This window comes from Cydia strobilella, chromosome 5 (genome assembly GCF_947568885.1).
Source record: "Cydia strobilella chromosome 5, ilCydStro3.1, whole genome shotgun sequence".
Lineage (NCBI taxonomy): Eukaryota > Metazoa > Arthropoda > Insecta > Lepidoptera > Tortricidae > Cydia > Cydia strobilella.
This window is the reverse complement of record NC_086045.1, coordinates 15,048,028-15,285,568: the sequence shown is the minus strand read 5'-3', so window position 1 is coordinate 15,285,568 and position 237,541 is coordinate 15,048,028. Positions and strand designations below refer to the sequence as shown.

Sequence of the window (237,541 nt, the reverse complement as noted above, 5' to 3'; positions counted from 1 at the left end):
TCAACATTCAATATCTTATTAATAGGCCAATCAAATTAGACATATAAAAAGCTTTTTAAGGAATTAATTTCCAGCAAGCTTGAAATCGTTTTAATACCTAAATTTGTCCCTAAATGTGTGTCATCCGAGTTTGCGCAATCGCAGGAGTCGTGCATGAATTTTGCCTTAGAAGATAATTTTTTCCTTGGATTGCCAAACCACTCAATGAAGAAGGAACCCACCATCAATTACAACGGCAATACCTGGTGGTTGGTGGGTCCGCCAAACCTTGCTAGGTTGGTGGATCAGACACTGGTGAAAAGGCGTTTACAGATTATTAGCATGATCAGACCAAAAATAAAGAAATTCAAAAAGGCGGCCATTTTTTACAACTGACTACGAATTCATATTTAAGGCACCTTCGGATCCTCAGGTAGGTATCAATTTTCACCATGATAAGAACAAATTTTGCGTCGAACGTTACGTTTTCGATCTACAAGCAAAAACTTAAAAACCATTAAGCAAATAACGGCAAAAAAATCACGTTTGTAGTATGGGAGCCCCACTTCATTATTATTTTATTCTGTTTTTAGTATTTGTTGTTATAGCGGCAACAGAAATACATCATCTGTGAAAATTTCAACTGTGTAGCTATCACGGTTCATGAGATACAGCCTTATTTTAATTATGTCCTGTTTTTCTGTAACTAATAATAGGCCGACTAATCGGACTTTTTTGCCGACTACAAATATGGCCGAATAGTCGGCTTTCCGACTAGTCGGTACATCCCGACCTAGGACCAACAGAAGTATCAAAACGATTTCCAGTTTGCTGGGAATTAATTCTTCGAATAAATCTAATTTGATTGGCCTATAACAGTAAGGTTTTGTAAATAAAATATTTTGAGGTACTTGTTTTAGTCGCCAAGTGTACTTTTCATAAGACAGTTGTCTAGCATACCACTACGATGTCTAGTCACTACGATTGTTCTATTACAGTGTTCCTTATGCACAATTTCAATCTATCTATTACATGCCATGGCCATGCTCACCTGAGCACACCTGTGTCAAAGAAAATATGACACTGGGGACTGATTTAAATCGTCCTTGCAAATTTGTAAGACAACTTACAGAAGAACATTTAAATATAAATAAAAGCTTGTAATAAATAACATATCAATCATATCATAATCCAAAGTCACTAAAGAGCTAGGTACATTTTGAAATCTGATACCTAGGGATTAGAAAGATGCCTCGAGTTGTATTTCAATGTACTTGGAGACTACATATCCTATCGTCATGGTCATGGTAGTAAGTAATGTATCAACAATCCTGACTGTTTTAACCTTTTCGCCGCCATTGACTTGAGTTAGCCGCGACCACGACCAGTGAAACCTGTGTCGAAACGTCGGTAAATAAAGGTAACAAAATAAATTCGCGATATACCCGTTTCTAAATGTGATTTAATAGCCGCGACCACGACCAGTGAAACCTGTGTCGAAACGTCGTTAAATAAAGGTAACAAAATAAATTCGCGATAGACCCGTTTCTAAATGTGATTTAATAGCCGCGACCACGACCAGTGAAACCTGTGTCGAAACGTCGGTAAATAAAGGTAACAAAATAAATTCGCGATAGACCCGTTTCTAAATGTGATTTAATAGCCGCGACCACGACCAGTGAAACCTGTGTCGAAACGTCGGTAAATAAAGGTAACAAAATAAATTCGCGATAGACCCGTTTCTAAATGTGATTTAATACAATTCGTGCCTCACACGCTACGACTTAATATTATACGGGTTGTTTGTTATGTACGTGTGGCTTAGCGTTGATGACACTTTGTTACATCATTGACGTGGCGGGGTTATTCCCACTAGTTACCACCGAGTTATTACCAGTAATGGTAACTATTGGGAAAAGCATTCCAAGTAGTTACCACTGGTAACAACTTGGTGGTAATAATTGGAATAACCAACGTGGCGGCGAGGTTAATAAGAATTATTTTGTTTTCCTTTTCCTGGGTTGACTTTAAAAACTTTATTATATAAACTTGTATACAAACGTGGCGGCAAAAATCCTAGGTTCAGCTAGTTTGATTCATTAAAGCTGGCGCGGATTTTTGACAGTTTAGTACAAATCTCGCCCAAGCTCTTATGAATTTACAAAAAACTTAAAATTTTAGAAATGGCGAGACAGAGCACTAAATATTAACATGAAATATGGATCTATGATTTCCTAAGGAAAAAGCGGTTCGGTTTTACCTTTATATATGGTTCCTTGGTTGGATTTTGACATTATATACATGTCGGCGGCCGATCGTAAAATCAGGCAGATCATGAAACTTCTAGGCATATCGTAAAACGTGAAAATCATCGTCTCGTTCCCTGAGGATGCGTTTACGTTTACGACTTGTCCTCATGTTTACTAAAAATATCTACAAATTTCAGCTGTAGGGATGAACATGGACTGGTATAAAATATTATACCATAACATAATAATAATGTTTAAATACTGTAGGATGCAACTGGGTACGGCCGCTCGTAGCATTTGGCGTAGCATTTTATTAGTAATATAGCACCTATGTGTGGTGACACTGGTGACGTCGCGCTATTCGTGAACGATTCGTAATGTGGTCTCGACGTAGTCTGCGAAACCGGATGCATTCCACGTGAATGTCGCTTTGAAATGCCAGTATTCTAATACCTAGGTCTGAAAACATTTGCCGAGAAAGCGATATTCGGACCGGTAATAATTCATGACTGCTAACAAATCGGCATTATATTCTCGAGTAAAGTTGCACGCTTCGTTCCAAGCGGCCGCCATACAAGGCGAAAGCATTTCGCGAGCGACATTTGTGGAACGACCCATAATCGGCCTCGCGTATCGCCGCCGAAGCCGGGTGGCGCGACCTACGTGATGGCGCACTCGACGGGCGCCTCGGGCGGCAGACGCTCGGCCAGCAGCGCGGCCACGGCGCGCGCCAGGTAGCTCATGGTGCCGTACGAGCCGCTGGGCGCCGAGTCGTACAGGTGCTGGCACACGCCGGCCGCGCCGCCGCACAGCAGCGCGCCCCCGACCCCGCCCCCGCCCCCACCCGCCTCCGCCTTAGCGCAGCACAGCGTCGCGTCGCCGTTGCATCGCATCTGAAAGTTGACGGTGGTCGTCGGTGACCGTGTCGGTTACGATATTTACCTATAATTAGGATGGTCACAATAGTGACTATGGTTTAAAGTGCATTTCTACAGAGGCCATGAAGATAGGGGTTGCCGGCCGAACGTAGTGAGGCCATTCGGCCACTATTCAGTAACACACATGTGTATAGTGCTTTTCTCTAATTATGTATCAGTTGCATAAACTACTATTACGATGATATTATGTAAACTATGTTTCACATACAAATAATTCCCACGGTGTTACCGATTTTATAGTTACTTTCAGCACAGAATAAATAATAGTACTACCGTTCAGAAATTACACTTCCTATAAAACCGAAGTTTGACAGCGATTCAGGGACGAATTATGTTGTCCCTTTCTAATATGTACGTCACTATCCCTTTCGGCTATTTAGGGTTTAGGCCGGGAAATGAATGCTTAAAAAATCTCACTATTCCTAACAAGTTACGAAGTCAAAAATTGTGTTCCAAGCATTTCCCTCTATACTTTCTTATAGCTTGGCCTAGTTGTCAAAATTCAAGTAATTGTCACAGATAAGACGGTTGTGCACACAAAGGGACTTCAAGTTGTGCCAACCCTAATAATTGCTCGTAGCAATGGTGTGCCGAACGGAGCCGAGAATGCCCGAAAGGAATATATGGTAATTTTATAAATTAAAAAACCGGCCAAATGCGAGTCGTACTCGGGCACGAAGGGTTCCGTACCATTACGCAAAAACGGCAAAAAAATCACGTTTGTTGTAGGGGAGCCCCACTTAAATATTTATTTTATTCTGTCTTTAGTATTTGTTGTTATAGCGGCAACAGAAATACATCAACTGTGAAAATTTCAACTGTCTAACTATCACGGTTCATGAGATACAGCCTGGTGACAACGGACAGACACACAGACGGACGGACAGCGGAGTCTTAGTAATAGGGTCCCGTTTTACCCTTTGGGTACGGAACCCTAAAAAAAGCACCTTGCCGGCAATTTTGCATGAAATTTCATTAAAGACCTCAAAGTCTAACCGCGCTTGAAACGTGACTTCGCAGCCTATTACGAGTATAAGGAACGTAATATCAATTTCATTGCATATTTGAGAAAAAATATTTTACGTTCCAGACTTCAGAGGCCGGTGTCGATTTTAGTCGCAAAAATGTAAAATATTACACATATTCTGTACTTGACCTTTATCAGATTACATTTTTGTTATATGACTTAGAGTTCGAGGAAATGAAAGTTAAACGAATTCAATTTTCTCTAGAAATTACTTCAAAAACAAGTGACAATTTCTCTGAAAATCGACTTAATTTCAACGTAATTTTGATACTTAAACAATCTACAACATTTGCTGAAACTATTCTTATACATCAATTTGTATAATTTACGACCATAATTTTTTGATGAATTTTTAAAAACTGTCCCTTCTCTTCATATATTACCGTTGACGCACGCTCTCGGCCTCATTATTAAAAGGCAAGATGAGAAGACGTGCTAATAGAAACCAATACTTGTTATTTAGATATTACGTAACAAAACGTGTATAATTTCAACGACTAAATCTATCAGTTGTAGCTCCAAAATCGACACCGACCTCTTTACGTTAAATTAAAAAAACCGGCCAAGTGTGAGTCAGACTCGCGCACGAAAGGTTCCGTACCATTACGCAAAAAACGGCAAACAAATCACGTTTGTTGTATGTATGGAAGCCCCACTTCAATATTTATTTTATTCTGTTTTTAGTATCTGTTGTTATAGCGGCAACAGAAATACATCATCTGTGAAAATTGCAACTGTCTAGCTATCCCGGTTCATGAGATACAGCCTGGTGACAGACAGACAGCGCAGTCTTAGTAATAGGGTCCCGTTTTTACCCTTAGGGTACGGAACCCTAAAAAACTATTGATCCTCACCTGATCTTCCAAAAATATCTGATTAGCCTTGTGCACCAGATGCTCCACCGTAATAGTCCCGCCCAGGTGGCTCACCGCCTTGTACTCCACCACGAGAGTCAACACCATGAGCGCCTCCACCACCAGCTGCCGGTACTCGGGCTGAGGTATGGAGTTCAGCACCGTCTCGACGGCGAGCGCGAATTTTAATTCTCCGGACGTCATCTCTTGGGTCAAATTCGGTTGCAGCACTTTGCCTTGGATGATCAGACCTTGGCACTGGGGAGAAAAATATATAGTTGAAAACAAAGTTTAGATATACAAAGCGAATAATTCCTATAAAATATTACTTTAGTCAAAAAACTTTTTTTTAAACCTTCCATGATTTGCTTAATGCTACAAATTGGTGTACGTATGGGGTCCCAACATATTTTTCAAAGGGACCTTAAAAATGCTACCAAATACTTACGATTTTTGCTCATACTCATCTCATAGGATATCATCATACAAACAAAAGGGTTGGGCAAGCGTTTGAGACCTGTAAACTATTGAATCATCATCATCACTACATAGTATAAAACAAAGTCGCTTTCCACTATCTGTCCGTCCGTCTGTCCCTATGTATGCTTAGATCTTTAAAACTACGCATCGGATTTTGATGTGGTTTTTTTTAAATAGATATTAGATAGAGTGATTCAAGAGGAAGGTATATCGAGGAACAAAAGCTTCTTTGAGACCATTCTAGGTCTGGTACTAGAAAAGTCACAAACGGGAGAAAAAATTTCCCATACATACAAAAAAAAAAACACATGTCCTTTTTATACGCCGTTTAAAAAATCCAACGTGGTAGAGGCAGTGGTAGAGGAAAGTCGCCTCCGATGGTATGGCCATAAGCCGCAGACCGATGGACTACGTCGGAAACAGATGCCTCAACCTCACTGTCCAAAGCCCTAGTCACGCGGCCGCCGTAGGCCTAAGAAGCGCTGGCCGGACGTCGTGATGGCGGACATGGAAGACAACAATCACAGCTGAGGATGCCGAACCGACCGGGCAAAGTGGAGAAGATTGAGTAGGAAAGCGGACCCTGGTGCTAGGCCGACAAAACGCTAGATCGAAGAAGATGAAAGTGGTGAAGTACCTACCTGTTCCAGCACGCCCCACACGCGCGGGTAGAAGTCCCTCGGCACACGGTTGAGCGCGCCGTCCAGTCGCCGGCGCCGCAGCCACTGCCCCTGGCGGTCCGGCTCCGCGATCGGCGCGACTGATAAATATAGAGCTGTATTATTTTCATCGAGATAATCAAAGACTGTTTAATGATAGACTATTCCTAAACCATAAACGAACAAGATAATGTTTGTATAAAATGCACAACTCTTGTTTTTTAAGTCGCTTTTTATCGTTAGGTATTAGTGACCATAGTAGTTTGAAAAAAGACGCACAAATAAGTGAATTTTTTTGTATCTGCAAGTTTGACGGGTGAAGTAGATAGCGTCATACTCTACCAAACATTTGTGTACATCTAATAATGGGAGAAAGTCGACCATAATTTGAAAACGAACCAATAACTGTGTTTATTATGGTAAGCAAAATAAAACATAACAAGAGTGGTCATGACCCTCGCTCCGGGTAGTTCCTTTTGCAAAGGTTGTCCATCGCTGTTCAACGTGGCAACGCGGCGAGCGTGATGGGCTCCTTTGCATCTGGAGGGGCGCGGGGCGCATTTTGTGAATAGTTTTTGTATTTGTTAGGTTCTAGTTTAGGTTAAGATCTTTGTTATGGTAAGTGTATATACATACTGTCCTCAATGTTACCCTGGAGCGACTGACCAGACTCCAAGATAATTTGCGATTTCTTGCCGTAGCGGTGCGATTTGTTGCTCACGATCGAGAAGTTTCCGCGACCCACTAAAATAAAAATCATATATTAGGAAAATCTGTTGTTAGCATTTGTTTTGTGTTAATTCTATGAAGTTGCTATTGGAGTTGCAGAAAAAAAGATGAGTTTTCCTGATAATATTGCATGTTCCTGTTCTAGCCTAAAAACAATTATTAGATACAATTTAAACAAACAACAGCACGTAATACATATTACTAATGGTGACATACATAATACTTTTTTGACATCTATAAACTACAAGTGTTCTAGTTTTATATGGTCCATAAAAATATAAGGAATTGTATCTGTGACGGCGGAATTGGTAAGGAATGATATATAAACAGCCGGTAGCAGAAACAACTAAGCGGGTGAGGTGTGAAAAAGATCAGAACAGTATTATATATGTTTCTACACAAATTAAAAAAAAAATAGGGCGTTTTAGACACCTGACCAGGCCCGCTTAATCACTTCTGCTGCTAACTGTTCATAAAAATAATGAAGCTAATAAAATTACAGTAAAGAAGGGCCAATTGCATATTAAACCGCAACAATGGCGTCACAAATACATGTACATAAACAAACATAAAACTCGACATAATTGCATTTTATTACAAAGGGGGTTTACACTCAACATATACAAAAGCAAAATTCCGTAGTGCACAAGAACTCGCCTTTACTCTTGGAGAACTTCTCCTTTATTACACACAGAGAATTTGCTGGAAAGGAAATATATTTTTTATATATACTCATGGACGAATGAGGAACGCAAAAATAAAAGGTTTAACTACTGGATTACAGCACCTCAAGAAATTTCAAAATTAATACTTAAACTTTTTTTTTGCGTTCCTCTCAATTTGTCCATGAGTGTATTTGGAGGTCAGGAATCAGGAATATAAGGCCCCATTCGCACGAGAGCTTAAAAAGCGTTACGTGTGGGACGCACCAATAAGTAAGAGCTAGAAAGCGATATCTCTTTCTCGCTCTTACTTATGGGTGCGTCACACACGCAACGCTTTTTAAGCTCTCGTGCGAATGGGGCCTAAAGTTAAGAGGACCATCGGGGGTAAACACTTGTATGGAATTACATCTTTCCCCACATGACTATAAGTACAATATAGAAATAAGTTATTAGTTGAAGAGAAAGTTAATTTTACATAAAATTATACAACCCTATAAAAATAATTTATATATTCTATAAATAAACATCATTTTCTATACATCTAGTAAGGCAAAGTGGGTACTAAAATGGGGGCAATATAGACATCGACAATAAACAAAAAACAATTCTTTTTATGGTCGCTAAAATATGTAAGATTGTAAAAAATAAACTATGACTCAAAGTATCAGAAGACTGGGCCCATTTCACGAACGATATTAGACTAATGTTATTAGTGTGTTGCTATGGAAACTCATACGATTTGACAGTTCGTGGACTAATAATATTAGTCTAATACCTTCCGAGAAATGGGCCCCTGTATAGTCTATCTGTTCGATTCGGATCTTGAAAGAATGTAAAATAAAAAAACGTGACTCGTTCGTTGTATGTAGGTACCTGACCGGTACTTCATTGGCCGCATAACCTAATCACGTGATTTTATGTTTACATCGTTCTAATTTCCGAATAGAATCACTATAGAAGTATAGACTAAACAAAACTACCGTGAATATACGATATTAAACTAGCACAGTTACGTTAAAACTACGATTATAAGTTGTATGGGTACCAGGGTGTTCCCAGATATGTAATCACAAGACGAATGATTCTTACCACTGTTGATGGCAAATTCCTTTCCGCTGAGAATGTGGTACAGCAAGTTCTTCATTTCGAACGGAGACAAGTTAAGAAGGTGCTCCGATGCCTCCTCGCCGTCGCAAGACAGCGTCCTGGACAGTTCCGTGGCCATTACCTGGACAAGAGACAGTTTTGTTACTGTATCAGTGATTAGTGATTGCAATCTTTCATCTTCAGAACTACGCTTTTACGCAAACCGTTAACTCTTTTCACGATTATGCAAAAGTTACAAAACCATGGTAGTAATAAAACTTTTTGGCAAAAATTTCTGTACTTTTCTTTCCACAGGCAACTAATACTCATCGAGACAATTCTAACGACCCCAAACACAATTAGTTTGCTTTGTTTTATCACAGTTCCCATACCCACCTGTCTCCATCATCAGGTCAGCTCCATGTCATCATAATATTGCATTGTCATCCGATTTACATATTTCAGCTCAATCGGAAATCAGGAAATGGGTCAAAATTAGCTTCCAAGATTTGACCCACACTAACATATGTACAATTGTACATACTAACAGGGCAAGTTAAATAAAAGCTTGTAAAAAGAATTAATTCTAATGTAAAAATCAATTAATTGCTTTGGTTGTTATTATTCGGCATTGCATACTTATGCGAGTAATAGTAAGAGTTTACCTATTTAGTATTTTGCACCAAAAATGTTACTGAACCTGAATAATCAGTCCGACGCGCAGTCTAAGCATCTCCATGAACAGCTGCGGCTCTGTCCTTATGAACATGGCCAAGTACACGAGCAGCTCTTGTGTCAGCATCGCCGTACTCTCGTCGTCGCCATATGCCTGGGGCGAAACAACTTGTCACTGAATATTTACTAAGAGGTCTCGTAGTGGCTGATGTGGATGTGAAAAGGCTCATAAAGTCAACTTACGTCTTTAGTCATGCATGGTAGCATAGAATAAAGAAAGAGGGCAGTAGGCTATCTCCGGCCCAAATGCGATATAATTGCCTACCGTACTTGCCTGTCTCAGGATTGTCACTTTTAGCTAAATTTAAATTCAGTGCCGGGAAGTTGTATTTTTTACTTGTGTTGCATAATTTTAAACTAGCTTCTGCCCGCGACTTCGTCCGCGTGGAGCTCGTTTATATCATATCTGCATACAAACTGCCACCCCCCTTTTCACAGCCGTAAAGGATGATTCCTGGGATAAAAACTATCCTATGTCCTTCCCCAGGTCTCAAACTAAGCGCGAAGAGGTAACAGACAGACAGACAGGCACACTTTCGCATTTATAATATTAGTATGGATTACGATTTATAACTGTAAGTAGGTACTTAGTTACTATACCTACCTACAATACTGAGAAATAAGTTCTCCTGCGATTATCACATTTTTCATTTATTTAGCGGTGCCGAAAAGCCGTGACGCGCGAACCTTGTGCGGTGTAACGGTGTTAGCCCCGGCTGGGCCGGCTGGCGCACTGAGAAACGGGTCGAGATACTCGAGATTTTGTTTAAGTGTGCGTGCGGCGACGCATAGATACTATGGCGCACACATACAAGTCGCGCGCGGTGCGTTTGTATGAAGATAACATACTTATGATGGTAGTCTCTCAATAGGCTAGATGACAATAAAAAAGTTAAATAAATTCATATTTGCTCTGAAGCGACTGCGACATTAACCCTTGAGATTTCATACACCACTAAAAACAACATTTGCGGCTCTATGAGCTTCCTAAAACTGGTGACTTCTACTGCAGTTGGCACCTTCTTCTCAAAAGTTTGCCGATCCCTGGATAGGGCAGTGGTTAACCACGATTACACAGATAAACAAATCCGAGACTCCGGATTAAAATAATAGTAATGTCTGTGGATGCTGAAAAATCGTTTTCAATTTACAATTTACAATTTTTTAGTTTCTAATTTTTTATATTTCTTTTATTATAAAATAAGATTCTTTGTTTATATATTAATAAATTTACAAGTGGTCAAAAGAAACCGACATATCATTGAAAAAATCTACAATAAAATAATAATAGTTTTGAATATGATTCTGATTCTGACGATATTGACGATATATAATTTTTATTTAGTTTCAGTCACAAAAAAAAATTGCCTATTGATTGTATAATGGATAAGAAAGAGGAATGCATTGTTTTTACCCTATTTATAGCAATATCATTTTCCGGAACTTAAGTTGCGCAAAAAATTGTAGTCGTACGGAAGTCTCCACTTTTTGTCTATATTCTACTAAGTTTAGGTAGGTATTTATACTCTGCCTAGTCCGATCACTTCTAACTACACAAAACATTACTAACCTCGTGAGTCTAAATGTACATTATTTGAACCTTTTGACGAAACAAATAGAGTAGCATTTCTTTTGTTTCACTGCGTTGTAAAACAAACGAAATTAGTTCCAATTTACTTATAGAACAAGGTTCAAATTAAAAATTGATAAACTTTATATGGTTACGAGGCTAAAGCGAGGCGTAGACTAGCAAGAACTTGCATGCAATTTACGTTACATTGCCGACTACTACGGTAAACTGCATTCAAAAGTTTGATTAGATATCACAATGTAATGAAAATTGCATGCAAGTTCTTGCTAGTCTAAACCACGCTTTATAACAAAAAGTTTGCTTGTTTGTGGAAACGAATACCTTCTTATGTTCTTGATCATTCTTCTCGTTGCGAAATGCCTGCGTGTAACAAATAGTGGAATATTTTAAATACAAATTGGACTAAAAGCGATCGCCTTTAATCAACTGTAATTTTATATGCATGTTGAAATCAGTTTCAAGAAAGTAGTTTCGATATATGCGGAAGTGATTTCGTAAAATAATTAGGGTCGGTTGCACCAAACCGTCTGTCACCGTTAAAGCGTTCGCTAAATTTTATTGTATGGGAAGTTTCATAGATCTCTGCTGCGTGACGTTGATCAGTCTGTTAACTATGGTTGGTGCAACTGGCCCTTAGTGTCGTGAAATTCACAGTATCGCAGTGACCACGGCCCATCAGCATCGAAGCTACACGTCCGCACAGCGCAGGCACTTTCGTTCGCGACACTAGTTTTTCACGTCGCATTTACACTACGAAATTAGTTGAATGACACTAATTTCACGAAAAAATCGTGCAGGGCACGAAATAGGGTTGGCAACTGTCAAAGGTTTGCAGAGATGGCGCCATCATAGCTTGCCCCTTTTTCTATGAGATTTGGCTTAAAGGGTTGGCATCCAGGGCATTAAAAAAAACAAAAATTTGACATAATTCTAGGGATTGACAGGCGCCATCTGCTAAATATTTCGACCGGCCAACCCCATTGATTTCATGAAATGAATGCATGCAAATACGAAAATATTAAATTACACGTGAAACTGTTGGTAAAACTACTGTCACGAAATCAATTTCACGCCACTAATTTCGTAATAACAAAAAAAATCAAAAAATAGTAGAAATTAAAAAGTGGCAACACTGTAGTGTCGTCCCGTTTTTCTTAGATTGATTTGAAAGGGATGACACTACAGTGTCGCCACTTTTTAATTTATACTCTTTTTTGCCAAACTGTAAATCCCGCTTTATGTGTGGTGAGCTCGATTGTATTATGTTCAGTCTTGTGTTGAGGTAGTTCTGCGTGTTGAACGTTGAACTCACCAAATGTATCAACTGCCTGAGTTCGTTCTCGGGCAGCGGCGCCGTGATGGTGTGCTCGTTGTTGGGCGGCATGCCCACGGTGATCTGCTTCTGGCGCACCAGCAGGTCCGTGACGGCCTTGGCCAGGTCCTCGACGCGCTTGCCCAGCATGCCGGCCGTGTGCCGCACGAGGCCCCACAGCTTCTGCGTGCACGCCTTCTCGTATAGAGCTTTGAGGAGGTCTTTCACTCTTACAGCTTTCCCGTTTTCTGTCATGCCTGGAACCAATCGTTGATTGTATAAGATGTATAAAGCGTAAAAAAAAATCCTGTTCGAATTTGTCAAGTGATAGTGGCAAGAGGCCGTATTGAACCTTTAATGCGCTAACGTACAAAATACAAAACTGATTTTATTCAAATTGAGTAACTTTCTGCTGCACCATTTTTTTTCTTCCCATACACTGAAATGATCCTTGCATGAGACTGTATTTTTTTGCCACCTTTTTATACGGATATGGCTTGCCAAACTATAAGTGGTAGATTTAGGGTCGATGCACCCACGAATTAATAAACTAGTGGATATGAAATGACAGCTTTTTAGTATGAAAACCAGTGCCGCCAAACTCACACATTCATAGTTAAGTACAACACGGTATACATTAATAGCCACTCCATTCAAATAGGGTTTTACTGGTTGTCATTTTTAGAATGAATATCAACTGTTGGTAACATATACCACGGTCTAAAATATAATGTCAAAGTTATGAAACATAATCTGTTCTTTAATGAGGGCTAACGCGTATGAATTCGCCGCTAGGGGCGCTAGTGTAGATGGTGGTCTTTTTCATAGTTCGAAATGTCAAATGTCACTTGTCACTTCAATGACTGACAGATGTTCTATAGTCTTTTGGACCACCATCAACAGAGGCGCCAACTGGTGAGCAAAAAAACGATAGCCCTCATTATTTCACAAAAGCTCGCCTAACACTAAACTAATGCAGCTTCTCAACACTAGATGGCGCTTTAATTAACTTTATAAAAAATATTAAAATCCCTTACTTATCATATTATGCAAGTGAAGGGCTAAAGAAACCGGTATAAGTAAGCTCTCCGATTACACATATTTTGTTACGGAGCTTACGGTCACGTTACACTGGTGGGTCCGAGATATCTACACGCCTACGAGTAGCCAGCTGTTGATAACTGTATAACACACCAGTGACGGCAGTGACATCCGAAAACAAAAGGTCATATGTGACTGTAAGCTTCCCATTATATAATACTATTTGCCATTCGCCGTAGCATTTGAGTAGCGTGTTATATTTGACATTTATTAGGATATCGAATATTCTAGACAAATATAAATAATAATGACAAAAGAGTATGAACTCTAAGTTCTAAGAAATAAAATAGAATTTTATTAACGTATTACGTAAATAATGCCAAACAAACTGTATTTTTGTGTTTATCAGGTTACATTCTAAAATAATATTTTCTGGTTATAGAAAATACCTCCGCGTGATAGATTTTTTATATAGCAATTATTTCTGTAGCTTAATACTGCACAATACGGCATTTTTAATTTAATAAACAATATTTTGTTACATAAACATACGTGTCACATAAATGTCATTCAACGTAAGTAGTTAACAAAACTACTGATCATAGTCTGTGCATAAAGTCGACCACGACAATATGTACAATTGTATTGTATACAATACAATACAATACAATACAATAAAGTGAGTCGACCGCGACAATATGTACAATACACGGGAACGCCCACTTGCCATCTCCATCCTACTCCGTGGTTGCACCAAACCATGTGTCACCGTTAACCTTTTCGACGCCGTGTCAAACACAAAAGCCGTCACTCAGACGCCACGCCACGTCACCGAAGTGTCAAAACTGAAATATAACTTTATGCTTATGCGCGTAGGTCTATGTCAGTGGTCGGTGACGGATACGTCTCTCTTTTGCGTTGGACCTGCTATCCGTCGTTGGTGTCGAAAAGGTTAAACAGTTCCCTAAATATTGTATGGGAAGTTTCATATTTCTTTGCTGAGTGCCGTTGATCAGTCGGTCAACTGTGGTTGGTGCAACTGGCCCTTATAGTGGTGATCTGTAAGTATACGTTCGGCATACTTACCGGTATTGAACTCAAGTCCGTGCGTGTCAACCAAGTACTGCAGGATGTCGCCTTGCTCGTCCAAGCTCTCGGTGTCGCGCAGCATCGTCACCAGCTCGTCGGTTTCCTGCTCCGCGTACGAGACTCCCTGCGACTCCGAAGCGGTGCGGTTGCGGACGATGACAGGGATGTTCTTGTTTATATTAGGTCCTGAAAAAACTATTCTTTCAGGTATTTTTATTTTAACGCCTCGACAAGGTCATTTTGTTTACCGCCGGGGCGCACGCGGCCGAATACTGACAGCGACCCTGCATGGAGTGCCCCATCTAAGGCAAATTTTAGTTGTTTCCTCATGTTGGTTGGTAGAATTGAATTTTAAGTGATGATTTTGAATGATAAATGTTTAATAACGTTTGTTTGAATTTGATTTGTAATGTTTTACATGCAGTTAGTAATGTACTCGCGTTGGTATGGTGTTTTTTTTTGTGTTTCACTCGGAAGCAAAGTTTGTTTAACCCTCGTGCCTTGAAACCCTGGCAACACTCAAGATTCCATTTTTGGAATATATCGCTTGCTCAGATATCAATCCGCCAGAAAAATCTCCTTACATGATCATGTTTTTCTAAGAGACGTTGATATTCGTAGACATGGAAAAAATATATGTAGTTCTTGACTATATTATCTTTAATAACATAGCTTTCAATACACGAATTATGACACTTCGCTCGATACAATTAATTCCCAAAGTAACCTCTAACTCGGACTTTTAATCAAACTTTACTCGGTTGTTTATTATGTGATACTATAAACAAAAAAAGAAGAAAAAACAATCTTAACTTAAATAGTAATTACATAGCTTTCGAATTTCAATATTGTAAGGTATCGTTTATAAAATAAACAAATATCAACAAAATTCGATGAAAATTGACAGTTGGCGCGCATGATCTTTCCCGTTCTTTCTCGCGAAATGTGACAGTGACAGCGGCAAACCGACGGAACGGCCTTAAACAACAACAAGTGAAACAAATAACTGACCTTGTTCTTTGGGTGGAGTGGGCAATTTATCTTTGGAGACTTCCGTAGATGTAATCGTGCCAACGCCTAAACCGGTTGTAGACGTACCCCTAGAATATTATAAAATAATGAAGATTATCCTGATTAAATGTGTGCAGGTACAGTGTAATACGAGTATGTCAAATTCAGTTTAATATCTTAAATATTTAACTAAATATTATTATTTATGTAAATAGAATTTGGATATTAGAGGAATGTGAATAACGGCATTTAATGATGATTTCGCCTTATCTAGATTCAACTACTTAATACTTATATACTCTTCCGTTCCGGTGTGGGACCGAAACATCGGTATACCCGTCCATAGAGCTGTCTCGCTCACACACCGGAGCGGCGTGCAGATCCCCCTCAATGTGATAACTAAGTAAATGTGTGTGCATGTATTGTTACAAGCCATACTTGGTGATAGATTTCCTCCTGGCGTCGTCGGGAGACGGGCTGCGGCCGTAGTCCACCTCGAGCCAAGAGGGTTTCCTCTCGAGCTGCGGACCCACGTACTCGCCTTCCATACCGAGTGTCTCCGCTGAAAACGTATTGCTAATTTTAACATAAAACCACAAAATAAGTGCACACAATACGCACTGTATAACAAAACCGTTTTGTTTTCACTCGCTAGACTAAAAATGAAAATGATTGTTTGGTGTACAGTTTACATTTTCTACGGGTTCCAACCTCGGCTCATACCAATGAGTATTTCTGAACATATGCACAGAATAAGTAATAGTATTATCATACAGAACGGCCACGCACCGCCCCGCCCCGACTCGAATTACCTCGCCCCGCGACAGAAATCTGGCGGACTTCTGGCGTGCTCTCAGTACTATTTTTAAGCAACTTACTCACACTATGACGCATGACGCGTGTACGGACGTGCCGTTCGCACATGGCAACGCGAGTGTATAGCGTGTCCGCCCTGTGACATATGTACGAAATATCATTTGATATTTACCCGTCGCGTTCGGATGAAGGAAATCATCGTGAGAAAACCGGCTTCCATTCCAATAAGGCTTACGCAGCGCCTTACGTTATCGAACAACTTGCGAACGCGAAGCGGCGCGGCGGGCCCACGGCGTTCGCGTTCGCAACGAGATCGCCCACGTAGGACACTTCTATAGGTAGGTATCATAGGATTGATTCACCGCGCTCCGCATAAGCTTCGCTTCGCGTTCGCGTGTTGTTCGCCTATGTAGTGTGGAAACTAACGCAGCGTGCGTTAGTTTCCACGCTGGGTTGGTAGGTCAGATGGCAGTCGCTTTCGAAAAAAAATAGTGCCTACGCGTGGGGTCACTTGCCAAGCGGATCCAGGGCTCCCATGAGCCGTGGTAAAAGCTGGCACAACGCTAGGATGAGATCAAGATGAGTTTGCAAGTTATGTATACCTACGTCATAATTTCATAGAAGTTTGACATTTAAAATAACACTTGCACTGCGTGTGCTATCAAAATCGTTGCAGACTTTTCTTGGTCTAACTCTAGGAAGATGATGAGCCGTATCCTATATTTCGCGGTCGCTATTATTCTCTATAAAGTAAAGGTACGTATCGACAACAGTTATGTCGACGTTTCATTTTGTCAACCCCTCATGTGTGCCAGAAAAAAGTTCCAGGAATAAATATAACTCACAGTCCACATTGATGGAGCGCGTCTTCTTGATGGCGCCGCGCACGGACATGCGCCGCTTGAGCATGCGCGCGTTGGGCCTGCCCGCCGGCCGCGACAGGAAGCTCATCTTGTTGCTGAACGACCTCAGAAGGTGCTCTTCCAAGTAGCTGTGCACTTGGGGGTTGAGTTCTAGAAAAAAAAACCGGCCAAGTGCGAGTCGGACAAGCGTTTCAAGGGTTCCGTACATCACACAATAAAAAAAAGATAATATAACGGAAAGTGTTATGGCGCGGTGGCTAATAACTCTGCAACTATATAATTGTTATTGAGAGGGATTGTTTAAAAATATGCGAGTCACTGACCTAATTATTGAAATGACTTAATGTATCTTTGACATGATCTTTATGTACTCAGTCCATACATTTATTATTGTTGTTATTTTTTTATAATCGAACCTAGATATAAGAAATGTAATGACTTAGGCTAGTCCTGTAAAGTTGCATTTTGTTTTAAATAAATTGAAATTGAATGAGGGCTAACGCGTATGAATTCGCCGCTAGGGGCGCTAGTGTAGATGGTGGTCTTTTCCATAGTTCGAAATGTCAAATGTCACTTGTCACTTCAATGACTGACAGCTGTTCTTTAGTCTTTTGGACCACCATCAACAGAGGCGCCAACTGGTGAGCAAAAAAACGATAGCCCTCATTGAATTGAAAAACTATAATACTTGTAGCTGTATGCATAGTTTTTATATCGATGTTTAGGAAAGAAGCCATAACTTGGAATTGAATATACCGCTGACAGCGCGAAAATAACCCTTATGCGCGGTATTTACCTAGTGATCTAATATATGAGATCACTCGACCTCGTAAACTTGTCTATAGCTAAGTTAAGTTCTTATGTAATCCACGAACATTTAATAGTTGTATGACTGACCAGCAATTATTATGATGGGTACAGAAATTTGTAAGGCTTGACTGTAAAAATTATAATTATGTTCAACAATATAAATAAAAAATAAACAAGTTCGAGTTTGAATCCCGCCATAATCACAATATTTCATTTAGTGTAAAGAACACTATTTTGCTTTGTTCTGTTACTCATCATTACTTTCCCAAATTGTGACTCACACGCCAGCATTGTACTACACACTTCCACGACCTGTATGAAACATACAAGTAGCAGCACGCTTCTACGACCTGTATGAAACATACAAGTAGCAGCACGGTTCCATGACCTGTATGAAACATACAAGTAGCAGCACGCTTCCTCGACCTGTATGAAACATACAAGTAGCAGCACGCTTCCACGACCTGTATGAAACATACATGTAGCAGCACGCTTCCACGACCTGTATGAAACATACAAGTAGCAGCACGCTTTCACGACCTGTATGAAACATACAAGTAGCAGCACGCTTTCACGACCTGCGGCGGTAGCACGGTCGCATTTTTATCGCTTGTCACCATGCCTGTCACGTTCTAACAAGTATGTAAGTGCGAAAGTGATGGGCATAGTGAGGAGGCGATAAAAACGGAACCATGCTGCGCCCGCTGTATGAAACATACAAGTAGCAGCACGCTTTCACGACCTGTATGGAACATGCAATCTATTTGAAACTAAATTTCATGATCTTATCATCTTAGAGACCTTATCTGCAATACTTACCTCAATACTATTTTTATGTGTGTGTATTTTCATTGAATTAACATTCTCCCTCATGTAATAATTAATACCTATAAGTACTCACTATCTGGATAACCGTCTTCTTGACTTCCCAAGAAACTCGTCAAATTGGTTATGGCAGAAGTGCTTAAAAAGTCTCCCAGTTGCCCCAAATTCACGCGGGTGCCATTAATGTATCCGGACTTCAATTTCTTCATGGTTGTAATCATGGCCATAGGGATTTTACCCTGGTCTGAAAAGTAATGTATGAATCTATTAGATGAAAATAGTACATTACTACAGAGACCGTGTAGTAAGAGGCTGCCGGTCGAACAGAATAGACGGCCGAACGTAGTGAGGCCGGATAGTTATGAGGCCGGCAACCCCTTTTCACGCCGAGGTATATGAGGCCGGCAACCCCTTTTCACGCCGAGGTATGTATAGTGCTTTTCTCAAACATGCAATGAAATAATAATACAAACATGATGATGATGATTGTTTCATGTCCTAATGTGATATGTAGGTTATTCAGTGCGTGGAGTATCGAGGAGGAACAAAAATTTGATTACTTTTGCGCTTCGAGGCACGATTTAGGATACACAGCCCTATAAAGATTTTTGTTTGTATTTTTTTTTTTGCTTTTTTTTTTAAATATAAATTAAGGGTTTTATATTAAAGGAAAAAATGGAAAAAGTTACACTTCCGGCAGAGAAAAGAATCGCTCGCAGACGTATCTGCATGTTAAAAAATTGATTTAATTTAAGGGTTACTTAAAGGGCAACGAAAATTTAATTACTTTTGCGCTCCGACGCACGGTTTAGGAGATACAGCCCTATAAATATTTTTTGCATTTTTTTCTTAATATAATTTAACGGTTACTTAAAGGGGAACGAAAAATTGATTATTTTTGCGCTACGACGTACGGTTTAGGAGATACAGCCCTATAAAGTTTTTCTCCGTTTTTTTTTTTCTTTTTTGCGTTTTTTTGTTATATATTAATTAAGGGTTACTTAAACTTAAAGGGGACGAAATTTATATTGACCGGGATATAGACCGTGATTACCTTTTGTATAAGTCAATATAAGTCTAGTGAAAGTAACCGTGAATCATTCAAAACTCTAAGGGGACGAAAATGTATTTATTGCATGTTTGAGAAAATATTATTGTTGAACATATAATAAAAAGCTAGAACTGCTAGAAGCAAGCAAGCAAGTTAAGGGTCAGCTTGAAACTTAATACATAAAGTAAAGACGCTAACCACGAAGAATTGCGTAAGTACATTGATCCACCATTTCCTATCTCTATCGCAAGCGCATAATACTGTACCGCTCGCACAGTGGCATTGACCGTCAACATCATCGGCGAAGAATATAATTATGTGCGTGCGATAGAGATAGGAACAAGCGGAAATTCTTCATGATAAGCGTCCTTCCATTAGCATTATTTGTAAAATCAATATTTGTAAGTTGATTAATTACAGTCTACTTTATGCGACGATATGGGTATAATGGGGTTGGCAACTGTCAAAGGTTTGCATAAATGGCGCCATCATAGCTTGCCCCTTTTTCTATGAGATTTGGCTTAAAGGGCTGGCATCCAGGGCATAAAATTCCATTTAAAAAAAATTGACACAATTCTAGGGATTGACAGGGCAAGCTATGCTGACGCCATCTGCTAAATACTTCGACCGGAAAACCCCATTTATAAGTGTTAAGTTAAATAATTCCCTAGTTTCCTACGAGAGGCGATACTGGTTGGTATATATTCGCCCGGTATGATATCAAGACAAACAGTATTCAAGATTCTATACAAGTGATAATCTTACCCCACCTTACCTTACTTAAATTTTGATTGGATCATCAAATGCATAGAAATATTAAGTAGGATTTTATAAATTAGTAAGGGTCTGTTTCACAATGTCCAAGTAAAGTATTGGATAGCTAATTAACAAATAAATTAACAGCCAGATAAAATTTCCTACAAAAAAAGCACTTTATCCAGCAGATAAAGCTTATTTGGAGATTATGTAACGTCAACGATGACTTTATTCTACAGATAAGTGGCAAGTAGCTTATTCAGGACTTTACTTGGACATTGTGAAACAGGCCCTAAGTGAACTAAAATAAGAAAAAACGCCTACGAGCGTTGAAATTAGGCATGAATAGAATTTAAGGAAAACGTTAGATTACTTGCGCTACATTTGTTATATGTAATTTAGACAGTTTCAGTATAAGGTCATCCATTAACTACGTCAAAAGGGGGAGAGGGGAGTCACAAACTTTGTGACGTCACTTTAACTTTAAACCGATTTTATTTATTCGCTATACAGGAAAACTAGTTATTGCAATGTCAAATCATATTCATTCATGTAATTTTTATTCCAAATAGGCTTTGTGATAGAGTTAGACCGAGGTAAGTCTGCAACGATTTTGATATTTATTTATACGTCATAATTCCATAGTTTGACGTTTAAAATAACGCACTGCGTGTGCTATCAAAATCGTTGCAGACTTATCTCGGTCGGTCTGACTGTAAGTTTTCTAGTATAGTTTTGAAAACAAAAATATTTTTCATTGAAATAATAATACCTCATTCGAATTGATTTCGTTAAAAACAAAATCGCAAAATATGTGACGTCACACCAAAGGGACGGGGGTTTGCCAAATGTGACCAGGTCTGACAAGCAATTTATGGATGACTCCTAACAATTACAAACACAAAATAAAAATATATCTATCATTCGAAAAAAATTACAAATTTTGACATAATCATCAGCTGGAAAATTATCTGACACTGCATAAAAGTTTAGGTATAGCTTATTTGCAGCTGACTGTACGATATATTCCACTCAAATATACCTACGTCCCTATCGGTTCCTATCAGAACTATTAGCTAGCCACACACGCACGGATTTGCCCGTCGGATCTGCCTGAAAGATGTGTCTGGCGGACACATCCGTCAATGTGTGGCGAGAAATAGACACAGATTTGTCCGCCGGATGCCCGTCCGCTGCCCATCTGTGTCTATTTCTCGCCACACATTGACGGATGTGCCCGCCAGACACATCTTTCAGGCAGATCCGACGGGCAAATCCGTGCGTGTATGGCTAGCTATTAAGCCTATAGATTTAAACTAAACTTCATAATTGGCTGGCTATTACGGTTACCAAAGATTAACGGCGAACGGGTCCACTTAATAGATCTAATAGTTATTTATTGTTCGTTATATACCTAGCTTAATAAGTAATAGCATCTGCTAGTTTACCTAACAAATACTGCGTGGCTAGTAGCGTGATGGTCGGGCGGCCGAGCATCTGCTTCCAGCTCATCCCGAGGAAGGCGACGTTCGCGGTGAATGTGCTCGCGAGCAACGCCGGGTCGCGCGACATGTAGTATTCCTCGTAGTCGAAGTTCTAGGGCACACCCGAATCACAGAATAAGTAATAGTACGAGTATTATCATACAAAACGGCCACGCACCGCCCCGCCCCGATTCGAATTACCTCGCCCCGCGACAGCAGATTGACGAGTTTTTGCCGAACGCTCATTACTGTTTTTAAGCAACTTACTCACACAATGATGACGCGTGTGCAGACGTGCCGTTCACACATAGGAACGTAAATGATTTTTGATGTATAGCGTTGACGCCCTGTGCCCGAATGTTAACACTGAACGCCCACGACGCTTACTATTACTATACTATACTATACTATTTAGCATCACGCGACAGCACGAATCAACAGGTATCTAGAATCATTCATCACTCACGGATCTTCAATTAAAAATCTGAGGGCCTACCTCGAAACATTTTTATGGTTCCGTACCCAACGGGGAAAAACGGGACCCTATTACTAAGACTCCTCTGTTCGTCTGTCTGTCTGTCACCAGGCTGTATATCATGAACCGTGATAGCTAGACAGTTGAAATTTTCACAAATAATGTATTTCTGTTGCCGCTATAACAACAAATACAAAAAAGTACGAAAGCCTGGGTGGGCGAGTCCGACTCGCACTTGTCCGGTTTTTTCGTTCGTCCGTCTGTGGACGCTCTATTCTATAACGCTGGAATATTATGCAAGAGTAATAGAAAGGCAGATAACGAAATATCGATTTTCGTGGTAGACCCTCTGACTGAATATTGGGATCTGATTAATGTCTCCGACTTTTGCCATGAATCTCTCGATGACCAAAGTCAATGTTGTCAATAAGCAAAGCGTTCAGGCGGTGATGGCCTTGACAGAATGAACTGACGGGATAATTTTATTCAGTAGGCCGAGCACATGATTGACGCGACAGTATCTCGCCGCGAGATAGACTACCCGTCTTTTACTAACTGTATGAAATAAAGGGGGACGGGTAGCCTATGTCGCGGCGAGACACTCTCACGCCAATCATGTGCTAGCCCGGCTGTGCTATAATCCCGCGCGAGTGTAGTAACTATTCGTGTTTGCCATTGTATAAAGAAAAACAAGAAAGTTTTGCTCATATCATCGGCTTATAAATTGACGTATTGGTATGTCTTTTCCATAAGGTCTACGAACTTTCAACCGGTAGTGGGGATTTCGTTTTTTTTAAACCTCATTGTTGTCACTATCCGATATTGTTTTTACTGTAAACCGAATTATTTCCCCCACAGGACAGGCTATGCCTAGTGTGGGGGTCAGCATAAATGTAACAATTCAAAAATGCAAATCGGTTTTATAACAGATTATTTTGATATCATAACCGATTATTGTAAACTCGAATAACCGGTTACGGTTATTTTAGGTTCTTAAATTCTGTGAATTGATCTTCTAATGACTACAAAACCCTGCCTTTTTGACTGTGACGTTTGTAACTACAATTTTTGTCATTCGTGTACTTTAATAACGAAAATACCTATACCAAATTTACTTCCCTTATTTATAAAATATTTTGATTTGTGTTTTTTAAGTAGTCACACTACTATATATAAATTATAAACTGAAATAGATATCATACACCAAAGAAAAACTGTACTTTATGTGTTTTATTAAAAAACCAAGACTTATACTCACATTCCCTAATACTGTTCCTTTATTTTCGCATTTTTTTAATTACTTGATTTTAAATTTATCATTTTTTGTCGAAAATAACCGTAACCGATTATAACCTATGTGTGTGGTTATTTTTCGGGCATAACCGTAACCGAAACCGTTTATGACGTTTGGACGGTTATTGCATTCCCTAGTAACAATGTTTTTTTTCCGAAATAAAGAATTTGTATAACAGACCATGGGCAACTTTGTATGAGCCTGGTCCAAAAACCAACAGAGATAAGAGTTAGGTCATTAGATAGATATTTCTATGTACTTCATTTCGTTGTATGGGCACCAAGCGGAATTCCATTGCAGAACTGAGATATTAGTATTTTAATAAAAACAAAAATATTAGGGGACATCTTACGCAGATCAACATAGCCCCAAACTAAGCAAAGCTTGTACTATGGGTGCTAGGCGACGATATATATATACTTAAAATCAAAATTTTCTTTAGTCAAAATGTCGTCACCCTTATTACCCAGGCAACAGAGTCCAAGTAAGTAAATTAATTGCTGCGGGGCAGATGTTCGCGCACCGCAGGGCGAGCGCGGCGAATAGTTTGCCTCGCTCGCCCGGCGCGGCGGTGAACTCTATTGTAGGGCTAGGGAATAAGGGTGACGACATTTTGACTGAAATACCAAAATCTCAGTTCTGCAGTGGAATTCCGCTTGGTGCCCATAGAACGAAATTAAGTTCATAACTTCATAGAAATACTTATCTAATGACCTAATTCTCAACTCTGTCGGTTTTTGGACCATTTAGACGCATATTCCTCTCTTAGCTGTGTATGTTTGGTTCGATATCAATAGATATATCAAAAGCTTCTTCTTTTATGTAGTCATACATGTATTAAAATAATGATAACTAAATATGTATAATCAATTCTTCAGAAACAATTAAAAACACTACTTGAAATCCAAACTGATCTTGAATATTTAAATAAGTACCTACCTAAAACAAATTAGTGCCAAAAGTATGTGTGCCTCTTCCAAGTATTTTTAATATACCAATATGTTGAATATACCTTAGGTCGACACATAGATGATTAATGTGTTAGCAAAAATAAATGAAACTCTCTTATTAGCTTAATACAGCAAACTTGGATCCTAATGAAAAACCTTAATAACTAAGAGAATCTATAACTAAATGGAAACTCCATAAAACACATTTAATCTCATACCAGGGTTCACAGCAAGCATATCTAAATTAAAACAAATCAAAACAATACCTAAATATGTTTGATTCAAAGTCAAGACAACAAGTGGACGACCAAGGAGGTTTTGCCAAGATGACTTCAGGAAATTAATTTCTGCTTTGAGGGTGTCAACCATCAGCTCATAATCGGAAGCAATGTAGAAACGCTTCATGTCAGAAAACTAGCAAAATAAATAAAAACCGATTATCTTTCAAAACTATGATAAAAATGTAATATTTCATTATGATTACTCATCTAACTAGACAAAGGTATTACGTAAAAAGAACGAATAAAAATTGGAATCCGAACGAAGAAAAAGGATTAGAAAAATTACCTGTGGTGTAAAGGCGAATATCCTATCATTCAATGAGTACAGCTTGCTTGTACTGAGTATACCAACATCTCGAGATTTCCTTCCAGAGAGTCCAAGCTTTTTGTTTCTACCTGAAAATAAAAGCACAAGTCGCATAACCTGACCCTCCCTTTTTGTTTCCCTGGAGTAATGTGTTGGTAATGTGTATTTAGCACGGATATTGACAACTATGTTAACAAGACTTGATTAACAAGTTTGGGAACAAATCAAATTATTTTATTAAATATTTTGATTTGTGTTTTTTTAAGTAGTCACACTACTATATATAAATTAAAAACTGTAATAGATGTCATATATTAAAGAAAAAGTGACGAAGCCCTCCAGTGGTGAAGGCCGGATTCAAACCGGCGTCTTTAGCTATCGCTGCTAACGCCATGAACCCCTAGGCCAACCCACCACGGCGGTGCCCGTCCGAATTTCTCGACTATATGCCATCTTAGTAAGACTAGGCGTCTTTGACCAGCTCTAAGGGCAAGCGCGCACTGTAGGGCTTCGTCACTTTTTCTTTAATATATGACATCTATTACAGTTTTTAAGACTTGATTAGTTTTTGAGATAAAATTTACGAGTCACTTCATATGATATCAAATTTCTTTACCTACATATGCAAATATTATTTGAAGAGTTCCAATAACTCTTTATGCTAATACATTACGTTAAGATACATAACCACATCCACAATATTTGTATTAATTTACAACTACTTATAGAGAACAGATGAAATCATTTTATGAGAGTTATTCCCACTAGTTACCAACAGGTTGTTTCCAGTGGTAACAACTAAGATTGTTTTTCTCACCAGTTCATATTGTGAAGAAAAAAAACCCAGTAGTTACCACTAACTGTAACTAGTGGGATTTTTTAATGTTTAGTCCGGAAAATTAAACTTAATAAATACCACCACTCTAGTGGGTTATTTTTTTCGTTGACAGCAGATTTAGTAAACTGCTCTAAAACTGAACAAACATTTTTAAAAAGTTTATCATTACAAGTATGAAATAATTTTACAGAAACCTGTAACAATATAGCCACAAACTACTTTACAAATATATAATTTTTTGCGATTTCAGGGTCCTCCCCATAGTAAAAGTTGTTCATAATGACCTACATATTCTCCCCTCAGAGTATGGTCAGACATAACTAAAACACCTGAAGCGTAATAGAGCCTAAAGGTGATGGTGACCGTGAGTTGTCTTATAAGCTCTGTGGTATGAATTCACCTAAATATGTGTAAAGATGGCTTAGCACTCTTGCTGGTTGCACTTCTATAGGTGCCACCTCAGCTATTGTTTGTACGTGCAGATCATACTCTATCAACTTGTCCCGTATCTCATTGTCCTCAGCTAAGATGACGATCTGGACCACTACATCTGGCTTCTTCTCTGAGCACAATCTTCTGTTTAGTGGGTCTAACTCGCCAACTGCTAGGAAACCCTGCAAATCAATACATTTAAAAATGATTTAAATTCAATGTTAAATATTTTTATTCCAGTGAATAAAATAGTGAGAAAAATAAATAAATAAATAAATAGTGAGGTAAAATAGTTTTGTCAGGTCCCCACTGAAAACCAGTGCCACGGATTGCCGCAGTATTATCCTATCCAATCAATGCGTCCAATGTTTTTTATGTCTGTATGTCTTCTTTTCTATATGTAACATGTTGTGGTGTTAAATAAATGTATTTTCTTTCTTTCAAATAACTAACTAGAAAGAAAAATACTTTGTACATTATAAACTTCAGTAGTCAAAAGTTGTATGGTCAAAAGGTTTCCTTTGACTTTTTCTAGAATCAAATTGACCTGTTACTTAGAAAGTTGGGACAAGCTTTTTATCTCTACAACCTGATTCCTTAAAACATATCAACCTATTCAAATTGCTCACTTGGCGTTTTGCTTTATTATTAAAATAAGTATTTTATTAAGGATAGGCTTAAAAAAACTTGTTTCCTTACCTCTTGCAAGAGCTTTCCCAAAATATACAAAGACTGGGCCCAAACAAAAGGACAACGGCCCAGCGGTATACGCTCCTGGCTCCCGGGTTGACATTGTTCCAGATCAGCCTTCTCTGACGGCACAGCATAAAGTTCTGGCACCAACTTTATTCCATCATCCTCTTTCCTTATCATTACATTTTCTAACTTCTGCATATACACTGATATATTATGTTTATCTCCTTGGAAGCAATAATCCAAAACTAAGTAGCAGAGGAATAGAGGCCATTCACATTCTATGTTCTCAAACATTCTCAACTCCCAAGGCTCATAATACAACCTATTAGGGTCTTCTCTTGGTGTCTTGTGGCCATCTCTAAGAAATCTTTTACAGCCATACTTTCCTTGTAGTTTATTGACTATTGTATCTCTAGTTTTGGTTATTAACTGTGGGTCATCAACAGCAAATGCTGGAAAGCTTATAATTGAAAGCAAGCCAGAATCCAACTCTTTACTATTTGATTCTCTGGGCAACATGGACTGTAACACTGCTTGGCATTTCTGGGCTTCATCAGCTAATACATGAATGACACTAGAGGGGCCACCTCGGGCTCCAAACAGGTCTAGCTCATTCATAGCCTCAAGAGCTGCTTTTGCCATGCCTATAGAGCTGGCATTCAATTCTGGCAACCCATGGTTTGTTTTGTCACCTCTCTCCCAGATACCATAATCAGGAGTGCAATAAGCTGACTCAATATAAAACACTAGGTTCTGAATAAAAGCTACCTCGTCCAGTGAAAACACAATTTGCAAACCTGATGCTGTCATTTGGGCAAGGATGAGCAAATAGAGGGAAATGGCATCAACCTGCAGGTGGCCCCACTCATTGTCTTTGACCACGGTGCGGCCAGTGATGGCTGAATACTTAGCATGCAAAGAGTCCAGGGGGTGTTGAGTACTTTTGAATTTCTCAACTTTGTCCTTTTGTTGCATCATGGCCATTAATAGACCTGTGGATCAATTTATAAATAAAATAAATATACTATCAGACTTTAAGGGTGAACAAATTATTAATTACGAAACAACTGCAACAAAGTTACTTACCTCTCATTAATTTAACACAGCTTTGTTCCAACTCAAATGTTTTGGCACGGTCTTCATCTTGATCTGCAATCTTTTTGAAGGCCATAGACAGGCCCCATACTGCCAATATACAGTACAAGTTGTCCCTGATCCATGCATGATCATTGTCTGGGCTCGCAGGGAACAATCCAGTAACTGGTTGTTGGTGATCTAAAATCAACTTATGCACTACCCTTTGGTAATAGTCCAGGCGAACTCCGGAATTACTACGAGTCCTCATCGTGGACCACTAATTCACTTGTATGTGAAATAAAAGAAAACTTTAACGCAGCATTTTTGCAAAATCGTCTATTTTGATTATTATGTCTTATGTCATTTGAAAGTCGCAATTGTCAAATGGTCGTGGGAACCACTAATACACAGCCAAATAATGGCCAACCCAAGAATTTACAGCCCAATAATTGGCGTCCATGATGTACGTGTATTATTAATTGGGTTGAGCATTCTCGGTCCGAGTCCGAGCCACCGAGCTTGCATTAGTTGCATTGGTCCGGGGCATAGACCTAGCATTACATAGATCAGCTATACGCGTGCGCCCGTGAGGGACAAAACATACGCAATGCGACAATATGATTGGTCGAGTAGATTTGTAGCCCACCATAAACCATACTAACATTACGGTGGGGAATAAAAAAAATGTGGGACTGTGACAAGGACAAACAATAACAGCGCTTTCTCTGCTACTCCTACTGAAAGATACATAAGACTATCCCGTTCGGTCATTTCCCCCCACCCCTCATGACCGATCCAGTTACTAGATTCACGGTCCGCCTGGTCCGGGGCAATAACGAAGCCACTCTTTTTACAGGGCAATAATGTACGACCCCATAATACGCGTCCACTAATGAGGGCTATCGTTTTTTTGCTCACCAGTTGGCGCCTCTGTTGATGGTGGTCCAAAAGACTATAGAAAAGCTGTCAGTCATTTAAGTGACAAGTGACATTTGACATTTCGAACTATGGAAAAGACCACCATCTACACTAGCGCCCCTAGCGGCGAATTCATACGCGTTAGCCCTCATTTGAGTCCTTTGATACTTTTCTTTGGGGCTCTCTTTCTCCTATATATTATACTACTCTTTGGTCCTTTGGCTTTCAAATATTGGGCTGCGCATTATTGGTACGGTCGAGAAATGGGCCAGGCCAAGTGTTTGAGTTAATGCTGTAAACGCTCAACTCAATATACTAGCAAAAGTTATTTGTTTAGAAATTAATTTGACATTGACACGTCTGGTTGAGATTTGAGATTCAACTTATATACTCTTTGATTCAACTTGGCATTTGGCATTGGCATCAACGTCACGGACTCGACCGCAACACAGTAAATTTACTTATGGAACATATACTAAAATCAAAACTTTTGAGCCTAGTTTCTTGGATTTTTTGTTTACGAAGATGGTTTTGTGTCGATTAAGTTTTCTTATCCTATTTATAGCCATAGGAATAAATGAGACTGTGTCTAAAATCGAATCTGTCCACAATACCACAACAAGTGCACCTAAAAACTTGTTACAAAAAGAAGACAACAGCACTAGGAAAGAAATGTCTTTGCCCATCGAAGGTGGTGGTAATATTGTAGTTACGCCGCGAAATCCATCGTTATTAAAAGAAAATGATGGTATTTTATTATCTAAGATGCCGTCTGAGGAGTTTGGAGATACTTCTACTAAAACTAGAGGACACGTCGTGGGCAGAACAGGTGCTCCGGTAATTCCGTACGTAAAGGAAATTTCAACTAAATCTCCTGTTGTTATTCAGAAAAGTACTATCGTAACTAAGCTTACAAATACAACAACAGCAGTGCCTCCTCCATCATCAACTAAGGCCCCTCATAAGCCCACAGTTTTAAAATATGAAGAAGAAAGCAGCATAGTTGCAGATAAAACATCTCATCCCGGAATAAGTGATGGGGCATCCAAAATCGAGACTAACAAGGCAGGCAGCCATCCAGGGATGATAATGCCTATTGTAATAGCAATACTTGTAGTACCTTTGCTTGCCGTGCTGGGCTACATGACTATAAAGAGAGGACAAGAAGCCTGGAAGAATAGGCATTATAAAAGGATGGACTTTTTACTTGATGGGATGTATAATGACTAAACTTGAAGAACATTTTGAATAAATTTTGTCTTTTGCTGATATAGCTTGTAAATTCATGGGTTAATTGTTTAACAAAATACTATGATTATGAACATTAAGTTGTTAATTTAGTTAACATAATTTGAATTTATTGTGGTGCTTCATAATGTGCCTTATTGATGTTAACAAATTTAAAATGAAAAGACTAGCAAATATTTTTGGTCTATAGGTGTTAAGTTGCAGACTCAATTATTACAATATTTTGTCTTCCTTTTATGATATTACTAAAATTGTATTGTGATAGTAGGTAAAATAATCAAGTAGCTACATAATTGGTTGTACTAATTATAATATAAAATTTTATATAAATGTTAAATATTGTAGGTACCAGAATTTATGGCCAATGTTAGTTATATAAAAAGTGCTGTCAAATTGCATTAACCTTTTCGACGCCGTGTCAAACACAAAAGCTGTCATCCAGACGCCACGTCACCGAAGTGTCAAAACTTAAATTGAACTTTATGCATATGCATGTGGTCTATGACTGATTAATCTGTCTTTGGCGTTCAACCTACGGTGCGTATATATCGGTCATTGGCGTCCAAAAGGTTAAAATTTTGTAAAAAATCTGTCTTACTTTATTAATAGGAGAAAATTCTCCTATTATATAATAGGAGAAAATTGTTAGGTTGGTTCAAATGACAAATATGTAACAATTAGTGAAATTAAAAATTTGATACCCTTAATGAACTGCTGATCAGAAACCTGCCAGGCTGCCATCCAAATTCATATCATAAAAGCTTTAGACATAAAACTAAGCAATACAGTATAATGTTGGATGTTATTGAGAGTTGAGGATATTAGTAGGTAATAAAGTTATATAGGTATATGATCTTGCAACAAATTCTGTGATGGTTGAGCAAAAATATAAAGTAGGTATGTTAAATATAGTTATTTTATAATATTTTATCAGGCAGACCAACTAGCAGATCATCATTTACTACAGAATAATACTGAGCCTCTGAGTTCTTATCAGAATGTAATGCTAATGTGCACGCATTTGCTTCAAGAAATTTGTGCATTTTTATAATAATTATTGTTTTTTTATTTCTAATATTCTACTAGCTATACTTTATTAGCTTTTGCTTTTTTTTCTATATATGTGTGCTAACGAATAAATTATTAGAGTATTTTTGTATTACTTTGTGAGTGGTAATGTTTCTAAAGGGCTTATTATACTTTGCTTAATTTAGGATTTTAAATGATTTAGAATCCAAAATTAGTAGTGTAATCGCGTTTAGCGAGTAAGGATATTCTAATTAGGAGCAAGGATGGTTTCTGACAAGCTGAATGATTTAGCATCCTAGTTAGGTAGGATAGGTGTAATAATATTTAGTCGCCTAGCACACCTAACCTCGGCGGGCGGACGTGTCTAAATTTAGAACTGTTGTGACTAAATTTAGAACAGTGTAATCAGGAGCGTCCTTTCTATCCTAAGCAGTCTAATTAGGATGACTAAATTTAGCAAAGTGTATTAATTTAAGCCCTAAGGAGTTATTTACTAATCTATTCAAACTTGCTTTTTACATAATTACCTGTATTTTTATATTACATATAAGTATGATCAAGTATGGTGTTAATGGCTCTATTTTGTTGAATACACATTTGATAAAAGTGTTTTTTTATTTTATTTCAGCCTCTAATTGTCTGCCGCCTAAGGGGTGAATTGAGACGAGAAACAGTGCTGAAAACCATAATTAACTTTGTTTTGGAATTTGGAGGCAAAGTTGAACATTTTTCATTCTGTAAACTAAGTAATTCTGTTTTATTGGATTTATTGTGCGTTCATCGAATTTAAACTGTTGTGAGACATATTAACAATTATTGTGCGTTGTTGATTGTGTTATTTAATATGAGTTCTGACGAAAATATGAAATGCACATTCATTGTATTGCATGTTTGAGAAAAATAACTTGCACCCGTCAAAATCAAAGGCTGGAATATGGATGCTTAAGGCAATTTTATAACTTGAAAAACTAGGAAAAATGCTCACAGTTTATCCGAAAGTTTGTGGCATATTTTAAAGAACTGAATTAGAGATGGGTCAAATATGGACTTTGCCCAATACGAATATTCGGTTCAGCTCATACCAGTTGGGCTACAACCACAGGGCAAAGAGCATATAATCACTACGTTCTAGGGCGGACACGCTATACATCAAAAATTAGAACGTAGTGATTATATGCTCTTTGTCAAAAATCACTTGCGTTTCTATGTGTGAACGGCACGTCTGTACACGCGTCATGCGTAATAGTGTGTTGCTTAAAAAAAAATAGTACTGAGCGGCCGTCAATCTGGTGTCGCGGGGCGAGGACGGCGAGGTAATTCGAGCAGTGTTGCCAGATCGTACCTTTTAGTCAAAAAAACTACACATCCTTTTCTTTTGGGTGCGTGTACTTGTGTAAGACAAAGATAGTATCATTCTCTCTGTCTATGTTTGAAATGCGACAGTCCTTTGACAAACTATATACGTATTATTCTGATGCTAAACAATTCTAAACCTTGTCTTGAACAGTGTCTTAGCAAAAGCAAATGTCAACGTCAGTTCAATAAAACAGTAGATTTACTAGATTTTTGTCTGTGGTGTGGTGTGTGGTCGGTGGTCGCAGCCGTCGCAGGCTCAGGATTTTCAGCTTTTAGAGTGAAGTTTTGTTTTTCATTGCTGATTTTAATTTAGTGAAATGATAGACTGGATTTGAAACGTATGTTAGTTTTATGATTACTAATGCAAAAATCAGTGACATATTTTTAAGAGTTTATGTATTAGTTAGTGATAACCTTGATTTTATGCATTCGAATCAGTGCCTTAACTTTGTTCACAGCGATTTCGTTATAATTATCGTAGGAAATACTGATTATCTCATCCCTCATATGCACCGATTCTCTTTCTTAAAAGGATGTAAACGCACAAACGATGAAGTCCAGATTATGTTTATTTTACAAACAAATCTTGCCAGCTTTTATAATTAGAATGCACGAGAGTAATTTAGTTATTATCGGATGTTATGTGTTCTGATTTAAGATCGGCATCACTTACATTTGACATTGAGTGCTTTTTTGTCCTTATTACATTAAAATCTCACTCCTATAATAGTACTCAAAAATGCCAATTTTGGATATGGACAAAATATATCTAGGTTTATGCTGTGAAGAAACATTAAACTTAGAAATTAAAATAATTGTAAGTAGATATACACTTTTTGGAGTTCACGCTGGTTATACTAGCCTACTAAAATCAGTTATCATTTTGTAGATTTCAATATGGGCAGGCCCTACTCTGGTATGATAGGACAATGGATAGCATGAAACACTTGCGATATACACAATGAGTGCCCCAAGCGGGTGTGTCAACTGCAGTGATGGCTCGGAGAAGTCTGACCTGAAGCATGAGGCAGAGTGCTCAGAGGGAGAAGATGCACAAATTAGACTGGCGCCTCATGTGCAGGCATACCTCGCACACAATAGCCCTACAACCAACTGCTGTGGGCTCACCATCCCCATTGCCTTTGAAAGGGCCGCCCCGGGTACATGGTGGAATCCCAGATTTGATTCCAAAATACTTGAAGGCCAATATAGACATAGTTCCTTTAGACAAATAAGATTACGATTCAGGTGAGTTTCAGATATCAGTTAAAATATTTTGGTGTAAAATAAACAAATGCATGAGATGAGAACCCATTTCTAAATGTTATGGCTTCTAATTTTTAAATGTTTCCTCACCAAAAATGTTGTTTTTCTTTTAATTTCAGATTTGCACTTTTATACATTTTGATATTTTCTATATCATGGTTTATCTACTTTGTGGTCCTGGGTTTGAACGGCATGACAGTGAAATGGCCATTTCTGTGTTCTATATTTGCTGGAGTCCTGTTGATAACATCTGTCATGTTGTATGTCACATTTACTAATGTATACAAGGGGTATACATTCAAGATATCCTTGGTTATGGCCCTAGCGCTGTGCACTCTTAGCCTGTCACTTGTGACGCTCACCACACAGGTGCAGACGCATGGGCTGCCTCCCCGCTCGGCCGACATCAGCCAATCAGGACACTTCATCATGTGCATAGAAATCCTTTTAATTATATACACACTTACACCTCTACCACTTTTTGCCTGTGTTATCACTGGGATTTTATATTCAATTGTTTTTGAAGTGTTGAACATTGTGTTGCATCTGACTGAACAGGAATGGCAAGGTCCCGGGCTATTTGTGAGGGTCCTGCTGCAGATGTGTGTGCACATTATCGGAATACATATATATTTAATGACATTTGTCAGAATGCGGGGTACGTTTATGAAAGTAGGCCAGAGTCTGTTGGTGCGAAGGCAGCTAGAAATGGAGAAGCAGTTGAAAGAGAAAATGATACATTCAGTCATGCCTCCAAAGCTTGCGAGCTGCCTGATGGAGGAGCAAGTTTTAGAATCAGAGCCTAATGTGAAGAATCATCATGATCCACTCAATGCGAGGTCTTCTAATCCTGCAGCAGGAGATATTAAGTCACTGTTCCGACCATTTAACATGAGCTGTATGGACAATGTCAGTATTTTATTCGCTGATATTGTCGGTTTTACGAGAATGTCCAGTAACAAAGGTGCTGAAGAGTTAGTAAATATATTGAATGATTTGTTTGAGAAGTTTGATGAGCTGTGTCAGATACACGGCTGCGAGAAGATCTCGACGCTAGGGGACTGTTATTATTGCGTGTCGGGCTGCCCGGAGCCGCGCCCGGACCACGCCACATGCTGCGTAGAGATGGGGATAGGTATGTACAATCACAGACACATGACGCGGTTGTTTACAACAAGGCAGTCGTATCGCTAATATGTTCTAAAATAAAAAATGGCCGCGTAAAACTGCCGATCTGCGAGCTAACTAATCTAGTAAGATACTGCCTTACATATTTTGAATCATGAGTAATCATGACCTACCGACTAATGTTCGATTCGACTTTTTAAATACGTTTGCAGTTGCACACCTTACATATAAAAAAAATTGACAAATTATACGCGAGATTGACGCCCTAAAATATAATTCGTCAAAAAACTCATAATGTATATTAGTAATAGTAGTAAATAATAATAGTAGTAGTAAGTATATAAAATATTCACAGTTGTACATATATGATTTCTTTGTACCACTTAGTCCACTTCATTGGCAGTTGCAGAAAATGGATAGGTGAATGTGTCATTAATTTTGTAGGTATGATAGATGCTATCCAAGAATTCGACAGAGAGCGCGGGGAGGGCATCAACATGAGAGTGGGCGTGCACACAGGCACGGTGCTGTGCGGGATCGTGGGCACCCGCCGGTTTAAGTTCGACGTCTGGAGCAACGACGTCTCCTTCGCCAACAAGATGGAGTCCTCCGGCAAACCCGGACGAGTACATGTCTCTGAAGAGACCACCAGGTTTCTCGGAGGCTCGTATGTTCTCGAAGAAGGCGAGGAAGTATTTGGTAATTATTATCCCTAAGTGCATTTTAATGTCTCCATTGTGATGTCTTAATTATAATCGCGTCAAGATAAAGTTTAACGATGTTAAATAACGGTTATTACACTTAACTGGGCCACAATTCTTCATTGTTTGTAACAGCTTCTCACTTCGCATATTTTGTGTCTAACATAGCTGTCACCCGTTGACCACGAACGCTGTAAAGAGTTCGAAACGTCGGGATGAATTATAAATTCAATATACGCGATATAATCCGTTTTCATAGTTTTATAGCTGTATAAGGTCTAAGTACATAAACTTGATGCATTTTGAGTAGCAAATTTTGACAATACATATTGTGTATGTCCAGGTCATAAAACATACTTCATAGAGGGCCGTCAGCTGAGCTCACCGTATGACCACGAGCAGTGCCTCCCGCCCTCCAACCCCGTCAACTTGCGCTTCATTATATCCCCCGCAGCATCCCCTCAGTCCGTCCTTTCTTTCATGCAACCCCCGCGCTCCCCCCAATCTCCGCAAGGCTTTAATGACGCTCGGAAATCGGACAACTATCTGTCGCCAGCACCCTTCCATTTCCGTGCTAAGGCTAGTTCGCTGCCCAGTATATTGGACTCCGACGAAATGGATGAAAAAAGGGAGAAAGGGTTTCCGGAGAGAACCGACAGCTCATCTAAAAGTCCTACGTCTATAGGTAAGTTGAAATTATGTTTAGTCGATCCTTCCGTTTCCTAACATTTTTCATTTTCCAAAAGTGCAAGCGACGTCGGCATATATCAGATATTAAATCATATATTTGAAATAAGTCAATATACAGTCATAGAATAATATTATCACGGCGCGGTCGTGATACGCTGTTATAGTCGAACAAACTCAGATTATATTTCGGAACACATTCTGTAAATATTGTCATTAGGTATATCGGTTTCGTGTGCTTGCTTGGTGTGTTTTTCCATAACCGGTGTTATAAGTTCGAAAGTAACTGGCTAAACTATTAAGTATATTATTTCGAAAACCCTGGGAATGGAAATGAAACTTGACTGAATCCCACAGGGGCAGCCTCTACAGCTAACACGATATAAATTTAACCCGAGCAAAGCAAAAAGTCATTGTATCAGACCAAGGCTCTGATAAGAATGATGACTCTCCAAAGGTGATTCTATACTCTATACAAACATAGATGAAAAAATGAACTTATTTCATTGATAAGCTTTGTTTACAAGATTTGAGTGATGGGTGTTAAAAATAGAATCACTAATTTACAAAGCCATGTTGCCATTTAGTAAACACTTGCAGCCGCACGCACTATCGTAGCGCGTGTCATAGAGGTGAAGGACTTCAAACGTTTCCAAGCCAAGTCCATGGACGAACATTATTGCGAATAAACTGCTCGAGATCAACTCTATCGTTACACTTAGGTATTATGTCTTCAAATGTAAACCGTAAAGCTAAACCATTAAGGTTGTGTTTATCATGACAGGCGAATCGTTACGTTGTCAATACAATCAAATTGAAATACACGTGCTTATATTCTAACTGAGAGTTCAAATAGTTCAGGTGTCAATAAGATAAGCGGTTATTCGATAATTAATTGTCATAACACGCCGCCGTTATGGATAAAGCCAAACCTTAAGTTGATGCCCAAATTTCAACATATTGACCTAATCGCATGAACCAGAAGTAATTGCTAAGATTTTCGATTACATATGTGATATTTATGAATGTTTGTATGTCTGTTTTCTTTGGGTCATTCAGAAACCCAGAGTGTCGAGTTTGTCTCAGACCCAATTTGTCTCAGTAACGAGTATGGCATGCTGTTATGCATAAAAATATTAAACCAGTGTGTATGCCCGTAAATTCGATAGACCTTATCTATCTATTTATATAGCGAAACCAATTGTAACAAACAGACGCTTATTATATTATTTAGTTCCATAAATTAGGCATTACCGTAACGTATATAATATTATAATATATAATCAGTCGGGTATACCTACAAACATTTTCTTTAACTCTTTTAAGGAAGTTACGGCAAGTACGCGAGTAAGTTGAAGAATTGGAAGGTGTCTAAATTCTTAAGAAAACATTCCGATACCCCATTGCACGCAATAAAAAAGCAAGAATTAAATGATGCCGACAAAACATTTAATTTACTATCGTGCGGCGACGCGCCGTCGAGCAACGGTTACCAGCAAGTGCCTATAGTGATAGAGGTTCAGGACACTAAGGCCAGGCCGACCAGCAGCAAGCTCAACACGCCGGTGAATCCCGACATGGTGTCGTTTGAGAAGGAGATCATCGATATTCGGTCGTACCTGAGCCAGTCAAGGAGTAACATGTCGCCGTTCGCGAGAAGTAGCAGCTATAGATCGCAGTGCGGAAGGCCTACTAATATTGACGTAAGTTGAACTTAACTATATTCGCTTGGGTACTTTTGCTAAGATCAGGTACATATAAACTTGACAAAATGCTATTACGTTGCTATCTTTCTATAGGTACGTTCAAGTGGGAGCCTAGCCAAGATGACAATCGTTTGCAGAAAGCGAAACGAAACGCTATTGTCTCTCTATCACTCTCCCATATTAGTGCGATAGACAGCTAGCGTTTCGTTTCTCTGCGAAAAATTGTCACCTTGGCTAGGCCTCCTGTTGTAATATCGTCGGTTAGCAACGATACTCATAGAAACAGAGAAATATAAGTAAAGGAAGAGTGGTAACTCCATACATCAGGTTTCACGCTTTATTTCGTAGTCGACATCTAGCGTCAAGTAGCGGAACTCGTAGTACTGCTACTCGACAATATAGATGTCGCGGCAAACAAAAAGTCTAATGCTCAACGATTTTCAGCTAATATTATAACCAGAGTAACCGAAACTCTATTTTCAACTCCTTCTGCTTTTAATATTAGTTGTAAATTGTTGAACAATACACTTTTCGTCAGTCGCGACACATTCGACATCTAGTGTCGAGTAGCAGTACTGAGAGTTCCGCTACTCGACGCTAGATGTCGACTACGAAATAAAGCGCGTTTTGGTAAGAAAACTGATGTATGGAGTTATCACTGTTTCTTCACTTATATTTCTCTATGATAGAAGCAACGAGTACCTACATAAACAATTCATATCTGCCATGCGCTTGTATCATTACTTCTCTCTCCTTGTTGGTGGATTGAGGCTGGGAGAAGCGTATTTTACTTGTCAACCCTAGAGCCAAATGAGCCATGTGTCAGAGCAATGAGCTCTCAATCTCGATTCGTCATCGGTTTTGTACGACGTACATTCATTATCTGTTCGAAGTACATTTCGGAGCAGAAGTAGCTATTTCAGCGGGTGAGGTGTTCTAAATCAACACAACTGCTGTTAAGATATTAAGAGAATGTTGCAATTACCACACTTGACATACTGATATTTAAACGTCGCTCAGTAGTGAACTATGAAATTTCCCTTATGCCGGCTGTACACACTCATCGAGAGACTCCGAGGCAGACCGAGACCGAGTGTGTACAATGTACAATAGAGTTGTGCGTGCTCGTTCACTGAAAAGATCGCTCCAAACTAGTACAATCTCACAAATGTACTAGTTCTGTCTTTTAGTACATATAGTACAGTAGTACACCGAGAGAAACTGAGCACAATAATGCAACGGAATGGTTTGCGCGGACGTTTTGTAAAGTAGTATAATAAAATAAAATAAACTCGCTTACTCCCGGGCAGTTGCAATGGAGTGTGCTGTCTCAATCATATTAGCTGAGAGACGTTCGGGCGTCGTCGCACGCGCTCGGCGTTAGTTCGGTCTTATGACTCGGATCGTTTTGCTGTCAATGCCACTTCTCGCTCCCGTTCCGTTTCCCGTGTAGTGTACTAAAATGTACTTAGAGCTGGATCATTAGATTATGGAATAGTTCGGTCTAGTACAACGGACGGAATAGTGTCTTTGACTTTAGTACATGCACTACACAAGCCTAAAGTCGTCGTCAATAGAACTTGCAAACAATGTAAACAAATATGACAGATTTTGTTAGCGTTTGACACATAACCAACATATTTACGAAGGTTATTTTCGTTGAAATATTAATTATTAACACTTAATTTGTATAAATAAAATATTTAAGTATATAGACTATTGATAAGGTCATAGTTGTCCTATTAAAGAGCGAGATTACGAAGTAATGAGAGTAAAACGGTTTGTTTACATTGTTTGCAAGTTATATTGACGACGACTTTAGTGTACATACTGCTCCCTCCTCGTCTCGTTCTTATACTCGTCTCACCCTTCTTCGATTAGGTTGGACTGTGTACAGCCGGCATAACAATAAAATTTAGCGAACGTTTTAACGGTGACAGATAGTTTTGTGCAACCGACGGGCATCTGGCCCGCTTAACAACTTGTGACTGGCCGTGGTTATATCTTATATTGACAAAAAACCAAACCGTCTGTCACCGTTTTACCGTTCGCTAAATTTTATTGTATGGAAAGTTTCATAGTTCTCTGCTGCTTGACGTTAATCAGTCTGTTAATTGTTGTTGGTGCAACTGCCCCTAAGCCTCGCTTGCGCCTAATAGAGCAAAAAAATTTTCACGAAAAATTACAACAATAGGGGGGTAGCATTATGTACATTTCTAGACGCGGGTTATGTTTTAGATCCCCGTGTGCCGCGCGCGCAGCTCGACGCTGGCCACGCAAGGGGAGCTGCGCGCGTGCTTGCGCAACCGGCAGGAGGACTCCGTCAGCCTGTGCCCGTCCGTCAACAGCCGCAAGGACAGCGGCATACGGAGCACCAGCCGCCGGTCTAGTATACAGCAGCAGGTACCCATTTTCACTCGCTCTTACCCGACGGCCACCAAACGCACGCTATGTTTGTTTTAAGAGGGGGCTAACTCAAAATTGTAGTTGTTATATTGATTTGTTACACATTGTAATCAAGGGCAAATACCAAGAAAAAATTAACATAGAAACTAAATTATATTTGCAAAGACAGACTTACCAAAACCTTACTAGGTTAAAGAAGATAATCACGAAAACGTCTAATTTTCATATAATTTCAGTTGTGTATCGTTACCCTGAATACCATGGAAGTATAATTTTAAAGTATAAAATAGCTAGTGATATAGCCGAGCGACGTCACTGGCAAAATTTTAAACTGTATACCTATATTTTCGGAGTAATGAAAGTAAAACATTTTAACCCTTTTTATTTGTGCAACCGAGGGTCGATCTTACATTACGATGTTACATTTAACTCGGATATTTCCGAGCCTACAAAAAATATAGTCCAAATTAAACCAAAAAGAAAAACATGTTGAGAGAAGAGAATGAGTGAATTATAATTTCAGATATTTGCCCTGAACCACACGGCGATACCGGTGTCGCAGCACGACATGATGCAGCACCGCGTGTCCGGCTACTACACGTCCTCGCAGTCCTCGCTCAACGAGCCCTCCGGGGGGGCGCGGGGGGCGCGGGGGGCGCGCCTGCCGCCGCCGCTCAACGACCAGCAGGTGCACTCCTTGCAGAAGCTGCGCAAGCAGTCCGACCTGCAGCTCATCCGCTGCGTGCAGGACAACGCCAGGTCGGGCATCAACTACTTCGTCCAACCGCCCCTCAACAGATTCACTCTCTTCTTCAAGGCGCCAGAGATAGAGGCGCAATATCGCGACAAAGCGCACCGAAGCGACGATTGCGAGGATTTCCCTCCGACTCTGACCACTTCAAGATTTAACACCGCTTTAGATATTCTTGTTTCTGCTATAATCTTCTTAGCCGTTTCCGTTTCGATATTTGTTTTGTATCACGCGTGGAGACAGTGGATCGGGTGGTTCGCGCTCTTCACTGCCATAGAGGCTATAACGATATCCTGCTGCGTCTACCGACACTACTTGAAATGGAAGACGAAAGGGAACCCTCCCGTCACGGTCAACATCCGGCGGTCCGTGAAGATATTTAGGAAATTAACGGATTGGTTCCCGTGGCATTTATCGGGCGGGCTGCTAATCAGCCTGCCGATTCTGGCTATTTTAATAAATTTCTCCTGTAATTACACGACGATGCCCATTCTGAAAGGAGAGCAGTCCTTTTACGTGTATCTGTTGTGCATTAGCATAGTCCACTTTTGTAATTTCACCCAAATGAACTGGCTGGTGAAGAACACTTTGGTGACTGTATATGCTGGCCTCTTCCTGTTCCTCGCCGTGCTCGGATGTCACGAAGTAAATACTCAATATTTAGACGCTGATATTATGCGGCCTTCAGTACTAGCCGCTACTTATAATACCTCATTAAACGCAACCAATGACTATCCTGACGACTGGTTAGAGAACAGTACCGAGACCGGCGAAAGCATGCTGCACAAGATGCATTTAACGGAGCTTTATTTAGACATAGTTTTGCTGCTGATGCTGGTATGGTTTCTCAATAGAGAGTTTGAGATCAGCTATCGCCTCAGTTTCTACAGCAACGTTGTAGCCAACCGGGATAAGCAGAGGGTTCAGAACATGCGAAACCAAGCGGACTGGCTCCTCCACAACATCATCCCGCGCCACGTCGCCGACCAGCTCAAGAACACCGCCAAGTATTCTGAAAACCACAAGGACGTCGGTATTATCTTCGCTAGCATAGTCAATTTCAATGAAATGTACGACGAGTCCTACTTAAAGGGAAAGGAATACCTTAGAGTTCTGAACGAGCTAATCGCGGATTTCGACGAGCTATTAGAGAGACCGGAGTTTAGGCACGTGGAAAAGATCAAAACTATCGGGAGCACGTTTATGGCGGCTAGCGGACTCAATCCAGACTTGAGGCACTCTTCCCGCGGCTCGCACGATCATCTCTACCAGCTGATGGACTTTGCTTTAGAAATGCAGAAAGTTGTAGACAACTTTAATCAAGATTTGCTAGAGTTCGATTTCATTCTTCGGATCGGATATAACTTTGGGGATGTTACGGCTGGGGTTATCGGCACTACCAAATTGTACTATGACATTTGGGGCGACGCGGTGAACATCGCGTCTCGGATGGACTCGACGGGAGTCGTGAAGCGTATCCAAGTGGGCGAGGCGTGCATCCCCGTCTTGTCACCCATCTACGAGTTCGAACAGCGCGGCAGCGTGTACGTGAAAGGCAAAGACGATATGAACGTATATCTCTTAGTCAGAAAAAAATAACTCTAGGTGAAACAAACTATTTATAATGGAAAGTAGAATCTGTGATTTAATTATATATTTGTTACTACGTAGGTAACGTAATGAGGTTACAGTTTAAGAGATGCTTGGGTCATGCACAAATTTAGGTTCTAATAGGGAGTATTACTGCAATGTTCTGCCGCCAGAGTGTAGCATAGTGCACATACTAAATCATAGAGTAACTTTTGTTATCTGCCTCTCTATCGATCGAACATGCAAGTGATAGAGAGGTAGAAACCAAACTTCCGATTTTCGTGTTTCGCGGCAGACCCTGTGATTGTGCTAGTGACGCCCTCTACGCAGAGTTTTGCGTAATATTCCCTATTGGATTGGATTTTTCTGTTCCCGCATGTTCTGAACATTGGTGAAACAATTATCCATAATTTTGGTACAGGCCAAAATTACGTCGGTTTGGTCGTACAACTCTCAATCAGAAAGTGTGCTTAACTTTTGGGAACAGAAGAAAGAACTTTTGTTTTAAAAGCCTGTGTATGGTCCGCTTATTTATTTTGTGCATTACGTGATATAATGGCTTAAAGAAATACTCCAAATGTATAAAGGCTATTAATTTATTGTTATTTGGCTTAAACCCAGCACTCACTACCCTGCTTGCAGTCATACTATAGCGGGAGGCAGCCCTGCTAGAGAGAGATGGTAATATTATTAATTACTATGTTAGTTTCTCACTTTAGCAGGCACGCAGGATCGTGTGTGGGTTTTAGGTGTTAGCGTGTTGAGTGGCAGCGTGTGTGACGCATGTTTGTGTGGAGTGAAATAAATCTCCTTGCCGCATTCTCTAATCTGTGACCAGTGCTCTAGTCCACTATGAAATTACTGTACATCTGACTAAATATTATTTACCCGTCATATGTATTTGACCGTAGTTAATTATTAATGAGGAATATTAACAATTCTTCCAAAGGGTAGCTAAATGATTTGTACCTATTAATAAGATGAAAATCGTGTTAACTGAACTACGAATGCGTAATATAATGGCAACGAATGGTATGGGTTGTGGGTAAAACCTGACTGTTAGCCGTGTCGATGTATCATGTCGTACTTAAATCCGATTTAGATTGTTTATGTAAAATGTACGCCGTTCCGAAGCTAATAACGTTTTCCTCTAGCTTAGAGAGTAATATTGTAAAATTAGTAGCAAATTATCCGTCGATGTGCAATGCCTTAGCTTTGGCTCGCCCTGTTTCAAAAGTAGAAGCATGTTCTATATATTCAATAATACGATTATTCAAGTAACTTAATATTTAGTGATTAATATATTACAATCAACTAGCACAATTTCAATAATGCACAGGGTTGCTGCGTTTATTGCCATAAAAGTGTATTTACGTACATATGATATCCGAAGACGGTTTGTGACTTCGGTAATGAGTTTTTTGTGTAATTGTGTATGTCAAGTACGATGAGATGTACTTATACTTATGTATATTGCCCGAAAAAGATATTCTAAAGCGAAATTTTTACAACCGCGTGTCTTCTCATTACATAACTTGTAAGAGTTATTTAAACTTATGATGAAAGCCTTGACTGTACATTCCACTTGTATTTATGATATTGCCTTAGAATGTCTATTTTCTACTAGGGAAACGAATAATTTGTAGAATGGATTTTTTCAGAGGGGACGGTATTTTTACTGAATGTTGGACCAAAACTGGATTATTAGACGCAATTAGCTCTCTTTAAATGTTATTACCTCTTCGGTAATATTATTATATTTGCTCTTGGTACATTACAAATTCGAAGATGTACTGCTATATTTATAAGTAAAAACCTTCTTGTGATACGTGAAAATTGATATATATGACTAATTGACTATAATATTGAAGGAAAACTTTTTTCTTTATATACATGATTTCCAGTCAAACATCGTAAAATAATAAAAGATATCATTTAATCTTTCGTATTACTTATAACCTCACCTTTCATTACGGAACTAACTTGGTGTCTGGTAGATTGAACTTTCCAAAAAAATATATTCTACGATTTTTATAAAAAAACATACAAAACATAAGTATTGTTTGTGTGTGTGTGTGTGTGTGTGTGTGTGTGTGTGTGTGTGTGTGTGTGTGTGTGTGTGTGTGTGTGTGTGTGTGTGTGTGTGTGTGTGTGTGTGCGTGCGTGCGTGCGTGCGTGCGTGCGTGCGCGTGCGGGTGCGGGTGCGTGTGCGTGTGCGTGTGCGCGCGTGTGTGTGTGTGTGTGTGTGTGTATAAGTGGTTTCATTTCTTCGTATATTTTCAATACTCTAAAAAACCTTACAAAATTGTTGAAAAATGTACACGTTCTAATTAACGCGGACCTAAGCGGAACTCATTGGGCAATGTCAACATTGTCAACATAAAGATCCGCTATGATAAAGTTAATTGTTTTGCTTTATATATTTTGGCGCAGAGTTTGAGACAACACAGCTGCCACCCGCGGTAATTAAAGAGTTAGCCTGTTTGATCAACCACAGTCTTGTTATTAATTGAGAGCCTTAATTTATCTCTGCGAAAGATACTTTCAAGGACTTTGCTCTTATGACTCTACCCACGGACGCTACCTAACATAATTACTTTATGACCTAACGTACTTACGTACGTACGAACGTACTTAAAGGTCTTGTTCTAGTACCTAAAGTTACGTTAGTGTGAATTATTGGATTAAACGTCTTATTACCTAAGATGTTTAAATAGTAGTGTGACTACTTGTAAAAACACAAATTAAAAATATTTTCATAAGAAAATAATTTAATTCGTTCGTATTTCTTTTATGGTATCCATTAGCAGATTAGTTTGATGAATACCATGTTCCATTTAACAATAATAAATACATAAATCAATTTTATAGGACATTACTACACAAATTGACTAAGTCCCACAGTAAGCTCAATAAGGCTGTGTTGACAACGATTTATTTAAAGTCGTGAATAGAACTTGCCAATAATGTAAATAAATATGACAGATACGACTGATTCATCAACGCAGAGCCGAAACTACAAACGATAGAGATAAGAAGCGATTTTGAGAAATTCCACCCCTAAGGGTGTTAAAAAGGGGATGAAAGTTTGTATGGGGTTCAAGTTTTATTTTAAGTTAGGAGTGAAATTTTGTAAAAAGGTACTTTAGTAAAAAGAGAAAACTAATTTCAGCGTTTTTGAAAATTCATCCCCTAAGGTGGTGAAAAAGGGGTTGAAAGTTGGGGGGGGGAGGGGATTTTTTTGAACGCGGGACTTGAATCCTTGTATAAAGGCATATTATTAGAATACAAGAAAAGTAATTTCAGCGTTTTTGAAAATGCCTCCCCCAAAGTGGCGAAAAGGGGTTGAAAATTTGTAAGGAGATCAAACATTTTTGTGAGCGCGGGACTTGAATCTTTGTATTAAGGCATATTATTAGAATACAAGAAAAGTGGTTGAAAGTTTGAATCCATTCCAAATGCTTTAAAACTTCTTAGAAAGGCATAATATAAGATTTAACCTTTTCGACGCCTTGTCAAACACAATAGCTGTCACTGGACGCCACGTCACCGAATTATCAAAACTGAAATTGAACTTTATGCGAATGCACGTAGGTCTATGTTGCTCTGTGGTCTGTGACGGATTAATCGGTCCTTGGCGTTGGACCTGCACTGCCGATATATCGGTCATTGGCGTCCAAAACGTAAAAAAAGTTATTTTAACATTTTTGATAATTCAACCCCTAAGGGGGTAAAAAAGGGGATAGAAGTTGAAACTTGGTAAAAGGGCATTACATAACCACCAAAATACAAATCCACGCGTTCGAAATCGCGGGCAACAGCTAGTATCACTACATAGTATAAAACAGTCACTTTCCGCTGTTTGTATGTCTGTCTGATGCGGTTTTTTTTAATAGATAGTGATTCAGGAGGAAGGTTTATATTATGTATAATTTGTAAAGGTTTTGTGTAAATTAGTTGAACTTACCCGTGCGAAGCCGGGGCGGGTCGCTAGTAATATATAAATACATAGAAAACACCCATGACTCTGGAACAAATATCCGTGCTCATCACACAAATAAATGGCCTTTACTAGGATTTGAACCTGGTAAAGGCCATCGGCTTCATAGGCAGGGTCACTACCCACTAGGCCAGACCGGTCGTCAAAATTCCATTGGCAGTTGGCACCAAACAGAAGTGACCGACGTGCAACACGCATTCTGCTCAATCGAAAACTAATTTGCAAAATTAGAGGCAAAAATAAAATTATTTAATTAATAAAATTTGTGTAAGTAGGTTTGTTATAGGTACGTCATTTATTTCTCTTATCTTCACATTATATAGTTGAAAATGATCTACATTTGATATAGATACCTATCGTTATACTAATTGCTACTAGGTATAGTCCGACAAGAAATTGTAGAAAATTATTGAGGGCGCCACTTCCTACGTAACTGTCACATTTTTGACTTAAAATGCTTAAATATGGCAACAACATAGTATGGAATTTTTTGTTCCATTTTATTTAATTTCTACTATTTTATGTCGCACTATCATTAGGTAACAATCTAAAATCTTATTTGTTTAAACGATCGCAGTTAATGTACAATAGGTAGGCTTAATTAAAATGATATCTGAGTTTTTCACACATATATTCTACATAAAATATATATATATGAAGTGTATTCGGGTAATTCCGAAAGGAAAAAAAAACTAAAAAGTGGCGTACAATTCTGAAAAGGGATTGATTACAACGGAATGTGAGAACGGAAAATGATTTTCGGTAATTTCCGAAATTACCCGAATGCCCACCTTTACACTAAACAGACTATTCTAAACTAGTTAATTCCCAATCCCAACGCGATTTGGCAAAACAGGTTTGGTCTAAGACGCCTAAGATTAAATTTGGTCACGGACCCGTGATAGGTACGTTTAGGTAGGTTCGCGAAACGTCTAGGTACTTTTTGGAACGAAGTTCCTTTTCGCACGGGACGGACTTGGCGGATAGGGGGCTAGGCGAAAATAAGAGTTTTCCGCCAAGGCCCTTTCTTTAAGAGCATAGTGAACGAACGCTTTTCCATACAAATGTAGTCCTAACTCTTAAAATAACTAAAAAAAATCTAAAAAAACAAACGAAGTCATGAGATTATAATATTATATACGTGTATTATGCGTAAAAATATTTTCTATAGGTAATGTTATATGAGGACCACGTTTATATGAAGAAACGGTTACGTGACGTCGTCCCCTTTATTCTTAATGAGACAGCGAGTTGATGGGATTGTCACTCCAGGCGAAATCAGATGCGGAGAACACGTAGACGAGCCAGTAAAAGAGGTTGAGAAGCGCAAACGAAGCCGGGAAGAGTACGCGAGCGGCGCGGTCGATGTGCGACACGCTGTTGATGTGGCCGCGCATTCCTACGGGCAAACAAATGCCGCGTTAGCTTTTGGTGTTTTGAGCACAATCATAGGTATTATAGGTATATAGGTACATATATACTACTGAAGTGGGCCTTGGGTTACAGGCCGCGATAATAAAGTCAGTCAGGTTTTCATTATATGCATTGCTATCCAAAGTTAATCGGGTCATAGCACGGTACGCTTATCACACGCTTAGTATGTGAGTGCGAAAGTGACGGACCTAGTGATAGGGGAACCATGCTGCGCGGGCAGGTTATCAAATATAGTTCGTTTTTAGGGTTCCGTAGCCAAATGACAAAAAACGGAACCCTTATGGATTCGTCATGTCTGTCTGCCTGTCCGTAAATTGAGTCTCATGACGAAGCTTTTGTCTTTATTGTGGGCTGTCATTTGTTTCGAACCAGTAACAAATCTGTTTAAGAGTGCTATATGTAAGCCTTTAACATTTGAGGAGTTCCCTCGATTCCTCATGGATCCCATCATCAGAACTGCGTTTTGACAAAAACGGGACCAATCTGTATGTATATACTTACAATAAAAAAAAAACAAAATCGGTCCAGAAATGACGGAGTTATGGAGTAACAAACATTAAAAAAAAATACAACCGAATTGAGAACCTCCTCCTTTTAAAATCTTGAAGTCGGTTAAAAAGACACGTCAAGATTGTTTACCTTTTTTGTAATGCTTTTTTTTAACTGAGGCGGTTAGTATGATGTTATTATGGTCAGCTACGGACTGGTTGAAGGCTTGGCTGTATGAAGTCAATTTGTATAAAAATTTAGGATTCTAGCTTTAGCCAGCTTAAAATTACAGGAAGCTGAAAATGGCCTGAATGCCTCTGAGAAAAGGATGGTACGGCCGTGCCTCTTTAGTTTTGCTCGACTTGGCGGGGGCACTGCCGTGCCTCCAGATCTAAACTGCTCAGCTACCTTCTACTAAAAAATCACATCGCGATCTCTTACCAACTGCCTGAGATAAGCGGTAGACCTATAGTTACTTGATGGAAGGAAAGGTAAGGCTTTTTAGGGTTCCGTACCCAGAGGGTAAAAACGGGACCCTATTACTAAGACTCCGCTGTCCGTCTGTCCGTATGTCAGTCTGTCACCAGGCTCTATCTCATGAACCGTGATAGCTAGACAGTTGAAATTTTCACAGATGATGTATTTTTGTTGCCGCTATAACAACAAATACTAAAAAGTACGGAACCCTCGGTGGGCGAGTCCGACTCGCACTTAGCCGGTTTTTTATAGATGCTTGGTGGTAGAAGGAAGTCCTCACCAGCTTCGACCTGCCGCTTCCTCCGGTAAAGGTCGTCTCCGGCGAGGCAGTAAAGCAGCTGCCGCCAGCGAGGCACGCGTGACTCCGTCTGTGTGGTGCGTTCCATGGTCAGTCGGACCACGGGCTCAGAGCCGGCTTCCGCGGGACAGTTGCTTTGTTGCGGCAGAGACAAAGTCTGGAAATAGGTAATGTTAATAAGTTTATCTTTGTATCTTATGTTTGGAAAAATTACATATACTGTAGCCTGTAGGTACATGTGTACAACAAAGTCAAAGTCCTACTCCTACTACTAATTTCCAAATGACGCTCGATGCAATAGGAGAGGTTCAGCGTTTATCACTAATTCACTATTAAGCATCGGCTATGCCTGTATCAAGGTTAGCTACTGTTGCGAGCATACATATGTATATTTCGACTCTGCAGGGGATGAAGCATATGCAAATAATTTTGAGATATTATTTTGTCTAAATATTCTTATTGAACCTACCATTTTGGTATATTGGGGAAGTTCGGGAGACTTGCCCGTTTTGTTAAAAAAGTGTCAAAATTAAAATATTTATTAAGGTACCCATTAGGGCATAACACATGTATACCATACTAAAAAATATTCAAATCCCACCTGAGCAAGTCTCGCGGACTCCCCCTACATTGTGAGTGGGAAGCTTAGTATAGGTATTTTAATGAATTCAGATTGCTCACGTAGTTGGCAGCGGATCTGCCGGAACTCCGGCGGCGAGCGGCGAGTTGTCGCGCGGCAAACGCGTCGCCCCCCACCTCCTCGATTAGCTCTTCCCACTCCGCGTCGTCTATCACGATCTCGCCAGAGCCGACCTGATCAAAATAATAGGTGCCTAATTAATTATATTATCATTTTAATAGATATTATTTTCAATTTTATCATTTTAATAGATATCATTCAGAATATAATATCATTTTAAAGATAATAGGTAAAAGGTAATGAGAATCTCGGTGTTACCACTGGTAACAACTTGGTGGTAACTAGTGGGAATGCCCCATAAGTAGCCTTACTGGTATTAGTCCGGTTTCTTTGCGATGTTTCCCTTCACCAAAAAGAGGCTACAGATGCAAGACGAGTAATGCTACTTTAGTACCTTGGTAAAGTAATGGACGCCAGCAAATTCAAGAAGAGTAGCGATGCAGTAGAAGAAGCTCATGAGTAGAAACCAATCCAGGGCCGTCGCGTATCGCACCTTGGGCAGATCCGTGCGAGAGTCCAGACTTATAGTGGACAGGGTCAGCACGGTTGTGATTCCCAAGCCTACGCGATCTGACGTTGCCTAAAATGCATAATAATGTCGAAACTCAACAACGACTCCGCAAAATCAATAACAATTTTCAGTTAGGCAGTTCTGTGTAAACTTATTTACATGTTCAGGTGCTACTTTTAACAAACTAAGTGACCAAATGAAAATTAGTTTAATATAACCTTGTCGTAGATGGGTACGTAGGTACTCACTAGGGTTAGTTAAGCTACGTTTACTTGTAGCCTGTTTAAAAATTTAACAGGTTAACCTTTTCGACGCCGTGTCAAACACAAAAGCAGTCATCCAGACGCCACGTCACCGAAGTGTCAAAACAGAAATTGAACTTTATGCATATGCACTAGATCTATGTTGCTCTGTGGTCTATGACCGATTAATCGGTCTTTGGCGTTGAACCTACGGTGCGTATATATCGGTCATTGGCGTCCAAAAGGTTAAATTATGCACTGAAAATATTCGTCGTAAATAAACTTTAGTGTCTGACCGCAATTTCAGTTTCGGTTTCGGCCAAAAAACTACCGAACCTTTCGGCTGCGCCGAAATATATAGACTATACAGTTGTACCTTCTTTCGGATTGCGTTCGGCTAGTTTTCTATCACAATACCTAAGTGAATCAACCGGCCTAGCCAAGGTTGCAATCGCTATCGCTACGACAACGAAACGCTTTGTGTCTCTCTATCACTCTTCTATATTAGTGCGACAGTGACAGTTGCGTTTCGATCGCTACGTAGCGTAAGCGATTTGCATCTTGGCTACGCGGCCTGATTCGGGCAAGTCTCTACAGAACTACATAATTATGTAGGTACTCTAAATTACCTACATACAGAGTTTCACGTTCAGAACGGATCAAACGAAGGCCACTGATAAGTACATTTTTAACCGATTTCAAAAAAGGAGGTTATCAATTCGACTGTATTTTTAATTTTTTTGTATGTATGTTACCTCAGAACTCCGTCATTTCTGAACCGATTTTGAAAATTATTTTTTGTTTGAATAAACCTATACCTAGTCCCTACTTGATCCCATTTTTGTCAAAACCCAGTTCTGATGATGGGATCCATGAGGAATCCAGAGATCTCAAATCTTATAGGTGTAACCTACATATAACGATTTTAGTATTTTCAACTCCTCAAATCTTGATGGCTTCAGATCCAGACCTTAAGATTTAAAACATAGGTACTACCCAAATGTTTAATGATAATATCGTCGCTATACTTACTCAACCTCATATCTGCAACAATCATTTGATGGAAATGTCGCTTTTCTTTCATTCGGAATACGGGTGTTTTTGTCATCAAATGAGTGTTGCAGATACGAGGTTGAGTAAGTATAGCGGCGATATGACTGTTTGGCCAGACACGAACGAGTCTTGCAGAATGATGCATCACTCGTAAGAAAAACTAAAAATGGAAAAATAAAATTAATGTTTAAAAAAAAGTAAAAACGGACTTAAAAAAGGATAAAATAAAATATCATCCCGTTTTATATGCGCTAGCAGCTGATACCTACGTTTGAAGGCGGTGCCAAGCCAAATAGCTACAATACTGGTTCTTTCTTTCTCATCGAACTACACCAAAGTTGGCATTTAGGTTGACGGCGTGTTGACGCTTCTAAGATGAATACACCTGTTCGTGGTCCACATTCCATTTGTTCGGACGAAACGTTTTGCCTCCTCCTTTTTGGTACGGACGGCTAAGGAATGGAATGCGCTTCCGCCATCTGTATTCCCTTATCAACCTCGGTATCTTTAAAACAAGAGTGAATAGGCTGTTACTGAACCGGTGAGCTCCATCTTAGGTCCTGTCTTCACTTTCCATCAGGTTTCACGACTAGGTGACTACGGCCAATCGCCGATCAGTTTATAATAAAAAAATAAAAATAAAAGATTTGGCTTGGCACCGATTTCAAACGTACCAGTTGCAAGCGCATATAAAACAGGATTTTATTTTATTTTATCCTTTTTGAAGTCGGTTTTACTTTTTTTATAGATTAATGTAAGAGGATATTCGTGAGGAAACCGAACTAATCCCAATAAGGGCTAGTTTACGCTCTGGGTTGGAAGGTCAGGTCAGATGGCAGTCGCTTTCGTAAAAACTAGCGCCTACGCCAATTCTCGGGATTACTTGCCAAGCGGATCCCAGGCTCCCATGAGCCGTGGCAAAAGCCGGGACAACGCTAGGACGATAATTAATGTAATTGCATATTCGACTTACCTAAGAACATTCATATATTTTTTGAAATAGGTATATAATGTAATCAAGTTACAAAAATCAAGTTAGCACGGTTCAGCAAGGACACAGGCCTTAAGGCCTTCTAATCATCCTTCGTTTGACCTGCACTGAACGCAACACCTAGTAATATCTAATAATACTCATACTCATACTCATTTATTTATAATAATATTTCATATTACACGTCATAATTCACGAAATAATATTGTTATTTTATTACATAGGTTACCTCGCGGTGTATCCAGAAGGATACCCAGGAGAGGACTACGATGAGGATGCACGGTACGTATACTTGGATGAGGAAGTACCCAGTGTGTCGCTGCAGGTTGAACGATACTTGAAGCACGGAAAAATCTCCTGCGCAAAAATTACTCTTATTATATAACATTTATACTTGTTTAATCTACCTTAGGCTAGGGCTACTTTGATTCGTGGTTCGTGGGGCAACATTGGCCTTCAATTTTTGTTTTTATACCACGACGGTGGCAAACAAGCATACGGCCCGCCTGATGGTAAGCAGTCACCGTAGTCTATGGACGCCTGCAAAACCAGAGATATTACATGCGCGTTGCCGACCCTTTAAAAACTTACATATATAAACTATAAAGTGGTAACTATAGCTACTATAAATAACGTTACTGGGTGATTCAACTGTACAAGAGCAACAGCCACATTCCCACGAGGGGAACACCGAAATGCTCATTTTAATCTGTCAACCTTATCGAAACCCATGTGAATATTTTGAGCCGTAAAAGCAGATTCGTGTTAATGCCGTGCGGCGCCACCGTTCAATAAAACATCATATTTCTATTTGCCTTTGGCAGAAAAACTGAAACATATTTTTATACGATAGCACTTGAACGTCTATATCGGGCGTGAATGAGACATTCGGTGAGCGAGTACATAAGAAACACACTACACTTATCGTTCTATTCAGATTTTTGTTTTTCATATTTCATGCTCTGAAAGTGGGTCGTTGTTGTTCTAAAAATTGTGCAGCAAGTGATACGTTTCTGCTCTAGTGGAGAAAAGCGGTGTACTCCTCTGCATCCCTATCCCACGAGCAACTGGTTGGAAATAAAATGGAAAATTAGGGTCTTTATTTCCCCGCCTGGAACAATTGGTAATTGTTCCAATTTAACTAATCCCGCATTGAATCATTTTTTATCAAAAATTTAAGAAGATTATTAAAATAAATTATTCTTGATTTATTTTGTTGAATTGTATTTACTCGATTTCATAAGGCGGGAACCAAAAGGAATAAACCAAAATAGTACATTTCGATGCTAGTGCGGAAAGTATGTCATCACATCACGAGTACCGAGATATCTTGCCGCGAGCCGTAGGCGAGTGGCAAGACTCGGGACGAGTGAAGAATGACATTTCCGCACGTGTATCGAACGACGTTTTTTTAATACAGTTGCGAAAAAATAAGAAAAGCTAAAAGCAACAAGTAAGGAATGGAATTCGAAGTTTTTATATTCAGTTCAGTTCAGTTTTTGGTTCTTATGGCATCTGTCCATTGGGACAATTTTGCCAGCATCAAGGTTGTGGGAGCAGAATTACAGTATTCAATCTAAATGTTTTTCGCTAGGGGTTATTTATCTTCACACATGTAAAGTCTCCGATTGCAAGTCCTAAGGAAAAAAATCATGGCCGTATGGTAGGTACTTTATTTAATTACTGATAATTGCAAAATTGCCTTGTTTGGTTTCGATACGAAAAGTTTATCTCGGGTGAAATACACCATTTCCGTCTCGGACAATTGACACGTCTCGGAAAACTACCTCGACAGAAATGGGTGGGTTGGTTAACAATCTACTATTAACTCCCTGTGGTAAGAAAACGGACTAGGAACGGCGAACCAATATCAAAAAGAGGTTGGAGTTGTGGGCCCAGCTAGAATCCATTTCTTAAATACAATTTCACTAAACACCCCTATAATCGACTTGGCAACTTGATGAGTCGTAGGTATAAGGACCACAAATCCTGTAATAAGTAATTAACATTAGATTGTAAACATTGGCAAAATTTATCATAAACAAGAGCCATAGAGCTGCTTAACCCTTAAATGCATAATGATGTATATATGCATCGTATATTTGATGGTCCGTGGCTCAATATGCAGCTATCCAAAATCACATTTATTACTTTTATACAGCATGACACATCTATTTCAATTTATTAAAAAGTTATACAAAAAATCATGCATTTAAGGGTTAAGTTTGACGTTTCATTAAATTTCGGTTTGTTTTTAAATAAATGGCGCCATACTGCGCGGCGCATGACTGGAAAAAAAAAATTAATTTGTTAATTATATTGAAATTAAACTAATTGCAGTATCTTTCATTAAACCCGTCGAAAACATAAAGACGAATGTCCTATTCGTCTTTTTGCATTCGACAGAACATTCAACGTTTAACGCGCAAGTATTGGTTAAATATCAAAAATACTCCAAATTGGGTATCTCTTAAATATCTCTTATTTACTTAGAACAATTGTGTCGTCTCTCCAGATGGCATTGGCCGGTAGAAGTATTTAGCAGATGGCGCCAGCAATCCCGCAGCAGCCCTGTCAATCTCTAGAATTGTGTCAAAATTTCGTTTTTTAATGGAATTTTATGGCCTGGATGCCAGCCCTTTAAGCCAAATCTTATAGAAAAAGGGGCAAGCTATGATGGCGCCATCTATGCAAACCGTTGACAATTGCCAACCCCATTGACTTACAATACAAGGAAAATTCCTATTGCTAAGCAGACAATATTAATAAGAAGAGAGAAAGATGCAAGACGCAACACACACCTCATTATATGTGATGCAGAGCAATTTCTACAAGGTGAGGTAAATTAGGTACAGAATGTGTCATCAATGTGTTTCATATTTAATTACCAACAAGCAAGTTAATCTTGCATGTGTAATAAGAGTAGGAAATAAGCCCACATAACAACAACAATCTCGACCTATTTTGTGTGTAGTAGTGTGCGCATTTAGCTTTGGGTCAAAAGGGACCATGGCCCGGGATATTGAGCAAGCGGCGGAATATGCCGAACGGCCCAGGCATAAAACCTTAAACTACACTACTGAATAGGTACAAACATTACCAGGTAGTTTGTCTGTTTTTTTATTCATATTGATTTCTTTCATTAATATAAATATTATAATGTAAAATGTACCATCAGGTTAACACCTTTCTAAGAAACAGGAAGCACTTAACATTTTCAAAAATTCGATTGTCTCTCGGAAACCAATTCACATTAAGACATTACGTACCTATAGGTACTTGTGTCCCACCTTGTATAAAGCATAGTAAATGTAACATCGTAACATAATATTGTTTCTGAGAGCAAGCGACATCGGTAATTCGGCACTTACGATAAAGTTCTATTAGGTCGGCATTTTCCTGAAATGCAGAAAATCAAGTTAGTCCGTGAGCGGATGAAGCTTGTATGCGATTAGTGAAGATGAAAGCTGTTAGGAGCTCTTACGTGGGCTTAGGGTTACCGGGAACATCCAAATATTCTCCGAAATACGTTTTTCCGATTTTATAACCACGATTTTTATAATCCCGATTTTTATAAGTCCGAAATAACAAAATGACGATTTTTAAAAACACGATGGAATAAAATCACCAATGTGCTATTTCCGAAAACTTAAAATCCGATTATCATTTGACCGAAAGCTTAAAGTTCCGATTATACACTTTTCCGAAACTATTTTATTCCGAATTCTTAAATTCCGAAAAATCATTGTCCGATCGGAAATAAAATAATTCGGTATTGAGAAATTCGTTCTTTTGTAAGGTCGGAAAAATGAAATTCGTAATATTCAAATGAACTCACGTTTTAGTAATTCGGTATTCAGAAATTCGGTTTTTTGTAAGGTCGGAAAAATTAAATCCGTGATATTAAAATGAAGACTAACGTTTTATTTATTTATTTATTTAATCTTTATTGCACAAAAGAAAATACAAATGTACAAAAGGCGGACTTAATGCTACAAGGCATTCTCTACCAGTCAACCTATTAGTAATTATTTCGGGTGCCTGTCGTGCCGCATCATGTTAAATTCGTCATAAAATATTTTTGAAATAAAAATTCGGCATAAATAAATTAGGCAGAACTGCGACTCTGCGAACCCGAACTGTTGCCAGAAGTGGGTTAGGTTAGAACTGCGACCGACAAGAAAACGAACTGTTGCCAGAAGTGGGTTAGGTTAGGTTAGAACTGTGACCCCCAAGAAAACGAACTGTTGCCAGAAAAGTGGGTTAGGTTAGGTTAGAACTGCGACCCCTAAGAAAACGAACTGTTGCCAGAAAAGTGGATTAGGTTAGGTTAGAACTGCGACCCTCAAGAAAACGAAGTTTAACAATATATTCCGAATATCGTTATTCGGAAATTTAAAAATTGGGATATTTAAAATAGAAATCACGTCAATTCGGAAAAGGGCAGTTCAGAATTCGTGATTTTGAAAATCGTAAATGTTAAATTCGTCGTTTGTCACTGTCGGAATTGTTATAATCGGAATTATGTGGTTCGGAATTTAAAATTTCGGAATAATGGCCATTCGGAATTCGTGATTTCAAAAATCGTAATTGTTAAATTCGGTGTTTGTCACCATCGGAATTGTTATAATCGGAATTATGTGGTTCGGAATTTACAAAATTCGGCTTTTTGGGTTTTCGGAAATATAAATCTTCGTGATTTTCATCATTCGTAATTACGAAGGGTCAAGCATTTAAAAATCGGAATGATAAAATTCGACATTCTAAAATTCGGAATAAAAATTTTCGGAATTTTCGGGCTAGTGTCTACCTAGAAAGATTTGTTAATTAATAATTACGAAGTTATTGATTAAATTGAGTGGATCTCATTTATCACTTGTTTTGGATTAATTAAAGTAAATAAAAGGTACTTTATAAAAAAAGTCAGTTAATTCAAAAAATCCTGACAATTTCGTGTTCCGTCCGCATTCCTGGCAAAAGGAGGAACATTCCTGTCACCTGGGTAACCCTTGGGCTCGACGAGGTGCGCCAATATTTATATTCCTAAATAAAATATACTATCGCAAGTCATATTCCCGTGAAATGTTTGATGTAACCAGAAAAAGACCTATGTATAAACAATTAGACTTTTTAAAGATGTCCGAATTTTATGAACATGTAATAAATATATATACCTCAGTTTTTTGTCAATCTTTGATACAGCTTTTATCGCTGACTGTACTTTTCTTTCAACAGGCAACTAATACTCATCGAGACCAGTCGAACAAACCCAAACACAATGAGGTTGCGTTGTTTTATCACCAAAGTTGGCGCTGTTGCGGCGCCATCCTCCGCCAAAAGCCTCAAACGTATCAAGTATCCTGGATAGTAGTAGCTGTATTAGCTATATTTCCGGCGTTTGGGGTTGAAACTCTGGGGTGTGGGGGACTAGCGCGCGTCGCCGCGTATCCCGTTTCCAGCTTGTTTTTTCAAAAAAATTATTTTAGAAATTACAGAAGATATTCTAGGTACTTCTACAAAAATAAACTAGCTGGATATACTTACATATAATTTTGGCAATAACATTAACAAGTGCTTGATCTAAAAGAGTGTTCGTGGATGTAATAAGGTTGTAGTTTATAAAAAGGGTTCCAAGTCAAGGGTATTTCTTTATTAGGTACCTGATAATTAATTAGGGTGCTAATCCATTGCGATTTTGAATATTGCTCCGTGTTAGTCAGATAAACAATAAACAATACGGAGATAAAAACCTTTACCTAACGGAAAATGTGGTTTTGATTCACCCTATATAATGCGGTCGTAACAGAGCCAGACAAATAATCTAAATGAATCATAAGAATGGTCGGAATTGCAAGACGCTTTTTATATTTGTATAGGACACAATTAGGCCGCGTTAACAAGGGGAGTTCATCATGTTTGCCGCAAACAAAGTTACTCGGGAATAAATGCTACTTTTTTGGCTGACAACAATTAACAATATAACTAGGAAATTGTTCTCGAAGCCGACGGACCACAAACGTGATGAATTTGCTATTTATTTGTGCTTACTAACACATTTCGGTTGTTAAATGTTTTGTTTACTATGAAATTAATGAAAGTAATAAATACCTATAATTTAATACTTCCATCCGCTGCATGTTATAAAATTTGCTATTGATTTGTGCTTACTAACACATTTCGGTTGTTAAATGTTTTCTTTACTATGAAATTAATGAAAATTAATAAATACCTATAATTTAATACTTCGATCCGCTGCATGTTATAAAACTAATAAACGCTAGTGTGGCGTAAAGCCAGTGGACTGTAGTTGGTGTTTTAGCATATATTAATCCCATCAAAAACATTACGTGTAAAAAGATGCCCGTCTCGCAACGCAATACTTCTACTACAAAAAAGTTTAGAGATGTAATATGATATACCTATATATCAAGTCGGTTATTTTAGTCAGTGCCAGGGGGTGTTAAAACCGCATCAATATTAGATATCTTTAGTCATTATATGTTTTAATAATTAAAGATATCTAATATTGATGCGGTTTTAACACCCCCGTTTCAATTGTGCCTACGCCGTAACCACATTGGCATTCCGGGCTACCTTTATCCTGAACAGAAACTGGACATCACACATGCCCCAGCCTAAGGCGAATCAGACTACTCTTCATCTTCTACTTTCTTTTCAAAGTTAGATTTGAAAAACCAAGGCTTAGAATAAATTGTTTGCTGAATTTGAAAGAGCTGTAAAAATTTTTATACCACGTCGGTGGCAATCAAGCATACGGCCCGCCTGATGGTAAGCAAATAATAATAATAATTATGCAATTTATTATTAGTAACCCAAAGATCAGGGCTCAACTGCACTTTAGCTGACGCGGAGTTCAGGGCTCATATTTTTTTTATAGAAAGTACTCACCATATGGAATCTTCCCACCAAGTCTTATGGTGCGGAACCCCATAGTTTCCGAGAATAAAAATATTAAAGTTACCATAAAAAATTCCTTTAACACGGCTCTGGCGCATTCAGTTGTCAAAACTATTTTTTTTAAATCACGCGTATGTCCCAGTCGCTTTTTTCCTCAAAGAGTAATATTTCCGAGAACAACCCCTTCTTACCCTGAGCCGACGGAGCCCCGCTACGCGCCACCTACCACCTGGTGGACGACGGTTGAAATAGACCTAAAAGAAGCTCATTTAAATAAGGACGTAGCGCAAGACCGCGCTAGATGGAAATTGAGGACAAGGAAGGCCGACCCCAAGTAAATGGGAACAGGTCTAGCGGGAAGAAGAAGAAGATAGGGGATTTTGAGCAATTTTTGATAGAGTTAGAGGTAATGGACTGGATTGAGCATAAACTATCAGAAAAATTGCCGATTTGGTCACATTTGGTGTTCTATTATATATTTAACTGCTTTTTAAAATTTTCTTTCGCGTTCGTTTTTTATCACGTTTCTGATGACACTGAAGTTGTCAGTTATTATGTTTTTCAAGACCTCTTTTGTGTGACCGGCCAGTAGCCGCGCTACTTCCAATGAGGTAATATAGCATTTACTAAACACCCCCCACCCCCCACCCCCCACCGAAAGCACTATGTGGCTTTCTCACAAAAACATAAAGAAAATAAGAGAAACAAAACTTGCGCATGTTTAGGCGCGAGAAATAAAATCTATGCAATTAATGAGAAAAAAAGAGGGGTTTTAGTGAGTATAGGGCAGAGGACACAGTTTATTAACAGGTCTCAAAAAGGAACGACTAAAGACTTGGTTGGTGTAGACGATAAGTACCTTCTCGCCTGGTGAAGGTGAAGTTTCGGTAAGGGAAGCTGATTAGGTCGAACTGGGACAGCGTCATTCCTGGGACAAAGTTGACGCTTTGCGTGTTCTGCCACTGGTACACCAGTTGCTGGTTGGAGTACGCATCTGTTCAAGCAAAAAAAAGGTACATAAATTGATTGGTATATTTGTAGATGTAATTGTAAGCAACTTATATGATGAACTGTGTGTCTAAGTACCTAGTTCACTCCAGATATTCTTTAAAATAAACACATGAGTAATGATATCGTACTTCGGGTCCTAGGTGATAGGTTTAGACGCTAAACCGGCGAGCGTGTAAAAGGCATTTAAATGCAAAATACAAAATAGGTATTTTGCATTTTGTATTTGCATTTTAAATAGAAGTATTTCAAATAAATCGCATCTCTGCCTATATACCTATTTTTATTTTGACCTATTGTCAAAATTTGTTAAAATCCGTCAAAATCATCATACCTACCCGTTATTTTAAATACTAATAAAGCTTAGGTATGCATTTATCTTTACACTCCGCGTATAGAGATAAGCACACAAAATGTTCAATTTTTACAAGCATATCGTACAAAAGCTCGCATCGGTTAGAGAAACAAGGTTAGGGTACAAGCGCTGCGCTGCATGCTGAGCGCTTTAATGCAACTGAGACGCTTTTGAGTGAGCTTTATTTTGTACACAGCTTTCAAAATGAGTGACCAATAAAGATTTATTGCTTTAAGCCAGAATGGGTATGAAACTGAAAGAAAAGCAAGAATTGTTCACGTGTGAGTTCAATCGACTTTCCAGTAGGCACAAATAAACAAAATGATGCGGTATTCCACTTCACTTGATGAACTCTTGTGACACTTATAGAACAATTCACCATTTAAAATCTTGCCACGAAATTGCACAATGTAGCCCAGTGGCTATGAAAGGTGTACCTACTTATAATTAGTCACCATGTAACGAGTAGCCTATAAAAGGTGTACCTACTTATAGTTAGTCACCATGTAATGAGCAGCCTTTAAAAAAGTCCAATGAATACCTACGGGACGGGTTCTGTTCGGTTATTACGTCATTAATTTTTACTAAGAATTTCTATTAAGTACTTACAACTACCAAGTATAAGTGGACAGGACTGGCGATCCATTGGAAAATTCCGAAGCTCCATGGGGCATTTAGCTTTAATAGTTAACCTGTAAAAAATATTGCTTTTAATTATCGGGGTTTAAGTTCAAGGTACAAAAATCAGCAATATATATATATACCTATACTTATAGCAGCATTAGGGAAAGCTTCATTGTTTTATTTGTTCAATTACTACGCATTTATTTACTCCTTAAACAAAAATTAATTGTGTGGTTTTAGGAAACCACGATGCAAGTAAAACTTTTTTCGGATTGTATTTAGGCATTTAACTGAAATTTAAAGAGTGGAATGAAAATAACAAAAAAATAAGTTTTAAGTAAAGTAAGTTTTTTAATTGCTTTCAATTTGTTATACAAAGATAGTAACTAATATAAGAGCAGGTGTAAGTACCAAGTACGTTGAATCCACCGCTTGCAGCTTCTGACTCTCTATCCATTTTCTTTGCAATAATTAGGTATCAAATTAGGAGAATTTTGGGTAATATCGCCACGCCACGCTCCGTCCGTACAGTTTGATCCAAAAATACTTCAAAATTAACACATGAGTAATGATGTCATGATTTGGGTCCATCTTGTAGCTGAAGAATGTAAGGCATAGCTCTTATCTCTTGTATACCTAAGCAGTAAGCAGGTACCTCCATAGATAGATGCGCTCTAGTTAGTCCGTCCCACCTGCCTTTAGCGGAATCAAATCGCACTATTTTTTGCAGAATGTCATCGGACATGGTTGTCGTGAACAAAATTAAAATTGCCTGGAGCACTACTAAAATTTTAAGCCTCCGGGCCCCTATTTCACCACGCCGACATTTGTCAGTGACATATGTCGAGTGACAATTGTCAAGTGACAGGTGACAAGTGACAATTTCGTAAACTGTTTTTGTATAGAAGTGCTTATTAAACATGAAAGGCATTTTGTTACAATTGTCTATTTTTTATTTAATGACAATGATTTGGTGAAACAAGAGTCATTTTTACAAGTCGACATATTTGTCAATTTGTCGGTAATTATTGACATGAGATTGGAGCTGTGTCAGGCTTGGGTGACAATTGTAGTGTTATCGTTGTTAGCAAACCAATTTTAATCAGTTGAATGTTGCAGTTCATTAAAAATAAACGTTGGCAAAACTTCATAATCATAATCATTTATTTGCACATAAAAACGGCTTCGTACCTTAAATTTGCCTTTAGGGTACAAATAAAAATAGGTTTAATTCGCTTTTAAATTATCCTTAACTAGCAGTAAATTATAATTACGCTATAATTTGTATCATAATCTTTTTGTAATTCAACATGTAGGATTTGGAATTAGTTATCATAATTTAAAAACCGGCCAAGTGCGAGTCGGACTCGCGTTCCAAGGGTTTCGTACATTACACAATTTAAATAATATATTTTTTATGTGAATGTCTTTAAAAAACCCGTAGGAGTAGGATCAAAAACTAAGTAATTAAGTCCGACTCACGCTTGACTGCACGTTTCTAATAGGTTTTCCGGTGATCTATAGGTAAAGATCTATTTTGTGTATTTTTTTCAAAATTTTTGACCCAGAGTTTCGAAGGTGGGGGGAATGGTAATTTTTTGCCTATTTTCTTGAATAACTTCTAAACTGTTTATCTTAAAATTATAAAAAAATATATATTTGAGATTCTCAAAATGAGCTCTTTCATTTTATATATAACACGATATAGTTTGACAAACTTTATTTTTTAATTTTCTCATTTACCCCCCAAAAGTGGCCCCCTGTTTAAAATTAATTTGTTTACGTTACATGTCCATCTTTGGGTCACAAACTTACATATGTGTACCAAATTTCACCTTAATTGGTCCAGTAGTTTCGGAGAAAATAGGCTGTGACAGACGGACAGACAGACAGACAGACAGACGCACGAGTGATCCTATAAGGGTTCCGTTTTTTCCTTTTGAGGTACGGAACCCTAAAAAATGATAATGCGAAGTAGGGGACCGGTAGCGAAGTTAGATATGTTTAGGTAGGTATTGCTTTTTTAATAATTTATTGAACGAAGTTGGGCACCAACAGTGGGTTTTAGTTAGAAAATAAATCTCCGCGAAAGCAATAAATAGTAGGTTATATTATATGAGGAAATATATAAAGTACGAATAGATTTCTACACTCACTTAAAACTTAAAAGTAAGTAACAAAATCATAATGCTTTGACGCCTTGTCAACCAATAATGTAGGTAGAGCTATTGTAGAGCTAGACCATGATAAGTCTGCAACAATTTTGATAACACACGCAGTGCGTTATTTTAAACGAGTAGCTTCTATGAAATTACGACGTATAAATAACACTTGCACGGCGTCATCTTCCTCTAGTTGTCCCGGCATTTTTGCCACGGCTCATGGGAGCCTGGGAAAGAATAATGACAAAAGACTATGAACTCTAACTACTAGAATTACTCGTAAAGTAGAATTTTACTAACGTAGGTACATACTCATTATTCTTTATTATGTATTTTGACTGATTCTATTAGTCAGATCATATTTCGACTGGCAAATCATGTTACTTTTGGCAACCGGGTTTTTTAACCTAATTTGACCCCGCTGAATCCGAATTTGCCGGTTGCTCGATCGAAATCTTGACTGGAAGTGTGATAATTATTCAAAATGGCGGCCATTATTACCGATCCTAATAAGTTCCTTGTATGGAGACCCATATTTTTTGAATGTATTTTTTTATAATAATTATTGCAGAAAATAGCAGTAATAATTATACGTATTTTCTGAAAGTTTGGAGTACCCATTTGCTATGGTTCTAAATATACAGCCCTTTAAAGATTAAGCAAAAGCTTTTTCTAGGTTTTCGTAAATAACTCGTAAACGGTGGCGCGTAGCAAAAAATCTTCTTTTACACAAGTAATCTGCATAAAATTGCCTACAAGAAAGATTCCATACAATTTTTCGATAGGATCAATAATGAGAGAGATATTAACTGTGGAATGAACTGTCGCCTGCGGTATTTCCGGACCGATATGACCTTCAAACCTTCAAGAAAAGAGCGTATTCCCATCTTAAAGGCCGGCAACGCACTTACAACCCCTCTGGTGTTGCGGGTGTCCATGGGCGGCGGTAATCGCTTACCATCAGGTGATCCGTCTGCTCGTTTGCCTCCTATTTCATAAAAAAAAAAACAATTCTAAGGTCCCTTTTTTAGGTTTTCGTAAATAACTCTTAAACGGTGGGGCATAGCAAAAAATATTCTTCTACACAAGTAATCTGCATAAAATTGCCTACAAGAAAGATTCCATACAATTTTTCGATAGGATTAATATTCAGAGATATTAACGCTGGAAAGTTAATTATAATCAATTCTAAGGTCCCTTTTTTTAGGTTTCCATAAATAACTCGTAAACTGTGGCACATAGCAAAAAATATTCTTCTACATAAGTAATCTGCATAAAATTGCCTACAAGAATGATTCCATATTTTTTTTTCGATTAAATCAATATTCAGAGAGAATTTAACGCGGGAAAATTTATTACAATCAATTACCAGGTTCCTTTTTTTAGGTTTTCGTAAATAACTCGTAAACGGCGTCCAATAGCAAAAAATGTTGTGTTAACTTAAATAATCTACACAAAATTTTCTACAAAAAAGATTTATTACACTTTTCACTGGCACACATTTTACCACTTTGGAAGTATCTATCTCGCGCAAACTATTCAGTTTAGAAAAATTCAGTTCTAAGTATGGGGAATACCCAAAAATTTTTGTTTTTTTTTTGTGTGAAAATCTTAATGCGGTTCACAGAATACATCTACTTACCAAGTTTCAACAATATAGTTCTTATAGTTTCAGAGAAAAGTGGCTGTGACATACGGATGGACAGACAGACAGACATGACTAATCTATAAGGGTTCCGTTTTTTGCCATTTGGCTACGGAACCCTAAAAAGTACGGAAACCCCGGTGCGCAAGTCCGACTCGCACTTGGCCGGTTTTTTGTTTTGTTTGTGTTCTTAATGATTTCTCTGTATATTTTTTTTCTTAACTATTCCTTTTTTAGGGTTTCGTAGTCACCTAGAAACCCTCATAGTTACTTTAAAACTTTACATACACAAACCGTCAAATGCGCCAACCACTGAAAAGGGTTGTAAAGTTCATTTTTTAAATTAATAATATCCATCACAATTTACGGCCAATGAATAAACTCGGGAGGGTAATCGGAGCGCGAGATTTTTCACTCTGCCAATTAAATGGCGGATGCCGACAGACGCTATGTTTGCTCGGCGGGTATGAAATTAATGAGCCCTATTTGCACGACCATTACCTACAGGAAAACGCCTCCATGGTCATTAAAACTACTCTAGCATAGATAACTAAGTACCTACTTTCTGTAAAAAAAATCCCGTCACAAAATTATATAATACTACTCTTTGAAGTAGGTATGTTGCTAGGACTAAACTTTACTCTGCCATATATTTATCACAGTAGGGGGAAGCGGGGCAGATAGGCACAAGGGGCAGTTTTGAACACTCATACTAATTCCTTATCTAAAAACTTATGTTCACCTTCTGCAACACTAAAACATGGCTTTGTATGTGTGAGTGTCAGCATGGTTGCATTTTTATCACCTGTCACTATGCCTGTCACTTTCGCACTTACATACTTGTTAGAACGTGACAGACATGGTGAGAGGCGATAAAACAGCAACCGTGCTGAGCTCACTGGTCTGGTCTGGTTGCGAACGTACAAACAAAAAAAAATTGACAGAGAAATGTTAAAACAAACCAAGCAGTTTTTGTTAAAAACTGACACTGATTTCAATAAATGATTTTTTTTGTAGTTTTAGTACACCTGCTTAATAACTGTAGTACGGGTCTCTATTGTTTCCCATAAAGTTTTAAGTCATAATGTATTGTTTGTCCACATTTTCGTTAGTCATAATTCGGTTTTTCTCAGAAACGCGTAACTTTTCAGGATTGCCATAAAACAAACCTAACCTAACCTATCTATAGGAAAAATCCTGAAAAGTTAACGGTTTCAGAATTATGACTAATGATAATCTGACAATCATTACATTATGACTTTCAATAAATATGTCAAACAAAGGGACCCCCTGTAGTACATGTACTAATAGCACCACACTTGATAGACTTTTTATAATGTTTAAAAAGTTTACTACTGGTCAGCTAAGTGAGTCGATCTGTAACGTGTGCTCTGCGGGGCAGTTTAAAGCACTTACGGGGCACTTTGATTCACGTGCCAAAGTACCCCAAAATGATGTATCAAAGTGTCCCATGTAATGTATCAAAGTGCCCGATGTCCTGCAGGTGGGGCAGAATTAAACAAATCCCATTTTTTGTTAAAATCCACATCTCTTTTACTGGCCATAAATTTACAAAAAAATATATATTTATTATTTGTCGTCTACTAAGTACCAAAAAACTTTATTTTGAGTTCATTTTGGGGCCTATTTGTTCTCAACCGTCCGCATATTGCCCTAATGCCCAATTGCTCATATAGCGCCGTACGGTAGAAAAACAATAAGTCACATTCATCAAATACAACTATTGTAGAAAACTTAATGAATAATACATTGATTATTTGTAGATTTGTTGTAACTTCAACTGCTAACACGAAAGTGGGGGAAGGGAGGGAAACAACCACACTTGTTTCCACGTCTACTTTTTTGTACTTGGATAAGCTACGTGACGCCAAGTTTCTTAATTTCTAACGTATGGGACTATACTTTCAATAGTACATAGGCGAGTGGCAAGACTCGGGACGAGTAAAGAATGACATTTTCGCACGTGTATCGAACGACGTCTTTTAATACAGTTGCGAAAAAATAAGAAAAACAACAAGTAAGGAATAAAAACAATATCGAATGTTGCCTTTGGAAACTTAGCTTGCAGTAAGAAAATACGCCTCTTCTTTGACAGACGTTTCGGCAGCTATTCCTACCTCTACCTTCCAATGCTATTCCATTCCATTCAGACAACTTATTAAGAACGGTTTTTCAATCTTCAATATTAAAAAATAAACGTGTTATAATGATGATGAGACAAGTAATAAAATATGAAATATGTATATTTTTCGTATTCTTACATTATCAGTAGGTTTTCATGTTGGTTACGACGTTTAAAGGAAACTAATATTAACACATCAATAAGTAGTAATGAATTGGAACAAGTATAAATTAAAAAAAAATGGAAAAGAAAAAAGCACTAGTTCGCGAATACCAACTGTCCGCACGCTAAACAGCTACGTAAAGTAGCACTTTTTTGAGCAACTGTATTAAAAATTTGTTAGACAATATTTGCAGTTGGTAGTCATGTTTTGTATGGGAAGAACTGCAAGGTTTAGTTTGTACCGCAATCTTACCTGCTGGATTCTTCCTTATTAGCAATAAATTAAGCTATTGAGTAATGGTATTCGTAAAAAAACTGAAAGTAATAATCGTATTCGTATTTGTAATATATAGGTACGTTGCATCACTAATTTGGACATAGGTACCTCATCGAGTACAATATATCACCATGCTGACTGATCCTTAACAGCTTGTTGGGCACAGTTATAGTGTGCACATAGGAATGTTTGCCATTGTAGAAGTAGGTGTCTGGGCGCCAGATCCGCTCGAGCATCTTGATGGATAGTGATAGCGAGCGAATGGGCCCGAGGAAGGAGAGTCGGGTGTCGCGCCAGTATTGCCTGAAGTAGCAGTCCATTGAATAGTCCTGGATTTAAAACCTTAATGTTCATTGAAAAAAGTAAACATAGCAAATTGGCATACACACTAAGATTTAAAAAATATGATCTTGATTTGTTTCTCTTTCAGGCAACTTGTTTGCGTTTATTTACCTCATTTGTTATGTTAATGTACAAGTTTGAAATAATGGTCAAATAACTATGCGGATACAGTCATAGGTGGCTGGCCTGTTGGCCCAAACCAAAAAGCTAATACAGCGCGTGCAGAATGCTTGTGCTCGATACTGCTTCCACATACCACCAAGAACACATGTGATACCTTTCCTAAATAGTAGTGAGTTAATGAACATGGAGTCACGACGAGCACTGCATTTCGCTTGTATGCTTTTCGGCATTGTAAAGACTTTAACGCTGGGGCGTGGGGTATCTAATAGCTAAGTTGCAATTTTCTCAACGGCATGTCAGAGGTGCTAGTCGTCTTGCTTGTCCTCGGCACAATACATCTGCATTTCGTGGCAGTTTTAAGTACTCTGCCACGAAATGCTGTCATCATCTGTTAATTCATTTAAAATTAAGTACAAAAAGCACATCCTGAAATTGCAAAAAATTTAATAAAGTTGTGTGCCGATGCTACATCTCCTATTGTTTTTTTATGTAATAGGAAGCAAACGAGCAGACGAGCCGCCTGATGGGAAGCAGTCTTCGCCGCCCATAGACATAAGCAACATCAGAGGAGCCACTTATGCAAATATGCATTGCCCACGTTGGAGAACCCTAAATACCTGCTTCTTGAAGAACCCCATGTCATAGCGCAAGGGAAACAAAAACGTGTCTTACGTGTTGACTTCGGCTCCGCGCACGCCTCCCAAATATCTGGGTCACCATTGCCCCGTGAAAGATACATACAAATAATTTATGTTTAAAAAAAATATTGAAACATATTTTTTCATTATTTTATTGTTACTTACTAAATGAGAGCTTATTTATTTAGAAATAAAATATTAAAATTCAACAGCAAGGTGCCCACGAGCAACCCGAGAGATTTTAATTTTAATTATTTTAAATCGCTAGGCTCGTGAATCTATTATAGAATCTTTCGCTTGCACGGGACTCAAAAGCACACGAGATGTAAATAACCTTGATTTCGTGTAGTACATAAGACTTTTCATCTCAGCAGTGAGAACATATTTATAAAGGAAAAATACAACCTGAAAAAATGTAATCCTTCTTCATCACTTTTTCGCTCATCTTTTCTTATGATATTCTAACAATTAAGTTTAATTACCGCTATAAAACACAAAAACAAAACAAAATAAATTTCAGTGAATTAATTTGGAAATAACGAATATCAATTGACACTTCAATCGACAACTTTTATCGTTAAAAAAAAAAACTGTAATATAGGGTCCGAATTGTAGACACTTTGTCAACTATAGTAGAGATCGTTAAATTGTCTTTTTTCTCAACATGCACAGGATGTAATGTTGTTTATGAACAACGTTAGGTATATACGCGAATAACGGATAAACGCGCTCACCATATCAAGCTCTGATATCGGGCCCATACTCCTTATCAATATATTGGTTTGCACAACTGTAGGGTACCCTGAAATAAAATTATATATGAATACCTACAATGGGAAGTACCTAAATATCTAAAGACTAAGGTAAAAAAATCGTATTAAGAACATAAAAAATAATAAGTAAAAGTAATATTGTCTTCGGTTACCGCGATACTCATGAAATAAAACCATTAAAACGGATTATATCGCGTATATTAAATTTATAATATATCCCGACGTTTCGAACCCTTTACAGCGTTCGTGGTCAACGGGTGACTGAGGAAAAACTACAAAGTGAAAAAATACCCACATACTAAAAATAATGAACCATCATAGACTATAAACTTAGAGGCTGGTTGTACATGCAAAATCGGTCCATAAGGCTAGTTATACAATACAGTTATTTTCAAGTAAAGATATATATACGCGATAAATAATATATATATTAGGATACCGCGGGTCAACCAGAGGTCCCACATTAAGATCCCCACAGTTGAGCGCAGGCCTGCCATTCTGCCTTTTGTCAGGGGGGTCACGGACAGGATCAGCCACATCTTGAAGCGTGCTTCTATAAAAACATATTTCAAGCCAACGAAAAAAATGTCACAATTCCTGAGGCCTGTAAAATGCAATACCCCTCTACAGATTGCAGGAGTGTACAGGCTGGACTGTGAGTGTGGCCTATCATATGTCGGGCAGACGAAACGGAGCATTTCCACTCGGGTGAAGGAACACATAGCTGCACCGTCGACCTAGGTCTGCAGTCTGTGAGCATGTCATGGATAAAGCCAATCACTCAATCAAGTTTGATAAGTCTTTGGTTCTTGCTAAGGAGAAGTGATACATACCCAGAATGCTGCGCGAGGCCATTGAGATTAAGAAATATCCAAACTTTAATAGGGAAGATGGCTTTTCTCTACCACCAGCTTGGAATCCTATATTTCATCTGATAAAGGAGCAAGCGAGACATAGACTGTGAGACCTTAGTGTTGGATGATGTTGGACATTCTGAGTATAATATGTTTTGAAAAGATATGTCCCGCCGAGTTTGTTGCCGGTCCCATATTGGGATACCCTCCTACAATTTAGGAGGGAATTAAATCTTCTTGGGTCCGAGGTGTAGGGTTGGAGCCGGGGTAGTTTTTATAGCGTATATATATATATCTTTATTGAAAATAATTGTATTGTATAACTAGCTTTATGAACCAATTTTGCATGTACAACCAGCCAAGTTTATAGTCTATGATGGTTCATTATTTTAGTATGTGGGTATTTTTGCACTTTGTAGTTTTTCCGCAGTCACCCGTTGACCACGAACGCTGTAAAGGGTTCGAAACGTCGAGATGTATTATAAATTCAATATACGCGATATAATCCGTTTTCATAGTTTTATTTCATAAGTAAAAGTAACCTAACATTATTTTACAGTAGGTGCTACTTTACTGCGCTAATTAGCAAAATTTTAAGGGCCATTTGTAATATGAAACGTTAATAGGAATTTCGCAACTTGCGTCGATTTAAAACTCTCCATTCGGTCGTGTTTTAATTTATAATAATAATAATAATACCGGGCAGCTTGTGGCGAGCTGTTGGGGAGTGACGACCCCACGGACCCGAGTGCTCCAGAGAGTCGGTCAGGGTCTCCGTCTCCGGCGTGTCTTCGTCGGTCGGAGTGGACCCCAAGGGGACCCGCATGACTCTCAGCTCTGGCTTGCCTTCATTGGCCGTCCAGAGGGGAGTCGTAAGAGCTATATGCTCCAGGGGTGGAAGTGAAAGATGCATAAGACGCGAGTTGGCACAGTGGCTGTTAAAATCAGTCACTGGGTAGAAAGCGGCGCACACCTCTCGACACCCCTGAGCCGCTCACACCGGTGTTGCTCCTGGTCGTCTTCACGACGGCAGTTTCAGGGGCCCATCTAGTAAGCGGCAAGTCACCACCTGCCTCGATAACGTGTGTTAGCATTGTTATGGCAGGTGTCCGGACTTCTTTTCAATAGCCCAGTCTCATTGTCAACCCAAACTTCAATCCATAGACCGGTATACTGTTCACTTTTTCTATAATAGTCCCAATGCCTGCTGCGACCGGTTCATGGGTGTCTATTGTTGCACCTGTGAACGGGTTCCAGCCAGGGACCGGCCCGCTATCCCTTATCGGGGTTTTATAAGGGTATTTCATAAGGCTTAACTCACCATACCCTTTTCCAGACGAAACCCTTTGTTTTGGTTTTAAAAACCCTTATATAAAGCTACCACATTTGAGTAATCGGTAGCCCAAATACCCTTACAAAACCCTTATCATCCGCTCACCAACACCTTGCATATTGCTTATAAGGGTTAGCCTTATAAAGGGCTTCCCTTTTAGCATATAAGCGTGCTAATTTAAGTCGTCTACCTTGTTCATAAAGCACACATTACTTCGAATCCGAGCGATCATCGGCGGCGACGGCGGCGTTCTTTGACTAGGCACGTATTTTCTTTCCTTTTCATACACTACCGTAGATATATACTAATCCTGTCTCTTTCACGCAAAGGGAAACCTTTATAAAAAGCGCTTAAAGATAAGGGTAACCCTTATTAAGAGCTAGCCTTATTTTTGGTTAGCTTTTCGGTAAGGGTTAGTCAAAGGTAAGGGTATGAATATGCTTGCAGTTCAAAAGGGAAAGTCTTTCAATGTGTTAGCCGTGTTTAAGTGTCACCCATTGAAAGGGTTTTATCGCGGAAAGGGTTGTCCGGTCCCTGGTTCCAGCAGGCGTTCTACATGACATTAAAGCTCTCCAAGGGGCCTCTACGTGTTGGATCTATATCCCCACGCAAGCCTATCAAAAGACCGGGATTTATAGGCCCGTGAAATCCGAGGAGATACAAATAATAATAAATAATATAATAAATTCTTTATTTGGCAGGCAAGAAACCCAAAATTTACAATCTAATATAAAAATATAAAAGGTGTACACCACCAGGTTATCACCACTCGTTGCGAAATTTCCTACTTTTCGCACTTGTATCGCAATGTACTATTTCGTCACTTGCTCGTAAACGGTGTTATAGTATGCCAGCATACTGAGATGGAATGAGCTATATTATGGCCACGGTTTTTTTTTTATATCATCTACTCAATTTCTACGCAAGGAGGTATAAACGAGTTTTACTTATAAAATATAGACATTTAAATTAAAAAAAAATGTGTATGTATAAAAAAATTACACAATGTACTATTTCTTAACTCGCACAATATTAAAATATGCCGACACAAACCTTTTCCATGAGTAGGGAGCTGCGAGTTCTCATAATTCTTCAAAAGGTTCTCGAGCACCAGCGTGATGTTTCTGGAAACCGCGTCGTTGATGCTCCTTTTGCTTTTCCACATATAGCGCGTGTCCATTTCACCGAACGTTATGTTCAAATAATTGGAAAGGATTTTGTCACTGGTGTCCCAGTAGTCACGGTCGCTATAACCGGGGGCTTCCGGAGTTTTTTTATCAGCGCTGGACAAAATCTTGGGAGAGTGTTGCGACGCCGCCTCACGGGACTTTGCGGTCAGCGATATTGGAAATGTTCCATTTTTAGTCGTCAAGTAGATCGCTCCTTTTGCGTCAACTTGCGGGCTGCAAGGAGAGAATGTTGACGTTATTATATTTCTTAAAATGTTTCCGTAGAGCGCTGCAATGTCAGCCTCGATGAAATTGCGCTCGGCAGCTAAATAGTTTTTTTTTGTTTTTTAACCGACGCTTCATTGATCTCGTTCCCATTGGACCGTGTAATGAAGATTTTGTTTTTGCAATTATATTGGAAGCTAACCTAAGCTAACCCAAGTGTTTGTTCCTAGAGGCTTAAGATATTTATAAGTACCTATCTACCTACCTCACAATAATAATTGACCTACATATTAAGGCTGTGGCGAACGATGCAACCATTTTTTGACATTAAGATTAGAGATAAAAACAGCCCAAGCCCAAAGATCCCACTTTGTCGATATGGAGTTATTAGTAGTTTTTTAAACTACATAGAATATAGCTATATATCTATTGGTGAAAGAATCGTTTTCCACTTTCTCCGACAATTGTTACCATTTTAGAGTCCAAGATGGCGGACATGTCCTTTTTCATAAAATCGTCATGGATCACGTTTTCTAGGTTGTAGGGGGTGCGGATTTCAAAAGTATGATATTCATTGACTGGGGCGGTACGAAGTTCCTCGGGACAGCTGGTCAATAAATAAAATGCAATCAAATAATTATGCACTACAACTACTTATTCTAAGAATAGTTGAAAGAAACGTCTACATAGGTACAGTTAGATTCCATAAGTAGAGAAAAATATATAAAGACCATTGTATTCTTATTTTTGATCGAAAAGGGCCACGGACCATATATATATGTGAGATAAATAGATGACGAATAAAAAAACTAGACTTTTTCGTTTTGTTTTGTGTCTGCAATACGGCTACTTGGGCACCAAAATTTTTAATGGAAACAATGTTATTATTTTTAATTAAGATTGAATCTCCAAAAATCATAAATTTTGAGATGTGACCATATAGCAGGCAGGGGACGTAATATGGTCCAATTTAGGCACCATCAATTTTACAGTGCATGGTGTTTTAATTCGGCTAATATTCTTAGATAATAAGGAAACTCGCAGACACAGATTATCTTTCGGTCATGGAAACAATCTCGAATAAAACTTTTTAAACAAAAAGAAAAACCGACTTCAAAAAGGATAATGTAATACCTATTTTTACAACCCAATCGTCAGAATGTGTCGCCAGTATACTGAATTGGTACTCAAACACAGAGATATTGACATTTTCGACTCACGGCAGACAGTATTTAGGAAGCAGGTAGTGAGGGTTCTCGGCCATCATCACACTAAGCAATTTGACAGTATTTATGAAATGTATATTTAAGTATTTGTGAAATGTAATTTGTAATTTGGTGTAATTTTTGAGCAGTTTTAGGATATTTTTTTTATAATTTTAGGATAGTTTTTGCTCGTTATAATTTTTTCTTGCTGTGCATGCTTACTTTGGATGGCATTCTTATGTAATACCTACCACTTAAGTACTCTTTGTAACAATGTTGAATGTTGTCTGTTTAGTGTACGTTTAAAAAAAAAATAATAATAACGAACGTTTTGCGCACTAGGGAGTAGGGATGTCACCGGATCGACATGTCAACACTTCGATTTTTCAACTTGAGATATTTGTTTTAGCTTACATTTACTAATGACTGGGTTCCATGTGGATAAGATCTTAAAACCTTCATCTCGATTGAAATTTCTATGATTTCAATGGCTTCACGGATATTTCTACTATAAAACCCACGTATAACCAAAATAATTATTATCGTACTCGAAGAACGGCTATAAGAGAACCGATTGTCAAATCTTTTTTCTCCTTTTTTTTAAATATTATTCCTTGCGTATCCAGCAGCACTTACCACGCTTTGGTGTAATTCCAGTAGTCAGGATTTCGCGTTCAGTTTTGTTAAATGTCCTGGAATAATTGTATCTCTGGGAACAATGAGATGGAGGCCTCGGAGGAAAGGTGGATCTTCCGTCAATTGGACTTGGATTTTGCTTCCACTAGATCCAGCCGAGATATCGGCTTTAAATATTTGAGACGACGTTCTCCTTTTTACTGCCCTCGAAGCGTGATTGCTTTATGGTAAACCCGTTTCCTGTAAGGACGAACCAGGCGCGTCCTGGGCCCTCTGGAGTTGACATTTGTTCATACAGACACCCCGGCAAGAAAATAGAGATACAAGATATTTACGTAAGTTGAGTTTATTTTATTGGCGACGAAATGGACGCTGAACATACGCTCAGTCCCTGACATCGACATTCGTACAGAGCTCTTAGATCTAGGAATACCGAGTGAAGAAAACACGATACCGCACACTCATGGCTGTGTGTAGCTATGATACACTGAGGATCTGAAAGGCCGCTTAATATGATTTCGTACCTAGTCAAAATTGCAACAATCGGCTGCCGTCCTGAACTGTCATACTAATTTTTAAACTTTAGGTATTTGAAGGAGACAAAACAAACAAACCCGATAGTGGACAAACAATTCATTGGTCGTCGGGCTAATTAAAGTTAATCTAAGTATTTATACTTAATAGCTACTTTAACGGGAACAATTTATTAGTCGGGCTAATTAAAGTTAAACTAGTTATACTTAATAGCTATTTAACAGGATTCAAATTTTGGTGACACTTAGTCGACTACGCTAATGGTAAATGTATTTAATGAGAGGTAAAAACTAACAGGTTTGGTGGTTTAAATCGAAGTTTAGATAAAGGTGAAAGGCTTTGCTGCTCAGTAGCGGCAGTCGACGACTCTCTCAACCGGCTGGCCGGAGGTTCTAATAGCTCCGCCACGGACGGTACCAGCTATACAGGTCGACTGGTACGGGATCTGGCCTACCAAAGGCCGCGCCCCCAGTAGACACCTCCTATCGGAGGAAAATTTTCTTGCCGGGGTGTTTGTATGAACAAATGTCAACTCCAGAGGGCCCAGGATGCGCCTGGTTCGTCCTTACAGGAAACGAGTTTACCATAAAGCAATCACGCTTCGAGGGCAGTAAAAAGGAGAACGTCGTCTCAAATATTTAAAGCCGATATCTCGGCTGGATCTAGATCAATATGGCTTGGATTTTGCCACCACTAGTGGAAGCAAAATCCAAGCCATTGCAAATTGACGGAAGATCCACCTTCCCTCCGAGGCCTCCATCTCATTGTTCCCAGAGATACAATTATTCCAGGACATTTAACAAAACTGAACGCGAAATCCTGACTACTGGAATTACACCAAAGCGTGGTAAGTGCTGCTGGATACGCAAGGAATAATATTTAAAAAAAAAGGAGAAAAAAGATTTGACAATCGGTTCTCTTATATCCGTTCTTCGAGTACGATAATAATTATTTTGGTTATACGTGGGTTTTATAGTAGAAATATCCGTGAAGCCATTGAAATCATAGAAATTTCAATCGAGATGAAGGTTTTAAGATATCATCCACATGGAACCCAGTCATTAGTAAATGTAAGCTAAAACAAATATCTCAAGTTGAAAAATCGAAGTGTTGACATGTTGATCCGGTGACAACCCTACTCCCTAGTGCGCAAAACGGTCGTTATTTTTTATTTATTTATTTTTTATTTAAAACGTACACTAAACAGACAACATTCAACATTGTTACAAAGAGTACTTAAGTGGTAGGTATTACATAAGAATGCCATCCAAAGTAAGCATGCAAAGCAAGAAAAAATTATAACGAGCAAAAACTATCTTAAAATTATAAAAAAATATCCTAAAACTACTCAAAAATTACACCAAATTACAAATTACAACATTTCACAAATACTTAAATATACATTTCATAAATACTGTCAAATTGCTTACTATTATTGGGAAGTGTGATGATGGCCGAGGACCCTCACAACCTGCTTCCTAAATACTGTCTGCCGTGAGTCGAAAATGTCAATATCTCTGTGTTTGAGTACCAATTCATTATACTGGCGACACATTCTGACGATTGGGTTGTAAAAAGAGGTATGACAACACCATAATAAACAAGACCAAGTGCAGGTAGTTCGAAAAACTCGCGCGCCTAGAAGATGTTGATGTCAACTTTAGCCAGTCCTCTCCGAGACCACGGCGACAACGCCGTCCTCGAAATACATTTAAAACTCAGTTTACGCGATTAGGTGAATTAAAATTAAAATTACGTCGTTGTGAATAATAATGAGTAAAAATCGTGAAAGTTTAAATCAATAGTAATTTATGTCTAGAGTGGTCAGTATCCACCTGAATCAATTAGAATCCGCTAAAACTGTTTCTTTGACGATATTCATCAAGTCGTATTTCTTTTTAATTGCTTGAATATAAAGCGAACCCCGGTCTAGTTGGAGTAATGGCATTTATTCTGGAGCACCTTTCGAGACCCTTGGCATGGGGCCGGGGCGGTTCTTTGTTTTAGGTTATGTTAAAGAGGGTCTGGGTACACCTCGTGGATATAAATTTATTCATCACTGCCTTTAACTTCGCACTTTCTTCGAAATATCTGTACATTATATTAATCCTAGATTGCGTTACCTTAGCTACCTAATATTATACAATATAGGTACATATTAATTAGGTTTCGTCTTGAAGCAAAATTTCCTTCAATAATTTCTGTAGGTGGCCGATAAGATCGTTGCCTGACATTGAATGAGATCCCTAAACTTCACGCAACATGTTCGAGTTTGGCACGAATATTCGAATAGCCCGGATGAGTTTGTGCATGTGTAAGAGGAGCGTCAGATGCACAATCGTTCCAATTGCCGAGTGACGGGCTATGATTGCGCCTTCTATGAACTAATTGATTGCTACCCTTTATGCCTCCCATATATAACCCTTGCGATTGATTCATCAATAATCCATATCAAATTGTGTGACTATCTCCACACAAAAAAAAAATAATTGAAAAAATAATGATAATTCACACAACAAAATTATGATTGATGAATTTACATATTTGTAGTGTAAGAATAAGAAAACATTTATTGCCACACAAAAAAGAGCACACAACAAATCAACAACCAGCTCTTCTATATCTCTGGTCCACAGTTAAATAGTGACTAACGATTTTTTTTATTATTTCGGGTTCCGTCAAATATTTCGCTTTCCAAAAGGGTTACGTCGCCAAAAAAGTTTGAGAATCGCTGGCCTAATGATAACGTTTTTATATCCCTCCGCAGGCAGTTCAGTCATACTGGATAAGCTAATTTATCGCAAGATTTCTATTTTTTTGCAAACAGATTTACCGTAGATACCTGCTTGAGGCAAAATAACTACCTAAGGAGCGTTAGTAATGCATAGGATTGTAGCAGATTAAATGTCGTTTCGAGCGTACATAAGTAATAAAGTATCAAACACATTATTAGAGTCGTTGATTTTTGTTCCCCAGTGGTTCTTCTGTTATTGTTATCTTATCTTATGTTATCTTGTTAGAGATTCTTGTAGCAAGTAGGTTAGGTAGTTTAGTGTAAATAAAAAAATAGGCTACATTTCAAGTTTGACAGCTAGATTTTTAGTGTTCCGTGCAAAACTTTGTTTTGACAAACGGAACACTTATGGGATCACTTCGGTCTTGCAAATCAGTTAAATGCGTTTTTCTCAGAGACCGTATGACATACATACCTAAAATTTGAAACAGTTATAGCAATTATCACCACTAATATTGTAAATAAGTCAAAACCGCTTATTTCTTATTTTAGGGGGTAATTTAGGAGGTTGAGAGGGGTAACCTGTTTTTTATTTTATTTGTAAGAATCGAGTGGGGTACCATTAGAAAGCTTGCAAAAAATTGAATCGATAGACTGATTTTGACTTCATTTTAGACTGCTAGTAGTTTCGATAAAAAATGCATTTAAAGTTGCAAGTTTTCATACAAAAAGATTCGCCTCTGTCCTGGAAATTTTCGGAAAAACTATAGCTAACAGGCAGCTAACCAGCCAGTAACCAACTAAATAGAGTATGAAGACGGCTGGAAAATTATCAGGTTAACCTTATCTTTATTAGTTTTTTAACTGCAGCCTGATCTTAGGTTACTTCGGTTCAGTTACTAGCTTGGATCAGCTTCTTAGACTGGTAATTTCATATTGGGAAGTCGTTTTAGCGAGAAAGATCTTTACTTAAAACTTAGGCATTGAAATTAATGACTTATGTGTGTGACACAAAGTTTAATTAAACTTGCTTATTTTTGTGGGTTATTTAATTTTTTTGTAATAGTCTACCAAACGCATGAGAGAAAAAAAGATCTACAAAGTACAACCTTGTTATAATGCAATGTAATACATAATGTAATGTAATGTAATGTAATATTTATACTTCAATATAATTTGTGTTGTCAATACTAACATAGTGATAAGTACTATTGTAACTAACCAATCATTTATGGATCATTGATGTCCGAAATAAAGTCTTAATAATAATGCAAAAAAGCTTAAATTTCGAACGGGCTTTCCAACCAATGGACTATCTCAATGTCGTCGCTATACTTACTCAACCTCATATCTGCAACAATCATTTGATGGAAATATCGCTTTTCTTTCATCCGGAATACGGGTGTTTTTGTCATCAAATGACTGTTGCAGATACGAGGTTGAGTAAGTATAGTGGCGATGTGCTCAGTAAGAATTATATTTATTGTTGAAGTAAACTTTGAATTTTTAAATTAAGAATTCCGTTCTTCATTGTCGTTTTGTTTTTTACACAATAAAGCACATAGAGTTAGTAAGACGTATAGAGAAAACAAAGTCATTTAATATTTATTAGAGAGTATCTAATTCGTCGAAACAATATACACAATATCCCTTTGCATTAAGTACGATGACATTTGTGTATAATTGTATACACTATGTATATTTTTGAAAGGATCGGTGAGAGCAGCAACCAGATCCCGTTCTGTTACGAGAAAATAATCTTGGAAGACCTATATGACAATTAAAAATTTTATTCTAGTTTTTGGAAACAGATAAAGTTGACAAAATTGAGCCGATTTTGTGCAAACTTGTTTGAGAGATCGGCTCATTTATCGGCCCGATTCGAGCTTTAAGATACGTCAAATATTACGATTATATTACGATACGTTTTTGTTAGAACAAACGTCACTTTTGACATTGATATATCTAATACATATCGTATCTAGTCGTAATATTTGACGTATCTTAAAGTTCGAATCGGGCAGTATATTTCGTCAACCTTAGAGCCAACGACAAAAATATCAGTTAAAATTTGGTACTCATAAATCCAAGTTCTACTAAAATATTTTTTTCTTTTAAAAACAATAATGGAAAAGATTTTCTTTTTTAAATTCTTTGAAAAACACGATAATATTATATATTTTTCCTCGTCCTAAATTCAAGACTTGCAGAAAATATAAATAACTTACTCATAACATAACTTATACTTTTTTGACAGCTTAAGAAGAGTAATAACATTAATGCGGTTTATATTGTTATAAAACATTATAAAAACTTAATTATAAAAACTCGAACTGAATTCAGTATCAAGTGAACGTAGTTTAGCGAAAAGGATTCATCCATAAAATATTATGACATTTAAATTAATTGATTTTCTGCTTGAAAGAAAGATATACTTTTTTTAACAAATTGTGGATTAGATCCTTTTCCCTAAACTACGTCCAATTATTGATAGAGTCCGAGTGTCACTATGTCATCATTAATGTCAAATTTCTATGAAAATATGACGTTTATCTCATTCTTACACTACTTACTTACACTCTCTCACTTTGTTAGCTTAGACAAACTCTTCATTTTTAGCAGTTCTAAATAATATTAAAGTATATATATATATGGCATGGAACTAGAAACAAAATCAAATCAAAATAATAAGTCTAAATTTAATTCAAATTGAAGCAGTATAGAATACCGAGCTAAAATGGTGAACCATAAAATTGACCTATTCGAGTCTGAGCGCTTGGATGTAACGTTGCACTTGCCGTTTTGACTGCACAACTCCTATAAATTATCTCCTAGTTTTTTGTCAAATACAATGGCTCGCTTTTCGTATATACTTGCGAATGACTACATTGAGGATGATGTCACTGAGTTTCATAGGATACTTTCTCAAAACACAAATTACCGTCCCCGCGACGTACTTTTGAAGCAGGCTATGCATCTAATCGAGCCCGTTCCCGCCGAAGAAGATCACTTACTTTGACTACTTAGTACTTCCTTAGCACTTCCGTATCCAATCTGTTCCTTACAAATGGCTTAATCTTCATTAAGTATCTAAAAAATGGTTTATTGAAATTTTTATTTTCTGTGACTTCTTAACGACACGGTAGTTTCTACGTTTAATTAAACGTGGAATTACGAAACGAAAACGTAGAACTAACATTAGTAAGTAGCATTTGCACATAACAAGCAAAATGGAACACCTTCCAGCGCTTTGTACGTCGTTTTCCTATGAAAGGAAGACGTTTTGCGATAAGCGATAACTCAAAAACGGCTTGACTGATCATGTTGCCTATAGTTTTGGTTTAATGTCTTTATTAAACTCTAGTCACGTTTTTTTTTCATACTTTTCGACCCATACTTCAAACATGGTTAAACATGGCGAAACTACGTCTGGTTTCAAGGTTCCTAGTTGACTACTAAACCCTAACTAAAAACAGGCCAACAACCTCTGTAAAGTATAACGATGCGCACGGAACACTAAATGCCTCGAGCTTTGACTCGGGCTTGGCCAATTTTATTTATTTTGAGTAAATCTAGTTTCAGTAGGTAACTCACTTGAAGTCTAGGAGGATATAACCAAACGGAGTAGCCATTAACAGGCATTCCCCTTTGTCGAAAATAGTCGGCCAATGGTTATACACAATGTATGGACTGACGTTTATTTGACATGGCTATTTTGACGTTACGTATACATTTGACGTTCCCCTCCCCCGCAAAAATTGGCAGACTTTTTTGTACAGCAAATTACAGACGTGGCGGCTCCGTTTGGTTATATCCTCCTAGCTTGAAGTAGATAACTAAATGCCTCGTTATGGAATTATACGTAGATATACAGTACCGGCCAATAATATATCACCATGTTTTTACGGTATAACTTTTTTTTAAATATTTGTGAGTGACTTCCACCTCACTGCTTTAGGTAGTCTAGTAGTATTCTTTTGTATGGGCGATAAGAAAAATTGGTCTCATGTACTGGTTTTTTCATAGAGGTTTTTATTTTAATGTATTGATTGTCAATTTAATTTTTTTACTAGAGGTTTTTTAGTAATATGCTGAGTATCCTATTGTAATTCACAGTATTTAATTGCAATATTCATCATACATTTGCATAAAATGACTAGTAAAATATGCAATCGACAAACTAACCTATATTGTTTACTCTATACAAGCTCGTACAAAAACACTCAAAGGTATTATTGGCCGGTACTATAGGCATAGGGATATTTTCGTATTACAAGTGGCAGGCGATGCCTCCGAGATCTTTTGACGAATATTTTTATCTACATTATGATACTTTCATTTATTCCCTCCCTGGTATATATTTTTATGCCCTATAATAAGACAAGTGACTGCTATTCTACATAACAATCTTATGCCGATTTGTTTCAACGACCTCGAAGTTGCTACTTACCTACCTTAGAAAAACGAAAGTGCAACTTCTACGTAGAACTTAACTGCGAATCATGGGGTGGCTAGTAACGACGAGTTAGGAGCACTTCGTGGGTACGAATCGAGAAAATAGAGAAATACGAGAATAACTCTCATTAGTACGGCTTCAGCTACATACCAGATAAGAGTTTTGGACATATTGCTGTAAACATTGTACGCACACTTTCATCAACATTAAATTTCTATTACTCGATGTTGTTACGCTACCAAGATACCTATCTGGGATGTAAGAATATGACATTACAGTACAATATATTACTTTACTCATGCTCATCAAAGTTAGGAATATTACATATCTTATGTTTTACGTATAGTTTATACTTTATAGTACCTACAACGCTGATAGCAATACGCACATAAATAAACATACGAAATAGCCAATTTAATTGCATAATAAAATTTATTCATAATTTTCAGCGGAGTTTTGTCATGGCCTTTTATTTAAAAGTTGAACGTAAAATGTCTCTTACACCTACCTATGTAAAAATCTATTTGCCCCGGGATTTGAAGCAGAGTCTGACAAAGACGAATCTATCAATAATTGCTATTCCTGTCGAGGCATCGATAGTGCTTTTTCCAAACATGCGAGGATCTCGCTCTTACGCCATCTCGTTCACGCTTACGCTCAGTGAGAGTGAGAGAAGAACACGAACCTCCCGTAGGTTAGTGTGCCTTAAAGCAAAACTCCCATGTTCATTCAAAATAATTGTGCATTATTCAGAAATAATTGTAGCTGTTCGCATTGTTTTTTTTAGTCAATGCATGTTTCTAAAGCTCAGTAGCGCCCTCAATAAACTTCTAAAATATTATGTACCACTTTATGATTAATTATGATTCATATGTTGCAATTACACCGTCATAAGGTCTTCATATCTAAATTACTCCTATATCTATGATCATATTTCTACGATAGTCTATAATTGCGGCAAGGTAAAAAACAATACAGTAATGTATTTTCGTACAACTTTCCGTCTGCTAAAACAGTACAATAATAATGAATTTGATTTTAATGACAAAACCATAATGCAGAACTTCCCGTACTAGGTTTTCTATGCTCAGTTGAACATTTCCGAGCATATTCAAGAAAAAGAAGATAACGAGATGTTCTCTATCAGGTGACCTTCAGTAATTATTGTCCCTTTGTGTCGACGACAAAAGCCGTGATTGTACAGCCTCATCGGCGGCGTGGAGAGCTCTCAGCACGAGCACTCTCCGTCGGTTACAAATTGTGCCAAATTGTCAACTCAGGCCCCGATCACTCTTGATTCAGATATCGCAGCTCAGCCACACTTCATACTATAACACATAAAGGTTTCCCCAGGATTATTGACCTTTAATTATGACTAGGTCTTATCAACGCCTAATGCAAACTGAAATATCACACAATTGATGATGATGCTTTACTAGTCTAGTCTGCCAGCAGTGTCCACGGACGGATTTTAATTTTGCTGTGCTAACATTATCAAGTAGCCAATTAAAATTCTTTAGTACCGACGGACACCCTCTTTTATTAATTATTCTATGCAAGGTTTAATTTATGTGCTTCATTTTATTTTTCAAGTGAATCAACAATAAGTTATCTAGCTAAAATTGGTACATTCGAAATTCAAAAAGTCGATTATTTTGAAATCGTGCAATCAGCAGTTTATGAATTAATATGAACATTTTATTTATTTCAGTTAAGCATAAATGCTTTCATTGTCCGAATGTTCTCCACAAATCGAGAGCTTGATATTCATACTTAAGTCAGGCTGAATAAGTAAAGGGCAGGTTTTTTTTTACAATGATTGTTAAAGCCTGACCAGTAATACATATATGATCATTGTCAAGAGGGCGCTGTTCATTCTCATGTATACGGTGACAGTTCAGTATAGTATGAAAAAAATAGTTCCATTGAAATTCCACAACATGGCGCGTCAGGCTCGGCGCGTTCCTGGTCAGGCTTTATATATAGTTGGTCAAGCAAACTTGTCAGTAAATAAAAACAAAAAAAACTATACGTATCCTTTTCTTTTGGGTGCTAGTACTAGTGTAAGACAATATGTAAAGCCTGACCAGAAATATATGATCATGCGCCATGTTGCAAAATTTCATTGGAACTAATTTCTTACACTGGCAATAATTTTAATGATAGGTTGTCACTGTTGTCAGTGTCATTGTGGCGGTTTACTTGAATAATGCTTAAGTGTTGAATGTTGAATATTAAATAATAAATGACAAAAATGCCCAAAACTATACATAGTTAGGACCGGAACATTGTTAATAATGTAAATAATAAACTGCTGGAAAAGAACAGTTCGGTAAATTAAACTATATCGCTACGAAACATTTTTAAATTATCATCAGAGCTGACAGGTAAACAAATCAAAATGTCATTATAGTCTGGTTATTACGACTTAGTTATTGTAGTGTTATGTTATACAAGCGAGGAAACACAGTAACAAAAATGAGTGAGTTTGAAAAATATTTACTATGGGCTTTGGAGACGATCAATTGACAATGTAGCAGAACCTATGTAAGGTTACGGAATATATACCTACCTAGTAACATGACCATCATCATCATCATGGTGGCATTTTGGTGATTGAATCTTGGATGTAGGGAAGACCCTTGAATGTACTCCGTTCAAGAATACGAATCGCATGCTATTAAAATCAGTTCTGGCGTACCACAGGGCTCAATTCTGGGTCCCTTATTATTCACACTATTTATAAATGATATTGGTACTTGTTTTAAATTTTGTAACATCCTTTTATACGCTGACGATTTAAAAATATATCATACAATCTATGACGAAAACGATTGTAATAAATTTCAACAGGATCTTGATTGCTTCTCAGACTATTGTGCTGCAAATAAACTTGAGTTAAACCTTGATAAATGCAAACTTATAAAATGTACCAAAAAAAGATTAATTATAAATAGCTCGTACATCTTATGTAACGCAAATCTTGCAATAGTTGAATTGAATCTATAAGGGACCTTGGAATCACACTTGACTCAAAACTGCACCTTGACTTACACATAAATAGCATAAAAAGTAAAGCATTCAAGATGTACGGTTTCGTTATGCGGTCTAGTACTGAATTTCGACGACCGAATACTTATTTGCAATTATTTAAGTCCCTAATTCGCTGCCACTTAGTACACGCTGTCACAATTTGGAACCCCTACTATACTAAATACTCACAGGCTCTCGAAACAGTCAAAAAAAATTATTTAATACAAACATAGATTATCTTACCAGCAGTTACTAAAAAAATATGATCTGTTAAATTTAAGTTCCAGGCGAATGTTACTCGAGGCTATGGTACTGTACGGTCTCTGCAACAACCACTATGATTGTGTTGCCCTTAATAATAAGCTCAGTTATAAAGTGCCCACCCGTAGTATACAGCGAGAGGCGCGCCCGCACCGGCTGTTCGTAACCGGCCGCTGCCGCACCCACGCCGGTGAGCGCGCTCCTCTTCGCAGGCTCGTCCATACTTATAACACACATTTTAACCATCTGGATATTTTTGGCTGCAGTACTGGTGTATACAAAAAGCTTGTAATAGATGTACTTAGAGATAGTAACTAAATGTAATATCTATATACATATATAAAACGTAAGTTAGTACCTATTTTTTTATATAACGCAATACTGCATGCACTTCACTGTTAACTGGTTAGCGTTAAGGATTTTTTTCTTATCTTCTTCATGAATTTATAATGTATTAATAATACTTATATTTTCTTTTATCAATGTCTCCCGGAGCCTTAAGCTCCAGTTGTATATAAGCTCCGAATAATCAAAATTTTTGTATTTATTAAGTGGTGAACGGTGTTGGTCAAACATACTGTAAATAATGTTAAAACTACTATATTTAAGTTTCCCTTGTAGTGATTGTTTGTTTACCTAAATAAATTGAAAAAAAAAATACATGATAGACGAAATATTTTTTTCACCTCAGCAGCTCGAACAAGCCTACTTTCGTCACTCCCTGGAGTGAGGAAAGTGCGACTTTCCTCACTCCAGGGAGTGAAACAATGTAGCTTTTTAATTTAGTGAAGGCCATGAACTTCATACTTTTATTACATTTTTTTATGGTACGGTACGGTACGGTACGGTACGGTATGGTACGGTACGGTACGGTACGGTACGGTACGGTATGGTACGGTCCGGTCCGGTCCGGTCCCGTATCGTATCGTATCGTATCGTATCGTACATATTATAATACTTTTTTTTTCTGTTTATTCTTTGTAATTCGAAATACATTTTAACTTTTAATATGTTCTCACTACTGAGGTGAAAAATTATGTGTGCAACACGAGAGCAAAGTTATTTTATATCTCGTGTTTTTGAGTCCCTCGCTACGCTCAAGATTCTACCTTAGAATCACTCGCTTCACTCGTGATTCAATTATAGAATCTTTCGCTTTCTCGGGACTCAAAATAAACACTCGCAAGAAAAACCAACTTTCCTCTCTTGTTGCACAAATAACTATTCAGCTTTACTTAGAGCTGAGCTGATGGCGTGGCTAATAGTAGTCACACCATCTGGTATATTACGGCTAAATTAAATATAATTATGCAAATTTATATAAATTTGTAGGTAAATCGGAGGCATCGATTACGTGGATTACGAGAGAAGGTTGTACCTCCTGAGGTTTTATGCTGCCAAAGAAAAGCAAACCAAAAATAAAAAATAAAATGAAATTAGACGACATTGACCTATGTGTGATACGTAAGAAAATACATTAATTTTATACGGCAAAAAAGAAGTACCGACTATAAAAAAAGTGTGGACACCAAATAAATGGGTTCTGATTTTGATTACGGTGAATAAAAAGTATGTAAGTCAAACGAGTTGCCAATCCACATTGTTCAGACTGTACTGAACTGTTGCCATATAAATGAGAATAATAGCGCCCTCTTGACAATGATCATATATTCCTTGTCAGGCTTTATATGTATGATTCTCTCTGTCTATGTTTGAAATGAGACAGTCCTTTGACAAACTATATACTACAACCGCTTAGAAAGCTCTTCGGATTCGAACAACGGACTAGCCAGTAAGTAGGTACAGGCTCGCATTTCAGTTGTATTACCCTTAATCGAATTTAAACTGTTGTGAGACATACTAACATTAAATAATTACACAGTTTAGACTCACTTGTTTTAGTCACTCGCGCGACATGTTACTCTCGCGGTAAATATAATATTTAATGTCTTATTTTTTACTCTGCATTTACAAGTATCTATTCCATTTTGAGATAGATAGATAGATAGCGTTTATTCGTGGCAAAAAAGAGGAAAACACGTATATAGGTAACACAACATAAATAATATAAGCCACAAAATGGTCCCGACTCAGCATGATGCTAGCCTGGCTGGGCCAGCGCTGATCTTCCGTCGGGGCCATGAACTTGTGCAGTAAGAATACTAACACAATATAAAACAAATAATAAAAGACACGTCAAGATTAATTCAAACAAACAAGATGCAAAAAATTAAAATAAAAACAACAATTCGTTAATTAATAAAAATGACAGTGAGTGGCGGTTGCGGAAGGGACAAAAAAGGCACTAAGTTCTTACTATACTTATGTAAACATAATAATCTATAATGAATCTAAATGTAGCTTGTTTCAAGTTTGAGGCTTTCCTCGTTAAATTGATGTTTAAGTATAAACTTTTTTAAAGTTGTTTTAAAACTGTGAATGCTTTGCAGGATGCATGCATATGGGTAGAGGTAGAGTAGAGAGTCGTCTAAGCTAACTATGAACCGACTAAAGCAGAACAATGTGAGGATTCTTTACCTACTGCGATTATTTACTATTTAGATAAAACCTGCTGAAAATTGTTGACGGGGTATAGATTTTAGACTTAAATTATTTATGAAAAAACACAATTCAAATAAGTATATAGTCCTCATAACGGCTCAAAACTCACGGCGATGTGATCACCCTAATGACACTAAGACAGAAAACTGGATAGTTTAGGATCTCTTTATTATATAAATTAATTACAAAATTTCAAATATTTTAGAGACCCAAACTAATGATTTACAGAATGGTCTATTTCATAGGTGCGCGATTCATGTAGCGACTTTATGTAATCATACAGGAAGACTAGAATGTTGTTCATAGGAAACGCGATGTTGATGAGTTGCACGCTGGGGCGGGCGGGGCTCAGCGCGCGCGGGTCGGTGAGCACGCACAGATGACCCATGCGCACCATGCCGCTGGCTACCGGGGCCTCCACCAGGAACAGCTGCTCCAGCATGTACCCGACTGTCATCACAGCATGTCCAAAAAAGGGCAAGTATAGCATAACCAGTTCCTTAATTTCTTCCATTAGGTTTTTTTACTTGCCTTGTGAGCAGGCTTTTTCTTAAATGTCGTTGCCTGAGACTGTAACTTATACTTTTTGAATTCTGCTACAAGGGATAATATGCTTGCTGCTGCATAGTAGTAGTTTACATTACAAATACTGGGTTTGAACGATCCTACGTACGTAAAACTATGAGCGATGTGCATTACCTGAATGACAAATGAAATGAGTTCTCCCCCGAATATGAGGCAGTTGCTGCACCAAATAAAACAGCTCAATTTGCAGCGTGTACCGATGGTTCCGGTTATATATCCCAGGCACGCCATGCAGGTCCCCATAAACGATAGGCAGATTCTTCTGAAATGTTGTCGTGCGGCTTCCTTGCTTGAAGGTCCACGGCATGAACAAGAACTACCGCACTTTACTTTCGACATAATTATGCGAGGTTTCTGGTTCGGTAATATTACTGTAAAGCTAAAGCTTTATTAATCTTCTTTGATAGGTGAGGCTCCAGATGATATTTTAAATCCATAAATATTATGGTTTAGGACATCTTTTACCCAAAAATCCTCACTTTGGTTTGAGAGTATTTCTTATTTATTTCATTTTGACATGTGCCAAAAGGCAGGTATGACTTTGACTCAGTCGTGACACAATCTCATCGAATAAGTATACCTAAGTAACTTCTAGCAAAAAGGCTGGTTACGATTCATAGAGGTCTTACTACGACACTACCTTTATTTCTGTCAAAATAGTTTTTAAGAAATCTTCATAAACATATAATTACATTCATAATGATAATAATTAATAACAATAGCTGTCGTTAACTAACTTACAGGAGTTACAGGTGCGTGTCGCCTTGGGCGTTCTGGGAAAAACAAGTCGTAAAGAAACACTAAGAGGTTTCCTGTTAGGATCGTCAGGTTGACAAACGTGGCTCGGGGCCGGTCTGCAGAGAACGAATTCGGGTCCGCGAGCATGAACATGTGCCCCATCAAAACCATGCCACTTGGGAATGGCGCATCTAACACACCTAAATATTCCAATGCATACCCCAACGCCAGCAAAACTTGGCCTACATGCGGCAAGTACAGTTGAATCAAGGTTCTGTGGGGCATGGCCCGCATGTGTCCAGTTTGCGAATCAGTTCATATTGGGTTTAGGGTTTAGCCCCTGTTTCTTTATCATTTGGAAAAAAATATTGGTACCTACTCATCAAATCATTGTAGATTCCGTAGCAATATGATATGACTGTTTGCCATAATGGCAATTCATGATGCGTCCAAGAGTAGATAATCCACACCCAGCGCGGACTATGATATTTTACTTTTTCAGTTACATTGTTTATTAATTTTGACCATTTTGACGTAAGTCTAGTGATTAGATCAGACGTCGTTTTGACATATAGGTACATTTTTTTATCACTTTAGTTGCGTGTTAACCGATATAAAGGACCTACTCTTTTTCCGATAGAAGTAGATTCAAAAAATAATAAAATTTAATCAATCAAAGGGTTAGTTAGACTGAAAAAAATATATAAAGAATATACTGCCACGTCTTTCATTGTATTGTATCCATAACCTGCCCATGCGAGATCGGCTAACACTCGCCCGAAAGTAATAAAAACCTTTTTATTATATTATAAAATCGACTTCAAAAAGAACAGGTTATATTGCTCGGGTCAAGAGAAACCGTATGAGGAAAGTCCTGCTACGTAAGTATTTTTGAGTTAATTTTATGAATGCATTAGTTTTATTTTTATTACCTATTATCGTTTATATAGTTTTTCTTCCAGTATTTCTATTTATTTTCCCTTATAATATGGGCGGTAAACTGGATCAGTCGGATTAACAGTCAGTTGATCCGTCATCATTGATCAGCAAACAACAACCGGACCAAACTTGTTCATGCGATGTCTACTGAACTGTAAGTTTTCAGCACATCCGGGCATGGATTCATAAAATACCTATTTCATATTTAATTCAGAATATATTACAAGTATCAGTTTTTAGGGTTCCGTACCCAAAGGGTAAAAACGGGACCCTATTACTAAGACTCCGCTGTCTGTCTGTCTGTCCGTCTGTCACCAGGCTGTATCTCATGAACCGTGATAGCTAGACAGTTAATATTTCTGTTTCCGCTATAACAACAAATACTAAAAACAGAATAAAATAAATATTTAAGTGGGGCTCCCATACAACCAACGTGATTTTTTTGCCGTTGTTTGCCTAATAGCGTTTCGTGCGCGAGTCCACTCGCACTTGGCCGGTTTTTATTTTTGAAATTTCATATTGTAGTACATATTACAACTACAACAAAGTCGAATGTTATACAGTAGCTCAGACACATTGTACGGAATGTAGTTTTAACTGGACACAATGTACGTGATCACTTTGAAGGGGTGCGGTGTTAACTGGACATTATGTAAGTGATCACTTTGAAGGGGTGCGGTGTTAACTGGACATTATGTAAGTGATCACTTTGAAGGGGTGCGGTGTTAACTGGACATTATGTAAGTGATCACTTTGAAGGGGTGCGGTGTTAACTGGACATTATGTAAGTGATCACTTTGAAGGGGTGCGGTGTTAACTGGACATTATGTAAGTGATCACTTTGAAGGGGTGCGGTGTTAACTGGACATTATGTGAGTGATCACTTTTTAACTTTCTCAACGTTTCGAGTGTGTATCCCAAAAACCCTTTCCTTTAAAAAATATTAAAGGAAATTAATACGCATTATTAACCATCCCTCAGAGGTTATTATTCCCTGGAATTGAGATTGATAAAGGTGTCCCTCGCGAAATAAATCTCTTTTAGAAATACAAAATGCTACACGAATAAACATTAGGCGCCTGTAAATAATGACGCGGTGAAATATGGATTTTATGTTAAATCTATCTTCATAACGAGTCGGAGTTTGCATATAGATAGTGGGTTATGAATATTGCAATAGGTATTGCGGGCTTAAGCTAACGGAGGGTGCATTTAGGCGCGCGCTCATGTGTCCCTAAAACCTCCGGCTGGTAAATACGAATTTAGTCGAGCGCGTTCATTTCTACCTCGTTATATCATAACACTAATCGGATTTTTGCATCTGTTCAATACTGGGTGTTTCATTACGCAGTTTCTCACTGTTAGTTGAAATACTTTGATGTAAGAAGTAAAAGGTTAGATTCTGAAGGAGGATTAGAATCAGCGTAGTTAATTGGTTTTGGTATTGCGTATTGCTTTAAGAATCTAAACTAAATTATTGTATTTAGGTAGTTTGAATTTTAAATCAATAACAATTGTTTCAATTGCCTTTGCAACAAAAATGGTATTCAGTAGGTACTTAAATAGATAATTGTTTTTTCCAACGAGGAACCTTCAACCACTAAACACTTATTTAAATCCCGCATAGATGTTAAATAGTTAAGTGTTCAGTGATTGTTGACATTGACTGGCGTCATCGCGGTCGATAGTTGGCAGTCTGTCAAGTTTGCGATCTGCCCTTGCACGGCACTCATTAAGACCCTCGTGATGATGTGACAGTTTCCACGTTTACTTTCTATTTCTGTATTTTTAAATAAAATTTATGTAATTTCACTACTACGGTCTCTCATGAATTTTACTGACTTGCTTTGGACTTCTCAGGACACCTTTCTAGCGTTACACGCGTACCTTTTCAGGCCTACATAACCAGCAGGTATGCGAAATCAGGGAAACTTCCCCAGGTATAATAGTAGCACAATAAATAAATACATACATATTTTGATTTTGGCATTTTTTATTATAAATTGTTCAAGTCTACTGACCTAGGCAAGTCTCCTACCTAGCTCGGACGCATTATAAAAAGCCTACATCAACCATTTAACCTCGTTACCTTTTTATACGTGTTCAAAGTGTTCGTTCGTTTTATGACCAAACTTTACATACCTATCTGGTTTGGATAAATAGGTATGTAAAGTTTGTCACGATCTTGTCACGACGTCGGGCAAGCACTCAAAGGATACTCGTAAATTTCAATACTCTTAAAATGTATAGGGTCGAATCTCTTGAAAGCCCTTTCTATAGACGTCGCCGAGTGCGATAAGCACGTACGAGTACGTTGCGATATTTCGTGTTAACTTAACACCCCTTTGCGTTTGCGATAGCGGGTACCTACTTCGTTCAATTTGGTTGCACGGAAAAACGCATGGTAAAAAAAGTGAGATTTGAGTTTATTTTGAGTCTTATTTTATTATTGACTTGTTGCTGCCGGTTCAACCCAACACCCATACAGTTCATATGGTTTTGTAAATTAATAAGGAAAGGCACTAATTGCCTCGATATTCACATATAAAAAAAATCTTTTTGGGTTTCCTCTCTCCCTCCTCGTTTCAATTTTCCATTGGATTTATTGACCCTACTTCTTAAAAATACATAATGTAGGTATAAATCAGTTCTAGTACAATTCATACACAACGAACCAATATACGAGTAAGATGCACAATAAAAGTAACAAACTGAGGAATAAATGAAGACATTTTAAATCGGCTGTCATTAGCTTTATTATACGTAGTTTATATAATACGTTTATTTTATTTATACGTAGATTTCTCTTCTGCGGCATTCCTGTTAAAACCCTTGTCAAATAAGCGTACCTTTTTCTGGTGCATTTATTTTCGTAATTTGCGTAGATTAAACTGTTCAATCAACAAAGCATTTAATTTTATATTGTACCTACAGTACTAACATAGGTTAGTACATTACCTACATAATAATTTGTAAATTATATAAACGATACGTTATGATGTTTTGCAGGCGGTTAAAATTTTAATTACCTAAATAGAGGTGAAAATAAGAGATACCGACTGACCATCAGAAGTTTCTTATCTAATAAGAAAAAAAGTTCCTAATTGTGTACTGTATCTATATTACACTATGTTTTTAATTACATAAACGTTAGGTGAGCACGCGTGGAAAACCAAATACCCTTTACGAGCATGGGGCCGATTTTGTAATTTCGACCGCTCGATTTCGTGTATTTCGTTCAATAATATCTGCACTACTAGGCATTTAAATTCTACTAATAGAATTGAAAACGAGTAGTCAATACCACTTGCCGTTTCTCACCGATTTTCGAGTGACGAAATCGAGCGATCGATATTCAAAAATCGCCCCACATCTTAGCCAACCATACACCCCATTCACCAAAAGGTTTGGTTATATCCTCTAAGCCAAAAGGAGGTCAATAGTTTTGACGTTACCGTGGAACACACGACACAAACAGGACCTGTTTGTAAGTATCTGATGGTACCTACTTACATATATACACATAAATACATATCTATTTGGATACACCAACTACTAAAATCGTAATCCTTCGTAGTCCGGTGAAACATTACTTAATCTGTCACCTAAATTATCTACAGGCTTACAAAGCGCAGCAACAGCAAAATATTTCAAGTGAGAAATCGATTCGGCTAGCATACTCGTCACATTAAAGAATTTGAGGTACCGAGGTGCACTTCGACGGGTCCTAACTACTATACTATAGTCTAACCCGTTCGTATAAAAATACCGCAAATCGATGTACAGGTTAGCCGTTTGGCACACGCATACTAGAGGTCGAAACAAAATTTTTGACCCGCAGTTCCTAAAAAAAATTCGCCGGGGGGGTGGTAAAACATTATTTTTTTTGTATGGAAAAAAAAAAAATTTTCCACAACAAAACATATTTTTTTTTTAATTTTTCAATTTTACAAAGTGACACAGTTCTACTTCAATACCTATTTCACGAGACTTATGGAACTATACTGCAGATACGGTACATATTTAGTCATAAAATGATACGTAATATCCATATATCCAACGGGAAATACCTCTTTAACCCTTTAACTGCGCCTTTCATCAGTTGGTATAGTTTGTTTAGTTTTTGACACAAAATATCAAGCTTGTATCCTTCAGATACGATATACCCTATCGATTTTTCTTTGTACAATATACCACAAATGATACGTGATATCTTATTTTCTAACCTCAAGAAAGCAATGTTGAAAATAACTTCATTTAGATTTTTTTTTAAATTTCTCAATATTGTAATATTGAAAAATTATACACATGAAAAATATTTAAAAAAAATCTTTAAGTAATTATTTTCAAAATTGCTGTCTTGGGGTTAGATATCAAGATATTACGTACTATTTATGGTACATTGTACAAAAAAAAATCAGTAAGGTACATATATCGTATCTGAAGGATACAATCTTGATATTTTAGAATTTAGACGATCACATGGCCAAATTTTAGGGGTAAATTCTAAGAGGTGTTTAGCATACGATTAGTTTTAATAATAATAGTTGGGGGAAGTGACAGTGGGTTATTGGTTTAAGTACATACAACACGACGAAGAGTGAGGTTCTCGTATTTCAGTCACGCGGTTTTAAAGTGGACAGGGTCCCGAATATTATGTTAAATGGAGAACCACTAAAAAAAACCTCTAAATTTAAGTACTTGGGTCACTGGGTCACGGAGTGCCTCTCGGACGACTTGGACATTGAGAGGGATCGTAGGGCGCTGGCTGTTCGGAGGAATATGTTCTGGTTGGCCCGCAGGTTTGCGCGTTGCAGTAAGGCAAAAATTACCTTATTTAAGGCTTTAATATACTTACGGAAGTAAGTAAGTAATACTTAGCGGGCAGTCAGTGCCTTAAGGGTGCAATATAACAACACGCTCAGGATGCCGTTGGGACTGCCCAGGCATTGCAGCGCATCGGGCATGTTTGCGGAAGCGCGAGTAGACGGCTTCCATGCCATTATTCGGAAGCGGTTCGCCTCCATCATGCGCCGTGTACGCGAGAGTAACAACGGCATTCTGGGCGTGATCGCTAGCAGTTTAGAGGTTTGGACTCCCCTCGAGAAACTGGAATAGCCTTTATGTATTGAGTTGACTCGACGGAATTTTGGCCATTATTAAAATTTATTTTCTAATTGTTTGTAATTGTTAAATTTTTTTATGTGCCTTTTTATTTGTTTTATGACTGAAATTTAAATTTAATTTAATTTTAATATTTTTTTAATGTAGGTACCTATTTATTGTTATTTTAAATGTGCTCGTGATTTTAATGTAATATGGATCTCGTTGTCTACAAAAAAGATGAATTGATTGATTGATAATCAATTGATAATGCATTTATTTATACACTAGCATTTTATTAGTTAGTGTCAGAGGTGATTGTCGGCCGATCAGCCAGTATGCAGGCGCTTGTAACGAAGGTCTGCTTCTTTTCTCTTTTTTTTAATATGGTTGGCCCATGTTAGTCTCCTATCCAAGTGAATACCAAGGTATCTTACACAAGTTTCTAGGGGTAGCTGTTCCCCTCTCAGGTTCACGGCTGGGCAGTTCTCTCTGAAAGCGTGCCGAAGACGTGGCCGTCTGCGGTAAAGTATAAATAAAAGCGCCCAATAAATTTAAAAACTATTCAAATCCATTGCCATCGGTCCAATACGCCACTTCAAACTGTGTTGAGTAAGTATAAGAAAGAGAAAATGACTACCTATCGAGTCGTTTTATCAATCTAGTTCTATGAAGGGCTCCATGGACTAAACACTACCTACTATACCCTACTCAATGGTAGTCTTAGGGAAGTTTAGCCTTTGTCAAACTGTGTCTTTATTACGAGTAGCTAAAGTTCATATTCACAGTAGTGGGTCACGTGGTAAAATTCGTCTTTTTAGGTTGCTGGGTATAATAACACGTGAGGTTGACTTTGATAATGTTATTTTCCAATCTATCAAACATTGTGAGTCAACGGCGGCGGAGTGCAGGACATGAGTGAATGATTGATAAACAACATGAAAAATCTGCTTAACATATTATATTAACTATCCTTGGCTCCTTGTCAACACTTATGAAGATAAATTTCGACTTAGGTTCATAACCGGCCCGATAGTCTGGCGTTTAAGAGCTACCTTCTTCGTGAAAAGTGCCGCTTTCAATGCCAGTAAATCAATAAAATTGTTCTCTATACCAGATCGTAAAGGCTTTATTCTTCTAAAACTAATGAGAATTTCGCATTTTATTTACAAGACTGGCAAAGTAAATTCATGCAAATTTTGAATTGTTTTCTCACGGTAGCGGACTGACGGATGATGGAATTGGCCACATTGACCTCAATTTTGTAGATAAGTTAGTTTTGTAATGTACAATATATTGTAGAATATGTGATAAAATAAATTGTGTGGTTTTAGGAAACCACGATGCAAATGAAACTTTTTTTCGGCTTGTAGGCATTTAACTGAAATTTTTCGAAAAATTATATATCTTAGTAAATATTATGTAGAAAAGGTTTTAATAAAGAGCGGAATGAAAATAACAAAAACATCATAGTAAAGTAACTATTTTTATTGCTTTCAATTTGTTATACAAATATAGTAACTAATAAGAGCAGGTGTAAGTACCAAGTAGGTTGAATCCACAGCTTGCAGCTTCTGACTCTATATCCATTTTCTTTGCAGTAATTAGGAGAATTTTTTTTTTTTTTTTTTTTTATACCACGTCGGTGGCAATCAAGCATACGGCCCGCCTGATGGTAAGCAGTTACCGTAGCCTATGAACGCCTGCAACACCAGAGATATTACACGCGCGTTGCCGACCCTTTAAAAACCTGTACACTCCTTTTTTGAAGAACCCCATACTGTAGCCCCTCGGGAAAACCTCGGCAGGGAGCTCATTCCACAGCCGAAGCGTACGCGGGAGGAAATTCCTCTTAAACCGCACAGTACGCGACCATTTAGGTGCTAGGTGCTTCGGGTAATATCGCCACGCTACGCTCCAGAAATTCTTTAAAATTAACACATGAGTAATGATGTCATGATTCGGGTCCATCTTGTAGCTGAAGAATTTCAGGCATAGCTTTTATCTCTTGTATATATAAGCAGGTGTCTCCATAGATGCGCTCTAGTTCCTCCCACGTGCCTTTAGCGGAATCAAGTCAATCAATCACTATTGTTTGCAGAATGTCATCGGACATGGTTGTCGTGAACAAAATTAAAATTTTATTAACAAAACTTTCGTGAGACCCGTTATTCATATATTTAAAATTAAAATTGCCTTGAGCACTACTAAAATTACCACCAGGTGCTTTAATATTGGGAGGCTAATTTCCCTATTTGAATCATTCTCGTGTTTAATGCTTGCTCCATTTTTATTCGGTTACACTTTAAAATTAATAAAAATAAATAAATAAATATTATAGGGACATTCTTACACAAATTGTCTAAGTCCCACGGTAAGCTCAAGAAGGCTTGTGTTGTGGGTACTCAAACAACGGTATATATAATACTTATACAAATACTTAAATACATATAAAACATCCATGACTCCGGAACAAATAAATCTTCACATAAATAAATGCCCTTACCGGGATTCGAACCCATGGACCATCGGCTTCACAGGCAGGATCACTACCCACTAGGCCAGACGGTCGTCAATTAATAGAGAAAGATAAGCTAATATTTTATCTGTTTACGACAATATGCAACAGTTGCTAGGTTACAACTGCCAGGATGACTACCTATTTGCCATTTACAGTACAATAGAATCTGTAGCGAATGTTATTTCACATTTAGATTATCGAATATATTCTTAAGTTAGTTATTAGTTAGGTCTTGGTTAGGTCCGTACCGAAAATCAGCGGTGCGGCCAGCCGTGGCATTACGCTGAGTTCCTTCCTTCCTTTTTTCGTCCGCTTCTTTTATACACTCTCTTATGTAACCTACCATCATGTGACGTTGTGTGTGTGTGATTCTATTCTAATGTTATCGGATAAGCATGTACGAGTAGATAGGGTAAAATTACTTACAGTTATACTTAAGTTTTCAAAAAACTTCGAAAGACCAAAAACATGTGTCCCCTTCCCCCTCTAACTTTTGAACCGGACGCAAAAATAATGGGAAAAAAATACAAATAATTTCCATTTGTTTGAGCCATTAATGGGTTTTTTCCATAAAACTGGACGATAGTGCTACGAAGGTACGCCCTTTGCTTGTAAATATGGCTTTTTTTATATCGCAAGAAGTTACGAAACCCTCCATTGTGCGTGGCCCGACCCGACACGTACTTGGCCGCTTAGAATCAACAACAGGAAATATTTTCAAAGCATAGGTATAGATGTATTTTTTGTTAATAAAATTGAAATCTTTTCTTGATTATAAAAGAAAATATACGAACATTTATGTTATTACCATTTAAGAAAAACACCCGTACACACGCATTTAAGTAGATGTATGCACAGTATGCTCCACAGCCAAGGCAGCCATGCTGCCAAGTAAATATTGTGCATAAACAGAGCAAGCTGGGTGTTAAACGAACCACGAAAGCTAACTAACCAACGGCACCTGATTGGTCTGCCGCGCGGAGAAGGAGCAGTAGGTTAATATTATATTAATATACGGATGATAGGTTAAATCAATAATATTACCACATAGTTTGAAAGTTTGAGAAATTGTTTGCTCTGCCTACTTGGATAATCTAGACTTCTAATGTTGTCGGATAAGCGTTCGTAAGAGTAAACAGGTTAAAATCAACTTACAAAGTTTTACTAGATATTTAATAAAGGTATCGTATGGCAGTTGGCGCTTCAATAATAGAATAGAATAGAATAGAATAGTTTTTATTCGTAAACACACAGACAATAGACATACATTAAAAGAACATAGTGAAAATAAAGTGTCACCGCATTAGTATCAAGTGATACTAATGCGGTGCTACGCGAAGTAAGCGCCGACCGCCATAAGGTACCTTTACCCATGGAACGTCGCAATGAAAGCCATTAAAATACGAATGTGGGTTTAGGTGGGGTTGCCTCGGTTTGCTCGTTTCATAGTAGATCACATGAGTGTTTTGATGCCTTATTATGTACAGTTACATACACATTGCTTTACCTATGACCGAAAAAACCCTTTTTTAGTAATATAGCGTTTTCGCGCGTTAAAACTAGGTAGTTAAAGCTCTCTATGATGTTTTCGGGGATCTTAATTCGATACCTCGTAAGTATACTGAGGCAAGTGTCCATTTTATAATTTTGCGTTTTTTACATATTTATTATTAAAATATCCTTACAGAAAAGAAATGCTACTAGAATAGCGGGTTAGGTTAGGTTAGAACATTACATCAGTTTTGTTACCAAAACGACTATTATTTTCGTAGTCGACATCTAGCGTCAAGTAGCGGAATGATCAGTACTGCTATTCGACAATAGATGCAGCGGCGAACGGAAATACTAATGTTCAACGATTTTCAGTTAATATTATAACCGGATTAACTGGAACTCTATTTTCAACTTCTTCTGCTTATAATATTAGTTATAAGTTGCTGAGCATTACTTATGGGTGAAAATACGGTAAATAAGGAATTGAATGAAGGCAGGCACAAAGAGGCAGTTTGGTTTATCCATTTTATAAGTTAAACCATTTAACATATTTATTTATTTTTAGTATGTTAGTCCCGCGCGTTACGTACAATTTTAAATTTAAAAACATTTACCCATATTTTTTTTACTTTTATATAGAGTATTTCATAACAAAATCCGAAGGTTACTGAAGAAGTAGCCTTATTAGTAATTGCAGGAATTTTGTGAATTATTTACATTTAGAGGGGAAAGACCACGAACCATATCATATACAGGCATTCATCACCAAGTGTCTAAATATGAAATCCGATGAGGCCACGGAGAATATTTTACGATCGCCATACTAGGAAGCACCACGCAAACACACACACACACACACACACACAGTGTTGATAGTTAATAATAGTGTCATAACTGTAATCAAATTGTAAATAATATATCTAGTTGTCTAAGCATGCTCTATGGAGTAACTAAAGTTACTTATTTGTTTATTTTGTTTAAAATAGTAAAAAGCTTTACAAAAGTATGTTTGTAAACCTCATACAACTCATATATAAAGCCAGGGAAGAGCGGTGCCTCCAAACACAGGCATTTATTTGCTTACCGGGTGGCTTCATCCCCTGCATCATATACATGTATGTTTTTATAAAATAAATAAATAAGTATTACAGGACATTCTTACACAAATTGACTAAGTTCCACGGCAAGCCCAAGGAGGCTTGAGTAATGGGTACTCAGTCGACGATATATATAATATATTAATACTTAAATACATAGAAAAATATCTGTGCACACCACACAAATAAATGCCCTTACCGGGATTCGAACCCAGGATCATCGGCTTCACAGGCAGGGTCACTACCCACTAGGCCAGACCGGTCATCGTTAAAATATTTTTTTTATTCAGTAGATCCTAGGAAGTGATTCGAACCCACAAGTTGATGTCAAACTGATCTCATTTGTTATCATTCACCGATGCAACTCGCTTTAATTTCACAGATTTTTAAATTTTAGACTTTTGTTATCATGTTTCTCGATTTCTGGAAGGCGGCTGTACCTACCTACCGAATTGGAACATAGGTATATTTTTTCCTCAGTAACTCACTACTCACACTAACAAGGATAAGTACCTCGTGGCTTAAAAAAAATGCAAAATTCGATTTTGTTGCGAGCGTAAGACAATAGGACCTTGAACTAAGTTTAGGCTTAGGTAAAAAAATACCGTCGGGTCAAGACAAGTATTTTAAACAAACCAATGCAGTTTTTACGTTTTTCCAACCAAATTATTGTGTTTAGGTACGTCCCTATTAATATTATAAATGCGAAAGTAACTTTGTCTTCCTTTAAGCCTAAACTGCTGAACCGATTTAGATGAAATTTGGCAAGGAGATACTTAGTTTGGAAGGGACATAATATATCATCATCATCGACAAACCTACTACGCAGACGAAGCCGCGGACAGAATGTTGTAAATGATAAAATTAAACCATGTCCATCCGCACAGCTTAAGATTTGTAAAGTAAGACGTGTCAAATTTAATAGTACGGTGGTTTTTGGTCTAGACTAGAAGTCTTCTGGAAATCGATTTTCGCTCATGTCGTCGCAAATGGGGACATACTTGGTATCAGTGAATTCAGTGTGATGTCCTGAACACAAATATATGTGATGACAAGCGCGAAAGTGGTGGGGGTAGTTGCTGTGACGTCAAAAAGTCGGCAGTACAGTTTTTTACTTTATTTTTAAATCATACCATGTGGGGTATCAAATGAAAGGGCTTTGTGAGTAGATCACAAATATATAACATACTGTAATATTTTCACTACTTCGTCTAACAAATTATTAGAAAACGTTCAAAAATTTCACAACCCACAGTTGACTTTGAACTGCTCTAAATTGAAAATGACTGAATGAATCATTCCAAAATACATACCAAGTGACTGTGAATATGCTCTATATACCGTTAAAAAATAATGAACCAGATATAACCAAAAATTAGAAAAGTACATCAAGTTGAAAAAAAGTATAATTTCCTGTTACATTAAACTGCAACTATTATTAAAACAAACAAAAAACCAGACTATTTACATACATTTTTGAAATGGTCTTTTCACTAGCTTTCATTTGGTACCCATATTGCTATAGTAAGAAAAAAAAAACAACCCCCCCCTCCCTTTTTCATTAGCGGGCGCCATTTTCAAAATTTATATTTTCAAAAATTTTAACGTTATATAGAGGATATTCACAGTCACTTGGTATGTATTTTGGAATGATCCATTCAGTCATTATCAATTTAGAGCAGTTCAAAGTCAACTGTGGATTGTGATTTTTTTTAACGTTTTCTAATAATTTGTTAGACAAAGTAGTGAAAATGTTACAGTATGTTATATATATGTGATCTACTCACAAAGCCCTTTCATTTGATACCCCACATGGTATGATTAAATAAAAAAAGAAAAAAACTTTGTACTGCCGACTTTTTGACGTCACAGCAACTACCCCCACCACTTTCGCGCTTGTCCTCTCCTATATTTGTGTTTAGGACATCACACTGAATGCACTTGATACCAAATATGTCCATATTTGCGACGACATGAGCGAAAAGTAACCTAATGCCTGTTTCGCCAACCCTCTATAATTAAAATCGGTTGTTTTGCCGTGAATAAGTCACAGACCGCGCCGTGAATACGTGAGTCACGTTTTAAGACTACAAATATTAACGTTTCCGTCCCTTTACATACTTGAAACTGCAGTCTTCGTCAAAGCAAACTTAACCTTATCTAGAACGGTCTCAGAGGTCTTTCCTAGAAGTACCAGGTATGGTAAAAAGTGTAAAAACCTATTTACAGAACGCGCAAACACCGTGCTAATACGCAAAAGCGTATTTTGTTTAGCGAGCAAAATCTATAATAAATTGCCAGATAGAATTAAATCTACTCCTTTTACTTTTACTAACTTTTTAGAGCATTCTTTCCTGGCCTAATGTTTTGAGGGATCTTTTTCAGAATCATTGTCAATCCAACTATTTAAGAAAAAGCTGACAAATTTACCTATCGACAAATGTTTTTATTCAATCTCGGATTTCTTTACATGCTTAACATTATAGTTAACTAAAAATGTAAATATACATATACAAAAAATTCCTTGACATGTAAATTAATTTAAATTTTTTAAATGTATATTTGAAATGTTTTTATTTTATTTTATTTTTACGATAAATCTTGTTAGTTAAGTTATTTTATTATATAAATTATTTTAAGAACATGTTTTTGTACGCCAAAACGCAAAACACAGTGATACCAAATTTATTATTTTATACACCACTGAAACAGTTTTACCTATGTTTTACAAATAAACACTGACTATTGACTATTGACAATATTATGCATGGATTATTTGTGTAGTGAATGAACATAAGTTTACAAATAATTTAATGAAGTTGCAATCCTCTTGTACCACATCGCAACTGCTATACGAGTACTCGGACAGTAGCTGTGATTTTCGTAAAGTATTAAATTAGCATTCTATTGTATGTTTGTTGCGGAAAATATGGAAGATTAATTTGTTAAAAGTATCCTTGACATTAAGGCCCACTTACACCATCCCACTAACCCGGGGTCAAGCAGTTAAGTCGTAAACCCAGTGTGAAATTGTAATAGTAACCATGGTAACTCCAGGTTTAACTGGTTAACCCCGGGTTAGTGGAATGGTGAAAGTGGCGCTACATCCTTCAACATTACGTTGTTACGATAAGAAATTAGAACTATAAAAAGAGTGAACCGCAATTACACATTGTAAGGTCTCTTGAAGACGTATGCAACTTTGTTCACAGAGCCACACATACCTATATGTGTGGCTATATATATATGTATATATCTACGTACTTATATTTTTCGAGTTTACTTAGTGATTAAACTTACCTTAAAAATAAAAAACCGCCAACCAGCACAGCCACAAACATGACTTAAAAGTTTCTATATAATTTGACAAGTTATTAGGAAAGTGGTTATAGTTGCCGCGTGTTTATATCGCTTAAGGGCGCGTTGGGCATTTGCGGCTCCGAGACGTGCGACGCAGATGTTCGTATAGACTTGCAGCATCCCGCCGAGAGCTGCCGAACCGCGCATGCGTCGACTCCGCAAAAATACCACCGCCAACCGCGACCGTGTGGTTCGCCGAAACCTGTTCATTGAAACAGGTGTTTTCGAAACTTGAAGGTTCTAAAGAACACACAATCATTTGGATATATTTGAATCCTTTTTAATTACTGTATTGTAACGAAGCTAATTAGGTAAAAAGTTTACAATAGTTCTTTGTTTTACAATAGGGCAAAGTTGTTGTTTAACCGCTCGTGCTAATATTGATACCCGAGCAAGCGAGAGATTCCAAAATTGAACCACCAGCGTATCGAGTTCTCAATTTTTAATATAAAGATGGATATAACTCCGTAATAGATGGATACAGTCTTAGGAAAAAACGTGCCTCGAAAATCAAGAAAATTTGATTCTCGATCAGATGGAGCCTTTAGCCTACTCTCGTATAGATGGCGTTGACGGTTTCGTTTGTTATTTAACAATTTTAACGCATATCAGTGAAAAAACATGGGTCAAAATAATATAAAAATAATTAATGCAAATAAAGAAAATCATTTATCCATATATAAATACATTTTTTGATAATTTTATTTTTAGTTTTAATCGTGTGTCGATAGATGGCAGTGAATTTAATGTGGCTACAAAATTTACTATGACAGTACCGCTCTATCCTATTATATCCTCTTTGATTATTTTAAGTTAGGAGCATTTAAATAATTTGTGTGAAATCTGTTTTTCGCTCCTAATTTTCATCATAATCATAAAATCGGATATTCAAACGTAGGGGCATAGCTATGGTTAATATACATCCAATTACGAAATAGTACATTTTCATATTGTCAATATATCCAGAGAGGAAAATGAGGACTACGTTTGTATAGAGAAACGGCCGTCCCCTTTCCTCTTAATGGAAACTGAATTAATTTCAATACTTGATTCTGCGTTACAGGAGACTTGATATAAGTCGTAGTTCATTACCATCAACGCAATACAAATTTATTTTACGAGGATACAGTACTTATTATGTTTGAAATACGGGTAAGATCGCTAACTGCGTAGGTGTAAGCGGGGGAATGGGAACATCTCACTTCCATCGCTCGATATGGTTACGTATTTCACAAATTATATAAATGTTATTGTAACTGTCATTATGGTTAACCGCCTACTTCATCATTTATCTCGGCTATCCGCTTGTTCTTAATAAATGCCACCCAATAAAATGAATGCGCGAAAATTCCTTTGTATTAAAAATATTGCAAGTTCTCTTAGTTTATACATATATTGTATGTCACAATCCCTAAATGAAAATGTGATGTAAGTTATTTTTATTTTCTCGTTTAGCTGGACTTAAACCTCTCTGGTTTGGAAGAATTACGTATTTACAGTACTTCAGAAAATAACCTGAAAATCACGAAATTAATCTCAATTATGCTACATTTTCCCGCGCCGATTATTTTTAAACTTGGTAAAACATAACCCTTTAGTGCCGTAATATTACAGTCAGTTTGATGCGTGTTAAAAGGTGGCCTGGAACGGCAATCTTATTTAACTGATCCAAGTAACTTAATTTAATTATACATTTTTATTGCCTAAATATGTAATTTTATTCGCACTATACGAATAGAAATAAACCGATCTTCCTACGCCAATGATATTATGATCTCTTTGGTATGAACAAGATGCGTTGCGAATAATAACATATCGGTGACAGATTTTTCAAATGTGAATATTTATCACTCCAAAACACAGGCCCCTAGCGTATTAGTTTGAGCTCTTGCACGACATGTAAAACGGCGCAGAGAACAATCGCGGGCAAATGGCGTGATCCCTAAAGACCGGGCTGATTGCTCCGCCTCTGCCTGGACTCCAAGGTAATGGGATTCGAATCCGCTGACTGATCACTCGTGAACACTCTAATTGCTTGCAATATATTTGAGATTGAATAACTTGGCGAACAACTCGGAGTGCTTGGGTAACGGAAGGGATGTTAATTAAATGCCTGAATTAGATTTGTGATAGTCGTGTTTATGAAACCTCAGTACGGACTTGGCTTGTTTTGAATTCGCATGTTTGTCTTTTTAATTCTGTATGAAATACAACAAACAATGCACAGTCCTTATAAATACACAATTATATTAATAGGACTAATAGAATTTTCATCGAAGCAATTAAACGAATGAAATGAATTATCCCATTATTATTTAACAACGGCGATAAAGAATCCGAAGGCACGTATTCCATACGTTACGTCTTACGTACGTTTATCATATATTTTATCTTTTTCTAATAATAGGATCGCGAAGCGTTCATTATTTTTATACTGGATCAGTATTCTTAGCGCCATTTTGTTAACTTACAGGCCAATTCTAGTTTTTAGCTATTAGATCTGTTTCTAATATGATACTGATATGTCACTGCTGTCAGTGTCAAAAATGACGTTTTTGGTTGAAGAAATGCAGGTTTATGCCGTCAAGCTAGTCGATGAGAAATTCACAACAAAGTTATCGGGAATTACGTAGCAATCAAGGTACTGGCAGCGTAGCTCCGCTACGCTCGTAGCGGGAGCTACGTAGCTACGGCGCTCCAAAGTGCGTGGGAATGGGCCCGTAATGTAAAAATAATTTTGTATGTAAATTGCATTTGGAAGCTCTTGGAAAACATTTGTAACCTTACTACTGCTCTTTGTTACGAATATGAGTGCTGTAATAAGACCCGTAGCATCTACACGACCGCGAAATAAATGAAGAAGATAAATTCATGCAAAATAGCACCAAAATATTCATAAATGCTCAATTTGATTACGTGAGCAACCTACATTAGTTTGAAGGCAAATTAGAAATGTCAAGTGTCACGATATAAAAAATAAAACAAGCTAAAAAATAAAAAACATATTATTTATACTACCTTAATGGATGGTATGAATTATGTAAGGTATGGTTCGGTAGGTGTTGTAGTGATGAACGCGGCATCGGTCGGCTTATGAAACAATTTGGAGCGAGATGCGCGTCCGGAGAGCACTCCTATGCTACCACGGGATCTCGACTTAAAAACAAATGTAGCAATTGGAAATTGATGAACAGAATTAATTAAACTAAGGCTACAAAAACATATAATGATCACCAAAAATACTAAATAGTACCCTAAATAAAAAAATCTGTCTTATCAAAAAAAATACTAAACACCAAAAAAATAAGGTCTAAAATTACAAAAGAACCAGCTGTTTTAATCACGACTACACTTCGAATTGTATGCAAACACCAAATGAATTATCACCAAATATAATTGATGATCCCCAAATATAACTATTGATCACCAAATCTTGAAGAGCAAATTAATGCTATATTTTCACCTAAATAAACCACTATGATTACCAACAAACGCAAACATATTACCAAATAAAGTAAAATTATGCCAAAATTACTGGCTCCTCCCGCTCAATCCCCCGTACACCGCACCGCACGCTCCGCGCTCGCCTGACCCAATCCTCAATTCAGTCACGCGCGACCTTTACAGAAAAGAAATGCTACTAGAAAAGTGGGTTAGGTTAGGTTAGAACTGCGATCCTCACATAACCGAACTGCTACTAGAAAAATGGGTTAGTTTAGGTTAGAACTGCGATCCTCACAGAACCGAACTGCTACTAGAAAAATGGGTTAATAATGCAAAGGGATATTGTGTATATTGTTTCAACGAATTAGATACTCTCTAATAAATATTAAATGACTTTGTTATCTCTATACGTCTTACTAACTCTATGTGCTTTATTGTGTAAAAAAACGGAGCACTCGATTCTTACAAATAAAATAAAAAAAACAGGTTACCCCTCTCAACCCCCTAAATTACCCCCTAAAATAAGAAATAAGCGGTTTTGACTTATTTACAATATTAGTGGTGGTAATTGCTATAACTGTTTCAAATTTTAGGTATCTATGTCAAACGGTCTCTGAGAAAAACGCATTTAACTGATTTGCAAGACCTAAGTGATCCCATAAGTGTTCCGTTTGTCAAAACAAAGTTTTGCACGGAACACTAAAATAGTTATTTGTTATACAAGGGTGTAAAGTTGTATTTTACCCGCGAGTGTTTCAACACACGAGAAGTAAAATACATTTGCGCCCGTGTGTAACACAAAACTTTTCACCTCACTATAGCGAGGAAAGTGCAACATCCACAGGCGATAGATCATCTTCATCACTGGAATCACTCATTTCTTTACGATATTATAACAGAAAACTCTGGAAGTTGTGTATTTTTACGCGAGTCGGTGAGAAAAGGTTTTAAGTAAAAAAATTTTTGACAATGTTGACATTTCTGATGTATGAAATGTCAACGATGCGTTTTGAAATTGCATCGACTCAACTTGTGCGTTCAGAATTATATTTAACATCATTATAAAAAAAACAAACGTTTCTTATGGAATTTTAAGGTTTATGACTTAAAAGCATTAAATAAAGCTAAATTTGGTACTTTTTATTAGATTCTCAAACCATTTATTTAATGATAATTAATATCGAACGAACCATTATCATGAGCGTTTTACGTTTTGTTATCTGTCAAGCTACTTAAACACGCTCCATCGAAGGTCAAATTACTTTCCCCACTAGTGGATAAAACGCGTTTTTCCCCGCTTGTATTGAAGGATAAACGACAACTTTCCGAGCTAGTGAGGGGAAAATACATATGCACCATACTAGGGTCTTCATGACGGATCCGAAATGTATGGGAAGATCCGCGGATCCGGATCCAGATAAGGATAATTTCATACATTTCGGATCCGAATTGCAAATCCTACACCATACCTATCTATCTAAAAAACGTTATTAATCAGTATTTTTAGTAGATAAGAATTTTTAATTTTCAACGTATCGCTATCAATACCTATCTCTGTTACCAGAGTGCCGATTTTGTCCCTATACCCGTCTTTTTGCGACACTCGTATCCGATACCGGATGTAGGCATGTTTGTAAGCCTTAGGACCAGTTGCTTCACCCATAATTAGTGGTCTGATCAACATCATCAGCAGTCATTGAACTATGAAATGTCTCATACAATAAAATTTGACGAACATTTTACGGTGACAGGCGGTTTTTGGTGCTGCCGACCCTTAGTATACATATATACCTACCTACCTAAAAGCAATAAAAGCACATCAAACTAATATGTTTTATATCTAGGTATCTATCTATTCCCATTCCTTTAGACATTATTGACATTCCTTCTCTATTTAAGTCCGATTGACTGTGGTGTGGCAATTTATAGTTAAATGAAGTTTGGTAGCATAAATGAAATCCCAGCATTATTTGAGCTCACTAGTTATTTAGATATTTTAATGTCTACAGTACTTCACTGGCAATGCGGAGTTATTAATTTCAAATAGCAAGATTCTAAAATAAGGTACTATCGTAAAATATGATCACTTGAGCATGTTTAGTGAAATTCAATAGCGATTAATCATATTTAACTATTTAATGGAAGTGAACGGTTTGGAACTTTTACTCATCTTGTATATAGATATGTATATACTTTGAGGGCTCTAATTTTCCCACTAGTAGTCCATAGTAAGAGAGCCAACGGACAGCGTATAAAGCACGTTTCTTTTAAATCACTATCATTAGGGCAATGTCGCGGCCCAACAAACCGGGGCACCATTACGAAAGCTTCGGCCCTTGCTCTACTCACTATTTCTCACGTCAGCTGTCTTAAGCACCGCCCATTTCTGTTACGTTCATACGCTGACAAGAAGCAAAAGAGCTATCGTGCGCTGTCGATTGCGATGAGAATCGAAAAGGATTTATATATTGGCAACATTAGGCCAGAAAACATTTATAAAAACAAAATCGCGACAACTATATCTAAGGTAGGTAGTCATTTTACAATGGATTCTATTTTTATAATATAATTTAATTATTTATGTTTTTATATTTTTATGTTTGTTAGAAATAAAATCAAGAATTATATAATGGATTATGTCCGGTTGGATTGAACCTTGTAATAATTGTTTATATTTTTGTTTAAATATTCCGTTTTGCCACCGTATTTTGGCAAGGTATTAATTTACTTTGTCGTTAAACGCTAATAATGTTAACTATATAGGTAGTCTTTCTATCTATGTTATATGAATTTAAAATTTCTTTTAACGGGATACAATTTAAGACAACGGGGACGATTTTGGGCCCTTCAAAAACCATTATACATTCTAAGCATATCAATAATTATTTAACGGAGGTCATAAGGTAGTAAAATAGATAAATGCTATTTGTATACTGGTCGAATTGGACGTACATAAATTTAAAAATTATGCAAAGTATTTTCGAAGGCATTTTCTGACAGAAGTCATGCACATTCAAACGGCATGTTCATACAGCATCCCACGATTCGTGTGGATGCTGAATGCTGCAAGCTGCAAGCGTGTTTATCGCGAAGCAGTGCAATCTGGCGGCGGACGCGCGGCCGGCATCGGAAAATAACTTCCGCAGGCACCGCGGTGCACGTGTGCCACTTTGCCAGCATCGCACCTACAGACGTTCCTCTGACAACCAACTCAACCTTGCTCCCAGTCACGCAAGAATAAATTCTAAACCGACACGCCTAAGGACTCTGTCTCTTCTGATTTACATTGGCGGACCTATGGTGCGCATCACGTTGTGCACTCTTCCGCTGTAATTACAACACCTACTCAACGCTGTGTTGTGTAACGAACGTGGGAACTTTGGAAAGTGAAATTTTCTTTGAGCGTGTCGTTTAGCGCGAGATAAAGATAATAAATGCAATTTGAGAATAGAGGTGGCTGTGGAAATAAGAAATGTGCAATAAATATTTAAACGTAAAAGGGAGCGACCCTACATTTGATCTAGGGCTTAATAGCCTTTAGATTTATAAGGACACATTTACTGTATACCTATTTACTTGCATGGGTTATCTTGTGACCGGGATCTGCAATAAGGTTACATAAATTGGTAACTATATGAATCGTTTTAGGGTTCCGTACCAAAAAGGTAAAAAGGAACTATAGTTCGACTCTGTCCGTCCGTCTGTCTGTAACATCGCTAAATTTTATTCACTATGGAAAATGCCCATTATGAGGAGGGAGCAAAATTTCAGTCTAGTTAGTGCAATCAGTCAACGCAGGGCAGCTTGTGGCGAGCTGTTGGGGAGTAGCGACTGCACGTACCCGAGTGCTCCTGGGGAGTTCTGTCACCCGAGAGATGGGTGGGTGGTACAGGATTCTCTGCCTTTAACTTGCCTTAGCCGGCCGGCCAGAGTGGAGTCGCGAGAGCTGCGTTCTCGAGAGTAGATGATGGAAACGTAAGTGGCGGGTTGGCTATAATATATTATCACCCCTCACACCGGGATTGTCCTTGAGCCATCCTAGATGTCGCTCTTTGTGGGGGGGCCCACCTCGTGGGGGCGAGTCACGGTCTGCCGTTAAAAAAATTGTATACCGTTTTCTTAGGCAGGCATCCGGTTTTATATCTTATATCCCAGTCCCAGTGTTTATTTATTTAGTCCATCGCTTTCATTTAATAGCCTAGTTCATTTTAGATTTCATCAACAGTCAATAGTCCTTGCACCCTGGCGGGTGCTGCCATTGCGTGAGTCCCATGACGGGCAATGACAGCATCCGCTCGGTGTACCCCTTACATTTCATTAAAGTGTCAAAAGGGACTCTACGTGTTGACTTCGGCTCCGTGAACTCCTTCCAAATGTACGAAACACCATTGTTCCGTGATGGGGAAGATATATTTATGTACGTATATATATTTATTCAAAGACCAACTGAGATCATTATTGTTAGTAGGTACAAATAAAACTTAAATATCTTTACATAATTAATACAAAATTAAATAACTAACTTAATATATTAATTAATATATATAACGTATATGTACCTATATATGAATTTAAATAGGTAAGTACGGCATATAAAAATTCCAACTCACGAAGATTCAGATCTCAGATCATGCTGTATTCAACAAGGCATGCACAGAAACTAGAGTGATTGATTGATACCCAAACCTTACAAACTTGTTGAAGAACTTCAAACAAACTGTAGCGAACGAAGGCAAAAATGGAACATCTGCCTTCTAATTGGACATAGAGTTAGCGGGTTACACGGCAACTTTGGTTGGTCGAGGATCAGCGCAAGCGCGAGGCCACTCCGCGCGCCGCCACCGCCGCGGCCGCTCCTTGGAATTGCGAGACGACGCTGTCCGTCGGAACAAACTTATACACGACGCGTTTACAATTACGATAGCGTCTTGTTATAGGGACATAAAAATGTCGATTGTCAGATTGTGTTTTAGAACGGCACATTAAACATACCATAAGATTAGGAGCCGCGCTTTTTATAACAAAATGTATACGTAAAGTTCAGAACATTTTGAAACCTTAATTAGTTTGATTCATTGGATTGAATTATCTGGTTTCGCGCGGTGGTTGTAAAGGGAAGTGCAGCATGTGAGGTGTCGTGATGTACGCCGCGCCAGCCGCGCGATGAGGCCGCGCCGCCAGCGTCTCGCGCCAGCCCTTGCCCTGGCGCGGTTGCTACCGCTAGTCTTCTCGCTCGTGCGAGCACAGTGAGTACATTTCCTTGTATCCTCTTTCGTCAGTAAAAACACAATGGTCAAGTTCAGCCTACGTTGTATTGTATCTTACGCGTAATACGTCAGTAGTTGTTTTTGGCCTCGGCCGAAAAAAAATCGCTTTGGCTAAAGCCTGGCGTAGCGTTACGAGTGTAGTTTAGAAGTAAATTAAACTATGGGGACACGAGGAACTTTTTCACGCACCTACATATTTATTATCTATGTTGTTTCATTATTTATCGTGTAGTTAGTATAAGATAAAGCAGGTATGCCCGAGTTGAATATTCGGCACCGCAAAGACATTCCGCGGCCGCCGACACCGCATGCCGAACCTCAACTATGCAAGCCTTTACACTTTGCAAACTTACACGGGTAAAACACATCTAAAAGTTTAATAATTTTAAAAATATGAAAAATACCACTACACCTACTTATTCTAAGAATACCACTACACCTAATTATTCTAAGAATACCACTACACCTACTTATTCTAAGAATACCACTACACCTACTTATTCTAAGAATAGTTGAAAGAAACGTCTACATAGGTACAGTTAGATTCCATAAGTAGAGAAACTTAACTAAAGAAAAATATATTAAGTACCTATTTTATTCTTATTTTTGACCGAAAAGGGCCACGGACCATATATATATATATGAGATAAATAGACGACGAATAAAAAAAACTAGACCTAATCGTTTTGTGTCTGCAATACGGCCACTTGGGCACCAACATTTTTAAAGGAAACTTAATGTTATTATTTTTAGTTAAGATTGAATCTCCAAAAATCATAAATTTTGAGATGTGGCCCTATAGCAGGCAGGGGACGTAATATGGTCCAATTTAGGCACCATCAATTTTACAGTGCATGGTGTTTTAATTCGGCTATTTAATATTCTCAGATTATAAGGAAACTCGCAGACACAGATTATCTCTCGGTCATGGAAACAATCTCGAAAATAGTAAATGAAATGCTTCCGCAACAGTTTATATTTAAATTGGCAATTTGATCAAATCCCGAGCTGGTAAACCAAGTGAGTAACTGGCTTAGCAGCCGTCACTAGACTTAATTTAATACCAGATTGGGGAATCGCCATGCTAAATGGTAATCTTGCTCGCTGCCCACTAAGAGCTCTTTTGATTAATTCAATAGCTGCCTTCAATTTAATTATGGAAATGCCTGGTATGGAAATTAAAATTTTCTAACATTATGGTATATAGCATAGCTAATAAATAGATATTTACGGCCTATAATAATATTTATATGAACCTATCCATCAGCTGTGCTTCAATGAATTGGGATTTTTATCGTTTACTATAAATACAACGTTTCTTTTGGTACCTATTACATTATTATTTAAAAATTACACATGTGTATAATTAATGCTTTAATAAGGTACACATTTCGTCCTGGAAGCTCGACATAAAGCATATGGTTTAGACAAAATTTACTCAATTCTCCCGAGTAACAAAAACGACTTCGGACAAATACTACAAGAAAATTTACGTTGTGTGAATAAAACGATATTGCACAAAAAAAAACGTACTATACGAACCGCAGTTACACATGATTCGTAAAGCAAACATCTGGGCATAGTCTGGGTGGGTGACGACCGGTATGGCCTAGTGGGTAGTGACCCTGCCTGTGAAGCCGATGGTCCTGGGTTCGAATCCCGGTAAGGGCATTTATTTGTGTGATGAGCACAGATATTTGTTCCTGAGTCATGGATGTTTTCTATGTATTTAAATATTTATATATTATATATATCGTTGTCTGAGTACCCATAACACAAGCCTCCTTGGGCTTACCGTGGGACTTAGTCAATCTGTGTAAGAATGTCCTATAAAATTAATTTATTTATTTATAGTCTATCATTTCTTTTAGTAAAAAAAGGTTTGGATATGTGCATGATGGCCTTTTAGAGAATATGGTATGTTACTTACGACAACTCCGACTTTGGCATTCAATATAACCACGAGTACCATGGAGCGTTTCTATCGACCCGCTCTAGTGATGGTTCAACGCCGGCTTTGGTTTTAAGCCGATTTTTTTAGCTGTTTCCCTCATTTCGCTTGCATCAGAAATTTAAAGGAATCCAAAACGTGGGGTGAAAAATCGGTTTTATGTAAAAATTAAAATTCGCCACATTTATTCCTCAGCTGCTCAATTGAGCAATCATGAAAGGGACAGATAACATATTTTGGCAGCATATTAACCTGTTGTTTCTTTAAATCGTACCAAGGAGTCAGTGAAATAGTCTCAAATTAAGCTCGATAGGCTTGTCCAAAATGTATTTGCTAGACGATATTGAAAGCATCATAAAGTCCCTAAAATAAAATAAAATTGAAACCTTATATCAGATATGGCTAAAAAATACCCTTAGATCAAACCCTTAGAACATAGTAATACACATATCTGCAGTATTTATAATAAACGATACAGTCGTTAGGTACATTACTAGTCTGGTAAAAACGGCGAAATTACCGGGTATTTTTTAATGAAACAATTTTTTTGATCCCCCGATGTAAGTAGTGATAGTTGCAAACTTGTTGTGGTGTATAGATACATTTCTTAACAATTAATTCAAAAAAGGTTTAGGCTTAGGTAAGTAAATAAAACATTATATTATATGGTAACGGTATGGTACGATAAAGGTATGGTAAGAAATGTTCACTATACATACAGTCTGGCAAAAAAGAGTAGAAATTAAAAATGGGCAACACTGTAGTGTCGTCCCGTTTTTCTTAGATTGATTTGAAAGGGACGACTGAGGGGACGACACTACAGTGTTGCCACTTTTTAATTTCTACTCTTTTTTGCCAGACTGTATGTAGGTAGCAATGCGATAAAAAATAGGCTCAGAGCCAGCACAATGTTGCAAATTGAAAAATGTAAAAGTTGCAAACTTGTTGTGGTGTGACATACTATCGTATATGTGTGCAAAAAAACTACTTGCAAATGAAGTGAAAATATGCGAGTAGATACAATAACTTTCATACAAACCCAATAGTAATGAAAACGGGTCACTACACATAAATTATATATGAATGTTATCCGTTTTAGTTGCTCTTGAGTGTATAGATACATGACTGTTATCTCTGACCGAAACCAATGAGCCTAAAGATCAGATATGTTTGATCCTACAAAGTAATCTTACATCTCCAAGTAAATACACGCAAGAACCTTTGAAGCGTTCACAGCTCACAGGTGCCAAGAAAAGGAACACTGAAGCACGACGCTAAACGTCGACATGAAAGTAATAAATAATCCGTGTTGGTGGATATAATTATATTAAATACACCCGTAAATTAAATCGGGAGATGAAAGCGATGCGTGAAATATAATAGATTAGTTCTGAAAGGATCTTGAAACATTAAGAATAAGAATAAGAATAAGAACAAGAACAAGAACAAGAACAAGAACAAGAACAAGAACAAGAACAAGAACAAGAACAAGAACAAGAACAAGAACAAGAACAAGAACAAGAACAAGAACAAGAACAAGAACAAGAACAAGAACAAGAACAAGAACAAGAACAAGAACAAGAACAAGAACAAGAACAAGAACAAGAACAAGAACAAGAACAAGAACAAGAACAAGAACAAGAACAAGAACAAGAACAAGAATAAGAATAAGAATAATTTATTTGCAAGAATATGTATGTACAAAGATGTCCTTATAAATAGTGAGTAACAATATTCAGCCATTTGGCATGCAAATTTTGGTAACATCAGCAGCACAAGACTTAAATGATACATACTAATATATGATTAGCAACTTGAAACACTGCAACGCACACCTATATGCAGATGGTACACAATTATATTTTTCATTTGACCCAAAGAACCTGAATATAGCCCTTAGTAAAATAAACGAAGACTTACTAACTATAGCCAAGTGGTCGCAGAGAAACAATCTTGTTTTAAATCCATCAAAGTCCCAATACGTAATACTGGGAAATAAATGGCAGCGTGCAGCTACAAAGGAACAGCACCCAAAAGTAATAATTAATAACGAGCCTATCACCGAAGCTGACAGTGCAAAAAACCTGGGTCTCATTATGGATGGCGAGCTGCGTTATGTTGAACATATTAATTTGAAAATTCGAAATGCCTTCTACAGACTCAAGGTATTATATAATATCCGTAAATACCTATCAGTTAAGGTGAGAGAGATACTAGTGGAATCGCTGGTACTCTCTCAATTTAACTATGCGGACGTGGTACGGACCAAGACTTTTAGCGGTAACAAAAAAGCTGTTCAACGGGTACAAAACGCATGTGTTCGTTTCTGTTATGAGGTTCCCAGACGAGCACACATTACTCCATTTCTTAACGAGAAAAAAGTGCTAAACATGGAGAACCGAAGGCAGCAACATCTAGCTTACACAGTTAGGAAGGTTTTAGAGTTCCAGAGGCCCTACTATCTGTATGAAAAGCTAAAATGGGTCAAGGACTCACGCACCAGGCCATTGAGAAGCTGCACCAAACTTGTCGTACCCGAGCATGAAACAGCGTTCTTCAGAGGGAGTTTCGAATTTGCTGCTGCTAAAGTCTGGAATGACCTGCCACCACCACTCCGTGAGCCTATACAGCTCTCTCAATACAAACGGTTACTACAGGCACATATATTAACCAAGCAGAGCGAAGGATACCCTCCCTCCTAAAAACGGTGATTCATGCAAACAGATCACACAAACATACACAAACACACACACACACACACACACACACACACACACACACACACACACACACACACACACACACACACACACACACACACACACACACACACGTACACACAGGCACTCACATAACCACGAGCATTCCTAATGTCTAGTTATTATTTTTATTAAAATGTCATGTTGTTTCCTTATGTTATAAGTTTCCATTTTGTAATTTAACTTGTTATTATTATCTTCAATTGTTCCTATTTTAATGACCATAGCGTCAATTGTACTTAATTACGAGCACAGATGTTATCATTGTAATTGATATAGTTAATAATTATGCTACCCTTCGGCCGTCCTAGTCTGGGACCGGTCTGAAAACCAGCGCCGGGCATCTCGGCCCGGCACACGCTGAGACTGGAGACCCTTTGCCCAATTGATTGTACTTACTTATAACTTAATAATTGTTTTTTCTTATTCTTGTTTTATGTAATTATATTTTATTTTCTGTTGTACTTTTATTTCATTTTCTTTTGTACTTGATAATGTGGCAATAAACAATTCTTATTCTTATTCTTATTCTTAAAAATATTTACATGTCCAGATACTCCTTAACAGAGTAGAAACAATGTTCCTGAAGCCATCTCGTTAATTTTGTCTTAAATTCTGAATCGTACAATAATTTCATATTGTCGGGAAGCTTATTATAAATTTCAATAATTATATTGCATGCATTACGCTTATAAATGTCAGCATGACAAGGAGGTTATATAGCAAATTTTTGTACTGTGTTCGTTGATTTCCTTTAAAGATGTCAGAGCGTAACTTAAAATATTTCATATTAGCTTTGACAAACAGACAAACTTTTTTGATATACATGCATGCTAAAGGTAAAATATTATATTTCTTGAAAATTGGTCTGCAACTGTCTGTTATCCACGCATTTGCAATTGCGCGGACGCATTTTTTTTGAAATTTAAAAACTTTGTCGACTTTAACAGAGTTCCCCCAGAGTAGGAGACCATAGTTTAAAGTAGAAGATACATGGCCGTAGTAGGCTGTAATTGCAGCTTCTGTCTAGACTGTTTTAACAAGTTTTCGCAAGGCACATACAAATCTATCCAATTTCGAACATATTGTCACTACATGGTTTTTCCAATGCAGGTGATTGTCAATATTTAAACCTAAAAATTTTATACAGCTAGTCTCTTCTACATGTTTGTCATTATACTTAATATTTAGGATTAGTTTTGTAGGATCGAAATTGCATGAACTTAGTTTTTGTCAAATTAATATTAAGATAATTACTATTGGTCCATGTAAAAATGTCAGCTAAAGCATTATTCATTATTGATTCATAGTCATCATTTGAATCCCCCTTTATTAGCAGCGTAGTATCGTCTGCGAAAAGAATGCATTTTTGTGATGTTGCTTGCGGGAGGTCATTTATATACAACAGGAATAACAACGGTCCTAAATTACTTCCCTGAGGTACAACTGGATTACATTGAATCGGTCTTCTTGTTTACCACGTCGGTGGCAAACAGACGTTTGCAACTAAAGGATGACTCACGTTAGACCGGGCCGTGTCCGGGCCGGAGCGTCCGGCGCTTGGTTTTCTATGAAAAGCATCACGTGATCACCTGTCATGTCATAGAAAAGTAAGCGCCGGAAGCTCCGGCCCGGACACGGCCCGGTCTAACGTGAGTCATTCTTTAAGGGGTGTCAGAGGTCCGTTGCAGCCTCATTATAAAGAGATTTCTCTGAAAATACCTATTCATTATAAATATTATTGTCGCATTCTTTTTCGTATCAGCATTGCGATACAGCGAGGAAATGCCGCCAGCATCCTTGGTACAATGCCTCTAGGGCCTATTTTAGATTTAAGCTAGTTAATAATTTCGTGTACGTAGTAGGTACCACTGTCTATATTTTGTATATAAATAAATATATTGTTTTACTTATTAAGTAGTATTAGGTATATCGAAGTTTTATGTTCTTTCGCGCTAATAAATATTTTTTATTCTTATTCATAAATGGAGCTTACAATCACCAACACTAAACTAAGTTACTTTGTTACCTGTGTTGTATATTGTTAGAATATAAGTTTGGTAAAGTATAATATATAACATTTTCTGAAAGCTTACGCAAAGGGTATGTTAGAAATTGATGCATGAAGCTTATGAGTGCTACGAGTAGGTATAAAGGATGACTCACGTTAGACCAGGCCGTGTCCGTGCCGGAGCTTCCGGCGCTTCATTTTCTATGGAGAGCATCAAGTGATCACCTGTCATGTCATAGAAAAGTAAGCGCCGGAAGCTCCGGCCCGGACACGGCCCGGTCTAACGTGAGTCATCCTTAAGGTAATAGCCTGAGTGCTCGTCTTTGTCCCAGTTCCACTTTATGAATGAATTCCATTCATAAACTAGGTGTGCACTTTTGCAGCTGTGTGTACAATTAGCTGCAGAGATAGTTGACGCCCCTGCAATCTAATATTTCTATGCATAGTCAGTTATCTCGGCAGCTGACCATACATGTGCAATTGAGCTGACATCATGGTGTCAACTATTGGGTATTAGCAAGTCGAGCACTAGGTGGTAGGTATACATATACACCTTATGCGGGATGTACACACTCGTCGGTAGACACCGAGCCAGGCCGAGAACGAATGTGTACATGCTGCTCCCTTCTCGTCTCGCTCTTCCTTGTCTCGTCTCGCGCTTCTCTGATTGGATCGAAGCGGTGCTGAGACTCTCGGCGAGAGGCTCTCGACGAGTGTGTACAGCCGACATTAGGTTAACATTCGACTTTTGGTTTAGAAACGAGCGTGCTGTGGCCGCGGCTGATCGTTTAGAGAACGTGACGCACACGGTGTCACGGATCCTCGACGGCTACGACATTCGTCTGAGACCAAACTTTGGAGGTAAGAACGAAAGTACTAAACGTAAAAAACTGTACCTATTTGTCTAAAACATGACGTTAGGATTATAGTTGACATTGTTCTTTGAAGAGTATCAGGCTAACTTCCTGCTTTGCTTCGGAATTTGTACCCGTCGCGAATATACACGCGACTCAACTATAATCCTAACGTCATGTCTTTGGCAAATAGGTAAGCAGTTTTCTTGCTGGGAATATTAAAATCGAAAAACGAGTAATACCGAGTGAGTCAAGCTGTAAACTTCGTTTTTTTTTCGCTTAAGAAATAATTCCTAAGCTTCTTGTAAGGCATGAGGTTCTTACTCAGGCACTTTATTCAGTAAAACGTTGGAGTAAATAAATGAGTAGGTGACAATCGTGCTAGGCTAGGTGAAATGATTTCATTATTTTTCACCACACCAGCTCGTAAGGCTCTCTTTATCCTTCAAAAACTGATGAGAAAGTAGCATTTTATCCACAAAAGCGGCAAAGTAAGTAGATGCAAATTTTGAGTTGATTCCTTATGTCGGCCTGTAAAATTTACTATTAACTGATGTTTCTTCAGCGTTCATTTCTATTTGATTTGTAACTTTTTACACTTACAAATCAAATCGAAATGGCGTTGGTGTGGCGACAATTTTTTTTCACTGACGAAATTTTCATTTAACCCTCGGTCCTTGGAACCCTCGCAACGCTCAAGATTCCACTTTTCGAATCATTCGTTACGCTCCTGGTTCAATTTTAGGATCTTTCGCTTGCCCGGTTATCAATATTACCCGATAAATATATCATGCATCCCTACTTCTGCGGAGATCTGTCTTATCCTGAAAATACTTAAACGAAGTATAAGTATAAAGGTGTAAGTATTGCAAATTTTTGGAGTACCTATAATAAATAAATTACTAGTACCTACTGTATAATACAAAAAACAAATAAATCCTTAAAGTTAAAATTATAAACTAAATTTAAAAACTACATAAAACTAAAACTATAAATAAAAAACTGTCTCTAGCTCAGCGCCTCGTGGCAGGGTGCCAAGAAGGCTGGCGGCATTGCCACGCTGGACGGCAATGCCAATCCGTTGCGCAAGGTAGGAGCCAGCCCTCCTGTCACCCGTCGCCTCCACGAGGCGCTTCGCCAGCTCCTTAAAGATGCCGTGAGCACCAGGTCCCCACGGCCCAAGGGTTTTTACCCCAAACGGCTCAAACATACAGCCAGAATCAATATCTGCATATTTGCGCCGCTTGAGGTGTTCAGCCGCGTCGGCGGCAGCACCGGCTCTGTTAGACGTTCCTGGAAGATGGGACGGCGCAAGGGTGTCCACGCATGTGGCATCCCAAACTAAAGGCCGTCCAATCTTCCAGGGAACGAGGGTCATGCCGTCCGGTCTTTTCCCGTCATCGCGGGCTAAACCAGGTGGTTCCAGAACCGCCGGCGTTCCAGCCGTGACGAGAGCTGGGCGGAGAATGTCGTTCAGACTGGCGTGTCGTGAAAGACGGCCAACGCTCCTGGAACAGGATAGGCCGTGGATACCAAAACGCGTTACGTTTGTACCACACTGGCATCGATGAGGAGCCACACAAGCCACCCCCAAGCGCAAACACAACGAAATCCTGAAAGTATTGGTAGACAGTAGTGTGCCCAGGTTCTTTGATGGCAGGGCCTGCAACCATGAGCCGGATTCCCATCTAGTTGCAGCAAGGAGACGAGCGCGCTCTGTGGTGCTGGTAGACGTTTCGTACAGATTATCCCGTACCAGCAGACAGAGCGGCTCATCCCATTGGTGCTGCGAATGGCGAGTAGTGGGCAAGTCCGTATTATGGCAGGCAGTTTTCCAGCTGTCGATAGCCTCCGGCAGGAAAGGGACGTCCAAATTAATAAGGGGGTCAGTTTTTAGAATTTTTCGGAGCAGTTTTTCAATGTTATGCGCTGAAGAAAGAAAAGCCGGAAGAGCTACAGCAGAAGTTTGTCGTATCCCAATACCACCGTGCCTAATGGGCAGGGAGGCTTGGGACCACTGAGAGTTGTCAAAAGTAATGTTAAAAATGGACGATACTGTAAATTTTATTTCTTGATCTAGTATTTCCAAAAGGTTGGGATATTTCCAAAAATGACTACAACGCAGAACATAAGTAAATTTGGGCACAAACAAACAGAATTTAATTATAGTGTAGGCCATATGAGGGCTAATTGTGAGCAAATTTGTACCTACTGTATTGTATCTAACATATAGACATGATATTATTGCGCATTAAAGTAGACATTACATTAAGGATTAAGGAAGAGAACCTTGCTAAGTAAATGAGATTCTGCCTCGCTCACGGCGGAAACGCGTTACACGTAATCATATCGGCCTACATCCGTGTTGCACGCCAAATACTACCGTTCAGCAAATAGTAACGAATTCGAAATGCATGCTATACGGAGCGAGGCAATCTCGCCGAAGCCTTAGAGTGCGCGGATGTTATTGCGGGCTCCGGACCATGAGGATTCAATATTGAATTTACTCCGGTAAACACGGTATGATTTGTCAGCGACTTGCTTGAATGCTACGAGTATGCTTCACAGATGGCAAGTTTGCTGCTGACTTTATTTTATTGCTTCGCAGGCGATCCGTTATACGTCGGAATGGATTTAACCATCGCGAGCTTCGACGCGATATCTGAAGTGAATATGGTGAGTCTGTCTTGCATCTGTGTGAAAAATAAGCACTTTAGGTACAATGCTTAGGTGCGCATCATTTGCTTTTGCAGGTTTGTACGACTGCAGATGCAGACGCATTCTACTTAAAAATACAACCTTTGTGTAATATTTATTTGTTACTCGCTATTAAAACTGAATAGCTGTCGGATAATATGCTAATTAAACTTTCACATTAGAGTTAAGGCAAACGTAATAGTGCTCGACGTGCTAACGCCTAATATACAAGGTGTTCATGAGGAAACCGAAAGATTTTAACCACGTTTTTCTGAGGCCAAAAGAAGGAAAAAATGTAATAAGTTTAGGTCAAATTCGCAAAAAAAAAAAATATATATATATATATATTTTTCAGATGTATTTGTACATAAAAAGTAAATATTATTGGTAAACTTGTCACTTAAAATGGACTTTTACTTTTTTTTCGTAAAAAGTAGTTTTTACAAAGTGTTACTTGTCACTTTTTGAGATTTATCAATAAGGTTACTTAGACTACGTTTTGCACTATGTAACAATAAAAACTTGTTTTTTTTTATTGTTAACTCATAATAATTAACTGAAACTGGGCAAATTACAGAAAAGTTTATAGGACATTTTAGTCTTTTTAAATATGATCAGGAATACGCTATTAAAATTATTCGGTATCCTTATGTTACACCGTGTATATATCCTGCTGTAAAAATTACTTAAGTTTTAGCGCTTTTTTGAAGATTTTTGGTTGTTAGTTTTTGGTACAATTTGGTAAGTTTGAAGAGCAGATTCGAGGCGGAATAAATACGAGATTCCAATTTAGGGCAGTAAAAATGTGTATGCAATTACCTGTAGAGTTACGAAAACACCATACGTTTTCGTAACTCAGGAACATTTTTAGGACAAGGTGAAATTGCGATTGTACGGAACTCTATCTATCCACCAAATTTGATCAAAATCTGATTTATTTTTAAGTCAGATTTTGATTTAAAAATCGACATCAAATAAAAAAACCGGTCAAGTGCGAGTTCGTTTAACTCGCGCACCGAGGGTTCCGTACAAAGTTTAAATTTTCTCATGTAACTATAATCAGTATAATCACGAAAGAGTTTTAACCAAACCAGAAGTTATACTACGCTTAAATGTTTACAGCGCCATCTATCGGCAAATTGGCTAACTAATTCGCGCGACATGTATGTTGGTTTTTCATTCAGGGATAATTTTATTCTTTATTACGTGAACCAATTTCAACAATTTTTGTATTTATTTAAAGGTGTTTTTGTGTAATCTCATAGATATTTTTTTTCACATTTTCCCTCATAAGTATTTTTGTCGCTATGAAAAAAAATTGTTTTGTAATGTTCAATTCGAGGTCTTTCAAATAATGTCCCATTCGTCTGGATCGATATGTTTGCCTTCGACTGTACTAGGACAGTGACGAGCATTCGGACGTCTGCCTTTATAATTATAATTATAATATAAATATTATATGAGCATTTTTATGGCAGAGTAAAATATTTCTTGTTGATCATCTTTTTGTTGTTTATCAACAACACCGTTTATTTACAATAGTAGGATATTATGAACTTACTATTGGTTTTAGGCAGTTGTTTTATTGTCACACATCAAACTAAGCCGTAATTATCTGAGAAAACTTATATTAAAGTAATCATCAAAGTTTCGTCTAATAGCAAGGTATAAAATATGGTCCAAATTTTAATGTTGATAATTGATGCGCCTACATATTTACATAAATTATACTTGTTACATTGATTTTCGTGCTTAGATATAATTTAATTGCTTTTTCTATATTAACAGATACTCGACATTATTTCAAAAATATGTTGGACGAGTTAGCATATGTTAGTTTGTTAGTAGTTAGTGTATGGTAGTTAGTTAGTTAGTTAGTTAGCGAGATTGTAGATAGGACTGATACTGAGACTTGCTGAGACTAAATTAAAAACATTTCGGCATAAACATATATTTTCATGCCTTCTTGACCTAGTTCTAATCTACAAAACATTAACCTATTTTAGCGAAGATTGATTGATATAGTCGCTTAGAGCATCAATATAAAATATCAGATAATATACGATAAAACACGGCTAGAGATGTACGCAAGATTTTGGTCCGCAAAGAGGACCTCGGTGGCTTGACTCTCAAGGCTCGTCCATCATAATTCATTAAGCTTTTAATAGCAGCGAAAAGAGAGCAAGGCTGCGGTCACTTGACATAGTTGGAGGATCGCTGATGCCGGGGGCAGAGTGCTGCGTCAGCCAATCGATGGCCGCCACTCGGCTTAGGTCACCGCCCACTCATACGATACTAAATGCTAATTTAAAGAACACTGCATATAATAATGCATGCGAGAAGTATGCTGCTGACGACAAACATGAAGTGCCTGTGCCTCCAATATATTTGTGGTTTCAGTCGCAAGGGTTGACCGCTCTAACTTCTTCTTCCTCGTGCCATCATTTCAACAGCTTTTTTTGAACACCAAAGTTCCAGTAGGTCAATACGGTCAAAACCTTTAGCGGGAAATTAAGTACATTTATATATATTGTTCTTCTCCTGCGCCTATTTCCTATGCCTCTTGGGGTGGGGTCGGCCCTCCTAGTCCGTAAACGCCACTTTGGGCGTTTCTGTGTCATCTCTAGTTTTAAATCCGTCGTCTTCATATCGTTGTAAATGATCCCCATCCAGGTATTAATTTCTATCGACATCTTCGCATCGCAGAGAACCCCCATGCACGCAGCTGTTTTGCGGTTTTCTATATCTTTGTCAATAGATCCTGTAGATGTTACAACAGATCCTAGATACTTAAAGTGGTCCACTTGTTTTAAGCAGGTGTTGTGCAGATATGGTTGCTGCAGCACGTTGGTCGATGTTGATTTTCCCGAGAAGTTACAGTACATGTATTCAGTTTTAGTTCGACTCACTCGTAGCCCTCTGCGCTCTAAAGCTATGCACCATGCAGTTAAGTCAGTTTGGATCTCCTGCCCGCGCAGCATGGTTTCCTCTATCACTAAGTCCGTCACTTTCGCACTCACATACTTGTTAGAACGTGACAGGCATGGTGATAAGCGTACCGTGCTACGACTCCTGTACTGTTTCCGCTATTAGAACGATGTCATCAGCGTATAGAAGAAACCAAGGGGCTGGTTTTTGAAGGTGTTCAGTGACATAGTTCATCACCAGGTTAAACAGTATTGGGCTAAGAGTAGAGCCCTGGTGGGCCCCGACATTCACTTTAAATTCCGTACCAACACCAGCAGGGCAGACAGTTCCAGTCTTGATATTACGGTACATATCCTTTAGAATTCCGATGTAATATTCAGGGACTAGTTGTGCTCGTAACGCTTGCCAAATGAGCTCTTTTGTGACGCGATCGAACGCTTTTTCAAGGTCTATGAAAACTAGATGGATGTCTTTCTTTAGCCCTTTATATTTTTCGAGTAGATATAAAGATATTAAAATAAGGGAGAGTATCATTTCGTTCCATTTGGAGTTGAAACTAGGTCCATGGGGGGTCCCAGCGCGCACAAGTTGTTTGCAGAAATCGCGAAGCGTCTGGTTGACGTAACTGGTGACCGAAGAGCTGGCGGCTTCCTCGCACAACGTATCAGCATTGCGATACAGCGAGGAAATGCCGCTAGCATCCTTGGTACAATGCCTCAAGGGCCTATTTTAGATTTAAGCTAGTTATTAATTTCGTTTACGTAGTACCACTGTATATGTATATCTTGTATGTAAATAAAGTATTAAAAAGAAGTTAAAAAATATATACTTATGTAGGTTTGTAAGAATTAAATAATAGGTAGATATAACATAATTTATGTTGTATGAGTACTCGAACCTTTCTTGTACTTAGTTAGATTATTGTGAATTCATATTTACCTTATACCAAAAATCCATAGTAAAAAAAATATTAAATTAAATAAAATCATCATATATTTCAGATATTTAATAATCTATTACAGTTCAAAAGTTTATCTTAGATACCCAACAACTAAAATAAATCTAAAATAATAAAGAAATTAAATTAGTATCGCCTGAAATCTGAAATTAAGTATTTCAACATTTATTAACCAAGACGCCCTACAGCTTAGATTAAAAGACCCACCTGTGGGAGTTACCTATAGTTTTAATTATCAGTCGGTTAAAAAACATGACTTTTAATATTAAACAGGGAATTGGTTAAGGGTTTATGTTTCAGGACTACACAATAACGCTGTACTTGAACCAGTACTGGAAAGATGAGAGATTAGGCTTTGGCCTACAGGACGAGGTGCTCACGTTATCGGGGGACTTCGCCGACAAGATTTGGGTGCCTGACACGTTTTTTGCTAATGACAAGAATAGGTAAGATATAATAATACAAGGTATAGTATAATATAACATAAAAAATCTTTTTCATATCTCATGCTCTGAAAGTGGGTCGTTGTTGTTCTAAAAAGTGCGCAGAAAGTGATACGTTTCTGCTCTAGTGCAGAAAAGTGGTGTACTCCTCTGCATCCCCGTCCCACGAGCAACTGTGTGGAAACAAAATGGAAAAATTGTCTCTTTATTTCCCCGCCTGGAACAATTGGTAATTGTTCTAATTTTACTAATCCCGCATTGAATCTTTTTTTTTAATCAAAAATGATGTAAGTAAATTGTTAAAACAAATTATTCTTGATTTCTTTTCTTGAATTGTATTTACTCGATTTCATAAGGCGGGAACCAAAAGGAATAAATAAAAATTTATTTTTAGGCCAAACAATAAGAAGGTATAGAGCGAAATGCTAGGAACACAATTTTTTAGCTTTGTTTGGACTAGTTAGGTGAACATATCAAAAGTCCAGGTTTTAAGGTTTCATTTTTCGGTTTTTCGTTTATATCTCGGAAACTATGCGTCTGAACGACATGGCCACTTATACAAAATAAAAAGTTATTTAATTTGTTACAAGGTTTATTAAGTCAAGTTTTTCGATATCTTGTATAGTTTTTTAAATATACGCCCTTGAAGGTTTATTTAGGGCTCTCATTTTCATCTTGATTATCTACATTAGTTATATTTATAAAAATAACAAAAAATATTTATGCAAGTGCAGCGTTCTTAGTTGTCAAAAATTTTTGTTCTCCAACATTTTGGTTTGGCACCGCCTTCAAGAACTAAGTAATTCTAATTTCCTGGATGGTTATTAATTTGCTCATTATAAAGGTCCGGTCATCAGAAAGGTCCTTTTTTATAGTTTTTCGTAAATAACTCGTAAACGGTGACCTATAGCAAATAATTGTATTATACTTAAATAATCTGTATAAAATTTCCTACTAAATAGATATACAGGATGTCCCAAAAAATAGCACGTCAAACTGACACTGGAGGTAGGACACTCTAAAATCGCATGGACAGGTCTCCACGGAAGACCAGCGTTAAGATACCTGAAAGGTAACTTGACATCAAGCTGAGGGGAGACCTTTTCAGTGACGTTTATGTTTTACTAGCTGTTGCCCGCGACTTCGTACGCGTACTTCGTACTTCGTACGCGCGTAAAAAGTTGCTCAACAAATTTAATGTTGGTCAGTTTGAGGCGTACAGCCTCCAGTTTAATGTATTGCTCCTGTTACAGGAAACACCCGGTATATATAGATATTAATAAAAGTGTTGTATTAGATTTAAGCAATACTGTAAGTCCTGAATAAATTTATTTTCTTTCTTTCTAAAATGATCATTCAAACCAACTTAACATGATCTCAGTAAAAGTTGCACGGTTTTCGAAGTATTCTAACCGTTTTAGGTTTTTATTAATTTTGTTCTTTTTTATCACTGACCGTAGAGTGACGGTGCCAGTATTCACTTGAAAGCCCTCAAAGTAAATTAGAGCGTTAAGATTCACGAGGTATGCAGGCTGCTTTTTCATTTAATTTCTACTACTAGGGCGTCGGGCGTCCTACCTCCAGTGTCAGTTTGACGTGATATTTTTGGGCCAACGTTTAAGAGTTATTTATGAAATACTATAAGAAGGTACCCTAACCCCCCCCCCCACCCGTTAGCTTCACCCCCACCCTCCAGTACTTTTAGTATCTTGTTTAATACACCATTCCCTACAACTATGCCAAAATTTGCTTATACACAGAATATATGAAAATTAGACACGTTTTCGTAATTTTTTTATCGAGTCAACAATGTCAACATAAACCTTTTAAAGGGTTTGGTTAGAGTCTGCCCTTGCAAATATAGTCTTGTTTCCGTGTGATTTTATGGTATTTTCCCTTGATTAAAATATGTAAAAATACAATATAATAACTAGAATTTTGCGTTAGCCCTCTCTTAAATACATATTAAGTTACATTAATTATTGTAGACTATTTCATAATTAGGAACTTTATTATTTATTACCTTTTAAGATATAAAATTTATATCACCGAAAACGTGTATTGTTCCAGTTTCCTCCACGACGTGACCGAGCGCAACAAGCTGGTGCGGCTGGGCGGGGACGGGAGCATCACCTACGGCATGCGCTTCACAGCCACCCTGGCCTGCATGATGGACCTGCACTACTACCCGCTTGACTCGCAGAACTGCACCGTCGAGATTGAAAGCTGTGTGACTCTTACACTAGTAACACGTGGCCGCTCACCGCTTCGTGCATCCAGCCTGATACATCATTTAACGCAAATTGATGTTAGATAGCCCTTACGCAAAACGCAAGTTTCTGTGTGCGAGGCTTTTCTTTCGCACAAGGACGCTATCGATCGGTCTAGGTCTTGTAGTATGATGAAAATATTGTTTGTTTATAAATGATGCCTGTGAAATAAACCTGGAGGCGTATTCTGATTATAGTAACCACAGACTTGCACTCTCGCCACCAAAAAACCGGCCAAGTGCGAATCGGACTCGCATTCCAAGGGTTCCGTACATTACACAATTTAAACAATGTATTTTTTATGTGAAATGTCTTTAAAAAACCCGTAGGGGTCGGATCGACCTAAGTCGGGTCGGACTAAGTAACTAAGTCCGACTCACGCTTGACTGCACATTTCTAATAGGTTTTCCTGTGATCTATAGGTAAAGATCTATTTTATGTATTTTTTTCAAAATTTTTACCCAGTACCTTCGGAGATAAAGGAGGGAATGGTAATTTTTTGCCTATTTTCTTGAATAACTTCTAAACTGTTTATCTTAAAATTATAAAAAATATATATTTAAGATTCTCATAATGAGCTCTTTCATTTGATATGTAACACGATATAGTTTGAAAAACTTTTTAATTTTCTCATTTACCCCCCAAAAGTGGCCCCCCTGTTTAAAATTCATTTGTTTACGTTACATGTCCGTCTTTGGGTCACAAACTTACATATGTGTACCAAATTTCAACTTAATTGACCCATTAGTTTCGGAGAAAATAGTCTGTGACAGACGGACAGACAGACAGACGCACGAGTGATCCTATAAGGGTTCCATTTTTTTCCTTTTGAGGTACGGAACCCTAAAAACGTGCCGAGATCGAAGATACCGCTGACCCTTTCTTTCTTTTTTTAGGACGACTATAAAGTAACAATTGTACGAATGTGGCCACAGCTAATAAACATAACAAATATAAATGCCATTATTATAGATTTACCCACTCTAATTAATTCACTTTAGAATATATGATAAACAAATACTTTTTAACAAAATAGGTACTCAACTACGAGTATATACCAAGGAAGCTTCATTTTTCCTGAAAGGAACATAAGGAAGGTCTCGGGCCTTTCGTTCGGCACGTTTTCCTCCCTCCTCCTATCCTACCAAGCGAAATGAAACTATAGAGTAAGCAGGTAATAAGTAGAAATTTTATTTATTGACTTTTTGTATGTACTAGCTCCCCTTGTATGAAAACTCCTTGGTCATTTCTTCAACCAGAAACGTCACTTTTGACACGGACCGATCATGTCCATAACAAATCCACATCAAATTCATAAGTAACCTGTTATTAAAATCAGAATACGCCTTCACTGTAAAAAATGTCATATTTTCAATGTGCATTGTCATTGCCAAGCCAGTTCGAAACAGTAAGCAATTGAATTAGTTTTCGTATGTCACATACAGTTGTTTGTCTGTCAAGGCAATAATACTTACATATAGCACGTTTTGTTGGACAAAGTATAGTAGTAAAAAAATTCAAAGAATATAGTGCTAACGATTCAGTACCAGCCGCCTAAAATAAAAATGAAAATAAATCTAGCCCAAACGTTCAAGCTAACGATGACGTGTTAAACTTTTATCATACAGACTTTGACCATTTTCCCGATTGACCAATTAGCCTTGCATGGCTTGATTTGGTGCTACGTTAGCTAGTGCTCCATACATATATACACACTACTCGTATTTTGGCCATTCTACTCGCACTTTTTTTTCGCGCGTCAGTCTCATTTATGAATTTTAGTTTGCACAGCAACAAGCTTTAGTTTTGCCAAATCAATTGATGTCATTTCGTGAGTTAAAAAAAAAAATATAAACACCGTACAGGACGTTAACTACTTATCGAATATCATTAAAACGTTTTGTTAAATTCCTAGAATACCTATTTATACAGAGAAAAGACTTCAAGCATTTTCTGAAATAGTATTTTTGGGGAGTAATGAAGAAAGGTACTAAGCTAAGCAGATGGATTATCATGTCTTAAGGTGATCTTTTAATATTAAGTATCTACTCAATACCTAATACAAATGTACCTACCTACATATTGACAATGTTCCTTTCAAAATTAAAACGGTGGCCCGTTGTACCAAGAGTCGCCCCAGATAGGTACTTGACATATTGGGTCATCTTGCGACAGCGTACGCGTTAACAGCATGCTAACATATCGTTTACCCTACAGATGGGTACACGGTATCGGACGTGGTGATGTATTGGAAGGAGACGCCGGTACGCGGTGTGGAGGACGCCGAGCTGCCTCAGTTTACTATACTGGGCCATGAAACTAATGATAGAATCGTAAGTTATAAAGTATTTTACAATGCATGTGCTCGAAAAGTGTGTTTCCTACGGAGCCATATCATGCGGAAAGTACTACTTTTCCGCACTAGTGCTCTTTGTTTTCAATTTTTTTTACAGTACATATGGTGCTACTCGCACTAGTGCGGAAAAGAGCACTTTTCGTGCATATGTCGAAAGTTTAAAGGGCCATATGTACTGTAAAACGTTGTACGATACACGTGCGAATAGGTAATTCGCAACTCGTGTCGATTTAAAACACTCCTTTTAATAATTAAACTTATTTGCCATGATATGTTTTTTTATTTACTCGCACATTTACTCGCATAGTAAAACATTTTATGATACACGTGCGTAAAGATGATTTCCGCACTTGTTGCATAAATAGCTATTTTAAGCGATCTTCTTTTATTAAAAACGTACACAGTTGGATTGGCCGAAGCCTATACAAAAAAAAAGTTTGCAATTGAAAATTATGTAATCTGATTTAAAAGCTTGAAAAAACCATCAATGGTCCTGTCAGCAATTTATTTAAGTATAATAATTAAATATGTAACCTCACTACTAAGTAGTTAAGTCCAGTTATAAAATCATTATAAAATTGAGGAATAATGGAATATCTACAATTCTACACCATAGACGAAACATGTCGATATTGAAGTGTGTAAATAAAGATTACTTCGCCCACCAGCGATTGCTATATGGATTGTTCACTGAAATTCAATGTTACAGGAGAAGTTAGCAACGGGCGTGTACCAGCGGCTATCGCTGAGTTTCAAACTGCGCAGAAACATCGGCTACTTCGTGTTCCAAACTTACTTGCCGTGCATCCTGATTGTGATGCTCTCGTGGGTCTCGTTCTGGATTAATCACGAGGCTACGTCTGCGAGAGTTGCATTAGGTGAGCGATTTGTTGCAGTTTCTGTACTAAAACTTACGCTATAACACGATGCAGTTGTTGTCTCTTTTGCGATCAGCATTATGACAGTTGTTACAAAGGAGATCATGCTAGCTAATAGTGAGGAGACATTGAAGTCATCACAAATGTTACTAATAAGGCTTTTACACAATAGGGATGTTTCCTGTATTTAAACTAAATTATTTCACACCATGCTCGTAATAATTCACCAGATAACGTAGATAGCAGTTATTTTTAAACACAATTTCTACTTAATTAATCGGACAGAAATATAAAAAGTAGGTGAGTTGACCGTGACGTCACTGTATTAGTTTTCATATAAATTCCATATTAGCAAATCGTTTTGACAGTAGTAGTAGGAAAGTATTACCCTCATGGAAGTAAGTAAAGGGAGGTATATGGCACCAGGCGCTCGATCGTGAGCTATCAAATATAGGTTCCGGAACCTATATTGAGTAAGTCGTACGCAAAGAGTAAAGTAAGTATAATAGGTAAAGAGAGCCCACTTGAAGCATTTTATGGAAACTCATTTAAAAGCACCATCTCTGACTTGCTCCCGAAACTAACGATGTATGTGTGTGTGGGTGTGCGTACAAGGGTGGCAAGAGAGAGGAAATACTGGAAGGAGTTGGAGGAGGCCTTTGCCGACAGGCACACTGAACTAAGAGACTTCATATAAACACTTAAAACTACAAAACAAACATGTTCAGAACAAAGGGTTATATAATAAAATTGTGTGCGTGCACAACTACATATACATACGTACGTGTAATTTCATCTTACATAATATTAGGTCTACTTGGGCGGTTCACAAGTAAATTTTTTGTTTGATTTCTTGTAACTTATAAAAGATTTTTTATTACTAGGTACCAAACAAAAAATGTACTTGTAAACCACCCAAGTAGACCTAACATTATGCATAAATGGTTTCAAAGAGTGGTATTAATTTTACAAAAATATAAAGTAAAGTAAGTATTTTTATTGCTTTCAATTTGGCATACAAAGATAGTACCTAATAAAAGCAGGTGTAAGTGCCAAGTTGGTATCAAGTAGGTTGAATCCCTTCACTAGCTGCTTCTGACTCTACATATATCTATTTTCTTTGCAATAATTGTCACATTAGGAGAATTTGGGGTACTTAATACCTACGCCACGCCACTCTCCGTAGCTCCGTACACAGTTTGCTCCAGATATTGTTTAAAATTATCTCACGAGTAACGATGTCATAATTCGGATCAATCTTGTAACTGAAGAATTTCAGGCATAGGTATTATCTCTTGTTTAAGCAGGTACCTCCATAGATGCGCTCTAATAGTTTCTTCCACGTGTCTTTAGCGGAAACAATTCGCATGATTTTTTGCTGAATGTCATCGGTCTTTTTCATCGCTAGCTGCCTGCGCATCGTGAGCGCCAATTATGGTAAAGCCTGACCAGGAATATATGATCATTGTCAAGAGGGCGCTATTATTCTCATTTATATGGCAACAGTTCATTATAGTCTGAACAATGTTGATTGGCAACTCGTTTGACTTACATCTACTTTTATTCACCGTAATCAAAATCAGAACCCATTTATTTGGTGTCTACGCTTTTTTTAAATAGTCGGTACTTCTTTTTTGCCGTATAAAATTCATGTATTTACTGGGAACATTATTCACTAGGGACGGTAAGCATTATAAAGATATTGAAAGGAGAGTGAGTGCTGGAAATCGCGTGAATGGGGCACTTAACGCTTTTATGAGCAGCCAGAAGGTGTTGCAAAAGGCACGGTTGGCTGTGCATAGAGGGGTGCTGGTGCCTACACTTATGTATGGTAGCGAAAGTTGGATATGGCAGAAGAGGCATCAGAGCCAAGTGAATGCAGTGGAAATGAGAGCGTTGAGAAGTGTGTGTGGTGTGAGATTACAAGATAGAATTAGGAACAGTGTGATAAGGGAAAAGTGTGGACTGAGCGAAGATGTAGTGACAAAAATTGAGAAAGGTATGTTGAGATGGTTTGGACACGTGGAAAGAATGAGTGAAAGAAGGCTAACAAAGAGAGTGTATAAGGGAGAGGTAGAAACGGGAGTTGGAAGGGGCAGACCTCGGCGGACTTTCTCTGATCAGATCGGGGAAATCCTGAAGAAAGGCCAGGTCAAGAGCACCCTAAACCGACGAGCGTGTATGAGGAATGTTATGAAAGTGAAGGAAGCGAAAGAGGTATGTCAGGATCGTAGCAAGTGGAAATCCGTGGTCTCTGCCTACCCCTCCGGGAAATAGGCGTGATTATATGTATGTATGTATGTATGTAAATCGGATGACAATGCAATATTATGATATTTATGATGATGGAGACAGAAGGTGGCCATGGGAACTCTGTGATAAAACAACGCAAATTAATTGTGTTTGGGGTTGTTAGAATTGTCTCGATGAGTATGAGTTGCCCGTGGAAAGAAAAGTACAGTCAGCTGTAAAAACTTGTGCCAAAAATGAATTTTTGACAGAAAAAATTTAAGCTTCTACTTAATATAGTTTTCACCGTCCAGGTATAACGACGGTACTGACGATGACCACAATAAGCACGGGCGTGCGCTCCAGCCTCCCGCGCATCTCCTACGTGAAGGCCATCGACATATACCTGGTCATGTGCTTCGTGTTCGTGTTCGCCGCACTGCTCGAGTACGCGGCCGTCAACTACACCTACTGGGGAGCCAGAGCGAGGAGAAGGGCCAAGTTAAAGAAAGGGGAGATGTCAACGAGCACTAGTGTCGAGAAAGACTTCAAATGTTCTGGTGGTAAGCCATTTGTGTCCCTACAGCATCACGAGTTCGACACATTCTTTATTCAACCCTTATTACATAGATATAGTAAAACATTGAATAACATATTTTTCACCTGAAAAGCTCGAACAAGGGTACTTTACTGCTTAAAAACAGTGAGCAAAATCGCATTTTGCTCACTGAGTGAGACAAAATGACATTCAAGTGACCTTTAATATTCGAACGTCATTTCTACATGCGGGGCCTATACAAGTTCGAAGTACCTACTTGGATTCTATTCCCTCCGTCCCTTTCAAGCAATTAGCAAAAAGAAAAAGTTCAAACGCCATTCAACGGTGTATTAACAGTATTTATAAATAGACCCCTGAAATAAGTCAGAACGCATCGTTCCAAAACACACGCGTATGAATTCGTAATAATTATTTAATGAAAAAAAAGTTTAAAATTTGATAAAAACACTATATTTTACGTATTTTATTGTAAAATTAAAATAATGAACTTAAAAAAATACAAAGATTATCACGATAAATTAATAATTCTACTTTTAACAATCTGCAATCAATGTCAACTATAGTTGACAAATAGCCGCCATCCGCAATTCGGAGCGTATCTTAATTATTATTTCCAAAAAAAAAGTTATCGATGGAGTTGTCAATTAACGTTCGTTATTTGAGTTATTTCCATTCCATATTATATCATTGAAGTTTATTTCGTTTTGGTATTGTATTTTATGGCGGTAATCAAACTTAATTGTTAGAATACCTTATGAAAACAAGAGTGAAAAAGTGATGAAGAAGGATTACATTTTTTCAAATTGTATTTTTCCTTCCAAACATGCTCTTACTGCTGAGGTGAAAAATCATCAAAGTTATTTACATCTCGCTAGCTTTTGAGTCCCTTGCTACGCTCAAGATTCTAAATTAGAATCTTTCGCTTGCACGAGACTCAAAATAAGCACTCAACAGAAATATCAACCTTTGTGCATGCTCTCTTGTTGTACAAATAACAATTTTTCAATGTTTTACTATGTTTTTCTAGGTACTCGTATGTAGTAAGGGTTGAATGAAGAATGTCTATAGACACTAAGCGTTTCTAACCAAGTTACAGAGGTCACGTGAATGTTAACATTTATACTTGTATTTATCTAGACATCTATTTCTAGAGTTAGAAGCTTTAGTTTTTCAAGCATGAAATTATTAAATTGAATTCTAAATAGCAGTAATAGTACATTGTGATATAAGTGTGCTACGTTGGTCATTACTATGAGGCGATATTGTGCAATAAGAAAGCCGATGTGTGTAATTACCAATGCAATGTGCATGTGCGTTTCACACGACGGTTTTCAACACACTTGCGAGGAAAAAAAAGAAACTTTCATATTAATTATTAAAACAGCTAAGTAAAAGTCTAAAATCTGTCATACTGCTGCCGCCCCTTTCGCCTGCCGCTGGCGGACCGGCCGGGCCCCGGCAGGCGGTCAGCGGCTCACCGGCGCCCTCCAGTCCGCGTTCAAAAATCTACTCGACCAATTTAAGAATGATCTGTTTCCATACATAGTATTAGCAATCAGTTACCTTCTTAAGTCAGTCGGATTATAATTCCACGTGTGCTTTTTCATTATATAATATAATGAATAAGCATGCGTGTTTAATATCTAGGATTATGAGCCTAAAAGCGGCTCAATAACTTCCACGTTACGAGCAAGTGTGTTGAAATAATAATTAAAACACGTTACATCCAGGCTCCCGCTCTCCGGAAGAGATCATAGCGCTCCGGGAATGCACGAGCTCCGCGGGACGTGTGTCCCCGCTGCTCGGGCTGCGGTCCAAGCCGCTGCCGGCCGCGGCGGCGGGAGCGCCGCCCTCGCTGCGCCTTCAGCGGGACCACACGCATCTACGTTACCGCACCAGACCGAATTCTAGGAATTCAAAAAGTTCGTGAATGTGATATTGGTCGTTTTGGTTCAAGTTAATGCTATAATTTTTCTATAACTGAACATGACACTTATTTGTACGCATTTCCTTAATCCGACGACCACAAGTTCGACGCCCAATTTTCACATTGTAACCGTCAGATTAATAAAATGCGTACAATAATTTTATTGTAAGATTTAGTAATAGCACAATTATAGCATTAATTTGGACTAAAATGACCAAATCCACAATCTGCTTAACGATTTGTTGAATCGCCCCCATCAACCAACTGCTCAACATAGACGGCTAAAAGTGGTAAAGGTAGATTCCGCGGGGTAGCAAGATATCACTCATCTGACGCGCTCGAGTAACTACAAAAACCCCCTCTTGGGCTTCCCAACCATTAGTTCTAGTTAAATACTACAAAGGCGAGCTTTAAAATGTCCAAATGATCGTGCCCCAATATGATTGGGTTGGTGATGTTGGTAATGTTAATATGATGAGTTTTATTTAACATCGACCGTCAAACTTTACACTGCACTTGATTCTGCTAGCATTATATCGGCACAGAAGTCACGGCCCTCAGAAATACCAAAGATAATATATAGGATAGAGGGGTACTACTGTCATAGTAAATTTTGTAGTTATAGCAAATTTACTGCCATCTATCGATATACGATTAAAACTAAAAGTGACTTAAGAATTATAATATGAATGATGAATGAATGATTTAAGTCTAGTGAAACTAACCGTGAATCATTTAAAACTGTTAAAACTAAAAATATCAAAAATGTATACACGGTGGCTTAAAAATAAGTGCATTGCCGTTGCCAGGGAGGTTTTGGGATTATACTGAGCAACTTTTACTATGGGACCAACCCTAAAATCGCGAAAAAAAATTTGGCTGTTTTATACATTTTGGCTGGTCCATTTTCTATGGGAGGGTTAAATTTTTTTTCGCGATTTCGTGGTTAGCCCCATAGTAAAAGTTGCTCAGTATAATCCCAAAACCTCCCTGACAACGGGAATGCACTTATTTTTTAGCCACCCTGTATATACAGGAACAGGATGATTCAGGAGACGTGAGCAGGAATAACACTGCGCATTTAGTAAATTAAAAGCAACTGTTTTGTAATAGTATAATTTTTTTGTCGTGTTAAAAGAAAGTTTTTAATTTATTTCCCACATGCATGGTCATCTTACAATTAGAATACATCCGTCAAATACTGACACTGTGACATGATTGTAAAGAATTAATTTTGTCCTCATCAAAAGGTAAGAAAATTGGAAAAAGTGTGATTGTTTCACGTAAGTACGATGGTAACCGATCAATTAACCGTTACTGAGTGTGCAGGGTTAGTCCTGCTCACGTCGCATAAATCAACCTGTATATGGATATAGTTATTTGTTATACAAGGGTGCAAAGTTGTATTTTACCCGCGAGTGTGGAATTGAAACACGAGAAGTAAAATACATTTGCACCCGTGTGTAACACAAAACTTTTCACCTCACTATAGCGAGGAAAGTGCAACATCCACAGGCGTTAGATCATCTTCATCACTGAAATCACTCATTTTTTTACGATATTATAACAAAAAACTGGAAATTCTGTATTTTTACGTGAGAAATTTTTAAGTCAAAATTTTGTTGTCAATGTTGACATTTCTGACGTATGAAATGTCAATGATGCGTTTTGAAATTGCATCGACTCAACTTGTGCGTTCAGAATTACATTTAACATCATTATTAAAAAACAAACGTTTCTTATGGAACTTTAAGGTTTATGACATAAAATCATTAAATAAAGCTAAATTTGGTATTTTTTATTAGATTCTCAAACCATTTGTTTAATGATAATTAATATCAAACGTTTTGTTATCTGTCAAGCTACTTAAACATGCTCCATCCAAGGTCAAATTAATTTCCCCACTAGTGGATAACATGCGTTTTTCCCCGCTTGTTTTAAAGGATAAAAGAGAACTTTTCGAGCTAGTGAGAGGAAAAATGATTTTTAGGGTTCCGTACCCAAAGGGTAAAAACGGGACCCTATTACTAAGACTCCGCTGTCCGTCTGTCCGTCCGTCTGTCCGTCTGTCTGTCTGTCTGTCTGTCTGTCTGTCTGTCACCAAGCTGTATCTTATGAACCGTGATAGCTAGACAGATACGTCTGCGAACGATACTCCAAATTTTATATCAAAGGAAAAAATGGAAAAAACGCCACCCCAAAGGCGTGATAAGGGAAGGAATGCAAAGATTTGCAAGGTTCTGTAGGCCGAGCACATGATTGTCGCGACAAAGAGGGACGGGTAGTCTGTCGCGGCGAGATGCTCTCGCGCCAATCATGTGCTAGCCCGGCTGGTAGGCTTCCGTAGCTAAATTAGTTAAGAGCAACGCACGGATTGCGGAGGTTGCCGTTTTAAGTCCTGCCGGAAGCGTGACTTTTTCCATTTTTTTCTTCAATATAAAATTTGTATAATCTTATCAATATATATCTGTTTTATGTTTTAGATGGTTCGACCGGTAAGCCGAAGATGATCCACGCCTTGCGGCGCGGTGCGTCCGTCTTAAAAGCGTCCATGCCCAAGATCCGAGACGTCAACGTCATCGACACATACTCGCGCGTCATCTTTCCCGTCTCTTTCCTAGTGTTTAATGCTGTTTACTGGGTCTTCTACATCTTTGATTGAATTCTCATATTATAAGATAAAAATAACGGAAACCGTCTGAAGTCCGAAAATTCCTAGAGAATAAGGAACACAACTCGTCTGGAATCGAATGCACTATTGGAATAAAAGTAACCTTTATTTAATAGTTATTTGTTATATGTACAAGGGCAAAGTTGTATTTTACCCGCGAGTGTGGAATTGAAACACGAGTAAGCGAAAGGATGCTATAGTTGAACCACGAGCGATGCGAGTGGTTCTAAAATAGAATCCTGAGCGTATCGAGTATTTCAACACACGAGAAGTAAAATACATTTGCACCCGTGTGTAACACAAAACTTTTCATAGCGAGGAAAGTGCAACATGCAAAAAAAAACAGCTCATAAAACCAGTCTTTATTTGTACACATTATGATCATCATCAGGTTAATATAATCATCATCAATATATATTTATTATAATATATTTCTGACGATGCGTTTTAAAATTGCATCGACTCAACTTGTGCGTTCAGAATTATATTCAACATCTTTATAAAAAACAAATGTTTCTTATGGAATTTTAAGGCTTATGACTCAAAATCATTAAACAAAGCTAAATTTGGTATTTTTCATTAAATTCTCGAACCATTTATTTAATGATAATTGATATGGAACGAACCATTATTATGAGCGTTTTTCGTTTTGTTATCTGTTAAACGCTACCTAAACACGCTCCAATGTCAAATTACTTTCCCCACTAGTGGATAAAATGCTTTTTTACCAGCTTGCAGCAGCAAAAGCAGAAAAAAAAAACGGTAAAACGGCTAAAGTATAAAGACGGCTTTCCGAGCTAGTGAGGAAAAAGTATGTTTTCCAGTTTCTTTAGATAGAAAGGTGCCAAATTAGAAAAAGTGAACAGGGGCCGGTTGCATAACAACTTGTATCTAATAATATTAGCGGAACTCACTTTCCAATTCCCTTGTTTTTTTTTTAAATACCACGTCGGTGGCAAACAAGCATACGGCCCGCCTGATGGTAAGCAGTCACCGTAGCCTAAGGACGCCTGCAACACCAGAGATATTACATGCGCGTTGCCGACCCTTTACAAACCTGTACACTCATTTTTTGAAGAACCTCATACTGTAGCCCCTCGGGAAAACCTCGGCAGACTTCCGCTAATATTATTAGTTACAAGTTGTTATGCAATCGGCCCAAGATTGCAGGAAGACCATTTGGCATTTGGCTTGTATAAATAAAGTAAAGGTCGAGTATTTAAACATACTTGAAACTTTATTCTACTCTACTAGTAGGTGCGTACTATTTGAATCTATGTCAAGAATTCGTAGGTATCATGTGGAATTTGTTGGGTATTTGACTTTTAGCTGTATATACTTCCAATAAAAGATATCAGAATATATTTGTTCACCTAATTAAATTGAGTAAGTATTTAGTTACCATTGAACGAGAGAGAAATAATTAAAGATTTCTTGGAAATTATTTTGAGTAAAATATTATGCCGAAACAAGCTCCAATGTTAGCTGTCCCCTGGCAATCAATGGTAGGAGGTTAATACCTATTAATGTTAATATGGTTTCCATTTCATACCAAGAGAATATTTTTGCGACTGTCCGATCAGACTGTTGTGTATTTTTAAGTACGAGTATATTATTGATCTAATACATATAAAAGTACTAAGATCTAATATATAAGAATATTTTAATTGTCCTTTGTACAATATGGAACTCACTTTACCAGTAGATATCACACTAATTTCGCATTTTGCCACGCACACTCTTTAATTTGACACTATAGAGGGATTCACCGAAAATATACCTAACGGATGTTAATAACTAAATATAAAATTTTCGCTGCGCTAGTCGTGTTACCTATTTACATCATTTATTTTTTTAATATTTTCATATTAAGTAGAAGTAACTACTTACAGTCAGCAAGCAGCAGAGGTTGCTAAGTTGACAAGGTGTTTAAAAGGAACTGATCACAAACTTAGTGTTAAGAAAATAAAAGCGTCATCAAGGTCATTTTGAATACCTCAATTCATTTAGAAAATATATCTGATATTGAATACGGTTTGTGTTACCTTCCTGTTTATATAGTTTATGTTTATGTGATGTATTACTTATTGCAAAAAAAACTAAAGTAGGTATACCTACCCATCGACTAAGAATTCTACCTACTCTTAAGTCATAATTCATTAGTAACAGAGATATATATACTGATGATTCTTCCATTCTGCATATTTTAAATGTGGAATATAGGAAGGTACCTATATGTATGCTTGTTGTAAATAACTATAAATTATTTATAGTATGACCTTGTCTTAGTTGACGAATTAGTAAATATATTGATACGAATAGCTAAATAATAAGTACATACCTAAACGTTACCTATAAAATAAAGTTTATTAATAAAGAGTTTTATTTTAAACATCGATCACCCTTAAGTTCAGTGTCATTAAATGGAATACTTCTGAATATTGATCACACATATTAAAGGAAGATATGAGTTACTATTTAAAGCGAGGTATGCCCAGGCCTAATTATGGCATTTTTAATAAGCCACAAGGCCCACAATACAATATGGTTACATGCGTACAATCGTACATAAAGTTCTTTGATTAAAAATTTCACGATTCTTTTACAATTTATATTAACTAAAACAGACCAAACCGGAGATTGTGAATGCTGTAGGCCGACCATGTAACAAACAACCTTATTTAGTATGCAAAATGTTCAGAAAGTTGCAGGGAGGCCGCACGTAGCTAGTTGAAAATAGGGTAGGTATGCCAGATACCGTTCAGTGCCAGAGTTTCCGTCCGTTTGACGGAGTTGCCACAAAGAATTGTGTATTTGAATATTACCTTACCGCACAATTTTGGACATTGCAATCCTTAATGTCTAAAGTCTAAACAATAGATTTATCTACATAAAAATGTTATTTCGCAAGTAGGGAATTAAAAATATAACATATTAGTTGCAGCTTCGCATACGTGCCTTTTAGAGGTCATAAAACCAAGAAAAAAAAGTTTATTAACTTTTCTAGCTATTTTAAGTAATATTTTTAGCACATATGTATACTTAGAAGTATAATCAAACCAAAAATTATCAGTCTTACGAAGTTTTTTAAAGAAATCGTAAAAAATTTAATGGACGAGAACTAACATACCAATTTTATGAAGTATTGAGTTTTCGTCCACGGCCGGACGCTAGCCGAATATTTAGTATGGTGATTTTATATAAATATATCTACTAAATACATTTGTTTTTCCTCTCAATGTGATCTGTATTGCCTTTTTCGTAAGGCATTTAGTTAACCTCCACGCCTTTGTCAACGGTGTGTGAATAAAATAGTATTTTGTACAATTAATTCTGGCTGGACCGGTTTCTATTAAGGATTGTTGAATTTGGTATGAAAATAGCTTGAGTCTCAAAGAAATAGGTTAGGTTTATCACTATCACGAAAAAAATGATTATACGCGGTTGAAGTCGCGGGCAGAAGCTATAAAACGAACTAAAAAACTGGCCAAGTGTGAGTCGGACTCGCGCACGAAGGGTTCCGTACCATTACGGAAAAAACAGCAAAAAAAATCACGTTTGTTGTATGGGAGCCCCATTTAAATATTTATAATTCTGTTTTTAGTATTTGTTGTTATAGCGGCAACAGAAATACATCATCTGTGAAAATTTCAACTGTCTAGCTATCACGGTTCATGAAATACAGCCTGGTGACAGACAGATAGACGGACAGACGGACGGACAGACGGACAGCGGAGTCTTAGTAATAGGGTCCCGTTTTTACCCTTTGGGTACGGAACCCTAAAAACGATTTATATGTAACATTGGCTCATAAAAACAATCCCGATTATGGCAATAATGCTTTAAATTTTTTAGAAACTAACAATTTATAAGACATAAAATTCCTGACATAATTTATTATAAGATTAGACAGTTTCATGTACCTATATATTTATATAGGCCCTACATAGGTGGCGCTAACAATACGTAACTTTTATAAAAACCTAATGTTACGAGTACAATGTTATAAAATTATGCCTGTTTATATGACCCTGCATTATCGTAGGTTCTTTAAATGAATATGTCATTTCTAGCTGGTATATCAATTATCAACTCTTACAAAAATGAATGAAATCCCACCAAAAACATTTCATGTAAAGTCTTGCCAAGACTAGGCGCATAAAGCTTTTACACTAAAAAGTTATCAGATCCCCTAGTAGGTACCAAGACTTTTACTATGTTAACTTTATAAGCTCTAACTGTATAAAGCCAACATCTTGGTCAAACAGTACGGCTTGGCCGTTTCGTTGCAGTCACATTAAACACTCCGTCGGTGGACTTGTTGTACAAAGTAGTAACACAGGTCTTTCAAGTTCTGAAAGTGTCATCACGGGATTGTCCATATGACAGCAACGAAACGGCCAAGCCGTACTGTTTGACCAAGATGTTGGCTTTATACAGAGCTTATAAAGTTAGGACTTACAGAGTAAAAGTCTTGGTACTGACCTACTAGGGGATCTGATAACTTTTTAGTGTAAAAGCTTTATGCGCCTAGTCTTGTGGCAACACTACATGAAATGTTTTTCGTGGGTTTTGATTTGATCGTTGAAATTTTCGGAAGCAATTATTAGATCTGGGACAACGAAATTTCGATTTTCGTTTATCGCGGTAGGTGAATGAAGGCGCACAACTTCATGAAAGAAATCGAAGCCGTACCCGAAACCTTTTCCTACTAAATACCTACTTGTTACTATTCCCTTAATCCAGTTTCACAGACATGCTTGGATGCGCCATCTATTGATGAAGCAACAACAACAAAATGTAACATCTACAGATGTTTTTTTCTAGGCGGAGAATATTGAGTTCATCATCAAAGGTATGTGGTATTGCCATCTATCGTCAACACACTAAATGCGAATGCGACTTGAAATATGTGGGGTATCGAGGTCATGTTGTTTCAAACGCATGCCAAATGGTGGCGCTGTTTAAAACTAGGATCTGAAGTGGTGTTCCTCTAGTTCTAGTGGTACCAAAACGGGATGGCTTTTAGACCAGGATCTCTAGAAGAGTTTCATTATAGAATACAATTGTTAAATACTGCGGTCTGCGGTGCGGTTATTAGACCGCAGTTTGACTTCTGATCCTTATAGTAGGGGAAGGTTGCTATCATTGGACCACTTAATTTCGCTGCCTAATAATTTACACAATTCATGGTTTGATAATTTTGAACCATTGAAATATATTTATTCATTACCTTACAGTTTAATAATCTAGGAGAAAAAATGTGAAAAGGATTTTTCGCACTGTTGCCTTTTTGGACCAGGGTCACCTTGATTGGACCACAGTGTCTCCATTAATGGACTTAGGATTTTTTTGCCGAAGGTCCGAAATAAAAATGTCAATTTCTATAATCCTCCTTGGATTATAGAAATTGACATTTTTATTTCTTTTAATATATTTTTTATTTGCGTGGAAACAATTATAAGTAAATAAATATATAAATGGAAGATAAGTACATGACGTATGGCAACCTTCTTTAGATGCCATTTTTAAAACAAAAAAAAAATTGTCATGATTGGACCGGTCCGATGATAGGACATACATGCGGTCCATTGATAGCAACTAGGTATCAAATAACAAAAAAATAAAAAAAACGAGAATAACTGGCCAGAAACTATTATTATAAATTTAATGATTAATAGATTTCTAACCATCATACGTCAATACACTCAAACAAATGCAAATATAATGACACTTATTTGCGTTTTTCTTTCGCGTAATTATTACATCGCCAACGCTCGAAAGCAATTGTGTTTCGAGTCGAAACACAATTGCTCACGTTACGTCACTCGTCGCCGAGAAGCGCGGCGTGTCTGAGAAAGCGGTGGGGCCGCTTGGATCGCTCAAGGACATTTTATACCTAGATCTGTCTAGCATGCGTAGGTTTTAAAATATTTAGATGGTCCATTCAAAGCGCCAGTCCAATGATAGCAACCATCCCCTAGGTCTCCCAGGCTTCAAGAAACCTGATGTTGCCAGGCAGAAAAGTGGTGCCGTTCGCTCCACCACCCCCATGAAAACCCCCTATAAAATTTTCATAGTTTTCAATGTTCTAAAACATATCCAGTGGAGTGTTGTGGTGGAGTGTTGTGTTGTATGGTTTTATTTTTTTGTTATAATTAATTCATACATATTTATGATTAAACCATAAATTAAACTAAACTGCTATAACATAAACCGTGACATATAGAGTAGTTTAACAGAGCTTTTTTAGACGGTCGAGGTTTAGCGACGTTGTCAAGTAATAAGTTTGTGGAGCTGTTCATGCCAGATGGCCAGGTCGATTAAGCTGCCAATTCTTATGAGAGTAGTTGTTAAATATTGTAAAATATAGTTACACGTAGTAAAGCGCTTCAAAAACATAATATTGGACAATAAGTACTTAGCTCATTGACGATACATTTCCTATGTATAGTTGGTCAAACCAAATTGTCACTAAATAAGAACAAAAAAAAAACTACTCATCCTTTTCTTTTGGGTGCTAGTACTTATGTAAGACAAAGATAGTATGATTGTCTCTGTTTGAAATGAGACAGTCCTTTGACAAACTAAAAATTTATTAATTTGTTTTACAATGCATGTGCTCGAAAAGTGCGTTTCCTACGGAGCCATATCATGCGGAAAGTACTACTTTTCCGCACTAGTGCTTTTTGTTTTAATTTTTTTTTTACAGTACATATGGTGCTACTTTTTCGCACTAGTGCGGAAAAGAGCACTTTTCGTGCATATGTCGAAAGTTTAAAGGGCCATATGTACTGTAAAACGTTGTACGATACACGTGCGAATAGGTAATTTGCAACTCGTGTCGATTTAAAACACTCCTTTTAATAATTAAACTTATTTGCCATGATGTTTTTTTTATTTACTCGCACAACGCATAGTAAAGCATTGTATGATACACGTGCGTAAAGATGATTTCCGCACTTGTTGCATAAATAGCTATTACAATGCATGTGCTCGAAAAGTGCGTTTCCTACGAAGCCATATCATGCGGAAAGTACTACTTTTCCGCACTAGTGCTTTTTGTTTTAATTTTTTTTTTACAGTACATATGGTGCTACTTTCTCGCACTAGTGCGGAAAAGAGCACTTTTCGTGCATATGTCGAAAGTTTAAAGGGCCATATGTACTGTAAAACGTTGTACGATACACGTGCGAATGAGTCTCGAGTCTGGAGTCTCGAGTATCGAGTCTCGAGAATCTAGCATCTATCATCCAGCATCGATCATCTAGCGTCGAGCGTCTAGCTTCTAGCGTTGAGCATAGAGCATAGAGCATAGAGCATCGAGCATCTAACATCGAGCATTTGGCATCGAGCATCCGGCATCGAGCATCCGGCATCGAGCATCCGGAATCGAGCATCCGGCATCGATCATCCGGCATCGAGCATCCGGCATCGAGCATCTGGCATCGAGCATCTGATCTGGCATCTGGCATCTGGCATCGAGCATGGAATATCGAGAATTTAGTATCGAGTATTGAGCTATTGAATTATTTGTCATTGAGTTATTTGAGTCATTGAATTATTTGTCATTGAATTATTTGAGTCATTGAATTATTTGAGCCATTTTATTATTTGAGTCATTGAATTATTTGAGTCATTGAATTATTTGAGGTATTGAATGATTCGAGTTATTGACTTATTTGAGTAATAATAAAATAAAATAATAATATTTGAATATAATTATTTGAGTAGTAGTATTGTAATTTAATAATTATTTGGGTCATTGAATTATTTGAATTATTGAAGTAGTTATTGAATTATTTGAGTTGAATTATTTGATGAAATAAAACTATGAAAACGGATTATATCGCGTATATTGAATTTATAATACAACCCGACGTTTCGAACCCTTTACAGCGTTCGTGGTCAACGGGTGACTGAGGAAAAATTACAAAGTGCAAAAATACCCACATACTAAAAATAATGAACCATCATAGACTATAAACTTTAAGGTTGGTTCTACATGCAAAATCGGTTCATAAGGCTAGCCTAGTTATACTAGCCTAGTTATAGTTAACTAGTTATACACTACAATAATCTAAACAACAACAATAGTCCGTTTTCATAGTTTTATTTCATGAGTAACTATCGCGCTAACCGAAGACAATATTTTGAATTATTTGAGTTATTGAATTATTTGAGTCATTGAATTATTTGAGTTATTGTATTATTTAAGTCATTGAATTATTTGAGTCATTGCATTATTTGAGGTATTGAATGATTCGAGTTATTGAATGATTTGAGTAATAATAAATAAAATAAATATACAGTATTATATAATATTTGAATATAATTATTTAAGTAGTAGTATTGTAATTTAATAATTATTTGAGTCATTGAATTATGGAATTAGTTGAGTTATTCAATTATTTGAGTCATTGAATTATTTGAGTCATTGAATTATTGAGTCGTTGAATCATTTCAGTCATTGAATTATTTCAGTCATTGAATCATTTCAGTCATTGAATTATTTCAGTCATTGAATTATTACAGTCATCGAATCATTTCAGTCATTGAATTGTTTCAGTCATTAAGTTGAGTCATTAATTTGAGACGTTGAATTATTGACTCGTTAAATTATTGAGTCGTTGATTATTTGAGTCGTTGAATTATTTGAGTCATTGAATTATGTGAGTCATTGAATTATTTGAGTCATCGAATTACTTGAGTCATCGAATATAACTATGAATCATTTGTTATTGAATCAATTATTAAATTCTTTGAGTTATTAAATTATTTGAGTTATTGAATTATTCGAGTTATAGAACTATTTCTGTTATTGAATTATTTGAGTTATTGAATTATTTGAGTTATTGAATTATTCGAGTTATAGAATGATTCGAGTTATTGAATTATTCTAGTTATTCAATTATTTGAGGTGTTGAATTATTTGAGGTATTGAATTATTTGAGTTATTGAATTTGAGTTAATGAATTATTTGAGTTATTGAATTATTTGAGTTATTGAATTATTTGATTTACTGAATTATTTATGTTATGGAATTATTTCTGTTATTGAATTATTTGAGTTATTGAATTATTTGAGTTATTGAATTATTCGAGTTATAGAATTATTCGAGTTATAGAATTATCCAAGTTATTGAATTATTCGAGTTATTCAATTATTTGTAAAGACAGAGGTGTGATCATATTTTTCTGTAATATTTATTATAATGTTATTATTGTGTAAAAATTTCATAATTTTCGGTTGGTAAACTTCGGAGATAATGATATTTTTTTTACATTTTCCTGTATGTCAATTTTTTTTACTATGAAAAAAAAATTAAAAATTGTTTTGTAATATTCAGTTTGAGCTCTTTCAGATAATATCCCACTCGACCTAGCAACTAGACTTTGACATTTTGCCCCCTCTTTATATTGGGCATTTTCCATATTTAATAAAAAAAATACACTTTCAATGTGCTTGGGTTAGCGTTCTTCATGACTATTCCAAATTTCAAATTGATAGCTTAAGTAGTTCTCGAGATATTTAGCAATGTGAGTAATGTGACAGACAGACGGACGGACGGACAGTCGCACCATAAGGGTCCCTTTTGTACCTTTTTGGTACGGAACCCTAAAAACACTCACAAGATCACAAACAATGTCAAAACATTTCGGTAGTACCTTCTTCTACACGATAACGATGTTTTCATTTAAACTGTTAGTAGCTTGTTGCAATGATTACGTTAATTAGGTAGGTACGACAACATGAATTTAAATATATTTTTTTATATATACGTAGCTAACTCACAAATACAGTGCAAAAATTGGAACTACTATTTCTATCTAGGGTTATTTCGAGTGTCCAATAGAAAACGAGTGCAGCAGAGCGCTGGAAGATAATTTTATAGCGGAGAAAGGTATTAAGGGGAGAAGTGGTCCATTCATCGATGGAAGCGCAGACTGCGCGGGGTCCGTGGAGAGGGGGTCGAGGCTCCAGTTCAGCTAGAGCTACCCTGGTCGCGGCAGTTGCGCGAGGACGGCACTACCGATGAGGCGTCCGTGCTCTTTGCTTTACACCTATTAACAAAAATATATAAAAGGACTACATACATTGGATTGGATATATTGAGGACTGTTTCTAATGCTTGTGAAATACTCTTTCCTTAAGACTTTTGTGTGGCCAATTACTTGGGTATATGTGGTATTTTAGTGCACCTGTCCTGTCAGATAATGCTGAAACACTAATTGCGTAAAGGTATTTATTAGACTAAATCATGTTATTGTTAAATATTTAGTTTTATGTTGTACATATTTTGACTAGTTTTAGTCAAAGTTAATAGAATGTTTATTTACGGCACATAATTACATATTTGATTATGTCCGGCTATGCTATAAATGCTAATCTTAGCAAAAATAAGTGGTAGCTATTTGCCTACATAGATTTCATTTCCATAGCCATCCGTGGGCGGGCGGGTGTAAAGTTGCCGTAACTTCTGGGCTGAAAGGAGAGGTAATATGCGCGGGCGAACGTGTACGCAAGACGCCGTGCGCACCCCGTATTGATTCCTCGATAAATTCTATATTTACTTCCCTAATTCAGCCATAGCATTCTTAAATTTACCTTATTTAACAAATCCTTAAAAATCTAATTTATATTTTCAATTAAAAATCTTACAGTCTATCTAACTAAACATTTCAATATAAAGTTGACTTATTTGACACCGTGACGTAGAGAAAAATTTGATCGATTTTTCATGATCGATGTTTAGCGTTGGTGTTTTAGAAAGCTTTGATTTTTATTCGGTACGAGATATATAGGTATATACTTACTTCTTATTTAGATATTGGGTTCGTCATTGCCCTTTGACAAATAATACTTAGTATGTAATTACTTTCCGAAGAAACAAACGATTAAAATAACAAATTGGACATTACGTTTTTATATTAATTCTAGAAACTGTAACAAACTACCTATATCCTTGATTAGAATGAATAGACATCTAAATACAGTAAACAGTCGCCTTATACTTAAACCATTACAGAAATTACATTAGAATACGACCTAAACCATTGAATTGCCTACCTTGAAGTTTGTCACAGGTTTTCGGGCTAAGGAAGGCCTTTGTATATATATATATACACATAATTGTAGATAACACTAGCAGACAAACTTTGCAGTAAAATTATTATCAATGCAATTAAGCTTAGCTTTAGCTATACGAACCGACTCGTTGTTATCCCTATCTCTATAGGTACCTCTGCTTTATGCTTATATTTTAAAGATATGATGGCAATGTCATACCAATCATAGGGCATTCTGCTCGCACTTACTTATGGGTGCCTGAATGATGAGGAAGTATTGAGACTGGTCAGATTGGTATGGTATTGGTATCACATTTTTTTAAATCTGAATTATACGCTTCCTGTAGCTCAATTGACAAAATGACTAGTTTCGGCGTAATATAATCAATTGGTTTATGACTGTCCCACTCAACTACAAATTATTGTGTTTATAAGAGAGCGGGAGCGTAAATAACTAATATAATTTAATGACAATATAATTTTAGGCATGCGAGAATGAAAGCCCCATATCGCAACCAATAATTGGAGTACCGCCACGCTACGGGCCGTAATGTATTTATTGGCCGTGAAATTCAGCCGAACAGATTGCTGGTGAATTAATTTTAAACCTTTTTTCATTAAGCTAGTAAAGCTTTTATGCTTTTCAGAATATTAAGTTAATCTTGTCCAAGGAACCTATGGAGTGTCGGTTACTTCATTCTACTATAGTTTCCATGCCCTCCACGGCTTAAATCTAATATGAAGTAATGTAAATCTGCCGCGTAGTTCCCGTACTCGTGTAACTGCGTAGAATGCGCGGAGCCGTGCGTTGTGAATGAAAAAGATATCAACAAGTAGCTCGAGACGCTTTTGGCTCCGGCGCGCGCAATTGCGATGCAGGGTGGCTTCCTGAAAACAGGCCAGCGACGCAATGAAAGCACCCGCCATTTTTATGAGAAGCTGATCGGGATCTCCTGACGTTTGACAGCTTTTGAAAGATTAAAACTTGTATTCACTTGTATTAGTGATTAAGGGCACATTTTTTTAACCAAATCGGTGACTGTGATGACACATAAATGTGTTAGACACACAAATGGCCCAGGCGGATTTCTCGACATAGAAAAAAGACGCTACCACAAGCTTCAGTTTAGCTCCTGACGCGGTGAAAATTTCCTACGTAAAGCACTTGGCACAGGTATTTAGGCAATGTAGGTATATTTGTGACGTTTTCAACCAAAAGTTACCACATTGTCGCTTGTCGATAAGGTTGATTTCGAATTGAAGCTATATGGAAATAGCGCCTTCTTGACAACCGACAATAAGTACCCTTTTGGTTGAAAATGGCACATTTATATTACACATCATTGACAACAGTTTTTTTGAACTAAGACGTTTTATCACCTAGCCTGAATTAGTACGAGTACTTTAAATTTAATTTTAAGGTACACGTGTTTTCTTTATTTCTTGCAAATTTATTTTTACTAAAAAACGGAAATTTATTCAAAAGCTCGTAAGTAAAATATGATGTCAAAACGGGCGACTGCACCGTGGTCGTAAACATCGCCAACTCTATTTAGGCGGTCGTCACACTGCTCCGCATCTCGCAGCGGCGTCCGTTGATGCGTTTTTTAACTTTGTATGTAGAATCTTGATTTTGTATAGAAAAATCGCATGGTCGCACGACGACTCGCGCGCTCGGACGGAGACGCGATGCCTGCCGCACGGTATGTCACACCGAGCTCCGCAGTGCCGTACGGATTTTAGTGCAAAAAGGACGTAGACGCAATGGATATCGACGTCGATAAGTTTATTTTTGAAATTGAAAGTAGTCCAAAGTTACTTCTTCGAAATATTGTTTTTATTTAATTCCAAATCTATTTAGTTTTATAGTATCGGTTTTAATCATAATCTAAATATAAGGAATTCTTGTAAAAGTATAATTAAAGATTGAAGTAGTAGATTATTACTTACTTGAGTGTAAGCCAATTTTCCGCCGTAATAGAACGTCGAAAATTTGTGTCCGCGCCAGTAATCTCCAATTTTGCTTAGCAAATAATCAAATGACGCGGTTGACATACGGGTGCAATTAACATTTTTTTCTTCGTGTTGCCTTAAATCTTGGTAATCTCTAGCAAAATACCCATTTATAGGTCTGGTTTGTAGATAGGGATGTACCCAGTGTCTTCTGCGTTTTATGACTCGATTGTACAAATACAGAACTGAAAGTATCACCGCAGCGTTCCGAATAAGTTCCGTTTCCATTTTATCGACAAATAGGAACTGTCTTCACCTTAAAGTTCGAATGTGAAATAATCGCGAGACGGAAGTAACGCGGGACGCGGGACGTCGCGCATCGCAGCTCCGGACGGAGATGCGGAGAAAACTCGGACGTTGGTGCGTTGTCTCCGCATGCGAGTCCGTTGCTCCGCGTCTCGCAACGAGACGCGGGGGCAGTGTGACAACCACTTTAATACAATACGAATTGAAAAATTCTACAAACAATTATATGTAACATTTTATAACGTAGTGGCTGATCAGCCAGTGAACATCTACGTTATAGTCCGGTGGCCGGCTGCATGAAACCCACCTGATAAAAAAAATAGAAAATACCTACTTTGTGGGGGTAGCTGACTTTTAGTAACTGTTCTTGGTCAGCCGCGGCTTAACTTGGTAAATTTTGTGCAAATGGCAAAAAAGTGGTACAAATATTCATCAAATAAAAAACCTCATCGAAAAATAGAATTAAACTTGTATGGTAGGATAGCATGCCATTGAGAACAGTAAAAAATAAGTAATCGCGGCCAATCCTGTGTTGGCAGGTTCCTGTGTCCGACCAAATTTGTGGTACCACGTGAATGACAGCTACAATTTACCTCATAGAAAAATAGAATGAAAAAAAAAACGGATTACAATAGGTTAATTAAACCTGTTGACCTATGTCTTGGTCGGCCTCACCCTATCCTGGCAGTTTATGTTTGCAGTCCGTCCACATATTTGTTTTTTCATTGTAGCTGTCACGTGGTACCACAAATTCGGTCGGACACAGGAACCTGCCAACACAGAATTTGGGCGACCACTTTTTTTTAGGGTTCCGTACCCAAAGGGTAAAAACGGGACCCTATTACTAAGACTCCGCTGTCCGTCTGTCCGTCTGTCACTAGGCTGTATCTCATGAACCGTGATAGCTAGAGAGTTGAAATTTTCACAGATGATGTATTTCTGTTGCCGCTATAACAACAAATACTAAAAAGTACGGAACCCTCGGTGCGCGAGTCCGACTCGCACTTGGCCGGTTTTTTACTGTCCTCAAAGGCAGCTATCCTACCGTACAAGTTTCATCAGCTATCCCCACAGAGAGTAGGTATTTTTTTTATCAGGTGGGTTTCATGCAGCCGGCCACCGGACTATTAGTTTTAGAGCCACATTGCTATACGTAGTTGTTAAAAAAAAATACAATATGTAAACTATGTTCAAACCCCCTTCGACCCTAAACACATTTTACGTTACTTATACGTATATCGCCCCTTGGCAGGATTATTTGGTTTGATCTTAATATATTGACATCCGTAAGTTATCAAAATATGTATTCTTAAATGAAGATGATTACAGTACACAGTAAGTACTTTCAACTTTACAATCACGTCCGGTTTATAATTTTTCGCATTTTTTTGGAAATTAATGGGGGATGAAATGTAAAAACTGTCGTCATACATGCTGGACTGTTGGTAGCATATTCACTGAAAAGATTTATCAATTTGGCCCACTTTACAAAGGAAATGGTGTCAAATACGCCGAAAAATGGTAGAATTAAATCTTGAAAATACCCAATTATTTAAAGGGGACCAATTAAGGGGACTAAAGGGACGTAAAACGGGGAAAAAATTGAAATGTACAATTTTTTTAGTTGAGTTTAGGTATATACCAATTTTTTTTTGATCACGAATTTATTTTGGCACGACAGGATCCCTGTGTCTTCGTTTCGGATTTACCAACATGTCCCAGTTAAAAAATAAAAATAAAACTGTGCGAATATGACTCACTGATGGCAATGTGTGTCCCAAGCATTATTATACCCGAGGGTCATTAAACGCGCGCTCCGAGCATCGCCATACATTTGTTGTTTTATTAACGAATCGACGTCAACGTCAAGCGTGGACGCTCCTGGCGTGCATTTCGTGGCCGAGGCGATAGGGTTTCACTAGTCATGTTTTTCAGATCAGCGTGAAAGGAGAGATGGTCAGGGTGCGAAGGCGCGCCGGCGCGCGAGTGACCTAGGCGATGCGCCGTCCCCACCACTGATAACATCATGCCAGCGCCACTAGCCGCATACATAACACTCCTTACCGTCGTATGGCTTTGTGGTGAGTATTCGAATGCATAATCAGCATAATTAATTGTAAATTTTAATTATTTTCGACTATCGAACCGGTAAAGAGTAAATTAACTTGGATAATGAACACGCAATCTCTATTTATGTATATATGCTGAAACTACATAACAACCTAATCTAAGTAAACCTCACATTATTTAGGCTGCCCGAAGGGCGGATTATATTATGATTCATTCAGCCCATTTCAAACAATGCTATATACCTGTGTAACCGGAGGGTAAACAGTAGACCGAAGTCTGCAATTTCCTAGTCAAACCTCTCGGCTATAATATGTATCACTAGCTATTTTATTTTATAGTAAGATTATATTGCTGTGCTACGCATGGTAACGATTATAAAAAAATAAAAAATAAATGGATGAAATATGGTAAATTTATTTTAATTTATTTTATATTTTTTTGTATGCAATGTTTGACGATCATGATAAGAAGATAAGTGTAATTTTTATCCTGAAATAAATAAATCTAAATCTATACAATTGAAATTAAATGAATGATTTTGCTCGGAATCTGCCATTCGGGTTCGGATTCTGCATTGCAAATATAATCTGGTTGCCGTGTGTTCATGGCATTCGCCTTCATAAAAATGTGTTACAATTCAAATAAGTCATCTTATGTGCTTACTTAAGAGGATGAGATATATAAAGGTCTATTATTTTGACCGGTCGCCCCATACTAAACGCATTCAACGTGTGAAAAAACCGAATTTTAGTTTTGACGATACCTAAGTTAGGTAATAATGTTTTGATACGGATCGGTGGTAGTTTTGGTAGGAATTCGAGTGTTATGAGTCTAAATTGAAGGAACACGACTCGTTTTTACGAGGCTCAGCACTAAAAACTTCCTTCCGAGTCTTTTATTGAAGTCCCGAGTCGAGTCCTTTATTGTGTATTTTTTAAGCACAATTCAAAAAGCTTTTAAACCTCCGAATAAAGACTCCGTCAACAACTATAGGTTTTAACAGTGAAAAAAATAGGTGTTATTGTATGATTTGTGTATCTAATTAACATTTTGATTTTTTTTGTAAGTAAATTGAGAGATCTAAAAGGACTCAACTCTATACAAAATTCTCGGGTCTCTAAAGTTACTAGACGACGATATATATAAGATATAGTTATGTATATGTATATAAATACTTATATACATAGGAAACACCCATAACTCAGAAACAAATATTTGTGATAAAGACACAAACACATAAATGCCCTTACCAGGATTCCAACCCGGGACCTCCTGCTTCGTAGGCAGGGTCACTGCTGGCTAGGCTAGGAGGTCATGGAGATTGAGGCGGGTCAGGAACTTTGACATGCAGGGTTTTTAGTTGTTTAAAGGTGAGGTGAAGGTGAGGTCCGTTAATATAAAATTTAAAGGTGAAGTTCGGATCAAAACTACACCAGCATTATTGGTGCCTGCATTGCTCCCGCGAATATCAAAAGTCCGGGCATCAGCGTTGGTTTTGATATTTACTAGTAATGCTGGTGCAGTCTGAATCCGAATATAATATATATTATGTTTTACGGAGTTTTACTTAAACTACTTGTTATTGAGTACTATTACATAGAAACACATAAGTATACATTTTGCACGTCGTCTTGTTAATACATTTACAATTGATGTATTTAATTAATCAAAACAGAGATTTTAAGACGTAGGTTTTTTGTTCATATGTACGTAAATAGATATGAATCAGAATATCTATAGGGTTACCTTCGGAATAAATTCCGGATATCATGAATGTTATCTATAATCACCGTTTTTAAACAAGACATATATATTCATGTAGCCATATATAGCCCTAGAGATTCTAATTCTCGCATAGCTGTGGTTAATATATTAATTATATATCAAATAAATATCTCTATCTCTATCAAATTGTGTAAAGATACTTGTCTCGAGAAAAATAGGGACCACGGTTGTATGAATAAACTGTCAAGTGACTTCGTATTTCGCCCCCTCCCTAATTTACGATCGTGTGGGATGTGCCTTAATAACATCACGAAATTTAAGTGATGACGGCGTTGTATCATTAAAGGGTTCAGATGAAAATTTTATTGTATATATGATCATTACAATCAAGTCCAAGCAATCTTATAAGCCTAAATTTCTTAGCAACATTAACAAAGAAAACAAAGCGCGTAAGTATACGAGAAATAGGTAGTTTAGGAAGTTCGTTCTGGTGTTCACTTTACCAAATGACATTTTTGGATTTTAAATGCGCGACAATTGATGAAAATACATGTAAATTGCTACAAAAGCATTCTACAGACGCATGCATGCATGGTAATAGCCGCGTGTTCGCCATTTCGACACACACGTATAGTATATAAGCCTATAAGATTTGGGGAGATTCTCCTCAAGATTCTCAATTCCTCATACTCTTGACAGTTTTGACACACGTGTCTTCAACGACGTGTGTGTATGTGTCGTATACAAATTACGAACATGCCGAACACGCGGCTACCACGGCCGTGCAGTAGGCAAGTATGCAATTTTCTAATGAAATCTTTTTTTACCAGCAATCGCGGATGAGATCCCGTCGGCGGCGGTCCCGCGGTCCACCAACACCACGTCGGTGCCTGCGGACCCGCGGTCGCCAGTGGGCCGCGTGCCGCCGTACCAGCCACCGGCTGGAGCCGGACCTGTGCCCGGCTATCGTCCCCATAACCCGTATACAAGGGTGGAACCATGGCACCGTGAGTATCGATTTACATAAAGGTTTACACGTCGCGCCACACACTAATATCACCCATCTATCATTTTATATTTATTTAGAAAAAAGTGTTTCTCTTACTCCTTTTCGCACGATCAACGGTAGTAGCTTCACTGCTGCTCTGCTGCACATACTCATTATACCTATCCGTACAATAAAGCCTTAACCGTCCCGTCTGCGGCATGAACCGGAGACCATGGAGGGCATTCGGACATGAAAGTAGCCCAGGAGCGTAATATTAGACTGCGATTGGTTATTAGAATGTACCTACATTGCTCCAAAATACGCAATATAAACTAGTTTTTAAAATTACCCAGTGGGGGCAAAGTAGGCACATTTTACGGTACAACAATGTAATATTTAACCCTACTTAAATTATAATCGATGAATTTGCACGCAGAACGACCATCGATATTCGATAGAAACGCGGATGTCATAGCGGAAGACATTGATCACGAGGAAGACGATGGCGGCTGTAACGTTCCGTGTCTTAAGGAACATTTCTCATGCCAGGTACGTGTTTATTGACTTTGTGTTTAAAAATCAAGGACCTACATATACCTCTATACCTTTGCTTATGTTCCAAGAAAACTCTACCTATCTAAATTGAGAAACTTTAACAGATTATGTACTACTTTTTACTACTAACAACTTTAACCGAAAGGTAAACACTACAAATCGTCAAAAAAAAATTATACCTACATAATAAAGGTTCTTGAAATTCAAGGGCCGAAGTTACAAAACGAAACGAAGATGAGTTTTGTAAAGAGAGGCCCGAGAATTTTAAGACCTATCGTTGCACACAATATTTTTTCTAAGACAGCACCAAACATCTAAAATTATAAATAAAATCAAATTAAATAATTGTTTGTAGATCTTTGCCTAGAAGTCAGGATACAAAAAACCCGGCCAATTGCGAGTCGGACTCGCGCACGTAGGGTTCCGTACCATTACGCAAAAACGGGAAAAAAATCACGTTTAGAATAAATTTAAAAGTGGAAAAATTACTGCCTTGGGTGAGACTTGAACTTGGATGAGTTCAAGTCTCACCCAAGGCAGTAATTTTTCCACTTTTAAATTTATTCTAAGCTTAATAGCATCGATCGCAGACGTTTCTGCTTGTTAAAAATTAATTTAAAAATCACGTTTGTTCAGTTTGTTGTATGGGATCCCCACTTAAATATTTTTTTTGTTCCGTTTTTAGTATTTCTTGTTATAGCGGCAACAGAAATACATCATCTGTGAAAATTTCAACTGTCTAGTTATCACGGTCCATGAGATACAGACGGACAGACAGCGGAGTCTTAGTAATAGGGTCCCGGTTTTACCCTTTGGGTACGGAACCCTAAAAACATGCATAAATATTGTATGAATATTCCTAAGAACACTGCTGTTAGGATCCTAAGAACACTGCGCCGGGGCCCCGCGCACCGCACTTCTTATAGCTGGGGAGCCGACGATGCTAAATGTGTTGTTACTTGAGCGTCGCAGAGACCTATTGGAATCGAAAGATTAGATGATAAGAAGAAAAAAAGGTTATATAAAGTTTTTTTTCCCAGCGAGCAGGAAAGCGTCCACATTTTTTTTCAATTTCGGGGAGTTGGTCGAGGGTTAAAAAAATCGTTAAGTAGATTGTGGATTTGGTCGTTTGGTCCAAGTTAATGCAATAATTTTATAGAAAAATTAATATGACACTTATTTGTACGCATTTCCTTAATCTGACGACCACAAGTTTGACGCCCGATTTTGACATTGTAAGTTGTAACCGTCAGATTAAGGAAATGCGTACAAATAATCATCAGATTTACTAATAGCCCAATTATAGCATTAGTTTGGACTAAAATGACCAAATCCACAATCTGCTTAGCGATTTTTTGAACCCCCCACCAACCAACTGCTCAACATAGACGACTAAATGTGGTAAAGGTAGACTCCATGGGGTAGCAAGATATCACTCATATCTTAATCTGACGCGCTCGAGTAACTACGCAAATCCCCTCTTGGGCTCCCCGACCATTATAAGGTTGATTTCAATCTCACTTGCAGTCATTTAATCTACAAATAAGAGGACAAAAAAAAAGTCTAACAACGTTTGTATAAAAATAAAGTGTAAGTAAATGCTGCAAAAACTGCTGTTTCCAGTGAAGTTGCTATAAGGCCGATTTATATTTATAAGAAATTATTGTTTTATAAATATGTCCGTACCTATCTACTAAATCATTATAATTTTATTATAACACTTATACTAATATAATTGCGTTATTACTGTGGCATGTTTTTTTTTCCATACGCAAGGCAACGTACGAAACGTAAATAGTAAATACCATAGCGCTGAAATATTCGCTGTCACAGAAATAGGATAATCTTTTAAGCTTTTCCCAATAGTTGTAAAATCCATATGTATATTACCGACGCGCGTAAAACCGAAAGTTATTCATTGGAGTAAAAATAAATCCGAGCTAAAATCAGATGCACTACCTACATCAAATTGAATTGTTATATTTAGATGTAACTTTTAGAGATATTGAGATCATTGCCCTCGCTGGCAGGATTATAATCGATATTGAAACTTCGTAATAAATGGGAATGTCACGTCATGTGGCACAGTGGCAACACAAAAAAATTGTAGTTTCCACAAGCAGAAATGTCTTCAACATTAAAATATCTGTAAAAAAAAAATTGCACATACAATCATTTTAAACACGTACATATAGAGTAACTCAAGTGCTAATTGGAATTTTACACTTAACATTGCTTTACGTAAACGTGGTCACCAGGAATCGCGGGGTGAAAAGAGAAAATTTCGGTACTTTCCTTTACATCGTTATATTATAAAATCTACAATACCATGGCTAATTGTTTCGAGATACAATTGTAGTAGGGTATTTAATCTTTATTATGGTAACACGGATCAATCATGAAGTTGATCACAAGTAATAAATATTTTAGTTTGAAGTGAGGCCTTAAGGAAGTAAGATATATGGCCTGTCTGACAACACTGACACTGACTGATATAACAGTGAAATACAGCCTACTTATTGTGTTATTTAAAGTGTATTAAGTAGTCTAGTTCTTCTAGTATTTAAATAATAGAAGATAACGGCGATTTTCCTTATTAATTAAAGATAAATGTGCAAAAAAACAAATCATAGCCGTTTTTACTTCCCAACGGGGTGAATAGACACGACAACAGGGCGAGGAGACACGCCATATGGGGTCAACAGACACGTCATATGGGGTGAAAAGGCACGACTGAGGGGTGAAGAACAACGAATGGGAATATTTATGCTAGGGTTGACAAAACGAATTTTCTCCATTTTTTTAATTTCTATTCTATGTAGATATGTAGTATTATGTAATGTAGGTATGTTGTATGTGTGTTGTATGTATGTATGTAAAATATCTAAGAGTATATACGCGTAGGTATGTAAATTTGCGAAGTAGAATCATTACTTAATGCTTGTAATATATGTAAGCAAAGTTGATTTTTTTTACATACATTTCTCAAACGTTTTATGACCTTAAATGTTAATATTTTTCCTTTTTTATTGTGGGACGTACCACATTATTACAATCTATAAATTGTATATACAGATGTAAATCACAATGAAAAAATCAACGATGATCAAACTCTGGTCAACGTGGGACACGAACCCACATCCTTGGATTGCCGGTCCAATGCGTTACCAATTGCGCCACGTGTCCCACGTTGACCAGAGTTTGATCATCGTTGATTTTTTCATTGTGATTTACATCTGTATATACAATTTATAGGTTTTATGACCTAATGTCATAGTTTAATAAAGTATGATTAATAAAAATAGTGATTTACTGAAAGTCAGCTTATTTATTTACGTTTATCCTAATAAAACCTATTGAAGACTGTGACAACCCTGACTGTTTTTTCTAATCACCCCATATGACGTGTCTATCGACCCCGTTTTACGGATTTGTCGAAATCGGGTAGTTTTTCTTGATTTTCTCTAAAATAAGTGGGTTTAAATTAAAAATAAGTACGTATACAAAATTGAAGAACCAACTTATACAAAAAAGTTAACTTCATTATCATTAATTAAGATAATTCGTACCCTTGGTAAAACAATGCAACATGTGACTATATGTCAAAAATGGTTTTATTACGGAAATAGCCTTAAAAATGTACGTTCTACTTTTACAAGAATTTTATTTTTAACTGTTTTAGTTTCTGAGATATTTTACTCAGAAAACGACGTAAGTAGTCAGTGGACGTAAAATAATGTCACAGATTCATATACTTCGTCGTTTTACGTCGCTTCCGCGAGCGAATGTTTATAAATAATCATACTATGTACAGTCAGTGTACAACATAAGTATCCACTTTACAGTAAGTACAGCTATTATGGCGACGTGGGTACTTACGTTGGGGCCCTAGCTGTAAAATAACGTTAACCTTGCTATGGGATCGGCAGATCTCATGCACCTGCATCTCAATGGAGAAGCGATGCGACGGCGTCGCGGACTGCGCTGAGGCGGAGGACGAGGCGGGCTGCACGCGCTCCTGCGACGAGCACGAGAACCGAACCCTCTGCCACACCACCAACGTGTGCATCGCCGTCGACTGGCTATGCGACGGCGATAACGACTGCGGAGATTTCTCTGACGAGACGCACTGTGGTAAGCACTGTCTTATCAATTATGCCGCCATATTTCGCGAGTTGAATAAATTGGTCGTATTGAGCAACCTTAACTATGGGACCAACCACGGAATCCCGAAAAAACATTTGGCTCTTTTATACAATTGTGACTGATCACATGTCAATGTTTTTTATCGGAGAGCTAAAAATTTACTCAGTATGACCTATACAGTGTGGAAAAAATTCATGGGTCCTGGAAGGAAAGTGCCTTAAAACCTTACTTACTTAAAGGCAACATTTTTTATTCTTAAAAAGAAACAAAACTGCATTTAAAGATTTTTTTAAATTCGCTTGTCTCGCCCGGGAATAACCGACTAAAAATTCGAAAAAATTTACACTAGCTATTTTATTTTACTAGTCGATACAGTTCCGTTAATGATAACATTTCTCAAAAAAACATTAGGACTTACACTCGTCTGTCGTACAAAATATCCATAAAATCTAGTATTTAGTAACTAAAATACTTTACTCAAGAATATTTTTAGACAAGCGAAATTGAAAAATAAAAATGTAAAATCTTTAAATGCAGTTTTGTTTCTTTTTAGAAATTAAGTTAAATAAGCTAACTTAAGGCTTTAAGGGACTTTCCCTCCAGGGCCCATTAATTTTTTCCACCCTGTATAATCTGTATTCACCTGGCAAAATTTTGCCATTTGCATTCCACTCGCATTTTGCCAACTGTGCGTACTTTCTCAAATAATAAAACTATTCAGAACAGATACCTACAATCTACATATTAGGAACAATGCAAGTGACGTCAGAGCACTAGATTGCCCTCGAGAAAAGAAGGTTTTTTAACTTCCTAATTCCAGCGTCCCTATAGAATAACCACGGCAAGATGAAGAACAAGATGAATAGCCGTAACACACTACCACACTGCACCGTGAACTTTGAGCGGTGCGGTAGTGTGTTACGTCTTTCAAAAATGCGCGAGGCGTAGTTATTGTGCGTCCACGGAAATTAAAAAAAATGGAAGTATTAACAAAAAGTGTGTTACAGGTGGCCCGGCCAACTGCACGGCAGACCAATTCACGTGCGCCAACGGCCTGTGCATCCACAAAGACTGGTTATGCGACGGCGACGACGATTGTCGCGACAACTCAGACGAGACCAACTGCACCAAAGACAAGTGAGTAACGGGCACAGATCTCTATTGGTACAAGGATTTATTATTGTAAATCTATCAAAAACATTAAGATAAGGTTGTTGCTAGGCGATTCTTTCCTCTTACGTGATGCAAATTTCGGAACCGTTGGTAATTGTATGTGTCTTAACATGTAAAACAAACCTATGGCATATTTCCAAAATATTTTGAATACCAAGTTTGGAAACAAATCAAATTATTATATTAAATATTTTGATTTGTGTTTTTTAAGTAGTCACACTACTGTAGTAGGTTTGTTTTACATGTTAAGACACATACAATTACCAACGGTTCAGAAATTTGCACCACGTAAGAGGAAAGAAACGCCTACACTACTATATATAAACTATAAACTGTAACAGATGTCATATATTAAAGAAAAAAAGAAAAAATAAGATGGCATATAGTCGAAAAATTGGGACGGGTACCGCCGTGGCGAGGTGGCCGAGGGGTTCATGGCGTTAGCCGCGATAGCTAAAGACGCCGGTTCGAATCCGGCCTTCACCACTGGAGGCCTTCGTCACTTTTTTCTTTAATATATGACATCTGTTACAGTTTATAATTTATACATATTAGTGTAGGCGTTTCTTTCCTCTTGTTATAACAAATTCATTTAAACCCAGATTTCAATTGCTTATCGTAAAAAAAAGATAAAAATCGTACTTGGAACGTAAACTACCGCTAGAAAGTCGGGTTCAGGGAAAAATTCCAGCATTAGCTAGTTTTCTGGGAGAGATCGATTAAAGAAAATGAAGGCCCGCTGAGTCACAAAATCTTACAGAGAGATCACGAGAATATTCAAATGTGGCAGTAAAACTATTTAAAAAAATATCTTGAAGATATGGACATCGGCAAACGTTCGAAAAAAGTTAAGACCCATTCAGACAAAAATGTAAAAACCGGCCAAATGCGAGGCGGACTGGCGCACAAAGGGTTCTGTACCATTACGCAAAAACGGCAAAAAAATCACGGTTGTTGTATGGGAGCCCCACTTAAATATTTATTTTATTCCGTTTTTAGTATTTGTTGTTATAGCGGCAACAGAAATACATTATCTGTGAAATATCATTAATGTGATATTGCCTGGTAACAGCCAGACAGATAGACGGACAGACAGACGGACAGAGGAGTCTTAGTAATAGGGCCCCTTTTTTACCGTTTGGGTACGGAACCCTAACAACAGCTGTTCTTGCTTAAAATCCTTAAAATCCCTCTACATATTGGAAATCTCAACTTTTGTCCGAAAGAACATTGAATTATTTGAATTCTGTAAAAGCGTACCTACGTCGAAATAACAAACTCATCCCCCGGAGCCAATTTTAGAATTATACAGAAAAGGTCCTTACTTTCAAGCAATCCAGGTTTACAACAAATTACCCAACAGGGGGCCGATTTTTGAATTTCGACCGCTTGATTTCGTGTATTTCGTTTAAAAATATCTCCACTGTTAGGTATTTAAATTCTACTAATAGAATTGAAAACGAGTGGTCAATACCACTAGATTCCTAATTTATATAGCTTCGTAGGTATTTCAAAAGTAAGCATTTCGCCGTTTTCCACCAGTTTTCGAGTGACGAAATCTAGCGATCAAATTTTCTAGAATCACCCCTAGAATTAGAAATATAGAAAAAAATACTCTTTTACATCAAAACTACAAGTACTCTTAATAAATAAAGCATATTACTCCATCCAAGAATTTATGGAAGATAATTTTGAGTAGGTAATTACTAATTACAAATATAAACTCAAGTATATATAATTATTTATATTATTTTTGATCTCTTTCTTAGGTTAAGTTATTAAGTGAATTTAACTGTGGCCAAAAACATATTTCATACTATATATCTACTTATCTATAGAAATGTCCTAAAACGGGTGTAGTACTGTAATAAACTCTAGAGTTCTAACTAGATTGAAGAATATTTTGCAATAGGTACCCTCTTTAGGGTGGCATGTGTTCCTATAATTTAATTGTAACAGCTATGTAATCTATGTACCATGGTGTGCAATGAATTATTTATGATTTATGATATAAAATACCTCACGGGTGAAGGGTGAATAAATAAAACAATTAGCTCTCTCAAATACAAAACTCTTTCAAAAATCCAACCCCTGAATTGCATGCCGAGATTGCCGAGCATATTTGCATACCGACATCGAATAGAAAATCAAAACGTATTAGTACATGGGGTGTATTCTGGATTAAATAATAGGGAATGGAAATATATTTTTTTAGAATTTAATAGAAAGTTCCGAGAGAAATACGAGTACATATGTTACAAATGAAAAACAGCTAGTTGTCGGCAGTTAGATACATGGGCGACTAGCTCCTAGATAAATAATTCATTAAGTACTCGTAGTTTCAACATAAGTAGGTATGTAGTTTCGTCGATGATTTTAAATGTGTTACGAGTAAGCTGATAAGATAGGTAATTGTTTATTGTTTCCTAAGTTTTGCGTCTGAAAACATTTTACTCCCCACTATTACGACTATACATAATGGAATTGATAATTAGGTACAATGATAAACAAGTATTTCGCAGTACAGAAAACATGTACAAAGTATTTTAATGTAAATATTTCAGATAGTATATAAGTAAGTAATTCATATTTATTTTATACTACTTAAAACACACAAGTATTTACTTAGACATATTTTCGAAGTTCATCAAATTAATCCATCAAGAGGTTGTATTGAGTAGGTAATTGCCTATTATTTATGTAGGCAATTGTTACTCTTTATGTTTATATTTTGCTTTGTTGTGTCCAAAGCCGGAATATACCTAGACTAGAGGGCAAAAAGCGGAGTAGGTTCTGTTTCTGTAGATCAATACTGGCGCGAAGGCGCGCGGCGCGCTGCGCCGTTGCTATGGCAACGCGCCTACGCTCGCAGCCTCCGGACCGTGAACGAGACTGGCCCGATATATCCGAGTTTCGTGGGCGGTTTCATTATAGAACGAAATCGTTCATGTGATTAACGTTTTGAAGCCTACGTCTGGTTCAATGTCATTACTTAATACCTACTTACATATATTATTAGTATTATTACATCTATTTATTTTATTGTACTTAATAGCGACTTGCGGTATTTAGTTTTCATTAGTTACGTTGCAGAAATATTAACAGTTCATGAGTTAAAGTTAATTCTTCTACTAATTTATAATTAAAGGGCTGGCTCATTCCTAGTCCAAAGAATAGGCATAGCCATCCAGCGGGGTAATGTAGCCAGCCTCATGGGCACCCTTCCGCAGGGGACAGACTTGGGGGACCTTTCATAGGTGTTCATAGGTGGGTATTTTTCTATATTATTTTAATTTATAAGTAGTTTTATTTTAATGTTAGTTTAGTTTTAATTTGTTTACTTTATATGTAGTTTTAATGTTTTTTGTATTTAGGCTAGATTAGACAGTACACTAATATTTTTTTTGTAATTAAAATAAAAAGGAAAATGGAAAAATAGTTTTTTCTCTGATTTACCTAATATGAGTTTCAAGCTTCACTGCCTTAGAACGTAGATCACATATACAGTCTATATTCTTATTTATCTTCCTAAGTACTTACTTAGGAAGATAAATAAGAATGTTATTCTAAATATAGATACCTATCTATATTTAGAATAACCATGTTCTGTAGGTACCTAATAAGGATGTTACGTAACGGTGCCGGATTACCATTTCTAGTTAAGTCTGGCGCTCAGATAGTACTATTACTATCACTTACAATGAACCGAGGATTACGAGTATCTAGGAACTATCTTAACTTAGCTAACGTAGGTATAGCAAAGTGTGTGTGCATAGTTGCATATGCATACCCTGTTATATTTAGCTTTTATCTGAAAACATATGTTGTTGCTTGTTCCACGAATAGATTTAATTTACTCAAATTAGGCCGTATGGCGGGGAATAAGTCCTATGTCTATTTTAATCAGTTGCGTATGAATGGGGAATGGAATACGTAATAAAAAAAAGTTAAGTAGTAATAGTAAGTAAGTAATAGCCTTTATTTCATGCTTTTTTTACCAATTATATTAAATTACAATTTTATATGTATTTAATTGCATGTCGCGTGTGCGGAAAAGTCCTCCCCCACTTTTTCCCATTCTTTCCTATTCTGCGCTGTACTCCACCAGTATCTGTCGAAGTTCCCTAGCTCATCTCTTCATCTTTTATTTGGTCTTTTTTGTTTCCTCGGTGTGCCTATTAGTGACCATTCTGTGACACGTTTAGTCCACCAGTTATCCGTTGTTCGACATATATGGCCAGCCCAGGCCCATTTACTCTTTTTTATTTTTTACCTTCCTTAATTTTAATTTTTAACATTGACCGATGCCATTGCTCTTTGACAGATTTTCCGTTTACCTGTGTTTCTTAATGGAACTCCAGGTTTGGGCACCGTAAGTTAAGGTTGGTAGGACTCCTACCAACCTTAAGAATCCAGGACATCAGTATCAAATACCTTTTTCTTTATGGCCATCGATATGTCACTCTTCAGAATTGATTTTAGAGACCAATGTTTTCGCCACGCTCTACTAATTATGTAGTCTAGTTCCTTATCGAGTCTGTCTTTAAAGGAAACTAGTAAGTTAAAGAAAAATTAAGTACCTGCCTATTTAACCCTCGACAGGAGTTTGACGTTCAAGAACCACCTTGATAAACTGTCTGGAAAACTGAAGACGGGACAACATAGTCCAGAAGCTTACGGAAACAACATGGGGTGCCAGCGCTGCCTGCTTAAAGACTACTGCCATGGCCCTCGATTACTCGACGGCGGAATACTGTGCACCCGTATGGATGAATAGCGCACACGTGGCCAGAGTAGACGTTCAGCTAAATCACACAATGAGGATAATTATGGGCTGCATCTTACCAACACCTATACCTGCTGGTTACCGGCCCTCAGCACTATTGCACCACCTGACATTCGCCGTCAAAAATGTCTAGCACGGGAAATCACTAAAATGTTCGGTAATACTCTGCTGCCGATCCATGAAGATCTAAGTAACCTCAAAAACACCCGACTAAAGTCCCGAAACCCACCAGCTAAAACCTTTCACATACATATTCTGACATGGAAGATAGCCTGGGGTTGAAAGAATGGGAAGCCCAGTAACACAAATTAAACAATACCCTCTATGAATTTAGCACAGATCAGCTGCCCAAAGGGTTTAATGAAAGCCGATAAATATGGTTCAAACTGAACCGCCTAAGGACTGGGTTCGGTAACTTTTCGTACCTTTGGCACAAGTGGAGATGGAGCGAGTCGTCGGCGTGCGAGTGTGGAAATCCAGAACAGACTATACACCACATGGTGTACGAGTGCCCCATCACCAAATATAACGGACCCGCCGCCGCCGAAGATTTCAAAAACCTAACGAAGAATGCGAGTTCATATCTGCATAATTGTACATTTTGAATACTTACTGTAATCATTTTATTTTATTTTTATAACCAGTGTGTAAACGCCATACGATAAATAAATAACCTATAAATAGTTATTTGTTTTACAAGGGGGCAAAGGCGTTGTTTAACCTCTCGTGCTAATATATTGATATCCGAGCAAGCGAAAGATTCCAAAATTAAACCACGACTGTAGTGAGTGTTTCGACAAATGGAATCTTGAACGTTGCGAGGGTTTCAAGGCACGAGGGTTTAACAAATTTTGCCACCGAGTGAAACACAAAATTTTTCACCACACCAACACAAGGAAAATGCTAACTGTAAAATCTATAACAAAATCAAAGCAAATTAATTCTAAATGAATGTTATTAAAAATTTATCATTCAAAATCATCACTTAAAAGTCAATTCTACCAGCCAAGGAAATAACTCAAAATTTGCATTTGATTACTTGCGATAAAATGCAACTTTCTCATCAGTTTTTGAACACTCAAGGGAGCCTTTACCAGCTAGCTGTGTGGTGAAAATTAAATTTCAATATTCAGACGATGCTTCGACTTATATTTATACAGAATATTACCCGTATGGGTATATATGGTTATATGGGTAATGGGCCTTTGCAACGCAATAAAATGTAATAAATCTTTATTAGATTGGAAAATATATTGAAGGAGAAGATTAGGTACACGAGATAAGAGATTAAATAACAGGAGGACTTTCAGTCTTTCACTAAAGAGCGACCAACGACCATAAATGCAGTGCGCGCAAGGGAATTTTAACTTTAACGTTTTCTTTTCTTATTCTAAATCAGGTGCAGAGAAAACCAATTTACGTGTGCCACCGGTGAGTGCATACCATCACACTGGCGTTGTGATAAGGAGGCTGACTGCCCTGAAAACTCCGACGAGATTGACTGCCGTGAGTTTGCAATTATATTTATGTATATTTTACAGATAACTTTAGAAATGTATGTTACTTCTGAAACCAGTTCCACTTTACTAATTTGCCGACGGAAAGATATTAATTTTTTGTAATTTTCCACGTGGGAAATTTTCAGAAAAATCTGATAGTATTGCAATTTTCCAGATTTATTGTAAACTTTTAGCAAATTGCACATTAGGTTTATCTGTAGGTACCCAGTATCTAATTTAAGTCTATGCCAATAGGTTTTGTTTACCAAATAGGTACTTAAGCGTCACGCATCATGTTCGTCCACGTCACGTGAGAATCTAGTTCAACTCTATTTTTCTAGTAAGCGACCTGTCCTGCCGCTCTTTAGTACAGAGTACAGAGTTAAGGATGACTCACGTTAGAGCGGGCCGTGACCGGGCCGGAGCTTCCGGCGCTTACTTTTCTATGACATGACAGGTGATCACGTGATGCTTTCCATAGAAAACGAAGCGCCGGAAGCTCCGGCCCGGTCACGGCCCGGTCTAACGTGAGTCATCCTTTATGGTGTTACTCATAAACGCATTACAAGCCTGAATTGGCTATGAATCGTTTGTCTTTATCTGTCATTTTAACTTATGTATTTGTAAAAACACCAGCCAAGTGCGAGTCGCAGTCGCCCACCGAGGGTTCCGTACTTTTTAGTATTTGTTGTTATAGCGGCAACAGAAATACATCATCTGTGAAATTTCAACTGTCTAGCTATCACGGTTCATGAGATACAGCCTGGTGACAGACAGACAGACGGACAGCGGAGTCTTAGTAATAGCAAAGATAGATATAACTCCGTAATAGATGGATACAGTCTAAGGAAAAAACGTGCCTCGAAAATCACGAAAATTTGATTCTCGATCAGATGGCGCCACTAGTTTTGGCCTACTCTCATATAGAGGGCGTTGACGGTTTCGTTTGTTATTTATAATTTTAACGCATATTCGTTAAAGAACATGGGTCAAAATCATATAAAAATAATTAAAGCAAATAAAAAAATCATTTATCCATATTTAAATACATTTTAACGTATTTTTATAAATCTTCATTTTTAGTTTTAAAGTATGTCGATAGATGGCAGTGAATTTACAGTGGTTACAAAATTTACTATGACAGTACCGCTCTGTCTTATTATAATCCTCTTTGGTAATAGGGTCCCGTTTTTACCCTTTGGGTACCCTAAAAAGGGATGAAACATATTTTAATTAAACTAATTCAGGCTCGTAAAGTTTTATAAATAAGGGGGTAAGTAATGCCAAAGATAGATATAACTCCGTAATAGATGGATCAGTCTAAGGAAAAAACGTGCCTCGAAATTCAAGAAAATTTGATTCTCGTTCAGAGGGCGCTACTAGCTTTGGCCAACTGTCGTATAGATGGTGTTGACGGTTTCGTTTGTTATTTAACCATTTTAACGCATATCAGTGAAAGAACATGGGTCAAAATCATAAAAATAATTAATGCAATTTTTAGTTTTAAAGTGTGTCGACAGATGGCAGTGAATTTACTGGGGTTACAAAATTTACTATGACAGTACCGCTCTAGTATAAGTTACTCTATGTTAATGCTCACGTTAGCATCTAAATCATCAACATTTTGCATAGGTACTTATATATAAACTAGCTGTTTCCCGCGACTTCGTACGCGTGGATTTGTATGTTGATCCACATACAAATATATGGATACATGAGCATAAAACATTGTGGAGCAAAAGATAGCAGTAGGGTTCATAATTTGTTAATAATAATTATACAACGCATAATGTATTTGTCTGTCGCAACATATGAAGTTTTAAGCATCTTACTGAAGAAAATGTTCTCGATGTATAATCCCTCTCAAATAAGAAGAATTATCCAAACAGCTGAAATTGGTTGTATTTTACCTATAATATAAAATATAATGCCTTTTTACGAAGTTCAAAATATCTCGTTACAAAAATATTATCAGCCCCATTTTAGTTCCTTAAGGAATTACTTATTAAAATAAAAACACTGAAATATTTTTATTTTTTACTTGTGATTTTTTAAGAAGTTTCAAGTCTTGCACTTAAAAAAGTACCCATTACAAACTTTCAACCCCTTTTTTAATCCCTTGGGGAATTCATTAGTTTATTATTTTTAAACGCTGAAATTGCTTTCCTTGTTTTCTAATATTGTGTTTATCTACAGTTTCACATTCCTCCCTTCAAAAAAATTGTCATTCCCGATACAAATTTTCAACCCTTTTATCACCCTCTTAGGTAATGAATTCTCAAAAACGCTGAAATGACTTTTCTTGTATTTTTATTGTACCTATGTCTTTCTAAAAAAATATATACTATTTGTACCCGATACAAATTTTTACCCCCTTTATGTGGACGAAGTTCAAAATATGAATATTTAAAATATTTCAAAATATTCTTAGGGGATGAATTCTCAAAAACGCTGAAATGACTTTTCTTGTATTCTAATAGTATGTTTTTCTAAAAATTTTGTTGTACATGATACAAACATTCAACCCCTTTTTATACCCATTTGGAGATGAGTTTTCCAAAGCGCTGAAATTACTTTTTCATTTCTCATGCTCTGAAAGAGGGTCATTGTTGTTCTATAAGGTGCGCAGAAAATGGTACGTGTCTGCACTAGAGCATTTTACGTTCGAAGTACGATTTTTTTAATTTTTGTACGATAAGCAATTGAAATTTGAGTTTAAATGGATTTGTTATACAATTTCCATTCTGATATTTGACTCTCCATTCCATAAATAACGATACTTTTGCCTAAATTGTTAATTGAAAGTACCCTCAAGAAATACTATAAAAAAGTATACTTAGTCATGTTTTTAAAAAAACACATGCATTTTACTTTCCTCGTATTCAAAATGAAAAGTAGAGTGTTTAACTCGGGTGAAAGGCATCATTTCTGCCTCGGACTATTGGTGCTCTCACTGCGTTCGAGCGCCAAAATACCTCGGCAGAAGTGAGTACCTTTCATCCCTCGGTTAACAATCTACTATTGTTGTCTAATATTTCGTCTTTCTAAAAAGTTCAGAGTATTTGTACCCTATACAAACTTTCAACCCCTTTTTTACCACCTTAGGGGACGAATTTTCAAAAACGCTATAATAACTTTTTTAATACAGTTGCTCAAAAAGTGCTACTTTTCGTGGCTGTTTAGCGTGCGGAAAGTTGGTTTTCGCGAACTAGTGCTTTTTACTTTCCAATTTTTTTTTTAATTTTTACTTGTTCCAATTCATGACTACTTATTGTTGAGTTTCTTTTAAACGTCGTAATTAACATAAAAACCTATTGTTAATGTAAGAATACAAAAAAAATGCATATTTCATATTTTATTACTTACCTCTTCATCATTATAAGTATTATAACACGTTTATTTTTTAATGTTGAAAAACCGTTCTTAATAAGTTGTCTGAATGGAACAGAACGCCTGTCAAAGAAGAGGCGTATTTTCTTACGGAAACATTCGATATTGTTTTTATAAATATACCATACACAAATAATCGTAAATAACGATATTTAGGTAATAATAGTACAATGTTTTAATATTTACAATTGTTTCTGTCTTATAGAACTTGCATTTGAAAAAAAAAACTCATTGAAGTGGGTTCAATAATAATAACAAAATCTATTCTAGTCGAATAAAAGCTAGAAAAACACCTCTTCATAATGTCAATGTCAATGATGTCACAGAATGAATAATATAAAAGTTTCGAATTCCATTCCTTGCTTGCTTTTGCTGCTTTTCTTATTTTTTTGCAACTGTATTAAAAAAACGTCGTTCGATACACGTGCGGAAATGTCATTCTTCACTCGTCCCGAGATGATATCTCGGTGCACGTGAAGTAATGACATACTTTCCGCACTAGCATCGAAATGCACTATTTTAATACAGTTGCTCAAAAAGTGCTCCTTTACGTAGCTGTTTAGCGTGCGGAAAGTTGGTTTTCGCGAACTAGTGCTTTTTACTTTTCCAATTTTTTAAAATTTATTCTTGTTCCAAGTCATGACTACATATTGATGAGTGTTAATATTAGTTTCCTTTAAACGTCGTAATCAACATAAAAACCTACTGTAAATGTGAGAATACGAAGAATATACATATTTCATATTTTATTACTTACCTCTTTATCATTATAACAAGTCCATTTTTTAATATTGTATATTGAAAAACCGTTCTTAATAAGTTGTCTGAATGGAACGGAACGCCTGTCAAAGAAGAGGCGTTTTTCTTTCTGCTTTAAGTTTCCAAAGGCAACATTCGATATTGTTTTTATAAATATACGATACACAAATAATCGTAAATAACGATACTTGGGTAATAATAGTTCAATGTTTTATATTTATAATTGTTTTAGTTTTATAGAACATGCATTAAATTTTTTTTATTGAAGTGGGTTCAATAATAATAACAACATCCATTCTAATCGAATAAAAGCTAAAAAATAGACCTCTTCATAATGTTAATGTCAATGATGTCACAGAATTAATAATATAAAAGTTTCGAATTCCTTACTTGTTGTTTTTCTTATTTTTTCGCAACCGTATTAAAAAACGTCGTTCGATACACGTGCGGAAATGTCATTCTTCACTCGTCCCGAGTCTTGCCTCTCGCCTGCGGCTCTTGGCAAGATGTCTCGGTACACATGAGGTAATGACATACTTTCCGCACTAGCATCGAAATGTACTATTCTTGTATTCTAATAATTATAACGTCTTTCTAAGAAGTATCAAAGTATAAAAACATGCCTTTACACAAAGTTTCAAGTTTCTAGCTTAAAATAAAACTTGTACCACATTCAAACTTTCATCCACAATTTTACCCCCTTAGGGGTTGAATTTCAAAATCGCTTCCGATTCCTTGTACACCCTAAAAATGTAACCTACTGTGCCAATTTCAACTTTCTAGCTTTTTAGATTTGGCTCTGTGTTGATGAATCAGTCACGCATTTAATACCTATAGAATAGATAGCGAGATGAGTTATTCAAGTATTGATGTCGTGGGTACATGTCCCCCATCCAATTATCTCACTTTTCACCAATGAGCTCACTGGGGGGGCCTTGGGACACTGAACCTTGGCAACGATTTTGATAATTTAATAGTAGAGATATTTTTATACTTAGGTATCCGGTAACACTAAACAAACAAAACGTGCCAGTCGTGGCACTAAATATTTAAATTTGTTTTACCTGTATTATATACAATATTTTTCTGTTGCGACTGATACTGGAATTAGTAATGTAAACCTTGATACAAAAAACCATAGCATGAATATTATTTTCGTAACACTCACAATGTGAATCTTAAGTAGGTAGGTAAGGTAGGTACTCCAATGCGTACGTAAAATTAGTACTTAATTGAACAGCTAGCAAGTATAAAGAATCCTATTATGAGATTCTTCAAACCCCACCTGTTTTGTGTACATACATAGGTTAATACCCAATTATTGTTTGATTGTTTTTTTATATAGGTATAGGTATCATTATCATGTTCGCTATCTTTAGAAAAGCAAATATGGACTTGTTCAACAGCTTTGGACTTGATACGCTGCGCCGAGGCAGAATTTCAATGCGACAACAAGAAATGCATTCGCAAAGAGTTCCAATGTGACGGCGACAACGACTGCGGCGACTGGACCGACGAGGACTTCTGCCCGATGATGCCGGGCAGCTGCAATGCTGGCGAATTTAAGTAAGCCCTGTATGACACCAACTCAGATACATACCTCATCTGGTCTCACCGATTCAACCCTGGAAAACTTCTACAACTTTTCCTTTCATATAGTATCATATAATCGTACCCCATATAATCAATCGAGAAATTCTCTGAAAACAAGGGTTGGCCAAAATATCTGCCGATAGCCCAAATATTCAGTGACGATAATGTATACTTCCCAAATGCATTATCCATTGATCCGATTTGGGTATGCAATTACCGCGAATTACGGCGCGTAGTCTAAATATGGATGTGTCCCGCGATTGTACACCCGCGGGTGTCAATAGTTATGTTTGTTTTAAGTGTCATAAAAAAGTAGATAATTAAAGAAGGTTTCTATTATTTAAAAGCTGAACGTAAGCAATAAAACAATTTTTTCTTCTCTTTTCTACGATAAGCTGGACTTGCAGGTCTTATTTATTGTCATCCACGTGTTTTTAGGGTTTCGTAGTAAACTAGGAACCCTTATAGTTTTGCCATGTCCGTCTATCCGTCCACGGCATAGCTCAGTGATATTATTAATAGAAACAAATACAATTTGGCATGGGAAAATAATGGGAAAATGGGCACGCCGATACGAATAGAGATATTTTCGGAAATAAACGGTCCGAGGGTTTAAAAAAATTCAAACCTAATCCAAACGAACCCTACAATGAGCATGGACCGAGATGCTCCTTGGCATTTCGAAATAATTATTTAAATGTTATTTTTGAACTTTGAACAATTCATAACATAAAATTTATTTTATTTTTTGCGTACTTTTTTACGTGCAATTAGATTAATTTATACGGGGTATTACTGCAATCTTCTGCCACCAGAGTGTAGCCCTAGCCCCTTTAGTAAACCATAGAGTAACATACATACTGTGCCTTTAACAGTTTTTTGACAAGTTTTCAAGAGATAACAAAATGTGACATTGATGCATCAAGGCATGCACTGCATTGTTTACAGAGGGTCTACCGGGAAACGCGAATTCGAAATTTCGCTATCTGCCTCTTTATCGCTCGAACATGCAAGTGACAGAGATGTTAGATAACGAAATTTCGATTTTCGTCTTTCGCGACAGACCCTCAGATTGTGGTAGTAGCGCCCCCTACGCAGAGTTTCGCGTAATATTCCCTATTGAGTGTAGGTATTAGTCACTTTATTTAAAAGCTATTCCACAAAATGAAATTCCTATCATAGCAAAAAAACCCGCAGCATATCCACATTAAGTTTAACGTTTAAGGTCATTCACCCAGAGTTGCACGCCTTAATCCGATCATCCACTATCATTAAATGCTGATTAATAAATTCAAACAGATTTTCCCGGCCTTTTCTGTTTAACACCCTGTGAACTGCAGTGCCTGCTACTAAAGATAGTGAACAGTGTTTCCTATTATCGAGGGTGATGTTTCTATATTGAAACAACACAAAATGTTATAGTGTCTATAAAGCCGGATGTTTTCATTAAGGTGTAGCGACGGCAAATGCATCCCAGAGCGATGGCGCTGCGACACCGAGCGGGACTGCTCGGATGGCGGCGACGAGCTCAACTGCGAACACGGCATGCGGAACTGCACCAGCGACGAATACACCTGCGCTGATAGGCGGTGCATATTGGTAAGTTCGACAAACCGACTGCATGCTCCGTAGTCTAGTAAGCCAAATTAGTGCCTCCACAAAACATTCATCATACTTCGCTAAATTGTATCACAGAAAACATGGCTTTGTGACGGCGTCCGTGACTGCTCAAATGGTGAAGACGAAATGCATTGTCAAGTATTTTGTGAAGAAGACCAGTACACATGCGCTACTCAGGATCATCTTATCAGCAGCGCGTTTAGGAACTGCGTGAATAGAAAACACGTATGCGACGGAATGAAGGACTGCCCTAAGGGTGATGATGAGGAAAAATGTCCAACGAAGAGGAAGTGCGGTCCAGAAGATAAATGCGAGAAGCAATGTATCACAACTTATGATGGACTCCCTGCGTGTGCTTGTCCTTTGGGTTTTTTATTGGCTGATGATGGTTTTAGGTAAGTGTTAATTGGCGATATAAGGACATAAATAGGATAGAAGTGGCTAAACATTAGAACTACCTAAGGTTTGATTATATTTCCAGTTGCCGCGACATTGACGAATGCATGTATGAGCAAGATCCAGTCTGCTCCCAAACATGTTCTAATACGATGGGTAGCTTTCAATGTGGATGTATGACAGGATATGTCCTTCGTCCTGATGCTAGATCTTGCAAACCTACGGGAGAGTCGCCAACCCTGCTGTTTTCGAATCGCATTGGAATTAAACAGGTATATTTGTAAATCGCAACTACTTTAAACTCTTGTAAAACATAGTTTACTATTAGTACTTTTTTTTAGGTATGGCTCACTGGCGATAACTACATGTCTGTTGTAAAAGGACTTCATAATGCGGTAGCATTGGACTATCACTACGAAAAACAGCTAGTTTTTTGGACTGAAAACAATCTGAGAGTCATACGTGTGGCACAAATGAACAACAATAACATTACAGGTAGGTGTTCTCATATAAATTAAATCCTATCGGAATCATTACATGTAATTAAATATGCCAAGACACTCGCTATATTTCCACCATTAACTTTCCAACATAAGGGAGATTAAATATTTTTTTATAAGGAAACAATATACATTTATACTAACAACATTGTCAGATTTCTACACGTGCAACCTCTGAACTAGTTTCACGCAGAAGACCAACGGTTCCTTGCGCGTCCAATATAATAATGGGTTGGATGTTTGCATAAGCTCGCACGGATGACTACTATGCCATAATACGAAAGAGAATTGCCTTGTTGCTCTGCAGCGTACGGGCCAGCTCTAACCCCATCCTGGCTACTGTAATTGTTTCTAACCAGTATGGGCCATAGTTGTCTTTTAAAAAATAAATTGAATTTAATATTGTCTTCGGTTACCGCGATAGTTACTCATGAAATAAAACAATGAAAACGGATTATATCGCGTATATTGAATTTATAATACATCCCGACGTTTCGAACTCTTTACAGCGTTCGTGGTCAACGGGTGACTGAGGAAAAATTACAAAATGCAAAAATACCCACATACTAAAATAATGAACAATCATAGACTACAAACTTTAAGGCTGGTTGTACATGCAAAATCGGTTCATAAGGCTAGTTATACACTATAATTATTTTTCAAGTAAAGATATATATATATACGCGATAAAAAAACTATGCCGGCTCCAACCCTACACCACGGACCCGAGAAGATTTAATTCCCTCCTAAATTGTAGGAGGGTATCCCAATATGGGACCGGCAACAAACTCGGCGGGACACATCTTTTCAAAACATCAGAATGTCCAGCATCATCCAACACTACGGTCTCACAGTCTATGTCTCGCTTGCTCCTTTATCAGGTGGACTACAGGATCCCAAGCTCAGTCACCCGTTGACCACGAACGCTGTAAAGAGTTCGAAACGTCGGGATGTATTATAAATTCAATATACGCGATATAATCCGTTTTCATTGTTTTAAATTGAATTTAATTGAATAATTATGTCAACTTTGTCACCTGGGGCGTTAAGGGTCTCCGGCAAGCTCGGTTCTCCATACAAACGTAGTTCCGCTCTCATTTTAAAATTCTCTCAATCTCATTTCAAACTGTTTTGTGAAGTAAGTAGGTTTTAATTTTGCTAAAGATTATTTAAGTAAGTTATATTACCTAGTCGGGTCATAAGCTCTGTCACAAAGGTTTTGACTAATAAAATGTAATACAAAGCTTTTAATAAAAAAAGTTAGCCATGATTTGAAAGCTGGTTTTATACTGATCAGAATGTAATATAAATAAGTTTGGAAACAAATCAAATTATTTTATTAAATATTTTGATTTGTGTTTTTAAGTAGTCACACTACTATATACAAGGTGTTCACGAGGAAACCGAAAGATTTTAATCACGCTTTTCTGAGGCCAAACGAAGGAAAAAATGTAATAAGTTTAGATCAAATTCGCAGAAAAAAATTTTTTTTTATTTTTTTTTTCGATTTTTTAAATGTATTTGTACATAAAAAGTAAATATTATTGGTAAACTTATCACTTAAAACGGACTTACTTTTTCTCCGTAAACCCTAGTTTTTACAAAGTGTTACTTGTCACATTTTGACATCTATCAATAAGGATACTGACTACGTCCCATAGTGACAACATCGCTATCAAAAATGAGTTTTGCACTATGTAACAACAAAAACTTGTTTTTTTTATTGGTATTAATTCTGAAACTAGGCGAATTACAGAAAAGTTTATAGGACATTTTGTCTTTAAATATGATCAGGAATACGACGTTAAAATTATTCGGTTTCCTCATGTTACACCGTGTATATTATATAAATCACCACTGGAGGGCTTCGTCACTTTTTCTTTAAAATGTAATATAATTATTTTAAAATTCAGATCGCGACTTTGTTTACTACTTGTTTACTTTGGGATTGTCGTTACACGCGAATACGCGGCTGGATTGTGAAAAATTATACTTCACAAAAGGGAGTAAAAATCAGTGTCACATTAATAAAATAGGTACAATTGTTTATTTGTATAAATCTACTTTATTAGAACGTTATTTTATCACCAGCATTTAGTTCTACGACAAGTCTTTACATCAGTTAATACCCTTTAAACGTAGGGTACTTTTTAGTAACACGCTTATTTTTGACTACCATCCAACGAGCAGGTTTGGTAAAACATGTACAGTTGCAATTTTGGCAGTCCAATACACATAAGTTATATATGTAAAGAAAGATAAAATACCCAGCTTTTGTTATATGTTAGATTCAACCATGTAAAAAAGAAAAATAATTAAATAGGGATCAAAATCACCTTGAAGAGGCCGCGTATTTTTTGCATGTTTTTTATAACTTTTTTACGAATATTATATAGAATTATGCAAAACTGAAACAGCAAATTACGTTAAATTATATTGTAAGTAATTCAGCATTAAATAAGCTTTCAACCTATATATATGAATAATAAGGGATCTGTACCTATAACTTTTTTATCAGTCAAAATCTTTGTGACAGCACTTTGGGACCGACTAGGTATGTTTTTAATGGAACTTCGTTTCTTTTTGATTCTTATTTAGAATATAACTCTACATTTTACTAACAAAATACTACATCACCGTCATCATGTTATGTCATGTCTTTATATATACGTACATGTGCTCAGTGTGATAGACTGTATATGTTACAGAAATTTATATATGCCATACATGATTCGAAACCATAATATTACTCGTATCGATTTCATGTAGGCGCTTCGTAAATTTCAGATCAGAAATAGGACTAAAATTCAGATCAGAAATAGGACTGAAATTTCAAAACGTTTTCGCTCTAAACTTTAGGCCTATAGGTTAGCTACACTAATTGAATGCAAAATATGAAGTTAGTGACTGCTAGAAATAATACCTTCCTTGGGTTTACTGAAACAAAATTGATACAAACTCGTAACTTGTCTAACGTAATGGGGTGTGACTACCTATCATCAAAGATGGATATAACTCCGTAATTGATGGATACAGTCTAAGGAAAAAACGTCACGTTCTCGATCAGATGGCGCCACTAGTTTTGGCCTACTCTCGTATAGAGGGCGTTGACTGTTTCGTTTGTTATTTATAATTTTAACGCATACCAGTGAAAGAACATGGGTCAAAATCATATAAAAATAATTAATGCAAATAAAAAAACATTTATCCATATTTAAATACATTTTAACGTATATTTATAAATTTCATTTTGAGTTTTAAAGTATGTCGATAGATGGCAGTGAATTTAAAGTGGTTACAAAATTTACTATGACAGTACCGCTCTATCTTATTATATCCTCATTGCTATCATTAAAGGTTGGACCAAGCTAACTCTGCATGGCATTCGCAATGACAGTGTGGTAATGACATCATTAATGTCATATTTCTATGAGAATGTGACGTCTATAATGACACTTTTGAACTTTGTTCTATTAAAGTTGTTGCAAAGTTAGGTTAGGCGGACTCTAATTTTACTGTTTAACTCAAGTATTTTTAGTTACTCGCGTGACATGTATTGGGGAGCCTAGGTCTCCATTTTCCAACACTAACAGTGCTGACTTGCAGCTCACGTTGTCTGCGCGCTGCGTAGTGTAAATAGTTAGTCGCCGTTATTTCAATTAATCGTAATTAAACTGTAAAATCGTAACTAAATTGTCAAAGATTCAGAAAATACAAAAATGTCCCGAGTTGCTTCTGAAAAAGGACTTGGCGGAGGCACTACCGTGGTCTATTCTCGCTTACATCCGATACATCTAATACAGAAATTATGAAACTAGCTATAATTTTGTGGTTGTTACAGATGTTATAAGGTGGGGTTTGGAAACACCAGGCGGTGTGGCAATAGATTGGATCCATGATTTAATATTTTGGACAGACTCGGGAACCAGACGTGTTGAAGTAGCTACTTTAGAAGGTCTCCAAAGGGCGGTAATAGCAGCCAACGATTTGGATAAACCGAGGGCTATAGTCGTTCATCCGGGAGATGCTTTGGTGTTTTGGACCGATTGGGGTAAGATTAAATTGGTGCTATTTTATTGCCGGATTTTCCTAAAATATTTTTGACAGGTTACGAGTAAAATTACAATTGTTATAATTTTACCTTTAGGTCCTAATCCAAAAATTGAGCGAGCTGACATGGACGGAAACAATCGCAAAAGTGTCATTGTAAGTCAGATATTCTGGCCCAATGGCCTGACTATTGACTACATTGAATCTAAGATATACTGGGCGGATGCAAAGCACCATGTTATAGAAAGTGCATCTTTCGATGGAAGAAATCGAAGACGGGTATGTACCTATTAACAATTAAATCATATATATATGTAAGTAGGTTTTTTTAATGTGTTGTTATAATAAAATATTTTTGTACAGATCACGAATAAAGGATTGCCCCATCCGTTCGCTCTGACAATGTTTGAAGACGCAATTTATTGGACTGATTGGCACACAAAGAGTATATCAACTGTCAATAAGAGAACTGGAATGGGAATACAAACAGTCCATGCTGGATTAAACGCTCCTATAGATATTCACAGGTTACACTATGATTAAGTTATACTATACGTGTTTTGATACTTTGAAATAGCATAGTAGGGAGTTCATAAATAAATATAGATACATATATATAATATATTTATTTTTCTCAAAAATGGACGGCAAAGTCGACGTTGCCGGTTAAAAAGTAGGCCGCGAAGTGCGTAGTTTATGGTCAGTCAAAAAATTAAAAAGTTAAAAACATTGCAGACTCGATTTCAAGACTGCAATGTTGCATACCTATAAATTCCATTATTTGTCGAGTTCTAAACTTTTTAAAAGTTGAAGTGCCCATATCAAATGAAGGCATAGGTCCATTAAACAGCCAAACAGATGACCAGTACTTATTATTATAATGTTGGTACCGCGATTATTTAGGTGTCTCAAATAGGTTGGCGTATTTTTAGCAGAAAAATACACTTCTATTTTTAATTAAAAAATAAGACGGCGGCAAAGCAAATCTTTTTACTTTTTTCTGTGAAAATATATACATAAGAACGTTGCTACTGTAAAATATTTCTATTTTATTAGTATTTATTGCGCCATATTTGAGAAAAGCACTATATATGACTCGGCTGGAAGGCTACTTGCTGGCTTCGGATTCAATTAAACGGACTCCCAAGGTCGTCCGTTTAAAACGAATCCTCAGCCACCAAGTAGCTACTTCCGAGCCTCGACAATAATGTACTATTGTTGGCATTATTTGCAGTTATCACCCGTTGCGCCAACTGAGAACGTATAAGAACCGTTGCGGTGGAAATAATGGCGGATGCTCACATCTATGCCTTCCTAACAGCAATGGCTACTCCTGCCGATGTCCTGTTGGCTTCAATTTGAATTCTGACGGGTAAGTGCCGCGGTCGGCAGTTAAAGACAGCGCAATAAAGCTGAGCCAAAATTTTACATTTTAATTACATATATATTAAAAATACACCCGAGAAATTATAATTGGTGTATATTTTACCTTTTTAGACGAACATGCGAAGAATCTCCGGAAAAACTTTTACTGTATGCCCAAAGGAAAGATATTAGACTTAAACAATTATACCCACGCAAGCAAATGGATTCCTTAGACATGGTAAACTCTCGAATTGTTTAAACCTTCTGATTTAGCTACGTTCATTAATCTCAATGCTTTATTATTTTTCCTATATACCTACTAATTAAAAACTTGAAATATTGGCTTGGGATCAGGTGATACCGGTGGACCATATCAAATCGGCCATGGCTTTGGACTGGGACCATAACAGCAATTCAATATTCTGGACCGATGTTGAAAAAGATACCATCAATCGAGCTTATTTGGATGGGTCCAATCAGACGGTTGTTGTAGGGTCGAATCTAAGTAAGTAATGATACAAGATTAATCTAAAGAATACATATAAACTTCAAGTCTATAAAATAATTTCATGCGCAGAAATATCGTTCGGGCGTCATTGTACACTTCAGCCAGGGTGAAAGAAAACTAACATTTTTGGTTATGTTATACAGTATTGTATTTCCGCGATTTTTATTGAGAAACATGAAAATCGTTTGCCAGTTCACGAGATTGAAAATCGCGAGGTCGCGGGTTTAAACCCGGGCTCGTACTAATGAGTTTTCCGGAACTTATGTACAAAATATCATTTGATATTTACCAATTGCTTTTCGGTTAAGGAAAACATCGTGAGGAAACCGGACTAATCCTAATAAGGCCTAGTTTCCCCTCTGGGTTGAAAGGACAGATGGCAGTCGCTTTCGTAAAAACTAGTGCCTACATCAATTCTTAGGATTAGTTGTCAAGCGGACCCCAGGCTCCCATGAGCCGGGCCGGAAATGCCGGAATAACGCGTGGAAGAAGAAGAGCCTCGTAGTCCAATCTGTCTACAACTACTTTGCCGGCAAACCTTAATTTCTCGGCTTCTTTAGTAATGTACTTATTTTTTGCTTTTAGTTTCTCCTGCTGGCTTGGCATATGACTGGTTAACTGACAAGTTATACTGGACTGACGCTGGAACTAACAGAATTGAGGTGGCCAATGCTAATGGCAGCATGAGAACCCTTTTAGCCTGGGAAAATATTGACAAGCCCAGAGATATTGTATTAGATCCTAAAGGTAAGAATCTGGTTAGGTATAAACATGAATAGGAGAACTGTATTCATCTTTAAGCGCTACATCAAAGTTGAAAATGAACAAGAATGTGTAATTCAGATGACAATACAATAATTTACCATTGAGCTGATCTGATTAAGCTAGGAGGTGAAATAATTCGTTTTGACGAGTTCCTTTTTGTCATCGGTTCATGGTTATCTTACAGGAGGGGTGATGTATTGGTCGGATTGGGGTCTGAGCCCCTGCATTGAACGCGCGGACATGGACGGCGGAAACAGGGAACGTCTCATCACCGGTGACATGGTTTGGCCCAATGGTTTAGCCCTAGACCTTGATCGACAGCGCATTTACTGGACAGATGGAGGCAATAAAACTATTCAATATGCCCGTTTCGATGGCACTGGAAGAACTATTTTGATAGGTAAGGGATTGCTTGCTCGCTGTCTTGTCTGTATATTTTTTTTCTATTGGGGGTAACTGTTTACTTGCACAACTCAATAAACGTACCTAAGTCTCAATTTTCAAGTCGGCCGCATCAGGTCATTTAACTTAGAGCAAAATTGCATAACGTAAACCTATCGTGATCTATCACTAACAGGTCAGGACCTTTCACATCCGTTCGGCCTGGACTTATATGGGGATGAAGTGTTTTGGACAGATTGGGACACACAATCCATCCAAGCTGCTAATAAGCACACTGGATACAACAGAAGAACCCTTGGATCTGGCGTTGCTGGTATTATGGACGTCAGGGTTTTCCACAAGGAAAGGATCAGTGAAGCTAATCAGTAAGTACCTTAAGCCAGTTTTAGTTGCAGAATACGTTTTGGAATCTGACAACAAAACTATTATATTAAAAAAAGCGGATGGCATATCATTAGATAGGTCTTTATATAGGGTTAAAGCAACTTTAAGATTTCTAGAAAAGTATTCTGATTGAAGTGAACACTTTTAAAATTAATCGCTTCGGAAGTCTAAAAAAATGTGCCCAGATTATATGTTTTCAAAAATACATTAATTTTCATTAAACGCGATGCTTTCTTGAAATACATTATAAGTGAGACGCGTCCTTTTGCTCGTATGGCGTTTTCCCTCCATTATGCGTTGCCCGACACGCACTTGGCCGGCTTTTACGTATTTAACCCTGATATAACCAAAATCCATACTACAGGGACTGATACTATTTTTTATTAACAGATGCACCAAAAACAACGGAGGCTGTTCTCATTTATGCTTGCTAAAGCCAAGAGGTCGTTCATGTGCTTGTCCCATTGGAATCAAATTAAGCGTAAGTTATAACATTTTCATTATCTTGTGCTAACTGACTATCAGAGATAAATTTTCTGACTTGAGCGCGGGATTCTTATTAACAGAGCTGAGATGGCAGATGAATTTAAATGTTAAAAAATAAACCTTGGTTGTACCCTCATGACGAAGCCTACGTTGCGAATATGTAGGTATGTGTTTGTCAATTATTTATGTTGCTTACTTTCTGTAGCCGCCGTGCAGGCCACGTAGCCAACACGCCAATCGCTAACGCTCCGTAGCGATCGAAACGCAACTGTCACTGTAGCACTAATATGGAAGAGTGATAGACAGACACAAAGCGTTTCGTTGTCGAAGCGACAACGATTGTCACCTTGGCTAGGCCGGCAGGTCTGGATCTCGCCGACTCAAATAAAAAGCTTCGATTTGTAGTAAACTATTATAATCTTTCAAAAGGTACTGCCAAAACGGTTAAATGCAGAAAGTTGTTGTTGATAGTATGGAGGATGATGAAAGAGTGATTTGCAATATTTGACCAGTACAAAAATGGTTTTAAATTTAGGTGCCTATAATTGACCGCGATACACTATAAGTAGGTATGTGCAGCGCTGCTATTGGTCCTTTAGAAAATGCTTCCGAATACTAGCCGAGCCCGACGTCGACGGCTGCGTTTAGCTACTGCATTAAGAATATATTGAGATTTTTTTTATACAAATAAAAGGTTGCGTTCGCAACACTTTCATTAACGATGGATTTGTGTTTTATCAAACAAATAAATTAGTAGTCGGATCTCGTTCCTTCTGTTAATTCTTAAGGTTGTATTTTTTAAAGGTTTTATTTTTTAAAGTTATTTTTCACTTGAGTTGTTTTACATATCAGTTATCATTACTTTTGGATCGCCCCTCGTAATATGGAAAATTCTAATATATGATTTTATTTCTTTTAATTTAGGTATAACTATAAAACATTTAACGGTGTTAACTTTATTGCAGAAGGACGGTAAAACCTGCACAAACGGTCCAATAAACTTCCTTATCTTCGCCCATCGCACCGATATCCGTGTGATTTCGCTGGATGTGCCGTACCAAATAGACGTTGTGTTGCCTTTGCCGCCACTAAAGAACGCCCTTGGAGTTGATGTTGACCAAAAGACAGGTATTTGTTCATAAATTTGCAAGCTTTGAATTATGTCTATTTTTAGGGTTCCGTACCTCAAAAGGAAAAACAGAATCCTTATAGGATCACTGTTGCCCGTCCGTCCGTCTGTCCGTCCGTCCGTCCGTCCGTTCGTCCGTCCGTCCGTCTGTCAGTCAAGACCCTTTATCTCGGGAACGCGTGGAGCTATCGAGTTGAAATTAAAACCATATACTCAGGTCTACAGTCCATGGAAGCTGTGAAAAAATCAAACTTATGGTTTTTTTACGTTAACTTAGCGTAAAAAAACGATATGGCCGTTTATGGCGCAAAAAACGTATATTTCGGCATTCTCAAGTGAATCAAAATTTATAGGGTACTTCCCGTTGACCTAAAACTATGAAATTTAGCAAGTAATGTCGTCTTACAAGTAGCGACAGGAAAAAATCTGAAAACTATAAATTTGTAAAAAATGAAAATAAATGATAAAACTAGTTTAATTTGTACGGAACCCTCGGTGGGCGAGTCCGACTCGCACTTGTCCGGCTTTTTTTTACATATGAGATCTCAAATCAACCTTACTGACCAACTCTACTCTCTTCTTATTTACTCATGAGATTCTTCATTTGATTATTATTTGATTTACTTTATAATTCAGTTAATCGGGGGATCAACCATGTTATTTTTAACCGACTTCAAGATTTCAAAAGGAGGAGGTTATCAATTCGGTTGTATGTTTGTTTTTTTTAATGTTTGTTACTCCATAACTCCGTCATTTCTGGACCGATTTTGAAAATTCTTTTTTTGATTGTAAGTATATACATACAGATTGGTCCCGTTTTGGTCAAAACGCAGTTCTGATGATGGGATCCATGAGGAATCGAGGGAACTCCTCAAATGTTAAAGGCATACATATAGTGGTTTTAGTATTTTCATCAACAAATCAAGCATTTACATATAAAAAAGTGACATTTGATGAAGTGGAACTGCTGATGATGATCAGAACGGAACTCTTCAATGACGCATAGTTCACGTTTGGCGATTTGTCCTCTTCGTTATGATTGGTAAGCAAGTTAGGTTTTCAAGACACATTTTTGTCAAGCTCGAGTTCTGATGATGGGATCCATGAGGAATCGAGGGAACTCCTCAAATGTGAAAGGCATACATATAGTGATTTTTGTATTTTCATCAACAAATCCAGCATTTCCATTTAAAAAAGTGACATTTGATGAAGTGCAGCTGCTGATGATGATCAGAAATATCAGAATGGAACTCTTTAACGACGCATAGTTCACGTTTGGCGATTTGTCCTCTTCGTTATGATTGGTAAGCAAGTTAGGTTTTCAAGACACATTTTTGTCAAGCTCGAGTTCTGATGATGGGATCCATGAGGAATCGAGGGAACTCCTCAAATGAGAAAGGCATACATATAGTGATTTTTGTATTTTCATCAACAAATCCAGCTTTTACATAAAAAAGTGACATTTGATGAAGTGGAACTGCTGATGATGATCAGAATGGAACTCTTCAACGACACATAGTTCACGTTTGGCGATTTATTCTCTTCGTTATGGACCCAACCCCAAACTTGGACCTGGACTTTTTTTTGAACTGCGATTCAGATAAGTGGGTTAGGTTAGGTTAGAACTGTGACCCTTACAGAAACGAAATGCTATCAGAACATTGGGTTAGGTTAGGTTAGAACTATGACCCTTATAGAAACGAAATACTACTAGAAACGTGGGTGGTTTTACCTCATTTTAGTTAGGCAAAAGATGCTGTCTTTTTCATTTCATTGTCTGGAGTGCACCATCAACAATAAGTAACCTTTCAACGGCATCCCCCATTGAAGTCGGTTTTTTTTTCTTAATTTATTTCGTCTTGTGTTTTCGATTAGGTAAATATCCCCTAATTACATATTTTTTGTATGATAACATTATATTTATATGAACAGGTCTTATATACTGGACTGACACTGCTGAGAGGAAAATTCAACGCTCTAATAAAGCTGGTGAAAATATCCAAACAATAATAGGCAAAGGCCTTCATACTGCAGATGGTATCGCGATTGATTCAAGCGGGAGGAAGGCGAGTTAAATAGAGAGTTAAATGTATTTTGAGAGGAAACTCTAAAAGTATTTATGCTCAATTATTATGTTTTGTTACAGATTTATTGGACTGATGGCGGTCGTAACAGTATAGAGGTCGCTGAATTAGATGGAAGTAATAGGAAAGTTTTAGTGTGGACTGGGCTAGGTATGTTTCCATCAAAACATGACTAACATCACGACAGTGAAAATAAAGACTATATTAACATAACGTTTAACATTGTCGGCAGATTCTCCACGAGCGATTGCTTTACACTATGACCTGGGTTATATGTTTTGGTCGGACTGGGGCACTTCAGCTAAAATTGAAAGGGCTGATATGGATGGCAAAAACAGGCAAGACTACGTAACTCTCATCACGTAAATAGCTCAGTACTGTAATCATATAAAAGTAGTCCTAATTTCTTTTTAATTTTAGGCGTGTTATTGTGGACAACGACATTAAATGGCCGAATGGCTTAGCCGTTGATCGTGTCGAGGGTCGTCTCTATTGGAATGACGCAAAAGTCTATACCATTCAGACCTCAGACTTCAGTGGTAACGACCGACGCACTATTCTGCATAAAGTCCAATATCCCTACGGTATCGTGATCGTAGGTCCATATATCTATTGGACGGACTGGAAGACGGAAGCATTGCACAGAGCCAACAAGACGAATGGGAATGATTCGATAATTATTAGAGAGAACTTGAAAGGTCTAATGGATATTCGAGCAGTTCAGGTGAGTGCAGGTTATGGAAGCAATATTAAGATGTGACACTAAGAAAAATCCCTATTCATACTAGTTTGGTGTTTAGAAAATGTTAATAAATTTGTAGCAATAGCAGGTAGGGTTAGCTGTAGATAGTCAGAATGAAACATTACACCAAACATAACCTGGCTAGCGACAGATAATACGCGAGTACTTACGTTTCCCTATATTTTCAGAGTGAACACCTCGCGAAAAACTTATGTGGTTTTAACAACGGGGGTTGCTCCCATCTGTGCCTCCGTTCACCGGAAGGATATTCCTGCGCTTGCCCAACCGGTATCTTATTTGAAAATCAAACGGAACAAAACCCCAAGAAGTGTAAGAAACATCCAGATAATTTTCTTGTGTTCGCGACAAGAGGAAGCGTGGCGTTTATATCTTTGGACACTCCAGAACAGTGGGACGTCACCCTTCCAGTCACCGAAGTTCAGAATTCTATTGCAGTTGATTTTCACTGGGACAGAAAATTAATATTTTTTACTGATGTAGAAAAGAACGTTATAAGGTTTGTAAAACTCAACTTGCGTGAAATTTATCAAACTTGGAAAATATGGAAAATAATTTCGTCGTTCTGTTTTAGATCTATTAACATGCTGAACATGAGCGAGACAAAAGTCATAGTGAAGAACAGATTGGATACTCCAAATGGCCTAGGTGTCGATTGGATAGCAGACAATATTTACTGGACGGACAATGAGTATAAGGCATGTAATTTTGTGTTTATGTAGGTACATAATTATATTCCTATTCTTAAGTAATCATTGTCTTAAACTCAGAAAAAAACGTGTCAACATTCACCTTACATTCCTTTACATTCTACCTTATTTGTCACTACCATATGTCTGGTTGCAGGTAATAGAGGTAGCACGATTGGATGGATCATGCCGAAAAGTCTTGATTAATGGCCTCACAGAACCAAGAGCGATAGCGTTATTCCCCGCTAAAGGGTAAGATCACGTTAAAACTAAAATAATATACCCTATATTATATAGTTTTGGATTTTTTAATGGAGTAACTAATATATTTAATTTATTTTTCAGGTACTTGTACTGGAGCGACTGGGGCGAACATCCTAGCATTCAACGAGCTTACTTAGATGGAACCCAGAGGACAGTGATCGTAAATAAAGACTTAGGCTTTCCTAACGGTATAACGATAGATTTTAGAGACAGGCGATTGTACTGGACTGACGCTTTAAAGGACAGAATCGACACGTCAGATTTGCACGGTAACCACAGAGTACAGCTGATACCCGATGCTAAACATCCCTTTGGTATGACACAGGTAAGGCGAATTATAACTTGATCTAGTTAAAATTAATATACCTAGTATAATCCATCAATAAGCTATCACGACATTCATGAAGTTGCAATGAGATGTAAATGCTTACATTATTTATTATTAAAAGAGCAAATTAATGAAAATAATACATGTTAATTTTCAGTTCAACGACTACATCTTCTGGACAGACTGGTTTAAAAAGTCCGTAATGCGAGCCGACAAGAAGACAGGAAAGAACATCACAGCGTTGCGAACTGACCTGGAAATGGCGATGGAGATAAAAGCCGTGACGTCAGAGAAACAGCGCGGATGGAACCCGTGCAAGGAGGGCAATGGCGGTTGCTCGCATTTGTGTCTCTTCAAAGGACACGATTACATCTGCGCCTGTCCGGATGAAGCGGACTCAAGGCCCTGTGACACAAGTAATGCCTTAGCCACAGATTCCGCCCCGAACTATTTTGCGCGACACTGGCTCTAAAGTTATAATTCCATTTAATTTTCACGCCCTATGCTCAAACGTCAGCGTTAAGCGAAATCGTTTATTGCTTAATTTTAGTTGACTTAAGAGTTCAAAGACTGACATTTTACATGCGCAAAGTAATCAGAATAGGTGCATCATTTTCATTGAATCTACCTTAATTTCATAATACCAAAATACCTATATTTAAACGAAATAGTGTCAAAACGCTTAAATCCCAGATAAAAATGTGTTTCTTAAAACTCTACGTTCTCAAAATGCTTCAGATCGACGTAGTGTCAGAATACCAGAATACCTAAAACTCGAATTATTTTAATAAGTATATTTAGTAAATAAATAATTGGTAATACGACTAAGGTTTTAACAAAGCAAGTTTTAAGCACGTAGGTATGACAAAGAAGTATTTAAACTTACTATATTTAAAAAAAACCGGCCAAGATCAGATCACGCTGCACGCATATTGAAGGGTTCCGTACCTTCAAATATTCATGATGCAAAAAGCCGTACAAGAAAATGGTGGTGTATCTTGGCGGCACCTCTTTTTTTAAATCTCATTAATGTCTGAACCGATTATCATCAGAATAATTTTTGTAAGTAGAGTCAGAGTAACCTATCACGCGAACAGATTTTAAAAATAATCTCTGAATCGGGCAAGGTACAGGAATATAATTTTCATATAATTTAGGGACGGACTACAAACATTTTTTTACAGTTTTATGACTTTAAGTTACGCAATTAATAAACGATTTTTGTTAAAGTCGCCCATACAAAGTGGCAGTTGCCCAACCCTTTCTATTGTTCCATCCTCTGCTCTGATGCCACCTAATAAAAGGGACTTGTATTTAGCTCAGCTGTAAGGCCTGTAAGAACAGTCGAAGGCAAAAATATCGATCCAGACAAATGGCTCATAAATATGTGAACACGACTTTATTGTCTAAGATGTAAGAGCGTACACATATTTTTGAAACTTTGGGAATGTATATATATTTATGCCCTTGACTGTACCTAATCGACTTTTGGCTTAAAACAGAAGAAATTCGGCGATACGGCACATTCGATGGAAACGTACATTTAGGCACCTTATAGCATTTGTCTAAAAAATAAATAAAAGGAAAATTTGCTTTCGTTTTGCAGTTCCGAATCCCAAGGTCGACATTAGTCTGCGGCCACCATATCCGGACTACGAAATAGATCTGGATGACCTCGACAAAGGCCCCCCAACGCCCACTCAAATCCCAGACACAAGTATCATGAGCATCTTGCTGGTTGTTATCGGGGTTTTCGTTTTCATTATCTTGGCTATAATTGTCCTGGCAATTGTTTGTGGTAAGTTTCAAGGGTTTATCGACTTAATGATTAATAATGATACCGCCGCGTGAGTTCAAAAACCTTAAGAGTTGCCAGATTTAAGTGGCGGTAGGTGAGGCACATCTCTCTTAAAACCAACAGTTACTGAAGGTAGCAAGTTTCACGAAAGGCGTAGGTGAAGTAGCATCACTTGATTTGACCATAAGTAGTATTCTTGCAACGTAAAAAACCAGTTATTGCAGTAAATTTACCTTTACACACCTTACAATTTATTTAAAATGGTAGTGATGACTGTGCAATTACAGTAAAAATAAAACGCGAGCACGGCGGAGAACTGAAGGAGAACTACCGAGAATCAGGCGGGCACATCTCCTTCCACAACCCGAACTACAACTGCACCACCGGCGGCGGCGGCGGCCCCGACTCCACTGAGCGCAGACCTAATCGATTCCAAGGCATCTTCAAATATGACAAAAACCAGGTAAGCCATTTTGTTACATAAAATGTTATAATATGGACCTACATATAAACACGGATAGCAATTAGAATAATATTGAGAAATGTATGATAAGCCATAGTTGAAGTACCAGCGTAATATACAAAAGCGAACCTTTGTTCACTCTCTCTAACTATATTCGCAGTTATTGATATTCTCTTACCCTATTTTATAGTCGGCGGTCATCGTAGCTGAATTACTTACAAAAAAGGCGAATTTTGGTTATAGGTAGGTACCTATAACCAAAATTCGTGGCTCCAAAAGTTGATGTTACACCGCCGATGAGCAATAACTCCAGCTGTCTATTCAAGTAAAACAGTCATTTCTGACGTATATTTACGGACACTGGCAGTGAACCGAAAGTGGATTAGGCATGACTTACCTTTCTTTTATGTGTAGGAGCGCGTCACAAACGTGTACATCCCAGAGGGAACCAGCTTGCTCCCGCCGCCGCCACCGCCACCGCACCGCCAGCCGCCACGGCCCGCCACACACGATGACTTTGAGCCCGTCACGTTGCACTCCTTTGCCTAATGCGAATAAGACGTTAATGTGTATCGCATACTGTAGAGCACGAACAACAGGCGCACAGAGGTGAAAATTAGACATAAAGCTATATTTTATTTTATTTTTGGCAGTGCGCGATAGGTACCTATAGCATTTGGCCAATATTGAAAAAGTACTCATATAAATGGGGCGTCATAGAATATCGCACCAGAAGCGATATTCGACTGGATACTATGTTGTAATGTGCCTACATGTCTACGAAGTATTTCGTAATATAAATATTAATAAACGAAACCAACATTCACTTTATCCAAAAAAATTACGTTGCTTTCTCCATAGTCTAACTAAGTCTCATCGACTATTTTATAAAGTCTTGTTTTTGTCTGTTCACCTCTGTCGCCTCTCTTTAGGTAGTCTCTCAAAGAGGTCTTGTTCTTCAATAGACCTATAATTAATTAAACTGTACACAATAATGTTAACCAAAGTTATTAAATGAAAGGATTTACATCGACATAAGAGCTACACGAACGATATCAAAGAAATTTTAATACGAATATAGATTAAATGCACTTACCGGCCGTAATTTCACCTGACAACGCGTATTGCTTTAAGATGGTGCACGACATACCAATGAATCGAAGTGTTCGGATCTTAACGTACCTACTTACTTGTAAACCTATGGTTAGGTAGTTCATTAAAATTGTTATCATCGAACTCTATACGCTCTCAGTATTTGAATTGCGTGTCTGCACAATTGCAATTGTTTCATTTATAGGCATGTTTGTGTGGATTGCTCATAAGGTCATTGCTTTAATTATTATTTATGACCGAATAAACGATTTACGGTACGGATATGATTTGGGCTTTGTTAACTCGTGAGGTAAACAACAATATCTCTGGTTTTGTGAAAAATGCCGATGTGTGAACTCTCAAATGCTACCGTAATCTCAACGGCAGTATTTCAGGTTTAAATTAAATTAAATAAAAATCTAATATAGTAATATGGTGGCACAAAATATCCTAAAGAAGTCGAATACCTACGGTTAGGTTAATTTAGATCCAGATTTTAACGGGATTTAAAGTCAAACGTGTGGATATCGGTGCCTACTATATAAAGAATAAAGATATACTTGTCAATTGCAGCCTCAGAAAATTAAACAAAAAAAAACTTATCTACTTATTTAATAAATTCATGTTACTTGTATGGAAGCCATTAGACTTTATTTAGTTCTAGTTTGTGATTGACAGTCGGTTTAAAGATTTGGTTTTCAACCGTTACCTATGATTATGATGAATGTACATAATAAATAATAGATAACTAACCATAACGTTTGCTATAAATGTTATAATAATGAAACTATACTTACATATGGTATCTACTTATTTGGCTTTGGCCTTTAAGTGGCATTAATTACCAGCCTGCTGCGGTACAAAACCCCCCGAAATTAATAACAATTCTTTATTCCAAAAAATAAGTACAATATTCCAAAAATCACCAAATGTTCTTGGTATTCCATTTCTTTACCAATATTTCGGTCACGACGCTACCAGGAAGGCAACTTTCTTGCGCGTATAGGTAGGCTGACCTAACTTACCCACTGGCTAAAATGCTTTATAAAGTTATTTTCAGATCGTCAGAGTTCCTCTGTGCCCCAGTTACTTAAACTTAGTAATCTTCGTTAAATAGTTCCTCTAAGTTTTATATTTCGGCTCGCTTGCTTACCCTGCCTCTCACAAATCCCGTTTACCTCTATCACGAACGAGAACTAATGTTGGTACCTGTACTGCGTTAGCTACGTTGCACGAACGAATCGCTTTCAAGTCAACAGCAACAATTTAAATTAAGGTAAAATTCAAAGTTATTCCGTCAAATATTTTACATATAGTATAAGAAAAATAACATCTTTGTACTAAATAAAAGATAAACATATTGTTATAATACTTATAATTTACAAATAGGAATAAGTGTTTAGAGTATGAACTACTTACAAGCCAAAGGCTTAATTTGTAAATAAATTAAAGTATTGATACCTACACGTATACCTACTTATAATGTAGGATATAACAGTGATATGACGATTACTTTGTTATCAAGTTATCATTATTAATTAATACGAAAAACATATACCTAAGGAATTAAGGAAACATTCGTCCTTTCCTCTATTTTGATAACACGTTTGATAATCTCATTCTTAATAACATGTCAGACACTTTGATGATTTAAACATGATTATTTCTAATTTACGAACAAACAATACATACTTATCGCGATGGGTTCTATTAAAAATTATACCAACAGTTTTAACATGAAAACTATATAAGTAGAATCTTTAAAACTCCTTAAGAATTATCGATAATAATTGTTGTAGTTTCCTCGAGAATGTTTGTTTTTACGGAATGGTACAACTGAATGGTAAAAAATTTATGAAAAGGACTCCTAGATATTTAAATACCTAATAATATATGTATTATTTTTGTACAAGTTCCACGTCTCACTCAGGCTCAGGGCTGAGACTTAAGAAACTTTAATTAGTTTAGTACATAAGTTAAAGTGGTGTCATATGGATACATGTATCCATAGGGGCGGGTGCTAGTATGGTAGGTAGGTACTGGCTTATGCAATGCACCCATAAGCACGGGGAGCTGTTTGTACATATTTAGGAAATGGTATTAACAGCATACCATATATATATGCATATATTATATATACTTCGAATCATGAATATATTAAATTGTTATACTTTCAGTTTAATATTTTCCAAACAAAAATAAAGAACGTGTTATATAGGTTATAGAGATAAATTTCACCAAAATAAATATGGTGACAATAATATATCAATGTAAATAATTAGTTTTAATCATGAGCTGATGCCGTTATGTTACACTACATTGTAAATAACAGATGTATTTTTTTAGTTTACGGGATACTAGGTTTTGCTAGCATGGCGCAGTCGCGGCTTCTCAACCTTACTACTCGACATTCTACAACTGTAAACAACCCGTTGGAGGAATGTAATCTCATTTCATATAAATCATTTGTTAAAACTGCCGATTATTTTTTCTAAAATGTAAAATGGAATATCTGCAAAATGGAACATGCCTATTATATCCAAATGTCAATTCAAAATCTAGTTTGGTATTTTATAAGAAAATGCTGGAGTGATATCCGATCTTGATTTTTGACATAAGTACCTGAGACAAATTTTACACGGACAGGCCGCTTTCGGACGTAGGCTAGGTAATATTTTTACGTCCAACATTCAGGTCGCAGTTTTTTAAGACGAAGGTTTTCAATCAGTGTGTGTTGATTGTAATGACAAACGGCACCCACCTACCTACCCAAAGAACAAAGGAGCTCACAAAAATAATATTGACGGAGAATTAAGGTCGTCAGCGATCCTGAGTTGCCAGAGTTAAAAGTAGTGGATATTTGGTAGGGCAGCGATCCCGAAAAATGCAGCGCCGAGATTCCCCAAGACGATCTGGCCGACATCGCACGAAACCGTTGGATGAGGCCAGAGAACGAACGGTGGTTGTAACAAACATCCTTGTGGTTGTGAAGAGGGGAGGCCTTCGTCCAGCATTGGAAATCTTTTGACTGATTTGATGATGCCAGGTCAAATCTAAATGGCCGAGAATAATTAAAAGGAATATTGCCCGCTAATTAAAACAGCTGTTTTGTTGTACAATTTCAGGTACTCTTGTTGGCTGTATAGGTACAGCTAAATCAAATTAAAAGCACCTCCTAGTTAAAATACCAGACCTTAAAATTTGTATTTCGGGAATAGAACTTTCGAGTAAACCATAAAATAATCAAATTATGTTTTTTGCTTTCTTTTAATTGTGCATTTTTACGTCGATGCCTCGCGCAAAAATGCACACAAAGTTTCACAGGGTGTTTTAATCTAAGGTAGGATTAGGGTGGTAATTAAATGAACAGATGGTTTCAGAGAGGTAAAATAAAGTAACGAAGAATTTTGACACAAATGCTATAGATATGCTTTTACGTTTTTACAAATACAATTGTTATAGTCGGACGGTTTTAAAATGTCGGAATCCACTTAAAGGATTACCTACCGATGAATGGCATTGTTGTCTTTTGTTAAGCCCAACCGCTAATTGGCTGTGCAAAATGGAATGCAATAACAACAAAAGATTCCATACAGATAACAACCTTATCGCTTGAAGAATAGAGTTAAAATTACAATAGCAGGTACTCGATATAGAACCTTTTGGAATGCAGGGCCGTGGTCACCCAAGCGTTTGTTTATGTGAGTCACAACAATGCCAACAAAAGACAACAATGCCATTCATCGGTAGGTAATCCTTCAAGTGGATTCCGACATTTTAAAACCGTCCGACATAAATATGTTTATGTATACATTATTAGGAGTAAGTGAAGCAGCTAATTAACTACACACAAAACAATAATTGTTCATGAGAAGACATCTCGTTGCAATAAGGTACATCGATGGTCATGTTAAGGTACAGACAGCACCAGAAGTAGGTACTTAGCGGAAGAAATGCTCTATGTACCTACTCTGTACAAAACCTTAATTACATAGTTGATAGTTATTTGTTTTACAAGAAGGCAAAGTTGGTGTTTAACTCCTGGTCCTAATATTGATATCCGAGTAAGCGAAAGATTCCAAAACTTAAATTGATTTTAGAAAAGTGGAATCTTAAGCGTTCCGAAGATTTAACGCGGTTAAACAAACTTTGCTACCGATTGAAACACAAAATGGCACACAAGGGGGCAAAGTTGTTGTTTAACCGCTTGTGCTAATATTGATAACCGAGCAATCGAAAGACTACAAAATTGAACCACGAGCGTAGCGAGTGGTTCGTGAACTGGAATCTTGAGCGTTGTGAGGGTTTCAAGGCACGAGGGTTAAACAAACTTTGCCTCCGAGTGAAACACAAAATTTTTCACCACACCAACGCGAACAAAATACTAACTATGAAATACCAAAAAAATCAAACGAAATCAAATTCAAATGTACGTAATAATGTATCATTCAAAAATCATCATTTAAAAGTAAATTTTACCAGCTAACATAAGGAAACAATTCAAAACTTGGTGATTACTTTGCCGCACATTTGGATTAAATGCAACTTTCTAATTAGTTTTTGAACAATCAAGAGGGCCAATTGGTGAGGTGAAAATTTTTGAGCACTTTAACAGCTACTTCTACTGCTGCTGACTGTACAACCGGTAACTCCGTTACTTTTGTGATAGTTAGATTTATTAATTAACGATACATTCCGCCCCGCTTGTTTGCTAGGAATTTAAGTGAAGATATTAACACCACTTTTAAAAACTGTAACATTATTGAAAGAATGTCTCTAAATAATCTTTAACAAGATCAAAAAAATATGAAGAAGCCGTGTCGCAAAATTTGATTTATTTGAAAACGGGAGCTTAGCTCCTTATATAGCATATTAGTTATAAATTAATTGGAGATTCAGCATACTCAGGTTTAGGGAAGGCTCAACACACAAACTATGTAAATGATCAACGTTCCTATGTCTGGAACTCTTTAAAATGAAAACCACATGAGTGGCTTGACATCTAAATAAAACTTTATATCTTTGAAATATTTTGATGTCGGTTATGTAGGTTATTGATTTTGTGTTTGTTACTCAGATGATTTTACATGTAGCTGTAAAGGGAAAGAGTTATACAATACCTATAGGAGTGCTGTGATACCAGATGCTTTGAAAGCTATAGAATGGAGAACTAGAGATGGCAGTTACTATTATTAAATATTTAATATTTGCAAAAGTTGACTTCACCGTCAGACTAAGCCATCCGACATGTGTCGGCGGCCGATCGTAAAATCAGGCAGATCATGAAATCCCTAGGCATATCATGAATCGCGAAAATCCATGAATCTAGTATATAACTGGATCAGGCATGAGAGGTGGGGGGAAATGACCGGACAGACGGATAGTCTTATGTATCTTTCAGTAGGAGTAGCAGAGAACATATTAAATCACATTTACAATCGGGTCTATCGCGAATTTATTTTGTTACCTTTATTTACCGACGTTTCGACACAGGATTCACTGGTTGTGGTCGCGGCTAACTGACGTCCCAGCAAAATGTCAAACCAGAGATTTGTGTGACTACCCCACGAAAAGTGCATTTAAAGTTAGTAGCAGAGAAAGCGCTATTATTGTTTGTCCTTGTCATATTCTCAGTTTTTTGTTCCCCGCCGTAAATTTAGTATGGTTTATGGTGGGCAACAAATAAACTCGACTACGACCAATCATATTGTAGCATTGCGAATGTTCTGTCCCTCACGGACGCACGTGTATAGCACATCTATAGGATCCTATCATCTATGCGAAAATCATTGCCTTGTTCCCTGAGTCGACGGAGCCCTATTTCTTGACAGTTTTTCCTTCGGGCATCTGAAGCAACCTAACAAACCTCTCCTACCTATCTATTGGTTTAATGTGATTACACGGATTACCGTCAAAACATTACACAGGAACTTTACGATCGGTCGCCTACGCAGTATCCTTAAGGTGCGTCTACGCTAGGCGAACCGAGCACGAGCGAAGCACGAGCGGAGCCGTTCTCGGCTTCGTCGTTCGCAGCGTCAAGTGTGGACGTACAACGAACCTGCAACGATTACTTCCCTCGAACGTAGTTTTCCGCAGTGTGCTCGCGGCACGAATATGGACGATATTAATAATATTGCGGCAGCCGCTGCTGTTGCAGCGATTATTATAGCAGTAGTCAGCAAAAAAGGAAAAAGGCCAAGACGATGGGGATCTACAAATCTATATAAAATGAGATCCAAGCAACAAAATTTAGATTTGCTAACCATTTTGAGAGGTCAAGAAGCAACTGGCCAATTTAAGAACTTTCTTCGAATGACATCGACAAACTTTGAGAATTTACTACGCTCAATTGGACCGCACATTGCAAAACAAAATACCAGATTTCAAGAGGCTATATCCATTCAGCACAGTTTTGGGTCCCATATCAATGAATTATTTTGATATAATTCAATTAATTGCAAAAAAGCATCTTCGGTCCACGTTTCCATGATGCTCGGCTCGAGCGACCGACGTCTGTCACTAAACACGTCCACGAGCGCACTGCGAGCGCGAGGCAAATCCCTTTGTGTTCGTCAAAAAACCGACAACCGGCGGAACGCAAACGAGCACGAACGAAACGCTCGCAGCGCGCTCGTTCGAGGCTTGTAAGTCGGTCCACATTAGACGAATTGTGTTCGGCTCGTGCTCGGCTCGCCTAGCGTAGACGCACCTTTACCACGAGTTTGACACTGACATATTAGCTGGCGACTGCGTAAACTCACTCACAATGCATCTTCCTCGTACTGACATTGCTGCAAGCGAGATGCACTGCGTTAAAGTTGACGCAGTCGCTAGCGTTTAAGGCCGGTAAAACTCATGGTGAGGGTACAGATATGTTGAACGCTCAGGGCTGATGTAAACGTATTTCGTTGTCCCGACACTGTTCGTGCCAAAATTCAGTAATATTATGTTTGTCGATTTGGCCAAATTCATGTGTAGGTTTAACATTAGGTAAAGAATAGTACGGCTTGGGCACCAGTGCCTCCTGGGTCCAAAGTCGTCAGATTTATTATATTGAACATTAAAAAATAGAATTTATTCGAATTATTCGTTTTATTTTTCACCTTAAAATTAAAATAAATTAATTGACATCGCATAAATCAAAAAAATATAGGTATATCATTTTTTCACAGAATTGTAACGATTTTTGAGTTCGTAAGCAAGCCATTGATTCGAAGATTAATAAATCATACGAATATCAAATTACAAAATATATATTAGGCAGGGCAAAACCTTGGCTTATCGGTGATACTGTGATACTGCGTTATTATCTTACGCTGAGCTCACAATGGTGAGAAGTAATCAATTAAATAGATGCCAACCCGATTGCAAGCATCTAAACTGACAGCTGCCATCGATATTTATAACTTGTATTTCCTCATGGTGAGATCTGTGTAAGTTAATAATGCAGTATCACCGAATTACCAAGTATCACCAATAAACCAAGGTTTGCCTACCTCACAACGATAATAATTTACTACAAAGATACTAATTTATTCTGCAAATAGAGAACAACAACGCTTTAACGTGTTTATTTTTTACAAAATATCGGACGAGTTGTGTCAAAATATCCCTTTTTGTGCTTGTATAAAAACACGTTAAAATGTGTCAAACAATCGATGGTCCATTGTCATCACTCGAACTCCTAGTTCAGTAAAGGTCATCGTGCATCGGTTATTGAGCTTTTGCCAAAAAGTTTCATTCTTAATTAAAAAAACACTCGTTTATGCGCTTTGCGAATTTTTGCTATTTTATATTAATATGGATAAACGAAATACTCCATTGTCCATTGTGCTTGATCCAATACACACTGACTCAACTGACTGTTTTATGTGTTAAATAGTAGAGTAGGGAATAGTTAGATATCAACTATTCCCATAATTAATTACCATTATAAAAATAATATTAGTCTCATCTACCTACCTACCGTATAGTGGAATCCGTTTATTATGACTCCGCTTATACTGACCAACCACTTACTATGACGTAATTACTTTGCGAAGTTTGATGGTTTTCGTATTTAAAAAAACCGGCCAAGTGCGAATCGGACTCGCGCACGAAGGGTTCCGTACCATTAAGGATAAAAAAAAGCAAAAAAGTCACGTTTGTTGTATGGGAGCCCCACTTAAATATTTATATTATTAGTTTTAGTATTTGTTGTTATAGCGGCAACAGAAATACATTATCTGTGAAAATTACAACTGTCTAGCTATCACGGTTCATGAGATACAGCCTGGTGACAGACAGACAGACGGACAGCGGAGTCTTAGTAATAGGGTCCCGTTTTGACCCTTTGGGTACGGAACCCTAAAAATGTGACAGTCGCATAAGATGACTTCGCTTATAGTGACAAATCGCTTATAAATCCTATTTTCATGTCTCCTCACGTCTTTCTCTATGAGGACGTTAGGTGTGTGCGTCGCGTGTAAGTTGTTTTAGTTTTTATTCTCAGTGACAAGTTGATAATTGGTACAAGGTTAATAAAACTCATCTCTCACAAAGGAATATGGGATTAATTTGGAAAAATTAACAAAAATAAAAAGTTAATCAACTATGTTTTATATGACGCTTAGTATGACGTGTTTGTCACATCCCTTCGATGTCATTATATGCGGATTCTATTGTACTTTGAAAATCACCATCTTTAAGTCCGTATGCTTGATATTCGTATCCTTACAATCGTTGCCACAAATATGTTTTTGTATAATTTATAAGATAAAATCTGGGCAATTTTATCGTTATTTGTAACAATGTGTGCCTTGAAATCAAATAGCCTCACATGATGGTATTAAAACTATTAGGTGCCAATTATGTGAACGTACCTACTTATGTCATATTCGTGATAAATTCCACAGTAACTTTTACTTACTTACTAAGTAGATTAAGGTGCATTGGGATAATTTCAAATGCGGGGTAATTTTGAAAATGGCAAATATCTACTAAACTTGAAGCATTTTCTACTGTAGCAAAAGTGAGCAAGATCCCTTGGTGAGCTTAGCAGTTAGTGTTGACAAAGTATTCAGTACTAATGGTTTAGTCGATATTAACGATTTTGGAAATGACGCCAATGGACTTTACATAAAAGACAACAATTATCATCTTTAACTCGTTTATTTTGTAATTTCAGATAGGTAATTAGAATACCCATTCTACTATAAATTAGGTAAAGTACGTATACCTATATGTTAATATGAAACGACTGTGTATTTATATAACAATTGCTTGGTGCACCCTCAGAACCAGAGCCAAAAGCTAACTAAGAGGCTTTACACATATTGTTAATACAATACCAACACTTCAACACCTACGCCTATAGTTCAGAAGATCAACAAAGACTAGAAAACGATGGAAATAATCATTAGTACAATAAAGATAAAAGTCTAGATAAATTGATTTGATATAAAACTCAGGTACATGTTAACACTTAAGCCGTACAACTAAGAAGCTATTTACACAGTGCAATCTTTGGCACATAGATATATATAAGAAATATATTTTACAGATCTAAACATATTACACGTATATAAACTGAACACGAAGAAGGTGAGATCAACCTGAACTCGCAAATTGTCATTGCGATGTTTTTTTTTTAAATTTGGTGGACCAACTTCTAACCTCCATGGGTTCGAAGTTTGTCTACCAATGAAACTGAATGAATAGATTTTTGTTACATGTAGGTACACACTAATTTAAAAGGAATGTAATGTAGCTCTTTCAGTCCACTGTTGTGAAAAATAGTGTAAATCGGAATGTTTTAGGAGAATAGCAAAATATCAGACAATTTAATTTTGTCTGTAAAATCCCTGTACGGTTACGAAATTTGATATAATATTGTCTTGAGCGTCGCTTACTTTCGGATGTTAGGTATGGTATCGTTTTAGCTCTGGAAACACCTCCATGAGGACCAGTTCGAAGAGTTCCTGAAACAAAACGAACATAAATAAATACTTACATAGGTACTATAACTACTATATTTCAAGACCTACGAGTATATTGAAACTAAGTGACATTTCTTAGAATATAAAAAATATACGTACTTGTAGGTAGGTATTTATATAAATTAAATTTTTGGTATGAAAAGGTAAAACGATTATTTCATAAAATAATTCCTCGTCACTAATTTATACGGAAATGATATAAAACTTAACCGATAGTTCGGCTCCGACCTGTGACAGGTCGGTCGAACTTTCGCCCCTCCCTTTTTATGGGTTAGCCCGAAGTTAATATCTTGGCTTGAGCATGACGTCAGCTTAGTATGATCCAAGGAACAACCTTGACAAGCGGCATCGCCTGAGACCAAACTGCACATTAAGAAGGGAGTGGGGAGTATCACTTTATATTCACAACAGTGAAATATCACTGCAGTTACTTGTCCCACTATAGTTACTAGGCCACGGAAGCGAAATACGTGTCGAGGTTTTTGTAGCTGGTGGTGTATTTAGGTATTCATTAAATTTATTTCCGTATTTATTTTTGCGGTGGGAGAGATGTAACTTTAGCAGGCTTTGTTCTTTAACATACATAACATTTTTTATCCAGAGAAAAGATCTGGGCCCTGCTCGCTACAGATAGCTCAGGACAGAGAAAAATTGATTTCTTTAGCCATCACCTGAGTAGGGGTTCGTGCATAACAATAAACCTAAAACTACCTATATTCTGTTTTTTATTCCGTAGACTAAAATGACGTTTCATGTGTAAGACATGACATTTCTTAGTACTACATGAAATGTCATTTTAGTCTACGGAATAAAAAAAACAGAATATACATAATTAACAATACACCACTCAATATATATGACTTTATTTTTTCTTATATTTTAAAAACTGTGTAACTTTATTATTTGCATGAAATAAGGCTTTTTTTTATTTTATCCAGAGAATCAACCAAAAATTACAATCTTAAAAATAAAATCCAGTAAAAAAATTTAGCGGCGAACGATATAAATATCACTGTCCCGATACTTGCATGAATCAATTTATCAGAGTAAACGACAGATTCAGTGGAGCGCGCGTTTTTAGCACCGAGCCAACAAGGTAAATAATTTTAGAACAGATATCTCGACGCTATTGCTAAGATGTGAGAATTCCTCGATAGTGCGTTGGCAGAATTTGATATGCTTCCGCGTTATAATGAGTCTAAGATATAAGCTGCGTTTTGTGTTTATATTAACAAAATATTTAAATTGAAGTTGCTTTACTAATCTTGAAATAAAGTGATATTCATATTTTCTCCGGTATAAACAACTAGGTTTTAAGATAAACAAGTGATTTTGAACAATGCCTATCTTATTCAGTGCTGTGGCTCTGGAAAAAGTTGTTTTATCAAGATTTGCGTGTTGTGAGGGAAATTTCTTAGAAATTGCGAATGAGGTGTTATCAAAGGTTTCGCTACAAAACGGAAAATGTACATATTTTCATGGACCTTACTTGTTTAACTACATTGCTGAAAATGGACATTTATATTTCTGCATCACAGACAAAGTAAGCGACTTTTAATGCATATTTAATTGCGGCCAAATTATTCATTTGACCTAGACATTCAAATTCTCAAATAGTCAGTTACTTATTTAGTTTTAGATATAATTACAACCCCAAATGTTTTGTCTTGTTTTTTCACGAAGACATGTCAACGTTCAAAGGCGTTTCTCTTCCTGAACCAAATCAAAAGGCGATATAAGTCTGAGGGCCAAGCCGGCATGCAAATGCTGGCAGACGAGATGTACCGCTACAGCGAGGACCATAGCACCATTGTCATCCGCAAAGGGGAACTCGATGAATTAAATACCATTGGTGTTCGGAGCAGTGGTAAGTTGATTCTTCGGTTTGTTCGTTTTTAACGATAAAACAACAGTAGGTACGAAAAAACAAATAACACGATACGATAGGTCCTAGGTATGTAGGACTGTAGGTATAAATTTAAAAAAAATGGTCTCGCTTCGAAGGAATACTTACAATATGTTGAATTGCTTGGAACGATAACTCTTACATACATATATATTCGTATTTAAATATTTTTCAGACAAACAACGTTACTTAGACAGTTTAAGTACCTATCCTATGAATGGTAACATGCCTACTATTATCTATTTGTTGTTTTATTATTATTGCAACAATGGAGTAAGTATCGTCAATCATACTTATTAATAGTAACAGTTAAATAATTTGCAGCGATTCACGATACGAGTAGTTAGTTCGAGAGATTGGTGCAAGTTTACTCTACATATCGATTTTTATGCATATAATTTGGTTTGTAGAAAGCAAACCATGGCAGGTTTGTAGAAAGCAAACCATGGCAATGCACATAACAAACATTATTTAACTTTTTTTGGTAATTCGTCCTGGGAATAGGCTAGTCGAATCTTACGCGGTCACAGCCACTAGTAATTAATATTTCTTTAATTTCAGAAGAAATACTAGGAGAAAAGTTGCTGTTAGTAGAAGACATCAAAAACTTAAACTACGGCGTAAGTAAAAGCAGAGGATATAACAAGTTAGTGTCATAGTAAATTTTGTAACCACAGTAAATTCACTGCCATCTATCGACACACTTTAAAACTAAAAATGAAGATTTATAAAAATACGATAATATGTATTTAAATATGGATAAATGTTTTTTTTTTATTTGCATTAATTATTTTTATTACTTTGACCCATGTTCTTTCACTGATATGCGTTAAAATTGTTAAATAACAAATGAAACCGTCAACTCCCTCTATACGAGAGTAGGCCAAAACTAGTGGCGCCATCTGATCGAGAATCAAATTTTAGGGATTTTCGAGGCATGTTTTTTCCTTAGACTGTATCCATCTATTACGGAGTTATATCTATCTTTGGTAAAAGATTATAAAGGGTCACGCGATACCATTCACTGTACCAATACATATGCTATCTTTAAACTTACTTCATATAGTAGGTATTTAGAGGTGACAATGACAACAGGATGTTGTCTATTGTTAGTATGTCGAGCACTAGAACGTTTACCTTCTTTGTAAAATTAGAGACACGTCTTAATTTATAAAATAAATCTCATTTCTCTTTACAGACAATTACAAACTTGGATAAAACCCCAGAGCAAGCAAAGATCTCTAGCAGCATCGAAGTCGCAAGCGAAAAACCAACATTTATTACCAACCTTGAAACCAACACTATTACTGAACCTAGAATCTGTATCACTGGCAGCGAAATAATAGACTCATATGATAAAATTAAGCTCAACATACGGATAATAATAGCAGTAATTCTATTAGGCCTAGCGGTTTACATTTGCGACTGTAAGCCCATCGGGCATATTCTCGTTTTAGTACTATTTGTGATATTTGTTATGTTTAGATAGAGTTTATCCAAGAAAATAACTATAATATATATATTATAGAAGAATATATATATATATATATATATAATAGAACTTGTTAAAAATATCGTCAGCATTTTCTTGTCCACAGTGTCCCCTTAAGAGTCACAAGAACCTCCATACAGTTGATTTTTAAACTGCATGCTGAAATAACATGAAACTTGGCATCAACTATTAAAGTAACATACGAGGATATCTATGTCTGTTATTAGTTTTCGTAGTTAAAATTAGCAAAGAAAATAGAAAATTTGTAAAATTGTTGATGTGCAAAGAAATTAGAGCGATTAGAAGTTACACTCGCAAAACTTATACTCGATCCAGAGCGTAGCTCGAGGCTCGACAGAAACGAACAGCCTTGTTAAATAAATATGGAAGTGTAGAGGAGTAGAGCAGTGTATTGGAATTGAAAGTTTTTTTTTTATTACATCCGATTTAAACTTCATAAAATTTACCTTGGTTTAAAAAAAATTAAAAAAATTAATTCATTTTTTATTATATAAAAAAAAATGTCTGTAAAGTCGGTTTACGGACGATAATTTTATTTTGCGTGATAACGTCATAAGAAAACATTGATGAAAAGGCCGTAACGTTACCATGGAGATCTGTCCACAACGTTACCATAGAGATCTGTCCACAACGTGACACTTTTTCGTGCATGCTACCGGTGTTCATCGATTTATAAGACGTAATCACGTCAAAATGAATAGAAAGTATTTTATTCAGATTACAGAACACATATTACAGTAGGTACAAAAAGTAGAGGTTTAAAATAATACATACGTAGGTATGAGCAGAATCATATTATATAGGCCAAAAAGAAGCTTGCTGCTGGACAAATGCCTTTCACAAGAACCTGGACAACGTAACTACTGCCCGCGCGCGAATTCCGTGCACGGCTGAGGAATGTTAGGAATGTTGGGCGTCATGACCGAGTGGTTTTATTTTGTACGTACGGGCGCGGCGCACACCCTCCCACTTCCTCGACCTCTGAATGCACGGAATTGGCGCGCAGACAGTACGTCCGTTCTTGTACTTGTACTGCCCATGCACAGCCATCTGAATTTCAGATGGCAATAATTTGTAATTTTATTTGTATAATGTATGTAATTATTATATACTATTATGATTAAATAATGCAAAATATATAATTTTTCGTGAATGGTGTATGGTGTACGTCCATTTATGTAGCCCTTATCACGTAGAAATAAAGTCTATCTAAACATATCAAACTTTTACTGTATCAGAGACACGTTTGCGTATGCGTTACAAGCGATTATAATAGGTCAATCAATGTGTACATAATATATCAGAATTTCAACACATTCGCGGACACGAATGCTATAGCATTCGCGTAGTCTTTTGTTTCCCTTGGCCTATGACTCATGACGTCACTTACCGTCCGCGAACGTGTTAATGTTAACGTTATATTTTGTGATGCGGTTATCACCATCCTAATCAAGAAATTATAACGATTCATTTGAGTTATACGAGTACATATATTATGTTTATATGTGTACGTTCGATTTTTTGGGGAGGCCAATTGCTTAACAAAACCGGCCAAGTGCGAGTCGGACTCGCGTTCCAAGGGTTCCGTACATTACACAATTTTTAACAATGTACTTTTTTAATGTGAAACGTGAAATGTCTTAAAAAACCCGTAGGGGTCGGATCAAAAACTAAGTAATTAAGTCCGATTCACGCTTGACTGCACATTTCTAGTATTTTGTTTTCACGGTACCTCCCCTTAAATATTTTATTTTAGATTTTATTTTACCACTGTCGGCATAATTGACATATATCCATGTCAAATTGCAGCTTTCTAGCTCTAACGACCACCGAGCAAAGCCGCGGACAGACAGACGGACATGGCGTAGTTGAGTACGGAACCCCAAACGTACGAGTAACCCGTTGGAAGCGATGAGAGTACTTACGTAGGCGAGCTGCTTGTTGTGCGTAGTGTTCTGCAGCGTGTGGAACAGCTTGTGCGCGCCGCGCGCGGCCGCGTGCGCGCCCACCAGCGACGACAGCGCGTCCACCACCGTCTCGCTCAGCTGTTCCAGCGCTATCGTGCGTGTGTGCTCTGTACCGGACAACCATCTAATATACGAGCAGTCTAGCTATGTCAGCTCATATCCAGGTACGCATGCACCGCGATATGAGCTGACTAGCCAATAAGTTTTTGGCAAAAAATTCATTTTTGGTACAAGCTTTTATCACTGACTGTACTTTTCTTTCCACGTACAACTAATACTCATCGAGACAATTCTAAAAACCCCAAACACAATTAGGTTGCGTTGTTATATCACAGAGTTCCTATGGCCACCTCCTGTCTCCATCATCAGATCAGCTCGATGGTATGTGGCACCTGCGCGCGGGGTAGTCCAACGCTAAAAAACCAGTCTAAGTGCGCTCTCCGATAACGCGCCTTTGTTACGCACATCGATGACACATTTTAGACTGGTTCAGTAGCGTTCGACTTGCCGGCACTCGGTAACCGCAAAGACCACACAGCTATGGAATATGTTTTCCCATTAGTTCATTTTAAACCTTATTGCAATCTTCATAGAGTGGTAATTCAATAACCGGTTAAAACGTGCGGTTTCATTTAACAATAGACAAAGGATAACCCGTAAGGGGACTGTTTGAAATCTAAACACTATACCATAATATTGCATTGTCACCCGACCTACATATGTGTGCAAATTTTCAGCTTCATCGGAAACCGGGAAGTGGGTCAAATTTAACTTGCAAGATTTGACCCTTACAAACATGTTACATTACATACATACTTACATAGGTACATTGCAAGTAGTAGAAACTATCCGCGGGACGCCAGTCTCGCCCGACCCGCTGTACTATTAACGTGTTTATCCCAATATAAGAATTCAATATAAAATATGTAAATACGTGAAGGGCATTAAGAGGATATTGAACGACTACTTCTCTATACAAACGTAGTCCCCGTTTTCCTCTCTGGATCAATATCCACATTAACATTGAAGGGGCCCACGGGGCCCACTGATTACCAGTCCGCTGGACGATATCGACGACGACGACGTTCGGAACTGTTTAATTTTTGTTCTAACTGACAGGCTGATATCCGCCGCCGCCGGACCGGTAGGGCCGGCGGACGGTATAATCAGGCCCCTTAACACATTGGACATTATGGAATACTTGTTTAAAGGTATAGGATATTTTTACACAATTGTACATTAATCATATCTATGCCCCTTTGTGACTTCTAATTTTCTTTCATTTTATTAAAGGACTGGAGCGAAAAGCAAATTCCTAAATTTTTTGGAAGCTCATTACTATTCACAATGACGGGACTTAATCGTGTAAAATAAGTTTTAAATTTACCTCCGACGTTTCGAGGACAGCGTTGTCGCCGTGGTCTCGGAGAAGACTGGCTAAAGTTGATATCAACATCTTCTAGCCGCGCGAGTTTTTCGAATTACCCGCACTAATAATGAGTAAAAACCGGCCAAGTGCGAGTCGGACTCGCGCACGAAGGGTTCCGTACCATTATGCAAAAAACGGCAAAAAATCACGTTTGTTGTATGGAAGCCCCCCTTAAATATTTATTTTATTCTGTTTTTAGTATTTGTTGTTATAGCGGCAAGGTTGATTGGTAGAGAATGCCTCATAGCATTAAGTCCGCCTTTTGTACGATTGTATTTTCTTTTGTGCAATAAAGATTAAATAAATAAATAAACATAAATACATCATCTGTGAAAATTTCAACTGTCTAGCTATCACGGTTACAGCCTTAGGAGATACAGCCTGGTGACAGACGGACACAGACAGACAGACAGACAGAGAGACAGACAGCGGAGTCTTAGTAAGAGGGTCCCGTTTTTACCCTTTGGGTACGGAACCCTAAAAATCGTGAAAGTTTAAATCAGTGTTTTTAGGAAGCTCCTATTAACACTTATAATAATTAAAAAACAAACTAAAATAATTAGGTAAGAAGGCCCAGCATTGGGACACCATAGAGGCTATTAATAATATCAATTAAACGAAGGAGAATAACTATGAATGACCCGGGTATGTCCTTAAACTACGTCCAAAAGAGAGGTATGGGCACTGTGAATGACAACTCGCTTTGTGTGGTAGGGCACAGGACAGCGGATGTCATTCCAGATCTAGAGCAGAGCCCAACTGGGGAAGTACCTCCACCTTACAGAAAACCGCAGCCAAATAACACTAGACCCTACTCATAGTGTTGTGTTCCTGCCGGTGAGTAAGGTTGCCAGAGCTCAACGAGGGAGAGGAGTGTTAGGTTCGGCAACGCGCATGTAACTCCTCTGGAGTTGCAGGCGTACATAGGCTATGGAGACTGCTTAACATCAGGCGGGCCGTATGCTTGTTTGCCACCGACGTAGTATAAAAAAAAAGAATAATATACATCAAATTGTGTTAAAATATTGTCCATAATCAATGTCAATATCCAGAGAGGAAAATAGGGAAGTACATTTGTATGGAGTAGCGGTAGTAACATCGTCGTTTTGTTTATTACTATTAGCTTTACGGGTCACTAAAATATAGCCGTTGCTATGCAACCGAAGTTACGCTTTCAATAGAATTTATCCAAGTAACATTTTTATGGTAGGTATTTCTGGAAATGAGAGCGTAAGTTCGATTGTTTCATCATCATCATCATCATGTCAGCCCTTTATCGCCCACTGCCATAGGCTGCTCCTGAGCTAATTTTTAGGGTTCCGTACCCAAACGGTAAAAACGGGACCCTATTACTAAGACTCCGCTGTCCGTCTGTCCGTCCTTCTGTCTGTCTGTCACCAGGCTGTATCTCAAGAACCGTGATAGCTAGACAGTTGAAATTTTCACAGATGATGTATTTCTGTTGCCGCTATAACAACAAATACTAAAAACAGAATAATATAAATATTTAAAAGGGGCTCCCATACAACAAACGTGATTTTGCTGTTTTTTTCCGTAATAGTACGGAACCCTTCGTGCGCGAGTCCGACTCGCACTTGGCCGGTTTTTTTAATTTGTGTTTGTCCATAATGAAGAAAATTTGTTGAAGAAAGTTTGTCCATAATGGCAAAAGCCTGCCATAGTAAATTTTGTAACCACAGTAAATTCACTGCCATCTATCGACACACCTTAAAACTAAAAATGAAGATTTATAAAAATACGATAAAATGTATTTAAATATGGATAAATGATTTTTTTATTTGCATTAATAATTTTTATTATTTTGACCCATGTTCTTTCACTGATTTGCATTAAAATTGTTAAATAACAAACGAAACCGTCAACGCCCTCTATACGAGAGTAGGCCAAAGGTAGTGGCGCCATCTGATCGAAAATCAAATTTTCGTGATTTTCGAGGCACGTTTTTTCGTTAGACTGTATCCATCTATTACGGAGTTATATCTATCTTTGATAATGGGAATTCCCATACCATTTATTCTTCAATTCGGTGAACATTTCCGAGCATATTGGAGAAACTATTATTATTTTGATTTTTTGTTTCATATTTCAGCTTTTTCAAGGGAGGTTTGTTTATTATACGGGCCATGGTCAAGGTATAATAAATATTTGCAAATATTACAGTGTGTCGGATATAGTAGATGAGGTCAAAACTCAAAAACTTCCTGGTTATACGGCATGTTTTAATATTGTGGCTTTTTGTAGTGTTCCTATAACGTGAGTGGGGATCAGTAGGGTTTTTAGGCTATTGCTTAAGACTAGGATTACTCCTGTTGTGGAAATTATTATAGGTACTATTATGTACTATGGTTCTGTGGCCAAGTCTTGATATTTCGTTAATTTGTCATTAACTGTTGATTGGAGGTTATGTGTATTTGGGACGGCTATATCAATAATATATATGGTTTTATTACCTTTATCAAATAATGTGATGTCGGGTCTATTGAAGTGAATAGTTTTATCTGTCATAATTGTCCCGTCCCAGTATAGTTTATATTGGTGGCTTTCAAGTACTATGGATGGTTTATATTTAGTTATTATGAACGTACCTCGGTCGCGCATATTCCTGTTGCCTGGCTCGCTGAGCACGCCGCCCGGCCACCACGACTTCAGCACTACGCTGATGTAGTAATGCAGCATTTGCTCGGAAAACACCCACATTACCGTCTCCTTTATTTGCCTAAAACCAAAGTTCGTTAACAATACTATTGTCAAGTGTTGAAAGTTCGTTGTTATTGACTGTACTCGTAAATGGGGGATGTCATCGCTTTTTAGTGAAAAATATTTTTTTATGAGTATGTTTGTATTGTATGTTTAGTTTCGTTTTTATGATGCGGGTGATATTTTTAACCGTCGTTGAAAGAGGAGATATCTCATGAAAATCGTAGCCGGATTAAATGTATTTAAAATTGAATTCCGATAACCGATTAGATATAATCGATTTAAAGTAAAGAATAGATCAAATGACTTAATAGGTACCTAGTTTCCATTCAATATCGTTTTTATACCACGTCAATCCAGCATACGGCATGATTTTAAAATTTTAAGTAAAAATGCAAGGTTTTTGAGATCATTTTTACAGCGTCTTAAGCTCTCTATTATTCACAACGACGGGACTTAATCGCATGAAATTAAGTTTTAAATTTACCTCCGAAAAAACCATTGAAATCAAAAAACATTTAAATTTCAATCAAGACGAAGGTTTTAAGATCTCATCCGTATCGAACCCAGTCATTAGTAAATGTAAGCGAAAACAAATATGGCAGGTTGCAAAAACAAACATCGCAAAACGTTCAAGTTAATAAACAAGACCAAGTGCGGGTAGTTCGAAAAACTCGCGCGCCTGTTGAGATGTTGATGTCAACTCAACTTTAGCCAGTCTTCTCCGAGACCACGGGGACAACGCCGTCCTCGAAACGTCGGAGTTAAATTTAAAACTTAATTTTACGCGATAAGTCCCGTCGTTGTTAATAATAATGAGTAAAATTCGTATGAGAAAAGAAGTTTAAATCAGTGTTTTAAGCTCTCGCTGATTATTTACTAAAAGCCTACCTATTAATAGTTCTCCCATAAGTGATTTGTACGAAAGTGACTAGAGTTTTTCTGAGCCATCGGAATACACCTCGCATGTCAAACACTTCGCTCAGTAGCGCGTACAAAGGCTCCGCTATACTGTCGCGTTCTTCGCCCAATGGACCGGTACCTGAAAAAGTTATCTACATTAATTAAATGTCCGTTGAATTTGAAGGCCCTTCGCCGACTTGATAAGATAAGATAAGATAATCGTTTATTTGATAAAACACGAGTTACATATAAGATGTAAATATGTACAAATTCAGTTCTTTACATGTCTGGCCGGAATTTCAGCATTCAAAAATTTATCACAAAAATAATTACAATTTGAGCGGGTTAATGAAAAATAGTAGCGTTGCTAACTGGTGCGGACGCGTGCGACGGATTTCACTCACAAATCCCACGATGCTACCCGCGGGCGTGCACCCGCGCAAGACAGCGAAGGCACTTAAAACGTCTTGATATGATGGACATTCAATTACCCTTTATAAGGCAGAGGAAATATATTTCCCACCATTATTTGAACCATAGAGTAACTTATACTAGAGCGGTACTGTCATAGTAAATTTTGTAACCCCAGTAAATTCACTGCCATCTGTCGACACACTTTCAAACTAAAAATGAAGATTTATAAAAATACGATAAAATGTATTTAAATATGGATAAATGATTTTTTTTTATTTGCATAAATTATTTTTATGATTTTGACCCATGTTCTTTCACTGATATGCGTTAAAATTGTTAAATAACAAACGAAACCGTCAACGCCATCTATACGACAGTAGGCCAAAGCTAGTAGCGCCCTCTGAACGAGAATCAAATTTTCTTGATTTTCGAGGCACGTTTTTTCCTTAGACTGTATCCATCTATTACGGAGTTATATCTATCTTTGTTTGAACGTATTAACAAAAAGACAGGGTTCCATTTTGAATATGTAATTTTTGACACCCTTATGCCTTATAAAGGGTTAAGTGTTATACCTAATTATGACTCACAGCGCATCACTGTTGTAAATGGAGCTATACAGGTTGGATTTTCTTATAGAGTCAGTGAGGGAGGGCAGCTACCAGATCCCATGCTGCTACGCGAAAACGGTCTTAGAAGACCTTCCCTCGATTTCAAATTAATGAATATTGGCGTTTACAGATTTTAAAAATAACATACAAGTTATTGTTTGAGAAACTTTTTTTTTGGTGCCAATCGATCCCATTCCGATCCAGCAGGATCAAAAGCTTGTATGGGACCAAAAAATTTTTTTCGGCTACAAATCGAGGAAAACTTTTTCCCATACAATTTGTATGAAAATGAAAATTTCTATTTTTCACATGCTATTTTTTAGTTCAATCGATTCCATTCCTATCCAGCATCTATAGTTTCCTATGGGTCGTATACGTTGAAAGAGTTTTCAAAATTAGTTACTGCTGTTATGCTAAGCGCGGCAGAATTAAATCTATGATATTACGTACAGTGCGATTAAAACTAACTGCATATACGTGTAAAATATACCTCGCATAGCATTAGCCATGTTCTTACTCGCGGGGTCCGTGCCATTTCCGTCCAGATAAAGCGATATTTCATCTTCATCTGCCGACAAATGCGTGAACGCCTCGCGATCTGTCGATGATCTATTCGTTGCTTCGCTGCTTGTACTATAATAAGAACGTCAATAATAAACTGAGAAAAATAGTACATTATTGCAGAGGTCGGGAAAGGGCAATTCGTGGATGAGTTTCGATTTTCGAGTGAAAGAAGACGAATCCACGAATTGCTATTCCTGCCGAAGCATATAATTACAGTGCTTTTCTCCAAACATGCGAGGAAATAAGGTAAAATAATTACTTATTTAAGTATTACTTAAATCGAGCCTTCACATCAAAAAATGTCAAAAACAATTTCCCCATTTACCTTTTTTTTAAAGTTAAAAGCATAACTTATCCTGCCATTCAGTACCATTCAATATAATTGTGCAAAAACGAAAAAGAAATGTTTACAAACATACTGTAGTAATAGTGGAAGTCTTCGGTAGCTAGTAATAGTAGCTACCGAAGACTTCCACTATCTATCTTCTGGCTCCATCATCAGACCAGCTTGATTATCATTGGTATCCCAAATCATTATATTGTCATTTCTTACACACATGCAATGTTTCAAATCGATACGGCTATTAGAGGTAGGTTAAAATCGAATTGCAAGATTTTATTACATTGTTAGTTATAAGTAAAGTTATTGTAAGAGTGTTGATTACCTACCTTAAATGGTATACAATTAGCTTTATTACGTGACGTACCTTTTAAATAATGTAGAAAATGAGAATTTGTTTTTCTTTGGATTGTCTCCCTGTCTCATATATTCGCTGGTTGCGTTGAGGAATGTATATAAAGGTTCACTTTGGTTCAGTCTGTCGTCTTCTAAAACAAACTGTAGATAATCATTTATTAAAAGTGGCAGAAGAAAGTAAGTTCGTGTAAGTTTTAATGGTCCTTTTATCAAAAAATATAAAATTTTCGAAAAAGCAAAGAAAATTATGAATATTGAGTATCGTTACAAACTCACATACATATGACATAAATATTGCACACTTCAAATTTAAAGAACGTAATCCGCACAAGCCTCGTCCTGACCTAATTTAAAGAAACACAGTACAAGTTACAAATCTTAAGCGTAGAGATTTGTTTTAGAATGGGTGGTCTTATCGCTAAAAAGCGATCCTATATCTCTGTAACGATTTATTTTAGTCTTAAATGGTTTATCTAAAGTAACGCTGCATTAACCTTATTTGGAACGAACAATTTTAAGTCTGTCACCTGACCACAGCATTCAATATACCATTTGCATTGAAAACTAAATAAGATTGCAGGCATATAGTTCAATCCATGAAGCACTTATTGTTGTCGTCCTACGCCTGTATATAGGGTTTGCACGACGGATCTGAAATGTATGGGAAGATCCGCGGATCCGGATACAGATCCGGATAATTTCATACATTTCAGATCCGGATTGCAAACCCTACCTGTATATTATGTTCACTGCTGGGCAGACCTCTCATGCTCGAAACGGATCGGGCTATACATACAGCCCCTGAAATTCTTAAGGTTGGCGACTTAAAACATGTTGGAGAAGTTCTTTCCTAGAATTAAATCTTATATTAAATAGTCTGATTAACCTGCAAATACTTACTTCTAAATACTTTTGAATGAGGTTCTTTGCTTTATCTAAGGAATTTCTATCATTTTTACCAAACAGAAACTTAAAAGAATTCGAAGGTAGTTCCAAGTTTTTTAATTCAGAACACATAGGCCTTAATTTTCGATGTAGATCCTGAAAAAAAAAAAACTTTGAATAATACTACGTTAACTGAATAATAAGCATGCCCCTCGAAATAGCAAATCTGTAGCAGTTGTATGTCAGGGTTGTCACTGTAGCCAAATGAAGATCAATGTCATGTTTTTTTTTTGGTAGAATGTAAATATTACATGAAATACAGTAAAATTTGTTGTCTTTTACTTGTAAACCTGGTTTATTTTTTAAAAGAAAGTCTAAATTTGAAGAGAAACAGTCTTCCTTTTCTTTGTGGTTTTTACTAGCTAAATGTTTCACCACGTTATGTTTCTACGGATTTATATTCACTGCACATATTATAGTACAAAAAATATTTTGTTCGTTGTTGTCAAGCACCCCAATGTTTTCGAGCTATAAAGATTCCATAATTATATTTGAATGAAATACGGCGGGGTTTGAACACTACTACTCTTTTTACAAATAGACATCTATTATATCTAACAAGATACTTAATTACTGGGTGGATTAACTTTTTCTTGACACTTGTATCGTCATGTCATGCAGTTACATCTAGGGGTATTTAACTTTAGTACCCACCAAACATGCATTTTTACTGAGCATGGGTATTATCGACCACACTGTTATAACTGCTTATTTTATGGCTTTTGTTTGACCACCACGACTTTGTTATAAAACACATAATAGTAAACCTTATTAGAATGTATTAAGGTTAATTTTATATTGTAACCTTTGTCTTCTTGTTTTATTCGACCATGATTTTACTAACATTGTATTAAATAGTAATTGGTTTTACAAAGGGGAAAAGTTGTTGTTTAACCCCTCTTGCTAATATTGATATCAAAGCAAGCGACTGATTCCAAAATTAAACATCGTTGCAGGTGCAAGGGTTTAACCTCGTGAGACCCACCATAGAAAGTTTTAATTTTAACCTTGTTCTGTAAGTAAATTGGAACGAATTTCGTTTGTTTTACAACGCAGTGAAACAAAAGAAATGCTACTTTATTTGTTTAATGAAAGGTTCAAATTAGATTGCAATGAATACGCAAATTTTAATATACATTTAGACTCACGAGGTTAAAGACACGAGGGTTAAACAAACTTTGCTCCCGAGTGAAACATAAATTCAAATGAACGTTATTGATTATCTTTCATTTAAAATCATCACTAGCCAACATGAGAAAACAACTCAAAATAAGCATAAGATTACTTCGCCAATCTTGTGGAAAAAAGGCAACTTTCTTATCAGTTTGAATTTTAAAGAGAGTCTTTACGAGCTGGTGTAGTACTTACTACTACTTATATACCTGGAAATCGTTGAGGGTTCTCAATATAACCCAGCCCGTAGAGATTTGCTCAGGCCTCTCGTCTTCGTTTGATGTAGTTTCCTGTTCGGCCATGTGTACTACTATCACGAACTGCGGGGGCTTGTTTTCGTCCAAGATCTAAAAATAACGAAAGTTAATTATGTTAAATCGGTTTAAATGTAATAAGAATACAATTAAAATAACTAACGTTGTTTGATCTACAAACTCAACTCAACCATAACTATGTTGGACTTTGGACTTAATATATTGAGATTTATTCAGGGACCATAATTTTATATTCGCAACGCAGGCTTCGTCAGGTGAACACAAACTCACAATCAGCTACAGACTTCGTCGCATATAAAATATATAAAAACTCGAAAATAAATATAAATAGCTCGGAAAACATAAAAAAACTCAAAAATGCGCGTTTTCCTAAAGATAAGACCTAGCTAGATCGAGTTTTCGCCCCCGAAAACCCCCATGTAGTAAATTTCCAGGGTTGATATGATTTAAATCAGTGATTAAATCGTGATTTTAATCAAGGGATTTTTTCAAAAAAAATCATTGATTTAAATCATTAAATTTTTACTACAACCAAATCGGCCCAAAATTGTTTAGAGAATTCCCCGGACCACTACGGCACGCACACATGTGCAAGCGAGTCATAGCGTAACAGTTTCGGGGAAACCCCGAAACTATAATACGAGACGCATGGTACTGAAACAGTTCCAGGATTCCCCGAAACTAAAACACGAGACGCATTTCGCTTTTCGCCCGGTCATTCGTAGTTGACTAGTGAAAGAGTGAATACAACAAAAAGATGTCTGGAAGAAAAAAAGATGCTGTGTGGGTTTATTTCGATGAAAAAAAGCAAGAAAATGAAAAAATCAAAAAAATCTGATTTTAATCAAATAAATCCGATTTAAATCAAATTAATCGGATTATTATGATTTTTTTATAAAAATCGTGATTTTTATCAACCCTGTAAATTTCATCGTTAGAGGAGTGTCAGTAGAATAGAAACCCGCTGCGCGGTGTGCAGAGGCCCTTTAAGATTCGAGTTTAATACACCCCGCACACAAAACTTTCATCACACGTGCGAAGAAAAAAAGTAGGTACTAAATAATTTTTGCCCAAGCTGAATCGGAGACGCTCCGCGTTCGCTCGGTTCAATATCATTCACCCGCCTCCTAGCCTAGTCGAAGCTGAAGATTCCGGATTCGAATCCTGGTAAGAGCACTTTTATGTGTGTTTGTCACATATATTTGTTCCCTGAATCATGGATGTTTTCTATGTAAGGTATACATTATACATATAAGTGATACAAGTATTTATGTATAATTATCTGTAACTGCGGTGTAGAACTTGTCCGTATCGATATTATTCATATTATATACAGGATGGCTAAAAAATAAGTGCATTCCTGTCGCCAGGGAGGTTTTTAATTTTTTTTTTCGCGATTACATGGTCGGTAAAAGTTGCTTGGTATAATCCCAAAACCTCACTGGCAACGGGAATGCACTTATTTTTTAGCCACCGTGTATATCGTCGTCCCCACAGCCTTATTGAACTCACTGTGTGATTAGACACAGAGACTAGATCGATTTATCCGCTCCACCTCGCTCTCCAGCATGGCCAGCGCGCGCGACTCCGGCTTCAATAATGTAGTATTACCTCAGCATAAATAAATAAATGAATAAATAAATAAAACCTCAGCAGTCTGCACAGTGGCCCGCCACGTGCCCAGATGCTCGGCCCAGGTGTCGGTGCGCGCCAGGTGCGACTCCAGCCGCAGCTGCTGCTCCGCGAGCCACTCCACCTCGCTCTCCAGCATGGCCAGCGCGCGCGACTCCGGCTTCAATAATGTAGTATTACCTCAGCAGTCTGCACAGTGGCCCGCCACGTGCCCAGATGCTCGGCCCAGGTGTCGGTGCGCGCCAGGTGCGACTCCAGCCGCAGCTGCTGCTCCGCGAGCCGCTCCACCTCGCTCTCCAGCATGGCCAGCGCGCGCGACTCCGGCTTCAATAATGTAGTATTACCTCAGCAGTCTGCACAGTGGCCCGCCACGTGCCCAGATGCTCGGCCCAGGTGTCGGTGCGCGCCAGGTGCGACTCCAGCCGCAGCTGCTGCTCCGCGAGCCACTCCACCTCGCTCTCCAGCATGGCCAGCGCGCGCGACTCCGGCTTCAATAATGTAGTATTACCTCAGCAGTCTGCACAGTGGCCCGCCACGTGCCCAGATGCTCGGCCCAGGTGTCGGTGCGCGCCAGGTGCGACTCCAGCCGCAGCTGCTGCTCCGCGAGCCGCTTCACCTCGCTCTCCAGCATGGCCAGCGCGCGCGACTCCGGCTTCAATAATGTAGTATTACCTCAGCAGTCTGCACAGTGGCCCGCCACGTGCCCAGATGCTCGGCCCAGGTGTCGGTGCGCGCCAGGTGCGACTCCAGCCGCAGCTGCTGCTCCGCGAGCCGCTTCACCTCGCTCTCCAGCATGGCCAGCGCGCGCGACTCCGGCTTCAATAATGTAGTATTACCTCAGCAGTCTGCACAGTGGCCCGCCACGTGCCCAGATGCTCGGCCCAGGTGTCGGTGCGCGCCAGGTGCGACTCCAGCCGCAGCTGCTGCTCCGCGAGCCGCTCCACCTCGCTCTCCAGCATGGCCAGCGCGCGCGACTCCGGCTTCAATGATGCGCGGAGAGCCGCTAATGCCTGAAATGGACATGGTGTGGCGAAATGGAAAAGCATACATGAGCTCCTTTTTCCATGTCCGACGACATTTGGAAGGCAATCCTTAAACAAATTTACACAAGACCGAGAGAAGAGGTATAAAAGTTTCAAGTAAAGTCTAAGAAAAAATTGTGGCCTCAAGTTTGAAAGGCTGAATACGGCACCATATGTTTTGAGATAACTACAATGTTCTGCCACCAGAGATCAGCACTAACCCCTTTAGTAAACAATAGAGTAACTTATACATACTGTGCCTTCAACAGTTTTTTGACAAGTTTTCAGAGGTAATAAGATATGACATTGATGCATCAAGGCGGTTTGTTTACAAAGGACCTACCGGGAAACGCGAATCCGAAATTTCGCTATCTGCCTCTAGATGTTTGATAACGAAATTTCGATTTTCTTGTTTCGCGATAGACCCTCAGATTGTGGTAGTAGCGCCTCCTACGCAGTTTCGCGAAATATTCCCTATTGTCAAAAGTCAACTTGTGACAGTCAGAGTTAGCGTATAAACGATCGTACAGAGCCATCAACATTAGCCGTCAAATTCAAACCACCAATTTGTTTTAGACTACACATCTAATACAATCAACGAAACTTAATTTTAAAGTATAAACTGTTCGTCTGTGTGTTAAGGGGTCAAAGGGTTGAATGAGTATAGCGTTTACGACACTCAGTGTCAGTATTGACCTGTGTTTTATTGTTATGCCTCTCCTGCAGCTGGTCGAGCTTCCGCCTCGCGTACGTGGAGTGGTCGGTGAGGTGCAGCGCGCCCGCGACGCTCTCCGCGGACGACACGGACTCGTTGGACAGCTGCCGGTCTTCTATTGGAGACCTTTCCGCGATTATTTCTAAAATGAACGACAGTATAAAGTCGTCGTCAATAGAACTTGCAAATAATGTAAACAAATATGACAGATTTTATTAGCGTTTGACACATAACCTAACATTTTAGCAGCAGTATTTAGGAGGCAGGTTCTTAGGGTTCTCGGCCATAATCGGTTATAATCGGAACTATGGGGTTCGAAATTTACAAAATTCGGCTTTTCGGCTTTTCGGAAATATAAATCTTCGTGATTTTCATCATTCGTAATTACGACAGTCGGAATTTTGATGGGTCGAGCATTTAAAAATCGGAATAATAAAATTCGGCAAAACATTTTTCGGAATTATGTAGTGTACCCACAAAATATACCTTTATTAGCCTCCTCGTTCGCCAGCTCGATCATAAGTGCTTTGTACTGCTCACTCAGCATAAACGACGAGTAGTACTTCTGATGTATTGTGTCGACTACGGTGTCTTGCACTTCGTAAAATACTTCCGGCCCTTTATCCCCGAGTAGGAATGCCTCCATTCGTTTTCTCGTATCCTGTCATGTCGATATCATAAAAAAAACACTTAGCTACATAAACAGTTTCGTAATTGCAATTTAAAATTTTAGCAATATAAGCGATTCAGATGTCAGTGCCAGTCAAAAGTTACGGCTCGCTGCTCGCTCGGCTGAAGAATTTTTAAAATGAACGGATATAGGTAGTTAAATATATTAATAACGGGTCACTCACGTGTTTTAAGTCGAAAACGCTCGACATGTTTCACTCCGTACCGAGGAGCGTCATCAGGAGCTTGCGTCGACGGTGACGGACCGGCGCAGACTAATATATTATTAATATATTTAATATGTCTATGTCTCACGGAAGTTTTGTTAGATATAGGTAGTTACTAATAATCGCCCACACTGTTAACTGATAGTTCGTAAACCTTATTACAAAAGGCATAAGGTCCACCGATGGACAGTTAACGAGTGTTGCTGATTGTACAGTACCAGGCGATAAATGTTGCACATCACTCTTTGGCAAGAGACAATTGGTTGTGGCACTGGCGATCGTCCAACAATCATTATATTTATTAAGTATCGTTTCATATCAAATTAATAATGCACTTTATGGACTTAACGCATTCACTGCCAGGGTGCGTGGCCTAGGAACAAACTAGGCAGTGAATGACATGTAAACTTAAAATATGACATCTCATGACAAACGTCATGTAGATAGTGTGTGACAATATGCTCTACGAAGCCGAAATTAGCCGAGTCTCTTTCCAAAGACCGATGTGGAATATTTATCGCCGGATACCGTACACTAAACTATTGGATTTGCTCCTTTACTAACAAACTAATATAACTATAGAAGCCTGACTAGATATCAAAAATGACCCCACGGGTATTGTGCACGGTTTGACAGCGTTAAATATTGAAATTCAACAAAAAAAAATTATAACGGGTAATGTTGGGTAATATTCAAAACCGGGAGCGGGGTATATTTATGGAGAAAGGTTAACTGGTCCGTTATTGAAAGCAAGCTAGCCTTTACCTTGTCGACCTTGATCTCCGCCGTGGGCGACCGGATGTACGTGTAGAAGATCTCGGCGCCGAGCTGATGCCAGCTGCTGCGCGGGCTGTGCCGCAGCTCCTCCACGCCCATCCAGAACCCGACCAGGCCTTGCGAGCACATCGTCTCCAGGAACATCGACAGGTAGCGGCGGCCGGTCACGCTTTCTAATACTTTGTGGAGGGGTAGACACTGAAATTATGTCACATAATACAAGTCCAGATCTAAAAGCATGACAATCTGAAGTCTGAAGGGGATGGTCTTATGGAACTTTCAATAGGAGTAGCAGGAAGCCATTTCCGTTGGTCCTTGTCAGTCTCTCTTCGAATGTTTGCCTGAATGTGCTAATTGACACGTCAAAACTCCTCCACCACAGCTAGGCGGGGAACAAAAAACCCCGTCTAAATTACGTAGGTTGTTTTTGGTAAGTATGTTGTCAGCAATGTTCAAACTTGTTTTTAATTTGGTCGCATTGCGTAGGTATATTCTGTTCATCAGGGGCGAACGGTTGTAGCAATATGTTATAGGTACCTAAGGTCAACCGGAGTAAATCCGTTACTTGAGGTAAATGCGTCTTTTAAAGATTTCTTCTAAACGGAACATTTTAGAACTATTGCAACCCTCTCTGTTCGAAGTGTGGTCATTGAACTTTTATTGCAGACGACTATAATAGTTATAATATGTCGCGTTTCGAAAATATCTTCAAAAGACGCATTTATCCGGTTGACCTTACCTGCACATTTAGGTCCAGGTGGACTGATACATATTATGAGACAATTTTACGCAAATCAACCTAGTCTCACAGTAAGCTTAATATGGCGTGTGCTGTTGGTATAAGTAATATCAATTCAAGAAAATCTTTACTTTCTTACCTTGTTATCAGACTCATTTACCGCAGGGAAGGCCCCATCCCAGCCCAAGCTCTTGAGATGCTCCTCGCACTCAAGTTTAGCTATACTGAGCTGCGTGATGTATCTCTCCAGTTTCTTGGCGTCTGCGATCTGCTGCCGGCTTACGTTCTGCTGCCCTGCTTTTTCTGCGTCCACATCTACGCCTTTAGCTCTTTTCATGTTTTGAAGGGTGGTTGCTTGCATTATTTGGGTAACTATGTCGTATCTACAAGAAATTGAGTTGTAAATTAAAATGAAAACATGACCATTTTAATGTAACGGGTACAGTCACCTGCAATAATATCAAGCACGGCAAAGCGCACAAAATATTATTACACGCTCTCATGTCGCTACAAATAAAATCGTGTCAGATAGTTTAGCGGCCTATTTGCACAAGATATCCTCCAAGACATACCCTTCAAGTGGGTGACTAAAGCTTTAAAACCGTGATTGTTTTATCTGTAAAGGTGTCCAAAAATATCTAACCATGCACTCTAACACCTTGACAATAAATGCGTATACCTATCCAAATATTCAGGAGGACCTTGGCTGTTCCAATTAATAGTAAAAGAGGTATAGAGACTTAAAAAAATCGGTCCTCAAGTTTTACGGCTAAAGTTGATGTCGAATTAACGCCTTGTACATTATGCTGTTCTGGTTGTCACGAATTTACCACAAAACGTGGCCTGTACGGCGCCAACCAGTTTATTTTTTTTCTTTTTAATTTACATCTCTTTCACAATCGGTTACTATTTACCTTGACCAATTTCTTAACATAATTATCTAGTACATAATGAAACAGTGATTGATTCAATTGCTTACTAACCGTAACCGCTTCAACTGGTCGACGTTATCACAACTGCTTATTAGTCGTATGTAGTCCTCAAATGTTTTAGCGTATTCGTGGGTCCGGACATGCATGGCGTTCACTTCCTTTTGAGCTTCGAGGTATTGGATGATCTTTTGGTTTATGACGTCAGGCTCTGTGATCAAATCTATGGCCGGTTGGAACACTGAAAGATGAAATATTCAAGGTTAAAGTATACTTAATACAAACAAGTAGGGATACAATAAATTTTCTTAAGCACACCGGCCATTGTAAAACTAGGCCGTAATTGAAACAAATATAAGACTACATGTCAAAATGCATGAAGTTGTTTGGGCTGTAAGGTTTACATGAGTGAATCAGCTTTTTAGTGTGACTTGTTGCCATGATAACCATGTCCACCCACATAAGTACTTATATAAGTACAAACGTACGATAGGCGGAAGACTTAGATACCTACACTACACTGCACACGCACGCGAGCTTCATGAGTTAATAAATCTTGCGAACATTATAGTGGGAGATTCGTTATATACATTTCTGTTATTTAATTCAAACCAAGGTTATGTTACGTTAGGTAATATTATTTAATACAATGCATTGAATAGTTGTACATGGGTTGCTTAGCAATATATGGGTTGTTATAATGGTAGGTGACTCCAAACAGCAACAGAAATTTCAGATAGCCAATAGCGATGGTGTATTTGTGCCAAAAGGAAAATTTCATACGATACCACTGATAGCCAAGCAGTAAGCGTAATAAACAACCTTGATGCAGTAAGCGCAAAAAAAAAACCGGCCAAGTGCGAGTCGGACTCGCGCACGAAGGGTTCCGTGCCATTACGGAAAAAAACAGCGAAAAAAATCACGTTTGTTGTATGGGAGCCCCATTTAAATATTTATATTATTCTGTTTTTAGTATTTGTTGTTATAGCGGCAACAGAATTACATCATCTGTGAAAATTTCAACTGTCTAGCTATCACAGTTCATGAGATACAGCCTGGTGACAGACAGACGGACGGACAGACGGACAGCGGAGTCTTAGTAATAGGGTCCCGTTTTTACCCTTTAGGTACGGAACCCTAAAAAACAAAGCTCTTAGGTAAATGTTTGGGCATTGGGGTGGTCTGGTTGGCGTTTACAGATTTTGGAAAAAACATACAGTTTTTTTTGGTGCCAATAGATCCCATTCCTATCCAGGATCAAAAGCTTGTATGGGACCAAAAAAAAATGTTTTCGGCTAGAAAAGTTGAGACTGCTAAATGGGTTTTTTTTTTTTTTTTATACCACGTCGGTGGCAATCAAGCATACGGCCCGCCTGATGGTAAGCAGTTACCGTAGCCTATGAACGCCTGCAACACCAGAGATATTACACGCGCGTTGCCGACCCTTTAAAAACCTGTACACTCCTTTTTTGAAGAACCCCATACTGTAGCCCCTCGGGAAAACCTCGGCAGGGAGCTCATTCCACAGCCGAAGCGTACGCGGGAGGAAATTCCTCTTAAACCGCACAGTACGCGACCATTTAGGTGCTAGGGTGTGAGGATGAACACCCTGCCGATGGCGAGCGGTGCGGTGATAGAAAGCGGCCGTTGGCATCATGTCAAACAATTCTTCAGAGCACAGCCCATTGTACAAGCGGTAGAACACACACAAGGAGGCGAAGTCTCTCCTTAGACTTAAAGGTTCGATACCGCTTGTGAGTTTGGGATCGTCGACGATTCGTACAGCGCGCCTTTGGACTGAGTCGAAGGGTCCAAGCTGGCATCCAGGTGCTCCTGCCCAAAGGTGACAGCAGTACTCCATATGGGGTCTGACTTGCGATTTATATAGCAGCAGTCTTTGCCCCGGAGTAAAGTATCGCCGTGCTTTATTGAGCACACCGAGTTTTTTGGATGCCAGATCAGCCTTCCCTTCCAGGTGGCTACGGAATTGGACGTCACTGGAGATGTCGACACCGAGGATCCCAATACTCCCTGACATGGTAAGGGCTGTGCCTTCGAACTATGGGACCACAGTAAATGGGGTTTTCTTAGCGGTAAACGCGCAAACTTGTGTCTTGGTGGGGTTGAATCGCACTAAATTGTCCCGGCCCCACACCGAAACTCTGGATAGAGTGCCCTCAATATCCGACACAAGCTTTTCACGACTCTCTAGCACCACGGAACGAGGGATGTTGGCACGGCCTGCGTAATAGGCATCCCCAGTACTGTCGTCTGCATAGCAATGAATGTCGTCGATAGACAACATGTCATTGATGTGCAGCAAAAACAGCGTTGGGGATAGCACAGAGCCTTGCGGAACGCCAGCGTTAATGTCCATGCTATTGGAGCAGCTTATAAGTGATTAAAGTTAAAAATAAAACATTTTCCTATTTTTTACAAGGTTTGATTGAACTTGCTCTGTTAGTAAGTATGTAAGTTTGTTAGTTAGTTAGTGTGGGTCTTGAAAGCTAAATTTGACCCACTTCCCGATTTCCGATTGAGCCGAAAATTTGCACACATAAGTAAGTCAGGAGACAATGCAATATTATAGTACCATCGAGCTGATCAGATGATGGAGACAGGAGGTGGCCGTAGGAACTCAGTGATGTAACAACAAAACCTAATTGTGTTTGGGGTTTTTAACTTCTATGCAGGGGTGGCACCTTTTCTCCAAATTATATTTTTGGCAAAAACTTATATTTACTTAGGTTTACCTTTGCAAGCCAGCACTTCTCTCATGAAGTGAGATACCGGAGACAAAGAGTAGCTTCGCGGCATGAGGAACATGATAATCAGCTCACTGGTCTGGCGGAGGTAGTGTAGCTCAGTCTCACAGGACATCAAGTGAGGTGCTAGAGCGAATACTGGTGCCTGGTTTAGCTCTAACCTGTTTTAAGGGCAAATTGTTAATAACATAACATACATATATCTTTCATATATATGATCTCCTTTACATCAGATCTTTTTGATACCAAAGACATATATGTAAAATAATACTGCTTGCACTTGGCGGGCCATAATTCTGTAACTTAAATTATATAAAATAAAGTTTTATTCTATTCTATTCTATCTTTCATATTGTAAATTGTTAATAAACATGTAGAGTTAATTAAAATGGCAGTTTTACAATAGCAGTAGATTTAGCTTTTTATTATTTTGTATGAAAAATAAAAATAAAAAATATTTGAATTTATGGAAGCTAACTATGCCATTTAGTTTCCTTTTTTTTGTTCTGGTTTGAACTTCCATTAGTCAGTAACGACTATAATCAGTTTTGCTATATGTATATAATTTAGTTTCCTTAAAATAAATGTAATTACTGTAATTAGCCAAGAAAATAAAGGAATAAAAAAAATATTCCTGTATGTAGCAGGAATGAAGGAAGAGGGAAAAAATATATATGTTAAATAATTAGATACTTACGCACAGCTCTGGGCAATCCTAATACGCTCAAAATGCTGAGTAATTTTCAAGACCATATCATTGGCCAATAGCTTTTCAGCATCTACCCGTAACAATCTTTCATGTAGATTTTTAATTGCTCCCCATATATGTTCCTTGAATTTGTCTACCACAGGCTCCGGTCTATAGGCAAACTCTTTCAGCCAGCGAGTAACAAAGTCTCTAAGAACATAGTCAATCAGTTGCTGTAACTGGCTGTCAACCGTGCGGCCAAAGATGACTGGTAGGTGACTCTTTTTAACAGCATGCGGCCAGGTGGTTAGGTCATCCTGGTGAGGTAATGTAATTTTTTAAATTTAAAAAAATATGTATGATCTAAGTTTAAAGCACTTTTAATTAATTTTAAATACATCACATCTATCTGGATAAATTGTGGATAGTCTATTTCTGAATGTAGGTATGCAAAAAAAAAAAGTGGTAAATATCTACATTTACCGCTAGTACAAAGTTCAGACAGGCTTCATTTCTTACCTCGGCGAGGACTTACTTTACAGTCAGAAAAATCTAATATTTAGGCGGTTTTATTAAGTTCTTTTGGTATCAATCTAAAGTATAAATAGTCTACTATATAATATATGTATTAGAAAAACTAATTTTGGAGATGTATGTTTTTAAATATAAGAACCTTAATTTTAATTTTAACTTTAATTTTTAAATTAGTTCACCCCGCGATTTCTGATTCCCGCGTTTTACGGTAATTATAATGTTTTGAATAGAGGTACAATCATCATACCTTCAAAGTTTCCTCCAATTGCCTCAACTCTTTTTCTACTTTATCCATCAGAAAAATCGAAGGCTGGTGAGGCGAAGACAGAGAGATGTGCCCCCATAACGTCAGTGCAAACACCAAAACTACCAGAAAAATAGTCAACAGTAAAAGGTAAAGAGGGCTCCAAAGTATTGGAAAGTACCATGCCGACATTAACCACAAGGGCACTGAACTCATCACTACCCACGTCCACATTATAACTTGTTTTTAGTCACACTAATAAGATATTATTATGTTTTAAAGAATCAATCAATAAGTTTAAGTTACTCATAATAAGAATTACATAGCACTACTTAATAACACGTATAGAACAAGACATAAAACCATTTTATTTTCTTTGTTAAACAGGAGAAAATTCAAGCACATTTTCTGACTATTTTATTTGTTATTTCAATTTCCTGATTTGTATTTGTAACTCGAATAAAGAGAAAATAAATATATGCTGTCAGTTTGTCACAGCGACGAAAACACCTTAAAGAAAATAAAACCATTTCCAAGACAATGCCAATCAAAAGGTATCGTTCAATTTTAAACCTTATGTAAACTACCAAAAGTATATTAATTATATTTGGACAGGGTACCATAAAAGGACGAATTTGGGACGGGACGGTACATCAATATAGACCATGCAATAAATACTCAGAACAAATTGCATACGATTTTTTATACATTGCCGACTAAGTAGATACAACGAATTTAATCAATCGATCGAATGCCGCAATGTATGTAATTTTACTAGAAATCGTATGTGACTCGGTACGTAAAAGCGTTACACACCATCGCACCGCACCAAGGTCATTGTACGACGCACCCATAAGTAAGAGCGAGAAAGCGATATCTCTTGGTGTGTATCTCGGCCTTAAGTGGAGTTCTTTAAGGGCTTAAGGGTTATGTTTTTTTTTGGAGATCCAACAGCTGTGACATTAACATAAAAATTATAGTAAGTCCCTTCCACACTCGTGCGCGAACGCGAGTGTGGAGTCTAGTTCGCTAATTAGCGAAATCGACTCCACACTCGCGTTCCCGGATATGTGAACTAAAATACAAATTAACTTAGCAACATAATGAAGACTAAAAGGTAAGAAAAAAAAAGAGAGAATAACACATAAGTTAGTAATAGGCATTCAAGAAGGCGACAACACGCTCACTTAAAAGACTCAAAATATCTCTGCACTAAATTACGTCTCACGCTAGGAATTCTACAGTTGATTATACATCAAATTCTTTAGACAACTCATTTAGGTTATGACTGGCGCGCGTTAAATTAACCGCGTTAAGCTCGCTCCAGACTACGCGGCGCGAAGCCGCGAACCCGAGTGTGGAGTCGATTTCGCTGATTAGCGAACCAGACTCCACACTCGCGTTAGCGGCTTCGCGGCGCGATTCGCGCCGCAATTTGCGCACGAGTGTTGAGGGCCTGTAGGACCCTCCACACTCGTGCGCGAATCGCGGCGCAAGGCCGCGAACGCGAGTGTGGAGTTTAGCACGAGTTTAGTTCACTAATCAGCTAAATCGACCCCACACTCGCGTTCACGGCTTCGCGCCGCGATTCGCGCACGAGTGTGGAGGGCAAAGAATATAATACTCACTAGGAGAGCCCTTTAGAGCTTTAGCCCTATATATTATACTACTCTTTGCTTTAGCCTGTCCAGATGGACGAAAAAAAAATGATTTTGTCAATGTCATTGTCAACTGTCAAGTGCAGTTGCACTTTGCAGTTCATTTCATTGCAGTAAAACCAAAGTAAAACGTAGTTATCTTTGATTGCAGTTGAAGTTGTTGACTTCTTGTTGCACTTGTTGGTTACCGCCTGGTTATACTTTTGTAGAAATATAATGAAACAATGTTATGGCTGCTAAACAAATAGATTTAAATACGACTTATTTGGTAATAGGTGGTGGTATTGCTGGCGTAACATGTATAGAGACTTTGGCTATACTGCATCCCGAGGAAACTTTGGTGATGATCACAGCATCTTCACTGGTCAAAAATGTAAGCAACGTCAGTTTTTTCGCGAAGACTGTGGTTAAGTTTGATGTAAACGAAACTGAAGCAAGTTCGCTGCAAAGAATACACCCAAACTTGAATATAGTTTATGATTCATTACAATGTGTAGACACGAAAAATAAATTAGTGACAACATCAAAAGAAGTAGTTATTAAGTATGATGTAATATGTATTTGCACAGGCGGCATACCGAAGCTCATCTCAGACTCGAGTAAATCTAAAAGAGTGCTGGGAATCAGAGACACTGAGTCTGTTCAAGAGTTCCAAGAGAAACTGAAAACTGGTCGAAAAATGGTTATTGTTGGTAATGGAGGCATTGCATCAGAAATTGTCCATGCCACTAGAGGAATCCAAAAAGTTTGGGTGATAAGAGATGACTACATATCTTCCACATTCATAGATCCAGGTGCTGCTGAATTTTTCCAAAACACTTTCCGGAGCAAAACCTCTGAAGGTGATCCACCTAAATATATTATATCAAGGAGGCATGTGTTCTCCGAGGAAGACACTGTTGTTGCTTTGAATAAAGACCTAAAATCGGCTGCTCTTGGACCAGATTGGTTTAGGAAACTTGAGGGTATAAGAAATGAAGCTGGGGAGCAAGAATTAGAAATAATTTATAAAGCTGAAATTGAATCTGTTAATGAAATTGATGACAAAGAATACCCACTACAAGTTAAGGTGACTAATGGCAGAACAGTGTTTTGTGACTTTGTTATCTCAGCAACAGGGGTGGAGCCTGCTGTTAACTTTTCATGGGACCAGGAACCCGAGAAGGGATCTGATGGTGGATTAGCCGTTAATGAGTATCAAGAAACATCCGTTAGAGATATATTTGCAGCTGGCGATGTAGCTTATGCTGCATGGAGACATGCCCCACACTGGTTTCAGCTCAGACTCTGGACCCAAGCAAGACAGATGGCAGCAATGGCTGCTAAGTCAATGCATGCCCGCACTACAAACCAAGAAGTGTTACAAGATTTTTGTTTTGAGTTGTTCACACATTGTACAACTCTTTTTGGGTACAGGATGGTGTTACTTGGAAAATATAACGGACAAGGATTGGGGACTGATTATGAAATTCTGTTAAGAACAACTCCTTGCCTTGAATATGTAAAATTTGTGCTTCAAAATGGTAGACTTCAAGGAGCAATTTTAATAGGGGAGACAGATTTAGAAGAAATGTGTGAAAATCTTATACTTGACCAAATAGATTTGTCTCCATTTGGAGATGATATTTTAAATCCTGATATAGATATTGATGACTATTTTGATTAAAAATATAGAAAAAGTTTATTTTTATTATTTGACATAAGTAAATGGTTATTTATCTCAATAACAAGATATATAATTATAGTCCTAGCTAACTCTTCACATGCCTTGCAATCACATACATATTACTATACATACAACTTTGCTTGCAGTCATGGAGATTATATAAAGGAGCTAAATCTCTATATCTCTATATAGGAAAAGTGTGTATCAAAAAACAGTAATTAGGCGGCGCCATCATACACCGAAATAAAATGTCATGTCATTCATTCATATCATAAGGGCCCTCCACACTCATGCGTGAATCGCGGCTTCGCGCCGTGATTCGCGCATGAGTGTGGAGGGCCCTATAGACCTTGTACTTTATTTATTTTATATAGATGTGCGACTGTGAGATGTGTAGTATCTATATATAGTTGGTCAAGCAAATCTTGTTTGTAGAAAAAGTCGCGAAATTAAAATTTTCTATGGGACGTTATCCTTTCGCGCCTAATTTTTTTAATTTGCCGCCTTTTTCTACTGACAAGATTTGCTTGACCAGCTATAGTTTGTGCTACATACTGAGGCGGACGGCGAGGCGGACTACCACAACCAATACTACCATGTAGGAGTGTGAATGGGCGCTTTAAAGCCGTAACATACACTACCACACGGCACCGCGATCTTGGAGCGGTTCTAGGAATAGCTCGTACTGGCGTTGACTTCTTCTACATCTTCCACACTATCGCACCGAACCGTCAAAACGGTGCACTGCCGTACACGTGCGCCAGTGTTGCCAAGTGTCCCATATTTCCATGTTTTTTAACGAATTTTTGATGGAATGCTTTAAGATTTAATTTAAATTAATGTGGCTCCGCCTTTTTTGAGGTAGATAAAGGGCCTGAGGTAATATAATCCACTTTTTTGCATGAAAATCTGCGTCTTTAAAGCATTTTTGTTATTTCATCCACTGGCTACATTGCCGTCTAGTTTGACATTGACATATTCCACTGGCAGCTTACGAGGGAAATTGGTGCGATGAGGATGCGTACCAGTCATGTAGACTATATAAATGAGCCAAATCTCTATGTATAAAAAGTGTCCATCAAAAAACAGTAACTAGGCGGCGCCACCATACACCGAAATACTGCCAAAATCAACCTACGTAATTTGGTCGGGTTATTTGTTGCCTTATATATTATATGGTTGATGTTATACTCATGTTCCAGAGCCTAACTAGCGCCACCAGAGAGATTAGGAACTATTATTTAAAGCTGAAAGCGGTCACTTTTGAAACATTAATAAGATTAATTGTATAAGTATGTATAAAATAAATTGCTGTGCCCTTACAGGGTCTGTATTCTTGTAATTTGTAATACTTCGAGCAATAAATATGTTTGAGTTTGAGTTTTAAGTCTGCCATAAGAGATTGGCATCCTTTCTATACCATCCATAGTACCAGTATCTGGGGGCACGGCCGTGCCCCCGCCAAGACGAGACAAAGGGCAGAAGGCAGTGCAT

At 37.6% G+C, this 237,541-nt stretch overlaps 9 protein-coding genes across 13 annotated transcripts; 6 read left to right on the top strand and 3 right to left on the bottom strand.

The window, feature by feature from the left end:
* Window positions 1-1,392: 1,392 nt before the first annotated feature.
* LOC134741649 (probable phosphorylase b kinase regulatory subunit alpha) lies at window positions 1,393-28,761 on the bottom strand. Of its 3 annotated transcripts, none has more exons than XM_063674504.1 (17): window positions 28,410-28,761; window positions 27,327-28,315; window positions 26,596-26,809; window positions 25,337-25,446; window positions 25,036-25,183; window positions 18,836-19,003; window positions 17,107-17,274; window positions 15,884-16,007; window positions 15,446-15,534; window positions 14,432-14,620; window positions 12,305-12,561; window positions 9,367-9,495; window positions 8,670-8,808; window positions 6,823-6,930; window positions 6,169-6,287; window positions 5,048-5,305; window positions 1,393-3,121 (listed from the first exon to the last, which is right to left on the bottom strand). In XM_063674504.1, exons 1-17 carry the CDS (start codon window positions 28,666-28,668, stop codon window positions 2,888-2,890), a joined length of 3,702 nt encoding a protein of 1,233 aa, XP_063530574.1. In that variant the 5' UTR covers window positions 28,669-28,761; the 3' UTR covers window positions 1,393-2,887. The 3 variants fall into 3 exon arrangements, with proteins under 3 accessions (XP_063530574.1, XP_063530573.1, XP_063530575.1); XM_063674503.1 differs by lacking the exon at window positions 25,036-25,183 and adding an exon at window positions 22,015-22,162 and having other exon boundaries at window positions 28,410-28,760; XM_063674505.1 differs by lacking the exons at window positions 1,393-3,121; window positions 5,048-5,305; window positions 6,169-6,287; window positions 6,823-6,930 and adding an exon at window positions 7,503-7,617.
* Window positions 28,762-29,766: 1,005 nt separating this feature from the next.
* Window positions 29,767-30,920, top strand: LOC134741451 (uncharacterized). Its single transcript, XM_063674231.1, has one exon. It carries the CDS (start codon window positions 29,844-29,846, stop codon window positions 30,546-30,548), a length of 705 nt encoding a protein of 234 aa, XP_063530301.1. The 5' UTR covers window positions 29,767-29,843; the 3' UTR covers window positions 30,549-30,920.
* A 2,231-nt stretch (window positions 30,921-33,151) lies between these two features.
* LOC134741450 (adenylate cyclase type 9) lies at window positions 33,152-45,107 on the top strand. Its single transcript, XM_063674230.1, has 8 exons — window positions 33,152-33,289; window positions 33,841-34,199; window positions 34,337-35,352; window positions 35,790-36,044; window positions 36,390-36,731; window positions 38,060-38,436; window positions 40,678-40,842; window positions 41,369-45,107. Exons 2-8 carry the CDS (start codon window positions 33,913-33,915, stop codon window positions 43,193-43,195), a joined length of 4,269 nt encoding a protein of 1,422 aa, XP_063530300.1. The 5' UTR covers window positions 33,152-33,289; window positions 33,841-33,912; the 3' UTR covers window positions 43,196-45,107.
* Window positions 45,108-47,573: 2,466 nt separating this feature from the next.
* LOC134741664 (gamma-aminobutyric acid receptor alpha-like) lies at window positions 47,574-105,538 on the bottom strand. Of its 2 annotated transcripts, XM_063674526.1 has the most exons (11): window positions 105,331-105,538; window positions 73,792-74,141; window positions 70,513-70,580; window positions 68,784-69,004; window positions 62,272-62,354; window positions 61,159-61,293; window positions 53,611-53,738; window positions 50,979-51,164; window positions 50,566-50,697; window positions 49,867-50,041; window positions 47,574-48,585 (listed from the first exon to the last, which is right to left on the bottom strand). In XM_063674526.1, exons 1-11 carry the CDS (start codon window positions 105,369-105,371, stop codon window positions 48,422-48,424), a joined length of 1,683 nt encoding a protein of 560 aa, XP_063530596.1. In that variant the 5' UTR covers window positions 105,372-105,538; the 3' UTR covers window positions 47,574-48,421. The 2 variants fall into 2 exon arrangements, with proteins under 2 accessions (XP_063530596.1, XP_063530597.1); XM_063674527.1 differs by lacking the exon at window positions 73,792-74,141 and having other exon boundaries at window positions 105,331-105,533.
* Window positions 105,539-113,791: 8,253 nt separating this feature from the next.
* Window positions 113,792-141,963, top strand: LOC134741674 (gamma-aminobutyric acid receptor subunit beta-like). The gene is made up of 10 exons (XM_063674539.1): window positions 113,792-114,080; window positions 121,580-121,683; window positions 124,285-124,352; window positions 128,560-128,705; window positions 130,773-130,930; window positions 133,190-133,305; window positions 134,038-134,206; window positions 136,750-136,998; window positions 138,725-138,916; window positions 141,405-141,963. Exons 1-10 carry the CDS (start codon window positions 113,998-114,000, stop codon window positions 141,581-141,583), a joined length of 1,464 nt encoding a protein of 487 aa, XP_063530609.1. The 5' UTR covers window positions 113,792-113,997; the 3' UTR covers window positions 141,584-141,963.
* A 9,722-nt stretch (window positions 141,964-151,685) lies between these two features.
* On the top strand, window positions 151,686-201,127 carry LOC134741709 (low-density lipoprotein receptor-related protein 4). The gene is made up of 35 exons (XM_063674605.1): window positions 151,686-151,834; window positions 156,856-157,001; window positions 159,546-159,722; window positions 160,140-160,252; window positions 164,188-164,392; window positions 165,412-165,541; window positions 171,763-171,869; window positions 177,418-177,577; window positions 179,056-179,203; window positions 179,300-179,619; window positions 179,706-179,892; window positions 179,962-180,115; window positions 183,962-184,171; window positions 184,268-184,449; window positions 184,534-184,697; window positions 185,405-185,542; window positions 185,668-185,773; window positions 185,890-186,040; window positions 186,629-186,790; window positions 186,993-187,208; window positions 187,386-187,575; window positions 187,985-188,075; window positions 189,046-189,208; window positions 191,142-191,275; window positions 191,356-191,443; window positions 191,526-191,631; window positions 191,714-192,017; window positions 192,224-192,552; window positions 192,628-192,751; window positions 192,900-192,994; window positions 193,088-193,331; window positions 193,492-193,750; window positions 194,941-195,132; window positions 195,420-195,595; window positions 196,010-201,127. The coding sequence occupies exons 2-35, from the start codon at window positions 156,947-156,949 to the stop codon at window positions 196,142-196,144; spliced, it is 5,715 nt and encodes a 1,904-aa protein (XP_063530675.1). The 5' UTR covers window positions 151,686-151,834; window positions 156,856-156,946; the 3' UTR covers window positions 196,145-201,127.
* A 4,751-nt stretch (window positions 201,128-205,878) lies between these two features.
* On the bottom strand, window positions 205,879-233,181 carry LOC134741712 (sorting nexin-25). The gene is made up of 17 exons (XM_063674608.1): window positions 232,727-233,181; window positions 231,955-232,262; window positions 231,246-231,418; window positions 228,547-228,733; window positions 227,703-227,946; window positions 226,813-227,022; window positions 225,638-225,812; window positions 225,133-225,293; window positions 224,251-224,424; window positions 221,717-221,854; window positions 220,290-220,430; window positions 219,400-219,530; window positions 218,619-218,761; window positions 217,092-217,242; window positions 216,089-216,219; window positions 212,012-212,160; window positions 205,879-206,649 (listed from the first exon to the last, which is right to left on the bottom strand). The coding sequence occupies exons 1-17, from the start codon at window positions 232,955-232,957 to the stop codon at window positions 206,590-206,592; spliced, it is 2,907 nt and encodes a 968-aa protein (XP_063530678.1). The 5' UTR covers window positions 232,958-233,181; the 3' UTR covers window positions 205,879-206,589.
* Window positions 207,618-210,103, top strand: LOC134741700 (vesicle-associated membrane protein 7-like). Of its 2 annotated transcripts, none has more exons than XM_063674579.1 (4): window positions 207,618-208,210; window positions 208,351-208,534; window positions 209,138-209,193; window positions 209,772-210,103. In XM_063674579.1, exons 1-4 carry the CDS (start codon window positions 208,007-208,009, stop codon window positions 210,060-210,062), a joined length of 735 nt encoding a protein of 244 aa, XP_063530649.1. In that variant the 5' UTR covers window positions 207,618-208,006; the 3' UTR covers window positions 210,063-210,103. The 2 variants fall into 2 exon arrangements, with proteins under 2 accessions (XP_063530649.1, XP_063530648.1); XM_063674578.1 differs by having other exon boundaries at window positions 209,135-209,193; window positions 209,772-210,096.
* A 1,318-nt stretch (window positions 233,182-234,499) lies between the features above and the next one.
* Window positions 234,500-236,060, top strand: LOC134741676 (pyridine nucleotide-disulfide oxidoreductase domain-containing protein 1). The gene has a single exon (XM_063674547.1). It carries the CDS (start codon window positions 234,611-234,613, stop codon window positions 236,045-236,047), a length of 1,437 nt encoding a protein of 478 aa, XP_063530617.1. The 5' UTR covers window positions 234,500-234,610; the 3' UTR covers window positions 236,048-236,060.
* The last annotated feature ends 1,481 nt before the right edge of the window (window positions 236,061-237,541 follow it).

Excerpts from the sequence above, each read along its gene's own strand:
- LOC134741649 (XM_063674504.1), bottom strand. The coding sequence starts at position 28,668 with ATGAGGACTCGTAGTAATTCCGGAGTTCGCCTGGACTATTACCAAAGG. Across the intron at positions 25,184-25,336 it reads TATTCGCCTTTACACCACAG|TTTTCTGACATGAAGCGTTT; the intron begins GTAATTTTTCTA and ends TTATTTTGCTAG. Across the intron at positions 17,275-18,835 it reads AGAAGACGGTTATCCAGATA|AACTCAACCCCCAAGTGCAC; the intron begins GTGAGTACTTAT and ends TTTTTTTTCTAG.
- LOC134741451 (XM_063674231.1), top strand. The coding sequence starts at position 29,844 with ATGGTTTTGTGTCGATTAAGTTTTCTTATCCTATTTATAGCCATAGGA.
- LOC134741450 (XM_063674230.1), top strand. The coding sequence starts at position 33,913 with ATGAGTGCCCCAAGCGGGTGTGTCAACTGCAGTGATGGCTCGGAGAAG. Across the intron at positions 35,353-35,789 it reads CTGCGTAGAGATGGGGATAG|GTATGATAGATGCTATCCAA; the intron begins GTATGTACAATC and ends TTAATTTTGTAG. Across the intron at positions 40,843-41,368 it reads GGTCTAGTATACAGCAGCAG|ATATTTGCCCTGAACCACAC; the intron begins GTACCCATTTTC and ends TTATAATTTCAG.
- LOC134741664 (XM_063674526.1), bottom strand. The coding sequence starts at position 105,371 with ATGTTTGTGGCTGTGCTGGTTGGCGGTTTTTTATTTTTAAG. Across the intron at positions 50,698-50,978 it reads GCGTCCATTACTTTACCAAG|GTCGGCTCTGGCGAGATCGT; the intron begins GTACTAAAGTAG and ends TATTTTGATCAG. Across the intron at positions 48,586-49,866 it reads GAAGCGGCAGGTCGAAGCTG|GAATGCGCGGCCACATCAAC; the intron begins GTGAGGACTTCC and ends GTTTGCCCGTAG.
- LOC134741674 (XM_063674539.1), top strand. The coding sequence starts at position 113,998 with ATGAGGCCGCGCCGCCAGCGTCTCGCGCCAGCCCTTGCCCTGGCGCGG. Across the intron at positions 128,706-130,772 it reads TTTGCTAATGACAAGAATAG|TTTCCTCCACGACGTGACCG; the intron begins GTAAGATATAAT and ends GTATTGTTCCAG. Across the intron at positions 130,931-133,189 it reads CACCGTCGAGATTGAAAGCT|ATGGGTACACGGTATCGGAC; the intron begins GTGTGACTCTTA and ends TTTACCCTACAG.
- LOC134741709 (XM_063674605.1), top strand. The coding sequence starts at position 156,947 with ATGCCAGCGCCACTAGCCGCATACATAACACTCCTTACCGTCGTATGG. Across the intron at positions 160,253-164,187 it reads AGGAACATTTCTCATGCCAG|ATCTCATGCACCTGCATCTC; the intron begins GTACGTGTTTAT and ends TGGGATCGGCAG. Across the intron at positions 179,204-179,299 it reads CTGATAGGCGGTGCATATTG|AAAACATGGCTTTGTGACGG; the intron begins GTAAGTTCGACA and ends ATTGTATCACAG.
- LOC134741700 (XM_063674578.1), top strand. The coding sequence starts at position 208,007 with ATGCCTATCTTATTCAGTGCTGTGGCTCTGGAAAAAGTTGTTTTATCA. Across the intron at positions 208,535-209,134 it reads CATTGGTGTTCGGAGCAGTG|AAGAAATACTAGGAGAAAAG; the intron begins GTAAGTTGATTC and ends CTTTAATTTCAG. Across the intron at positions 209,194-209,771 it reads TCAAAAACTTAAACTACGGC|ACAATTACAAACTTGGATAA; the intron begins GTAAGTAAAAGC and ends TTCTCTTTACAG.
- LOC134741712 (XM_063674608.1), bottom strand. The coding sequence starts at position 232,957 with ATGTGGACGTGGGTAGTGATGAGTTCAGTGCCCTTGTGGTTAATGTCG. Across the intron at positions 220,431-221,716 it reads GAACCCTCAACGATTTCCAG|GATCTACATCGAAAATTAAG; the intron begins GTATATAAGTAG and ends TTTTTTTTTCAG. Across the intron at positions 212,161-216,088 it reads CAGGAATATGCGCGACCGAG|AGCACACACGCACGATAGCG; the intron begins GTACGTTCATAA and ends TGTCCGGTACAG.
- LOC134741676 (XM_063674547.1), top strand. The coding sequence starts at position 234,611 with ATGGCTGCTAAACAAATAGATTTAAATACGACTTATTTGGTAATAGGT.